The sequence below is a fragment of the Hirundo rustica genome, chromosome 9 (assembly GCF_015227805.2).
Source record: "Hirundo rustica isolate bHirRus1 chromosome 9, bHirRus1.pri.v3, whole genome shotgun sequence".
Taxonomy (NCBI): Eukaryota; Metazoa; Chordata; class Aves; order Passeriformes; family Hirundinidae; genus Hirundo; species Hirundo rustica.
The window spans coordinates 13,939,021-14,182,813 of record NC_053458.1 but is presented as its reverse complement, the minus strand read 5'-3'; the positions used below and the strand labels follow the sequence as shown (position 1 = coordinate 14,182,813).

At 38.8% G+C, this 243,793-nt stretch overlaps 5 protein-coding genes across 12 annotated transcripts; 2 read left to right on the top strand and 3 right to left on the bottom strand.

Moving 5' to 3' along the window:
• Nucleotides 1-19,571: 19,571 nt before the first annotated feature.
• On the bottom strand, nucleotides 19,572-50,696 carry DNASE2B (deoxyribonuclease 2 beta). 3 transcript variants are annotated; one of them, XM_058421744.1, is made up of 8 exons: nucleotides 50,594-50,696; nucleotides 31,731-31,811; nucleotides 29,083-29,234; nucleotides 25,422-25,599; nucleotides 24,087-24,168; nucleotides 22,923-23,084; nucleotides 21,221-21,418; nucleotides 19,572-20,664 (listed from the first exon to the last, which is right to left on the bottom strand). In XM_058421744.1, exons 3-8 carry the CDS (start codon nucleotides 29,193-29,195, stop codon nucleotides 20,309-20,311), a joined length of 1,089 nt encoding a protein of 362 aa, XP_058277727.1. In that variant the 5' UTR covers nucleotides 29,196-29,234; nucleotides 31,731-31,811; nucleotides 50,594-50,696; the 3' UTR covers nucleotides 19,572-20,308. The 3 variants fall into 3 exon arrangements, with proteins under 3 accessions (XP_058277727.1, XP_039928859.1, XP_058277726.1); XM_040072925.2 differs by lacking the exon at nucleotides 50,594-50,696 and having other exon boundaries at nucleotides 31,731-31,870; XM_058421743.1 differs by lacking the exons at nucleotides 31,731-31,811; nucleotides 50,594-50,696 and having other exon boundaries at nucleotides 29,083-29,401.
• LOC120756556 (uricase-like) lies at nucleotides 29,345-37,066 on the top strand. The gene is made up of 8 exons (XM_040073068.1): nucleotides 29,345-29,421; nucleotides 30,467-30,731; nucleotides 31,513-31,629; nucleotides 31,751-31,829; nucleotides 34,957-35,143; nucleotides 35,623-35,746; nucleotides 36,075-36,158; nucleotides 36,929-37,066. Exons 1-8 carry the CDS (start codon nucleotides 29,345-29,347, stop codon nucleotides 37,064-37,066), a joined length of 1,071 nt encoding a protein of 356 aa, XP_039929002.1.
• Nucleotides 44,759-56,364, bottom strand: SAMD13 (sterile alpha motif domain containing 13). Its single transcript, XM_040072926.1, has 4 exons — nucleotides 56,273-56,364; nucleotides 54,801-54,881; nucleotides 50,594-50,705; nucleotides 44,759-45,919 (listed from the first exon to the last, which is right to left on the bottom strand). Exons 2-4 carry the CDS (start codon nucleotides 54,851-54,853, stop codon nucleotides 45,776-45,778), a joined length of 309 nt encoding a protein of 102 aa, XP_039928860.1. The 5' UTR covers nucleotides 54,854-54,881; nucleotides 56,273-56,364; the 3' UTR covers nucleotides 44,759-45,775.
• A 10,139-nt stretch (nucleotides 56,365-66,503) lies between these two features.
• Nucleotides 66,504-134,192, bottom strand: PRKACB (protein kinase cAMP-activated catalytic subunit beta). 3 transcript variants are annotated; one of them, XM_040072479.2, is made up of 10 exons: nucleotides 134,130-134,192; nucleotides 85,583-85,644; nucleotides 84,509-84,637; nucleotides 80,857-80,955; nucleotides 79,767-79,849; nucleotides 79,133-79,259; nucleotides 76,845-76,940; nucleotides 75,250-75,372; nucleotides 73,044-73,208; nucleotides 66,504-69,446 (listed from the first exon to the last, which is right to left on the bottom strand). In XM_040072479.2, the coding sequence occupies exons 1-10, from the start codon at nucleotides 134,173-134,175 to the stop codon at nucleotides 69,321-69,323; spliced, it is 1,056 nt and encodes a 351-aa protein (XP_039928413.1). In that variant the 5' UTR covers nucleotides 134,176-134,192; the 3' UTR covers nucleotides 66,504-69,320. The 3 variants fall into 3 exon arrangements, with proteins under 3 accessions (XP_039928413.1, XP_039928411.1, XP_039928416.1); XM_040072477.2 differs by lacking the exon at nucleotides 134,130-134,192 and adding an exon at nucleotides 102,198-102,491; XM_040072482.1 differs by lacking the exon at nucleotides 134,130-134,192 and adding an exon at nucleotides 98,602-98,972.
• A 20,050-nt stretch (nucleotides 134,193-154,242) lies between these two features.
• Nucleotides 154,243-220,061, top strand: TTLL7 (tubulin tyrosine ligase like 7). 4 transcript variants are annotated; one of them, XM_040072837.2, is made up of 23 exons: nucleotides 154,243-154,330; nucleotides 173,693-173,866; nucleotides 174,017-174,148; nucleotides 175,116-175,237; nucleotides 175,935-176,002; nucleotides 181,061-181,219; nucleotides 182,707-182,923; nucleotides 185,298-185,462; nucleotides 186,203-186,361; nucleotides 191,032-191,126; nucleotides 191,792-191,939; nucleotides 192,023-192,096; nucleotides 195,115-195,250; nucleotides 196,063-196,149; nucleotides 200,446-200,641; nucleotides 201,339-201,619; nucleotides 202,927-202,983; nucleotides 204,514-204,648; nucleotides 206,326-206,406; nucleotides 210,234-210,394; nucleotides 214,448-214,621; nucleotides 214,954-215,072; nucleotides 217,765-217,895. In XM_040072837.2, the coding sequence occupies exons 2-22, from the start codon at nucleotides 173,842-173,844 to the stop codon at nucleotides 215,000-215,002; spliced, it is 2,721 nt and encodes a 906-aa protein (XP_039928771.1). In that variant the 5' UTR covers nucleotides 154,243-154,330; nucleotides 173,693-173,841; the 3' UTR covers nucleotides 215,003-215,072; nucleotides 217,765-217,895. The 4 variants fall into 4 exon arrangements, with proteins under 4 accessions (XP_039928771.1, XP_039928768.1, XP_039928770.1 ...); XM_040072834.1 differs by lacking the exon at nucleotides 214,954-215,072 and having other exon boundaries at nucleotides 217,765-220,061; XM_040072835.2 differs by lacking the exons at nucleotides 154,243-154,330; nucleotides 214,954-215,072 and adding an exon at nucleotides 162,147-162,163 and having other exon boundaries at nucleotides 217,765-220,061.
• The last annotated feature ends 23,732 nt before the right edge of the window (nucleotides 220,062-243,793 follow it).

Below are 243,793 nucleotides of genomic sequence, written 5' to 3'. Positions count from 1 at the left end.
CAGGATACTCTTATTTTACAACTTAAGTAGCATTGTCAAGAGACCACCATTGGAAGAAGCTGCTTGGTTACAAATAAAACAACTGGAAAAAAAAAGCCCAAAACCCAGGAAACACTCCCCCTCCCCCAATACACACCCACAGCCACATACACCCACACAAAACCCCTCAACAAGCAAGTTCTCTACTGAATAGTGATGAATGAAGACATTCATTCCATGTCAGCACTTAGAAATTTTGGAGGTAAACTTTTTGTAAATTAACCCAACTCAGTAGTGAAGCATCATTTTTGAGTTGTATCAATAGAGCACTGTTTTGTTTCTTTCTGTTTTGTCATTTCAAACAATTGAAAAAAAAATTTTTGTTATTAAGTTGAAAGGACAAAGATTCATCTGGGGAAATTAAGTAAGAAAATATAGAAAAATATACCTCTGGATTCAATTTTATCAGAGAACTGTTTTGGGGGTGGGGGGTTTTCTTGTTTGTCCTTTTTGTGGGTTTTTTTTTGTTTGATTGTTTGGTTGGTTTTGGGTTGTTTCTTTTTATGTAATAACCAGAATTTTTCTATTTTCTGTTTTGTTTTTTATTTCATTAATTCAGGTTAAATTTCATTACCTGAAGGTTGAGAGCACATACAATGTCTTCAACATTCCTTACACTGAACAAAATGTCTCAGAAAATGCAGTGCTCCAAACCAAACAAACCAATGTCTATGTTGGAAGAGACCTATGCCCTATAGGCTGCCTTTCCTTTCCTTTCCTTTCCTTTCCTTTCCTTTCCTTTCCTTTCCTTTCCTTTCCTTTCCTTTCCTTTCCTTTCCTTTCCTTTCCTTTCCTTTCCTTTCCTTTCCTTTCCTTTCCTTTCCTTTCCTTTCCTTTCCTTTCCTTTCCTTTCCTTCCCTTCCCTTCCCTTCCCTTCCCTTCCCTTCCCTTCCCTTCCCTTCCCTTCCCTTCCCTTCCCTTCCCTTCCTTCCCTCCCTCCCTCCTCCTCCCTCCCTCCCTCCCTCCCTCCCTCCTCCCTCCCTCCTCCTCCTTCCTTCCTTCCTTCCTTCCTTCCTTCCTTCCTTCCTTCCTTCCTTCCTTCCTTCCTTCCTTCCTTCCTTCCTTCCTTCCTTCCTTCCTTCCTTCCTTCCTTCCTTCCTTCCTTCCTTCCTTCCATTCGTCCTTACCTTCCTTACGTCCTTATTCCTCCTTCCTTCCTTCCTTCCTCCTTCCTTCCTTCCTTCCCTTCCTTCTTCCTTTCCTTCTTCCTTCCTTCCTTCCTTTCTTTCTCTTCCTAGCTCCTTCCTTCCTTGTCCTTCCTCCTTTCCTTCCTTCCTTCCCTTCTTCCTTCCTCGCCTTCCTTCCTTCCTTCTTTCCTTCCTTCCTTCCTTCCTTCCTTCCTTCCCTTCCTCCTTCCTTCCCCTTCCTTCCTTCCTCCTGTCCTTCCTTCCTCCTTCCTTCCCTATCCTTCCGTCCTTCCCTACTCCTTCCCTTCCTTCCTTCCTTCCTTCCGTTCCTTCCTTCCTTTCCTTCCTACCTTCCTTCCTTCCTTCCTTCCGTCTCCTTCCTTCCTTCCTTCCGCCTTGCCTCCTTCCTACCTCCTTCCTTCCTTCCTTCCTTCCTTCCTTCCTTCCTTCCTTCCTTCCTTCCTTCCTTCCTTCCTTCCTTCCTTCCTTCCTTCCTTCCTTCCTTCCTTCCTTCCTTCCTTTTCCACTTGAAAAACAAAACAAAAAGCTGTTTTATATGTTTTAATGGATTGATTTTGACTGCAGTTACCTTGCCTTCTTAACATGGCAAAGCAATTCCCCTCTGAATCAGTGAGCCAGAATTCCTTGTGGTTGTTGTTGAAAAGAGATAACCACCAATTGGTAATTCTGAGCACAGTTTGTAATGTCTCTGGTCTAAGGATTCTTGGTGTGTAAGCAGAATAGACCACAAGGGAGGGGTGACCGATTTTTCTCTAGGACAAAATTCCCCACATTATGCATCTGGAATCTGTACTGTCACGGATCTAAAACTGGTGAAATACAAGGAACACGAGATCACAACAAAACAATAAGATGTGAGGTGGCCTGAGTTTGTTGAGGTCCACATTTCTGGCCCTCAAAACCTTCAGCAGGATCGCTAGGCCCTCTGAACACTCTGGGGGTGGTGAAGAGGGGAACAGGAGCAGGAGCTGGGGCCTGGCAGTGTGGCTGCTGCAGCAGGAGTGCTTGTGCAGCTGCCCAGGGGCCAACTGGCAGCAGCAGAGTCCTGAACTGAGGTGAGTGCACCCCTCTTATTCTTGCACTCCAAGCTGGTTCTCCTGCCCTTCACGGTGCTGTGTAGAAAATGAAGTGGTACCCCAAAGGTCTGGTTTTGTTATGCCTGTAAGCACCTCAGCCCTTGAGACTGCAGAGCAGTGGTACAGATTTGTTCACGTCTGAACCCTTAGCAGGCCCCTCATGCTCTCAGCTTCTCTCTGGTAGGTGTTCCCAGGGGCTGCCTAAAACCATGGAATGTGTAGCAAAGTTAGTGATAGTAGCTTTGCTTAACTGGTAGTTGAAAAATTAAAGAAGGATACAGAAGACAGGACTTTCCAGCCTCTGGAGGTTATCATCTTACCTAGCAATGGAACAGTGAAACCACAAGCCTGCAGGTTTTTCTGAGGTGAGAACTGTCTTCATTCTTCCAGCTGAAGCTATTGCTGTGTGTCAAAGAAGATCCAGAAAATGCCGAATCAAATAGCTAGGCTGGGGCAGTCTCCTTCTGAAAGGAAACAAGATTGGACTACTGGCCAGGTCTCAGTAGTCTCCCTTTAGTTTGCCTTAAAATGTAACAGCAAAGAACAAGTTATAGAGTGGATTGTAACCAGCTTCAGTTTCTCTGTCTGTGCTCTCATCTCTGGGACGAAGAGTCTGGTTCCTTCTACACTCCTGGCCTGCTGGTCTGTTGGGCTTTTTGCACAGTGAAGAATGGACAGTGTGGTCTCAGCAGGGTGGAATAATCAGAATGATGAGAGATGCTCCTGTGGCAGGAGAATCTGTCTTTGAGCCCACCTCTCTCCAGTTGAGGAAAGAATTGGGTAGGGGCCCACCACAATATGCTGTCCTATGAAAGATGGACATCCATACCATCATTTTCTCAGAGAAAGTCTGCAATTGTGTTTTGTAGAGAGCCTAAGCCAATGGTACTTGGTATGTATTATTGTACCAAGCCATCTGGGGCCTCCACTGTAGAATAGTCTCTTGTTTATCTAACTAGGTGTAAGCACAAAATAAATGCTAAACTGCTTAGCTCTTTCCACACTGTTCCCAGACTCAGGCATACCCAGAGCTCTTTCTCCAGGGGTGCATTTCATAGGGGAGTAACATTAAATTACCAGGTGCCTATGCAGGAACTGTGTGGGTAGTTTTTCAGGATCATCTGATGCTTAGCAGGCTTGCATTCCTTAATGGATCTTGTCTACAGTCTTTTAATTTCAGTGTTTTCTGTCACCCAGGGCAATCTCTCTAATGGATAAAATGGGTATCATGCATAATAAATCTGGATATTATTTAATATTTCAGGATGAACACTGTATCTTTGTATAAGCTTTCAATGCCCTGTCCTCATCCCATAACACAACACAAAAAAAAAAAAAGAAAAAAGAAAAAAAGTATGCTTTTCTGGGTTACCCTTTTTTTACAGTACCTGAGCTGTGTACAAACATTAAGATGCTTATTGGAAAGAAAGCATGACATCCATTATACAGATGGGAAAATTAAACTAGTCTGTCAAAACAAAATTTATCAAACACATTTTGAATGCCCAGTGTAAGACACCTAAAGGTTATTTTACAAATATTTAGCACCCTCTTTTCAAACCACAATTATATCCTATTAGATTCACAATTAATGTCTGCACACTCAGGATCATTCTAGGTACCAGATTCCAGGAACATCACCCAGCAAATGAGGAATGCAGACTGAGTGTCTAAAAAAGTTTGGTGTACTGTGGGTAAATAAGGAGACCAAATGAATTTTTTTAGTTTTCATTCTGTAGTGCTCTTGCTTTTTAAAGTTTCTTTACAAACTTCATACTTTTGTGTAAAAAGTCCTAAGTTTAAGAAGGCAAACAGTGGTAAAAAAGAACAAAGACCCCTCTGAAAAACAGCTTTATCTTCCTCAGTATTGACACCTCTGCCCACAAAAACATCTGAACATGCTGAGAATGTCCTTAAAAAGGACATTCAGAGCCCCCATATGTGTCCCTGAGGAACACTTAGTAACCAGCCTCCTTTTTATGTGGAGTTAGCATTGCTGATCAACACCCATTTCACTGCACAGCCCAGCTGATCATCCATTCACCTTGTACATTTTTCCACTCCACATTTCACCCACTTGACTGTAGGGACACTGTGGGAACCCATGCTAAAGGCCTCCCTAAAATCAAGGTAATTAGCAAGCACTGCTCTTCCTCCTCTGTTGAGCCAGTCTCCCCATCAAAGGTAAAGCCACATTACACCATCTGTTCTCAGCCACCTTCATGTCCCTCAAATGCTAGGAAATATGTTCCAGCAGTATTTGCTCCAGACTGATTCTGGGAACAGAGGTGAGGCTGACAGACTTGTAGCTCCCCGGGTCTCCCTTCCTGTTCTTCTTGAAGCTGCAGCAGCTCATAGAGCAACCTTCTTGCTGAAACACTGCAAAGAGCAGTGATGTGTTCAAATGGTCTGTGTCAAACATCTCAGAACGTGTGTGTGTTTATGTGCACGTGGGAAAGAAAAAGAAGCAAAATTCCAGAAGCCCGACTGAGCAAGATTTAAATAATCTAAGGAAGAATTAAGCAATGGATTAAATGAATTAAAAAAGAAGGCATTTTATAAGGAATTCTTGCAAATGTATTATTTTAAAAATATGGAAATTCTATAGTCTGTTGCATAAGAGTGTCCAGTTTTCAACTCATTTGAGTTTAAAAAAATGACTTTATGTATGATGTCAACACAGTAGTAAACATGTGGTTATAACCAGCATTATAATAATTTCTTCCCTCAGGACTTATCAAGATGGCATAGCTGGCCATTATCTTAATCAGGCCAGATCAGCCTGGCAGGTACTGGGTGTTTGATTTACTACAAGAGTGTCAGCACTTCTGGTTAGTAGATTATAACTACTAGATAATGCATTAATTGTATATTAGCCTGGGGGGGGGGGGGGGGGTGTGCAGGGGGAAGTTGCTAGAGTTTCAAATGTCTAGTGTAGAAAACTGAAATACTTCCCCAAACAGAAATTCTATGGACAATAAAGTTGTGCTTTGACACGTTTAGACTTTTTGAGACGTTATCCAATAGTTACCCATGGGAAAGTACTGAAGAAGCATCTGCTGTTTCCAACTTGGTATTTTTGCTGAATTCATTGTGCTGCTTCTGGAGATCCTTACCCTTTGCTAAAGAATTATCCTGCAAAAGGGAAGATAGTCAATGGCAACATTTCATCAACCTTGTGGGTATGTAGAAAAACTTGTGTTTCTTGGGAGGTGTGGTTCTCTTTGTAGAAAGTGATGCTTGTATCTTTCTGCTGGTGCAATTACATATAGCTTGGGCTGCCTTAATAAAACACTCCGTCATGTATGGAAAAAGAAGTTTACCCAAGATTAGAGTATGACTAATTTCTAGGCAGATATTTTTCAGAATATGCTACCTTGTGTTTTCATTTAATTTATGAAATTCCTGTTTTTTCACATGAAGGCATACTTGTGCAGTAGTGGGATAATTTTGCTGAAATAAATAGAATTTGGTAAATTCTAAATAAATAAATTTGCTAAATAAATAGCAAATAATTTTTCCTCTTTTTCCTCATGCCGTTTGCCCACAGATAGAGAAGAATTTTCTCCTTGTTCAAAATTTTTGCAACATAATTTTCAGGTAGTACTACTACTTTGTTACAAAGTAAAAGGTGTCAAGTGAAACTGTTGTTTCCTTCTCCTTGAAAACTGCTCTTAGCTCCATGGTATCAACACACATTTAATCGAGAAGAAGCAAAATACTGCTTAAATATTCCTCTACTTTAATACATTTCAGTGTCTGGCTATATTACACTTGGCTCTTTGTATATACTTTACACATTAAATAAAGAAAAATAGTTAGGATAATTTCTTACTTGGCATTATTACTAAGTGAGAAGTATTTATAAAATAGCTAGTGACAGATACTAGTTATTTTATAAGATAATACTTGCGTAAGAAACAGAAGTTGTAAAGTGATACATGATAAGAAATTAGTCCACAATGCTCCCAGAATTTTTAGTAAGGTGAGCTAACTTGAACAGTATGCATTTTAGTAAAGCTACTTGCAGGCTAATATTGCTAGGAATGAAAAATGTAATTTAGTTACCTGAGGAAGGGCTGCATCATGAAAAGGAGTGCTACAGAAATGCAGTTAGGGGCATACAGAAATGCCAACCTTGTGAATAAATGTGGGGAGCCCTGTAGCAGTAGGGATTTTGTTGGTAGAACAGTAAGTCTTGCACTGAGACAAAAACTGAGAAAGTGGTTAAGCAGAACTATGTGGCTGCTTTGGGATCTAGAAACCCTTTTTATAGAAGAGACTTAAAAAGCTTCATCCTTTTAGCCCATCAATGAACCAGGGAAGAATTAACTCACTTGGGACTACATAAATAAAAAGAATAATCATAGAAATCTTCAGTTTAGCAGACAAATCTTTTAAAAGATGCAATGTTTGAAAACTGAGTCAAGGGACATTTTTTGAATAAAAACCAAAACAAACAGAAAACCCCTTGGGTTAACTAAGCCCTAGGAAAAAAATGGATAGATGCCAAGTGTTCTTTTTCATGCGAAATCTTTACATCAAGGTGGTGGATTTTTTTTTGAAAGGACAGATCCCTCAATCTAATTATCGCCTGTACCATGCAAAAGGTCAGGCTGGAGACTTGTGATGCTTTCTTTCTGCCCTAAAAACCTATGATGATGTGAAACCTCAAAATGAAGTAAAAAAGCCCTTTCAAATGTTTTATAAGAATTTTAGAATATGTTCCATAATATTCATACGGTATGGTGTTAGACACTGCAATGAATGGACTTCTGAAATAATTTAACAGGCTACATTTTAGCACATTAACGTTGGGGGTTTTTTTTCCTGTTTGTATTGGTATATTTTGATGAATTGTCATTATAATTCCAGTATCTCTTTTATTTAAGCTACCAAACCCCTTTCCCCTGATAAAATTTTCTTTCTTTATTGGTTTATCAAATCTTTTAAGACTGATATTTCAATATTGGGTATTCACCCTAGGATAACTTTCTGGAAAGCGTATTCTGTATTTGGCAGTGATCATAAACAACATCAAAAGCAAAATTACTGAAGCTAATAAAAACAAATGCTAGTGCAAGAAGTAGTTCCAAAATGTTAGACAGATTGGTGGGTTAATATGAAGATTTACAAGATTTCTTTCTCTTTTATGTTACGAACTCTCAGTAACTGTATTTTTTTCTTATGTGTTGATAAAATATGAGCATGCTTTTGGACATTTGAAAGTGTTAATCACAAAATAACAAAGATAACAAGCAATGTAAGACATTTGTAACGTATAATCCCAGTGTCAGATAAACTCTTTTTTTCCAGCATGCATACGTAGCTCTTATTACTGAAACTTAAGCTGCCCATAATTACTGGTAACAGAAAACCACTGGCGTTTACCTCCCACACATAAAGCCACACCTTACCCTCCAGGAAATCCAGAGAGCTTCCTAAGAATTATTTCTAGCTGTGGCCTAGATTTCAGCTTCTTTTGTATCATTTTACAGTGGAAACTTGTCAGAGCCAATCCTGACTGGTGCACAGGGTTTGACTGAACAAAGAAATGAAATTCATCATGAAATCTGGTGTTACATCTAACCTTTTATCACAGGATCTCTTCTGCATGGTCTACATGGTTCAACAGGTTGGATGCTTTACCCAGCACAGATTGATGCTGGAGACAACCTCTGTTCTCTGCAGTAGGAGACGGAGGTTAGAATTAAAAGCACATTTCAGTAAAAGTTACATACAAACTGACAAGGAAGAATTAGCTACAATAATATTTCCTTTGTCTATTTCCAAATTGATCATGTTTTCCTCCCATTTGGAAACATACTTTCTTTCCTAAGCTTGCATGGAATTATTTATGAAGGAGAAGGCATGGCATGGTTACCTTTGGCAGGAGAGAGTTAGGCTCAATAGTTCAAGCCCTGCTTTTTTATTTCACTGGGTGACTTTTAGATATATCTGGAAAGAAATGGCAGCATTCAATCTGACCCCAGGATTGTATCCATAAGCTGAGAATGCATCTGGCCATGGCCTCTGTCATTCAGCCTCACAAGGAAATGTGCAGTACTGTAGAGCCACTATGGGATCCAGGAGATCTGTCCTGTCCTCAGTCTCCTTCTTCACAAATACTATGTGGTTATCTCTGATATATCCCTTTGAGCCTTATTCTTCTACAAAACCACTGTGAAAGCATTTCTGCCTTATACAAACGGAGAAGCAGAATATATATTTCAGAAAGAACAAGGACCCAGCAAATCTCATAGGAAGTCCTCTGCTGGGAAGCAAAGTCACTGAAAAGGGATTTTATCAGATCACAATTGCTACTTCTCTGACATGGTGACCAGAATATGGAAAGTAACTCTTGATTGCCCAAGGAAGTAAATATTGAGAAAGAATAAAGAGGTTTATACTTCATCTGCAAGGAAAGGTGGAATGTTGTTTGGGATCTGGGTCCTAAATTTAAAAGTGATGGAAAATTAGAAGGATTTAATAGAATAGAGATGAGACATGATTAAAGGATACTCTCCTTCTAATGTGGGGCTTAAGGAGTTCCACCTATTTAGTTTATCAAAGAGAAAGTTAATGGGGGCCCTTTATGTACCATTCTATGGTGTAAATATTAATTTAAAAATCCATGCCTTGGCTCAGGCAGAGAAAGATCCAAGACCCGCAATCTTAATTTATAGTTACCCATAATTAACCATTGAGAGGGTTACCACGAATTATGGTAAATTTTCTCTTGATATTTATATCAAGATAGATGTGTCCCCCTTAAGATGATACAATCAAGTTTGGACAGGGATGAGTTCAGGAAAATCTGCTCTCCATTATGCCAGAAGTCAGACTAGAAGATCACACAGATCATATCAGGCTTTCTAATCTGTTAATTAGATAGTTTATATAAATTCAGTTTAGTTGGGTCTATGTTTTTAATAAACAGTATTTTTAATGTTTTGCATTTGACTGCAGCCTCACATAATCTCATTTGGTTCTTAGTGTATGTGTGTGGTGGGACTTTGTCATTCCATCAGCACCTCCACCTTCATCCTTAGGTGTTGCATCATTAGCCTGTTACACAACCTGTAGGGCTGATATTGTTGACGTGATGCCAACCTCAAAATCATTTTGAGATGGAGCGATGGCATTGCTGGAGATCCCAACAATACTGCTCTAGATCCTGCACACAAGTTATTTATCAGGATCAAATTCTGTTGTACCTTTTTAAAAGCCTAAAGGAGAATATACTGCTCAGATGATTGTAGTCACTTTACAGGTCTTTGTTGAGGATTTTTAGCATGTCATTCCAGATTTTTTTTTTTTTTTTAAATACAACTAAATGTATAATTTTCCAAGTTTTTTTCTAGGATGAGGCTGGTACTTAAAAAAAAGTTTTGTTCTCACTTGTTCTTTCAGCTGTATTTTGCTCAGCAGTCCTGGGAACAGCCTGCTACCCTGACAAGGATTAACCAAATCCATTGGACATGCTGTTGTTTCTCTGGGCACCCCTTCAGCTTTGCATGGAGAGCAGCATGTCCTTAGCACCTTCTCATCAGAAAGCAGTCCATCCTTTAGGGGACACTACCATTTCCTTTCCTTTGGGCTCAAGATCTTTCATTCCTTCAAGCCTGCTGGCAGAAATTAAAAGGGGTACCTCTGCTGTTTTAGGCAAGATATCAGTGCAATGCCCTCACCTACTGGCTGAGTTTCTAGGTATTATTCTGCCTTTAGGAAGAAGCAGGCACTCCACAACTCTGCAGTTCCAAATGTTTTGAAAAGTGCTGTTCCCCTCCTGTTTGCATTCATAAATTGTTTCCATTATTCTCATTTCAAAAAGCAAGCTGCAGAACATAACCCTCTTCATTCTTCTTGTTATGCCATGTTTTGGTGCCAGTTAAGCTCCTGCTAGCTTCCTGAACCCTCTGGCCTTTAAATACTTCTTGCTTTTCCTAGAACTTTTAACAGCCGCTACCTTAAATGTCAGTGCTACTGGATGTTCCAGTGGAGCCTCAAACCAGGCTTCCACCTGCTGTGATTTGGAAAAGACATTGCATACATCCATTACATATCCTCCACTAGCAGAAGACTTTGCAGAAACCAAACTATGTACTGAGGGTGAAAAGCATTTCACCAGGTTTCGAGAAAACCTTTGTAACCAAGCCTAGGTAAAGGCTTAGCATGAAGCTGGAATAATCTTGTGACTAATAGATCAAACTTAGAAAAATTGTTTAGCAGCAGAAGTGCTGTGGTGTACTGGAAGGGCGCCCACAGAAGGAAGGAAATGAACAGTTTGAGTCTGTTAATATAAAACACTCTTTATCCTTCCACCCATAGGCATACATCTTATCTGTACCACTCCTACATATCCTAGATCAAATGTGAGAGCCATCATACTTCAGGGAGCTAAACACTTTTGAATGCTTTATTTCACAATACCAGAGCTCTGCAGGTATAAATTTCTCTTTGTATATACCGTATTCATACATCCATGTACAAGACTTATTGGAACCCTTTTCAGTATTAAACTACCTGGGACAGAGTGCTATAGGAATCTGAAGTACTCCTTTTGGGAATATCCAAATCAGGAAATTCAAAGCACTAACAGATACAAACCTGTATCAGCAGTGAAGGAAATAGCATGGGTGGTTTCCTTTAAGAACAAAAGCATGTATTCTAATTGAGGATTCTTGCTAACTGTCTATGTGTGAAATACTTTCAAGACTTGTGCCTTTGAATGCATTAGTCCAGTTTCCAAGGCTGTTGAGAATTTGCCAACTGCATAATTTTCAGCTGTAATTATGAAAGATTACTGTCAGAAAGGCTGACTTTCATTTTTGGAGGCAATTCCTGAGAAGATACTGAAAAAACCAGACTCACCCTCAGCGTTTCTGATGAACCTTTTACAGCTTCTTCTGACAAACTAATGCTGGTAAGATAATAGCTTTGCTAGAGAGCTTTTGAAAACTGGTCTCTCAAGCTTAGAAAATCTGAGTGAAGAAAATAATAGTTATCATTCAAACTTGACGCCAGACTCTAATTATTACTTCAAACACAACACAGCAACAGGGATTTTTTTTTTAATCTCCTAGGTATAGTGCAGTAGCCACACCTACACCCCTTTGGAGGAAACATATTTCTCTTCTTCTGGATACTTTGCAAAGTATATATTAATTTGTACGGTGCACTCATCAATTTGTTTAGAGTTTGGCTCTTCTAATTTTTCCTCTATTCATCTTATTGTAATGCTTTATGCAGTGCTACATTTAAATTAAACTTGACTTCAAACACTGTGAGCCCTTGAAACTTCCCTTGCTTAGGAAAGACACCTTGTTTATGGTAAAAGCGGTAAGGGCCACAAAGCTGCTCAGTTTCACTTTGCCTTTACCACGCTGGTCTAACTAAGCCAATCAGACCAGTTGTGCTCAACAGTGTTATGTTTAGGAGCATCACTTGATCCCACAAAGTGCTGGGCTCATATTCCCAGAGAAGATGGGGACCATGAAATTCAAATTAGTTTCTTATCTGAAATAGAGTGTTCCACTTTTCCTGCACTATCTGTCTAGCTGACAGTCATTTCAGTTGGACTGCCAAGCTAAAGCCACAGACTCAAATGGCATTATTATATGATTTTCAAAGCAGCCAAACCACATGCTCCGCTCCTCCTTTCTTAGACAACTGATTATATACGTGCTGGTTGTTAACAAAGAGGAAACTGAAAACCAGAGGAATTTAGCATTAAAGAAATACTACATTACAAAAGTATTGAAATCCCACGTTCTCTGTACCTGCAGGGTCCTGAGCATTGCTCACTCTTTCAAAAAACCCCAGCTGTACGTTTTGACATACAGTATCAGTCTGACTTGTAAAAAGCACAGGTTTGAAATATTCTTATAGTTTTCCAGGAGAGGGTGAGGATTCCTTAAGAAATTTAATGTACGGAAAACGTGCATGAACTTGTATTTTGTAGTCGTATTTGTGGCTTTGTCTTGTTGTCCATGGAACTCCTTCCACCCATCGATTTACAGAAAATCATTGGTGTGTAGAACACAGGCATGCAAACACGTTAAACACGGCTTTTCTGAAAGTGCTTGCTATTGCTTTCCTGATTTGGCTGCAAATGGTCTGGGGGTGCAGACACCATAGGAAACATATGAAATATAATTAGAAATAAATGGTGAAGCCTTAGTTAGGGTACACACTCTCATGGAACATTTTCCTACTCTTCTTTGGAATCTGGTTTATTTGAAAGAGTCTACATTGTCAGACTTACTTTGGTGACCAGTAAATAATGAAGGAGAGCGGGGGACTTTTTCTCACAGAGCTAAAATAGGACTGTAAGGAGCAAATAAACTCATCAAGCGTGTAGCAACCTCTCCAGGTTGTACATTATACACATTTTCATCCAGTGACTAGATAGTGTGTCATATTATGCATTCCCAGGAATTAAAGAAGCACAAGGAGCGCTCCATCCAAAGAAAGACAGGAAAACTAATTCAGCAGTTAGTACCTCTGTTCTTTGAATTTCTATTTGCTGTAAGGTGCTAGTACCAAAACAAGATCTGCAGAGATGCCCAGGAATGTGTTCCCTCATCCCGGTTTTCCCACATTCTCAGCATTTAGCAGGCCATGTGCACCTAAAATATGCTTTTAATCTTCATGGGAGATATTAAATCTTCCTAGAGAAGAAACTATTCTTTATATCCATACCACTCATCTTCCTCAGTTCTAACACAAATCAGGACTGAGGAGGTAGAGCTTTCATTCTGCCAGAAACAGGCTTTGAAAAAATATCTTAAGCCACAGAGATGTAAAAAAATGTACTTTTAAAGGTGGGAATATCCCTTCTTGATTTGGACACTGAAAGTACAGCTATGAGCAAAGAGAGACAGGAGGTTCACCTGTGCCCAGCTCATGTGCCTCAGAGAAGATCTTCTGTCAAGGCATGAGGCCTCTCTGAGGTCTGTCCTAACACCACCCTGCCAGTGCCAGTGCCAGGGACAAGGTCATGGTCAGGCCAAGGTCACGCAACTCCTGCTGGGGACATCTTCATTGTGTCCAGGCTGCCCCACCACCCTCAAACACAGCTCATGGCAGAGACTATGGAAGGTTCAGATTTTACCCTTCAGATAATATGGGTGATTCCCATGTCTTTGAAGTTCTGTTCCCACTGAAGATGAAGGCAAATTCCTGGTGATATTAATGGAGTTAGGATGTGTCCTCGTCTCTGTTTTTTGCTGTTGTTTCCTTTGTTGCAGCAGACCTATTCCTTTATTAAAGTTTTTGCCTGAGGGAAAAAGGAAAAGCCACGTTGCTAAATAAATTATGAAATATTTACATTTGTGAAGCCAACCCCTTATGCCTAGCTCCTCCTCTGATATTAAGATGACACTTTTTATAGAGCTTCAGCTTCTATACTGCCATTATTCCTCTGTGGGATCCGAGACCAGGAGGTGACAAAACAGCCACTATGAGCCAAGTGACAGTAAGTAATACCCAGGAATGATTGCTGATTTTGACTTAGTGCAGGGAGAAACTGCTACATTAGACCAGTGGTGGTTTGCTTAGTGCAAGAGAGCAAAGTAGGATCAGAGATGAAACTGGAAAAAAAAACAAACTGGGGAGGTTTCTAAACAAAGCTTGATCTGTAACCTGACAATAAAAGGCCATATGTTGTACAAAATACCCATAATAATAATGATCCCAGGAGCAAAGTGTTAAAGGCATCAGTTTGCTAATCCCTATGTATGTTCTTTTTACTTTCTTTGTATTTGTGTTTACTTTTTGCCAGCAGTACTCTCAATGCTACAAGAATGACTGCAGCTCACTTTAGTGTCACCAGCTGTAATGAAATGATCTGCAGTTACTCTTGTGAATGTTTTGCATCTCTTGTTTTTATTTTATTTGTACAGCGGCTTTAAGCCTTAATAGTAGCTTCCTTCTTTTAAAAAAATGGTTTAGCATGTTGTTCAAATAAATATGGTTCAAACTGGTTAGCCTAGCTTATGAATTTCTCCCTCCTACTTTTACCTGTTGAATGCATTTGACTTTATCTTACCCCACCTCTTGTAGGTTTGGAAACAGAGAGGTAATAACTTCCTCAGATGTTGGTTTGTGCAGTGTTTTTTTACCACTTGGCTAAGTTGTTTCAGTTTATGCCCTTTGCTTTTATCTTTGTGGTGTAGCCTGTGGAGACTGTACCTATAAAATGGGTAAATGTTAGGTAACTATCACAGTAAATGAAACATCCTGTTCACTGCATTTTTGCACATCTAACTCCACAAGTTTCTCTGTGACTGCACTCAAGGTCTCTGACTCCCCTGATGTTGACCATTATAATGTTCCTTCTGCTCTTCCCTTGCTTCCCCTCTCTTGCTTACCTTCAGTTGTCTTGTTCTCTCTTCTTCCCTTCTCCCACAAACTATTTTTGCTCCCATTTCTCCATTTCTTCCCATCTTTTGGCAGGTTGGTGAGCAGCTGGGAATACAACTGCAGAAATTGTCCCTATCTGCTGTGAAGTGTTTCTTTGCAAAATATTTTGGGCAAAATTTTCAGTTCCTTCACTCTCACCTTGACTTTCCTAAAAAAAAAAAAAAAAATTTGGAGTAGTTAGAAAGCAAGAGATTAAAAGATGATTTTTTTCTTGTACAGTGGCTAGTTTTTTACAAGGTCAGAATGTGAAATGGAAAAGCTTTCAGAGCAGGAAAGGAAATAAATTGTGCTGAAGTGGACAGTGGTGCTTACCATGTTCCTTCTAGTGCAAAAATATATTTTTAAACTGCATTATAGCAAGAGAAATATTGATATTTAGCTGACAGAACACTAGCCCAGAAAAGAACCCTGGAAAATGGCAGACACAAAAGTGCCCTGGAGCTAAACACTCTCACTCTTTAGAAAGTCATAAGTAAGCAACAAAAAGAAAACACTCAGTGACACAGCTTTTGGAATGTAATAGAGAAACCATGCAGTGCTATAATGTGAAAACCTTAATTTGCAGGCATTAATACATGTGAAGACAGATTTTTTTTGATTACTGTATTATGATGCACAACTCTCTGGCTAATTTGCATGCAACATTTCTATGATTAATAAATGAGGCAATGCTGGTAACTACTGTACTACAGTGAACCACTTGCAGCAATTGCCAGCTCTCCAGCATGCAACATTAAATACTATGCTCTGCTCCTGTAAGCTTTGAATATTTGAGCATCAGCGTGCAGTTCCCAGGCTGCACAGTGATCAAAGGAGGGGAAGAATGTTTCTTACTTTTATCCCTCTTACAGAGAACCAAAATAGCCAGCAGATACCTTGTGTAGAAATGTCAAGCAAACACAAACAAACAAACAAACAAAAAGCAAAATGACTTACTAAAATAACTTGAGTAAAAGTGTAACACAGCTCATTATAAAAAGCAAGATATATTTTTCAAGTCCTAATGTTTTGTAGTTAACAGTTTTAGTAAAATGAACACATCAAGAGCAGCATACTCTAAATACTGGGATAAATAATTTAAAGACCATAAAGAAAAGCATACAATGGGTCTGCATTAAAAAAAATTGTATTATGCTGTCTGATTCCAAGATCTAAAAGTGCTACAACTGTTTTCTTTGTTCAAACACAACTTCCTGTATTTCATTCATGCCAAATTTGTGAGGATTACGAGAAAATTCAGAAGATTAGATCTATAATCTAGTATCTCCAGTTTAAATAAAGAAGTGTCAGATACGTGACACATATGGCTAGCAACTCAGGGTATCAGGATATCTAGAATACACCGATATAGCTATCCTAGCTTGGAATTTCAGATCAGCTGAATTTCAGCTCTCTGCCTTCTACTATGAAGAATTATTTCCCTGCTACAAACAGTTTTTCTCACACTTAGCCTAACATAAATTCGTTCATCTCCATTCTCATTTTTTAAGTTCCTGTCTTTTTAAGAAATCTCTTGTGAAATTAAAGAGGTGGATCATATTCTTGCATCATACCCTGAGCACTATTAGGCTTTGGCTTACTGATCTTGCAGATGACGCTACCAGCACCACTCTGAACATTTTACTGCAGGCATGGGCAGCTTACATGTTCTGAAGCAATTACTATATTAAGTACCCAGTGATGTATCCTTCCCAGAAACTGAAAATAAAGGTATAAAAGAAATCCGCACAATAATTTATGGGCGTTAACATATGGGTGTAAGTTTTTCTGTGGATAATTATGTGGCTATGCTTATAACGCCAAGGATGCTTTGATACATTAAAAAAAATTCTCACAATGATGTTACTGAGCATTTCATTAGTCAGAAGTATGCCTGCAGACCCCTGTAACAAGACAAAGCACTGGGCTACATTGGCATGCCTTGAACGAAATTCCCAGCTCTGAGAAATTGCTCCCAGAGCTTCCCTTGACTTGCTGGCAGGCAGCTGGCATGGAGCCCCAGAGTCCTTGAGAAATTCGCCAGTACACTGCTCATCACTCCCATCATGAGAGCTCAGGGTATGTTCAGTTGCTGTGGAGACACCAGAAGCAATTCCACCACAAAGGCTGCCCTGTGAAGTGGGCTCAGGCTGCCGTGCCTCTTTTCCAGTGTTGTAATTGCTCAGCTGGAATTAAACTTCACACAGTCTGAATTTTTAAGCCTTCAAGGGTTTTTTGTATTTTTAGCTTTTCTTCAATGTCTAATCCTTTGACCTCTTGCATTAATTTTGTGTAAAGCTGCACTGTTCTAACACAGCGAATCACTGCCCTACTGACACAATTACCAGCATTAGGGAAGCATCTTCAGGGATACAGGGGTTTACAGAAGAACCAGCCAGGTTTTTTGAGCAGTGTCAGGGAGGCAGAGCCCTGCCCTTGCTCAGGGGTGGCTGTGGGGAGGGCAGGAGACACCTTGGTGTGAGAGGATTGGATTTGGAGAGGCTGTATCTGCATTTCCTGCACACCACGAGCGTGTAAGGTGTGCTGGGACTGAGCCTTGGCATGGGGAAATGATTACAAGGCAATTTATACCAAACAACCATCTCTACTGCTGTGTTTGTTACATACTTGGCTGCAGTACAGTAATGTTTAGTGGATTAATAATGTTTGCTTTTGGCCTCTCCTACTCCCTCGGCAAACAATTTTCATGTATAATAAATGTTCTCATTTAGTCTAACTAGAACTGAGCCCAAGGGTCAGAATAGCCAAACCTGCATGCTGAGAAGAGATTCCAGGTTTCCACACAAGGCAGCAGCTTTCTTCCCTCTCCATGCCAGGGTCCAATGTTGGGGCCCTTCTGCAGGGTCAGTTTTGCTTGAACTGCAGATGGGCCACACCACATGTCTCCTTTTGCAGGAACCAGTCTGCCCAGTCAAAGGGGTTGCAGTGGGCAGCAGAGGCAGCACAGACTCACTGGGACAGGCAGATATTTCTGGAGTGTTTGTCATCTTAAAATAAAACAGCGTATTTTAAATTTCAAAACTTTTTAAAATATATATATATAATGGGCACAAAGTTAATATTTCACATAGGGCATGCTGTGAGGGCATATGAGGTTGAGTAAGTGGCTTATGGTCTTTCATTTAAGGAAAGCCTTTAAGGAAAGCCTTAGAATTACAAACCCTTTAAAAATATATACAGTTTATTTTGTTGATTATTAGTCTCTTTTGGGAAACAGTCTGCCCATGTTTCATAACACGTGTAGCAGAAATACAAGGATATGCAAATACAGAAGTTACACAACAAAAGCAAAACTGAATTGAAGCTGTTTACAGTCAAAAAAAGAGAACCAGATCTGCAGCCTTTTTATTGCTACACCACTGAAATGAGTGTGTGCACAGCCAGGCTGCTGAGATGCTTGTAGTGTAGTATGGTACAGTTGTTCCTCTGCATCTTCCCACTGCGCTTCATGCCTCCTCAGTTACAGCTAAAATGGAGGCAACCAGTCTCAGGTATAATGAAAGAGGAATGCTTAAGTAGTCTTGTAAAACTTTGTGACAGCTATTAATTGACCAAATAATTAAGAACAGCAATCAGCACTTATTTCAAGTGATGCACTGCTGACTTCTGGCCTGAGGAGCAGGAGGCTGGCAACACTGTTTTGATAACCAGTGGGACAGAGACTTTGCTATTGAACCCTGTGACCCAAATGCTGTGCCTGAGTATTTGAAAATACTACCAGAAATACAGGTTGTGCCACAGACCTAGGTGCTCTCTGACACACGTGGTGAGCTCACCAGCACTGTCTACAGCGCAGAATTTCTTGCCAGTCCTGTACACTGAAGTTGTACTTACACAAAGCTGTGGGCAAGATAGAAGAGCTCAGAGAGGCAGGTTAGGTTAGGTTAGTGTCTGCCGTGAAAAGATAGGCAAGAGAAATTAATTTTGTCTTGGCTTATCTCGGCGATGCCCTACCATCCCATGGTTCTGTGTCGCTGGCAATTTTTGCTACCACAAAAGGTGTTGCTTGACTACAGCTAGCAAAACAACAAGTAAATATGTAAAACAATTTGACAGGCACCAGAGAAAGAACATTGTCAAACAAATTATTTATCGAATGTTATTGGGTCATATGCAGAGAAAATAAAAAAAATCTTGCAGGATATCTAAGCAACAAAACTATTTTCACTGAGCCATGAAACTCAAGCTACAAGCTACCTTTGATCCAGACTGGCTAATTACTAAACCTATTCTTGAAAAATTCCCTTCATTATTGTAGGCCTCATACATTATTTCTATCTCTTCAAGAAATATGCAGAAATGTTTTCTGAAATTAATTTGTTTGACATTTTGTACAGTTCATTGTTTGGCTGATTGTTCAGGGTGAAAAGGGAAATAAATCTTTGGCAACCTCTTGTGGTTGTGGGGCATTTCTTTACACCTACATCTGTGAAGGACCAGCGGTACGGACTGTGAACACAGCAAAACAGAAATATCAGTGGGACAGCCAGATCTTCAGACTGGAGTTTATATTAGCAATTCAGAAAAAAAAAAAAGGAGATAGAAACATATAAATATATTTTGGAACATATTAAACACAGATACACTTTGAAATCTGAACACAAGAGTGTATTGGGATTTTGCAAATCAGCTTTGTGTTTATAACAAGACCATGCAAACTTCAGGTCCTAAGTCTGGGACTGGAGATTCTGAAAATTAACAGCCACATTTGTTTCAATGTGAAAATGTAGGCTAAATAACATCTTTCTTCAAATATATTCTCCTCTTTACATTTTTTCCTAATTGTCACCATTTTTCCTTTGCCAGCTACAAAACATTGTAACCAACCACAAATAACTATACAGATGAAAGAGGGAGAATGTAAACAGACCATTGTTACTCCTTATTTTGCTTATTCATAATTTGGACATGTTTATTTGCTTATAAAAATTCTGTACATGAATAAAAGCACTAGAAATATTTCCAAGCTATTGGTTACAGATAATATAAAGATCATTTAAAGTTCATTAATTCTCTAAAAATGATTCATGTAAAAATGAGGCCTTCCTGTCCTCAGATCTACTCATCTCCCTAGATGAGCAGATTTGAGGACTCATCTGGATCATATTTTCTCAGCTTTTATAGGCTCAGCCCAAGCTGAGCAGAAATGCTGGGATTTATCTCAACAGTACCAGAAATCCAGGGCAATTTTGAAGTATTTTGGGGTATTTATCCCTTGCTACCTGCCCAGTCCTGAGAGCCCAGCTCATGAGAGGGGTTTCTGTTGTCCCCTGTCCCGTGTCCAGCCCCACTCCCAAGGTGCCCAGGGATGCCCATGCAGGGTGTTCACAGGGATGTGCTCTGGTGCAGCCCCGTGCAGCAGCGTCCCTCCCGTCCCATCCCGGTGGGGATGCAGAGAGGAGCCAGGGGAGCAGAACAGGGCCCACACACACACCCTGAGGGCCCCACACCACAGGAAAACAGCTGTCCTTCACCTGCACACCCCCTGCTAACAAGGGGATGGCCTGGCACACCTGGAAACTCACGGGGCTGCTTTGCAGAATGAAAATACAATTCAAGGGAGACATTTCCTACACTTCCCACGCAGCAAGGGCTGTGCTGGTTGGGAGGAATGGCTGGTTATAGCTCTCTGGGAGCAGAAGTGCAGCTTTCATAGTGGACTATCAAATGCCTGAAGGCTTGGTAGATCTGTTTGTTCTGGGTACAGATGAACCCACCACTTCTCCAAGCTTGCTCGACAGCACGGTTCAAGTCTCCAACACATGTCCACTGATCTTCATATTTCCTTGAAACAGCCCATTTGGAATGATCATTAATGGAGCGAAAGGTGGAGTTCAATGGCACCCCTATTATGTTTATGTTGTAGACGTGGTAGTCAAGAGAGCAATTTGAATAAAGTTTTTTGCCAGAATGCTGCCAGGATTCAGCCAACAAATCAGTCTTCAGTTCCTGAGCCATCCAGGCCACATAGATATCTGTGGAATAACATAGGATGTGGGCAATCAGTGATTCCTGTCCCTTCATTCAAGAATAGACTGAAAAGCATAATCTAAATCATGCTCGTTTCATTGTAATGCATGAAGTCAGACAGAGGGAATTTTGCCCCCTCCCCTTATTTTGACTTTTTCAGAAGTTCACATCTACTTTTTCTCCTTCTAGAAAACCTGCTACAAATAAACAGCAGGAAAAAAGGGAAATAACAAAACAATTGCAAGTCTTCTTCATAAGAAAAACACCCCAGAGGATACAAACCCCCTATTTCTTCTTTGTTGTTACTGTTGAATAATGGAACATAATTTTCCTGGAAGTCTAATTGTTGAATACCTTAGGATGGACCAGACAGCTTTTTGCTTTGTGGGGCTGAGAGAACATTTGAATGGGACAGCATCTTTGCCCTCTGTTACATTTATTTCTGAAGCTGAATTTCTTTTTTCCCCCTCAGAGAGAATATAAATTTTTAAATAATTTATTAATTCATATTTTAGGAATTAACTGAGACTGTGTTATACAGAGAGCAAAAGGTTCTCTTACCATCTATGAACAAGTGTGACTTAGCAAAGTGGAGAAACGTTTCCCCATGAGCTGACTGGAGCTTGGAGAGGTGGAGCAAGGGGGCTGAGGGCAGCCTGGACTTTGCACAGAGTTTCTGGAGATTTGGGAGATCAGCTTGGAAGATGTCAGGGATGGAACAGCTGTAGATTCCTGGATTATAAATCAGCATCTGTTGGTCTGAGAAAAACCCACAGAAATGAACACATGCAGAATTAAAATGGGTTAAAGAAAAGCAAACCAGAGACCGAAGTTCCATCTTGGACAGAAAACCTAAATCCTTCTTAATGTTCACAGCCTATCTCCTGGATGAGTTAAGTGTCAAAGTATCTTATTTTAGCAACCAAGAATTTGTGTATTGCTTTGTATTCTGACTGGGCCTGCAGCACAAAGACTGGCTGGGACAGTATGTTCAGGCTTTGCACTTACACCTCATTATTTCTAGCAGAACTGTGAACTGGTGGTCTTGGTCCACTGCCACTTCCACCCATGCTCATCTTCAAGCTGCTCTGCAGCCACAGAGCACTCAGACATCACGTGTAAATCCAAACCTGTCTGTATTTACAGGAGTAGTTTCCAGTCAGTTACAGATGCCAAGCCAAATGCAAACAAAGGAGCTGCCAAAGGGTCTAGTTTGATTTCAGGGAGAGCAGAACTTGACTTTCATCATCTGGATTGAATTTGCAGAAGAAATCTCCTTTTCTGAACAATGCACAGCTCAGCTGTAGAAGTCCTTACCATGGAGAGCAAAACCAGAAGGGAACAAATGGGCTCATGAGGTGAGTTCATGGAAGACCAGTCCATCAGAAACATTCCAGTCTTTCTGGCTCAGGAAATCCCTGAACCACATATTAGCAGAAGCTGGGAGGATGAGGCAGGAAAAGCATTAGCATATGCCTCTCATTTTTTGTCCTCTTCTGCTAAATACATGCATAGATGTGTTTCCACAAACAGGAACATGGGTTAGATAGCTCTGAGGCCAGCTTGGCAATTTGAACAGCGTGTGTCTTTCATTAATATGATCTGAGGTTTGTAACTGAGAAAAGAGTGAAAAAACAGTGTGAAAAGAGTTGAAGAACATGTCTTATAATGTCTTTCAATAGTCCCTTCTCAGGATTCCAGTACCAGTGATCACTGCCAGATAGTTCTGAATCTTGCAACTATATTTTGTTGGGTTTTCGGGGTTTTATATATTTAGTATTGACAATTTTTGTGGCAAAGAAATATCTGGGAAAATTCTAGGTGATATTTATTCCATACTTCATATTTCTGATGAGTCAAGGCTTCTACTCCAGCTCAAACAGTGGTTGCCTTACATTTTTAGAACAGCAGATGACTGCTGCTGACTGAGCTATTACTGTGAAAAATGATTTTCCTACTTTGTATTTCCAATGCATTTTGTTTGCATGGACTGAGTTTACTCTTGATATGCACTTGTGACTATTATTATTTTGATAGTTCCCACGGGGAGATGAAAACAGACTGGAAGAGTGAACTTCCCACATTCATGCAGGAAATCATTGGATAAACACAAAGCTAAGAATGCTCTTTTCAGGCCCCACTTGGTTTCCCAATGGGACAAAAAAAAGGTCAAGAACAAGGAATTTTTGAGGTGAAACCTCAAGGAAAGCAATCAGAGAGGTGTGGTGGGACAAAGACTTTCTGAGGGAGAAGCTTTTCATACCTATTTCTATGAACTGATCATATTTGAAGGTTATACAGATGGCTGTCTGTCCAAAGGACTCCCCAGTAGATGGATATCCATAACCATCCTCAGGGATGGGAGGGAACAGGGGCACACTGTGAATCACCCAGAAGCCTTGTGATTTATCCAGGAACAGAAATCCTGTCAAAATAAAAGTTAATGCAAATGAATTAAGGAGGAAAAAACCCTAAGATGATAGAGCTGTGCCCTACTTTGGTTTTGCTGCTGCAGATACCACATTTCAGTGTGTTAAGGTTGACAGTAAGCTGTTCTAGAGTAGGTTAATAGACCATAGGAGGCATTAATATTGTATTAAAATTGCATCAGTTCTTTCCTGCGTAACTCAAACTGCCATCATGCTTTATTTGAAAAAAAATCTTTTCACGCCCCCTTCCTCTGCTCAAATTTTGTGTTCAAGAGTTCTGATGATTTAGTGGTTGTGACTCTCTCTACATCACTCATCTTTCTTCACTTCAAATATTCACTGGATAAGGGGAAACAGATTCTCTCAACACCACGTCTCCTTTCCCAGACCAAACTGTCCCCCATGCGAAAGCAGCAGAGACACAGGCTATACTTCTCCCCTCCAGGGTGGATCATGGCTCCTGAGCCGTGCCCATTGCTGCAGCCTGAAAATACAGTCCTGCAAAATGTGCTCATTTCCGTGTCAGGCCGGGCAAGCTCCATCTGCTTCCACAGTGGAACATTTAAACTCCACTGAAGTTTAGACTTATTTAAAGTCTCGATTTTCTTTAACTACATCCTACAGTGCTTCCATGACCTTGGCAGAAGTTTCTTGTCCCAGAAAGTTTGGAGGGGTTTCTGTTCAGGGCACCTTTCTCTTCACATCTTGTACTGCTTTGCCATCAGGCACAGAATGGTGTTAAAAGGATCTGTATTCATTTCAACTCTTCAACTCAAAGAGCCCATAAGCTCCAAGATCCTTCACACAGCACAGGCAGAGCAAAACCAAAACAGAAGCTGCAGCATAGGAAACTACAAAAACCACACACCATGCAAATCACTCTTCAGTTTTGCTTTAGGCAGGAATTTTAGATATGCAGATAAACAAACAGACAGACAAGTAGATGCTATCCACAACTTCAGAAAGGAGAAAATAGTAGTTTGGGACTCTCCCTGTACCTTTGGTGTGTCCATGTTTCGACCCTTTGGAGTCTGATACAGGGGTCTCGTCGTTGTATATCGCATATGCAGTGGTGTTCGTCTGCAGGGAAACACACATTTAGAAACATGACATTCAATAAAAGGAAGGCATTTAAGCAAACATCTGCTGGGAACAGAAGAAAGAATTCAGGATTTCTCTGTGTAAACACCACCAGCCTAATCCTGCTCCCAGTTCAGCTGACACAGTCTCCACAGACATTACAGTAAAATAAACCCAAAGACTCAGCGTTAGGGCCTCAGCTGACATGAAGTGGAAGTTCTCTCACTCACTGCAGTAGCCCTTTCCCTAGGGCTGAATATGCTTGCTAAGCCAGTTTATATGGGTTTAGTGGGCACTTCCTTGCAGAGAAGTTCCACTCTGATTTTTGGGCCTCTCTCTGATTTAGCAATCAGATCCGGTAAAAATATTTGCTGAGTAAAAATAGACATGACAACTGCTCTTATGAAGGGCAAGCAATTAAAGCCTTTTTGCAAAAATATTTGCATATGGCCACACCTTATTTCCCCTGAATGGAGAACTTCAAAGGAATTGGGACATGCTTCCCCTCCCAAAATACTATGAGCTTGTAAACAGTTTATTGAAGCTACAGTAAGACCTGGCATAGGATAGTTTTCTGGACTGCCAACATTTGCGTGACTTCTGGGAGTCTCTTCTACATACAAATTGATTGCACCCTACCACAAAACCACAGGAGAAAGGCAAAGACACACCCATACTCCCAACAATACCACACAGATGGGAAAAAATAATTATAGGGACATCCCATGATATTTTACAATCACTTCACACAAATGTGAGGTGTCTGAGCATGGGAGCAGAAAAGAAGGCCAACAGGCAGCAAATCACTGCTGGAGCAGTCACAGTAATTTCAGGGGGACAATGAAAACCCAGATTTGATTTGAGTCAGAGTATGAAAAACATGCACGTAGTGGGGCTTAGGACAAGTGTCTGTAACAATTACCATTGACCTTGGTTTGAATTTAGAACTTCAGATGTTCCTCAACATGAGTTGCAGAAAAGAAGACAAAGGGAGAATGTACAAACACTTTTTTTTTGATGGACAATACTCTAACTATATGAAAAGCTTGACTAGAAATTAGAAGTTTGAGGATTATTCCTACTTGTAGCCAAAACTGCAAATAATCTGCCCAGCTGTCAAGGTGCTGCTCCCCTCTATGTGTTTCAGCAGATCTATCGGTCAGGCCTGGCCTTACATGCCTATTTTGGCTGCTTTCATGTCATCTGCATATAAAATCAAGTAAGCACACTAACAAAAATGGAAAGTCACTTGCCTTGGATTTATACGTCTCATACAGCTGCTGCAGTGTTCGTCCCAGAGCACCCTGTGTCATGTTGATGAGGTATTTACCAAGCTGCCACTGCGGAGCCAGGGCATCCATGTACAGGTATTCCAGTCCCAGCAAGGGAATCTGGCCTTTGGCATGTTTTGGCAGCTTATAAAGAGCGAACCTGCAACAGTGAAGAGCCATTGGTTTTTTACCACCACTCCTGTTGCTGTGGCCAGACTGCTGTTGTTACTGCTGAAGAATTTGAGGTAGCCTTGGTTGAGTCCATGAAATCCCTGTTCCTACTGATTCTGATCCCAAACCCTGTCTAACATTCCCCCCAGTCAAACAATTTATATATTATATAAATATGGCTTTATATGTAATAGATAAAATTAGGTATTGAAATTAAAAAATGCATTATATTATGTTTATATGTATCACAGTCACAAAATAAGTATAAAGCAGAGTGATAAAATGTAGTCCCAATCCTACCTTCCATAACAGACTTGCACTCTGATGAACTGTTACAGACTGGAAATTTTCAAACCATTAGCCAGGAATACAAATCTCTTCAAAATTGTAAAGTACTCAATATTGTCAGTAAATTACTCAGTTCATAGTAAGCTTCCTGATAAAGTAAACAAGTTTTCCCAGTGTACAAGTCTATGGGATTAATCACAATGTAATTAACTCAGCCACTTTCTCTGAGGGCTGTAATTGAGTAATTTGCTATTAATGTCAACAGTAAGGACCGAGTGGCATTATTTTCAATCTATGCTATTTAACAAAAATGCAGCCTGTGTGTAACCCCTCAAATATCAGGAGGAATAAACCTTGCCCAGCTGACTTACAGGCTCAAGTCACAAAAGACATCTCCAAACACAGGTAAGAACTGGCAGGAAAACACTTTGCAAGAGAAGAACATTTAATCCATGGGAAATGTACAGGCAGAAGAAAAACACACACCAGTGGTGGTCCTGGTAGTCCGCCTACATTGCTACTGATTGAATGATCTCCCTAAAGTACCTCAGGAGAAATAATTTCTGGTGACAGATCACAGGGAAGAAAGTGATTTATACAACTAGGCTGGGGAGAGTGCTCTGTGCCTATACATGCACCAGGAGTCACAACAATCCCTTTATTTGAAACAAAGATTTGAAATGAAGATTTGGAAAGGAGAGGAATAGCAGCAGTTACAGTAGTAAGGGCTGATCCAGGAATTAGTAGATGAAGCCGTTCCAAACTACTTTAAAACCTACTGAAAGATTTATGCTCTGGAAGTGTTTACAGCCTTGCATCTGACGAATCCACCTTAGCAGGTATGCCTATGAAATGCTAGTCATTGAGCTATTGGGAAACTGCCTGCCAATTCCCAGTGGATAGATGCTTTGGCTCTGCAGAAAGCCAGCGGAGTGTATTACCAATTAGAGTTGTATAACGTCTTTACTGCTATTCATGCACAGTAAATTTCTCAAGAACTTATGCATTTGTGGGAACAGAGTAAAAGTTATTTTCCTGAGAACCAAGAAAAATCAAATCCGCTTAGACCGGATTGGCATTGTCACATTGTTTGCTTGTGACTGAACACAACGTACAAGCAAGAATCACATCTTTACTTCTTCCCTTCCTCCCCACACTCTTAAAAAAAGCCCAAACAAACAACGTGCATGGTGCCTTAAGTCCTTGACTCACATTTCTCAGAAAGCATAGTTTGGGTTGTATTTGCATGGAAGGCTTCCCGCAGAATACAGTGAGTTTAGCTGAATAAAGGAAAGACCCTGCCCTCCTCAGAGAGCCGATCCTATGGCCATTTGCTCTGGTGCCCCTGTGGGAGGTGCAGCGAGGATTGTGGGATGAGATCCCGAGTGAAATGAAAACACGGGAGACTTCTGCCCGCCCAGGTACTGCGTGTGGGAGGAGCCGCCAGTGCAGCTGGGGAGCACAGATGGGATCGGGTCAGATAAAGCAAGTGGATTCCTCTGGTTCGGTGGCAAATGAAGGGTGTGTGAATACTGAGTAATTGTGGAATACTGCAGGATAAAGCACTGCATAGCAGGAACTCACATAAACCTCTTGCTAACTAAAAATAATGCAGTGTTGTTTTTTTGAAAGGGCATTGACATCTTGTTTTAAGAGGAGGCTCTCCTCAGCAGTTTCAGTTTTGCTTCTCCTGTCAACTTCATAGCAACCAAATCCAGAATCCAAAGGCTGACTCTTTCTTCTCAATAAACCAGGGTGACCCCAGCAGACAGGCAACTTTCTCTTCTTTTGATCAGGGCATATTGAAAAGGAAACCCCCCCTGTCCTACCTGCCAAATTTGTGAAAGGGAACATGGATTTGCCTGTGCAGACACCCAAGTTCCCTCCCTGGAACAGGCCCCACGTCACTGGCATTCACACAGAGGCACAGGTCAATTACTCCTAGCCCCAGCCTTCCAAGAATTTCTCTGAAAATGTTAATACCAAAACTGTCTTCATTTAAGAAATGGACAGCTTGCATATATACAGGTCTGTGGTTTTTGTTTGATTGGTTTTTTGTTTGTTTAGGGTTTTGTGTTTGTTTCTTTTCACAAGCCCCCTCATTCTGCAAGGAATAATTCCGGTTTTGGGAGAAATGAAATATCTCATACCTTTAAGTTCCTGGGTAGCTACACCAACTAAGAGTCTGATTCCTGAAAAATTACATTATCCAGAAGGGCCTTGGCAAAGGTGACAAGTCATAGGGATGGATTAGACCCTCAAACATTTGATGCTATGGCCAACAGTGAGCTTTGCCACAAAGCCAGCTTTGTGCTCCTGCCCGTGGCGTGAGGAGCACGCTGCCTTCCCTGCAGTTAGCTCTGTGTGCAAGGAAAGGGACAGGCAGACTTCTTTAGCACGTGTATCCAAACTAATCGTTGTTCACAAGAAAAACATTTTTCTTTTGAAATTGCTTGATACTTATCTTCAGGAAGCTTACGTGCTCTTTTTAAAGAGCCCTCATTTCACTTTTAAAATCTGGGCTGGATAGTACGCAACTGTACTTCCCGCCTTTTCATCTTGAAAGCGCATTAATCCAATTAACCATTTAATTCCCGAAGCCGGGCTCGCCGCTGGCAGCGGGACGTCACCGGCGGTACCGTGACGGCGGCTCCGGGCACGAAGCGCCTCCTGCTCCAGTCACGGCGCACAGGCCACGCTGCTGCCGCCAGCCCCGGGCCGGCTCGGCCTCCGCTGCCCCCGAGTGCCGGCAGCAAGGGACGGGGCCCCTGTGCCGCTGCCCAGCCCCGGGCCGAGGGGGTGCGGGCGCTTTGCTTTCCCCGCTCGGCGCTTCCCGGGCCCGGCCGCGCCCCCGGCGCTGCCGCTGGCGAGCGCAGCCCTGGCACCCAACACAGGCTGCGCTCCCTTTGATCGTGAGACATGAACGCTGTGTAAAACCGTGATTATTCGATTACTCTGCACTTAGTCATGATGCAGCACGGTGGTTGGTTCAGGGAAATGTCAGATTTCAATAACTAATCCCAGGTTTTTCAAACGCAGCATTCAGCCACTGCTCGCAGGCAAACAGTGCCGAAACAACGATTGCCTTTGCATCGCTCCTCGGTGACCCACCCATTCCCGCGGTTTAATCTCAATGTTTTTATTTACTCGCCCAGCATTTCTCTCCTGCAAGGTATTCACTCACCAATCCACCGTCTCCCCGTCTTCATTCCTGCAGGAGATCTCAGCGGCCCGCAGGGGCACGGAGGAGAGAAGTAAGAGCAAAGCGGGCCGGCACCACGCAGATCCCGCAGGCATTTTGGTTTCCCGGCTGCGCAGGGCGAGCCCCGAGCGGCTCTAAAAGGAGAAGTTGTGCTGTGTTAGCTGTCAGCTCCTGCCCACGGATAGGGAGCACGGCCCGGAACCCGCAGCCAGCCCGGGAAACCGGGCCCGCAGCACGGACGGCCATGGCCGGGGAAAGGGCTCCGGGGAGCCGCCGGAAACTGCTCACGATTTCTTTGGGCAACAAAATGACAGTCGACAAGTTACGCTTTTGACAAAGAACAGGACAAAAAAAAAAAAATACTATTTAGAGTATTCATGGTATTCTGCTTTAAAAAAGCTCCAACTTGCAGATACCGAAACCCTTTTTGTTTTCTTTCTAGTGCTCCGTGACTGACGTACAAATTTTTTCACAGCTATCTGAAAAAACCCCTGGTGTTCAGACAAGCAAAACGACCTCATTTGCAGCTTCTCCGCCCAGCCCTTGGCCCGCAGAAGGGGTTCCCGGTCAGTGCCCTCAGTCCCCCCTTGGAACCGAGCCCCTGGGACTGAGCCGGAGAAACGCTCTGGTCTCCGAACCAAAGGAACTGACTTACAACTAGCTAACGCTGTTTACAACTATTTTTAAAGTGCATTAGCATTTCTCTGGGGAACAAACATGTCTGAACTGAGCAATTTCACATCTGATAATCTTTTAGCAACTCACACATAAAAAGCTTCAATTTATATTTTGGTGGGGAAAATGCTCTTTCTCCCTTCTCATTATGCCTACATGAAAAGGGGCTGATTTACATTAAAAGTTGTTGATACAGTTGATTTCAGTTGATTGATTCAGTTGTTGATTTCAGTCTCGTGGAAAGTCTAGTACAACGAGCTCTGCATATTTTACCACAACCGAAATCCTCACAACCTTTGCAGAATTTTGTCACCTTACTAGTACAGCCTCTCCAACACTGTAAGAGATGTGTTAGTGGGGTGTGTTTGACAGGAGCAGGTAAAACTTAGGGCTTGATGCAAACAAAACCAATGATCCCAGAGAAGAGACTCAGTGAAAGTCAGGACATTCACAGATGACAAATGAGAGACTAGTTCACTGTGACTTCTGGTCTATAATCTGTCCCCCAGAAAATTTTAAAATTTTATCACAGCTGCTACTAATATAATAATACTCTCCTAAAGCATTTTTTCTTCCCATCAGGACTCTGCAATTTATAATGAAAATATTCTCATTAATACAGGTAACTACAAAAATAAAGGCATAAGCACTGTTTGTTTCATTGACATTGTTTCATGACAGCATAACTCAGGCTTCCACTGCATTTCTTTACAACTGCCACATGGTTTTCTTTGCAGATCAAGGACCTTGAAGTCCTCAACTGTGAATATGGCAAGAATACAATTAAGTTCCTTCGCCTTCATAGAGAGGGAAAGAAGCATTTTGTTAAAGAAGTGGAAGTGTGTACACATCTCCGGCTGACTTCTCCTCAGGAGTACCTGGAAGGAAACAATTCTCTTGTGATACCTACAGACACCATAAAGAATATTGTCCTCGTGTTGGCCAAAAAAAATGGGGTATTTTTTTTTAACTTATTTTTTAACTAGCCTTGCTGTTTCTCACAACTTCATTTGGAAGTATTTGCTGTATTAATTTCTTATTTTCAATTGGCACATCAGATCAGTACCAGCAATTTTCAGTGATTTGAAAGTTTTCCTCCTCCACTGCCTGTCCTGTGGACTCTTTCTTAGTCTTCCAAAGCCTTTTTTTCCCCTCAAGAGCTAGAACTGGCTTTTTGCAGATTTGTCGTATAAAAGCCATCTCTTTTTTTATTATTACTATTTTATAGCCCATAATCCTGTATAATTCCTATCTAGTATTTTTAAACAGAAGGTCTCAAAGTATGAGACTCCTCTTAATTCTTCTGTGCTCTTACTGCCATCAACTGTGTGTATTGTAATGACAATCTTTAGCACTGAATTTCTCCATAACGAAATCCCATCTTTACCCTGTATTCTTAATTATAATATCATCATATCAGTCAGAATAATCATGATAAATTATTATTTCAGCATTATATCCTCAAAGCATAGGACTCCTGCAGCAGTTTCTCTCAGTCCAAGGACTGCAGCTCACTGTAGCACAGAATGGGAGATTTTTTTTGACACAACTGTAGCTGCTATTTGCAGCATATGCTGCAAGCTGGTCAAATGACTGGGCACAGTAAGCCAAGCGAGAAATAAGAGAAATGTGTACATAAGCACACTGATTCTTCCCAAATACTTAGAACAACCAGAAAAATCTACTTTTGTACATGAGGTAATTGCTTCCTTCTAATAATACTTTTTGCTGCCTTAGATCCCAAGTTTAGAAGAGTTTGCTATAGATATCTGCAATCACTTCATGACAACATTTTGCCAAGTGGCATACGTCAAAACCTACGTTCAAGAAGTACCATGGCAACGTCTGCACGAGGTACCTAAAATACTAATACATTCCACTTGTTTATGCTGTACCCATTCCTCACTCTTATAGCTCCTGTTTTCAAACACAATATTTATGGCACTTTTACTTACATGTCTGCTCTAAACTGCAGGATGGCGTTCCCCACATCCACTCATTCATATGTGTTCCTGATGGGATCCGCTTCTGTGAAGCTGAGCAGTGCCGGAATGGTGAGAAAAGAACTGTCAACGTCCCCTACTTCTCTGTAAATACTTCTGCCAATGAGAGATGAAGAAGGCTTTAGAGATAGCTACGGGTGTTACAGGCCTTAGGGCACAGCCAAACTGCTCCAGAGGTCTAAACCAAAGAATATTTTTATAGTGTCATTTTGACGTTCTTGATCTCTGAGACGTGGCTGAAGAATTAACATAGCTCACATTCGTATGTATATCGCAAACATGGATGGTTACAACAGCACATCCAGCAGAACTGTTACATACATCTTGCCACAGGATTTAACAGCCTTCTGAGAGCAGGCTGCTTACTTTTCTACCTTCTACTATAACCTGCAGTCTCCTATGATCCTTACCCGATACCACACTGCTGCAGGCCAATTGCCTGGTTTGCAGTAATTTTCAAACCTCTGTCAACATGCCCTGATTTTATTTCTAAGAAAGCAATTTCATGGCTGCAAGCCAGACTAGCTTGAACATTGTGAGCACTCAGGTCTATATGTGAACCATTTTTCACATGAAAATACTTTAGAGTGTGCATACTATTTTTGCACACCATGCACAAACAAAGCAGTATTTGGCTTGACCAAGAATTTTGTGATACCTAAAAGATGGGCTTTCAGGCTCAGCTGTCTGTCCATGAATTGGTATTCCAAAGGGAGTGTAAAAATTATCTCTACTTGCTATAGCTCGCAAGTTCAGTTCAGTGAGTTCAGTCTCACTGTGATGGTGTTTTGTTTAACACATCTCCTGGATTACTGGGAACTGAGCTGAGGCCACTATATCATTTCACACAATGGCTTTAGAGGGCTTAGGCACTAGTTCAGTACCTGTGCATACTACATGAGTGCAACTTAGAACTATTTCCCACCCTACCCAGAACCAGCGGCAAGACCACTTTCACCTGTGGACAGGAAACGTGTTTTGAAAGGTGCATCTGGGCACTGTCCCTGTGTTCCTGCTGAAAGAACAGAGAAAGCCTGTACAAGTCTCCAGTGCCACTTGGCTTCATCCTTTTTAATGTTTCTAGTAATGTTAACTACTGCTGTACTTTTGGCAGCCTCAACAGTATTGACTGTATTTTCTGGAAAACATTTAAAAAGACACCTGAATTTAAAAAGTCTATACTTTTTTGAAAAGCTGCTGTCTTAATGTAGATTGTATTATATTTTTCATCACCATGAAAATTAAACATGCAGTTCTGCAGCTTCAGATTCTACACAAACAGAAAGCCTTTATGGCTTACTGAAGAAACCACCTTTCCTTCTTAGACTTCTTTTCATGTAGCCTTTTAGTTGTTTCTTTAGAATTCCCTGCCTAGGTGAACAATAACCAAAGTGAAGATCTTCATATCACTTTTATTTTTCTTCTAAGAGAATGTTCTCTAAATTTAGCATCCTCCTATGCACCTATCAGCCAGACATGGGAGTTCATTTCTCAGTTAATCCTATCTTTTAACAATTTTCTCATAATGAAAACAAAACAAAACAAAACAAAACAAAACAAACCACTAGTTTAATAGAATTAAGTACTGCCATTATAGCAGCTGATAAAAGGCTCAGAGTTTTTTGGAAACTCAAAACATTGTAAGTAAATTAATAGAATTAAAATTTGTCAACTGAAGACAGCATGAGCACAAAAAGCACAGCATGAGCTGTCCACCTTGGAAACTCTCCCTGGTGCTGTGTCCTTTGGAGCGAGTTTCAAGTTGACTGCTGCACAGCCAGCCTTTCAGTCAATCTTTTGTTGCAAGGAGCTCTTTCAAACAAGTCTAAGTATTTGAATATGAGATTACTATCTGTCCAAGTTCACTGATATTAATATAATATAACTAATATCTCTGCACTATATTAATACCTGTGTGTCACAGTCTTATATCCAAGTGATGAATTATTCTAGATCTGTACAAACCCCAGAATAATCAGTCTCTTTTTTAAAGCTTTAGTAAATAACAAGGGGACAGGTAAAATGATAGATACACCTCCTTAGTCTCATTCAAAAACAATAATGAATATAAACAACAAAAGAAGTAAATAAGATACAGTTTCAATAGTATCCAGTCACAGAGCAGTTTAAAAACACCCAAACCTCAAAACAACCATGCAATTTAGAAATGTCTACCATGGCGGGATTATTTTCAATATAAATTCCTTCAAAGACATCATTTAAAGACGAAAGTCGGTCTTCCAAATCCAAGGCAAGATTGCTACGCACTGGACATATGCAAGGATTAATTTTGAACTAGCTAGTGTGAGCACCAAGAGCAGCACAAAAGCAGCAGCTTGGGCTTCAGGCACTGACTACCTGCACAGGCCCTGAATGAGCCTGCATGCTGTGAAGTTCCTCTTTTCTGAATCAGCTTTTTGGCAGCTCTGGTCAGTGAAATTTTCAGTTACCATCTTGGTGTGCTCTAAATGACTGACTGCTTGAAATTGAAATAGCTGCCATTCAAAAGCTGTGTCAGAAGAAAAAGTTCAGGTCACAACTGCTTGTTCTTTAGAAGACAATGATCCACCCCTGCAGCAGTGATCCTCAACAGCTCATTTTATAAATAGTGGCTAAGAGCAAAGCCACTGTCAGTTTGAACCTGTGGGTGGTATCTGTATCAGTACCAGTTCCTGTTCATTAGCTGAACTGCAGGGATTTGCATTGGCTCCAGGCTCTCATTCTCAGAGATGCAAAACTCCCAACAGGATGGGTATCTAAAGCAAATTACAGACCGAGGCTCTGTCTTTATACAGAGAATTTTTACATTTGTCTGTGTTCTTGGAAAAGGCACCACACCTCTCACTGTACATCACAGCACTGGTAGCCTATTTCATTTCCCTTTAGAAAAATGACATCAGCACGAGCCAACCCAACATGTCACATTTCCAAGTAAGTGAGATTAAAAATCTATCCTCAGTTTTCTTTAACTGCAGATCACTTGATGGGATTCTCCGTTTTCTAGATTGAGGCCGTCTTCAGGAGTTTCTGTCTTGTTTCTGATCTTTCTGCCAATATCAGTGTGCAGAAAGTTATTGTCTGCTTTCTGGCTCTGGAGCTGTCAATGCAAGTATGTGCCCAAAGGTTTCTTTTTTTGCGTAAAAAGAAGTTCATATTTTCTTGTAATTTTCAATCACAGGTCCTCTGATTGTCTTTGCTGGAATTAAGGACTTGAAACTTATGAAGACAACACAGTCTGGATTTGAAGGCTTCTATAAGAATGAACATACCACACTTCCTGAAAGGCATGACAGGATTCTATGTGGAGAGCTCTTCTGCAAATGGTCATACGGCGAATGCAAGGATTTTGACTTTAACTGCATATGGTATATGTTCTATCAAGTAATAATAATTTCCCAGTCTGTACTCACAAAGTCCCTCTAAACAATACAGAGGGTCTAAGGGCCGGATCCACAGCTGCTGTGCACCAGCCACTCACAGGTCTCAGTGGCAGCACTAAGATCTTGTCAGGAAGGGTGAGAAGCATGTCTTAGGGGTACTCCTCTCTCTGAGGGTACATCATTGGACAGGATTCAAATGAACAGTTCAGCTCAGTACACTTTAGGAAAATAAAATAATTTGTTAAATAGTTTTAACAAAACCTATTTGTGAATTATATATCTGGTCGGGGTGGGGAAACAGAATTTGGGTGACAGGACAAATTGTTGTTCCACAAAATCCCATGGGCTATATATTTGTCAGAAAGACATGCAAAATATAAACAAAACCACCCCACAGTAGAGCATTATAGATCTAAGCAGAGACAGCTGATACAAGGTTTTGTAAGAACCTGTGTTACCTCTAGGAAGAAAATCCGTGAATGTATCCTTGAAGCCTTTGCCGGACCACCTGACTGTGGGGAATATTCACCCTCTTACCAGAAAACTGTCAACTGTATCCAGATGCTTGTCCTTTCCAGGGTGTCACAGGTATCTTCTTTCCTCCTAATGCTGTCTTACTTCAACAGTAGTGAATGTTAAATGCACCACTGAGAAGACCAACATGAGACTGTTATTTCCTCAGTCAGTTCTAAGACTGGAAATTCCCCAGCTGGGAACACAGTGGGGGAGAACATCACTCAGTTCTTGGCAGCACTTGAATAGAATTGAAAAGTGTGCTACACATGTTCACTAGATTGCATTTCATCAATTGTACTGGGGGGTGGCATTTTTTACACAGAGTGAAAAGCCTGCCAGGCTGTTGACTGAAAAGGTCCTTGTCCCTAATTCATTGTCTCATCCATTTTCATGATTTCAGGTACAGGTCATAGAAGTCGTCTTGAACAACACTTTTTATAATGTTGTAGACATGAAGAATCTAGGCTTGACCAATGACAAAGAAGTAAGTAAATGCTTCAAACACAACTTGACTGCCCTCTTTAGAAATACTCAGCATAGCAGCAATTCTACATGAAATAAAGTGAACAAACTTTCTTCTCCCAGTACCAGTAAAAGCTCCCCATTGACTCTAAAAACCACTTACACTGATTACAAAAGGAGGATAAATAATTGTCTTCTTGTGTTATTGATAAAAGCTAAAGGTCAAGTGCAATACTCTGAACATCAAAAGGATCTGTAACAGGAGACTGTCTCTGAAAAATCATTCCTGTTTTCTCCACTGAACTTGATTCTCAATTATAGTGTCAACCTGCGCATTTTACCCAAGCAGAATGCACTGTGGCATCCCAGATTGGTCCAACATTGGATGAGGTGCAAGCCTGGGATCAGGCAGAGGGCAAGAGGTTGGGAGTGAGATGTATTTGCTCCTCCCTCCACAGCTGCTCTAGCTGCCAGCTAGGTCCAGCTGAAAGCTTGTTACATGAAAGAGAAAAATTGCATTATTCCATTTGACATCAACATCTATAATCTGCTTATGCTCTAGTCTCCCTCCAAAGTCTTGTGATTCAGCTACTGTGCTCTCCTATCCTTTACCCCCTTCAGGTAGACATTATAGATCCACTTTGACTTGTCATAATGTCTGACTTGTCATAACATACTGATGTTTGTAAAAGAGAGAAAGGGTCTGGGCATGATTTTATGAGGTGAATAGCTGCATCTTCTGCTGGTACATCCCTCAAACATAACCTTTGTGTTTGTGCTCATCCCCCTCAGGTTTTGGTTCCAGTGGAAGCTCCTTATGGCTCCTGCGCTTGCACACTTGGCCGGAAGAAGTTTTTTGAAGCACAAGGCCACATGCTGAGAGATGACAGGAAATGTCAGTTTGGACTGGCAGCTGCCCAGGGAAACTAAACCTCTTGGCTATACTCAACCTTCCTGATAAACTTAATAGCATGGCTTTCCTATCAATGTTTACTCCTTATTGGCCTCTTCCATTGCTGACTACTTTTTCCTCTATGAACTCCTGAACATGGGATTTATGAAGGACCCTCAGGAAATCAGAAATCAAATCTGTCCCTGAATTCCAGTGTCATTGCAGACTGAAGTGCCCTAAGCTCTTTGGAAAATCCCAGCTGGAAACATTATAGTAAATTAATTTTTAAACTAGCTATTCTCAGACCTTTTAATAAAACAATTAATTTGATGTCTGTAACATGTTTTTGAGATGTAAAATCAGGAAATCTCTATACTCTCTTAAATAACATTTCTTCAGTAAAATGAATATACAGGCACGAGACCTGCTGTTTAATTGACATAACCTGTCATGACCCCTTGATGCCATACTGATCTACAGAGCTGAGGTTCTGACCCAGTGACTGAACAGGGAATCAGTCAGAATCAGGATTTCTTTGTGCAGGAAATGAGAAACAGAAATAATAAAAAAAGGCATCTTTCATATCTCCTTTGTGGTGTGAATAGTTACAGCTGTTGACTACTTTCTCTGCATGTATTCTGACTGCATGACTGCTACTGCTACTCATCAGACTATCGTTACTGTAGTACTTCACATTAATCACTGAGGTGATTTGAGGGTTTGGGCTATCTCTGTAGGTTTAATTAAATAGTTTTCCTTGGTCTAATAATCTTGTCATGACTTCTGAGCAGGCGGGAGTCAACCTACGTAGCCCTATTACATTTGGGAGGGGTAGGGAGAAAACTAGACAGACAGATAATTATTTTATCTGTCATATTTTACTTTAGTTACCCCAGGTAATAGCTTTGAACATTAAGATAAAACAATACAGTCAATGATTCTCATCTCATAAACTGTGGCTACCACATTTGCAACAGGAATCCTGCTCAGCTTCCAACAGCTTCTAACCCTTGCTCTCATTTTCACCACGTCATTTTCACAGACTCCATGTGACAGAGTACAAATTGAATGGGAAGTGCCCAAAGTAACGGCTAAAAACTGCAGTTAAGTTGCCTTTATGCCTCCTGAGTTTGGCATATATGCAGCATTGCTCTGGGTACAATCATTAAATTCACAGGCACCAAAAACGGGGGAGGTGTCCTGCTCTGTGTGACATTTTTTAGGTGCTTTGCAAGATAGAAACTCGCCTTGATGAGCACGGCATAACAGATGCAAGGGAAGAACGGTCCACCAGCCTGAGCTATCTCCTGAACAACAGGAAAATGACACCATGGAGTGAAGCTGTCCCAGCTAAGATATTCTCTGGTCACTAGCCAATTCTGAAAGCTTTATTTACAACACTTCTAGCTTTTCCTGGGGATGTTCTCGCTTACCTTCTTAGATGGTGTTGTATTGTAGTTGCGGGCTTATGTCTTGCTACTTCTGTCACTTCTAGGTGCTTTTAATTTATTAATGTATCTTTTAAAGGCAAATAAAGAGCAACATCAAAAAACAAACTAGCTTTTTACTATTTACTACTTATATATAAATGTGAATACTGTAAGTAAAAGAACTATTTTAATTCATCCAGTTTCACCTCAAAAAGTGACCAATCTTCCAAATGACACTTCGCTACCAATAGATGAAAAAGAATCTTACTGAACATTTCAGCATTAACCTCTTTCTGAAACAAGGTAGATCCGCACAACCAACTTCCTTTTACCTTCTAAGAAATTTATTGCATTAGGCACAAGGTTTCTTTCGTTACTCTTTGTGCTTCATTTGTGGCCCTGCAAGGTGGTGGTTCCAGCAGTGGTGGGCTAACCTCCATGGCAGAATGAAGACACAAAGCAGCGAGCAGTTGTTTACTGAGCCTCTCCTGTGGTAACAAGCACACGCACGTTCGTTCAGTGTGCTTTGTACAAACCTCCACAGACATGCAGACATTCACTGTGTTTAGAGCATCTCAGTGCAGCTCCACCCAGCACTGCAAACCTGAGTCACTTACGTGGGCAGATCGCTTCTAAAGAAAGTACTCAGGCAATCGGAAGCAGCCCAAATTTCCCATATGGCAACTAGAGGAAGATAACAGTGGCATAAATCATTCTTGAAAATGTGAGTCAGCCAGACTCACTTGGGCCTGGTATCTGACCAAATTCCCATTGGCTTCATTAGATTCAGTCTCCATGATGGACTTGCATTAATTCCCCTGAGACAGATGTTTTTTTCAGTTGCTGTCCTAAGGAGCTATTCAAGTTGCTTACTGCATTTTACTCAGAAGCAGCTGCGATGCTTTGCTGACGACATCACACTTGATGAAAATGAGCAGCAGCTAGCAGATTGTAAAATTGCTGTTTAAAATACAACTTCTTGCTGATAACATGAACCTTGCTGGTCCTGGGCTACATCCCAGAAGTTCACAGGAGCTGAAGAAGCAAGATATTTCAAGTGCACAAACATGTTATCTTTTTAGTCTTTGATTCTTTCCCATCCTGTTTCTGTTCAATTCCGATAACTGCCCAGGAGAGTCCAACACAGCCCACCTCAGCTGCTCATCATGCTCCACACACAACTAAGGTCACACAGATAAAATGTACCAGCTAAACTCATCAGCCAGTACCTAAAACAGAGAGCAGATGTCAATGACAGGGTCAGCACAAGTCATCTGTCTTCCCTGACTGTATTATTCTATATATATTGCTACCTGCTTTCCAATATACATTTAAACCTGCCAGTTTTTATTGGCTATTACAGCTACGTTTTTTCTTCCTTAAAGTTGTCTTCTTCCTTTCTTAATTGAACCTTGCTTTTATCAAGAGTACCTAATCCTGACTCTAAGTTGAGCTGAATTACTTAAAGTGACCAAAACTGTTTCTGGCTAAAAATCTCAAAAAACCCCTTCTGAATTTAAAATACCACTATTTTTTTATGTACAGCAACCAGCCATATCCCTCCTGGAAAGTGCACAGCTGTATCTAGAAAGGAAACATATTAAATGTTTCCAGTTATTGGATCAAAAATGTCAGCTCACATGTCAGCTAAAATATAAAATGTTTTCTGAGAGCTTCACCATTCATAGCAGACTGAGAAAGACACACACAAGTACCCAAGTGCATGCATGCATATACACACATATATGTGTACAAAATACACATAAATGACACTTACTAGATCAGCTGCTGTATGACTAATCTATGGCAATCACATCAGAAAAAACCACGATCTGGGGTTAGTTGTTGCTAAAACAAACAAACAAACAAAAACAACCCAAACAATATTGGAGAGGCTCAAAATTAGATAAATGAGGGAGTAGAGAAACCTTTGATTCAGAGGGAAATACAACAGAAACCAGAGCACCTGAGTACTGTGGAGAGCTTCTGCCACTTCTCAAGTGTGGCATTAGGAATGAATGTCTACATTACATCCGACCGAAAAAGACAAGAATTCAAGTTCTCATGGTCTCATACTCCTGCAACGTTTTCAAGTCCTCTAGACACACATACTTCCAGGTAGGAAAGCCTAGGCAAACTGGTGTGTGTTATTTATGCAGAAGGGAGAAGGGAATTTGAAGAGTGTCCTTGTGAAACAGGGTTGCTACACGCAGGCACACACCCATTTCCACACTTCTCTCCCCACGGTTTGGCCACCAGCTTGTGAACAAACTCAGCCACAAGTTCCTTACTTTGATTTCCTTCCTCCTTCCACTAGGACAAGACAAAAGCAGTGTTACTCTTGAATCCAAAAGACCAGTGCAAATGATGAGCCTTCCCTCCCTTTTCTGATAAAATTCAGCTGCTAAAATCAGAGGCATCCTCAATATAGTAAGGAGCAAAGAGTGTTCTCTATAGAGGGGCAGCTGGATTATAGCAATCAGCCAAAAAAGGGAAGAGAACATCCTGAGATGAATGCAAGTTTGCCAATGCCAAGATACTGCTGCTGCCTTATCAGCAGATCAGCTGGTGATACAGCAGTTGCAACTGCTGACTGCTCCTTCAGCAAGGATGCTCATGAGAGCAGCATATAAATACAGCAGTGGCCTCCAGTCCTCACCAGCAGCTTCAGCAGCAATGAAACTCTCACATGGAGACCAAGAACCACTTACAGTCTTCAAGGTGCCTCCCTTGGGCTCTCCAGGTGCCTGAGGCTGCATTCCCCAGACTGATAGCAACTACCAACCAATGTCATTCTGGGAATTGAACACACATTGAAGACCCAAATGAACATCACCAAATCAATTCCCTAATAATAGGGACTAAGCAAAACTAATGTAGTGACCTTGTTACATTATCAAAAAGCAGACAGACTTTCCCAATAGGAATGAAAGCTACTTATTAAATCAGCCTGCCCATTCTTCCAATGGACACTGCCCCTGCCAGTGGGCTAATGACAGCCACTGTCCTCAGCACTCCCCCTGGGGAAACTGCTGTCCAAACTGAGTAACAGAGGTGATGGAATGGGACATGGGTGAGAGCTCTTGGATGACATCTCCAAGCACCAAGTCCTCTTGTTTGATGAAGAAGCCAATCCATTGCCTGTGTAAGTGGCCCAAGGTAAAGGAGAGAGTAGAGCTGACCCTCCTCTGCAGTGCTCACTCTGCTGCTTATGAGCCAGTGATTGTTACATCCCCCACATGCACATTTACAGTCATTTCATCTCCCACATGATTTTTGGGCCAAAAGCTATTCCTAGAAAAGAAGGAACTGCTGTTCCGACTTGGAAGTAAAAAAACAGAATTAAGACAATGTAAGGTAATATTCTTCTGGTCCTACTCAGACTCAGCCTTTAAATTTTGGAAAATATTGCCACTAAAAAAATGAGAAATAAATTTGCAGCTTCTCCCAGACTTATAGAAAATAAGATCCTATGATTTTAAAATAACTGTCACTGTAACTTAAGTGTGATGGTAGAAAGATTGTTGAAGACAAAAGTTCAATTAAATGCTGATTTTTAGAAAAAGGAAGAGTGAAAGGATTTGGTAGAATTCGAAAAGCAGGAAAAAGAAGGTAGAGTTCATTTAGCAATTAATCCCTGACAGTGACAGCCTAATGAAACATTTTGCCAGGGCCATTTCTAACCAGGAATGATGCATGGGGGCCCACTCCCTTTGTTACAGCTGATGAATCTTGTCTTATAATTATGTGGGCAAAGAATCTTCTACAAACTGATCAAGCGCAGCACGTTAGAAAAAACTGGGAACAATATGCAGGGATGGGAGACAACAGCAAGTAGCCAGCACAATTTTTTTCTGGGTTGAGAAAATGATCCTGGTGGACAGGTACTGCCACAGATCCCACTGCTGACAGTTGCCTTACATGTGCTTTATGTGTGGTACTTGGCTCTGTTTGGATGCAAAGAGAACATGCCATGTTGTGTATCCACAGCTTGAGAGTGACCACAGCTGATGAACCATTCCAATATATTTCACACTCATCATACCAGAACAGGCATATTGAAATGCTCTGAAATAATTTTAAACATGTATGAAAGATCCTGATGGATACACACTTCTGGTATTAGGAGAGAGGAAGGACAGGGCAGACCTTGGCTGCAGCACGACTGTTTTTGTGCTAACAGACAGCAGGGGAGGGGAGTTCAGCCCTGCTTTATTCCTTAAAGCTGCCTCCAGGAGAAGGGCACTCTCTAAATTGTGATTCAGTGTGAAAGCCAAGAGCATCATCAGGCTCAGCCCCTGTATCAGCTGAGCAGGCAGAGGCTGGCAGTTTAACCAGCACCAGGGCACAGGCAGGGCTTTTAAGGAAGAGGGGCTCTCTCAGCTGCAGGCACATATAAGGGCATGATTTAAATTGGATTCCTGCATAGCTCTGTGCCTCAGAGCTGCAGTACTGACATGGGATCCAGTAATGCCTATCAGTTGCTTCCTCATCTCCACAGCAGCTGTGTTTTCTGCAGGAGGAACAGTAGCTAAAAATAATCTGGCTTTGACTTCCTCTTTTAAACCCTTCAGTCTCTTAAAAAGATTTTTTTGTTCTCCCAGAAACAGCAAAAGGAATGTAAGAGACAATACCAGAACGGTCAACTGCACAAAGAGAACAGCAGCATTAAAAAGCTCAGAGAGCATAGGGAAACTACAATAAAAATCAGAGACAGTAAAAAAATTGTCACAGTTTTGGACCAATATTTTCCAAATTCCCTTTTGCACTTGCAATGAGATTTCTGTTAGGCCTTTACTTGTATGATTCAGTGGTGCTGAGCAGAGGGGAAATAAAACCTGGATGTTTCTGAATGCAATTCATTTGCTCATTAAACATTTCAAAAGAAAGAACTTGGTTCAGTAGTCATCAAATGCACTCTTATGTCTGCACAGTGGAGATTTTTACTCCCTCTTGGAATAAGTACGTTTTACTTCAAATTCTGTCTTCCACAGGACCACAAAATGTAAATCCCGTGCCAAACATGCAAATGGAGAAAAAAAGAATATTCAATTAATCCTTCAGTAATACAGCACTACGTATTCTCATCCAAAATGATTCTACAAATACAGTGCTCGTTAGCATGCCCAGACTGCTAACCAGTACCTAATTCTATATTAAACATACCTAAGTCTATATTATGTAGGAGTTACATGTATAATTTCTAAATTGCAGAACAAAATTAGCCACATACAGACTATAGCTCAAAATTCCCCAAGGCAGGGTTGATGATCTCTGTTTGAATCTTGTCTTCCAGCAGAGCCTTATTCCCAGCAGGTATCTCTGGCCATGACCAAACTATAAACAAAATCATAAACAGAATTCAGACTGTGACTTACAGACCTGCTGCTAACAGACCAATACCCGAAGTAAGCTCAGTACAAGGGACAGATAAATTATGAATACAACTCTATTGTCTCAAATTCCAAATAAATACATTGTATTTAATGGTTAGGAAGAATCCAATAAAGCATGTTGCTGTATATATTTATGTAATATAGCATATACCATGAGCTTTACCTATGGCAGAGCTATTACCGTGGCTTTGTCCCTTCTCTCCCTTTAATACCAGTAACCACAAGCTTGAACAGCCACCTCACAATTTTCCAAGTCAAAGTGAAGACATGGACACTACCTAGGCAGAAGATTGCAGGAGTTTCTCCTTCCTGTCCCTGAATCCTGTCCCCACTTGGCAGAAACAGCACCCTTCCCCCTTCCCAGCTGCACCCCCTGACCATTTCCATTTTCACCACCCTCATGCTTATTTCCTACTTCCCTGTTCCTTTGCTCAGCATCACTGATGCAACCCCACATTTCCCCATTTCAGGAGTCATGACAAATAAGCTCTCTGGGCCAGAGATGATGGTGAGCCCAGACAGGGCTTAGCACCATCTGTGAGCCCAATTCTGGGGTGAAAGAAGAAAGGGAAGAAATTGGGCTCTCCAGTTCTGGGGTGAATTGACCCACCCTGTGTACCAGGACCAGCACAGCGGCTCCGCACCGCTGGCAGCTCCACACAGGGGTAAGCGAAACACACGTTACTGGTGAGCTGTGGCCACGGCTTCTCCTTCAGCAGCATGCAACACCAGAGAAGAAAGAGCAAGAAAAATCAAATCCTTAAATATTATGGTAGGTGATGTTGAAAGTAATCACAAGAACATAGAATATTAAGTAGGTTTTGGTACCTTTTTAATAGGAAAATGGAGAAAAGAAGCTCCAGTATACCACAAATGAGAAAGTAAAAGATCTGTAAAGTAAACTGAATCCAAACATAAGCAATGTTTTATTGGGATATAGCAAGCAACCTATCAAATAGGGAACCAGTACAAACAGATTGAACATGACTCTCTTTTAACAGAGATGTATGGTGACAAGACAGCTTCTTTCAGTTCTTAAAACAAGTATTCAAAGTGTTAAGTAAAGCATTAAAAAAAAAATCAATCATTACAACACCAAAGACAGACAATATTAAAAATGTGCAGAATTTTACTTTTTACAAATTTCTGCATAATGTTAGAAAACAATCATAAATTAAAAAAGGAATAAAATGGAGCTTTTTTGTTTGCAAAGCAACACAAACCTTTAAAAACCAATTATATTTTACATAGGACTACTATTAAAAACAGGTGAAAAGCTGAAAATTTAAAGGACAGCAAAAAATACACAACCCAGTTTCACCTGTCAGCAACTCCTTCCGCTATCGAAGGAGTTATGTTAGTTCTATGTACAGCTTTAAACATTGCAGCATACCATGAGTAAACCTTAATAAGGTCAAAATAGGACCCTCTGCAAAAAAGGGTGACTTGGCAAGTGTCAGTCCCATCCTGAAGTTATAAGTAGTAATAATTTTAGTAGGTCTTTAGTGTAAACCAATACCTACTTTAATTGATTCCTCTCTCTAAAGATGCATGTAAACTTTGGGGTTGATTTTGTTTAATTTTTTGGTATCTTAATTAATGAAATCAAGAACATGTCTGGCTCAAAAATGAGAATGACATACCTCCCTTTTGTTCTGGATACAGTGATGTAGCTATCTCAACATGCTCATTGACACTTCCTAAAAGAGAAAATCATTATGTACTATGTAAAAAATACACACCACCTCTCTCAGTTCAGACTCAGTATATAGTATATTGCCAGCTCTATCCAATAGGATATATATTCTAATTTGGTTTAAACTCTTAATAGATATATTCTCTCTTTACAAAGTTCCATCACATGAAACCAAATTGCTTATTATTCCTTTGAGGCGCAGCATGACCCCAATTAGACAATTAGCTATAAAGAGTTGTTCTTTAGATGTTGTGTCTGTAGAGGTTTTACGTGATATTCATAGATTTTCAGCGCAGGCCCCAGTTTTAATGAAAGTCCAGTCAGTACATCATTTCTTGTCATCAACAGTAATGATTTGCCATCAATTTCCTATAAGAAGAATTAAAGAGGTGAAAAAGACAAATATACAAATCTAACAGATGAGAACAGTCATGCAACAAATGGAATACTACTATAGAGGATCAGTGAGAAAAATAGTAGCCTTGATTTTCCTGAAACCATCTCTTCACAGCTGCTAAATTCTGCTTGCTGTCTGCTTTTCAAGTGCTCACCTGTGCTGACTAAGGCATAAATACTATTTAGTCAAGCACAAAATCCAAATAAGCCTAATTTCAAAATTCCCTCCTTGTAAACCTTTTTCTAATTAATAGGTACAAGTGAAGAATGCCTAATTATCAGCCATTAAGGGAAGGACACTCCTAAGAATGCAGCTTATTAAGTGCATTTCAGAATTACTATTGACAGCAACATGCAAGTTTAAACTAGTGAATATCTGCTAATAACTTCAGGTGCCTTCTTTAAAAGGCCAACCTTCCCATGCATCCTGTGGGAGAAAAAAAGGAAAAGACTCTTGCAATCAGAAATTTTGGAATCTAACTGGATCTAACTGGAGCTTGACACTCTGAGTGAATTTCTCTTCCTCTACTTTCAAGGGAAGAAAAGCAGCAACTTGCCAGCTTAGGTCTCTATAACCCCTACACTTTCCTGCTTAAAATACCTCTTGTAAATCACAGATATGGTGGGATTTTTTTTTCTTTTTTCCTCTCAGACCATGACTTTCTGACCTGTTTAGGTTAGAAATCCTGTAGACTTTGAATTTTTTTCCCATCTCAAAACCTTGACATATGCTTGCAAACTCCCTCTAAATAATTTTTGATGTCAAAATGGAAGAGAAAGAATCCACATCTCTCCATTTCCTTCTCTCTCTTCTTTTATCTTGGAAATATCAGAGATCCCATCCTTGATTACAATACAACATGAAAAGAAAACTTCTATTAGAGTTCAGCAGGAATTTGCCAAGACTGATCTCTCTTAAAATTAGATAAAGTTTATAAATACAAAATACATGGACAAACCTCAACATAGTCAAAGATCAGCTGAAAGTGGCATTTTAAAAAAATATCCCAGATGTATACAACTACTGATCCCTCAGGGGAGGACAAAGTAACAGTAATTCTAAAAGAAAAGAAGTTTCCAATAACTTTTTACCCAATTATAGCAGGTGCCTCTTTCCAATTACTGTGGAGAATGTTAATGGTTAAAACCAGTTTCTATCCTCTCTTTTCCATTCGTCACAATTCTTTCTGTGGGAATTTTGACACCAGTGAGCGTTTTGCTCATTGCTATGAACGATCTGAAGTTGCCTTTTCTGCTGCTGTTCAACGATGCTATGGAGGAAGAACAGCCTCCAGCTTGGTAGGATCCAAATGGAGTAAATCCAGTACCTAGAATAGGAGAAACTCCAAGAATAGGAAAAAAGCATCTATTCCTTTCCATTCTTCTTCCACAGGGTTCCCTGTGTTTTCTAGAAATGCTGGTAGCTACTAAGACTTCTACTTAATAGAAAACTGATTCTTTAAACATATCTGTGTAGGAATGAGCGATTATATATTCAGAGTTCCAGTGTTTTATATCTTTGTATGAGTTGAAAGCTTTACCTTTTTCACTTCCTTTAAGTTTTCCACATTAACCTGCTTCTGCAGAATTGTCACACGCTTTTTTTTGCACCAGGTAAGATTTTGTATGCTGTGGTGACTTCTCTGATTTCTTCTCTGCTACTTCTCTATTTTCTGTTTTTTTCAGGATGCAATTTCACTGCTAGCTCTCAGTATGTCTTTTTAATGTTAACTGCAGAGAGACTTCTCTGCACAACTCAAGCTAAGAGTAATTCCCATGTGCCAGGATGACCTCAACAACAGTATCACATTGTCTTCAGGAAATAACCAGGGAACTGGTTAAGCTCAAGTCCTCCCACCACCCCTTCTGCTCTAAGTGACTGAGAAGTGCAACGTTTTACAGTAACACGAGAGCACAGCAGCCAGCACACTCACGTGCCCCTCCATGCCATGGCTCTGCCAGAAAGCAGCAGTGGACACCAGCTGATGTCAAACCCCAGTTTCCCTTCTGGTGAGGCACTGAAAACCAACACTGGGTTACCTGGGCATATCTGGCTATCACGACATAATGGGCAAGAAGCCACATGGGCCGTAACAAAGGTCAGAGCACGAGCACATCTTGAGACCTTGCAAACAGCTTCAGTCTTGGAGTGAGCCACAGTCCCCCATGCTTCCAGGGCTCCTACAGAAAGCTCAGCCACAAATTGGCAGGCATTTTCTGAAGGTGATCACAGCCTCATCCTGCAACTGCTATTCCACCCTCTTCAGGTATCCTGTGTCCCCAACTTCTTGGCTTGTCTGATTTGCTTGCTGATGTTTTTGTTATTGGGCAACATCCTCCAGCTGAACCTGTTTTCATCAGTGAGCTCTTTTGGTTTGCTGACATCAGCGGAACTCCAAGAAGGAATAACAGATAATCATCATACAAACATCACTTCTTACTGGTACTTACAATAGAGTTTTAATAAAACATTCTGCAACCCTTCAAATGTCTTCTCCTTTTCATTAAAGTATTGTAAGAAAAATTCAGGACTTAAAGATTCTTTGACACACTTGTTTTAGGTGAGTCCAGGTGTATTCAGATTGATCAAAAGAAAGTGTGGACTCAGTTATTGCTGTGTAAAAGCTCAGTGTAATAATAGATCTCATGATTACATTCTGGGCTAAGGATATTTTGTAAGGAAACCATTGTGCTACCCGTACTGAAGCAGTTCAGTGGAAAACAATTTCCCAGTGTTGTAGGTGAAACTGAATACTTTCCTTTACTGTTTACAACCTCATTCCTCTTCCAGTACATATTCAGGGCAGTAGATCAAATAAAACTAGGTTTCTGGGGCCCAGGCAACTGCAAATGACAGAAGAAAATAGACATGGCCAGAATTGCAGCTTCAAACCTGGTGCTCTACAGAGAGAGGATGGCTAAGGGTTCAAAATGAACCTGTTCTGCACTGCCATACCTGGGAGATCCTGACAAAAAATACTGTAAGAACACAGTTTAAGTTAGTGGTAGCAAATAGTGTAGAAGAAACAGTACAGCACCACTGATAAGAAGTTAGGGACAGGATGGTTTATGGGGCTGTTCCTGGTGCAGACAGGGAATAGGCTGGCAACCTGGCAAGCAGAAGCAGGCACTTGCTGCTCCTCATGCTGCTAATGGAAAGGAAGGGGAAGGAAGTGGCAATGACTTCTGCTGTGATTATCCATCCCTCAGCTCCTGGCCACATCCTGGTGGCAGCTGTCAGCCTCTTGCTTCAAGGTTTTAGCATAAGGTGAAGTTGGCTGGGGAATCAGGGCCACATTTCTGCACATGGCTGTCCTAGCAGAGTCCTCAGTTACCCTACTGAAACCACCTATCTTCACTGCAGAATACTAATAGAATCTCTACACTCTACCTCTATGCTGCCTTCTATAAGCCTGTTGCAAACCAATTTGCCAAAACTTATAAATTAGCCTCACCTTTCTGCTGCAAAATCAGTAATAATTACTGCAGTATTATTGACAAGCCAGCTGTGAGACAAAGAGGTCAAGACACTTGATGGAAGTCAGAGGTATCTGTCAGTATAAGGAAAAGACTCCCAGAGGCCACAATTACTTTGCCTATGTAGTTTTTTAACCCACATTTCCAGGGCTGTTGTGACATGGATGCTGGTATTAAGGAACAGACAAACTTGAACATTTTCCTTTTTGGCCTGTTCACTCATCTTCAAATTCTGAAAATGAGTAGCTGCTGCAGAAAGAACCTCTCTGCAACCTGCCAGAGAATCACCCAACACCAGGCTTTTCACCCTCAAGAACGAAGAACTAGATTTAGATACTTTGTAATATGCACCAGTTACAATCAAATGCAAAGCTGCCAATGACTCGCACCGGCTCAGTGCCTTGGAAGGTCCACCCATCTATTTGGATAACTAATTACAAGTGTGGGTGACTAATTTCCTGGTAGTCACACACAAGCCCACAGACCTGTCTGGGGAGGTGCTGAACTGCCAGCCCGAGGTAAGTCACTTCTCTATGGAACAGGCGAGCTGTAGGCCAAGTAATCTGCTTCCCAATTGTGCCCCACTAACACACCTTTACCAGCTGCTTGGCAGGTGAGTTACAGTGGGCCAGCTGACTGCTGGGCTCTCTGCTGATCTAATCGACCCAAAGAAGCCTTCCATTAGCATCAGCAGTTACAAGGCCCAGAAACAAAGACCCAACCTGTTTCTCAGACTGAGCCCTACAAACATGCTGCTTCTCTGCCAACTTGTCCTTTCCACAGTTACTTGTACTGCAGCCCCTTTTTCACCCTATGCCTTCAAACTCACATTGTTGCTTAGGAGCCCCAGGTTTTATAAATACTCATGAGTGTAATTACACAATACACTAAGAAAGAAGGGAATTCACATTTTAAACACCATTCACATTTTAAATAACAAGACAGTGAAACTGAGTGGGTTGTGTAAGTTCAAGCCAGAAAATTTGTTTGTAGAACAAAATTATTACTCAGAGCTCACAGAACCATGCATTGTCACCCAATAACAGACTCGAATCCCGCCATTAATGTGGGATTTTCTCTCTAGTTGTACAGTATACAACCAGGCCCACAGCAAAAATGTGAAATGTGAGAAAGTGGTGGCAGTCAAAAGATGTTTGCTAACAGATTTACCTGTTCCTGAAAAGCATTGGCTTGTTCTTCAAATCCAGCTGTTCTGAAATAATTCACAACATCTGTAACAGCCCAGTCAGCAGGATCCAGAGGTCTCCCATTCTCTACTGAACTGAAAAGTGCAAATGCAGACAAGTAATCACTAAAGGTGTGCAGAACATCTGCTGCTTCTTTGTGCATGTCTCATGTACCTCCCCTCCTTCCTTGTTTCTCCAGGAAAAGTGTTCTTTGATACATTTTCCCCACCACAGCACAGAACAGTCACCCCTGTTTTACATTCCAAAGACCTGATGCTGTGGAAAACTGAGATGCTCCTCCTTTCAGAAAAGAAGAAAGTATATGAATCTTCACATCAGCCAAAGGTAACCAGTTAGGATCTTCCTACAAGTGTGCTGTCTTTGCTGCTGGAGAATGAAAACTGCCATAAATGGGGTACCAAATTCCTGCCTTTCAAACCTGCAGCTTGCTTTCAGCTATCAAGTACTTAAAGAATTATATGTGGATTATTCTTTACACAGATGAGACTGGCCTTGTAACATGGGTAGAAATTACTGGTAACCACATTTACCATCTTAAAGCAACAACAAATAAATTACAAAGAGAACTCCCCAACCAAAACAAAAAAGAGACACCAAATGATTGCACTAATTCTCAGTATAGAAAATTTCCCAACACTGTTGTCATACTCATCGTTGGACAAATCTATGAACTTTTTAAATAGCTGTGCATCTGAGAAAACAACTGGTAAACACAATCAGAATTACTTCCCTCTGTAATTAACTGCAGGCAATTGCTTTCCACAGTAGCAAAACCAACAAAACATTCCTATTACTATCCTTATCTGGCATTTCTTTTCCTCCAACTGTCATCACCCTATCACAAAGATAACCTTGGTGTATCTGAAAATTTTTGGTAAAAAAAGACACGTAGTGAGCTTGACTGCCTTTTCTACTGTAATTTATGAGGATGAAGAGCAAGACATCAAATAGCTTCTTCAATATGTTTCTCCAACCAGAAGTCCTGAAGTTCATGCCAAATATCTTCCATCCTTATACCTGCTTAAACATAACGCTAATAAAGTAATATCCAAAATGTACAGATCAAGACAGGCGTCAGGATCCTGTCCATTTTCTGGTCTGAATCTTAGAGGCAGGACTTTGATTTCAACAGCACCAGCTGGAAAAGAAATACAGATTATACTGTCCTGACAATATTTTTGTTGTGGCCTTCAATTTTTTTTCCAACTGTCACCATCTCTGCCTTGCCTGGGCTTGCATGTTTTTCAGCAAAATAACTGGGTGAATCAAGGGCTGACCATTTTTCAAAGCAGCCAAATGGAATCTATACATAGAGTGCCTGCCATCGCTGTTTCTATGACATTCTTATTTCTACAACTGTCTGAGTCCTGGGAAGAAGGACTCATGAAAACAACGATTTTTGCATCTCCCCAGACTCTTGAAATGTGTCTGTCAATATGGCAACAAAATCTAGCCACAGGGATGCGCAACCTGTATTACGCTGGGCCTTCTAAAAGCAGTTTCTTTCATTTATCCCAGATCTCTGAGCAATGAGAAATGGAGTTCTTACTTTTGCTCATCACATAATGACTTACTTCATGATTTGCTTCACTGATTTGACGACATGGAAAGCAATACTCAACAAAATTGAAAATGAGTTGATCTGGCCTTATCAGAGCTGCACTTTTTTCCTGTGTATTTTTTTTTAAATCAAAGAATGCCTTTCAACTAAGATTTTTTTGGTGTTGTGCTCATTCTGAGGTTTAAGAAGTAAAATGTGAAAACTGCCTAACAAAATCTGCGCGTATTTACAAAAGCAGCATTTGAAGAATTATATTTAAATCTTTGCATTTTCCTTAAGACACAGGCTGTCACTTTCAATTACTCGTTCCCTACCAAAAAAATAAATAAACAAAATGCCAACCACTCACTTAAAAAAAAAAGGATACTGAATCTCACCCTTCCTAAACAGCAAATAAAAGATTCACTCTGTAAAAATATCACACAATAATTTGCTTACTTCTCCAAACACTTTAGTTTTAAATTAAATATGGTCCCAAACCCTCCTTTCAATAATTTTTCATCTCAGTCCAGCTTTAGTTATATTAGTTTATTTATAATTTATTAGTTTATTTATTAGTTTATTATTATTTAGTTACATATCATTTATCTCAGCTTTAGTTTTTCTTGTAGCTCTTCTTTCATCACTAGGGAACTACAGTGTGGTCCAGGTCCAGCCCCATCCAGGGCTCAACTGCAATGACTTCAGGGGCTCTACCTCAGTCATTAATTAATCACAGGAAATAATTGCAAATTCCTGCCTCAAGGAATAGCATCATGCTGGACCTCAAGTAGAGCCAATTTCCACAGCTACAGCTGCAGAAGACTGGAAGGCATGTGGCAGACTGCTGGGGGCTGGCTGGATTTTAACCCACCTACCCACACAGATGCTCGTTTGGCTTGCAGACTTTGTCGGTCTCCTCACACTGCTGACACGGCTCTACTCTTTGGTCTAGACAAGGGAATACATAACATCCACGGCTTAGCCATACACTGGCTTACGCCTGACGTCCTGGATGCATCAACATCTTACGAGGACTGGCATTTTGGGCTTCGAAAGGAAATACTAGATGCATTGACATTGAATAAGAATTAGGCTAGTCTGTTTTTCACCTCTGTCCCTGTGCCTTTATTGCCATCATGTGGCAGAAGCAGCAAGGTCTGAAAGGATATAGCTGAGAACAAACAGATTTTATCCGTGCTATTTGTAAGCACTTCGAGAAAGTGTCAAATACTTCTTTTGTAGATATGCCCACCAACATACAGCATACATTCATTTAGAAACCACAGCCCCACAGTTTAAATACAATTTCCATCCACTCTAAAAAGCCACCTTAGCAATCAGCTGAGTCTTTATCACCCAAGCCTTGGTGAAAATGACTAAATGTAAACTGTCCCTGCTTCAGCTGCCTCCCTTCTCCTCCCACCCCGGAGTGCTCATTGTAGAAACCAGACCGTCAAAGGGAAGGTGGTATCTGAGGGACACACGGTAATTATTCATAGTCACTGAATAGGAAAATGCTCTTTATGTTGGTGTGGTGTAGCCAGCATCTCAAGTGAAAGGGGAGGATGCTGATTTGAATGGCTGCCATTGGATCTTTTGATGCTTTTCATAATCAGGTTATTTTATCAGTAGCCACAAGTGAGCATTATTATTTACCTTACTCTAGTGCCTGGTAGCCTACGCATTGTCAAGTTTTCTTGGACAGCTTATGTAAAAGAGATCTGTAAGAGAATAATGAGGTGCAGCTGCACAAAGTGTTGCAGCTTGACAGAACAGACTAAAAGCTTACTCTAGTACCTTTCCTTATGGTCTTCTTTTTTTTTTTTTTTTTTTTTTTCCTTTAATATATATACATATGTGTATATTTCTCTCACCATGGCTTCTGTAACCCTAATGCACCAAGGCCAGATTTTTCCACACAGAACTTCACTTCTCAGATCATAACTCCGTTCAGAATTCCTAGCCCTAATTAAAGAATTTCTGACCTTAAGTAAATGCTTACAAAAAAGTTCCTATGCCTTAGGCCTGTAGTCACACACAAAAAAAGCAGTAGAGCATTACACACCACATCTCTGCCTTATTCCCACCCTAGGTCTGAAATAAAATCCCAGCAACTTCAAGGTCCTCCAATAAGGAGCCTTACGTATCTGTTTCAGAAGGGAACTGACACCTAAGTGATATGCTGCTACTGCTTCTCAGCCCTAGATAGGTGGGGCTTTCAGCAGAGAAGGGCACAGAGAGAGAACTTCCACACAGGACTCTCACACTTCTCATTAGGCACTGGTTCTGCAAAAGCCACTAACAGACAGGTAGCAGAGGCACAATAATGGCTATGGTGCTACCACTTGCTTTAGTGGCTCGTTGAGGTAAAAAGAAAAAATATATTCTTATCTCAAGTTACTAGCTTCTAAATCTCTTCATTGTTATACAGTCCTACCACTTATCACTTTTAATCAGCTCAGAGCCCTGGACTCTTCTATTTCAAAGCTGAAATACAATAGAAGTAATTAAGAACAGGAAAGGTTTGAAATGAGCAAAGATGAAGACGGCCATTATCGCCACCCCCTTAGTTCAAAGGAAAACGATATTAAAATCCATGTGCTGTTTATGTAAAAGGAACACTTACTTTTTGACATCCAGAGAGCCATTTTCCTTGTTTTCCATGTCAACAGTTAGCATGGGGAGGACAGAAGTTTTACTTCAGCAACTGATTGATTGGGAGGAAAAAAAAAGCTGTGTTGAATTATTGGTAGTATGACCAGAGCAGCGTAATGTAACAGAAACAAGCATTCTACAGGGACACAAGCATGTTTCCACTTGAGAGCAACAGTGTGGTCAAAGACTGATTTCCTTGGAATCCTGGTAAAGCTGTTAGTAGCAAACGAACCGGAAAAAAAAGTTGACCTGTGCTTCAAGCACAAGAAATAATTCTTGCCTGAAAATCAGGGAAGGTAATATTACATTTAATCCTTTTCACAAGTGCTAAAATTTTGACCAAACTGTATGTATTCATATACGTGGAGATCGGACTGCAATATATAGCTGGGTATCAAGAAAGCTTAATAGGCCTTTAGTCATCCTGTGATACAGAGGATCCAAACAGATGGAAGATCTTTAGGAAGGTTTGGAAATCCATAGCCTTGTTTTACAAATGCGGACTTGGATACAGATGAGCACGTCACTTATGCCCATCGCGCAAATAAAGCTGGTAAGCAGAATCACTAATTGAGCCCCAAACTCCTGAGTCCTAAATCAGTATGTTATCCATAAGACCTCCCCTCCTGCACTAGAGCAGCTTCTTCTATAGGTATGCTACACTGAACTCCAAAAAGGAAAGGAGCACATGAAGGACACCAGAGAAAATCCAGTTCATTTCCTTCCTTGCACGCTGGAGTACTTGCACCACATAGCTTTTTCCATCACGCCTCGGAACATGCAGAAATGACCCAAGCCTTTCCTTTCTGTTCTCAAGTAAGCCATTTCTATTTCAGAGAGCACCAGAGAACTGACCAAGGACTCAGGATGTTCTTGCTGCAGCATTAATGGATGCCAGTGAAATGTCTCAAAGCTCTGGGAAGTACAGAATAGGGAAATCATGCTCTTCAGCTAAAACTTTTCAAAAATAGAGAATAGCAATTAATATTGATGTTGGGGAAAAAAAAAAAAAAAAGAAAAAAGAAAAAAAAAAAGACCCTTTATTATACACGTAGAAGCACGTAAAGCACCAAGAAAACAGTAACAAACTAATCGAAAAGATGCTTCTTCCTGCACCGCTGACCAAACAACTCCACGCATTCCCTGAAATCACTTCTCGGTTCACCTGAGGTGACTGCAGACGCCACCCGCACCAGCCTACCTGCGGAACGCCCCGCGCCGCGGCCGCGCACGGCCCGCAGCCCCCGGGCACGGGGCGGGCACCTCCCGCGGAGCCCACGGGCCCGGGCGGCGGGGGCTGCCGGGGCTCCGCTTCCCGCGGCTGCGCCGGGGCTGTGACACTCGCTCGGCATCTCACGGGCACCCCCGAGCCCGCTCGCACCGCACCGCACCACATCCTCGGTTCTGACTGGGGGGCGGGGGAAACAAGGCAGAAAAACCTACCTACGAGCAACTAAACCGGCGCATGGCTACCGGCTGCTGCGGAGCGGCGGAGCCCGCGGCCCCCGCCCCCCGGCGGCAGCGGGCGCTCCGCGGCGGCTCCCCGTGACACCGGGAGCGGCCCCGCCCGGCCCCGTGACGCGCCCGCCGCACACGGACCGCCCGCGTCATGGCCGCCGCGTTAAAGGCGCCGCGCCGCGGGACCCCCGCCGCAGCCCGGCCCCGCCCGGCGCGACCGTCGGGATGGGGACGGCAGCGGGGCGGGGCACGGAGCGGCGCTCCGCCGAGCCGCTGAGCCCCGGCAGCGCTTACCTGCGAGGGAACCGCGGGCCGGGGGTCGGTATGGGCGGGCGCGGACCTGCCCGAGAGCGGCACTCGGGGCTCGGTTCGTGACTTGAGGTTCTTGGGGCCTCCTTGTGGACATTTCTACTCCTCCTGCCAAGCGGGGTGTAAGAGGTAAGGGAAAGGAAACGAATCTCTAGTTGTTGAAGGATGGAGTACCAAGCCGAGGAAATTTTATACAAGGTAGGAGTCGCCAGATGTTGGAAAATTGATAAAGTTACAAAAATTCATTCCTAGAACGAGTTCGTCAACACGAATACGAGTAGCAAGACACTTGGCTTTCTGTGGAACTTGTGGAACTGCAGGTTCGGATGTTCGGAAAGAGGAGTGACCAAGGACAGCGCAACCGAGTCATCCCCACCGTGCCACCGCCGGCACTGGGGAAGGAGGAGATGGAGGCACCGAGTCTGCAGATCTTATTCGTCTAAGCTCCAGACTTTATTTCACAAGGAGGCCATACTCATGAGATTTACTGTACAAAAAGAATCAACTCAAAGAGGTTACAAATTACAAAGTGTCCCAACTGGCAACAAAATCTCACCCACAGAGTTTAATACAAAAGTGCTCAAGGTTTTTTGGCAACAACATTTTTTTTTCCTTTTTACACCATTTTTAAATCTCTTCAGTATTTTCCTTGATTGCTGATGTTTTCTAATGGCTATAAGCGTTACCTAGATATACTGTTAGTGTAGGGAAGTCAAGCAAAGACTATCAACACACCCTGCTTTTCCCACACACGGGCTTTGTAGCCAGGGCTGCATCCCAGCCACTACTCAGATGCTGTAACCTTTTGATTATTCTTAACAGGCTGGGTTACTTCAAATTTATAGGATGTTTTACTTGAAAAATTCCCTTCTGAGTCAAGGCACTCAAATTACACTCCTGCTGTTTACTGCAGGCAAGGGGTACTTTAAAGATTACCTAGGGGTTTGCACAGAACCTATTGGTGACTCCAGCCTGATTTCTACAGAGCTCTCACACAAATGCCCGGGCTGGCACGGACACACAGAGCCTGCTTGGCCAGAGTGGGCACATGGGGCTGTCCCAGGCGCTTTGCATCCGTCTCACTCCCAAAGCTTACTGCACCCTGGCTGCATGGAGATCCAGGTCACCTAACTGCCAGCTGGACACAGTTACAAGCACTAAAATTACCAGAAAAATGGACTTTGGGGCAAAGGACTGTGGACACAACTTCCCAAACCACTTCCTTTTGTCTTACTTACATGCTGTTGGATAAATAACCAGAGCTTGCAGGAGCTTTGCAAGTAATGGCACTCAAGTATCGACGGAAGCATTGGGAACAGAGGGCAGTAACAGTCTTCACTGCTTTGGGATTTAAATAAATGCAGATAAACAAAATAAACCGAGAATTAAGTGTACTGTGCCCTAAACAAAACCCTCATTACTTCCCATCCCAAAATGTACTGTAAAACGTGGCATATTTGTGTTGGACAAGTGAGCCAAGCAAGGCAATTCTTCTCTGTCTCTAAAGAAATAAACATTCTAAATGAAGCCATAATGAGTTTTCTGCATCAGCTGGTTTCTAACTTTGGTAATGAACTGACATTTGAGGATACAAATATAAACGAGCTATTTTACTCACACTTTCCCTTTCATCATGTTCTTCAGTTAATCCTTTGAGTATTCAAAGTGAGGCTCACACAGTGCATGCATTCCTTCTAGAGGACCTTGAACAGCAAAGGGAGGAATTTTAAGGAAATGGGTTGTGGAAAAAATCAGTGCAGAATATGATCTGTGGCTTGGATTTTAATTCATTGGGGTAAGGTAATTTAATTATAATGAAATTATGTCTGGAGGGAGATAAAGCAGAAAAATGAATTAGCCTTTAGTTTGACTATTTGCATCCCACTCCTGGCCAAAAAAGAAAAGTTTCCAAGCCATGCAGGGAATCAAGTGAGAACAGGGTAGGTAGATCCAGGTCAAGGGGTCTGTCCTGTGTGTCTCTGAACTTCTGCTATCACATGAGAGGAAACACGCAAAGGTCAGTGCAGGTATCAGACACCAGTGGACCCTGTTTCCTGGGTATTGAAAAATGCCAGTTTCCTTCTGCAAAGCTATCCTTTTGTTTTGTCCCTGGCAATGAAAGAGTAGAAAACAAAATCCACGGTGCATGTGGCAAAGGAGAGTGTAGCACCCTGTTAGCTGTGCGGAGGGTACAGAATTTCAGGTCCCCAGAGCTAAATAAAGCCCTGTGAAACTTCTTTATTCCAGTGCCCTGGGTAAAAAACCATAGTTAAATGCATACATTGGGGACGCTGAGTGAGGAAATAACACAGGCCCTGTGTGGTTTCACGGAGGGAAGCCCCTCTCAATAAGGTGGCATTCTGCAGAGTAGAACGGTTCTAGCCCTGTGTAAAACACGTATTTCTTTGCGAACAACAATGAAATATTTCAGAGCCCTCGGGGCCCGGGGGAAAGCCCTCTGTCTGCAGCAGCAGAGGCCGTGCAGGCCGCAAGCCGCGCGGCGCCGCGGGGGCTGCTGGGAGTTGTAGTCCCGCGGGGGCCGCCCCGGGCGTGCCCTCCCCTCAGGGCCCCGGCTGGGGCAGGGGTGGCTCTGGGAGCTGCTGACACCGCCGGTACCCGAACCGCAGCGTGGAACAAGCGCTACAAGGTGCTTGCTTCTCCGCTGGGTTTTCAGGGAGACATTTCGGGGCTGGTCGTGATCGTTTGTGGGTCCCGCTGCTCACTGTGAGGAAGAAAGTCAATCAGAGAGACTTCATCCAAATGTGGCTGGCGACCAAAAAATCATCAGTTCCTTCTAATGCACAGCACTGGCGGCACGGGAATCCAATGGGTGCGCATGCTATTTCTAAGTAACTTTTGCCACGAGTGTGAAAGTGGCATGGGAGTAAGACACCAGCTTGCCCGGCAAACTGAATTAATGTATAGCTAGGTCCAGTCAATTACTGGACAGCATAAAACAACAACAACAGCATAAAAATCCCTTTTGCATCATTTCCCTCCAAGGCTGAAAAGGGACCGTCCAGGCCATGGGGTCTGATCTCCTGGCATCGCAGCCAAGTCCTCACACAAGCCCATTCAGACCCTGCGCTGGCTTGGGGCCCAGAAGGAAGCTCACCCCACTCTGCCCAGCAGAAAGGCTCTGTCCAGCTCCTCTTTGCTGGGGATCAAGAAATTTTAATCTACAACTTGAAAAATATATAAGCAGTTTATATCTGTTTGTTCCTGTAGTAAAAATCTTTATTTTAATATTGTTTAGTTTAATATTTGACTTCTCTGTTTCTCTGGTATTTATATTCTTATATAGACTCAGCTGTCTGAATGACCACAGCCCTTTTATGGTCTGCATTTTCTGATCTTGTTCCCCCTCCTCCTTTCTGTACATTCACCTTCCAGGAGAGCACATTTGGACTGCAGTAGGGTCTCAGCAGTACCTTCTCCCTTTCCAGTCTGCTCTGAATGGCCCCTTACTCCACACTACAGTTTTATCACACCTATATGGTACTGATGATTTGAGACATCCTTGGACTGATAAGTAACTAAGGATCTTTTCCACAGTTTCTGGCAAATACTATCTACCTAGAAAGAGGGAAAGTCCCTATTACTGGTTCAGTGTCACCTTTCTAGCACTTTACTCTCAGAAAACTGTCTGTCCTCACTTAAGGTCTTTTCCACCCCTGTCCATAATATTTTTAGTTTGCTTGAAAGGAATTTTGCCACTTACCTTTCTCCACAGTATCAACAGTTTAATATGTGCTGTCCTGCTCTCCCTTCCCTACTTCAACACACCAATAGAGGAATGTGAGACAGTTCCTAGCCCATGGAGTCCAGCAATGAAGTGCCTCTCTTCAATTCCTGTCTTGGCCACGAAAGTCTTCCAAAAACCATGCTGTGTCTTCTTCACAATCCCCTTCTGACTTGCCAGGGTGTTGTGCATGGCTGGGTATTGTCATGCTGCTCTGAAGTTCTGCATAAAGCCTAGACAAAAGCCTAAAGATTGCAGTGGTGTTAAGCAAGTGAGGAGGGAAGGGAGGCAGAAAACCTGTGGCCAGAATGCAGCAGAGCAACTTGGTACCAGCCTGGTACCAGCCATTTTCGAGGCAGTCACATTACAGTGTGTGTTAAACACAAAATCAGAGCACAGCAGCCAGTTGGCCTCAATTTACCTTCCATACCTTGCAAGGTGAAGAACAGGGTCTGTAGATGTGCATAGACCTTTTGTGAAAGCTCTGGCTGTCAGGCTGAGGGCTCTGCAGGTGCCCAGCGCTGGATCAGTGACAGCTCCTGGCTGCCAGCCTGAGGGGAGCAGCACTGCTCACACTCACTGACCAGGCAGGGGGGAAAGATATCGCTTTTGTCCTTGTGGGGAGACCCTGAACCCTTTGCTTTAGTATCCGAAAGTACTTTTTATACAATATGCATTACCCAACCTCTTTTTCATAATCATATCTATCTCCAATAAAATGACTAGTGTTGCACCTTCTTCATACCAGCCTAAAAATGAACGTGTGCAGAAGCTGACTACAATGCAAGGCCACTGATACCCTTCTGCTTTTGCTTCCTCTTTTTTCCAAGACTGAATTGCTTAAATAAATCTTCCTGCACGTGAATTATATCCCCTTCACTGAGAATTTCCTGCCCTAGTTATTTTGTTGTGCAACTGCTTATTGTGGTAGTCGCTCATATTTATAAAGCTTCTGTCTTGACTTAAACCTTTGTTATTTTTAAGCTTATACTTCATATTTCATTGTATAAAACACAGCACATTGTGCCCATACTAGCAGCAATACCTGCCACATATTTGCCCAGCTTGTAATAATGTAGCAAGAAGCTTACAAAAAGTATTCATATGAAATACCAACACTATTAAAGAGAATTCAGCCTGATAAAAACATTTTATATAAACATGGCTCAGACATCACAGTGAAGTAGATACTACCTCTCTGGGAAATCTAAAATGTAGCACTTGGTTGTATGAAGTGAGGCAAATGAAAAAGCACAACATGGTGATGCACTCAGAAAAACACAGTTACAGACAGAAATGTGTCAACAAAACACAAGCAGAAATCTCAACTGTATTTCAAACAGTACATTGAAAAAATTACTGCTAGGTTTTTTCCCCACTTCACTGAGAAGCCTTTCTCCCAGGAGTGAAAAACATAACTATCAGAAATATCCAGATTTTTATGATTTGTAAAGCAACCATGTCTCAGTAAATACTGGTATCTTCTCTCCAGGTTTGTTATTTTGGCCAGAAGTGATGCCAGGTGTGAAAGACCAGAGTCTGACATTTCATTCTTTGCTCAGCTTTGGGATGCTGCTCCTCAGCCCTCTGACAGCACCCTGGACCCAGGGAAGGACATTTTCTGCAGTTCTCAGTTACTGGTTCTGTTGGGGGAACTTAAGGATGCTCTCTCTGCTGTTAGGCACGGAACTGTGAGCAGAGCAGAAGAAATGACATCCCTCTGATTTGTGCGTCAATATGCAAGCTCAAAGCATGCACACACTGCTTTGGTGGACAGTGGCTGCCAGAACAGGCTGCAAGAAAGGAACTGCTGCTCCAGGGGGGCAAATGGTCCAGTCACACATTGCATGACCCTCTTTTCCCCTCTGCTCTCTCCTTTGACATAAACCAAACCCAGATGCATCTGAACATGAGCAGACATGACATTCAACAGTTCTGCATTAAAGTTATAACAGTTAACCAATCATTTAAAAACTTACTCAGCTCTTAAATTGGTTGATGAGGCTCTGATCACGGGTGCTCTCAAGAGCACATTTGCAGTAACTTGTTCTCCAACTGCTCTGGTGATCACATAATTCAGAAAAATATGAACAGTTGTTCTTTTGCCTGTAAACATAATTAGTAGAGATATATCTAAAATTGATTATTATCCAACTCAAATTTTTTTATCCACTCTACTATAAATACTATTTACTTAACAAATCAGTTTAGGAACACTTCAATTTTTATTGGTGACAATCTTTGGTTAAAACCAGTGTATTTCTGAACTTTCAATTGCACATTAAATAGAAATGTGATCGTGGGCTATTAGTACAGACACTCCCCTCTGGTTCTAGCTTCAAATGAAAATACAAACTATCAATCAGGGATTTTTTTGTGAAATTTTCATATAGTCCATGCAATAATACATATTATGAAAAAAGGCTTTTGTTCAAATTAGTGTCAAAACCTCCTTTTTTGCTCATGCTGACATGAAAACCAGTAAAAAAATATTGCAACTCTTAATTCTAAAAGGATTTAAAGGCAAAAAATACTAATACACAAAGAACAAATACTCATGGTTGGTATTGTATGTATTATTACCTGACATACTATGTGACTGGTACAATCTAAATTTTTCATTCCTTACTGCTCTCAAATATTTTCCAAGTCTCTTGTTCGTACTGTGCTCTGCAGCCGACATTTCTTACACAGCATTCCACATCATGTGAATGTGACATCTACTGGCAACTAGTAACTAGAGCACTTGTTTATGGAGAGCTCCTGAATCATAGAATACTCTGGGTTGGAAGGGACCTTAAACATCATCTATCGTCATGATTTTAGTTGACAGGATTTTGCAGTAACCTGAAACATTAAAAAAATTTCAAGAAAAGTCAGAGTTGAGTTCTGTTAGTCAATAAGTAGTAGCAGAATTAAGACTGGTTTAATAACTTCAGACATAATACTAGGTACGCCTTAAAGCAGAGGTTTGTGTTGAACAATCCCACCCCCCCCACCCCCCCCCCAAAAAAAAAAAAAAAAAGCATTTGTGCTGATATTTCAAGTTTCCTTTAAAGGCTTTAAAAAAGACCAAATAAGTTTATGAGACTTTAGGGAGTTATTTTCCTCCCAGCATTCCCTGCAATACTTCGCTTGGCAAGAAGCATCCCTTGCAGCAAACTCAGTCCTGCTCTGTAATTCCTTTCCAGAATCCATGAGCTGGGTGCTGTGGCCTTGGGAGGTGGCTCTCTGGAGTGGATGTCCTCCTGGAGCCAAGGCCCTGGGTTATGTCCTAAAGACAGAGCAGATACTTCTGAGGAAGTAGAACCACTCTGGATATGAATTCATATGCTTGCACTAACAAACTGTATCATGGCGTGCGTGTTCCATCACACGTTCCGCCACTGTGATCCTGTTTGTGCTACAATGGGGTGTTTTCACTAAGGCTGCCTGCTCAGTTCCTCTCTTAGCTTTTCCCACTGGTAAGGAAGCCTGCCAGATGCACACTTCCCAATACCTATGGCTAGAGAAAAAGGGAAATAAAGATAATGTATTAACTGAGGACACACAGTGCCTTTTTCAGGGGGCAATTGAAAACAGATACTTTATAAACACTGGGCATTTATAAAATTATTACATGATGGTGGCTTAACCTGAATTAACATGCCTGTGAGATAGGTGAATCATGTTTTACTTATCCAGAGTGTTGCCTATCATTAACAGGGTTCTGACACTCAGATCCCCAGTTCATGCAAACATCAAGTAGAAGGATGATGGCAAAGATGGGAGAAAGTGAAAGGGGATCCCAATCGAGCATTCATTTTGTTGAACTGTTACTTAGATAATTACATACACATTCAAAGTAGCACTGTAGATACAAAGTAAAAAGCAATACTTCTAGTAATCTTGTGATATTGCTAAGTAGACCAAAGCATTAATACACCACTAAATATAAGTGAGGTCTTGGATTTTTTTTTTCAATTGAATCAAATTACCTTGGTGGAGGAAGAATTTCAGTCAACCAAGCCTTTCCACCACTCCAATTTTCTCTTTGTTGCCCTAGTCAGCAGTAATTTTTTCTGGAACTTACTGAACACACCCAGAGCCCACCACACTGCTTGCCAGGCTGCTGAGACCTTGCTCCATTTGTATCAACATAGCTACAGCTGTGTCCTCTCTAATCTTCCACAGCACCTTGGAAGCAAAGGCAAAGGAAGAAGTCTCTGATAACAACCTCCCAGCAAAGGAAAACACCTGTTACGTGGTGGCATACAAATGCAACAGATCACTGACCTCCCTCCTCAAACCCCAACAACCTTTCATCCTGAAAAGCTTTTGTGCGGCAGCCTTGCCACCAGACATTAGAGTGCCACTGTGTGATCCATCAAAACCTAGACCTGTAAACTGAGCAGCAGTAAGAAATGTGCAAGTCACTGGCTCTTCTATTGATGCTTCATTGACCAGCAGCTCATGTCAATGATCACGAGTATGTTTCTTTTAAGCTTCAAAGCAAAGAGTCATGCATACACAATTCTTAGAAATATGTTTTCGCAAAGACATTTGTACTTGACCTTCCAAGGGAGGGAACAGCACAATGAAGCTGTGAGGATTCGAAAGGAATTTTTACTGGCTTTGAAACACTGTTGGGAACTGCTCCCAATGATGTCATAGAAACCTCAAGCTGTTTATATCCCACTGAGGGACTACACTTTTTGTAATAGTCAATTATAAGAATAAAATACATTTTCAATATATGCAAGTTTCCTTCAGGCATCCCTTTTTGTCATATGATACCCCTCCCCAAATCCAAACAATAAAAGAAGGTGAAAATATGACTAGATCTCAGATTTAATTCATACCTTTATTCATCATCAAATTCAGAAGTTAGAAAGGGAAGATCTCTTGAGATCCTGTCTTGCCTCTAGGTACCCCATCTTCTAAAAAAGTCCAACACATCATATAATCCCTATATAAGATGTCAAACATTTACTATCTATAAGGCATTTAAACATCCTTGTGGAGCTCTAACCCTTTTACTGCCCAGCTTGATGTTAGGAGCTCGTATTTTACCTTTCTGTTAAAGAACTTGAATCAGTCAATACCTCAAGCTTTCCATTAAAAACATTTTTAAAATGTATGCAAGACCCACATTTATAAAACTGTGGTGGTCAAACGCTTTTTGTTTGTTTGTTTTGTTTTTGTTGTTGTTGTTTTTAAATATCATCAAACAGATTCAGATCAGCTATATACACCTCAGTTGGAGAATGAAATTTTTTTTACCAGTTTCTTATGGAATGGTTCTTCAGTTCTGATCTGGGATAAGTCCTCCTTATGCAGCAAATCAGAAGAACAGATTTGAATGACACCTTCAAAATCTGTGGCTCAGCATGCTGTGCTTGTTTAGGAGCTGTAGTAAAAGCAGAAGACAGTACTTTCACATTTTTTTTAGCTCAGCTTTAGAAAAAGTACAAAGGTCTTGAAAATGTAATGTAGCAGTAGTACCAGGAAACCAAGAACACAACACCACAGTGGCAGGCGTACAGCAGCAGAAGCACAGAGGCCACAGCTTGGCTCAGACAGTGGCAAGAGGAGGAGCTGCATTACAGAGCAGGCACCAGAGCCTCTCCAAACACCACTTGCAGAAAAAGCCTCAAGACAGACAATGCCAAGACCATGAACACTCTTTACTTCTATCAGTTTTTTCACAGCACAATGAGACACAGCACAAAGTTTGTACAGCGGGATCTGCAGACAGTTTAAAAACAGGCAATTATCTTTAATAAAAAGCATTGAGTCTGAATGAAAATAATATAAGGACAAACAATACTGAAACTAATGATCGCCTTGCTTGCTTTTGATTGTCTAAGAAGTCAAAGACTTCTCATAGTGCCTTTAATGTTCTCCACACCACCTTCTCCAGACACCCTAGTTAGTGTAAAGCTTAACGTGCCCCAACTCATAGGTGTAGTAGGTTTCACAACGTTTTCCTCTTGCTCTCAAACCCTGCTCACGTGTGGGGAGGTGCAGCAACTGTCATCATACAACATTCTGATTCACAAAGAAGCAGCACAAGTGTTGTACATAATTTAATTTGCACTTCTGTATATAAATGTTTACTATTGCACACTATTGCAGCACTTAAAAACATCTAATTATTTGCAAAAATTAGTAAAATACTTTAAAGGATTTAAAAATAAGGGTTTTAATGCAACTGACAAGATAATAAAAAAAGCAATTTACTTAATGAGATACAATCCTTTATGTTGGAAATGAAAGTTACATACAACTAGAGTACAATTAAAATATACCATATAGTTCAACACTTAATTCCTCAAATGTGTAAAATTAACAAGCTTCTACTGTCATAGATATACAATTTTCCATATTGTGAAAAGGATTTTTCAAATTAAATACAGGTAACATAATATTCTGTAGTTATATTTCATGACTGTGTTTAAATGAGAGGGTTGTATAATACTCACATTGTCAAATGTACTCACTAATGCCTTGGAAATTGCACACTTCCCCTCCTTTTCCAAAATAGAATCTCATTTCCATACTGAAGTCTATTATGCCATATTGGAAAAGTGTTTTACTTTCTAACAGGATTTTCATAAAATTAAAAAATAGCATAATATCATGGCATTATGATGACTTTTCCACTTATGCCCGTGTAGAATTTAATCTGGATATCAGACAGACACGTCAGAACCAATTTCCTAGACTTTTGTCTTATTGTACACGCAAGATGAATGATACAGTATTTTACAGAAGAGAAAAATATCTGAACCTTTCTAGAACTATAAATGTAATGATTAAAAATTAAAATCATAACAGAATCAAATTGTGATCTCCAACATTTATTAAAATCTTTTAAAGTTCATAAACGACAACAAAGTTACTGTAGAATTTATCGCATACAGCTAGCATACAGCAGCATGTCCTTGGTCTAAATGAAATACAAAAGATTTTAACATTTTCATACAAAGGATTTCTTTAAATTTATTAATGTGACGATATATCTTTGTTACATAAAATTTGCTACAGCAAAGTATCTTATACTTTTCTTGCATGTATGTAAATATGGGTGGACAAAGACTGCATTCAGTGTCAGCCTCCTAATGACGTTGTGCAAAAATGCTCAACAACCTAAACAGACAACATTGGGTGGTATGTTTCATACTCTTTTGTAAAATGTCTACAAAGGCCTTTCTTTTAGGAGCATTGTACAGATTAAAAGGAAGGAATGCCAGCTGTTTATTTCCACCGGCATTCAAACAAATCCAATGGCTATGTATCAATATAGCTCATTTTTTTAAAAAACAATTCATCCTTGTATGCATGTAAATTTATCATAAAACATGAGTCTAGTTTAAACTTTTAGATGTGCTGTTTTAAGACAGGTCACTGAGACAGCCAGAACCAAGTGTACAAATAAAACTACTATGAATAAGTTTAAAAGCAACCCCGAAAAAAGTGCTGAGCCGCTGATTATTAACATTGAAATAAATGTGTAAAAGTGCCCAAAGCTAGCACATGGTAGCAATACCTTTTAAGTCAGTTGGTGAGAGTATACAAAACATAATTAAACCCAAATACTTGTATCTGTGTGACCATACATTCTCTTTGATTGAAAGAAAGGTTAGAAATGAAGACACAACGCAACTAAAATAAACTCAGCTGTTGCAGTTTTTAAACTTGATCTCTTTTCTTCGTGAATGAAGTGCTGTAATTAAAAAGAAAATGATTGTAGCAGTACTCCATCCTCAGTTTACTAATATAGTATACCAGAATAAAAACTTGGCAATAACCTCTTATTCTTAACAGCTAACAAAAAATAACCGTGTTCATCCAGCGATGCATGTAGAACATTATTTTGCATTTGCTAAACCATTTGTTTTTCGTAGCTAATGGCAGAGCGCATTTTGCTTTTTGTGGCATGGTGGTTTTTATTCTAATGGATGCCTTTTTAAATCAAAAAAGGCTTGAAGCAAGGAATACTTAGGGAGCCGAAACATTGGCTACTTTTAAAAAATTAAGAAAAAAAAAAAGAAGAAAAAGTGAATCAAAATGAATTCTCTACAGTACTGACCAAAACTTCCTTTAAGAGTTTAGGGTTCTTGATCTTAAACAAGCCATTTCACACCTGCCAACTGAAATGCTGGTAAGTTGACTTGGTTTAATATGGTCCAAACTCCAGACCAGATGGAATTACTCCCTCTCATGAGACTGTAAGCTTTCCATGGTACAGTCTGGTAATGGCAACTTGCCTACTGCCTAGGTGGGAAATACAAAGGAAGGAGGCAGTGACAAAAACTGCAGGGATGTAGAAAACCAAGGCACGGGGTCTAGCTACTGTCCCCTACTTAAGCCATCCAATTGAATCTACTGAATTTTGGTCAGCCTCCAGGAAGAAATGTTTTTAAGTTAATTTAGCAGACATTTATATGGCGATAAATACTACCTTCAAAAATGCTAAAAATGTTGGCTAGGTTTAGTCTGAGCTACTAAAAAATTATTATAAATTGTAGCATCAGACACAAGACAGACATGAATTATTGGCTGGCACAGACTAGAAGCAACATTTATCTTTCACTTCAGTCTAAATCACACTAGCCGCAACACCTTCCATTTCACTCACACAAATAATACATTATTCAAAATAAAATGGAGCATTCTTGGGTAAAAAACTACTTCATTTCAAAGGGGGAAAATGAACAATACACAGAAACAAAGAACGACAGAAACCAAAGTTAAGTAGGAAAGTGGTCTATTATTCTGTGTTACTGCACAAACAGTGCTTGCTTAATTGTGCCTAGTTAGAAGGGTTGGTGCAAACTGCACGCATGGAAGATGGCAATAAAGACCTCAGTCAGCTTTGTGGAATGAAGTAACTAGGTAACTGTTTTGACATATGATGGTCTCAGCTCCACCTCATCTGTTAACAGAGTGCAAAGATCCCAATGTGAGCCCTGATGTCATCTTGTCCTCTTACTCCTACTAAAAATCAGCAAATTCTTTTGCACATTTTTCTGTTAGAGAAGCACGAATATCTTCCTCTTCATAGTCATCAAAGTTGCTGGTATCTCCAGGACCTCTGCACTTTGGTATGAATGGAGCTTCTACCTATATTGGTAGGAGACACAAAAAGGCACATGAAATGTTACCGGCCAAATATCAATATATTTAACATTGTAATAATGAGCACAGCAATACCCCCAATTACTTCTAGATCCTGCCAAAAAATCAGGTATTACAGGTTTAAGTTGTGGAACATAAACAAAACTAACCTAAGAAGGTACAGGAATAGATGTGCGAATCTAAATTGAAAAAGACTAATCTCTTGCTGACAGACATCATTAAAGATTAGTTCCACTTCAAAACAAAGATTAGTCCTCTCCTTGCAGAGGTTGATCCTGCTCCTTCCAGCTCATTAGCACAGGACGTGGAGTACATTGATGGGCACCACCACTACCCAAAATTCTTAGGAAAGTTTGGAATGCCTCTCCCTCCCACTTAGTAACAATCTTCTATTTCCAAATAAAAACTAACCTAGTACAAGTGGAAAAGAATTTGTTCATCATCTCTTATGAAGTTCCTCCTAGGACCTAAGTGAGAAGTGAAAGCCTTCTCCAAACTAGGACACAATGAGACACAAGCAATGACTTGAAGGAGTCACTCGAAGACTTTACCATAAGGTAAGCAAAATTACAACAAAATTATGCAGGTGATGCAAATTTAAACCTGGAAACACAAAGTAATCAGACAAGTATCTCTCTCCCAAACATCTCAAGGAGTAAGTGTGCCAGAGGCAGAATGATGGGGAGACAAAGAAAGAGGGCAGGCACAGCTCCAGCTGAGGCAGAGAATCACACCACACTGTGCCCCCAGGTAGATTGCTGATGGTGAGGGTGTGTCACGTGTGTTGATCAGCAAGTTAAAGAGGTACAGCACAGACTAACACAAATTAAACTCCAGACTGTGGGCAATACCATTATACACCACCAAGAAATAACAGTAACTTGTGCATTTGTGCACGCCATTGTCATGTGTATATCCTTTTATTCTTAAAACAAGATACGTGTTTCAGCGATTTAGCCTGAGTGAACAGCCTGTGTACATACCTAGCCCACAAAGTCACACATTACCATTATCTGAATTCTATCTCTGTGTTGTCTTAAGCTGATTTTCAGTTACTCTTACAACAAAACTCAGAGCACAGAAAATATCTCATTTACTACTTGAACTTTAGAACACTTTCAAACGAGACACGTCAGACCTTTTCCTATAATCTTCACTATGGAAATTGCTAAAAAGAGATTGCAGGAGATAACACTGGTTTTTAGTGGAAATACCTGTTTGGCCCTAAGCACAATCATCTTATCAGGCAGCATGTTAATAAATACGGAAACACACAAAGAAAGGAAGACTTGATGGTACATCATGCAATGGATGAGCAACTGGCTCACAGGTGGGGCATAAAAGGCTGCAGTGAATGGGGTGACATAAGATTGGTGACCTGTCACTAGTGGGGTTCTGTAGGGCTCAATCCTTGGCCCCGCGCTCTTGAACATCTCTCTAAATGATTTGGATGCAGGAGTGGAAGGGATACTAAATAAGTTCATAGACCACAGAAAATGGGAGGAGCTGCTGACTCCATGGAGGGCAGGGAGGCCCTGTAGAGAGAGACTGACAAATTCAAGGAGGAGACAATCAGCAAGTGTATGAAGATCAACATTGGAAAGTGCCAGATTCTGCCCCAAGGATGAGGCTACCCTGGATGTACAGACAGACTGGGGACAAGAGGCTGGAGGGCAGCTCTGGAAAGGAACCTGGGGGTCCTGGTTAATGGCAAATTGAGCCAGCAGGGGCAATCATGTCCTGGGGACATCAGGCCCAGCACTGGCAGCCGGGCAGGGGAGGGGAGGGGATTGTCCTGCTCTGCTCTGCGCTGGGGCAGCCTCACCTCGAGTGCCAGGGGCAGGTTTGGGTGCCACAGTAAAAGGAGGACATTAAACTAGTAGAGAGCGTCCAAAGGAGGGAAACAAAGATGGTGAAGGGCCTTGAGGGGAAGCCGTGTGAGGAGCGGCTGAGGGCCCTGGGTCTGTTCAGCCCGGAGGAGACTGAGGGCAGAGCTCACTGCAGTCACAGCTTCCTCCTGAGGGGAAGAGGAGCGGCGGGCACTGATCTCTGCTCAGTGACAGCACCCCAGGGAGTGGCCGAAAGCTGAGTCAGGGGAGGTTTAGGTTGGGTATCAGAAGTTTCTTCACCCAGAGGGTGTTTGGGCACTGGAGCAGCTCCCCAGGGCAGGGGAACAGCACCAGCCTGAGAGGTTCAAGAAGTGTTTGGACAATGCACATGGTGTGACTCCTGGGGTCCTGTGCAGGGCCAGGAGCTCGACTGGCTGATCCTGGTGGGTCCCTTCCAACTCAGCATATTTTGTGATTCTGTATCCGAAATATTAAATATTTGACTGCTTTACTTATGACTGTAGCATTAGAAAAAAAAGAAAAAAAAGAAAAAAGAAGAAAAAAAGATCATTCTCATGACATTAGCTGCCAAGGAACACTAAGTTTATTCAGGGCAATACATGCTGTAGTAACAGCCACTGGGAAAAACTAGTATAAGCATAAGGTTTATTGCTGTATTTCTGTGACTACTTGATAGATATTACAATCCATGCTGTTGTTTCAGACCCTCAGTATTACAGTATTTATTCTTTATAATTAGAAGCTTCAAACTTACTCAGTATCAGTTTTTACAACCCTTTAAATCTAATAGCTATTCTGACTCTACTACTTCTTAACATTTAAAAGTATTTCTTATTTCTGTGAAAGTAATTCGCTATAGCAGTACACTAGCAATGCTAAGAATATTCAGCACAGTATTAAAACACTGTTAATATTATGGGGCCTGGGTGTTCCCAAACAGCGTACTGGCAAATGAATCTCGGTGCATAGAAATCTGCCTTGCAAAGAGGCATTAAGAAAGTGAGAAACAGATAATTAAAATTCCACGATGGGGAGTATTTTCTTAAAAATATCTGCACTTAATGCATGGAATACAGGATGCATTAATTGCACCCTGTCTTCTAGTAATTAATACGTTAGTGAATGATTCAACAACTGTACTGTCAATTTGTGTAGCCAAACAACCAGTTTCTTTTTATAAACTATTGTTAGTAATTAGGTTTGACCCTTAAAATACTGCTGGTACAGCAGCAAGTTCATGCCTCTATAGCCAAGACTGTTAGTATTTCAAATTCAAACCAATTTCTTTAAATATTATCACTTATCTCTAGCTTTTTTTTACAGAGGGAGCAGGTTGCTTTAGGAGAAAAAAGACAGCCTAAGTGCTAAGAGCTGGCTAGAAGGGAAAACAAATTAATTTCTGCTGTGGAGGTATATTTATAGATGCCACTGTAGCAGGGGTTAAATAAAAAGTGAGAGAGGCAGGAGATGCCTCATCCTCAGATAATCTAGAAATAGACTAATGCACAACATTGTGTGTTAAAGGGAACATGAATGTACAGGATAAAATACCCAGAAGAAACAAACATAATTCAACCATACATATCCTTTGGAATCTTAAAAGATTAAACTACTTTCTCCCTTTTTCAATATAAAGTCACAGATCTAGGAAATAAAAAATAAACACAGTAATTAGAAGCTTTACTTCAATCCCTTAAAGACCTGTAATAGTTTTGACCAGGAAGGGTCTTACCTTTCTCTGATAAATGGCAATCCAATCTGTAGTTGCAAACCACTTGTGATTCTTTATGTCATTTACACCATTCTTGAGATTTCCATATCGTTTGGTCAAATCTACCTGGAGTAAATTTCTTAGAAGATCCTTTAGGTCTGAACTGAAGTGTGATGGGAACCTCACCTAAAATTATACACCCACAGTATTAAAAAACATGATATGAATTTGACTCTTTCCCCTGTGAAGGGAAACAACTTCACACAAAGGGAAACAACTTCACACAAAGGGAACACACAGAATGGGGCAATTTTCTATCTTTCTTCTAAAACCAAACCAAGCAGGAATTAATGGAGAGATGATTATTGTTGCACATGTATTTCTGTTTCACAAAGCCTTTATCAGTATCATTACATTGCCCATCTACCATTTCCTGACCTGGAAGTTTCTAGGGGGCAAGGTATTAATTTAATGTAACAGTGATCTAAAACCTAAGTTTAACTTGGTGTACTGACACATCATCTTAAGACATTCTCAGCTATTTTCTAGGCATAAATTTTTATATTATATTATATATATACACACACACAGAGGAAACACAGTATATAGCATATACACAGCATATAAATACATAGATATGCTCTGAAATAACTGTACATTCAGCAATCATATATGAGAAGTCAATCTGGAACTTGATGCTGTACTGCAATCTGTTTCTGATAACTGAATGCACCAACATCAGAAGTCTTACATAACAGCACTATTTGAAGATAGCACACTAGTGACTCGCAATTCATTCAAACCTGGCTAAAGGATATTTGAAGATGATTCGTGGGATGTAATTACAGAGGGTTTTTCTAGCAAATGATCTACTGACACCATTTGAGATGGCAGAGAGAAGGAAGGGGAAAAGAACAGGCAGAAAGCTGTATTTGTCATCCTCAAAGTCTCAGTGTTTGACACTCCCGATACTGAGATGATCAGTTATGATGTAAATAAAGATCACAGAATTACTTAACATAAAAACATTTCAAAATATCAAGAAATCCAATTATCAAGGTCCCTGCTTCAGTTTATCTACCAACATGGTTCTATTGTAGATTATGAGAAATTCTCAGGTTTAATGACTATAATACTTAAACCACTGAGAAGGAAATATTAAATCAAATTTTTAAATAGGGAACTAAGCAAATGAGGTAGAATAAATGGAAGACCCCAGGTGATAAACAACTGCTAGCTGAGGACTGAATTACAGTTTACAGAGTTGATGTCTAGTGCTGTTTTTGCTGTAGTCCATCCATGGACTCAGTAAAAAAGGCAGGTGACCTTTTACAGATGTCAAGCCAATTAGATAAAATGACAAAAATGCCCAACATTTTGTTTTTAGTTTAGAAGAAAAAGATTTCTGTAAAAATATGTCTTTGTAAATTAATTCCCTTATATTCATGGACACAGCTGAATGTTCACAGCATTAAAACCTTTCAAAGAGCAACCACCTTCTATATTAAATAAGAACCAGCCTCAGTGCAGTGCACCACAGGCTTACTGAGGTACTGCCCTTGATTAGAATTACAGAGGCACCTGAGATGCAGCACAGTGTGTGTCCATGTAGGGGCAACAACTCAAAGTGAGCACAAAGAATCAACACTGGCTGGCAGGAGAAACAACAGAATGACTACATTTTGGTGCTATCCAGTACACTAAGAGATATTGTTGAAAAATAAAAGGGAAACATTGGAAAAACTTTTTATATAACAAGGAAGGCCAAACACAACATTAGACATATCTAGCTATAAGACTGTGGAGGTAAAAAGGCATACTAGGAATGATGGAAAGTCTTCAGGGCTTCTCAAAAATTGCAAAAAAAAAATTGGGGAAAAAAAAAAAAAAAAAAAAAAAAAAGCTAGGCAAATTGAGCACACAGCTAAATAGTTGTTAATAGTCATTGGATCACTTTAATCCAAGCATAAAAGGATGTAAAAAATAAAATACCATGTCTGTAAATTTAGTAACTTGCATTTTAAATTTGAAGGCAGGGAACAGATTTTTATAACTTTGATTTTCAAGGAACAATGTCTGTACTTATGAAATGCACATTACAAACTTCTCCTAGGTCCTTTCCAAACTGCTCACTGTCTATGGCCAGTGAATTCTGCATCTCCTCCACCAAAAAATAGGTTCTATAAAAACAACTGCATTTGTGAAAACACCCCGAGCCTTAACTCACCTTGCCAGACACAATCTTCTCGTAAATTTGAATGGGCTGATCTGCAAAGAATGGGGGATATCCAGCTGCCATTTCATAGATTAACACTCCTAATGCCCACCAATCCACTGCCTTGTTGTAACCCTGAATAAAATGGAACATGCCACTGTTAGTACAGTTTCTAACACAGGTTAAGATTTTCGGTATATATCTATATATTTATGGAATACAAAGAAAGAAAATACAGTATTGTTCACTTATGCAGAACTTACAACCTGATTCCAACAGCAATACTCTTAAAACCTAACAGAGCAATGGCAGTGAAACAGTGATGGAAATAAAGCATTTTGCACACATTTCTGTGATGAGTGTCAGTGATTTCTTTACACTCCTGTGAACAAGATTCCCTAAATGACAGAAAAGGGCAGAACTTCTTTATTTGAAATCAAAACAATCTTGTTACAGACTGGTAATTCTTCAAAGCTTAGGGAAATTTCATTAAGACAACATATATAACAACACATCCTAAATTGTACACTGTCACCATTTTGCTTGATTATCTGCATTTTGGAATGTTCTGTTTCATATGCAGCTAACCAGCTACAAGAGCTTAAAAGTCTAGTTAATTAGCTGTTAAGAGTAATTTTTGATCTGATCCTAAAAGCCTGAACCTTAAATCATTAGTAGGTGCTATTAACTGTTATGAAACACAAAGAAATCACCAAACCCATCCATTTCATATATGTTCTCTGGGATTTTTTACAAAGCTCAGGGCTCAGACTCAGTCTTTCAGGAAAATCTATTTTGAGGACGTTGTAGTGAATGCATTGCAATTTCTTCTGCTGTTGTAGCTGCACAGGGGAAAAAGCCCATGCAAACAACAAGCAATTTTTCCCCAAACAGAAGTATTTTTTGTTCACTTTTGATGATCTGCAAAAGGTATTCAATTAAAGCACATGTTAAAGTGTGTATTTAACATTATGCACTAGGACTGCTTTATAGCGTAAGCCGTTCTACATTTTCCATTTGCAACACATGAAGTGCTACAGTTAAACAGCTATAGGATGAATAACACTTTATGTTGGAACACTTGGTGCAAGTAGTAGACAAACAGATCTATGGTCAGCTTAGACTGCACGCACTTCAGGTGTAAAACCAGTGGATTATCTTATTTGATTTTATGTCAACTGCCTTAAACCTGAAACTCTGCAACCGGTTATGCAACGACGACTGATTCATCCTATACGCAGTTCTTGTTACCTCTGGAGTTCTTGTTCTAGTGTGTTAACACTTCAGAATGTAATCACTCAGATCTGTTGTTCTGATAAGGATGTTAGTTAAATAACCTAATTACAGGTTCTTTAAATCTCTTTGCCCCTCACAAGTTATGCAGCAAGCATATGTAGAAATTTGGTACGGTTACATGAAAATTCCTGTTTGGCATACTAAATGAATATTTACAATACAATTACTTCATTTTGTGTCATTTGTAAAGAATTGACTAGTCAAGATCTAATTTTTAGAAGTTTCAGCAATTGCTTATCCCTCAAAGCTTGATAATTGGATGAGAAGTTTTAACTATATCAAATGCATGGCTGAGTAACAAGACAAAGTACCTTGCTGAGAATTATTTCAGGTGCCAGGTATTCTGGAGTCCCACATAACGTCCAAGTTCTGCCTTTTACTCTTTTTGCAAAGCCGAAGTCCGTGACCTGTCATCAGAAGAAATAATTTGACTGTAAGTGCACTGATACAAAGAAATTTAAAATTAAGTACTTTAGAAATATTTTAGAAAGCTATTTTGTACAGGGGAAAAGTTTATTTCTCAAATCATATAGTATCATAGATGTACCTTTATTAGTCAGTCCCCCTGGTACTTCTATGTCAGATAAATAGGTATCATGATAAAATTAATACAGAACACAAAATATGTATTATCACCCTGACACCAGCTTCTATTTATAATTTAAAAATCAGTAGAAACTATGGCTTACTAATCTTCCACAGGTACTGCAATTACATTAATTATTATTTATAAATATTAATTTTCATTATTATAAATTATCAATTGATTATTAATTTTTAGTAATTATTATTTTTCTTCTTATTATTTTTTTCTTATAATTTTAACATCAGACTGTTTGTAATGCTGAAAATTTGCAGAATAAAACCAACGTACTTCTCTTTTCCTTTAGTTAACAAATAAATGAATCACAAAAAGGGTCAATATATCGCTCAGTCTTCTAAATTTAGAATTTTATTGCATAAATGTATAAAGGTCATATGTAAAATTAGCGTGGGAATAAGACAACATAGAAGAGGTCTTCCAGTAACTTCTGATTCTGAGTATCTTGGAAAGCATTACCAGAGTCAAGTTTGTTTATTTGAGGCCTGGGGGGAAAATGTAGCAATAATTGTATTCACAAATGGCAAGTACTTGTATATTATAAATTCTTCATTTCACTTGCCATGTGTTCTACAGTAAGGTTTCAGAACTCCGTATGCAATATCATACAGTGCTTTCTGCTGGACTGTACTGTGGAATACATAGAGAACCCAGGTAATTACATGTGAAATTCTGGGAGCAGGTTCAAGCTATGAAATCTATGCTTGTTTCTTTTGTTTCCTCCTTCTTGGTTTCAATTTCAATCCATTCCTTGAGAAATGGTGAATCAAATGAGAATCACTTATAATTATACAATAACCCATGCTGATGTTGCCGTACATTAACGTCACAACTAAAGAAGCCAAACTCCAAACCATCAAGGCAGCTTTTCTTCATTTTTGGTAGAAACAACAGCATCAGCAGGTGGAAGTGAATGGAGTGGGTGACATGCTGACTGGTCAGCAAAGAACCATTTCTGTGTTTAGGAATGCACACCAATCTATGTAAGAAGAATACACTGCAGACACAGGACAAACAGCAATAGCTTTAAAATGCAAAAAGAAAATGAAGTTGGAACTGCAGCATCAACATGTGAACACAAACCTCCCTCTGCCACCATCACAAAAACACACTGCTGCACAGAGAGAGCTGCCAGTGCTGGAGTAAGCCAGTCACAGTAAATGGAGTAAACCAGCTGTTCATGAATGGTGCTCCCCAGCTATGTTAAAGGAACTCTTCTCCCTACAGTGTTGCCTTACACGCCGTGCAAAATTATTTTACCGTTACAAACAACATAAGATATGAATCCGTTACACTTCTCTCAAACATTTTTGTTATGTATTTTCTTGTTTAGATTCTGCTGTGGCAATGAGGGAAGAAGAACTTCCCTTTCAGTTTAAGGACTACACAGCATTGCACAGTGCTTGTTGCTGCACTCTGCCTTCCCATTTGCCATTTAGCTAAAAACATAAGAGCTAAGAGGAAGATGAGAAGGTGCCATGAGAGGCTGTTGCAAACAAAGCTGTCATTTGAGCACTGCAGTGCTGACCTCAACTCAGCTCCCACTCCAGCTGTTCTGGGAAGGCTAGGACTCTCCAAGGGTGGGATTCATCTGATGGACATTAGGTACTTTCGTGCCAGGGCTAATATTTAAGCTGGTTTTCCTAAATTACTTATGCAGACAGTGCAGAGAAACAGACATTTTAGAGCACTTTTCATCTTGTTCTAGGGCAGACGTATAAAATAGGTCAGATGAACAGAGCCATGTAATCACCTACTTCTCACCACAAACCCCAAGGGAAATCCTGACAACTGGCTCAACTGCACACAGCTCTACTGTGCATACTTAATTTTAGTCAGAGGAAGTACAACCCAAGGGTTTTAACCATTACTAGGCAGTAGGGCATTTGAATGCTCCAATAGAATAGACCATCAGTTCTAAACACATTTTTCTCACATTACCCAAATCTACACTGCAAGATGAATTTTCACTCCCTGAATATATGAAGAATCTCATACCTGGATGTATCCTTGCTGATCAATTAAAAGATTTTCAGGCTTTAGATCTCTGTAGATGAGGTCTAATGAATGGAGGTACTCAAATGTTAGCACTATCTGAGCTGCATAAAACCGTGCATGTGGTTCACTGTGAAGAATTAAAAGAATATTAATATCCCAACACTATGGTAAGGTACAAAAAAACCACCTGCCAGGGATAGACAAATTAAGTATATTTTATCTGGTTCTTTTACTGTATAACAAGAAAAAGCAAAAGCAAGCATTTTCAGAATTGATACACGCATTTCCTAAATTTAAGTCTTGCAGCTAAAATACACGCGCAAATCAAGATGAACGTATCCCACAGTGAAGAGCTTTGACTTCAAATTTTACTTTTAGAAACTACCATGAATTTCAGCGACAATATGCACAGGAATTCCAAGATTCGATCATGCACAGATCACAAATGACTGTACTAACTAAATGAAAAATAATGAAGAGTTCTTCACTGCCTGACAAATTTAAGTCCACTGAACAAGTGGTAAACGCACTTAACCCTTCAGAATTTTTTCTTCAATGCTAACAAATTTTATAAAACCCTCTTCCCAAATCAGTAAATTAAGCTTTAAAGGAACTGTGCCATTAATACTCTTACCTGAACCTTCCGATTCTTCTTAGATGTGAAAACATTTCTCCACCAGGAACATACTCCATTACCATGTATAAATTAGAATTGTCCTACGGAAATCAAGGAGACAACTAAACACATACAAATACAGGCATGCTATAGTCTCTACAACTCCCACATGGAGTACATTTTATTAATGAATGAAAATGAAAAATTGTAGCCATCCAATGACATTGACAAATGTAATGCAACATAGCTAGAAATTCTTGAAAAACTGTGAAAGAAGCATCATATATCTCAAGAAATCTCTTCTAAAGCAAATCTGAATAAAGATAATTAGTGAGGTTCAAACACAGACAGCTGTGTAAGAGACCTGATGGAGGAGACGGTAAGGTGCCTACTGCAAGGCAAGACCTTGAACTCCTCAATGTTTATAACTGACAGTCTGAGGTATTCTTGATTCCACAGCCCCTGCCCCAAACCTCTAAATTGTAAAGCAGAACATGTCTGGTCATTTAAAAATTTAAAAAAAAAAAAAAAAAAAAAAAAAAAAAAAAAAAAAAAAGAAGACACATATCACTCTATAAACTAGAAAGCTTCTCAATTTCTTTACAGACTAACTAGTATGTACTGCCATGAAATTAGAAGCTAAGCTCAAAGTTCCTTTCTTCAGTGGTTAAAACTGTCATTAAGAGCTGCCTCAGGAATAAATCTCAAGCAAAGAGATCTGCAGAACAATTAAGAATTTACCATTCTATATATTGGTACAGAAGACATGCTTTGGTATCTCTTAAAGACAAAATGATGCCTAAAAGCTCCCTCGCTGTACAAAATCCAGTTGCCCTCCAAGAGAAGAGAAAACTCTGAGGAGTTTAACTTAATTTTTATTTTTTTATTTGGAGATATCCTTTCAATCATTACCTGATGAACCGGGGTATATGAAGTGTACACCAGTGCACTCCACTCCTACTCAAGCCCTGGCAACAGTGCCAAATGAAGTATCTTTGAAAACAAAAATACTTGAACTATTGTACAGTAAAAGTTATAAATTTTAATATCTAAAATGTAAACATGCACTTCCCTGAAACCCAACAACTACTTTGGAAGTAATGACTACCTTAAAAGAATACTCCAGTTTAACAAGGAAAGGAAAGTTCACTGCTTGTAATATCCTCTTCTCATTCAGTGTGTGTTCTATCTGCTTCAGTTTGACGACCTAGGAGAGCAAAAACAAGCTTCAGCTTAAGCGTGATATTTTTCAGTTCTTGGTAAACTTTTTAGTGTTTAACAATTAGTTGAAAGCAAGCTTGTAACTCTACAGTAAATGAAAAACCTTATGGATTCCTAGTACAATAACAGAATCAAGAATGGATTAAAAAGTCTAATTAAACATTTTGAAGAGTAAAACTTGTGTAATGTGGTTGGCAGACAACTTCACAAAGTGTTTCTTCCTACTTGCTGAGTGTAAGAGCCAGTAAGGAAAACCTCTCTGCATTTTCTATTAATTGCTTATGTTTATTGTGGCCATACTTCCTCAGCACTTCAATAAAATCCATTTGATCTTTGGACCCTTGGCTAAGAAAGGCAGGAAACTGTGTAGGATACACTTAATTATGAATTTTGTTACCTGTACACAGAAGTAAACAGGCTTATGTTATACAGCTCACACATTAGCGACAAAACTAAGGAGAATACAAATTCAAAATCTTCTTACAATCCATTAAAATGCTAGGCTGCTAACAAGGCAGCAAGCGGCAGGTTACTTACTGTTGTTCTTTCTTAGCAATTAATAACCAGTTTCTTGTGTTAGACCCCCAACATTGCATAATCAATTATATCCATTTTATTTAATCCTTATTGCACAATTTACCTATAACCCATTTTCAGAATGGCATGATTTCCAAGTAAAGTTTTTTCTCCTCAGTCCATAGAAAAAGAGAAGAAAATGTACAAGAGCGATCAAAACAAGTCTGTTTTTAGGTTTGGAAATCAAATCTATCTGCTATAAATAAGAGATAATCAAGATACTGCAACCCTGACTGAAATTGTACGTAACTTTTAGATGCAAAAGGTAGTTAACTTTTTGTGCTTAACTTTTTAGATGCAAAAGGTAGTACCTATAAAAAACTCACCACTGTTTTGAAATAGACATCATACAAAGGAAATAATTATTTTAAAACATTAAACCTCTTTTGAATTCCAGATCTTTAGGGTACAAGTAAAGTTTTGCTCAAATCAACTCATTTGTGGGAAGTATCTCCTTCATCCCTAAAAAGCCATGGCACTGGAACGTTCTTGTCCATCCGAGCGAGAAAGCCGAGGCTCTTGTCTGAGGTGTTCAGCTGCGATGCCAGAGCACCCCCATTCCTGCATCTCCTCCCAGTGAGGTACTGGAGGGGGATGGAGCAATACCCCAGGCTGCAGCTGCTGTTCAGCACTTCAGAGTGTCCAGCTGGGGCTTCAGCCACAGCTTTGCTCACACTTCACTCCCAGGCTCAGGGCACGGCCAGTGTCAGCTTCCCATACACCAAGTGGTGCCTGGGAATGGCAGATTCTCCAACAGCTTGTTTGTGCCCAAGCTCTTGTTCAAGGTTTTTTTTTTTCCAAAAACAATTACATAAATAAACTAGGCAAACAGTGGCATGTTACAGCCTTCCTGACTCGAGGCGGACAAGAGAATAACATCCCTACACAAAAACTACTGGCTGCATCAGCATCTATTACACTTTTTTTCATGTTCTATGAATCAAGCATGAGATTGGATAACAGAGACACACACTCGATGCTTTCCCTTTTTTTCAAGTAAAAGGGAAATGAAAAACTCTAGGCAGCCTGCCCACTGTCCAATTTCAGACATCTGTATGTTTTCTTTTATAAACAAAGAGATAGAAATGTGTTCTCACCAAACCATCTCCTATTTTTTTAAGAATTAATGGCAGCTACTAATATATCTCTAATAGAACACATAAATAAATAATTACGCTAACTTAAGTTGAAAAAACAGGTATTTTATGAAGGAACACATCAAGACCTCTTATTATAGATGGAACCATCTAATTTATGAGCAGAAGACCGATGTCTGCAAACATCTTTATAATCTTGTGACTCATTTACTGCAAGTCCACTGCAGGTGTTAAAAATGTGACCTTTTTGCTTTTTCCTGATAATTTCCCAATTTTGAGAGGTAGTAATGAATTTAACTTTTTTTTTAAAAAAAATCTTTGAGTATTTTTATAGCAGCTTCCTGAAGTAAGATGTTATTTCCTAAACTCCTCCAGTGATGACAGCTCAGCCGTGCACAAAAAAGGGTTCAAAGTAAAAAACAGCTGAAAATCTGAAATTTGGTGGAAGGCTCTTTGTTCAGCACCAGGGTGCTCAGCCTGCAGGATGCCACCAGCCATACTGAGGTAATGCTGAGGTACATTTCCACATGGGTGGAAATGGCTGGGCTGTCTTTATTTGTACTATGCTGGAATGTCATTTTAACTTAATTGGATTTTTTTTAAATACAAGTTAGATACCATTACAACAGGAAAATGTGGTAGAAGAAAAAAATTGAGCTTTTCTAAGAAAAAAAAAAAGTCTGATTTGACACTTAAAGGTAAATTTGTTTTAGTTTCTGTTCGTCAGAACATTATAAAGCAGTCCTTCATTAAACGAGCCTTTATTCAAGGTCCAGGACCCCAATCACATGTAAAGAATACTGGAACTGCAACTCAGGCAAAACAGTTTGACTATGTCACTGCCATAATGCTATTACAAAAAATTACTCAGAAATGTAATAATGCCTAAGGGCAGAAGTCCACACTGAGGCAATGTTGACTTTGAGTTTATTAGTCGCTGATTATTAATTTCTCTTTGCCAGATTAATATTGTCTTAATATGATCTTTGTAATACAGCAGCAAAATTATGTATAGTGTCTTACAAAATAACAACAGCTCTTACACTGAGGACCTTGGAATCTACAAAATGCACTTTTGAAAACTTGTCAAAACCATTTAAAACTACTTGTATTGATAAATTCTGTAAAAATATTTTGGGTTCTGGAATCCTGTACTGTAAAATTTAAAAATAATTTTTTATCAAATGAGATTGCTTACTTAAGCTAAGAATAATAAACGGCTAAAAAAAATCAGGCTGGAGCAGGAATACAGGTTCAGACTACAGCACCGAAGTTTCCAACATAGAAAATGTCCATTACATGACAGCTGTTCTGAGACTCCTGTTCTACCTATAAGGTTACTACAGATGCTACAGGATTATTACATAATTAAACATACAGAAAGTAATATCTCATAGGATCAAGAATGAAAATTATTTGTGCATTCAATTTTAATTTCAATTATGGCGCACTAATGAAAATCTTGAGAACTTCTGATCTAGGTAGTTTTGAACTGTCCTGCAAAAGTTTATTTGTTTATTTGAACTACAGCACTACATTTTGCTTTTGCCAAAGAATATACAGGCCACCTTAAAAATTCTAAGCAAAGACTTTATCCAATAACATTTTATTAATGCCTTGGACTTAGAGGCTACTTAGAGCTTCTTTAACCTGTTGTTAATGTTACTGGCCATTGCACAAAGTCTACACAATCCCAGCGACTGAACCTACTGGTTAAAAGAGAAAATAAAGCATTTAAATTATCACTGGTATCCAAGCGTGATAAGAAAAAGCACAGTATTTGCAACTCAGTCCAGCCACAGCTACCAGACCTTCACCTACATCAAACTCTTCTGTAGCATAAAACCCACTATAAATTATACCAACCTTCTGTTTGTCCAGTATCTTCATAGCATAATACTGTTCTGTGGATTTATGTTTCACCATCATTACTCTCCCAAATGATCCTGTTCCAAGGGTTTTTTGCCGCTCAAAATCATCTAGGCCAGCAGTATTCTATATGCAGGATATAATCACATTATTTACAAACTAATACCAAAGACAATTTTAACTGTGTGAATTCAGTCATGAAAAAAAAGCTGAGTAATATTACATTTAACCAAGATAACTATAGCTAACTATACTGTTATAATTTGATACCTGTCAAATTTTAAAAAGAGATTTTTACATTGCATCCATTGAAACAGAAGCAGACGTAACTGAATTATATCTACATTTCTGTAATTTGTCCATACAGCTGTCCATACACGCTTAGTAAGGAATATCTGGCAGTAAACAGATCATGAATATAACATGCAGATAAATAACCCCTTCATGCTTCATGATCAAGAATATTAGAACATGCAAAAAACCCCAAGCTCTAGAGGCAGGTTTACATGAGATTTGTCTAAAGAGCACATCCTTGAGTACATTTTCTCAGACATTCATTGCCATAGCATCTCAAATATTGCTTTAGAACAAAAATGAACCTTCCCCAAAATTCCAAATTTTACAAGACTTCTAACAAGCTCCTTAACCTGCTCCCAATCCCTATGCAGTAGTCTTAATACTCTTAATTCCACTTACTGTCATGGTGGAAATTATTAACATGGCAAATTACAGATGTGCCAATGCTTCTCGTCATTAAAAAAAGCCAACTAAAACCATGCCAACAGATTCTGAGTCTTGTCATGCTGATTATGAACATCATTCTCATAAGAGAAAATGTTGTTCAGTGGGAGCATTTCATCAGCTCAGATCTGGAGAAGACCTGGAAACCTTTGTTGATAAACTTCAATGAAAAGTGACAAAGCCGGCATTTAAAAAAATGGAAAATACTTTACAAATTGCATTAAAATTATTTCTGTCTTCTGCACTACTCATTATAGACTGGTAACATACTGATAATATTATCCAAAAAATGCAATACAGAAAATTACTAAATGCTTAAATGAGTGATACCTGAGGGGGGCTTTCCCATTTTCTTAAAAAGTCTTCTTTGGCTTTGGCTAGGAACTCTTTCACTGAAAACACACAAAAAAAGTACATGTCAATTAATACAATTCATCATGGGTGCAGTTGTTATTGAGATGCTTTGTTAACAAAATACATAAACTTCATTTTCAACTTCTTTCTTCAATTCATAATATGCTATTTTTACCATGGATGAAAGCAAGCATCACTGTCTCTAGAATTTCTACCGTATCTCCAGGTGATAGCTAGGCTTTCTGGAGTAACTACATCATTCTACACAAATTACTTAAACTCTACCAGCTCTAATAGCTCACAATACTCTATAGGCAAGCAGGCTTTAAGGTGATGTTAGACATTCTTAGTTCAGCTGGGAAAAAACCAAACACCTGATATTTATAAATAGCCATTCCACAAAGATTGACTTATCTCTTTACAGAAATGGTACATTTTCTTTCAGCTACTTGAGTGTCATGTCAATCTCATTGCTTTTTCCCCTCATCACCTTTATTTAAAGGCTGTTTGCAAGCTCAAGGACCAAATGGACAGCATTACTGCAAGCAAAGACAAAGCACAGGGCTACAACAACACTGCACATTAGGCATGCCCACAGTCAGAGAATATACAGTTTTAATACTGATTCTCCATTGAAATTGAAGGAATGTGTAATGGCAAAATTCTGGATGACTGTTTAAAATGTGCACCAACATATTTTGTTCAGATCATCTCTCAGCTGTTCTTTTTTTTTTTGAATATCAATGCTCAGCCAGATCAATGCGGATTACTTCATGCACAGTCATTAATGGGAGGTGTTTCAGACATTGCTGTGGTTCTGAAAGAGTCACAGAATCAAGAAAACATCACACTGGTTGTGTGTTCTCTGAATCATTTCACATAATACAACATTAATAACAGCAGTTTTTCTGTACTGTGACGTTCTGCCACAAGCAATTGCTAAAAACAGCAATATGCCAAGATTATTCTGGTCAATATCTAGAAATCTGTGTTTTAACAACTGTATTTTACATTCTGACAGCCAAAAATCAGGTTTATAATAGGTTGTAAATAAATCACTTGATGAATCAGAACTTCCTTGTACTTTTCCGTGAATACTAATGTTGACAAAGAAAACTTAAAAAATCCTCTTCATATACTGGTACATTTCCAGCAGCAGTAAAAACAACAGCAGCCCTGGAGAAGGCTAGTTGTGAATTCTTTTTTTTCCTCCCTTCTTGGGTGTGCTATGGGACTTGATTATCACAAAACACTCAAAAGAGGCTTATGGCTCTCACTACCACTGGCTCTGATGGAGCACTAAAAAAAAAGGAAATTTTTTAAAAGCTGTCAAAAGTTCTGGCTGACCTCAACATTTTAAAAGTCTTTAAAGCATGATATCCACTCAGCAATTTTATTTTAAGAGAAACAAGCAATATCACAGAGGAGGAACATATTCCTTATTCTAAATGTATGGTTAAGAAGAGCAATAAAAACATAGTTTATGTCAAAGAAGCTGGTAAAATGGCATTGAAACTAACTGAGAGTTAAAAATATTTTGGTGGCTAATCAACAAAAAACATTAACATATTTATCCTATGTATAAAATATTTCCTTTGTTTTTAAATTATACAGGTTATTCATTTAATGACTTTAATTATCCTAATTTGGAGATAGGACAGGACTTCCTGTGGCATGAAATAATTTTCAACACAAAAACCGGAAACTAGCAATGTCCATGTTTGATAATCCTTCTTCCATTAGGAGAACAGAGATGACTTGATCAAGTGTGGAATACTGACATAGTTTTTCAAACATCAATGTGTCAAAGTAGCACAAATATTTTCTCTTAATGAGAAGAAAAAAACCCGGAAAATCATTAAAACTACCAAAAAGCTGAGCCTTCAAATTTTACTGGCTGTAGCTTAAAAGGGAACATTAATGCTACATAGCACAACCAAAACACAAAGTAATTGGTGTTGTTTTTTCATGTTATTACAGCACATATGTCTTAAATATCCCTCATGCCATCTCTGTTCATATAAATAAATATTTGAAGTTTCCATATATTTCACATTGAAGTATGACTATTCAGTATTTATAAAAATATACAATGACATTTACAGTCATTTTTGTCTCTGTTCTACTTATGGAATAAAGAATGCTGTTTATGAACTAAATGCGATCCAGCTGGAAATATTCAAATTGTGGATTCGTGAGAAAAATCTCTCATTTCTAGAATACCACTAAGCCACAAGCTCTTCTGCAACAAAACTCCTACTTTGTTTTGCTTTACTTTGGCCCTCTTTTCTTAGAAAGCAGCGCTGAACATACAGTTTCAAAATAAAGCTACCCAATGGTAATAACTCGTCTGAAAATCAGTCTTTTTAATACAGTTTCATGTTTTGTGCTGTTTTTTAAAAAACGTTTCTTCCTCATGAGAGAGTAGATTAAATTATACCTGGTTTTAACTTTCAGGTCACCTAGACTCCTACACCTCAACACAACTCCACAGGTGCTTTCAAACAGAACTCAGGAAATTTAAGTCCATGCACTTCAGTCATTTCTCAAAACACAACTTAGAATTTGAACTTTTGAAAATTACCTCTCAAGCACAAAACAGCATGCTCTTGCTACAGGAGAACACATTTAATTTCTACTTTCATGTGCAGAATCAAAATTTACGCCAATTGGGTAGCAGTGGCTGTTGGTATTACTGTGATGATGCAAACAACAGGTGTAATAGTTCATGACTTCAGAGGTTTTCCTCAAGTGCACATTTTTAGCCACCTTACATTGCGATGATGTGGCTCTTGTTCGCTTTTCTAGTCTAAACTGTACCTAGCATCTGTGACTTTGGGCACTTATGAAGGAATGAGCATACCAAACGTCTCTATAGGTTCCCCAAGGGTTTGCAGGAACATTCACCCACACAGATGAGATGATGAAGAGAGGAAAGAAAGAGAAGAAGAAAAAAAAAAGTTTTATGCATTTCCACAACAAACACATAGAAAACACAAATACATTCCACCCTTTCCCCTCCCCACTCAAGAACAGACCCTGTAATAAACCAGTCCTTTCCCACACAGACAGAATGACTCATGCTAAATCACACAATGTTTGAGCAAAGAAAGAAAAAAATCACCAAAGGCAGCTAAAATCAGTATGAAAAAAAGATGATGCATCAGAGAAATAAGCACAGCTTAGAAAACTTCAGGAGATCAAGTTGGCATCTTTAATAATTAATCTATTCCAAGACATACACATCCACGGGAACTGTTGCTAACAATAGTGTATCTATCTTCATCACAGCATGCTGGATCACAATAAAACCTGTAATCGGGTGATCTTCCCACTACTTAGCACTTTGTTCCAGAAGACAGCATGTGTGAATTGCATGGCATGTGGTAGATAGCACAGAAGTGGCAAGCAGTTTCCAAAAAAATAAAAAATCTCAATCAGATTTCAGTCCTATTACCCAATAAAAGCAACTTGAGAAGTCTAAACTGCACAGCTGAAGTTACTGTATGCAAAGTGGGATGTACACAGGGATCCGGTATGGACACCATATCAGTATGATTGAATTTTGTAAGACTGACAGAAAAAAGGAACTAAGGGTGTGGATAGGTTCCCATAAACACCAAAGAGCAAGGATCACTTCTCTACGGCTGAAGGAAGTGAAGAGGAGAGTGGGGCAAGGAGGGTATGGACAGACCAGCAACAGACACTACCCAGACTGGGTTTACTGGCACAGCAGAAGTTGGGACTGCGGGAGGCTGAAACCAAAGTAGGAGGAGCTGTTGCTCTAGAAAGGAAGGTACTAAAAAGAGACAGCAAAGCACAGGTAATAGCACCAGCACCATGAGGAGCACAGCAGAAACAACTGAACGTGGCAAGAAGGACACCAGTTGGAACCAGAGAGGATGCACCAGCTGTCCAGGGATTAGGCAAGCACAAACACAACACAAACCCAGCCCTTTGTGACCTGCATGAGCAAGCACCGGTAAGAGAGGAAGGTTCTATGCAATGCAAGCACCCAGAGCAGGAAATCTGGTGAGGTTCAGAAGGCGGGAAGAAATGGAATAATGGCCAAGGACCACAACTGAATGACTTGAAGCAGTCTTACAACTTCCACCTGCTTCGGTTCACCTTGGTCAGAAGCAGTGCTTACAACCACTACAACACAAGACCTCAGCTACTCTCTTGCATATCACAGGTGGCCTGTGGAGAGCTGCACTTGGAACCAAGGCAACATGAGAATAAGCAGGAAAGTCTGCTGGAACAGCGTTCTAAGGAAAGAGGAATCTGAGATCCAGAGGTTCCTAGGTAATGCCAGCACAGGAGGAATTAAAAAAACACCCAAGCAGCAAACCAGCAAAACCCAAACAAATGAAAACATTGTTACATGCAAAACCAAAGCACCCCTGAGCCCACCTCCAAGAAAGAAGAGATGGTTCTCTACTAGTACATTCACACAGTTCCCAATGTGTTTGCTTGTTTTATTGATCAACTTCTGTATGAGAAGTTAACATGCTTATAAAAAAATTGTTAACAAAGGGTATGAGTACTGTAATGAGTACTTTGACCTAAAACACAGTTTAAGGGCAAGTGAATGAAAAGAAAGTTCCTGAAAAAAATCAAGAGGGTGAGGACCTCAGATGCAGGATTGCAATGACAGCAGAGGGAAAGGGGTCACAGATGGAGCAGTCCTGAGAGTTACCATGAGTTACTCTGCCTTTCTCCCACCTCCCACATGCACAGTATTTGTAATTCTCAATCACATCTCCCACAAGAGCCAGCAAGCCAGGATTTTATTTTTTGTAAGGGGGAAAAAAAAGTATTTGGCTAGGATTCACGGCAAGAAAGCAAGAACTAAACTGATTAAGACTAAACACTGGGCACCACTACAAACCCCCATCTGCTGTGCTAAATGCCAATCTCTGTCTGGTATTTAAAATGCCCTTTATGAAAATACAATTCAAATTTTGTTCCAAAACTGTAATATAATCATTTGAAGTCTGGAGTTAAATGGGCTATTTAATTAAATCATTTTATGGAAAAATGAATATGTATGAAGAGATTCTGGTAAATGCATATGTATATTTCATTTTTATAAAAATGCATTTATAGCCTTAAACTTTATCAAGATGTATACAGATACCTCAGTGAATCCTGTGGTTACGGTACCATATTTCAGACGCAAGTGAAAGGCCTCTGATTCCAGTTCTAAGTCCCATCCTTACAACATTAACCTGTCATCTTAATTTTTTAAAATTTCTCTTTTGATTAGCAGAAATAGTATAACAAGGCTCAAAATAAGGTTTCTCCACCCTGGCAAGTGTTTTGAAATGAACACAGCTCAGTGTTATTATACTTTCAGAGGAAGCAGTGTGAGCACCAGTTAGCAATTTAAAAGTTGGAAAACACTTCAAAGCACAAACTGAAGTGGTATAATTGAAATAGGCTGTCAATAAAACCAAAGCACTTTGTTTCTCACAATATGAAAATGGTGAGTGAAAAAAGTCCAGGTGATATCAGCCTGGCTGAGGGTGAATCCACCTTGTCTGAACACAGCAGTGAGAACAGCGACCGGCTCTCTTGTGAAGAGCTGACCAGCAAGGAATCTGTCTTGTTTCTGCTAAGGCTACATAAATTAACTACATCAATTGAGTATCTCCTTCATCAAGGTTTTAACTTTGACAGCGAGGTTTTGACTTCATGCTTCTCTTTAAACACTAATTATGATAAAAACAGGTTATGGAGAGCAAACTAACTTACCAGCTGAAATAAGTAAGAACCTTCCTTCAGTTAAAAAAACCACACCAAACCAAATCCAGCCCCAACACTCCCCAGAAATAAAGAGCCAAAGACATGGAGCAGTTCTGAAAGAGCCCATTTGCTGAAATAAAAAACCCAGAAGTTCTTAGTAGATACATGATCATGTAAGAATTATTAACTAAATATGAGCTTGCTATTAAAATAGAAGCGCTAATTATCTAACTGTACACTGTAAACCTTTCTATGGAATACTGTAAATAAAAGGAAAGAAGTGGAGAAGACAGAGGCATGGGAAAAAAAGGAGAGAAACATGATAAACAGCAATTTAAGATCAATTACAGCTGTTGTGCTTGAAATCTAGAAAAAGGCACTAAAATCTGATCTTCATAAGAGTTAATTTACAACATGCAGCAATTGTAAAATACAAATTGCTCTTCTCCATTACAACTCAATTTTGGAACACAGGCAAAATCTTATTTTAATCCTGCCCATGATTTTCATGTCTTGAGCTAAATCATATTTTGTGAATTTGATAGAAGCAAAGTCAAAACAGTTAAGAGCTCTGTAAAGAACCCAGTTCACCTTTTTACTTGGCTGGCTACACAGCAACAGCCTGCACAAGACATGAGAGATTAAGACACCAGAACAGGAGCCAGGTTTTCAGCTATCAGAGATTAACACTGATCTTCATTGAATTCTGAGCAGCAGATACTCTACTTCTTATAACTGCCACAGTCAGGCTGACTTCCTCCTGTTTTTATTACAGATAATATAATAAATTTAATTTCCAAATCCAATGCTCTGTCTTTTTCCCTTGATCTTTTCTTAAATACCAAAGTACTGCTGCTGAAGGTGGTAAACCCTGCTAATGCCAAAAGATATAATATAACAGGGGCCACTCTGGGAAGACAGAACTAAACTCAAATAACAGAATCACCTAGGACATGACTCCCTGGAATTTTGTTTAACAGCCATCCCCTGCAATGTATAATATAAATCAGTAAAGTTAAACATATAATGCAAAGCAGTAAAGTTTTTCAGGCACAAATGCAATCAAATCCTGTACTAGCACTGCTGAGCAGAGTTGTACATGTATACATGTCCCAGTTGAATATTTTCCACAAAAAAATACGCAGATGAGATAAAACTCTGCTTTCTAAATCTAAAAGAGAACCTAATGTACATCAAAATTTACAAACACATACTTTAATTAAAGTGACTTCTCTCAACAGAAGGTAAATGCCAAAAGCCCCATACAGCCAAACAAAACTTATGATCTAACCTAGGATCTATTATTCAAATCCTAAAGTAATAATAATAAGCAGGACTTCCTCAATGCTGACAATCAGGATATCTTCATCTGAGCATCCATGTATAGGATGTGACAAAGCCCCCTGCAGATTCCTGGTGGCCAAGAGCTGTTCCACCCCACCTTTAGGTATTTTGGTCCTTCAGGCTGGTACCCCTCTTTATTACCTAAGTTTTCCTTTCAAATTAAAGTGTTATTAGCAACCTTTTACTAATTGATTAGAATTGGAGCTTTTGTTTCAATTCTCTAAATGAATCAGTTAGAACAAATACTCAGTTAGTTCTGGAATATGTTAAAGCTAGGCTTTGGCTTAAAGAGAGGAATCTCACTCATATCTTTTCCCTGCCATTGAAGCATTAATTGAAGGAGACGACACATTGTAAATCTGCTTCCTCTCCTGCAAGAATCCATGTGATTTTTGACTTAAAAGTCCAAGAAATACCAGTTTGGTTTGTGAGGCTACAGTTCAGTGTGGGCTGAAAAACGCCCCCACCCGTCCTGTCCTCCCAGTCACTCCTGCATTTCTGTAATGACCTTCCTTGAAAGAGCAAAAGCATTCCTGTGTTTGACTGCCAAGCCAGGTCAGAGAACCAGCCCAGACTAGAAAGTAATGAGCAGAAGGCAGGAAATGACCAGAGAAGCAGCTCCCTCTTCTCTTCTTCTCATGAATGCTTCTCCCAAGGTGAGGGAAGGGAGAAGTGGGGTGGAAATGGGTGAATCTGGGGGAGAGAACTGCTCCTTTTCTGAAAGGGTACCAGCTTGTGCTAGCATGACAAGACCATGAACACACCACACTGGCTACTGAAAAGGCTTCTGAGAAATAATTCTACGTTATTGGTTTTCAATTATTGTATTGAATAATTCCATTATCTTAAAATTCAAAATTAATTAATTGTTTAATACAATTACTTTCAAATGTGGTACGTAACTCCCTGCTTCAAAAATTTGTTCATACAGAAAAAATCTATGTGAAGAATCTTAACACGTCATATACTCAATTGTCATACACTGAGGTACTTTGCAAGCAATCAGGAATTAAGCTGCAGCTGTGCAGGACCATCCTCTACAGTTGTGGCTGAACTTGATCAAGTGAATAATCTAAAATGCTACACAGGACCTGTACTGTAAAAAAACCACATTCCTGTGTGAAACATAACAAATATTAATAGCACAACAAAGAAAACTGAAAACTGTGTGAGAATTGTGAAAATTCAAACATCTTTTGTTCCTGCAGTGCATATATTTCCATGGTTACCAAGTGGGGAGAAAAAAAAAAAAAAGAATACAGTTTAAGAATGAGTTCCAAGAACAACATTTTCTAGGGCACTACTATAAAGTATCTTGTAAATGTATCACATTTTTGAGCAAAGGTTTTTAGCAAATTCTAGCAGTTAATACAAATACACAAATTAATCAGATTTTCCTCTTACAGTCAAAACCACTTACCAGAAGAATGTTTTCAGCACCTGCTGCAGATTCCCTCTAATTAAGCTCTTTGCCCCTCTGCACCATTAAGATTCTGGCCAACTGGTCAGCACCCACTTCCCTCTCCATATCACTGCTCCACACTTCCTCTTTGTACGAGTTCAGTGACTACAAAGGAGAACATACTTTATCCTCCTTCATGCAGCTATCCCTGAGCCAAGGCTTTATGGCTAGACTATTAGCAACAGTAAGCATAAATCTACAGGTAGTTGATCTTACCTGCATATTGACTAATGAATTCCCTGCAAGCAGGGAATAATACCACACACATGCACAAATACCCCTTCCTTTAAAAGTAACCTTTAGAAGTTTTACTAAACCAACTTCTTCCTCATGTTCCAAACTAAACAACTGCAGGGGCTGTTCACTGTATGGATGCATTTAACAAGTTACTTGAGAAAAGTGTCTATTTTGCTGTTTTTTTCTTTTTTTTTTTCAAGTATTTAATACAAGGCATAAAAATAACAATACATGCACCAATCCTGGTGCACTTATGTCTAAGTCCACTTCCCATAAGCTACCTTGTCCTACTACATTATTAACTCCACAAAAATTCTCATACAGATACTTTGGGATCAGCAAGACATCTTCAGAGCTGTCAGGGTAAATCAGCAAAACAGTTCTTCATCTCCTCACAAGGTCTGAGCTTCTGACACATCGCTGCACTGACATATCTTCCGCAGAACATGCTTTCAATATTTACAGGAAAGGGTTGCCTGCAGTAACCAGCCAAGCAGGAGAAGTTCATTTATACCCTTAAATAGCAGAGACTGGCTTCCTGAATAAGGAAGTCTTATGTAAATAAACACATTTCACAATTCAACACATCGGGTGAATAACAAGTTTTTGTTTGTCTCAGGATTAAGGCAAGCAAAAGTTGCTAAGAATGTTTATTCTCCATTCCGATAAATAATGAGATTTTAGAGAGAAACTGGGTAACTTCAGCACTTAGCATAAAGGCATGCATAAAAGTTGCACAGAACTGAGCTGCAAAACCTGGAAGAATAAAGCTAAAGAAATTAAACCATATTAATTCTTAATGGGCTGGGGTATCTGTCAGCAGCTAAAAATGAATAAAGAAGAACACCAAAAACATCGCGCAAGTTACAGAATTGCCTGTAAGAACCTCCATAATTAAAGCTGGGAAACTCCTGTGAACTTTGGCTTACAACAGCAGGACTAACAGAGTAGTAACCAGCAACAAATATATAAACAATTTGAGATGTTAACTAAAAATGAGGGCGAAACCCAAATCTTTCTTGTAAATATATACATATGTAATGCAATGGAGATTAGAGTAAGTCAGAGTTCAAGATTACAACATACCAAACACCCTTTCCTTTGGAGAAACCTTGATTCAGTTCATCTCATTTTTTGCTTCTGCCCTAAATCAAGCACTGTGAGGAAATGTTCACTTTGTGGATGCATTTTAAGAATTATGTCAATGCAGCAGCTTTTGTGTTGTCTTTTTCAAATATTTTGTACAAGAACGAAAGCAAAACAATGAACCCAAGTTAACACCCAAGAAATTGCCCTAGTTTGCTGTCAGAGGCTAATGGGTAACAGTGGGGAATTTTTGAAAAGAAGCAAACATTAGCCCCATGAGAAACACATAGGAAGATGTATGGTTCTTGCACCCAGAAATTCCATGGCATCTTTCCATTTTTTACAATCTTTGGAGCAGCAGGAATAAACAGTTGCTACTTGCTGTCCCTTGCTGTTAGAAATGTTCCCGGTGCACATAACCAATGCATTTATACTACCTCCCTTCGCCCTTGATTCCTTACACATGCCTATGCTCTAGTGTGCATAAAACTGGACAATATTTCAGCGGAGTCCACCAGCGCGGCTCACGCCCTTTCCATGTACTGCTCCATCTGTCTCCATACACATCTGCTGTCCTTTGAGTGCAAATGTCTGTATCAGCAATTACCTCTATTTGCAGCATTGGAAAGTAATAGCCCAATCATGTAATTAGTGATACTTCAGAATATTAAGCCTATTCTTACTGAAACAGAAGATTCAGCGGACTCTACACCTTTCACCCCTGGGAGCCAGGGCTGTTAGTTACTTGACCTTACAGTTTTATCTGGTTAAGCTGTTCAAAACAAAAGTCCAAGTCCAAAGAAATAGAAAAACAGCTTCTCCTTTGAGTCTTTCTAGGGGAAAAAAAAAAAAAAAAAAAAAAAAAAATCATATAACCAGACCTTTTTTGTGGGGGAGAGAAAAAAAAAAAAGAAGAAACAGAAGGGAAAAAAAATTAGCCACTTGTACTTGCAATTGAAGAAAATATACCATTTTTTCATCAAGGTTTCACTTGCATCTTGGCCACCTTTCACAAGGAAAGCATCTGATTTTATCTGCTGACAGGGTGTAATGTAACACTGCTGCAGTGAAGCCAGCCACAAAAATGCATTGAAAAGCATAAGTGGTTTAAATAGGGAAATGTTTACAGCAAAGACTTAATCTTGATGGAGCAGGAGACAGTCACCTTTCCCTTGTCAAAATTAGACTAATAAATAGGTTATTTTGATTGGGAATCAACACCTGTTAAAAGTTGTAGCTATATATTTCTATTTTTTATGGAACTGGGATCCTGCATGTCAAAATGAATAAAAATCTACACATACAAATTGCAGAACGAACCCCCAGGGGAAAGAAAAAATCCCCAACCCTAAAAAGAGCCATTACCCCACAAAACCCCATACCACTGAACAAAAACCCAGCATATTCGTTGAGGTTACAAACAACCTCTTTCTCACCTAGCTTGTGTGAAATTTATTCCTTTATGACTCAATCATAAGAGCATATCAAAACAAAAATCACTCAAAACTCAGAATTCTCAGAGTTGATTTCCACAAATCTCAATTCCTGTGGAAGCTAGGACCTAACTATGAGAGAAACAGAGGAAGATGTGATGGAAAGCCCGGCCTGGGAACAACTGGTGAGAAGTGGAGACTTTGTGACCCCAGGGGAGACCTCTCCACGAGCAGACGAGGCCAGGCGCCGCGTGACACGGAGGAAGCACAGGGAGGCCGTCGCTTCCCTCCGTTCCCTGGAGGCTGAGCAGGGGCCGGCGCTGGCAGCGATGCTGGGACGCCATCGTGTCCCTGCGGGGCAAGCGCAGGCTGGCCGTGGGCCTGCGCCCTCACACCGAGTCCCCACCGGGGAGGTCCACGCCGTGCTCCCAGCATCCCTGCAGGGATGTGGGGAGCACACACCAGGGGCAGGGACACCCCTTGCAGGAACAGCCTGCATTTAGGTTTACTTAAACAGCCATGAATGATGCTGTAGCACAAACCTCCGTCATGTAGGTACCAAGTACGGAAACATTGCCTTAATAACCGTATCGGTTTTGACATTTGTACTTTGTACACCGAGGAAATGACAGCCACGCTTTCCATTCTGGGGAAGATGACCTCAACATATTTGTATGAGATAAGAATAGACAAGCTGATATTAGATAAGGCAGTGGGATAACTCCTCCCAGTCTTTATCTCATGCCATGTATACAAGTGAAATCTTTGTAAAAATGGTCCTTTAAATTTGTAGTATTAAGCAAAACCCCAAAGACACACATGCACACAAACCCCACATACATGATTAACTGCTCTTTCTTTTCAAAAAATATCTGTCTCGAGTAATTTGCCAAAGCTCCAGACTATCTGTTTGAAACAAAAAGGCATCATTCCAAAAACCAGCATATTTGGGCTTTTTGCAAATAATTTTCAAAGGATATCTTTTTCTAAGAAAACAAATTTACAGAGTCTATATATTGAAAAAGACAACTTTCAATAATATTACATGTAAGAATATAGCACTTCATAACTCCATTATATTCAAAGTACCTTATGATAAGTAATCACAGTGGTTTTGGAAAGTAAATACCTGCCTGATAAGTTAACTAGATCTATTACAGTATCTCATTTCAAATGAGACTCCCCTCCCTTACTTACATGAATGACCTCAACTATTCTGCCATCCCACCATTTAGAAGACTGAAAATCATAGCAAAATAAGCTGGTTCAGATGAAAAACAACAAAAGCCTGTTTAGAATTTTTAGGTGATGATTACAATAATTTTAGAAGGCCCCTCTGATTTGTATCAATTCACAGAAAATAATTTGAGTGACACAGAAAATTAAGTGAGCAGACATGTATACGCTCAATTACAAAATTGTCCAAATCAGGTATTTTTAAAAGAAAGCTTTAAAATAAAATTTAAAACACTAAATACCAGTCATGCAAAGCAAACTGTTTAATAAAAACCTGCAGGTCTTTAAGACTAATAATTTTACATAGAAACCCTCAGTGAGTCGATTACAAAAACAAAGAAATCAGCAGTCGATGCAGCTCTGCAGACAAGAAAGGGAAACGTGGTAGATTTTCCCTGATTGTGAAGACCGAACAAAAAATGTGTCAAAAGGGAGTAGAAAAGACTTACCATTCATGCTGAAGTGCTAGTTTTCAGAAACATATTGCTCCAAATATTAATCCAACAGTTGATGAAATATGATAATCTCTACAAAATCAGTGCTTCAACCTCTAAATACACACTAACCAGAAAGAGAGCACACAGAATCCGGAGAGCTGCTCTTCCTTATGAGCTCCTTGTGATGCAAAAAACTACGAAGCACAAGATACCAGTAGAATATCAAAATCAATATTCAGGACACGGGTATTTGGTTTTGCTCATTAACTACTACTGTTCTGACCACTGCTACCTATTCATGTCTAAAGCAACTCAAAATGGCAGGGGAAAAAAGCATGCAAACACCAGGAGGGTTTAAGATGTTCTCAATTATATCAAGCACTGGTTGTTTCCATGGCAACCTTAGACCAGAATTATCTGTTGACTTGTACCCAACTAGTAGTTATTCTAAAGCTTTAAGCAATTCATACAGTATGCTCTGCACAATATTTCATATTTCACATGCATTTTTCTCTCTCTACACACACATATACAAGTAACTATTCAGCTAAATCTCTATAAATCATTCTACTGTATTTGGAAATATACTGGTATTATTTTGAATCAGAGATCAAATGATATTCTTTTGACTGTTCATCACCCATCCACTTTCAATTTAGGGACTATGGAGATGGCAGATGCGCTAGTGGTGACTCTCCTGACCATTTCAATTGTCCAAGCTGTTGATATTCTTATGCGGATTCAGAAAACACTTTTACCGGTTCAAGAATGTAAGACACACTGATCTTACTGTCTCTACATTCAAAACCAAGCAGCCTCATTCTCCTTCCTTTTCGCATTTCAATTTTTCAAAGAGCAACAAGCAACTAAGAAAACCAAGCAAAAATCAAAATGTAGGTTCCATATAGTTGCAAGCGGTCACAGTCAAGACTTCTAAACAAAGAATGAAATGCATCGTTCTGATGGCTCCCATCATGTTCCTTTCACCCTTGGGCAGTGCAGCACAACTGACCTGGTTACCAGTCCAGGCTGCACCATCACATGTGTGCTCAGTCAGCTTTTGAAAACAGCTTTCGAGGCCTGTGGTGCCCTTAGTCACCTCTGCTCTACTGGACTCTGAGGATATTACAAAACACATTAATTTCATGCATCAACCAAGTATCCAAGGCAAGCTGAAGAAACTGTATGCTTTATACACCAAAAGAACAAAGCAAAGATGTCAAGTTTCAAACTCAACCACTGAAAAACCTCTAAGGCCGTAGACTACACGACAATTTACTCAAACCACAACATTGACAACAGTGACTGACAACCCAAAGTCCACCCCAACAAGCAGCAGCTCCTTCCCCTTCAGCAAACCCAGAGCTTCAGCAGAAACCCCTTGTAAAAGTAAAGAAACAGACCTGCTATTGTATTACATATTACAGCAGAAGTCATAAATACATCCATTTGCTTTTCAAATGGATTCTACCTGAAGCCTAAAACAGCAAAAATTCTGAGAAGTCACTTTCCAATTTTCTTTCAGGAATTAGTGTTTTTGCCTTGAACTTCAAGAGTAATTCATGCTGTCTGCTAAGTAGCTTCACCTAAAACTCACACTAAGGTTTCTAAGTTGTAGTGATATTGGCAGAATAGGTGAGAATATTCAAATATCCTTCCAATACAAACACCAGCATGTTTCTAAAGCACTGCTTATTCATTAAACTTTCTGTGAAATTAATCTACGAGCTGAATTCATCAACTCTAGGCAATTCTATGACATTGCGCTCTTAGACATAAACCCAACCCCCCCCTCCAAACAAAATAACCCCCAAACAAACAAACCAACCAAAATGAAATTAACAAAACAACCCCCAAACACCTTGTTTCTCTTTCATGTTTTACACACTATTTTCACAGGTGATGCATTTTTCTGAAGATCTAACTAGGAGTCAGGAGTAGACAGAAACACTTCCTCCACTGTACTCCTTTTCTTCTCTATCACTCTGGCTACAGCGGTAGCAAAATGAGAACCTTCAAATGTGGACTCAATTCATGGGTACACACAGTAATTTATATTAATTTTTTTAAAAAATAATCTAGAGACTGAAAGTAGAGTTTCAGGATAAAGATTGAGAACTTCATCCTAAAACCAAAGCTACATAATCACCCACCATTTGTATACCAGTTCTGTAACTTCAGCTGAGAAAACTGCATGCAACTGCTCTGCTTAATTATGACTTAAAATAGCATTCACAGAACAGCCATTTTCACCATGTTTATCAAGAGACACGACAGTCCATTTCCTCATCAAACATGTCACACTAGGAAGCTTGCCTTACAAAGAGGGGGGAAAAATAGAGACTTGTATACAAACAGGTCACAATTTGTGAGTGTCAGTAGGTCATTACCATTTTTTTCTTCATGTTATATAAACAAAAAATGCTTAGGTGCTTTTTTCAAATAGCTGTTTACATAAAGAGCTTCTACATAAACACAAGTATGTGCCTATTTTTACAAAGCTGAAAATATTTTGGAGAAGTGAAAGCTCAGAATTTGTGCACTTTCATCGTTTATCTTCCCAACAAACCGAGTCAATTCTTTCCTGTCTCATTTGGGAGACCTAGATTTAATCTATTTTAGATCACTGCATTAACACCTTTTTGTTTCCATGTTTACTGCTTATCCTCTGAGAATAGATTCACACCCTACTCATATAATATTTTAAATTTCAAGTAAGAAGTATGAATACTGATTTTCTTCATGGTAACACTGTGATGCTAAGCATTTCCAACATGGCCTATCTTCAACTGAAATAATTGTGCTATCTCAAATCCATCAATGAATCTGAAATTTGGAACAGAATTATCATAAATTACCATATTGTAACATTTTAAAATGAGTATTTAACCAGAGACAGAATTGCTATGCAAAATACTACACAGCTTTAAAATTAAAAAGAAAATCAAATGTCAATTTATGTAGATTGTGATTTTTTTGAAATATCTTTTATTACTCAAAACCCAACCATAAAAACTTTTAATCCATACAAATAATACTGTAAACTGTTCACTAATTAACAAATTAAAGCTAATTAGCATTCCCACACTAAGTTAATATGTAACAGTTAAAACCAAACACAATTTTAAATTGTTTACCACTATTATAGATAATTTTTGATGTGTTTATCCCTTAAAATAAAACTATGAATGATGAAAATCCCTTTAATTAGAATTTTAATCTGGGCAGCAACGTCTGCCTATTTCAAAGTTTAAACATTTTAGTCTTTAGTTAAGCTCTTCTATTTCTGCTGAACTCACTGATTTAATTTGAAAATGAAATAAGTAATTTAGAAGTAAGAACCAGGCTGGGGGCTTGACAAAACAAGTCAACTGTTCTTTGAAAGTGAAGAAGGAATGCAGGATAAATTCTCCTGCCAGCCACCGGTCCATGAACCAGCCCCATCTCCCCCTGCCTGATGCAATACGCTCTTCTTCCCGTTAATACCTTTAGGTAATGAATCATAAAATCGCCCCAGGACGTATCGCACGTCAGTGTTCACACTTCATTCACGAGGCAAACCGAAGAGCAAATACCTATAAAAGAAACAAACCCCACCCCACACTTACTTGATTCGTCCCACTGGACAGTGAACTCAGAGCACTGTTGGCTCTCATTTTCCAGAGCCGCTCTCTGCTCATGCGCACCATTCTTGGAGTGCCTATGGAAGAGGCGATTAGCGAACCCTTCCAGTTTCTGCAGCGCTGTGGCTGTCCCCGTGCCCTGGTTACAAGGGACCTCCTTGTGTCCTGCCATCTACTCACACCAGCGACTCACAAAAGCAAAAGAGAAAACATCTAAAGGGAGCTGGACAACCCAGCGCCACTAAGAGCTGTGCATGTGTCGAGCTTCCTGCCTGCAGTGTTTGCTAACCACGACTGTCTTCTACTTCCTGTTAAGGAAAGCTCTATGATGTACTGGTTTATACAGTGAAAAGTCTCTTTTCATGTAAATTGAATCGTGTTTTTTTTTTAAAAAAAAAACAAGTAATGATTTCTCTAGCATGTGTTCTCATAGTTTTTTAATGCATTACACTTCATATTTAAGTAAAAATTTTATGTTAGAGTACTACAAACAACCTGTTTAAAAGTAAAGATCAGAAAGTAGATAGGTATTTTTTTTAATTTACCACAACCACATGTGAAAAAAACCAAAAGTAACTGTTCTGCAGTTCCTCCCCTGTTATTAAGATGGAGTACTACATCATCACAGCAAACATAACCAGTTGGAATCTAATCATTACCAATCTCACGCTTTCAACTAATCAACTTCCTAAGCAAGGAAGTTACTTGCAAACATTACTGAATAAACTTATTTTATTACTGGAGGAAAAAAACCAGTCCACATTATTTTCCTCCACTGTGGATAAAATCAGTGAAGAAGTTGAATTCTATTTAAACACAACCATTGTACCTTTTCAAACTGGGTTCTACTTACTCCACAAATGGACCAAACATATTTAACTTTTTGCTGATAAGATTTTATTCTTTCACAAGAAATCTTAGCATTTTCAACTGTGGAGTAAGTCTAGAAAGTGTAACTTTTAATGGCACAAAATATAAGGAAAATAAACGGAAAGCTGTATTTAACATTACAATTATTTGCAAATTATGTAATTTTGCGTGCTTACAATAGGTAACACTAAATATTCGTTTTTGTGGAAATGGAAACACACATTTCTGCACATCTACAATGCGGCATCTTAAAACTTTAGGCTATTCTTAAGAAACAGTGAAGTATCTTTTTCACAATCTGTCTCCTGTCTTACAGTCAACACGTGTTAAAGACATACCTCTCATTTTTCACCACCATACTTCTCACTGCATAGTTTTCAAATGTCAGCAGATACCCACCCTTGGACATTATATAACCATTTCATAACAGCCCCTGTACCTCAGGAAAAAACCCTCATGCTGACACACTGCCCATGACAATGATAAAATAATAAAAATGCCAACAGACAGATTTTACAGATTAGGCTACATTCTTCCTCATGGGCGCTGCTGCATTTGTGATTGGCCTCAGCCAGCACAACCCATTACATTTCTAGACTCTACACAAAGCCCAGGAATGCCCCGTGCTTGCAGGCTCCAGATACTCTGGAAATGTAACTTCTTTCTCCAGCCCCTGTTCAAAATTTGGAACCAACTCTCTAAATGCCTACATTCTGCATATCCATCTGTTAATTTGGGTGAGCATCAGCTGTCTCAGTGGTGACCAGGCTGATCTTCCATCAGGGTCTGGTGCTGTAACCTTCCCTGGATGCCATCTCATGCCTTCCAGCCTTTCACCTGCTCTGTTCCAAGACCAATTATGACATCCACAACATCCCATTGGTTCAAGGCTCTGCTGCCAGAAACGAGAGGTAGTGAAGATCAGGAGGATGTGTTTGCCTTACCAGGGGTCACAAATAGGCAGAGGGGATATTTGACATGCCATATATAACCAAACACTTTAAGACAGCGTAAGGCCATGCATCTTCTACACAACAATATAAAAAAATATTTAAGACAACATCAAGATGCTTATTCTGTGGATGGTGATCTTTCTGGAGCTGAAGTGTCTCTCTGGAACTGTACAGATGTGCTCCCTCTGTAGCAAATCTTGGGCATTGAGGGAATCTTTCCAAGAGACTCAAATTCCCTCTAACCTTGGCTGTTTTCTCTAGTAAACAAAGCTACCTTATCTTTTCTTTCTGCTCTCCTATGGTTCTGAGCCTTCACACTACTGTTTTCTTATCTTTCACACACGTCTTCAACTAAACTATTTTGTTTCCCTGACCTGAAAGACAATAATTTACAAAATTCACATTACATAAGTTACAGTCTGCAAGCTATGTCAAGTCCATTGAGAGATGTGGAAACTGCCACAGAGCAACTCTGCCCACCAAAATTCATAGCTCTTAACGTACCCAAATGTCCCACCTGGACACTTGATGCAGGGGCCAAAAGTAAGAAATATAAATACTCATACTCTAACATCACAAAGTAAGTGGTTTAAGTGAAAACATGTTACCAAAGAGGAATTCTTAGAAGAGAAAGCCTGAATTTGCCAGGATTTTATTAATTACTGCTAGTGTACAGTTACAGAAGTTCTGCACGCATAAAACTTGAAAAGAAAGTCACATTTTCTCACAGATAGTAATACACTTTCCTAATCTAGGAAAGTCTTGGCATTGACTGGCATTGCCCAATGACAATACAAAAAACTACCATATAAACCCACATCTCACATGGCTTTCAATGTCTTCAAATTAAGTCTATGAACTTTTAAAGGCACAACTTCCTGTTTCCTTTTACTTAATCTTTCTTCTTCTTGACACACTGATCTTCCAATTAATTATTACAACAAGTAAATTATATGCTATATAGGAAGAACAAAATGCAAGAAAGAATCTGAAATTTCTGTTCTGTAAGAGATAACAAAGTTCCAATTTCTTGCAGCCAAAGTCAACACTGAAACGTTAATTTCCTTTAGACAGAAATTTTATTTTTGCTATTTTCTGACCACCAAATCTTGGCAAAATTTTAAAACACATAAAATTCAGAGAGGTAAGACATTCAACTCTGAATTTGAACATTGCGTGTGCAAATTCTGATATTTTGATAAGCAGTATTTCATTAAAGACTCTCCACAATTTTATAAAAAGCCAACATCATGATGACAGCCAAGGACAAAGGCTAACACAGCAGTCCTCTAAGGTGATAAAGGCAACAAAGCCATTTATACTTTTCCTGATGGCCAACCTACAACCTTGGGCAGACTTTCCAGGGGCTGATGCCCTGTGGTAAGTTACAACACACAGCACTATAACACAGCCACATGCTTTCCAACTCCTTGCTGAAAAAGAATCTACCAGGTAGCTACATGGACAATTTATTTTTAATAATCTCTGCTAAAACAATATTTCTCAATTTCTCAACCAGTCAAGCCTTAAAAATGAAGGATTAAGAAAGAGAACACTGCTCTCCTCAAAGGACCCAGATGGTTGAGTAACAGCATGTTACCATGTGTTGTAACTTTACTTGGAAATAGTTTTAAATATTTTTAAAGGATAATGTGTGCATTTTTCTATATTCAGGCAAAGCAGGACTGTACAAATAACATCATTCTCTAGTGTTTAATGAAGGTTAATCCTGAGAATCTTGCAATCAAGAACAAGATTAAGACAATGAAATCTATTCCTTCACTGGACCTAGAAAAATGGGTTTATGATATAAAACAAATTTCAGATCACCTACAGCTAAATGAAATTTAAGTTTTAATTCCAAACCTTGAAAAAGTATTCTTCTGGTTTCACATTCTAGTTCTCTGAATTAAAATACTATTTTCTATCTTATTTGAAATATCAAACATATTGTTTTAAATTGAAATATTTATTTTTTTCACAGGAGGCCTCTATCTGTATTAAAGAGACAACACTGAAACATTCTCTGCATATTTATTTTTTTGTAATCAATGAAAAAAACCCTTAAACCTTATAAATGACTAATAAAGAACTTTTTTTTTTTCCCTAGAGGTTAAGGAAAGTTTATTTATTTGCTTTAAAAATTGATGACTTGATGAAACACATTTCCTCCTTTATGCATCAGTTATTTCAAGAATGAAAGATGAAAATCCAACTTCAGCATTTATTATTTATTACAAAAGGAATGAGCAATTACCTGATAGTGTCAGTGAGGGATCCTCCATTTTTAAGAGCTTGGGGATCTTGACAAATTTTGCTGGTGTCTTATTGACCAATAAAGTATTTTTAAGTCGAAAGGCACAGCTAAAACATTTCATATAAAGAAAACAATTTAAGTGTCTAATTTTGAATTAGTAAATACAAAAGTTTATAAGCATTTAATGACTTTTTTTTACACTATATATATTAAAAAAACCCTAGTGTCTGTACTATAAGCCTTAGGCAATATGTGTGGTATTTTTCTAGTTGTTATATAAACCTTGAGAGAAAAGGATGTAAAACAAAGTATCCAGATAACCCTTTTGTAATTTAAACCCCCCCTACATTTTCATCTGAAATTATGTAATTGAACACAATCCATTTTGAGTCTTGCCAGGCATGCATATTTCGAAGGAATTATGGGTAGAAAGAGAGACAGAAAAAGGCTCTTGAAAAAGCAGATGTGTTTTGATTTTCACTGTACATCCAACACTGTTCCACTGGGCTGCATTTCTTCTCAAACACACGGAAGGAGGAGCAGTATTTGCTCACAGCTTACAGCTTCAATGGCTCTCCATTTTGGAACAAAGATTTTTCAAAACGTACGTAAAGAAAATAAACACAATCAGTAGCTTCATTGTTTAATAAAACAAAAGAAAGCAAACCCATAGGGTTTTAGTGTGCCTCTATGCCTAGGTTTTTCCTAACAAGGTTAACCCTTCCTAGAGAGTCCCTCCGAGAGCTGCACTGAGGCTGGGACTGCAGCACTGCTATAAATAGCACTGCCAGGAGGAAGTTGTTGCTATGGAAACACTGGTCATATTTCTATTTTGACTCTGTAGGTCTCTACTGGCATCTACTGTACACCAGTTTAACTGCAGCACATATTTAATGCCTTCAGCTCTCATCAGGAAGCATTAATTCAGGCTCATATGGTCAAATAGCATTGTTTACTTGTTAACCGTGATGATATGAAATGAATAAAAAAATAAGTGAGAACTCGGAGGAAAAAAAGAAAGAAAAAAGTCAAATTAAGCATCTGATTTTTCATATGTAAGCTGTAAGTTCTTACTCTTCCCATCAGTTTTCTTGTCAAGATTTGACAAATTCATCATCTAAGATGCTGAGATTTTCTGTGGACACACACCATGGCAGCAAAACAAGTTTCTTCATTTCTACCAACACATTATCTGGTCTTTTTGAAATCAAATACCTTGTAGTCACAGTCCCAAATCTAGCACTGACAAGAAGGGGACAGAGAACTCTCTCAGTACAAAAGGCAAATCTTCAACAAAACTATCCAATTTGCCAAAGACAACTGGATTTCTCTCCTAAGACATCACCCTGCCCCATGCTTGTCTCACAGCTTTCTTCAAGGTGCTGTGCACACTGATGGTTGCCAGTACAACAAATCTGACTGCAAGACTGATGCTGGCAGAATGTGAATAGAAATTACACAATTGCTCCACAATAAAACAAAGGTTAGCCAGGAATCATCTTTGAAACAGCTGCTTTCACATAAGTACAAGAGATCTGAAAGTACTGGTGAAATCTGCTTGGTGTCCATGCCCTTCCAAATCACACACTGCTCAAATAACCCTCTGCAGTTATTTGCTTGCACAAAATACGATAGTTTGACAGCCATTCAGAAGTTTTGTACAAACACTCTTACTTTGCAGCAAAAGAGAAACTACCTGTGTAAGTGGTTTTGGTTATAATTACACAAAATAGTAGCCTGCCAGGAGTACGCTGTTTTTGTTTATGAACCAATGAGGTTTAGAAAAAAACACGTTAAGTGCATGGACTTATTTTAAAATAAAATCCAAAGTTAAATCGTGAAGCAATTTAGCATGAACTCAATTGCCTCTCTGAAAAACCTAACAGCAAATAAAGTCTTTGGTCCACTTAATTTACATCAAACTAATTACTACTGTTGATTAATATTGAGCATTAATGGGTTATTGATCCAAAATGAGTAAGATGAACATCTTGAATTAGAACAACCATGCAGACATTTTGCTCAGTACCTGACTAGGCTCAAGGAGAAGCTCCCTGCTTCCATCCTGGTCATTCTCCATCAGAACAAGGATGCTGATTATCTGGCTCTCACAGGAACTGTAAAAGCTCCTGCAGGTGCAAAGCTGCAGTGGAGAGGATCTTGGCTACAGGAAGCTTTGGGTAGAGGAGCTCTACTTTTTTCCAAAATCTACAGGTTTGGTCTATCCTACCTTGGTTTTGCTACTTAGCTAAAGGAACTCATAAGGAACTGCCCCATATGAGGCGTGCTTAGGTTCAAAAACCCCTTCCTAGGACACATTATGTCTCCTGAATCAGAGTGCTGCACACAACAAATTATTATTAACCCTGAGAGATCTGGAGTCATATCTACAGATAGTTTTTGACACAGGATAATGGGAGGAGTAAAAGAAAGGACAACAGTAAAATGTTTACCTAAACTGAAGTCTATAGGCAAAAATTATTCACTATATTAGCAGCTACATTTCACTATCAGATCTGTACTGTACAGTAAAAGACCAGAATGTTAAATACTAGAGTAACCAGAGACATTTTAGTAACACTTTCAGGAAGCCAATCTGCATTTTATATCACCAGCACACTTCCTAGGGGAAAAATAACTCAAACCAAATGACTCCACCTTGTGCTAAGTATTTTAGATTCATACCTTAGTTTTCCTCCAAAACTGGAGTGTTCCTTGATTACATCACATTTAGGTTCAATTAGAAAAATATCCAAACAAGAAAGAAAGCAAACCCAAAGGTAGTCTATTGGAAGGGATAGTGCTTTTTCATAGACTGAAGGAGTACAGAGTGCAAATTAGAATACAGTAGTGGCTTTCATAAGATACAGCCTGAAGTACAAAACATTTGGCCACGTGCTGTGGGGATGCGCTCACCGCTTCACAGCCCCTGTATTCCAGCGCTTCACCAGCCTCCAGGCTGCCCTGGAGGGCCCTGGACCCCCCACTCCTGCCGGCCACAAAACTGAGAAGAGAAGCACGCAGTGTCCCCCACTAGACAGATGGGAACACGGGCATTAAACCCTGCAAAGCAGAGAGGATGCTACAGCCACAGGACAGGAGGCTGCAGAACGTGTGAGAGAGCATTTCAGAGTTTGCACAACACACCTTGTGCTAACTAAGTGGAATCTCAGCTACAGGAACTTGCACAACTGCAGAGGAATCAGAATACTGAAGTTAATTACACCATGTTTACAAAATATATGTTAGACTGCACTTAAATGGAGTAACAAATGCCATCTGCTGGTTTAAGACCAAACAAAGCATGAAGTACAAAAACTGTAATACTGAACAGAAAATTTTAGAACTACTCAGTCATTCGTCTGTAATGTGTTGTATAAACACAACTGAATATCTCAGATTTTTTAGAGGGGAAATAATTCACACACCAACCTTCTAATTACTGGCTATTTTTCTCAGTGAGGCAGCAACAAAGTTCACAGATTGTACTTTTTTCCCTATTTGTGCTGGAATACTTGATTTAATTTAAAATTTCTAATTTATATCGAGTTTATTTCACATAAGGTGAATTTATTTATTATTTGTCTGAATATATTCTTAAATAGTATTTACATTTGGATATAACAGAAATAATTTATCAAGTTTAAAAAATTCTTAAAATTAAACATTTGCCTCTGGCTATTTTGGCTATGAAATGAGTTTACCAATAAACAACAGGCACTTTGCTTCACAGTCCACACAACCTTGTGGCATTCCCAAGTTTTACTTTACAACAAATGACAGAACAACTACAGCCTGGTCAGATAGAATGGTCAAAAGGTAACTTTCACTCTTCCATTTACAAAGAACGAGATAAATACATCACTACAAGTATATTTAATTAGTTTTTATGTTTGTTTAAAAGCACAGGAAAGCAGAAAGCACTTTTCAGGAAAGAAACACTACCAGATTAAATGCAGTGTTTCTTTTCTTCTTTTTTCGTGGATAAAATACACTGATCTTTGCAATTCTCTAAACAAAGTCAAACAATTCACATGGCATGCCAGCTCCACATGCAGTATGAATGCCAGCACATATATAATTCCTTCATACTGTATCCTCAAACTTTCAATTGTATTTTCCCGTTCAAAGCAGCATGATCAAAGATTTTTTTTTAAAGATCAAAAGAAACTAGTGATTCCTTCACCGGAACTTACAGAGAATAAGTTACAAGCTGTGCTGAACATAACATTTTTTCTTATTTTTAGAGCAAAATGAGCCCTTGAAAACATATAACCTTTTTATTCTGAGTTTAACAATTCTGCATTTTGTTTAAAAAGCAAAATCTTTCTAAGAAACATGTTTTTGTTATGCTGGCTACTTGTAATAGAGCTCATTCCGTTAGCTTTCACAAAGAATAAATTTTCCACAATAATAGTATTTAAATCAAATAAAGAAATAATTTTAAATTAAGTGTGATATAAACTTTTAAGTGACAGGTAAACCACAGCAAATTGTCTTGAAGCTACTTTTTAATTAGATACAAGAACATCCATTAGTTGTAATTGTATTTACCTTTAATTTTCTCTAAAGAGAAATAAGAGCAAAGAGTAATTAAAAATGCGTTCTGAAAATCCCTGTATTTCATACTGTGAATTGCCACTAAAAGCATCTTCTCAAGGCAGTGACAATCAACCCCATACCCTCGTGAACCAGGATACTGCGAGTGCTCAGTACCACGGTGTGCTCCAGCGCACACTCCGCTGCAGCCTGCACACAGGGAGAGCAGATCACTTGCCTAATGGCCTTCACCCTCTAGGGCCTTCCTGCTAAGAACTGGGAATGTTATCCCTCAGCTGGCAGTGGGCACATCATAGGATAGGCCATCCTAACCGTGATTACTCTAAATAAATGTTTTGAATATTTCTATTTTGAATGGGTGAAGTCTATCACATGATAGCATCGCATAGGCCCTTTTTATTTCTGGGAAATAAAAATCTCTAATTTAGCAGAGCTGGAAGACATGTCTTGAGTTTTTATCTTAATTTTGAAAAAAAAAAAAAAGCTTAAAAGTTTTTAAGTAGCCAGAGGCTTCATTTCTTCCTCCTGGAAGAACAAACATGTTTCACTGTGAGCCAGTCTCAGATGCTCAGAGCTCTTCCTAACGAGCTCAATACAGAATTGTTATTTCTGGGAGTCACATGGCATGTGGGAAGGTTCTGGTTTTCTTCCAATTCCTCTCAAGTTAAAATCTACCCAAGAAAACTGCCAACTGCCAAAATGAGGTAACAGTTGCACTACATTGGGCATTTTTTCTAAACTTATTTCCACTATAAGATCCACCTTCTTCCACTCCAGGGAGGGTGGGTGGAAGGAAACACATGGCATCCCATTTAAGTGAAGTATCAAAATAATGAACTTCGAAATTTCAGTAACTGAGCCCTCTCCTCACCTTTCTAATACAATAAAAAAATGCCCAATACTTCAGCTACAAGAAATAAAAGCTTAAATGAATACTTATCTGAAGTGAAAATAAGTGCTTACGTAATATTATTAGGTAACATACGGTATTTGCATTCCATTGTCTCTGTAAAGTTGACAGTTTCAGAAAAAAATATCAGCTTAATTTGTCAGCCAAATAAGGCAAAGCACTATTGCAATTTTTGAAACACTGCTGATACATGATTTTTCTGTAAAGTTGCGCAGGGCTAACAATGCATTTATGCATTGCTGGAAAACTTGCAGCCTCATTGCCATTCATGTTGGAACACCAAGTTTATCTTCCTTCCTTGCTCTAAGGAAAAGCAGCTACATATATATACTCACTCTAAGAAACAGGAAAGAAAGGCTGATATTCTGGGTACAAATTTTGTTCTACTCAGAGCAACCAGCTCAAGGAATATAGATAAGAAAAGCATACTTTCAGAAGAACTGCAAACAAAACCGTAACTAACAACCCCGATAACAAAATGCTTGCAATCACCTAGAAGAGATACGAAAATAGCAGGGCAGCAAACTCAGCATGAACCTTTAACTCTTCTCCTTTTCAACAACGACAAATTCTTTTCAATACAATTAAAAAATGCAATTCATGTCTCTAGGTAAATATTCTACCTCCGAACATCACATATAAATATTACACAGTATTTTGAAAAACTTTCCCTCCTCCTTCCTCTCATTTGGAGAGTTTTTATTGAAATTATTTCTTTCACTCCCTTGAAGGAGTGAACACACATCTAGAGATACAATTATCAGACACACGACTGGACACAGCCGCCTGCAAGACAAGAGGCCACTTGTGTCCTGCGCAGTGTGCTATGGAGGCTGAGCTCAGATGTTCTCTCTGCCTTTCTTCACAGAATTCTTTTGCACCTCTGGTTTCGCAAATACCTCTTTGACATAATGTTGTTCCACATATTAGACATTCAAGTATTTTTTCAGTTCAGCCTGACTGCTCGATATGCCAAAATTTCTAATCATACATGCCATCTGTTCTAATTAATTTATGTAGTCTAAAAATAATTGGTAGCCTGAAATTCAACAGAAAATTCAGCCATACACATGGAAACCATTTCAAATAAAATTGACTGGTCTTTGTTTAAATTAAAAAGAAGACTTATTTTGATGTTTCGTGCTTAACTTAACATCCTCAAGTTCAAGCATTGTTGTTAATTTTTTTTAGCATCAGACAAGAAGATGGATTAACATCACACTTTTGACAGTAAACAACATAAATTGGCTGACAGATTAAAAATTAAGATAATTATTAGTACACATTAAAAAGACACATCTAATAAAGTCTGATTTTTGTCCTAAATCAAATAAACCCCAAATTCAGGCCTCCTAAGAAAACATATTAAGTGAAATAGATATTTTCAAGATATGTTTACCCCAGCAACTTTAATTGTTGCTAAAACAGGTTGAAATATTAAAGATAAAGGAAATTAGTGAGCCATTCAAACACAGCTTAAAATTAAAATATTCTTTTCTCTCCCACTAAGTGTCCACTTCAGGAATAACTATGATACAAGCATGGCGAACAGTATTAGAATACACCAGAATGTCACCAACACTTGGTCAAAAACTAGAATTTCACAACAGAACTGGGGGGAAGAAAGGAAAAAAAAAAAAAAAAAAAAAAAAAAAAAAAAAAAAAAAAAAAAAAAAAAAAGCAGAGGAAGGGCTAACAGGCAAAGAATTGAGAACTGATGCAAGACTGCATTAGGGAGCTGGAACAAGGCAGAAGTAAAACTGAAACAAGGAGGTAAGGAAGGACAGAGTGAGGGCTCTGATCCGAAACCACTACGGTGAGTGAAGGCAAAACCCGAGCTTGAGGGTAAGTTAAAGGCATCACCAGTAGTCTCAAACATTTAGAAGAGTTTTACTCTCTCATGTTATTAGAAAAGTTGTAGAATGCAAGCCTCCAAGAGTGTAGCATAGGCAATTTTTTTCTAGATAAAAAGGTCTGGCCTGTCACTGTACATGGAGAAAAAAATAGCCTAACCCCTTCCTGCCCCAATTTTTCAGCCATTTAAATTTAAAGGACAATACTCCATGTTTCTATACAACTTCACCCTTGATTCTGTTTTAGACATGAACTTTAGAAGGTCAAAAGCCAAAAGCTGATTTAACACAATCTTATTATCTCAAATCTTTTTGGTTCTCAAACTGAAATGAAAGCTTAATTTAGTTACTGACTGCCAATTGGACATAGAGGATAGATGAAACACCCACTTCTTTAATATTCTTCAGTATTTTAGCAACTTATGATTTGGCTATAACTGACTCAGGAAATGAATACCAAAATACAGATACACTCTGGGCATGCTAAGAAAATGAACTCCTCAAACACTAATGTTTGCTAGATCATGTTTTGCTAGCCTTCATTTTTATCGGATGTTGCTACAGATACTGATTAAGACATTTAAGTGTAAAACTTAGTGGCTGCAGCATCATTAGTCTGTTGATGTCTTCATATGAAATTAAAGAAAAAAAATAAAATCTGACCTCGGGGTGCTATCTCTTCAGCCAGAGCCAAGACTGCAACATGAAAAGCAACTTCAGAAAAGCACTTCTGCTCCTCGGCTCACAGGCTAAGCAACCAAAACATCCGAAGTTTATTGTGGATTGCATTTTTCAGTGTTTGTCTCCTAGGGGTACTCCACTGGACCCCAAATTATGATGCAGTTCAGACTGTAAAAATAATATTAATTTATGATGTGTTGTTAAATACTGGTATCTATGGTGCTCCTTGTCATTGGTATTTTTGTCTTTGTAACTGTCAGACTGAATTACTACAAACAGCAATTACACACATTTATGCTCAAAAGCCCAACTACGATCAGTGTACAACACCACTGCGTGCTTTGAAAAGCCATGAAACCAACAGTTTAATAACATTTGACCTGGTCTCCTAAGACTCATCTGTAGCATTCTACATCTACCTTCAACCTAGAAATGACTAAATTCTTTATTGCCTTGATTACTCTCTCTTTATCCATTTTCATGACTGTGATGATTTGATGAGGTGAGATTGATAGAAAAGTTCTAACATTTAACTTGGACCACATGCAGTTGAGATAAAGAGATCCCACTTGGCCATTACAAAATAAATATTAATCTATACATAACTTTTGAGCCATGACTCCATCACTGCAGAGTAAGAAAGGTAAAGTTTGCTTTTCAATAGTTGACACAATTTTAATAAGAGATTAATAGATTTTGAAAAGCCTGCCACTTACAGGGAAACAAACATTTTTTCTCTGGTGTTGAATGTAAGTTCACAGAGAAAATATTTTCAAAACAAAATACCACTAATATGATTCCGAGCTCATGACTTCCAGCATAAATTTCATTTTCCTTTGCAGTATCTGAACTTTTTCAGGACTGAAATGAAGAAGATGAAGTTTCTCAAGCTTGCTCATTTTGAAGAATTTACACTATTCACCTGACTTTATTTTAGGGTTTTTTAATTAACAAACATAAAAGTTTGAAACACAACCAGAAGGATGAACGGATACTCCAGGACCCCATTAGGAGGCACTTTATCCAGGAACACATGGGAAACCTGCTCTGCAATAGAAGCCAGAAGTTTGCAAAGTACTTTCCCAGAGTCCATTTAGGTTTAAAAATAGAAATGTAGTATTATGATACAGCAGTCACATGTGGTACATTTGATCTATTTTGAGCTAAAATTAATAAGCACTTTGAGAACGTGAAGTAAATTGATATACTAATTGCCATAAAATAAGGTATAGTTTTCTCTCAGTAACAGACTGCCAATTTAAATGTATGACTGGCAAAAAAATGCAGATACACGTTCTTTTAAGTTACTAGAAGTGTTACTACAACCCTAGGGTAATTATAAGAAGTCACTTCACTGTATTGTTGTATGCCTAGGTCTTCGAAAGAGTTAATTGTTAAATAAATATTTTCAGTTATTTGCCAGTTTACAGATGAAAGGTGCTTAATAGCCAGCTCATTTTAAAAGCTGATTATTTTCCCAAAAGCTACACTTTCCCTAACAGAAATTCAGAAATGGTTAAAAGCGATAGGACTGCTAAGCCTGATTGCATTGCCTCTGCCTTGTTTTTCTGGAACATCGCGAATGAGAAGTAAGGATTTAGACAATCATATGACTCCCAAGTTTAACAGCCCAGATTTTCAGTGCATCAAGCCTAAGTAGGAAGGTCAACAAATGCTGCAGTTTGACCTCGGATAAAGGCTGAATAGATCTAGCACCAATTTTCATACCGTGATACCAGAGCATGACACCTTTCTGTTATTCATACAAAACACTGCTGGGTGGGCTTCTAATGAGATTTTTAGGAGTACTGAGCTTAGAAAAAAAGAACTCCCTAAGAGTTCCAGAGAGCAAAGGCTTATCACAGTACCTATTCCCTTCTTATGATTCCAAATTGTCTTTCTTAAACTTGATATAATATTTATACAAATTGATCTCTTCTCAGAATTTTTCACCAGTTCCTCTAACTTGAACATAAAAATATGCAAGCTACAAACTATGTCACTGAAAAAGCTACCGTATTACCTCTTAGCTTTATTGTACATTCTAAAAATAGCCAGGAATTCAAGTGACACTGGATAAAGTCAACTAAACCGCTATCGACCTATTGTCATAATAATTATGAATATCTATGAATAAAGACAATAACTGAATAGTAAAATTTACTGCCTTTTCATAGGAAGACATTTACAAATCAAACTGTATAAGCAAGTACTTGTCTACATAACTTAATTAAAAGAGAAAACTATGTTTTAAAGACTACTTGCATTTCACATTTTGGCATTCAAAAGCATTAAAAAAGTCAGAATTAGTATTCTTTTAAAAACCTCTGCATGGCCCTTGTTCACACATTCTTCGTAACAACAGATACAGACATATATTCATTTCTCCATAGACTGGTACTTCCTGCAGAACAATATATAGAATTATCCTGGCACTCATTTAGGATCAGGCAGTGAAGGAAATGTATTGGTTGAGCTCCTTTGGAAATATCTACAGAACTCTGGAAACGGGATGAAGTAGCCTTTAGCAGCATCAGGGCAAGTTGCTGCCAAAGGCTACTAAGTACTATCCTTGAAGAGTAGACACTGTTGTTGTTCTGTAACAAGTTATTTAAACCATATGATTTCCAGCTGTAGGTACTGCTGGTTTTTTATCTCCACAATGATGAAATGGTATTTGGGTGCCTAGTCCACAAAGAAGAAATAAAAACTATTAGAACAGGAAGAAAACAAGCAAGGGAGGAAAACGAGGCTTATTTTATTCTCTACCCACTGCACTGCTTAACTTTCAGTAACAAATCAAGTAACTTTCATATAGAACTTCAACAGAAGATAGTTTAAAGCAATGTGTGCATACACTATTGTAAAAACTCTAGTTGGAACAAAACTATAATGGAGACATAAAACTAATCTGTCTGAAACAGATCTATGTAGAAAGACAGCTTGGGAGAAAGGTGTAATGGAAAAAAAACCAGAGAGGGTCTGTGCATATATGTTAATTACATCTGAAAGAAGTTCAATAGGACTCATAAGAAGTATACATAGAAATGAGGGAAATAAGTTCAATTCCTTAATAAAACCTTTCCTCTCCCCATCATGAGAACTGATTTTAATTTGTCTGAGCAAGGAATCCTTCAACTGTTATAAGAGCTATATTACCATAAAAATTAATTTTAAGATGACTCTTTATGATGGACAATAGAGGCCTGACAGAATTGGAATAGCTTCACTTGAGTTTTTTTAAAGCTTATAAACTTACACAAGAATTACAAACTTTCTTAGCAGCAAGAGAGCATCAGTTTTGCAAAATAAAGCGGCACGTTTTATGTCTGGTGGTGTGCAATCACAAACCCTGAGAAGCTGTTTCTGTAGAGAAAGCATATATTTTCATTTTTAATTGCCCAGGAAAGGAAAATTATGTATCACCTGAAAAGTCACATCTTGGCCTGTTGACAGAAACACTAAACCATAAAATGAAGGCAAAGAACTAGGTGATACAGCAAAAGAACCTTTGGACAGTACATATTACAGCTTTGCCAGTCAAGAAAAAAACAACCAAACCCATGCTCCTCACACAAATGCACATTGCTACCTACTTGACCTGAGCAGGTTACCTGTTTCCATCATCCACTCATCACTTGAGCAGAAATAAGTGAAATGCTGCTCTTTGCAGATTATCCTGATTCAACCCTGGCTATTTATAAAGAATGTATAAAATTCTACCTATACAAAGAAAGGAATGTGAGAAGTCCATAACAAGGCTTCTTTAGCCACGCTCAGTCAAAAAAAGTCTTGCTGTGCTTTTCATGGGCCATCTTCCACCATTTGCTCAAACGCTCCCTGGGGCATTCTTGATGCGTCTTTGACTCCCCTCTGAAACAACACATGCTCATCTTCCCTGAATGATACACAGGTACACAGGTTCTCCTTCCTGAAATATTCCACTGCTGAGCTGCCTGGGTTTTTATTTTGAAAATATCAGTTTGGTTGGTTTGAGTTTTGGTGGACTTTTTGGTTTATTTATCAAGAATAGGAAAGTTGCATTTCCAGCCTTCATTTTCACTAGAAATCTACTCAGCCCATAATATCACAAATGAGATAATAAGAACGGATAGCATGAGAAGTGCTTGAATAATTCTACTCTTACTAAGCAAAGTAAGATCCCAAAAATGACACTTAAATAATGCAACCCTTACTTTTAAGCAAAGTAAAATTTAACTAATATTGAGTAGTTAAAATATTAAAATGTTTAATTTTTAATCCATAGTCATCTGTGTTTACTATTTAAAACAACACTATTAACTACCCTGTTATAAGAGATAAAAATACATTCTTGAAATACAAGGTGTTAAAAATACCCCATGCCACCTTGTTTCAACAAGATGTACATGTCATTTCTCTTTTTAAAATATTACCTGAACACATGCAGGATTTGAGGGGTAAAGTTCACTAACAATGACAATCTCGCTAGCACACAATACTTTCTAAATCCGACTTTAGAAGACAAAAGACAAAACAGAAGACAGGTGCATGGTGTATAAACACTCATTGGCAAGAAAGTATTTTCTTTTAGTAAGAATCCTAACAGTGTTTGTCATTAAAATCACTCAACGGGAAGAATGTGAAGAAAATATTCTACAGCAAAGAAGATACACCTTTTATGTTCTTACAGGTACTACAATAGAAACACTGAATTAAGACAAGCTGTCTTGATCCTCATAAATTAATCTGTTCCCAAGATAGATGCTCTTTGCTAATAAATCAACAAGTAATACTGCAACATGTAGCTTGAATTAATGAAAATGCTATCTTGCATTGTCTAACAGAGGACCAGAACATAAGATTTCACTTTAAAAAGATTTTCAGTTTCTTAAAGTGAAAGTCTTAAAAATGCTCTTGTGAGGTTAAAACATTCATTGATGTAAGAAAAAACATTAATTGCACCATGCTAGTACATGCCAATAGAACAACAAAAGAAAAGCAGATGCCTTACCTATAAATGGCTTCATTTAAAAAAAAAATCAACTTTGAACATAAATGTCCAAATTTTTCTACCCTTAACCAGACACCCAAATTCAAAATATTACTACCACACCATCACCATAGACTGCAAATGATTTATGGCCTATTTATGGGGCCCTTACATGCATATCATTATCTTCAGATCAAAATTAATCCTATTTGAAACAGCAGTATGACCCACACATTCTGAGATTTAAAGGGAAAAATAAAAAATATTTCTAAGAGGAAAAAAAATTCAGATACAGTTTATTTCCTTTTATATAAATGAATCAAATGCATTTGCTTTAAAAAGCTCCCCATAATATATTTATATATATATGATACTTGCTTTCCTGTAGTATGTCACATACAATGTCCACAAAATATTCATATATACTACAGAATTTTAAATTACTATCATGTGAATGCTTTAAGATGCAACTGTCAATATATTAACTCCCATTTCTTCCCATTTTCCTAACTTCAATTCCAATCTATCTCTCACCAACATCATCATTGCCAAAATACCATAAAATGTTTACAAACAATGATCTTGCCTAGAGCAGAATTATATTTATTGTGTTAAAACTGTTACCCTTCTCCTCCCTTTTTCCAAGCTGAAAAATCATTAAGTGGTGATGGTAGGAAAATTTTTCTTGCCCTTGTTCAGAGCTTTTCTTCCTTCAGTTAAATGAATTCCATCTATAATTAAGTATGCATATTTTTGTATAAAGCATCTATAAATGTTAGGTTACCATTAGGAATACGTTTTTGCCTTCAAAAATTGTAAAAATTTCAAGGACCAGATTTATATCTGCTTGTAGGTCATCTTTCAAAACTATTCCCATTTTGTCATCCCTTCTTAAATACTATCACCAGTGAAGAAGTACTTGAACGGAAAGATTAGCTGAAAGTACTTTTTAAACCACAATGATGTCTGAGTCTAAGTGCAATATTTCAGTACTTCACATTGCAGTCCTCTAAGTTCAATTCTAAATTATCCAATGCTGTGACAATTACTCTGTGTTTGGACCACGAAACCACCCCAATAAGTACATCTATAAAAATGAAATACTGGTTTTGTTGTGGTCACATATTGTCTCATAGGATACTGCAAAGTTGATGCTGCTACAGCAGGAAAGTAATTCTGATTCAAATAACCCTCCTCCAACTACACAAAGAAATGAGAACCTCTGAAACAATAACAGATGTCAGCAGCATCTGCAGTTTAATCTTTCATGAGAGAATACACTCTGCCATGTGATGAAACACCAGAAAAAAATGTAATGCTACCTTTCATTGACTAATTCTTGATGCAATCAAAAATAGAGAGATCTAGGGTTTCATCATATCCTTGGAGTACAATAAAGGTCTATTGGGCTCATATCAGCAGGGAAAGAAGTGTCCCAAAGAGGAGTAACATCAACAGACATGTCAACAATTCCTTTTTTTCTTTTTTAAACACACAACACTAATATACCTCTGTATTTTGGAAGAGGAAAAATACTCTTCATACTATAATGCTATAGGTGATACCTGTACCATTAGCAAATACTTAATAGGGGCTAATAATACTATTTCTTAATTTTCTCACATCTTCTTTCTTCAGTATTTACTACTACTTTGACTCAGAAGATTGCCAATATTGGGGCCTATACCCATACACTGAATATATTTCATTTTTTGCAACTGAAGCATACATTTTCCCCAAATGTATTTCCCCCACTAAATGTCTCCCTTTCTTACTAACTGTGCATTCAACAAGAAATCAAAAGCGTTCTTCATATAACTCTTGCCCTCCTGAGACCATCCAACCGTGTTCACAACATTTGAGAGGAATCAAAATTCTCACTCTGGCTTTATTTCTTAAAAATGTACCTATCTCCTGTTTCCTTCCCAGCTTGCCGTGATGTTCCATAAACCCCTCTCTAGTGCTGCAGAAGTATCTAACAATCTCAAGCTCAACAGACTTGCTCTGCGACTCAGCTTCTCTGTAACATGTCAGAGAATCATAGAAGGCCAGGCTGGAAGGGACCTCAAGGCTCATCTGGTCCAACCTTTCTTGACAAAAGCATGCCCTAGACAAGACGGCCCAGCACCCTGTCCAGCTGAACCTTAAGTGTCCTGCTGTTGGGGAGACCCACTTCCCTGGGGAGACTATTCCAGTCGCTGACAATTCTTTGGGTGAAAAATTTGTGTCCAAGACCAAAGAAATTGCATGTGAAAGGATTGCACTTCTGTGCTTTCCATACTGAACATCTACTGCTCTGTTTTCTCAGCCACTGTGTCTTGGGCAAGTCCTCTTAACAACAAGACTGGCAACAGAACAAGTAAGTTTGTATGTGTTAGTGGAAATGAATGAGTCAATTTAGTTGGTGGAGAAAATTATAGTGTTGTGAATAGAACCGTGGAAAACCAGCCAACTACTATTTTCTGTTTGGAATTATTTTCACACAAAGAAAGGCAGAACTACCACAAGTTATTTTTGAAAGAAGGGACAGTAAGGCTATGAACTTTATTTTTACTTCAAATGAAAAATACATCCTGCAGAAAATCAGTATCTTCACCACTAAGTGCAAGAATTCAGTTCAACCACAAAAAAGATAAAGGCAAGAGATGCCTTAATTTTTCTTGCCAAAGATCGTACTAAATTTCCAATGTTACACCTCTAGCTTTACCGTACCATACAGGCAACTTTGGTATCAGATTCTTTCACATCTCTTACTGTGCTGCTGCACAGCTCTGTACATCTCTTCTTCCTCCTGCTACTCCCTACTCACATGCTGTATCTAAAAGGAGTGCGTACGTTTTAGTCATCTTCCAGTTTTATTTGTCCTAACAAATACTTGAGTACATTCTGGAGCAATTAAAGTATGAGGAGGAAGGCTGGTGATCTTTTTGATAACTTTGTCAAAATAAATTGTGCTGACGACCATGAGGGTAATCACATTTAACAAAACTAAAATGGTACAAACACTATTTTAGTCTCAGTTGTAAGCAAAAAATGGGACAACTCTTGCAGACAGTATTTGAGAATAGCAGGGTGATGCATAGCATTGCAAAATCAGTCAGCAGCATCTCTGGGTCAAGGGAAAGCTCCAAAGAGTCCTCCAAATTAAAACCATCTCATGTTAACATAACCAAAAGGTGGTATCAACACTGCGCAACAGTAGCATTTTCTTCCCTTCAGTGAAACGTGTGTGTTTTCTTCAGTAGCAAAAGCCATTGGCAACATCATTTCCCCCTTGATTTGGATCTCTCCTCTGTATCAGCCCAACACAAGGTGGGGCAGCGTTTTAAGAGAGGTCCATGAAATAAAGGGTTAAAGCAGTGCCAGGTAGGAGCAAGGGTCTTAACCATTGTGTTTAAGTAGAGCACAGAGCAGTCCTTGAACAGCTGTATCAGCACAGGAGGAGCAGTAAATTGTAGCTATGAGCAGAGCAGCAGGGGTCATAAGGGCAGGCAGTTTTCAACTTTACTGCCAAAGAAAATTGGTCATGTAAGTACTCCATAAGCAGCAAATTGAAGAATGGTTCATAATTATAAACTCAAACCTCAAACTGGAGACAGTACAAATATGTTTTGGGTTTTTTCAAATATATCATACCAGCAAAAATTAGGTTCTGCTCTGAAGACTCTTGCCCAGCAGAGAATTGCTTCTAAAGAGGTCCTGAAAAAACCACTCTAAAGTAACAATGACAAGTAATGGGGGCTATAACTAGTTTGAAAATTCAACCAAATCATCATACAACACTGTCTTATAGTCGAAAATAACAAGTTATTTGGCCAAATTATGTTCTATATTTCTGCTATCAATTACTTGATCAAATCATTTTCTTTAATAAACAGCATAATTTCAAGCATTGGCTTAAAAACAGAAAACACAAAACAAAACCCCAAATCCCCATCTCTTCTGAAGTGAACAACTAATACAATTTTAGCTCCTGAAGGCACCAAGTGTCTAGAGAAAACTTCCATTAAAAAAACCCAACCAACCAAAACCAAAAAACCGTCCAAACAAAAAAAACCCGAACCCAAACCAAAAAACCAACAACACCCCAACCCCCTGCAAGAACTGCGTGAAACAAAACAATGTGCCAAGTATACCTGGCACCTCTGGCAAACAAAACCACAGAATGTACCTCTGGGCATCTGGCATGAAGGCAGTCAGGGGTGTTTTCTCTGCCTCTAGCAAGAGCTGAACTCAACTACAAGATGGAGGCAAGAGTAACCCCAGCAGAAGATTGTTGTCCCATGAGACATACGTCTTCCCCGTGAAGTATTTCTGTAGGCTTCATGGCATCCTGTGCATCTTCACACCTCAACTTGGAAAATTCCATTATGCCCTCATACTTAATTTTCTCGCCATTTGCCCTGCCTAGACAGCAGGGGACAGGATCTCCTACCATCAGAAGAGGCACGATGCCAGGTGGATGAGCTTGTACTTTGGTTTAAATCCAGAGCCCAGCCAAGAAAATACATTAAAGATATGAGCACATCCATAACACTCTGCCTGGGGTCTTGAAAGCTATTTCCCTCTGGGATAAGGCAGAACACATGCATGCCATGGCCCAAGTGGGATTAATGGCAACCTCTACATCAGCTTCTCCAAAACTTCTATATTAACATGCTCTTGGTTCACCTTTACATTTATACATTTCCTCTCTAAGGCTCCACATGATGCAGGATCTCTTCATCAGAGACTCTACTGCTGTGAACAAGCTGCAGCCAGGTCAAGAAGCTATTCAGGATGTCCTGACACCTGTGGTATTTTGACCTCCTCAAGCAGAGCACCTCTGGCCAGCACTCATCATCTCCCTTTTCTGGGATGGGAGTACAAGGACAAGACCCAGACCATACTCTGCTTAGAGCTCCCTTTGGCTCCCTGTTTTTACATTTCTTGATTTGTTCTTTTACCAACTGTTGCCTGTTTTTTTCCATCCTCATTTTCTGTAGTTTCTCATTCTCAAGGAGAGCTCTAATGTCGTATTAGGAATAAATTAGTATCTTCTCCTGCAGAAAAAGCCAATAGAAGCAATGCAGCTGCTTAAAAAAGACAAGAAGCAAGCAAGCATAGGACATTCCTCACACCCCATGCCACACAGTTTTATAGATCATGCCCTCTAGCTATTCTAGATAAAGGATGTCACTTTCATAGCAATTACATAGTAATTCTTCACATGGACATCATTCCATCCTTGCCAAACTTTTCCTGAGTGTTCATCTGAGATGCAAGCTGTTTGATGCTTATCACCAACACATGGTAGTAAGTATTGCTTAAAAATGGAAATTGTAAATTGAAATTGAAAAACCTCAAACTCTGAACACATTCAAAGTTCAAGAAAGTCCTACCTTGGAGTTCAATTCAAAAAACCTAAGTTAATATGCAAATGAAATAAATTCTGCATTTGAATATTAAATGAACAGTTGGATGATGAGGTAGGTAGTATCAAAAGAGCCATCTTTTTAGAAGAAAACATGTCATAACAATAGACCAAATTTAGATAGAAACCAAACTTTCTTAGGTCTTAGTGTGTGAAAAGCAGCCTAATATTTTTTTAGTGTCAGTTTTGCATCTGATCATTCACCCTCAAGAAATTTAAAGGAAAAAAAATTTTGCTAATTTGCAAAAGAACTGGGAAACACCCTAAGAACCACCACAAAGCACGACACACCCTCAATCTTCCAGGCAATTCCATATCCCATGAAGTTGCTGTACACTTAAACAAATCTCAAAACTTGCTTGTTTTGCAATTTGATATTCATTCAAGTCATCCTATTAAGCTAAAAGATCTAGCACCTAATTTCTCTCTGACATTCTGTTCATGTAAACACACACCACTACAATGTAGATTCTTCAGCCAATGGAGAGAATCCAGCTTGAACATGGGATGCACTGGTGCACTCTACTGCTTTAGAATGCCTAACCCACGGCACCCAGAGCAGAACTCCAGTGTTGGGAGTTGCAGGGTGTGCTTCCCACTGCACAAGTTTTCACAAGGAACAAACATACAACTGAGGAAATGAATTATTCTAAACTGGCCAATCTAAAATAGTCCTCAACCACTTAATGAAAACATCTCCTTTCATCAGGCCTGACAGAGGAAAATACCATGATATTTAAATTGGGCGCTGCATGATTTTAGCTATGCGATGCTCTTCCTCTATATCAATGCATACCCTGTTTTTCAATGAGAAACCCTGATTAAAACCTCCATCCTGCACATTGATCTATGGATCAGTTAATAGAATGCTTGAATATAGGTAATTTGCATTAAAAACTTTATCTTAATGATAGACTTCGGTGCAGTTAAATCACAATTTCATCCTCTGCAAAGTAAGGCTAGATTATCATATGCTTAACAATCAGAATTTACATACACAATAAAACTGTTACCACTGCTTGCAACAAGACCAAGAATTTCAAACTGCCTAATGTTACAGTAATCAAAACTAACCTTAATTACTATAACAATGCAACTGCTGAAGTAGCAGAGTACATATACCCTCAATTATGTCATTTTGTGAGAGGGAAAAGCAAACTGATTCGGGGCACAGGCAAAGTAAGAGTCTTTTCTATTTTTCAAGTTTCCATCTTCTTGCCAAAAAAGTTCTTTCCTTTGTTTTAATTTCTTGAGCCACATGGCAGCTGTGGATGTCTGTGGGTTTACAGACAAGTGCTAGCAGCAAGTGCAGTATGTTAATGAGTATGTACTTCCTGGAAGCAGCTTAACCAGAATAAAATAAAAGAAACAAAAAGTTCCTGATGCCCTCGTTTAAATATGACAGTATTTTAGCAAAAGGATACAAGTTAACAAGGGGCAGAGGAATAACAAACTAACAATTACATTTACAAATCACTGAACAGTTTACATATTCACTCACCTAGTAACATTTTAACAGACACACAGGTAAGACACCTTGCTACTTTACTGTTAGGCTATCACAGAAATACTGTATCTCTCTAAAGGAAAAGGGGAGTGCAAGTAGAGCAGCACCTCTGCCCTTCCTAAGGGAGGAGTCGGCTCAAAATGCTCATCGGGCTTTCTCTGATAAAGATCAGCTATGTCATAGAAAAGATTTTTGCTTTCTCAGAATCTGGACATCCAATTACTTTTACATGCAGAGCGTATTTATATGCCTCCCTGATTTACTGAAAAATATTTCTAAAACCCTCAAAATTATTGCTCAAAACTACAGACAAATGACATCCCAATGTGGAGAAACCGGTTGTTTATTCTGAAGTCACCAAAACTGCGGCTTTAAAAACCCCCACAAAACAAACACCAAGGTGCTCCCACACCTTTACTGCATAGCATAATGCAAAAAAGTTAGCCTAACCCTTACTACATGTATAACAAGGAATATGTATGAGAACTAATTCTACCAGAAGCTAGCAAACACCTTTTCCTTCTGAGCAGGGAAAAGCAGAAAGTAATTTATTGAAAGAAATAAAAACTTTGTTATATTTCTTATTCTAAATAGTAAATTGGGAAAAAAAAAAAAAAAAAAAAAAAAAAAAAACACCCACACAAAACCAAACCAAGAAAACCATAAAAAACCCCCAAAAGTCCAAACCAACAAAACAAACAAATAAATACAAAATGAAAATTTAAACAGAAAAAAAAGGAATCCTTTTCTAAAATACTATTGTCTCAAAGATCCATATGGCAAGTGTAGAGAGAGAAACAAGCAATGTTTTGCTCTATTTTTCTCTACCTTCATATAACTCTAGATGTCCAACTGCTAGGTGCTAACATCTCTCACCAAAAACTTGACATCTTGAAGCAATTTCTTTTATAAACAAATGCAGATGAATAAGTGGTGGTTTGGACCAATAATTTTTTCAAGAAGTTAGCAGGGTGAGGTCTTGAAGAGCTCAATGCTAAAAATATAGACTCCTTTTTCTTGCCACCTGACCATTTCATTGCCAATGGTGCTTTCAGTGCTTTCTTTGAGTCTGCCTTTTGCCATCTGACACCTCACTGAATTGATCTGATGTGCAAAAATAATCATGGATAATCCAAAGAGATAAAACCCACATTGTTTTCTGCCTGACCTTAACTATGAATTGAAGAAATACTTGAATTGTGACCTGTGAAAGGTTTAGGAATAAAACCTGATTTTTCAACACTGCAAGTTACCAGATGGGTTCAGCTGTTTTGTGAAACCTCACTCTTAGCAGATGTGATTCTGCTGAGATGTGGAAGAAACAGCAAGGGAGATGCCAAAGAGAGGCTCAAACAAGCCCTGATCCCCACACTACAGGCAGAGCAGTAGCTCCCTCTTGCTTCTTGCTTAGCCCACCCTCTAGACTGCTATATTAACACATATATAATTGATATAAATCAATTCTCCTGCTACACAAACTAAGAGTCTCACTTTCATTTCCTGTCAGTATTCACCTTAGTTTCCACAACAGAACACGTGGGTTTCAGGGAATAAATTACGTTGGTTTTATACAAACAAAATGGGGTTCTAGCTCATGACTAGCTCTCCTGAATGCCAGGATAATACAAAGAAATAAAATGTATGTAATCCTTTTAATCCTTTCCAAACTATTGAAGGGGACAGAATTTAAAAAAAAAAAAAAAAAAAAATTGATTTTATCTTCTAGTTTTGCAGACCTAAGACAACACATTCCTCACTTCACTTACCTCCTCAGCTCTCCACTGCTACTTTGTTCTCTTTCCCATTTCCCAGGAAGCATTTCTACCTCACAGCGGAGAAACTGCTTATGGTAGGAAAATACTTGCAGTACAGCCTGAAACCACAGCTCTGCTTTTGGCAACAGCAGTAGGTCAGGCAGCTCCATTTAGTGCCTGCTATCCACTCTCTTCTCTGTGCCATATCCCACCTGCACTGGTACAACTGCTCGTGTGGCTGCAGTGAACCCAATCAGGAAGCCAAATCCAGGTTAACTAAAGTCCCTTCTGCTTTCCATTTTCTGTAGGGTTATTTTTAACCTAGATCAATCTCAGATTCAGTTCACCTTGTTGTCTCATAAATAGTTACTCCAGCACACTTGAGGGCACAGAGGCAGGAAAACAAGTGGCAGAGGATAGAAAAGCAGAACTGCAAATGAAAGAAATGCTCATGAAATAGCACCTTGCACCTGAAATAAAGGCAAAGCTTGAGAGCAGCACTGCAGGGTAGGCTTTTATCAAGTTCTAGCCCTAAAGTTCACAAATGCATATGGAAAATCCCCACTGACTCAAGGTTCCTAATGCTGAAAACTTTACAAGCTTAAATGCTAGAAGCACTGATTAAATAAAACAAAACAAACCAGTCTACTCAGGTCTGATCTGGAACTCACCTGTTGTGTAGCAGAAACAATATTCTTTATTTATCCAACCACTGTAGTTTATGGAGAAAAAAAAAAAAAAAAAAAAAAAAAAAAAAAAAAAAAAAAAAAAAAAAAAAGCGCATCTGGACAAATAAGTCCTTTATGATGCCTAGAAAGGATGCAGGCAAACCAGAAAATCTGACAACTGTACAAAAGCCTTTCCAAAGAAGCTCTGTCCAAAGGAGGGATGTGGCAGCTCCAGAAGAACTTCCACTATCTGGAGAAGACTCCCTGCCAACCTGGTGTGAAATGGAGCAGAGCCCTCCCTCCACTCCACACCATAACCTGCACTGCTGTATCCTTACATTCTGCTCCCTGTGCCAATGAGAGGCTTCATTTCTGCAGCACAGCACAGCCTTAATTAGGCTAAGGAACAAAATGACTTGAAAGACTATGAGAAATCCCAGCATTATTCAAAATACTACTTCTGATTATGTCACTTCTACAAATGCGGATGGGTAGATGAACAAACACTAAACAAACCCAGCAAGGAGGGAATGCCAAAAAATTTAAAATACTCTGTCTTTAAAGTAGTCTGAACCACAACAGCTAAATAAAAACCCATTTATCACTTGGAGGCCCTTCTGACCTTTTGTTATGCTACCATGTGGCTGTTTTTAATGAGTGATAACCTCTCTCTTTGCTAGTCCAAGCTGTGAATAAGAATTTTGTTTTTAATTAAAGCAGAATTTTCAGATGGTGCCTCTCATCACACGGTGCATACTGGTAGTCTTACATTGGTGATTACAGCAGAGGGATTTTCAGATATTTCTTCAGCAAGTAATTACAACTATTTCCTATTTTCTTATTGCTGAAACCTACCTGAGTAATAAATGATACAACCCCAACATTGTGGGAAAGAAGCTTTACATACATTGTCTGGAGATGTTATTCATGCAGACCACTCCAGCACTACTCCAATACATGTTGTTAATTGCTCTTTATACAATACATATTTTAGCTGATGTTCTGATCCAAGAACAAGGCTCCAAAAGCTACCCATTTCAAAATTGGAAAGCTAAACATAATGAGCAAATGAAAAAAGTCACTCTCTGTTGAATAAAGCTACACTCTGATTAAAAACACTCAAGCAAGAGTCTCTGGAAAAGTAACAGGGAATCAGCTACCTTGGGATAGCAATGGATACAGAGCTTTTCACCTCTACTTCACCAATTTCAATCTAATCAAGGTCAGCAGTGACAGAGCCTTGCCTCATCTAGTCTTAACAAGAAATACACTTGTGGTCTTTTTTGGTCTTCAGTAAGAATATACAACAGAATGACCAAGCAGGGAATACATGTGAAAAATATGGGAAAAACCCCTCAGTTGTTAAGAAATGTACCCAGAGGTTAAAATCTACTGGAAAAAGAAAAAGTAGAAGGCTGCATCTTCCTGTCAAGCACACTTCAAAGGAGCACTACTTAAAGAATAATTATAAGAGTTAAAAAGCAAAGAATTGACTATAATGGGAACTCTGTCATACTGAAGATACTGTAGGGAACACTTTGAGGAGAAGGAGGAGTGAATGAACATAAAACTCACATGCAGAATACACATCACACATGTTGTACTTGGCTATCTAAAGACCACAGAAGTCAAAGTTAGTAAAATCATGCTGGATTAATAGAACTGGAGATCTGGCTCCTAGGTAAGAAGATACATGTACAGAATAAGGCTTTGAAAATCATGCATAGTTTCATTTTTAAATACATTTTAAGAGCAATTTGCTACCACATACTGCACAGAAAAAAGCAGCAGACCATCTGAATCCCAGCAAATAAAATTCAGAAGCCAAGCCCACATCATCAAGAACTATTGGAAGAAGAGAAAGTTTACAAATCTTCCAGTCCCTGAAGAGTGTATTCTAATCACCTGGTCTCTCATGCAGTTTGGTTGGCTACAAAAAGCCAGATATCATACTTAAGTACTCTTGTATCTGTGGGGGGAAAAGGGGAATGGATAACGAGGGAAACAAAATACCCCAACAAAAACCACAAACAAAACACCAAGTGGTATTACTATTCATTTATAGCCAAATCTCTTGCTGTCATGTATGACATTCCTTTGCATATCTAATAGGGCAAATAATTCACAGCCATACATTGTAATTACTTTTAAAATCTGTATTATTGTGCTGTCTGAAGTAAAACACACACAAAACTTTCTACAAACTATATAGTATTGCCCGGCTGACATTCAGTCTAGTTTAGAAAGTTGTTCTAGTAAAGTTAAAATATTCCCATTTCATGTAAAATCAATGATTTTGAAAGTAACAGACTCACTTGCTGAATTAAAAAGTTATGTGACCTTTTTTAAACCTCAGATGTGTTGTAGTTATGTTTCATGCTACTTCCACAAATTATTCCAAGATAATGAATAATAATAAAGCTAACATTTTCCTACATTAATTGCAACAAACTAAGGAAGACTCCATTTTGCCTTTTAAAAAAAATGTAATTTACTACATGTTGATATTTTTAACTTCTAGGTTGCAAAAGTTCTCAACTATTGTAAGTTGAACAGCTGAAAAAAAACCCCAATAAATAATGAAGAGAATAATTAAATAAACATTAAGATGAGGAATCAGAGTAACTTTTATGGCGACTGATAATTGTCACTCTCCATATTTCGAACAAAAAATACTTATATTACTATTCTAAAAGGCCCTCAGTATTCATAGGTTGCTGTGCCCTGTAGAAAACCATGAAAGCCTTTAAAACAAAGTTTAAAATGGAGCCAGAACCCTGAAGCTTCTCATTACCAAACAACAGCTTTTAGTTTGGGCCCTCCAAGTCAAAATCCAGTGCATATTAGGAGAACCTGGAACAGAAGGCCATAGAAATAAACCCCTAACAGACTAGTGAAGCTTTCTTTTTCATATTCTGTATACACAATGTATCTTGCCCTCCCTGCTACAGAAGCCAGATTCCCTCTGTTGGTGACCAAACTTGAGAAACAACCACCACTCACATTTCATTCACCTGTAACCTCAGCCCAGTAATACTCCAAAACATTTTCTCTCATCTACTACTGGTGTTCAAATATACATGGTTTTTCCCCCACTTCATTGCCTAAGTGAAGTAACGAGTACTAAAGACATTTGACTATAAACGGAAAGCTACAATAAATGAGAAGAATATAAGTGCCTTAGTTGGGTGAACAGCATTTACTGTGCTGACCACAGACAGTGCAAGAGGTCTCAAATTACACCTCATGAACTAGTAAGGACAGTTATCAGGGGAAGCTGCGTTACCCTTCATTGTTCTTCCAGGGACCTTAGCATGCCCTTGATCCACACAATTCCATAAGCTCCATGCATGGATCAAGGGCATAACATCACCTTTAGAATTCAAAGGTGGATATTCTTCTTTTACCCTTTCAAACAACTTTAATTTTCAGTGCCCAGTAGTCTGGAATACATGCTACTGAGGACACTTAACATGCCAAACTAGAAAACTGGTTCAACAAAGTAAATAAATAATTCAGAAATATTAAATCTCCATCATATTTTATATTTCTTTGGTTTTTAGTTGCCATGTTATCATAGGAATAAATTACAATCGACATTCACTGACAGTAAACCAAAAGTTGTTTCTAATAATTAATTAGTTGCATAGTATTCATATATTATGAATCTTCCGAGGTAAGTGAATCCTGGTCTTTCCCATCACTATACCAATGATGATCAAGTCTTTCTCCTAGTTACAGGAGTTGTATCATTGTAGAGCTTTTTGCTGCTAAATATACTGAGTAATTAAACATCTGAGCTCAAAGGCTCTAGCAGCATTTCATTTTTAAACACTAACACAGGGAGGGAGAGAGGTTCTGAAGGAAACTCTTTCTGCAACCTAAAAAATTGCTGTATTTCGTAATATGAGAATTCATTAAAATGGAAGTAAACACTGCATGTTGTAGTGTTATTTAATTGCACAAACTAATAGCAGTACAGTTACCATGAATAAAAATCCAGTGTTTTGTCATCTGAAGTACTTCAAACAATCGCCATACTTATCTTTAGAGTTAGGCTAAAATACTTCCCATCAAAATTAATGCACTCAGCTAAAAAAAAAAAAACCCAAAAAATCCCAAAAAACCAACAACAAAAAAACCCCACTAAAAACTCAAATACTCAGATTTGGATTGTGAAGTCTAAAACGCCAATATAAGGCACAAGAACTGAAAGATGAAATCAGCAATCAGAACTGGGTAGGTCAGGCAGAGCCCCTGCTCCCACAGCTGGAAGCACCCACTGGAGATCCCTGGGAAGCCAGAGGAATGCTGTGTGGGCAGGACACGGCCTATGCAAATGGAGTTACCCAGTTCTACTCCAGACCTCAATAGTAAATACACAAACAGAAAAAAAACCCAAAACACAAACAAACAAAAAAATAAACCCCCAAACAAAAACAAAAAAAAACCAAACAAAAAACCCCAAACAAACCCATAAACCCCCCCAACTTCGACCTTTTAAAGTTCTTTTCCATTTTAACGCCCCAGGATTTTCCAGTAACAAAGGGTATTGTTGTCACAACACTGAGCTTGCACAACGGCCTGCTCACTACATCTTGTCTTTACCCTTATCCATCACAAACATACCCAAAGTTTTTCACTAGAAACGAAGTAAGTCAACATGCAAAAAAATAAAGTCTAGGGTTTTCTTCCTAACAACTAAATGGGCTTTATATTGTTTAAAGTTATGCTGAATTACTCAGAGGGAAAACAAAACCTAACAAAACAACAAAAACAAAGCAAACAAACGAACAGAAACACCAGCAGAAAGCTCCCTGCCATGACGAGTTCAGATCAATGCTTTTGTCTTCCATTTTACCCAGGGCTCAGGAGAGCAACGCTGTGCCGAGGGCTCTCCCGGCGCGCTCGCGAGCGATGTAAACACGCCGCGGGGCTGGGGCTGCGCCGCGGGGCGCGGGCACGGCCGCGGGGTCACCGGGGCCGCACGATCCGGGCGAGCACAGGAGTTTCTGACCTACATTCTCCGCAGCGGGATAAAAACCCTCCCGCCGCAGACGGAGCGCGACGAGCGGGCGGCCTCCCCCGCCGGCAGGGTGTGTTCGGGGGTGGGGAAAGCGAACGGGCCGGGGAGAGGATGGAGGCTGGCGGAGGCGCCGACACCTGCCCGCCGACACCGCGGCCCCGCCGCCGGCTCCTCCTCCACCGGGGACGGACACCTGCTGCGGGACAGCCGCACGCGCGGCCCGGCGGCGGCCTCGGCCCGGCGGCCGCGGGCGGGTTCGTCCCGCCGGGTTCCCGAGAGGCCGCCGAGCCCCGCGGCGGGGCCGGGGTCGGGCGAACTCCCCGCGGCGCCGCGCAGGCCGCGGCAGGGCCTGTAGGGGCGGGGGGCTCGGCCCGAGGCCGCGGGGCCTGCGGCGGCGGCGCCGCGGGGCGGGCGCGCCAGGCCCGGCCCCGGGCCCTCCTCCGGGAGCGGAGCCGGGCGGAGGCGGCGGCGGCGGCGCGTCCCCCTCACTCACCGCTCTCGATCTCGTTGCCCTTCTTGGCGGTGGCTGCGTTCCCCATGGCCGGGCCGAGGCGGGGGGGGGGCGGGAGGGATGCCGGGCGGGGGCCGGGCCGGGCTCGGCTGGCGGGGCGGCGCGGCCCGCGGGCGCGGCGGCGGCAGCGGCGGCGGAGCTGCCCTGGCCCCGCTCTGGGTCTCTGTGTCTCCGGCCGCCGCGGAGGAGGAGGCGAGCGCTCTGCCCCCTCCCCCGCCCCGCACTCGGCGGAAATGACGGCCGGGGCGGCGCCTCCTCCCGCTGCGCCGCCCGCGGGGGCGCAGCCGACCACGGCCGGGCCGCTGCCGTCGCCTCGGGCGGGGGCTGGCCCGGGGCAGGGGTCGCGGGAGCCTCGGGCGGCGCCTCCCTCCCGGCAGCGGCTCTGGGGGCCGGGGGCGGCGGGCGCCCGCGGCTGGGGCCCGCGGGGTCTCGGCAGCCTCCGCATCCCCGGCACGGCGGGCGGCGGCCCCGGAGCGCCCCCGCGGCCGCAGGGCAGGCCCGGCCCGCCCGCGGGGGTAGCGGCCGCAGCGGGGGCGAGGCCGCTGTGCCCAAGGTGACCCCGGGAGGCCGCGCGGGCCGCGGCCCTGCGGCTGTGCCCGCCCCGCGCCCCTGAGCATCCCCGAGGACACTCGCCCGGGCCTGCACCCCGGCGGCCGACGGGAGGAAACTCGCACTTGCCGCCTGTTCAGTGACTGTTTTTACACGGCTCACCAGACTATAGAAAAAAAAAAAAACCGTAGAAAGTAAGCGGGCTGCCAGGAAAGAGGTTTTTTTTTTCCTCCCCCCCTTTTGCTGCCACCCATCATAAATAGCTACAGCTACACATTTTCAAGCGGTATTGTGACTTTCAAGTTGATGCTAGCTCTCTTTATATATTTATCATGTGAAACGCTTTGAGTGTTTTAGCTCTAGAAGGAAATGCTTATCAAAAAAGGCTCTATTTTATGTGCTTCAAAGTGGAGAGAGTGGAGAGCAGAAGTGCTAATCTTATGGATCACAAACTACATATATTCTGCCAGGACAATGTGTGTGATACCCAGCCTTTTCTGGCTGCATTCTTTCTCCAAGGCTGCAGGAATTGTTCTGGCTGCCATCCTTCACAGGGGTTATCAGAATCCTCTCCTAGCACCGTGGGCTGCTTGCTGGTGAAGCACGTGCTATCGCAGCCTAACACTGAATTACCTTACTATAAGACAAGGTTTTATACACAAGCACTAATGCATACTGAAGATACTTCTAGGAAATTTCCAGTTTCCTGAGCCTGTGCAGTGGGGTACATTGTATGGGATCACTGAGCAGATCTAGCCAGTGTGTGCTCTACCTTTACAGTTGTACAAACTACCTGGATTATATGGCTGCAAAGTTTTGGGAACACTTACCTGAATTATCTTGATGTTTTGTAGGTTGAAGTTTGATCAATGAACTTTTCAGTTTAAGGGACTGTCTCCTGATTTTCTTCATCTTTTCCCTTGCATTATCCTGATCTGTGTGATACTGCTTACTTCAGGGGAGTACCTGTGTTTCTGTGATTAAAGAAGCTGTCTCTGAGGAAGCCAAGTCTCTATTGCTTTGAAGATCAGAAACAAGACTCAAACATTGTGAGGAAATAACCTGCAAACCATTGGGGGCAGTGAAACAGCTACTATTGAAGAGGGCTGTCTCATTTTGCCAAAGCTGGAATCTGTGCATCCTTTATGCACTTAAAAAGAGGTTCAGCGATTTATCAGTAATTCACTCTGCCAAGGAATGGCATGTAGATTGCAATGGCCAGATCTGCACGAGGAGAACCTAAATATGGGAAAAGGAGAGGGTACTTTTGCCATCTGTTGTCTCAATCATTCATACAATGACAAGAAATAGAACTCTGAAGTGCTGCAGTATTTAAATAAATATCTGAAGATGATATCTCAGGTAAAGATCTTATCCCAGTTTTAAATGTTTTCCCCACTCCAGCCATCATAATTTTCATTTTGGCTAGATTGAGTCTGAGTCAGCTGATTTTCATCCAGGTGCTGACAGGCATTTTGATATCCTTGAGAAGACAGCAGTGGCATCCCTAACAAATGAGATATGCTGCAGCATCTTTAGCATATTCCTGGCGTTACAGCTCATCCCTTCACTAGAAAATTATGCTGTAAAGCCTGCATAGGGGGGAATCTACCCAGGTCCAACAGACACGACTGCCCTTTGGGTCTTGGTGGACAAGGATCAGCTGGTCATTGCATGTACTCCAGCAAAACCCTACATTTACACATCCAGCACCGTATATGTGTGCATGCGTGTGCACACCAATGCAATGAAACAGGCTCTCAAATAACCACATGCTCTTAATGCACATGCAGCACTTAGGGATTTGCATAAATGTTTTTACCCAAGGACTTTCTTTGTCAGAAACCTAACAAATATAATTCAGCAGTGCTGTGAAACATTAAATGAACCATATCTATAGTCCCATTAAATGTGTAGGCAAAGATAAGAGAAATAAGGAGTTAGGGCTGGATGTTTGTAATTTCATTCACACTGCTCATGCATCTTATGCTATATTAACAAGATAATGGTCATTGATTAATTGCAAAACATACCAATGATTATAGATATATGTATGCAATCACTTAGCATTCAGACTGTCAACTCTTATTGCAGCCCTAATCTTTAGTCTCCTTAATTTTCTTATATAAAATCCTTTTTTGCTGAAATGCCTAATATCCGTGCTTATAGACAAGTATTTTGTCTTCTTTCTTTCAACACAATTGATTAAAAACGAAAGTCATGCAAATATGAAAAATGTTCTGTTTGTGTGTTTTAAAATATTTCACTAAAGGCCTGATCTGAAAATTCAAGTTTCATCTGTTTTGCTGATCTATATGAGATTTTAAAAAATATACTCTAAGAAAGTCAACTCAGCAGTTTTAGAACTGTATGGATTTGATGATGTTGTTTCTATGACACTCAGCAGGTTTTCATCCATTTTTTTACATATTTGTTGGGAACTATCAATTAGAAATATCTTAGCAAGACCAGTCCTTCACTCTGATTAATGCTAAAGCTCTGTATCAGACATATAGTTCCTTCATGAAACTCACACATTTTACCCTACACAGACTTGGAACTAAAAATGAGAGGGTCATTTCAGGACAAAAAAGATAAATTTCTTCTAGATTAAAGACTCAGGTGTTTTCAGTAGAAATCACCCGTTCATATGGTAATTACTTCCGGAGCCACATATCCTTTCACTCCATAATCATTCTGATTTCTAGATGAGATGGTGGCATTTCTGTAGCAACTACAGCAGTTGTTTTCAATACACATTTGAAACAAGTCACTAAATTTAAATCATTACGTGTCTTCATTTTCTTCTCTCGTATTTGAGGTGTGCCTGCGTTGCAAGGAGTTGGCATATACAGATTGATGGTTTAGCCCATCCATACTTATCATCCTTACCCTGAGGGTGTGGGCTCTGCTTGGGTTAGGAATATGTACCTGCCTTAGTTGGGATTCTCTTTCTGTGGCCAGCCTGCCTTACCATTGCAGCAATGCCTGTAAACTGCAGGCTTTGAATACCAAATTAGACTGCTCTTCCCAAAATCCCACGTTCCTGCATCTTTGAATACTCCTGGCAGCCTCCTTCTCTCTCCTAAACAGAATGATATATTTGGCATTTAACTCCTTGTTTTCCTTTTGAGTTGTTCCAGCCTACTGGCACATTTCCTGCTCTCAGCTAACCCCTGTTCTGCCACTGTGGGATTCTTTTCTAGCAGGTTGATAATGTGCCAAGAAGCATATGTATTTCTTTGTGAATATGGAAGATATTTTCCAAATTTTACAGCTTCTGACCTAGAAACAGGAATATTCATCACTGCAGCATAATTTCAGACCTGCCAAGAATATATCAATTATGTCATGTAGATGTGTTAAGGGAAAGGATGAAAGCAGAAGTACAGCAATTTCCCCTGCTCCCTGTACTAGCTATACAGACAGCAATAAACTACATTCTTCTGCAGGGAAGGCTTAATCCACTGATGCCAAATTCATTCCAGTTGAGGACCCACCCACTCAGAGAGAAGTGAAAGGACTTACATCATGTTTCTACAATATCTGAGACTGCTGGCTCCTGAATCCACTACGAAACTAAAGCAACTTGGCAAAGAATTTTCTCTGCCACATCTGAAAAATGTTCTTTGATGCCCTTCAGTTGTGAATGCAAAAGGAATCTGGAGCCTCCGGAAAGTGTTTGACAGACCGTGGATGTTATAATTTTGAGGGACATTTTAGTTTGGGGGGAGTCTTAACTGAGGTCCACTTGGGCTCCCTTCAGTGTGAGTAGGTAGACTTAAAGCCAAAAGCTCCAAAGGAAGTTTACACCAGCAGCCAGTACTTCACCACTGCCACCCTTTCTTTCTTGGCATTTGATGTTTCCTAAATATTTCCCAAGATATCCACTGGTCAAAAAGCCCCCATGTAAATATAGAAGCAGAGTTTATGTATTCTCTTATTGATTTTTAACTGCAGTTCACCACAAGCCTCTCAAGAGCCATAAAGTTGCAAGGTGGGGTTTTTCCTGATGTTTGAGACCTAATTTAACAAAACAGGTTCTATGCTTTTGTTGTCAGTATTGCCCCCTACAAGAAAGCGTTTAATCAAATATTCTATGGATAGTAACTACATATTAATTCACAGGAGGTGACAGGTGCTGTGTTGAGGTCAATGTCTTGCAGAACAGACAGGTTTTTTGCAGAGATAAGCTACAGACTGCCTTAATGGGCAAGTCCAGCTGCTCCGTTCTTGGCCTTTATCTCCTATGATCATTTGGCAGAGTGGGTGTAGTCTTTTGCTATCATCCAAGCAGCACTTTTTTCAGTTACTTATAATTGTTCGGTAGATTATTCCATATTTGTAGAAGATACTCCTGTAAACTTGTGCTTCAGAAGAAATTGCTAATTACTGTTATGGAAAATTCATATTGACTTGTCTCTGTAACCGGCCTTGTGATTGTTTTGTGAGTGATCTGGCTGCCATCAGCTCATTTGAAAAAAATTCTTACAATGTATTTTATATTATCTTTATTTGCTGCACTTCTGAAAAGTTGATTTTGTACATATTGGGTAGAGGAAAGCAAACAAACAAACAAAAAAATCACATTTTTTCTTGTATTTTTAGTAGTTTGGCAACATATTCACATTGCTGCGCGTGAACTATAGAGGCAGTGAAACATAAGTCAGAGTTGGTGGTATACTTGTCTGACATTTGATTTTAGTTTACTCACACACATTTGGATAGAAATACTACTTTTGTAGTCAAAGTTATTAAAAAATGCATAGCTGTTTAAAAAACGATATAGTAAGCCACTTTCAGGGTAGTTAGTTACTTGCATATTTACCATAATTGAGAGGTTATCAATATTATACTGATTGTTCTTACTGTATATTAAGACTGAATCGCCTTCTACAGAATTAAGATTAAAAACAAAAAACAAAAATGGTGGTTTTAATTTATCTTTTTAGGTCTTTTCTACAGAGATCTCCAAGTTAATTACAACTTTTAATTTAAAGTAGACTAAGCTATATTAAATGCCTCAGTATCTATTTTTCTTCAGAATTAAAAATGACCTTAATTCAGTTTAACATAATTTTGGATGTGAAATATGCTAGGTTATCTGAAGGTCATTTTAATTCTAGCTGGGAAAGTTCAAAGAGTTCAGCAAGCTTTCCTACATACTCTGCACCCAATAAGTAAGGAATGATGAGGAATTAGTAGACTCACATCTAAATCTAGGCTTCACTGTATTCTGCTCAAATGTACATCCTGTAAATTGTGTCCCTCTGTCACATATCACTGTATTGGTTAAAGAAGTCTAGCTAAAAAGGTTCTTAATGCATAATCACCTCTTCTATTGTAATATCTTTAGTAGTGCCATCTAAAAATAGGAAGAGACTAAGATGGTTTTCCTGGCTTATTTTTTATTTCTAGAAGCGCATTTTTAAAATAGAAAAAAAAATCTCTTTCATAAACCTGTATTTTTACCCCTTTATCTTTCTACAACCTGCTGTTTTTATCTCAGACTTACAGCACAGTTTCTAGAAATACTGGGTGCTGTGCATATACCCCTAACTGAAGGTAGTATGTCCCATTTGCTCCTATGTTTATTATTTCTTCTGCACACATCATCTTTTGCTGCAAGTGTTTTCATTCTAAAGAAAACAGTTATCCAAGGCAGCAACATGCAGTTTCTTCATGGTTCAGACCACTGGCAGCTGAAGACAAATAAATACAAGCTTTTTCTTAATGTTCAGCATCTTTCTTCTGCTTTATTAGTGTTGTTATTCCTTGCTCAGGAATTCCAGCTCTGTGTTTTTCTGCCTCTGATATCTTTGTCTTATGGTATTTTCTGCTCTTGGTAATATCTAAGGTTGTAAAGTACTGTCCAGTCCAACACTTATTCAAGTACTAGTTTCTTGGCAGATTCTAAATTGCCTCACCTGGACTATGCTTCTCCCAGGAGTCTATTTCTGTATTATTTGCTCCACTTTCTGTTGAAATCCAGTGACTTTTTATGGTTGGAAGAGTTTTAATTTTTTTTTTTTTTCAATCTACAAATCTTCAATAGTTCTTATCCTATGGCAGGGTAATGCCACACTTTATCGTACACCACTAACAGATAAAATTGTCACTTTTAAGCATTCAGGACCAAAGCATATGACTTTAATACGTTTCATTTTTATTTAGAATGCAATATTCCTCATTTTTTTGTAACAGCTTCATGAATAGACTTCTTTTCTTGGATTGCTGAGAAGTGTTAAATATGCCAAATGCATCAGCACTTGCTATTTTCAGAAGGAAAACCTCCTTCTGATAGACTTGCTTTAAAATAACACTTACTGCTTCCAGATGTACACTGAAGTGTTCTTGCCTTCTTTCCCAGTAGTTTCTCATATTTCCAGAGTTTGAACCTTTAATTTCTTCTCAGTGTCTTTTTTTATTATTATTATTTTATTTTTTTATTATTGCTGATGCCATGAATGAGTGGTCATTCCAGGCTTAGAGTGTTTCACTAGATGTTCTTCAGTCAGGTGCCTGCAGTGCTTTTTCCTCACACTTACAAGCCAGAAAGCTAAATTTCTAAAAGAATATTTAGACCAGTAACCTTTCCTTAGGAGAAATAATAAGCAAAACCAATTATAGTATCATATTCATAAGTGTCAATCCATTAAAAAAAAAAAAAAAATTGTGCAAGAAAAAAAGAGTATAAGCCACTTTGCATATGAAAAAAAAAAACCAAACCCAAACCCAGCCAAAAAACATCTTGTAAAGTTTATTTACTATTTTTGGATTTCTTTTGGCTTGTCTTTGACTCACAAAGCTAAAAGGAGAAATATCTGCAGTGCATGCCAAGAAGAACTGATTAATTCTCATTAGCACAAAGAAGAAGTGGTTATTTCAAGTGGTTGTAATGCAAATGTCAATATAAGTTTTTTTCCTCTCAACTCCAGAGTCTGAGAAGCCATTGTCAGACTGTGCTTTGATATTAGTAGATGTTCTGCATATTTGATAGATGTATGGCTGATTCACCAAGAAAGAGAAGCTGAGTGTTTTCAAGCACTGTTTTAATCTCATGAAATAGAGACCTTTGACTTCTATTTGCATTTAGTCCAAGCCAGATTTTCTCTAAACTCAGTTTCACATCTGAAATATAGAGGTAATTTTCTAATAATAGCTGAAGTAAATGTAATGCTTCCAGTGAAACTTTTATTTTTTTAAATCTATTTTAAAAGATGGTAACCATGTGAAATGCAGTTTTTGCAAATGAATGTGAAAGAAAGAGCCTTTAAATTGGTATTAAGTATTATGATTTTAACCATCATATTTACAAGAAAGAACTCCATTCTTTTTGTGCAAAGAGCAGATGCATCCCCAAGTAATATATTAGCCAATAAATGTCTACTTATAAAAGTTATCCCCAAGCATTTCTAGTTTTCAATGCTGTAATTACTTTCAAATAATTTCAGGTAAAATGAATCAGTCAAGGTCTCTGACAGAGGATATATAGCAATCTGACTGTCTTGAGGATAACATCTGCATTTATTTCTTATGCTCAGGTGCAACATTTTAACTCAGATGGCATTATATGTGTAGATCACTTGAAGTAGCTAGATATCAAAGCCTGTCCTTTGATATTTCTCCTCAGAAATCTTCCCTTCCATCTGCTTTATCATAGTAAAAGTTATCCTGTGATTTAATCAGATATTTTTTGTTCCTCCTAGTTTTACTTTTTTAATACTGTTAAAGAATATTATAATTCCATTCCTCCCCCAAAAATGTTCTTTTCTATTACCCAAAGGACTTATATGTTTTTAGTTTCACACTTTACTTTTCCCTCTTTTCAGTCCTTTCTGGCCTCTGTTTTCTTTGCTACCCTATTCCATTTACTTGCTCTTTCCCTTCACTCTACTGCAGATTTACTACCAGAATTGTTATTTTGTAAGAGTTCACAAAAGCAGTGGAATTCAGCAGCACAGTTTGGTGGTGTTTGGCATCCCTTGCCTCCTCCAAATATTTGATACATTAGATCTTAATTTTCACTAGTGTTGAACAAAAATGAAGGGAAGTCTAAATCAGTCAGGGCCTTTCCTCATCATTACTGAGAAGACAAACCAGATTTCTATCCCCTGAGCACACACAAACAGGGGCAAAAGCCATAAAAGCCATTGCTGATGAGAAACTATTTTTTTCTGAAGTATCAAATGAAATCTTGATTTCTCCATACTCAATGAAGTTTTGCCATCAGTGACATCAGGATGTTACCTGCAACACTGGACCTGCACCTGTTTTCTAGTTTTGTGCCTGTTACTCTTCATAAGCTACCTCAAAGAAAATACTTCTCTTACATCTTTGAATTTCTGCAATAACATTGCATTAATTTATTGAAAAGACAAGAGTATAGTTGGCCATATCCATTCCTCAAAGTTAGCGTAGGGTAGTATATTGATTAGGCACAAAAGACATGTTAGAAATGGTTCTTGGATAAATAACTGATTCCTATAATTTCTTAGAAATGCTAAATCCAAGTTGCAATTGCTCTCCTTTGTTGCCCTGAGTTTTAGCCTTCTGATGTTTACATTCCTGTAGTGGAGTCTTCTCACGCTTGTAACATGAACAAAGTGGTTGTTTTCACATTCCCCTCTGATGAGGGACAGTTGATGGACTTCTAGCCTGGCCAGTGGAGTGGAGAGGTGACAACCTTATTGTCCAATCCTTGGTCATTGTCCAGAACCTATATAAGCGAGGTCATCTAAATAAAGTTCCCTTCTTTTTGTTCTGGACTACTTGAGTGTATCATTTCTCTTCGTGTCATCTAGCGACACCTTCAGTTTAAAGTTTATTTTCCCTCTGGATGACAAGGGAGGAATATTTTTTTCCAATTCATTGTCTGTTTGGAGGGGGAGCTAAATGGTTTGTATATTGATCCTTTAATATGCAAATATTAATAACACAATCAATACCAATACTTACTGTTTTATAGAGTGCTTTTTCATCCACAAATTTGAGGGTTACACAGTTAGAAGTAAAACGCTTTTGAAAGTTTCAGTGGTGTTAGAGAGCAGGATTTCCATGGCAGCTGGGATTTCAGCAAAGGAGGGAAGAGAAAGGCTGGGCTGCTGGACAGAAGAGAATGTTTGAAAATGGTAGGGAGAAGAAAATGAAGCCAGGAGAATTGTAGCACATATGTGTGCAGGAGAGAGGAGAAGAGATAAAATATTTATGGAAGAATTGTAGAATTTGCCTCATGCAACAGGAAAATATGCAATATAGTCTTTTAAGAAAGATAATAAGAGATGGTAACCTATCTCATTTGGAGAGAAAACGTGTTGCTCTAACAAGGAGAAACTGTGATTTTGTTACAATCTTGGCAATACACACACTGTCCAGGTTCATCCCTGCCTGTGTGTGCTCCATGTGTGCTGCTGTCTTTTCCCTGATGACTCTAAGTGGAATAATTTGCAGACTTCTGGTCCAGACACAGTCTTTTAATATATATTTGTACAGCTGCATCACAATAGGGACCTAATTTTGAATAGGGTCTCTGTTTTCTACTGTAACTGAAATAATTAATCATAGTCACTCAATAATGCCGTCACTGTCACTTCTTGGACATAAAAATCCAATGAGATCATAAGGAAATGTAAATTATGTTACTATTATCTATTATAGTTAAAAAAAAAATACAATCCATAGTCTGAATCAAAACTCACCATGCCTATGTAAAGTATAATTCTAGTAATCTTTTGTTTCTTTGCTGTAACAAGCAGCTGCAGGAAAGGATTTGCTAAAATCTGGAGGATTCTCCTACCCCAGACTGTGTTTCTCCACAGGCAGGGCTCCTTCCCTTGCGGGGAGTTTGGAGTCCACAGCACAGACAGGGCAGCCCCCTTTAAATCTCTGTTTTATCTGGTTGCCTAGACAACCCCTGTAAACATCAGTGGAACAACGTGTGGTCTTCAAAAAGCTGGGGACCTTGAGGGAAAAAAAGAGGTCATTTGGGGACAGACAGATCCAGTGTAGCCTTACCTATATGAGGAGACATAGATTTTTTCACAGGCTTGTTTTGCATGTTTCTTTTTGAATGTTTCATGCTCTTGTAGCTTGTTTTAATTTGTGATATATGGAAAAAATAAACATGTTTTCTGGCAGCAGTTTTTTTCTTGTTTTCTATATTGTTTTCTGTTGTGATATAAATATATACTGATTAAATATTTATCTGTAATGAAAGAAGAATATGAAAAGGATATTTTGACTACACAAAAGTGACAACTCCGCTTACTTTTTTTGATATGATTTTTTTTGATAATATGATTTTTTTTTTCATTTTGAGGTGATAGCTTTAGAAAGGTGAAAAGCCTATTAGAAAGCAACTAAAACTACTAGTGAAATTCAAATAATAGTGAAAAAGTTACCATCTGCATTATGTGTGGCCATTAAACGTGATAAATACAGGGGTTAAATATTTGTTAGCTGATAAATATTTCAAAGCTTTTTCTAACTGATATGAAACAGCAGGTTCTATCTTACACAGATTTCTGAAGAATTAATTTAAAAAAAAATCCCAAAAAAACCCCTAAACAAGAAAACAATCTGGCAGTTGTGTCCCTGATAATTCAGAACTTTTTTTTTTTTTAATTTTCCCAGCTAATGTTTTAAAATGTTTCCTCTCCTGGCAATGTTTCAATACAACAAGTTACTTCAGAAAATTATTATTATTACTACTGTATGTTATTGTTAAAAGTACTAATATAAAGTCATTACATTACTTATTTTCCAGATTTAAAATATTATATTATTCCTATATATCCCTCCTGCTGTCTATGAAGTAATTGCTATCCATGAGAGATATATAGACAGGTGAACTTGGTCATAGATTAAAAACTAATTAACTTTGAACTCCATTTTATATCTCTAATGTTTAAGATGAAAATCTCCATTTAGTTTGTGTTAGCATTATAGGTCTATAACTTGTACTCAATATAAAAACACTCCTCTTAAAATTCAGCTATAAAAAGCTTATATAATTTCATATGTAAAATCTTTGAGTTTGCAATTAAATGATGAAAAAAATCTGAAGTAGTAGCTTTATTAGGCTAACTGGATCTCAAAAATTAACTTTTGATTGAATCCTGTGAAAATCATCCTTGCCTTCATTTTTCTGAGAGAGGAAAAGGAATATAAAGCAATTCTTGTTTACGTAATCCAAATTCACACCATCTTAAGTGCTACATAGTCTTTAAAATGATAGCGAGGCAATCAGAAAATATAACTGAGTCAAAATAGGGTAAAATGCAGAATAATTGAATGACAATTTTAATCCTCTGTTACTGTGGCTGGATCTTTGAATGGTAAGATCTTACCAAATCTTTATGGAGCAGCTGAGTCCATTGCACTTTCTATAAAATGTGACATGTTCTTTCTCTTCTATTCACTGTATTGCAGCAGACTTTTAGTCTGATATAGGGAGTAGGATTGGATTTGGATTGTAGCAAACCTATAATCTGCCACTGTCTGCTCTGGATAGTTGGTGGCAAAATTCTTATTTTTAACAGAAGCACCATGCTTTAAAGACATGAAAGTTAATATCAGGCTATCTGTTCTACATTTGCATCCTCCTCATTATCTTAAAGAGGGATAAAACAGGTTTGGAGACATGAGTTATTTTGTGCATGGAAATTTGCATTTTCTCAGTGAGATCAGTTCATAGTGTGCTTCCACAAGTCCTCACTCTGCACATTTCAGTTTATTTTATAATCTTCGTTAATAGTTCCTGTTTGTGGATAGAGACAATAGAGACAAATTTTCAGTCTCTAAATGTCACAGAACAAGAGCAAATAGATATCATTCAGTCTGTAGAAAATGTTACCTATGTTAGGGTATTCTTAGTTGTCCTGCAAGTTAACCCCTATTTTGTTTACCTTTTCTAGAACCAGAAATTCCTGTTGTAAACAGCAAGCAATATTTGATTGAAAGGGCAAACAAAACTCTATTGCTGAACAGGGAAGTTCCTTCTGCACTCTGAATTAAATTTCATATGCCTATCCAGATAAATATTGGTTAAGTTAATATGAGATATACTGTACAAAAGTTCCTTGTGAAAGATAACACAAAAACAGAAGTCCTACAATCTCTGCTACAGAGTTTCAAATTAAATAAAATAAATTAATTAAATTCCAGGTTCCTCTAAATCCTATTTGCGTCAGGGCACTGAGGGCACTAATATGTGTTAAAGGCGCTGAGAAGCCTTAGCGGAGACCTCCCCACAGCCCTGGGCTCAGGAGCTAAGGTCAGCCCTGAGGTCACAGTTCCTGCTGTAGTTACACTGGAGGAGTACTGACCACCTCTACAGCCACCGCATGGCCGTGGCTCAGGCAGCTCCTCAGCTTGGATTCACTCCTGGTTCTGTTATGGATCTGCCTGGTAACTGCTGGACCGTATCCTTGGCTACTGACTGATTTCCTGGCCTGATCTGGGACATGCCTTGTCACTGTTATAGTGCCTTAGGGTATGATTCTTGGTTGGGTTTGTCCACTTTGGGTCTGCCTTGTTTAGGGCTGCTCTCTTGGGTTATGGGAGCTCTCTTAGCCCATGTTCTCTTAGCAAGGAGTCCTGCTCTTGCTGCCTCCTGATATGTTGCATCTTTATAATATAAAAGGTTCATTTAATTTGCAGAAGACTAAGACGGCTGCACATACCCAGATTCAATGAGTACTTTCTGTCAGTGTCTTCTTATGTTCTGTATTTCTTTTGTGCAGAGATGACCTATGACAGTAGTTTCTGATCCTGCAATACTTAGTGCCATGTGGCACAAACTCAGTTTTGGTAGAATTTATCACATGTTGCAAAAGAGGCTACTGTCATTCTAGACTTAACTATTCCAATAACTGCACATGGCTAGATAGTCTTTATCCCCACCACAGTAGTTTCTATTTTTTCTCTGCAGAAGCATCTTGCCATTTTTATTAATCTGTGACATCCTGGCTTGAGTGGACAAGAAGCAATGTGTGCTCCCTCCGCTGCTCACGCTGCCTGGCTAAAGGGCGCTCCAGGAAACAGAATTGCATTGTCGAGGCACCCGAGCATCTGACATCACAAATAGCTACTTAAGCCCTGATGGATCAGAATTCAGTACATGTAGTTAGATGTCTTTGCATTTTGCAGCCCAGCGTATCCTGGAGTATTGGTATTAAGAAGATTTTTCTGCTGTTTAATGAGATTTCTTTGTCTCACTGCCCTAGAGAAGTCAGTATGGATTCTAATGTCATCCTACTATGTTGCAGTGTCTCAAACAACTACCTAGTAATGAAATGTTTATGATTGTGAAAATATTTCATCCCTTCTTCAGTGTTTCACATGATTCAGAAACCTCTGTCATCTCCTTGTAAAGAAGGCTAAGTATTCTACTTTGAAAAATCTAAAAGAATTCTATAGTCCAGCTGTTGTCATTAAAAAGTGTTGGACACCATTGCAAAATTAACTTACAGTTGTATAAAAGAAATAAGCTTTCCCCAGCAGGCTAAAATTGTTATCCACACATTTGGAAACTGCCTTGAAGTACAATGGTAACCCAGACAAGGAGGTTCTCATCTAACCTAGGAGTATTTTTGATAAATTTGTGCATAGAAATATTAAGGAACTGAAATATTTCAGTGTTTTAATAGTGCATGCTAATGTAATGCAAACTTCGTATTAGTAGTCTGCATACAGTTTTATTCTATTTAAGCAAAAATCAACTCCTCAATAGTCCTTTTCATATGAAAAGTAGTGTGTTTCTGTGATATGAAGTTTTCTGTAGTTTAGCTACTGTAAAGAACTTGTGTCTAGAACAAATAGTTTGGAAATGAATTTACTTGGTATCTCACCTATAGAAATGCTCTGCAGAACACAGATTCTGAAGGTACTGTATGAAAATCCTACTTCATATTAAGAAATATTGAAAAGCATACATTAATATATATAAAATATGCTAAGACTTATCACACTCTGACATCTAATCTATTGAGCATGTCAATGGGACCTAGGTGGACTTGGGCACTTCCTTCAGCCAGGGCCTCCAGAGATCATATTTCAAGCGGTTTAAAAAGTGTGAAGTAAATTAGGTAAATGTTGATAATAGATTTTTCTCAACCTTGTGTGTATTTCAGATCACTGTCTCCTGCGTGGCTTTTGACAATGTACTCATCTGATAGGCACAAATTCATTGCCTGATGTAACATTGAACCAGTGGCCTTGGAATACATTTGAATTTGTATCCATTGCTTTAATAGAAATGCATCATTTTTACCTGATAGGAACATTGGGAGAATAACTTTTTTATATGGCATTGCCAAGTGAATACACATCCTTTGTTTAGGATGTGTATTACCCCATCCAAATTACCCCAAACAAATTCTAGCATCTTATGTAAAATGATTTCTTTTCCTCCCAGGCAAAATTTAAATTAAAAAGCATGAGACCATCATAATAAAAATAAATGCAAACTTTTCTGTCAATTGAATCAACACCTTCAAAAGACGTAGAGCTTCTTTAAGCTGTAAAGTTTAGACACCAATTATCTATCTCAAATATGGTTATGGTGATAGTAGTATAACACCCAATAATTGTCACATTGCAATATGTCAAAGTAATGAGCCAAACACTTCAGACATTTCAACAAACCTGTATGGATGAATTTCCATTTACACCTGGTAAGATGGATTGAACAGATACTGAGAACTTTTACACCATGAAAGGACACGCATGGGGAAAAAAGCACAATTTTGCTGGGGTGGAAGTCCCATGCCCACTTTTCTCGTTTTTTACCATATTGCTTAAAATAATTATTTTATTACTATGTCCAACTGCAAAGGAGGAGCAGCTCACTCCCCTCTTCTAGTTGGGCCTGCATGCCAGCAATAGCATAAGTATTTAGTAACATTGTATGAACATGCCCCAGCTTGTGAATATTTACAAAAACTGGTTTTATTTCCTGGATGACCATAGTATCAGTTGACCAACAGATGCAAGTTTGCACCTTCCTTCAACTTATGCCTCATTTGATCTTAAAGCCTTCATACAGTAGAATATTTTTTTTCTTCATGGGTGCTCAACAAAAGGAAATATTTTTCCAAACTGCTGAAAATCTAGGACTTCCTTTCTTAAACAGAGGAAGACAGCAGATGGAAACTTGAAGATATTTGAAGAAGAACCTCCAAGCTTTGATTACTAAACAGATAAAGATGCTCTGAAATTATATTTTGTGTGGTTTAAAATATAAATGTTCCTACCTTAAAGCTGTTCAAAATTATGCCTGAACCAAAGGAACCTCATTAAGCTTGAGGATAATTGCCTGTAGTCTGTGGATAGCCTTGGTGTTATGGTATCTGCTTACATCAGAACTGAGTTTCACCCAGAGCATGTTTGGAGTGATGAGGACAATAAAAAGTTATTGTATATGAAATGCTACGTTATGTCAATATCATATTGCTACAGCTTGTAAATTCACATTGATCTGTATAATAAAAGATGTTTACAGCACTAATGAACTCAATCAAGTGCATGTTTGCTAACACATAAAAAAGTAACAGGCCATCTTGCTGGGCATTTGATTTCCAGGAGATAATCCCAGACAGTACTATGAAGATTAGAGAGAGAGAGGAGAAAAGAAGCTGTGACAGGCTGGCAATATCTGCCTGAAACACCATCCCCTGTTAGCAGGTGTTGGTGCTGCTGGGAAGCTGATGCATGGATTTTGCTAACATGCTGAGCAGATGGCTTATAAAAGAAATGGGTGTTGCTTTTTTAAGCAAAAATTATGTATGAGCTGAGAAGTATTGTAGCAAGAATCCTAAGGGAATATAAAATATAGGGATGGCAGTTGAGCTGAACCTTGTTTCTTCATTGGTAATGTTTTCTAGGCTGACACTAGGAAATGGATGGTTTATGATAGCACAGATTATGTTTGGACATAGCTTTATAGCAAGTGGGAAAATGCACCTGTTTAGAGAAGTGTAATTATCTACTTAGTAAATATATTCTGAGTGTTATGCAAACAGAAGAAAACACACTATTTTATAGCTATTAGCTAAGAGGAATAGTTATAGCTAAGAGGTATAGCTATAACTGTATAGCATAAATCTATATGCTGATTCTGTTTCAAAGCTTTTGAACTTCATGATTGTCCCATTTAATGTTTTGAAGCTCTTTTTGGCATTTGCCAGTACTAACAGTTGCACAAGGATAGAGCCTGTTTCAGCAGCAGTGGTAAAATGAAACTTCAAGTTTTATGGACCACATCAGACTGTGCTTCCTGCAGCTCTGTAAGCTGGTGGTTGGGTGAGCAGGAGAAATAGGTCTGCATTTCCAAGTGTATTTTGTGACTTTGTTCAAATACCAGTGTTCTTTAAAGAATTGAATTATCCTCTTTGTAATTTGAGGACATTTTATTTACTGAGTTGGAGATGGATTACATATTCAGCATCACAGTGATCATAGTTATACAGGGAATATGTTCATAGTAACAGGAAGGGCGAAATAGGAACTGTGTTCAAATAACTCATCAATATTTCTCTTGAAGATAGAACTGATCTGATTGCCCTCAACATTCTTTAACTGTAAAATTTAAAATTCGTAATGGACTCCAGAACTTTTATATGGAAAAACAGGAAAAACCTAAGAAAATTCTTAGAAATATGTAGATTTTTGAGAAAGCACTTTCTTCCTGATCTCTGATTTTCTGTCTTTCCTGTTTGTTCATTTGTGAAATTCATAAGATTATCTCCATGCCATATAAAAAGTATTTTTGATACTATTTCTATTTGCAATTATTATCTAGGCACATCTGTTCTCAAGTGCATCAGTATTCAATATTTAAACTAGCTCAATATCAAAAATATAATTCTATTTAATGCTCCTAATTAAGCATCTGTGTATTTAATATCCTGCTTTGGTTTCTTACTACATTTTGTTAGCTCTAATGTTTCAACATGGATGTAGCCAGTACCATTTACTTTCAGAGTGATTCGGAATGCAGATCGCATTAAAAAAAGTAAATCTGATCTGCTTCTGGGAAACAACTACTAAAAGCACGTTCAGGAAGAGATTAATGCCTCCTGCCCCCCAGGAATGGAGAGGAGAAAAAGTATTTCTGCCAGGATGCTCTGGCCTTAGCTGCAAGGATGTGTCATGGGTTGTGCTTTCCCAGCTCAGAACAGCATCCACTGGCACCAGCCCTCTGAAAAGAGGAAGCATCAGCTGCATCTAGTAGGGGAGGCTTTCCCTAAAATCCTCCCAGGAGCTGATCAGACCACAGCTCTATTCCCAAACTTTAGGTTTGCCTGTGAATTATAAAGCAGCAGCTGGGTGCAACCTCCCATCACAAACTCCTGCTTGTGGTTTGCTGCTCTTCCCAGTATATAGTCTTTGCTCAGCAGAGGTGTGCACATCGCTTGGGGTGGAGAGGCTTGGTTTGGGCTATGGAATGTGGACACACCTCTAAAACAAAGCAGGCAGGGTCTGCTACAGGCCCAACCCGAGCTTTGACCCAGAGACAACAAGCAATACATGTCAGCCTCGTAAATGGTTTCATCTGCAGTCAGCGGCAGCATTCCAAATGACTAACGGAAAGAGAATCAAACCTTTCCTCAGGAGCATCCTGGAACACAGCTCTGGCACAGCTGTCAGAGAAATGACTGTTCACATGGGGACGAGCTTAGATCCCAGTGCTTTAGCATGCGTTTTCTATCACTAAAATTTAGACCTGTTACTGCAAACACTTACCTACACAAACAAGGATGGGAGCTTCTATCAGATTACAGGTTTGTGGCCAGAAATTAGATCTCTTGTGGTGTTTTTTTTTTGGTTTTTTTTTGTTTTTTTTTTGACAAGCTCAACAAAGGTTTTAGTGGCAAATAAATCATAATTTCTGCATATCATTAAAACCACAATGTAATCTGTCATCCAACCCAATGAAAAATACCATGTCTGTAAAAAGTAAATTCTTCAACTTTACAAGCTACAAATTGATACCACACATGAGAAAACAATCTGATATCTCTCTAGGATTTCCTAAAGGATTTTTCATGTGGTTTTCTGTCCTTAAAAATAATTTGAGCATTTGCAAGAAGGCCACAATCTGTTCCTATTAAAGTATCAGCTTACCTCAAGAGACGTTAAAACAGAGAAAAGTAACTTAATGCCGATCAAGTTGCAATTAAATTTTCATTTAACATTGTCAACTTTGTTTCAGTTCTTTCTCATCAAGAAATAGAAAACTTGAAACTAGACCTACTGAATATATTTATTTCTAACTGCCTTAAAAGGGTAGTTGTAGACATTCACATGGAAGGCATTATTTTAGACAAGGGATTGTACAAAAAATAATTGATGGAATTGATTTTAAAGGTATGTAGTAGTGAGGAACGTGTGATATAAGAATGCAATAGTATGAATAATTAAGATAATTAATTAATAAACCTGAAGAAATCAATAAAATATTACAGCTAGTTCCATGGCAAACATAATGCAGCCAAAATCAAATGCCATGGTGACTTCCACTGCTTGCGAACTGGGCTCCTAACCTTGATAAACACGGTGGATACTACATAATCTACTGAGATAACTGACTAAATTTCAGTTGGGGTTTTATTATTTATTCTTTAGGTATTCTTTTTTTGTGAACCTTTTAAATCTTCTGTTAAGTCCTTAAAATTTTTTATTTGCTAGGTGTTTCTCTGTTTTTTCAATCTTTATTGCATTTATCTGATTAGGTCACGTGCCTTTATGTGAGGATGCAAAGTCTCTCAGGAAAAGCCCGAAATGTCTGTTTCAGAGCGGCAAGCAGCGGTTGTGCACACGGGAGGAAAACATTTGGCTACGGGTTCAAACGGGAAGAAGAAAAAAAAACTGGAGCCGCGGGCAGGGAGCACGGATCTGCGGATCGGGCAGGTGCCAGGCCGCGCGCAGAGAACCGCCGGCAGCTCCGGGCCCGCGGGCGCCTCCACCCGCCCCGGCCCCGCGGGCCCTCGGGCAGCGCCCCGCGCCTCACGGCGGGGCGCGCTCGGGGCGCCCGCGAGGCTCCTCGGCCGGGGAGCGCTCCGCAGCGTTACTAAGGCGCTTCCTGGCAGCCGGAGCCAGCCCCGTGTCCCGCGGCTCGGAGGGGCCGAAGGGAGACGGCCGCAGCCGGCCCTTAGGGCGGCGTGGGGCGGCCCACCCCGCTCCTCCCGGCGGCCGCGGGCCGCTCCGGCCGCTGCCCGCGCGGCCGCCGGATCCGCTCGCGTCCTCGGGCGGCGAGACAGCGCGGGCCGCTCCACCGCGAGCGGGTGGGGGGGTACCGGCGGACCGGCGGCGCTGCCCCCGCCAGCGGCACCGCCAGCTCCGCTCCGCGGACGCCGCCCGCCTCCCCTCGGGCGCAATCCTCGCTCGTACCTGTGTGGGAGGGCCCGAGCTCCCCGCCCCGCCCGGCCGCCGGGCCGCCGGCGGTGCCCCCTCGCAGGGAATGGTTTGTCCCGGCTCCCCGCCGTAACCTCCCGCTCCTCCTCCCTCCCGTGCCCGGCGCGGATGCTGCCGCCCGGGATCGCCCCGCCCGGGATCGCGCCGCCCGTGAGGCGCAGCACGCGCCGCCCGCGAGCAGCGGAGCGCTCCAGGACCGCCCGCCCGCGCCCCGGCAGGTGAGGTCAGGGTGAGGGGCCGGCGGGGCGCGACGCCTCCTCCTCCTGCGGCGGCGGGGGACAGGCTGCCACCCCCGGGGAGAGGCGGCGGAGCGGCGGCCCGCCGTGATTCAGCATCGCCGGCGGGGAAGGGTAGCCGCGTCCGGCCGGGGGGGCTGCGGGGATGCTGGGCGACAGGGGGATGCCGGAGCGGGATCTGTCCCCGGCTCGTGGGCGATGCCGCGGGGCGGGAGCGCGGGGAAGTGCCGGCTGCCCCGCCGCTTCTCCCCGGTGCCCCGGGGCACACGGAGCAGCGCTGTCCGGCCGGGGCCGCGGGCAGGTGCGGCGGGAGCGCGGGCAGCCGCCCCTCGGGAAGTTTCCTCAATGCAGCGGGCAGCCCTCGCGCAGGGAGCGAGGATGACTGCGCGTGTCGCAGTGTGAGGAATAGGGAGCCAGGAGGCGTTTCAGGATTAAAGGTATTAATTTTATCTTCTCGCCGCCCTCCCCCCAGTTTTCGCATGCGAAGCCCATCGTCTTGTGCGGGTCGTATCGCATGTACGGCCTGGTCTCTTCAGAGCTTGTTAAGGTTAAAATGGGATCGTCTTTTGGCAGTGGTACCCAGTGGAGGCTGAAATGTAGAACAAGTTAAATCTCTGGAGATGCAAGTCAAATATCTTCCTGTGCTTTCTGTGCTTAGCTGGAAGCCCATAATCTGTGGGACCTTTTTGAATTTCTGCTGCTGAAACCACACAGAATTGCGAGCAAAAGGGAAAAGCAATTGATGCTGGAATTTGAACATACTGCTGAACTCTGTGAAACTGACTTAAGCTCCCAATATTGATTTCTTTTGTGCCTTTCTTGTGTATTTAAGCGAGTTTGAGTACTAAAATGAGGTTTTATTCCTTCTTAAACCTCCTCCATCTAAACCAACCAAACACACACATCCCAACCACCCTTAGTTCAGTATACTTTTCTCTCTAAATCCTTCATTAATTAACCAGTGTTAGTACCTATCTAGATAACATTCAGAGAAATCCTGCTGGTTCTTTCCACATATGAATGATTAGAAGTACTTTTCTCTGTGGGTATTGGTTGTTCCCCAAATACTGCAGATAATCTCAAAATATACAGTGACTTGGCATCTGTAGAAGCTTTTATCCCTATTTTAAGTGCTGTGATGGGGGTTTTTGCATATTATGCAAGAAAGCCTAGAAAAATAGTTATCAATTTTTTTTTTTTTTCCCCTTAGAAAAATGCCCCTATTCTAGATTTCTAATGGTTTGGATACATTCCACATATTTCTAAAGGGATGTGCCCAGCACTTTGGGAGTGTTAAAAGAGGCCAGGAGATCAAGCCTGTCAGCAGTTATTAGGTAATTATTCCAGTAATCTAACAGACATTTTAGTAATCTGAGGCTCAGGTTTGCCATCAAAATAAAATTTGTTCCCGTGTTCTTCCAAAGCAGATAGTGATAAACTGGCAGCATAGATTTAGTTGTGGACAAGTTTGAAGAACTTCGAGCTTAATTGATCAAGAAGCAGTTAAGACACAAAGCCATCTTGCATTTTTTGTATAGTTTGGATTTTTCTCTAAGATGTTTCTAATGCTGTATGTTGGTTATGAAAGCCATAAATAGAATTTTGAAGGTGAAATGTGGCAGATTGATGCTGACTGCTGAATGTGCTTGCTCTGATTTGTCGGCATCAAAAATGACTGAAGTATGATTTGATTTTGAATCTCCATCCTTGGATATTTATTATAAATTTAAAAAGTCTCTATAGGATACATATGGCAAATTTCTTGAACATCCCTATTTTCTAATGTTCTGTGCTTTCCCCCTTTTTTTTCCTTGCCTATATTTTAATGTTGTGTTAAGGAATATTTTTGCATTTACTGGATACTTGCAGATGTCTCTTACTAATTGAGAACACATTAATCTAAGTATGTAAATCCTTAGGAAACAAGAAATTGAAATGAAATGTTAATGTCTGAAATAGAGAAACGGATAACATCTTCCAAGCTACCCTGCATCTACTTTTGCGAAGCCCCTGTCTTAGAAAATGCACGTGGCAGCGTGTTGCAAGATAATTTTTTGATATGAGTTACTAATGTTTTTTAAATTTTGTGTTACAATTTTATCACTGTAAAGATACCCTATAGAAACCAACAATGCTAATTTCTCACTTCTATATGTTTCCCCAAATCTTCAGAAAATTTTGAGTGTTATTAACTGCGTGGAAGTGTTGTGGCTTTTGGGTCAGTCCTAAGTTGTGAAGACACTGAATTTTTTTTATAGGCCTTGTATCAGTCCCTGATGAAAAAGATGAATGCTTGCCAGTCTGTTTCTTTTTGATATTTCCATCATCCATGGATGACACAGTGACTCTACAATGATCTGAGTGGGAAAGGAATAGTTTGGATTTCCCTAAAGGAGGGAGTTCATTTTATTTGGAAAGGTGCATACAAACTGTCAAAGCTAAGAAATTTCACTGCAGATAGCACAGCACTCATATTGAAGCATATTATCTGGATTTTGGTTTTCCCTTGTGAATATTTCAGAATGCTTAGCCCTCGATTAATTTTTATTTTCTACATACCTAGAAGTTAATTGAGGCCATTTGAATCCTACTGGTGGAAGTCTAATGGCCCTTATTAAGCACAAGGAGCTCTTTAGAGCTCCATTAATGCTTACCTAAACTCCTGCCAGTTATACTTTGCAACTACTCCTTTTGCAGACATTATGAGCTTCCTGGAAAGTTTACCAGAACCAGTGAACCTTTTAAACATTAATATTTAAAATACTAATGTATTTTTAAATTTAGAATGGAATTTGTTGATGTCTACTACATTGATGGGCAAAAGAATCATTTGCAGTTGAATGGATATGTGAGAAAAAAGGTGACATTTTGAAGGAGTCAGCCTTTGAACCTGGTGGGCATTAGAGCAAATGGTCCTGCTCCAGGGTTGCAACCCTTTTGAGCCAGAATCTTTCACTCTGGGAGATTCCATGGTGCCCCAGTCTACAGAATTCTCTTGTTCATGGTGGTGAAGGCAAGAACCTACAAGTTCTGTAGGGTTTAAAGTAATAGCTTTTTGCCAGGAGCATTTCCCAGTTTTCCTCCTTGCCGTCTCTCTGAAGCGTTCGTACAGCTGTACAATATAGCTTCACAATTCTACCACATTAATTTACACTCATTTACCAACATTTTTGCTCTGCCTTGAATTCCATATACCAGGAAACAAGCTCTAATGTATTAGAATAAATTTTTTGCTTTGTGTTTTGAAAGGTTAAGTAAAACAGATATAATGGTTCTTGCTTTCAATATCAGCTTTAATCAGAATACAGGATCTCCAAAATGAAGACCACTGTATACAATTGTACTATTTGTTTTCCCAGTGTTAAGCATTAAAGTTCAGATTATTGAAAATGTTAAAATATAGGTCCACATTGTTTCCAAGGCAAACAATAAAATTTTTATTTTAATTTTAAAAAATTTTAAAAAATATAATCACATATGGGTTTTGTGAGCATTCCTTTCTGGGGACAGAAGAACAGTACAGCTTTCCAGAGAGCCCAAATTAACAATGATAATAAAAGAAAGACAAAAGAAGATGCTCTGATTTAGGGATCACTTTTCACTTTCTGGAATGGAGTGTGTCATGCCACTTCCCCCTTATGCTTGTGTTTGGTTTTGGAAGGATTCCAAATTGAAGCTTAATGTGCACCACTGTCCAAATGCACCTTAGATGGCTACATTAGTGTTAATTGATAGAAAAACTGCCTGCCTAAAAGGATGGAAGTGCTTTATACTGCTGTTTAGGAGCTCTTTGTGGCCAGCAGTAGTAACAGAGTACTAATAGTCACTCTTCAGAAGAAAGAAGTGAAGACTAAATCCACTTTTCATATATAATAAATGCTGCAGAAAGAGTTGACTAGGGTGTGGGTTTCACAGTTAGACACAGCGATGTGTTGACATGTTTATTTTCATCCTTGCTTAGTAGCAAAATGCTAAATATATTCTTCTTTGGTTACATTAAAGTATGTTTCCTTTCAACTTTGTCCTTGAGTTGGCATGTGTTTGTTTTATTTTTAGCACTGAAAATCAACACAGTTATATCCCTATAGGGTGCAGTGGAAGCACTGGAGTATAGCATGAGAAAATGAAATCAGATGCTTAATACTGAATTGTTGCAGGTGAAGAGGCAAAGATCTTGATACTGATTATGACCACAAAAAAACAAGTGGACTGACAGGACAGAATATCGTGAGATTTGATGGGGAAATCACTCTTATCTGCTTGTTCTGAGTGAACTTTCCTTGAAAAGTATAGAATAGAGCTGTGTGATAGAAGATTGTGCTTTCTATGCTTTTGTGGGTGGTTGCCAAGTCTTTAGTGTTCATTGAACGTGAAATTTCTGTGAATTTGTAATAGTGTTTTATCCTTCCAAGCTTATCTTGGTGGTGTGGAAGGTGGGAGAAACATGCGAAAACACTTCATATGAATTATTGGTGAAAGAAGTGTCAAAGATATGCAATTTACTCATTCAGGAAAACCTACCCTTTGAATTACATTTTGTTTCATGGGGGTTTTAGAGGGATATAATATTATCCTAACTTTTTATGTCAACTTGAAGTCTTTGAAAGACTATAAATTACTAGTGAGCATTAACAATTAGGCACTAATTTGAATAAAAAGTTGGGGATTTTTTTTTTTTTTTTTTTTTCCCCTAAAAATGAGCAAGAATGATTCGAGAACATGAATTTGGTACATTTTGTGCCACTTAAAAGATGGGAGCATTTACTGAAAAGAATGTTTCTGGGAATGGAAAGGAGCTATCCAATGAATAAAATAAAGCATGGAGATACAGGAATCAGTGCTGTTTTAAGCCAAATCTGTTTCAAATTTCTAGAGTTGGGAGTCTTGTAGGATATTGTGCTGCTTTGGGCTGGGAAAATGTTAATTTTCTTCACAGTACATAGTTTGGGGCTACATTTTGCATTTGTGCTGAAAACCGTCTTGATAAGAGATGTTTTTGATATTGCTGATCAGGGCTTACATAGAGCCAAGGCCTTTTGTATTTCTTGTACTGCCATGCTGGCAAGGAAACTGGGGATGTGCGGGAAATTGAGAGGGACACAGCTGGGATAGCACATCCCAACCCACCAAAGGGGTATCCCATAACATATGACATCATGCTTGGCAAATAAAGAGGGGGGGAGAAGGAGGAAGGGAAGGATGTCTGGAGTGATGTCTTCCCAAAGAACTGGTACTCACGATGGGGATGGTTGAACTACCTGCCCATGGGAAGTGGATCATGAATTCCTTGTTTACTTTTCCTGTGCATGCAGCTCTTCCTTTCCCTATAAAACTGTCTTTTATAGTTTTATAGAGCAGCATCCACAAGTGCAGAAATAGAAGACATTGTAGAGGAACCAATACAGAGTTAGATTTGAAAGTCTGGACACCAGCTGAGGAATTATGCAGTTAATGACCTCAAGCAGTCAATTAAAAAAGCCTATATATATTACTTTGTTCTGTTGCCTCTAGGTGTGAAGAGAAAATGAAAGGACATTGTGGCCTTTTTGCCAAAAGCAACACTCAGGAATACTAACACATACAGGAAGCAAGTCTTTGATATTTTATGAGAAAATAAAATAAAATTTATTAGAAATGAAAATAAAAATGAAGATATAGTCTTGTGAACGTGTGTTTGAGAAGGTCTGACACAGAGAGTCAACACACCATTTAGTTTCATTGATAAATAAAAAGTCTCAGTCATAGGATATATGTATACATAATACGGTTCCAGTTTGAGGGTAATAGATTAATGGTACAGTTGAAGTTGAATTTCTGCAACATCTGGAGATAAGACACCTGGAACTAAGACAGTGTGAAGAGCCATGGGGAAAAGTCATCTCTGGGAAGAGGCCCAGATTTCACTCCCTCTTCTATTCTTCCACATGAAATTGTGTGTCAGTTAGTTATACTAAGTTTCCTCCTATAATTTTTTAAGTCCTTGAAGTAATTTCTTCAATTTTGGAAGCTGTACCTGGCCAGTCATGACTGAAGTAGAGGCCTTAATCCTTCTCATGAACGGGCAAGCAAGAGAAACATTCTCTGTTGTTCAGAGAGAGCTTCTGCTCCCATCATTTGCAAACTAAGAGGGTAGGAAGTAAGGGGAAATGTCTTTACATACATTGTACCCTTTGCATATTCTGCTCCCCTGCTGCATTCTACCTACATTTGATTTTCAAAGACTGGCATTTGGGCTGTAGGACTAGCCACCAGTTTATGTGAATATATCTCTTCCCATCTCACTAGAATCTATTCATAATACTGCATCTGATGCCTTGGGAGGCTTTAGAACAGAGGCTAGAGAGTGTTAAAGGAATAAAGTAGGTTTTTATAAAAAGGCCTTCAAAGGACACACCTTGGGCAGTACAAGAGTCTGGCTGAGGCTACACCCAAGATGGATGGTGTGTCACAACTTTTATAAGTTTTGGGCTATTTACATATTGGGTTTAATTGTCCATTTACAGCTTCAGGTCATGAAGTCCCATCCTCCCAGTTTGCTCTCCTCAGTCTGCTTTTTGTACTTTTTGGGCCTGAAGCTGCAATGGTGCCCTTGGTTCTTGGTCTGGAAAAGGATTGTTTTGTCTAACTACATTGTGAGAAGAACTTGCTAACACTTTATATGAAATTCAGAATTATATACTAATACAGTACAGAATCTGGATAATATGAAAGCTAAAACTTCAAGCAACACATCCTTGTAGGATAGGTATGGCAGTAGTGGTGCAGTCGGTCTTGTCTGGCACATCTGGTGGGCCTGACTCCTATATAACTAATGCACAAGAATGTTTTCTTTCATGTTGTGTTTTTTAATTTTTTTTTTTTTATTATTTTTTTTTTTCTTTTTTCTGTGGGGGAAGAGAAATCCATTTGAACAAAGGAACTTTCCAAACCTTTTATTGTCAGATATCCTTTGTGGTCCACAGTCCATTAAAATGTACTGAGCTGTCAAATCAGAGCAATCTTTTCTTTCTTTGAAAGAATAATATGACAAAGAAAAGCCATCTTTTGAAGTCATGTCAGAAAACAATTTCTTATTTGTATAAAGTGACATTGTAAAAGAAAACAACGTCATTTGAGGAATACAAATGGTTTCTGAATACTAGAGAAACAGCTATTCCAGTAAAGGATGTACCTTTTCCTCTTTCCATCATTACACTTAATATTTCATTTGGTTTAAAAATTGATCTATAAGCTTATAATGCTGGCTTCACTGAAACTAGATAGGTTTGATTTCAAAGCTCAGATCTCATTGGTCCAAGTCTGAAAGAGAATGAGAATCTTTTTTCTTATTGCAAATGATTAACTTTTTTAGCCTTCTTTTATACTAGTGTCTTGTGTTATTGTGGTTTTGACCTCTTAATTCTATGCTTGGAGAAACCATTGTCCTGGTTACAGTAGCTCATATCCCTGTTATATCTCTTTCCAGTCACTGAGTCATTTTCTGTTTATAGATTTTACTTCTTGTTAACTTACTGTTATGACTAAATCCTACTGACTTTCTTCCCACGATTCTTGTCACTAAGTAAAGTGGGAAATAATGCAATCTTTTCTTATAGCATATATTGTGCCTTTGTCTTGCCACCCAAAACACAGGGAGAAATACCTAGAAAGGGTTAAGAAAGAGGTCTAAAGAGTACTTGAGATAGGCTAAATGGGAAGGAGCTGCTGCTGCAGCGATGTTACTGCCTGAAACTGTATCAGCTGTCAATTATTGATAGAAAAACCTGTTTCCGGAGGGCTGACTCTTGGGATAGTTTCAGCAATGCAACACTAACCGTAAGTGATTTCATTTTGCTACTTCTACTGCAGAATTATTTTAAATCTGTTTCTATATCAGTGGGAGGTCCTGGTATGACCGTGTATTCTGCAGTATGTAATCTTATCAGCTAAATCCACGATAAATAAATGTTTTGCGCTATCAGTAATTGTGTGCAGAAGAATTTGGTATATCACCCTGCCACGTGCTGCTGCAAAGGTTTTGTTTGTTTGTCTGTGATTTTTTGTTTGTCTATGTTCTTTTCACTAAGACTCTCTACTGCAGACTATGTTAATTGAAATCCATTGCCTTCAGTTTGAATACTCATGCATTCTGTCCACCACATATATTTTGCAATGAGTTATTTTTCCAGGATTCTTGTTACTTTATTTTTTTAATGCTTTTTCTCATCCATCCTTGAGCCTGCAGTTTATCTTTCCTTATAATAGAGAACTAGATTCAGTAGCATCTACTGAATGCAGTAAATTGTGAACCATTAGTTGGACAAAACATACTTGTGGAGAGCAGCATGAAGCATTTTCTGTGGCAGTGTATCTGTATATCAACTGCACAGTAATCCCTGTTTCTAAACATGTAAATCCTGAATGAGCTGTGGAATATGAAGTCCTGCCTCTAGAAGCAATTCTGAAAGTGATACTTGAACCTTGTAATCTTTGTCAAGAAAGAGAGAAATTTGGAGGCAACTCAGTACGTTTGAGCTGTAATTTCTACAGTGAAATGAAAATTTGATTTAAATGCACTCTAGTTTTGACATGGATGAGACCAGACTCTTAATTATAATTCTGAATTGTGTCATGAGCAGATCTGTCCTGGAACTGACACATCAAAAGTCAATAGAAACATCTATATTTACCTCACTAGGTTACAGAGAAAATCCTTTATGGCTGATCTCATTTATACTATAGTCTTGAGAAAAAAATATGTAATTTTTGTAAGCAGCTTCAGAATGACTGAACTTGGAAATTTCCTGAAGAAAGCTTTTTCTTCCTGAGCAATCAAAGGAGCTAAAAAAATTAGGAAGAAGTTTCATGTTTGTGAAGTAATATTCAGAGTCCTGCATCAATAGCCAGCTATGAATGCCAGTTTATTCTTCTTTGTTTTTCTATTTGGTGTGTCAGTTGTGATCTCCATTCTCATTTGTATTGACACTTTGCATGAAACGTTTTCTGAAAGATTTATTGTTTTAGTTATTAGGTGTGTTGTAACTTTTCCATACCTTTGGATTTAAAAATGCCTTTCACTCAGTTTGGTGCTTTTCCTTTTTTCCTTACCTGTAAGGCAAAAATGCTACTCTCTGGCTTCTATACTGTGAAGGGTATGATATGTCTGAGAGAGTCAGAAGCACAAAAGAATGAATTCCATAATTTTCTACCTAGGATAATATGATTAAAAAAACCCAGAAAACCCCCTATGTGGCTCAGTTCCCAGTCACGTTTTGTTTTGTCTGGCAGTGATGTATGTTGCTATAACATAATAAGAAATTAATTTGTTTGCTTCTTTTGAATATTTGGAAAGCAGCTTTGCAGCCAGCATACATTTGACTTGTAAGTTTATGCATTTCTTTTTTGTTATGAATGCACCTTTAAGAAATATAAGATTAAAGCAATGGAAAATAAAATTGAGCCTTGCTAAATGAATGGAATATCCCACTGCTCCAGCCTCTGTTTGAGGACTTTTATTTCAGAATACTTTTCAAGTGTAGCTCTTAGCTCTTAATCTTAACCAACTTAAATATATATATATATATATATATATAAGTAATACACACATGCCAGAACCACTTACTTAGAAGTGTAGCTTTTTGGGACTTGACCAAGATGGATGAGGACAGGACTAACTGTGATATTGTTCCAAACTAGGAACACTGGTCTGCTGTTATTAAAGCAATGGAGGCATTAGTCATGTTTAGGGCAGTTATCTCCTCAAATTTTGGAATTATTTTAAACTACATTAAAAAGCCCTGGTGCTATTGTCAGTATGGGCTCTGCAGCTCAGAGATGGCATGTGAGTACTCAATAAATAAACTACTGAATACTGCAGGGTTACCTCAGTAATGCTGTACTTATCATTTAGAAAGTACATTATCCGGATCATATGAGTTCAGGCAAATCCCAGAAAATTAATTTTTTAGGCTATTCTTCATGTTTTAAGTAAAAATTAAAGGTAGTGTATATGAAGTCTGGTGCCCTTAGCTTTTCTTTCTGATTTGGGTATTCATGGTATTTAATTTAGGATCAATATTTAAGATGTTCTTTTTCTAGGCTTTGTGACTGCATGCTCTATTTCTCTCCAGGTGAGCAGTATTTGCACAAAATATTCCTATAGTAGGATAAGGGAGTCTCATCTCACCACGGATGAGGATAGTGACTATTTAGATCCCCCACAATGGATAAAATAGTGTGACACATGGGGTTTGGAACCAATCCAGCCTTTTAAGGGAATTTCTATAAATCAGGTCAATTAATTTAAAGAAGCTTCTGAGGGCTCACATCTTTTTGAAACTGCTTGGCGTTCTCCTGTTTTCATGTGCAAAAATACTTTCAAATCAGTGGTGCCCCACTGAGCCCCAAGTACTAAGCTGTGGGGTGGAAAGCATGTTTTTGTGAAATGTTTTGTAGCTGCTGGGGTTTCTGGTTCATTTATCAGCTATTTGCAAACTCTTACTAGCACAGAGTGTTGGCTGCAGTAGACTCAGTGATACTGTAGGCCAACTGTGAATATTTCTGACTGTCACTTGTTCTTTAGAGCAGAGGTATGTGACAGTCATTAAAATGTTAGAGGTCTACCAACACTTATACAAGAACACAAGTATTGCCACTGGAGCTCAGCAAATGGTTTCATGGTTGGTAATGTCAGGATAACGTGATAAAGAATTTGATCATGTAAAAGCACCTTTCTTGTACTTTCATGGTTAAAAAGCCTTTGAATAAGTGTTTCTTGTGATTGAAAGAAACTTCTTTTTGGTGATTTATTCAAGACCCGATTATTGTCTTAACTTTTGCACACTGGGTGCTGAAACTACAGGCTTATGTCTGCCAGTTTAAATTTCAGACTGCTGTGGGAGTGTCCCCCTTGTTGTTAAACTAGACAACAATGTTATGTGGCAGCATGTGGGTTAGGATGATGTAATCTTCCATCAGAGTTGTCGTGGGCCGTGTGTGAGGATTGCAGCCCATGTCTAGTGATGCTGAAATGAATCTGTGAATCTCAGACTTGTAAAATATGAGATGAAATGAGGCAGACCAACACAGGGCTGAGGTGTGGCTCTTGTAATACACAGAACTCTGTAGAAATTAATTTAACCACACTTGTGTTCTTGCGTTCCTGAGCTTGTGGTTGTTTTCACAGTAAGCCAATGCTGCCAGCTTGAAGCAAGGGGGGGAGAACTTGATGTGTAAGGGGGAACGGTCTAAAGATATCTTTTTCTTTCTTTTTCTTCTTTTTTTTTTTTTTTAAATTTTATTTTTTAATTTTTTTTATTATTTTTTTTTTCCCTTCCCCAAGATCCTTAGCAAATCTCTCCCCAAAGTCTATTTATAATATAATGAATCACTGCAAACATATCAGCTTCATTAAAGGATTAGTGCTTTTTATGCTAAGACAGCTCTGCTGATATATGTAAAATGTTAAATTGTCCTATCTTGTAGATCCCTAAGGCCTTTAGCTCTTACTAGAGAAATAAATCTTTTGAGAAGTGAATAATAGAAAAAGAAAGGAGGAGTATAATTCCAGCAGTGATTAGTGTGTCGTGTACACAATTTAAAGCAGCCAGTGATAGCTGTTGGTGTGTGTTGACATGCCATAAGGAAGAGAATGGACGGCACACTGTGAAATCAAAAGCAAAGCACAGATGCTCCCACAGGTACCACAACTCCAATTCCTCTTTTAACTCTCTCTTGTTTACCTTTCCCCCTACCAACCCCACAGTGTTAATGTCACACCTCAATATTGCTATAACACAGAATCATTATGAAACATTATAGTTTCTGTTTCGTTTATTCGAGGCCATGGCTGTCTCGCCGCAGCGTGTTGGCCGCTAGCATGTGTCAGTCCATCAGTGAGTGTGACTTCCTGCACTCAGTTCTCAAGACAAAGCAAACAAATGTCCTTGTTCTGTTTGGTTCAAGGGACTGCTTCATTTGAGGTGATGGGGGTCCAGCCCTCCTGTGGCCATGGGTGTCCGGCCACTCAGCTGCTGCTCGCAGAGCTCGTGTGGCTGAGGCTCTGATGGTGTGTGTGTTTCTAGGCTGCAAATGCCTACAGCATACCAATGCTGTTTGAAATGAAGGTGGAATGGTTGTATATAATATGATATATTTATATAAAAACATTTCATACACACACACACACATATATATAATAGTAAAAAATGGCTGTATATAATGGTTCTGTAATAAATAGAGATTGGCTTCCATTCAGCAGTTTTCCGTGGAACTTACTGTGATCAGGGGATAGGAATACTTTATGTTCCAGAGTTAGTGAAATGTCCTGCTGTCAGATTTATGGTGTTATTGACACTTAGTGAAGAGGTGAACAGTAGTACAAGATCTATGCATTTTTTCTGGTTGTTGCTGGCAGAGAGTAGAACATGAAAGCTGATATTTTTTAGCAGCAAGTGACAGAGGTATGTCTTTTCTGAAATTTAGATTTTACTGTATAAAAGCATTGTTACACTTGCTTGTTTGAGCTATTTTGTCAATATTTTTCCTTGCAATTATGAATGTTAAATAACGTTTATTTAAAGTTCACAGCATTTTATTTCCGAATTATTGATATGTAAGTCATGCAAATTATTTTCTCTTGCCTTGTCAATTAATATATTTTCTGTTTTACTGAACAAGTAAAAGATTCAAACCTTCACCTTTTATTGTGCTTTTCTAATTTGGTCTCACTTTCTTTGATGGTCTTTGTTCAATATTCAAACCATAACTATGAAACTCTATAGCACTCAATTTGCTAACAGTTTGAAATATGTTATCACATTAGAAAGGGCTTTTGAAGGGTGAAAATGAGCTAACAGATAGTCACATTGTGTGCTCTGCTCTGAAAGTCACTTTGGAGGTCATTTTTTAAACAGAAAATCAATCTTCAGATTTGAAAGATTTGACATTGATTTAAAATTTGGCCAGCGATTTGAAGTTTCATTTTGGAAAATGGATGAATGAAAAAAGAATCAATATTACTTCAAGACAACACTGAAAGTAAAAAAATTGCTTCCATGCTTGGTTATGATCTCTGTATTTCGTAAGTAGGAAGTGATTAATGCCTGTGAAACTGTGGTGTGAAGCTTCTACCATTTCCTGTTTTCTGCACGAGGGCCTCTATACTGATCATTTCATAGATGTTTTGTGATATTAAACAATGAAGGATTTCAGTCCAAAGCTTTGAAGTGCAAAGTCAGGAGAAGACCAAAGTAAAATCTCCTGTGAACTAACACTGCAAAGCTCCCGTGGCTCTGTGCCACTGTGTGCTGCTGAGCCTTGGAGCTGGCACTGCAGGGTCATCTCCTGGCACGGCTCCAGGCATCTAAGATAATGCACTAGAGCTTGGCTTCGTCGTTTGGTTTGGTGGCTTAGGGAAATGTTAGAAGCCTTAGAAATGCTGGCATTCAGATAAACCAGTTCAGAGGGTTGTTTTACAGAACTGCATGATTCGAAAAAAGTTGTGTAAATCATGCTGTTTGTATTCCTTTGTAGCTTGTATCTGTCCATTTAGCAAATCAAACAGCTTTATAGAGAGCACAAGGAATTTTTTTTTTTTTTCTACTATAAATAGCAGAAAATTACAGCAAAGTCAAATTCAGCCATGACTTATGATGTCAAATATATGTAGTCATAAGGCTGGACAAGATGTCCATTAACAAAATTACTAAAACATTACTTACAAATCCACATTTTTTTCTTTTTCTGTGTGTGTGCACACAACAGAGGAGAGAGAGATGCGGGCATGTTCTGGACAAGTCACCCACCTTTTAAGAAAATAAAAAAGCAGATATTTTGAGCTGCAAGATCTAACTTCCTTTCAAGACAGACATTTACCCTTAGCAGCCCAGTAATACAAAAAGATAAAAACAACAGATTATGATTCTTTTATGACTGTCACGAACATACCAGGAGCCAAATTCTGCTTTGTACCAAGACAAATCTCCGTCATGCCCATTTAGTGCCCCTGTGTATTTATCCACAAAGAACAGGAGATGTTTTATACACAGATACAATGTCAGACAGCACAGCAGTAACCACCCAGACATTTTGAAGTTTGAACCTTTTGGATGACACTATCTGAGAAGGTGGCCTGAAAGTCCTCAGGCCCACTGGCACACCAAAATTAGACACAGAGTTGGGAAAGCAAAGCATTCGTCCTCCTTAAAACTGCTGTGAAGGAAAAGCAGTGCTGGGCACAGTGACTCACTGGCTATTGCATGTTATCTGTGTCTCAGGCTAAGAATACCACCAGAGTACAAGACTTGTTTAGTTCCTGGGAATAATACTGAAGTACATCTGTTAGCCAATTAAGGACCTCTATGAACATACAAAAATGTCTGTCAGTTGTTTTGTTACGGTACTGACTAAAAACTTCTAATAAATTTGGAAGAATGTTAAGAGACTAACATTGCCCTGTGAGAAACTCCAGCCCTTTACTAACACAGCATTATTTACAAGCTGTGATATGCTAATAAAAAGCAAGCAGCTCATAGAACTTTCATTCATCCTACAATCACAGAAAAATTGTCTGCCCAAAGTTACTGTAACACACTGTATTCTGAAGGTGGATCATAAAATTCCAAACTGCACCGCACTGCTGAATTACTGCTTTTCTTTAGATAGACACTGTTCTATTCTTCTCAAAAGAATACTCTTTAGGGTCTAAATAGCATGTACCAACGCTCAATGGCTGTGACCAGTCAACTTTTAAGCACATGTACATGAGTTGATAGTAAATTTTATGGCCACCTTTAGAGTATTTTAAGGACAATTAGTAGTTCAGCCATATGGCAAACAAAGTAATGGGACTGTACTCTGTACTCAAACTTACTTTAGGATTTTAACTTTTCAAAAGCATCATTCCATGCTTAAACTGTATTCTGACCTAAGTCTGTGTGTAATAATTCAAAATTGTTTTACAGCTGCTTGACTTCTCTTCAGTAGCCAATGTTCAACCAACCATTTCACTGAAAACCAGAACACCAGCAGTTCTAAACCATTTGTTTTCCAAAATATTTTACATAGGATGCAGTCCTTACCTTTGCTCCTTTCCAAAGGGCAAATAAGGTCCAGTGAAATGGTACAGCTGAGGCTTTTCTTCCCACCACGTCAAGTAACAGATGAGAGACACTGCATCTCATCTGGAGGGATACATCACCCAGAGCAGTGAATTGCTGCTGTGAATTGTAGGCTAAGCCACGGGAGCAGTAGGCTTGCCCCTGGTTAGACTTCCCTGCTTTGTGCATCCCCAGTGCAGCAGCATGAGATGTTCCAATTCTACAGCAAGAAAACCTAACACCACCCTGCTGAGGAAGCTGCAATCTTCCTAGGTAAACTGCAACTGTTCCTCTAACTGCCCTTTAGATGAACATCTCTCTAACCCGAGGAATGGATCACTTGGCAGAGACAGGAATACACCTCTCAGAGCAATACATGGAGGGCTGCTGCTGAGGGGAGGGAGCTGGAAGGAGGAGAGCGCGCTCGGGCAGCACTGACAGGCAGTGCACAGGCCCTGGCAGCCACAAGCTCCTACATGTCTTTTTAAATTCTATACAGCAGAAATCATCGCAAGGTTACTTCATCCTCTCAGACCCAGGTTCTCCTCAGGCACCTTCTTCTAGCTCACATCTTCTGATTTGTTATTATTGCCAAGCCCTACTCTCAGGTCAGAGCACAGCTGAAGGAAAAGACTTGCAGCACAGACTGCTCTGCAGGCAGTCTTTACAAATTACAGGCCAGAGCTGATTGCAGGACTCACCCAGATCATGCACAGTAACAGCAGCAGCATTGTCAGCTTATGATTACATCAATTTTTGAGTCAGTTCTTGCACCTGTGACAAGTTTTTGCTTATAAAATAAGCATAACCTATAATCCTTGTTGAGCTGCAATAATGCAGAGGCATATCTCACGAGTAATCTATCTACCTGAGAGACTTGTTTCTAAGAGACTGCTTTTAATAACACAGAAGAAAGCATTCTATTTTCAAACTGGGACTTTTGGAGCAAGTCAGCTGAATTCTGAATTCACACTCAGGCAGAAAAAGATTGCAGTTCCTGCTACAAGTACCACTTCCCTCCTGAAAATCCTGATACACATAAATTGATGAAGGTTTGTTGCTCAACCATACAGGTTCAAGGGTAGCTGAACAAAAACAGTTGACATATAAATGGAGAAAGACTTGTGAAGAAAAAACTAATGCATCTTCATCAGGTTGGCACATTCTTATATAAACAAGCACGCTGACTAAAAGTGCTCTAAGGGGAAAAAAAAAAAGATGAGCTGTTATCTTTACAGCTGCCTGGCAAGGGTGTGAGGGTGACAGTAGGAGACATATATTACACCATTGCACACAATCCTGCCCTAGAAAGGCAGACAAGAAAAAAAAAATCTTTTTTTCTTCCAGGGACAGGAGAGGCAGGATTCTCTTGCTGGAGAGGTAAATGGTGTACACAGACAGAGAACACAGCAGATGCTCAAGTCCATTTAAAGGAACAGTCTGAGCAAGACATGAGAGTTTCTTGGTAAAGAGCAGGAGACTGTACAAAGAAGTGGTTTCATAGTTAATAGAATGATTCTTTGACAAGCTGTAACATATTCTAGAAACTCAAAAATTAATAGTATTCTATGCTGTTACATAAATTAAGTGTATCATAAAAAGTTAGAAAATTGCCTGAAAAATATTCTTCTGGTCTAGATTGTAGGTAGGTATTTTTTTAACAAATCCCTCTCTAATTTCCTTGTTTTTTTTCTCCAGACTACTCACAAGTGACCTCTGCCTTTCATGAACATTCACTTTATGTCTTGATGCAGTCTGGAAAGTTTTTAATCTCTAAATAGTAACTGTATGTCATTAGAACCCCACCCCCTTCCCCCCCCCCCCCCCCCCCCCCCCCCCCCCCCAAATAATAAGCAACCCAGAAAAAGGTTTAATTAATCAGATCAAAAATGAGCAGGGAGAGTCAAATTCAAACTGAAAACAAGGTAGTTCAATTGGAGAATCTCTTCCAAACAACTCAAGTCAATGAGATTCTTCAACCTAGTTTGGATCATACCAGTAACTAAGAAACCACGACTGTGCGCCCTAAGAAAAAAAGACTAGATTGCATATGCACATTTAAAATTATTTAATCTGATATATTTAATCACTCAGGATGGTAGAATCACCTGCTACAAAACACTCCATGTTCCAGATATCACTCAGGGTACTGTTTGTAATGAGAACTTCCTTCCTTCTAAGCAGTTGTGACGCTGCTGGTGCCCAGATCGAAAAGCTTCATGGGTTATACATGTGCTTAACTTCACATATATGAACAGAAAACAAGACTTCAGATCTTAAGGCATGGTACATATGACAAGACCTCTCAAAGACAGCTAACATCCTGCATACCTAGGTGAAAAACGAATTGTCAGGGTAATTTCCTGAATTCTTTGACTACAGATAAGTACTCACTCATCCACAGTGGAATATTTTAGAAGAGATTTTCAGACTAGCATACTGCTTTCCTCTGAGCCCATTAGTGCAATATACTCAGTGCTGTCACAAGTGTCTGGAAATGCAGAGGAGCTGGAAGGAAACCCACAAAGCTCCTGACATAAGGAGCTTTCCCAATGAAATGGGGACACACTGGAGTTACAGTTACAGATCTGGGCAGGTGACCACAGCCATGGAAGGACAACATCACCGTTCTGCAATCCCCACTCTTTACTGAGCTGCAAAATTAAATTAACAAAAATTTCACGGAAACAGGAAAAAGAAAGATGTGAACATAGTGTCCAGAACATTGACCTAGCAAACATCTGAGTTCTGTGTTTTTTTCAATCTAGCATTTAAGCAAATTACCCTTAGATCTTAGAGTGTGGAAGTCTGGACGCACCTTAGTGAGAGGTGTGCAACTTATTACAGTCATGCAAACCTATAATCAACTGTTGATCTGGAATTAAGATAGAAAATGCAGATTCAAAATGAGATTAAGAAATCAACAGAAGTTATAATACAGAAAAAATGCCTTTTTCAGTACCATGATCAGCAAGATAATAACAATTTTCAGTAATGAAACTGCAGAACTAAAAGCTTCCTACCCTTTCATAATCTTTTTAATATATGGCCTAATAAAATGTATGTTGAAGTGCTCCTGCTACAAACAAGCACAGCAGTTTTATTGTTTATGTTCAAAGAGCAATTTGGCGGCAAGTTCTCACTCTTACAGAGAAATTCTATATGCAAAAAGTAATCTTCATTTTGAGGCTTGATATGTCAAAATAAGTCTTGCAGTCTCCAAAAGCAGCAATGTAAACTGATCTAAAGCTAGTGTGAGGAACTTTAGCTACACGTATAACTGCAGAAAAGAAAAGAAAGCTTTTAAAGATCAGTAACGTATTGTAACATATTAAATGTTATTATATTATATAATTATATCAGTAACATATTATGTTTTGAAAACTTGTAGATTTGTTTGAGGCAGCCTGCCAAAGACAGCATTTATTTCCTTGCAGACTTTGGTATAACGGTGCTGCATGCCTGGAGTCATGTAGCAGTGTGTTTGGAAGTGATGTATTCCCAAGGTTTTTTTCCTAATATTTTAACCCACTGTTCTTATGTGCTTGAACTGGACCTAAAAAACTTATTAATATGTGTGATTTTTCATGTAGTGCTGTATTCATGAGGGAAAAAAGAAAGAGGAATTTTGTGTGACTGTAGATGTAAAAAATAGCACTTTATGTAAATAAATGCTCACTTTAAAAACTGAAAATTTATGTTTCCCAACCTGAAATGTCTTCAAATTATGTCTGTTGTGTCATGAAATGATCATGAAACTGCAGCCACATGCTTATTGGACAATTGCTTTAAAAAGCATTGGAAAGTGAAAAAGAGGAAACAGGTTATTAGTGTGATTTCAGTTATTTCTCATTTGGTATTAAGAACCTATCATACAGTATGTCTGATTTTAGTTTTTTACATAACATGGTTCAAAATGACTCTAAATTAATTGAGATAGAAAGTGGCAGTATTGATTGAATTCAGTGTTACCTATTTTCATGTCCAAAATGTCCCATACCTAAATGAAAATCAGAAAAAGAGGTAATATAATTTCATTTTGAAAACTAATGCTGCTAAATTATTTTTTCTAGAAAGAAAGTAATTGAGCTGCAATGAACAAAGTTTTATATTTCAATAGCTCGGTCAGTCTTCTAAAATAAGCAATTCTTTATAGCAACTGAAAGTGTTTTCATATTTAGTTTCCTGCTATTTACTTTTTTTCCCCAGATTTTGTCTATGACAAAATCTCTCTCTCTCTCTCTCTTTTTTTTTTTTTTAAAAACAGGTATCTATCCATTCCAGAACTAATATTTTCTACAACCAGAGACTGAAATGGCATGACTGGAGTTTTAAGTAATCTGGCTTTGGCAGCTTCACCGTTTACTGAGAACTTGGAACAGAATTTGAACTATTTCTGCACTATCCTAGGTTATAATGCCATCCTTTCCTAATGAGGGAGGTATGTTAGTCTTGGATTTTTAATATACCCTATGAATTATTCAATATGCTTGTATCTATAAATTGTGATGGAGCACCATTTGTATTTTTAGTGAATTTGTATATGTTATTTGAGATGCAAAAATGTTGATAGTTACATTATTTTTCAAAGATAACCAAGGAACTGCTCCTCTGACTTTGAGTTCGGAATTGCCCTATCAGAGCACAATTAAAAGAAAAGTCAGAAAGAAGAAGAAGAATGGAGTCATCACTGCCAATATTGCTGGCACAAAATATGAAATCGGTAGGAAGCTGCATATTTTGTTTTCATCATAATAGCCTTTGATGTGAGAGAGTTACTGATTAATGGAGTGAATTAATGGACTTTGCATCAAGCTGACAGTGAGACATTTCAGAAGGAGTTTCTTTTATGAGAAACCTGGTTTTCTTGTAACATTTAATTCATAGCTTTGGATACTGGGCATCTATTAATCCTCATTTGTTACTCATAGTAATCCCCATTTGTTACTCATATTAATTCCCACTTGTTACCTTGAAATGTAAAAACTTAAGTAATCAGGAAATCAGGAAGGCTGTGGAAGAACCTTCTAAATACATGTTATTGTATGTGTTTGGAAGTTTACTTAAAGCCTTGAAAGACGAGCAGTGTAAATTCAATGTTAAATACTTTAATTATTATACATAGGCTTCTCAATTAAATCTGTTAATGTTTTGTATTTTCATGTTTGGTACTAAAATCTTTTTTTCCTAGAATCAGAGTTATGTATGGCACATAATCAGTCCTTTTTTTTTTTTTCTTTTTAATTAAAATAATGCATACATTTGCTTTGGCTACACTGTACATTGTCTAAGGAAGCATTTTGACCTATCTGCATATGATTGTCCCTTATAATCATCATTGTTTTAAAATTAACTTATAGCATAACCGAGATTAAATCTAATCCTCTGCTGTACAAGAGGATTTTTGCTGGATGACTGGGGAATACCTTGAAGCTCTTTGTGGTTCACATCAGTGGTTGTGCTGATTCCTGCCTCACCATAAGGTGCTGTAACATTGCAATGGCAGGTTTGCAATAGACTGATGGAAATATTGCAAGGTAAATAGCTTGCAATTTACCATGCTAACATTGTGCTCAGACAAAGGGTTCCATATTGGAAGTGTTTAAAATCTTAACTGATTTTTTTAAATGTTGAAAATTCATCTATTTTAGAGATTCAAAATAGTCCCTAAGTGTGTAATTTCTCCGTAGTGCGTGTAGTAATACAAGAAATGGGATTTGTCAAAACGCGTGATGAGGATGAAACAGCAAATCTTATCTGGAGTGATTGTGCTGTGCAGCAGGAGAAGATTGCTGAACTGCGGAACTATCAGGTACAGTGGTAAGATTTTTGACATGTTTCAATAAACTGCTTCACTCTGAAATGTTCAGTAATTGTCAGTAACTGCTCAGTTCCAATTGTGTGGAGGGGAAAAAAAACCCCACACAAACCACAACCGATCAGGCTGCATTAAGGCTGTACCACTGCATAGCTTAAAATCCTGTTCTATTTTCCAGAGTTATTTGTTCTTGCCATTTGGAATCTGGTGTGTAAATATTTGGGGCTGTTCTTTAATGCTTTTTTTCTGCCAGTTGAGTGCTGTGAATGATCAGTTTAAAGAAGATACAAAACATAGGTGTCTCATAAGCTTCGAAGCAATAACTTAACTACCAGAGCTCTCTCCACAGTCCTGTGAATAAATATTTTGGTTTTTACCATTACCTTGTGTTTGCATTCTTTGTTTCTTGATAGCTTTGTGAATAAAAGTATGATAGTCTCGTGTATGAAATTAAATCAATGAGCACTTACATTGATGGAAGAGGATACAACCTGCATCATCTTTAGCATTGCTAAGAATGTATAGTATAGTGTAAGATACTATCTTAAATAATTTAGATGTAACACTACTTGTGCTTGCCTGAGCATGCAGTTGAATATTTTACATGATTGTAATTAGATATGCCAGAAAACCTAAAAAGCTTCAATTAAATTATTAAATTTCCTTTTTTTTTTTTGTCCTGCTTTTTCAGAGAATCAACCATTTTCCAGGAATGGGAGAGATATGCAGAAAGGATTTTCTGGCAAGAAACATGACTAAGTAATATTTCTTTTCATATTAAGAAGTTTTCCAGCTGTAGTATTTAATGCAATAATATACAGAACCATTGCTTTTGAGACTCGTTTTTTTTTTTTTTTTTTACTAAGAAACTAGGAGAGGACCAAGAATAATTTCCAAAACTCTTTAATAACTTTAGCTTTGGTCCTGGATCTGAAGTGTTGGAGTGGGCTACTTTATTTGTCCAATTGACTTCAGTGGAATATTATGTGGGTTCACTTCTCTGTCTAAACATTGCAGAATATAGATGAGTCTTGAATCACTGTACAATAAGCCTAATACATAATACATCCATGTATGTATCCTATAATAGTAGAACAGAAAAAAAAACCTGTATGTGGCTGGATAGTGCATCTGGACTATCCTGTGCAATGGGCTGGACCAGAGGCCCCACTGAGGCCCCTTCCAACCTGACCAGTTCTGTGACAGTACTTGTTTAAAATAATTAATGCTATATTTTTGTGTATATCAAATAAAAAAAAAATGAAGTGTCTTACTGTTCATATAAGAAATTAGTGAGGCTCATTTGTCTAATTACAAATTCTCCTCACTCTAGTGGAATAACTGGGCTCTGAGGAATTATCCTAGTTGATAATCTGTGAGTAAGGTTTGTAAGAAAACAATACTTAATAATGATCTGATAGCCTGGTAGTAAGGAAAGGTTTGAGGGTAAATATATGTCAATATTTTATTCTAATCTAAATTAGTTTGCAGAGCAATTATTAAAAGAGTTAATCTTTTGGCCCTCAACCTGACTCACACAAGTTAAATGCTAACAGAACAGAATTTGTTTTCATATGAAGGTAATTAATGTGATAGCCTCTCTCTCTCTCTCTCTCTCACACTCTCTCTCTCTCTTAATTTCTTTCTCTTTCATTTTCTGTTTTGTAACTAGAGCACATAACATGTAGAATGCATGCAACCATTCTGATGAAATATTATGTTCCTTGCTGTGGTGTCTCCATGTGCTGCATGTGGAGCAGAGCTCCCCTGTGTCAGTGGTGCTGCAGAATTACTTTTCACTGCCCCTCTCAGACTGAAAGTAAAAACCCAGAGATAGCACATGGAGGCTCTTTGGAAAGCTCTTGGGAACAGTCGGTTGGCTTGGTACACTGTGGTACCGCTGTGTACTGCTGCAGTTCTGTGATCTTTTTTAAAAAGCATGGAAAATGGACAAAAAGCTCTTGTTATCATGCACACATTCTTTCAAATACAGTCTGATGATACCTCTCTCAACCTACTTAATTCTGAGTTTGAAACACATCTTAAAGTCACTCAGGGCTGAGATTGCACGTATAGATAAGAGGGGAATAAATTCTCTTACAATGTGACGCTGGGTCAAACATCTATGCCGTGACTTCACTTAATATCAGTAGATACAGCAGGGCTTAATCAGTTGGGTTTTTTTCTCAATACTGGCCCTCACAACTCAATACTTAGTATTCATACTTTATAAAAATCAAAATTATATGCCTTGAGATTCCTGGTGAAATCATAAGTCAGTTGGGATACGTGGCTGAGCAGGCTCTTGCCTGTAGAATGCAGGATTTTGTTTCCTACAGCTCTTGTTCTGTCTTAAAATCTGAATGTTCAGAAACATGAATTCTTTTGCCTTGCTTACTGCTGCATGCCATCTTTTCTATTCCCATTACTGACTCTACTGATTACTGTCATTGAGAGATAATGAAACTATATTGAGCATTGGTAGAAAGTGGAGGTTTTTGTTTTTGTTTTTTTTTTCCTTCCATGTTTGCTATTGTACTGATTTCACCCTTACATTATATGCAAGTTCTTGGGAATAAAATGAAAGAACAAATCTACCTTACTTTGAGAGGAAGATACTATTCAGGAGGTAATGCATTTCAGGATTCTTTTTGCAGGCAATATCCAGTCACTCTGGATCACAGGACAGTGTTTTCACATGCAGAAAGGTGGAAGGGAGCAGTGTAATGCATAATGTGTAATGTGAAAGAAGACAACTCAGCAGAGAAAGTGTAGGAGCACAGAATAATGGAACAGATGGAAAGAGGAATGTAATTGAGAAAAAAAAAAAGGCAGGCATAATAACCATTTTCAATGATAATCAGAACACAGAAAAGAAAAAAGTAACAATAGAAGTGCCAATGTAGGGCCAACTAGATCTTAAGAGGCTGTTGTGAAGGGTCTCTTAGATGAGAGCTCCTCTTGTGAAGGATGTGTGGTTACAAACTGAATTCAGTAAATGGGAGAGAAGGTGCACAGGATGAGTGGGAAGGGGCACAGATTCATCTGTGAGATACTGTTTTTTCCAGCACCTTTGTTATTATATTTGAAAAGTTCATGAACTCATCATGTGCCAAGAATCATTCTCATCCATACATACCCACTAACTTTTCATACATGAAACGTCAGAGGATTTTGAAGTTTAGGCAGTGGAATCTGTGCTATTAGATTGAAGGTTGTGCCTGTAGTAAGCTATGTTTTGTTCAACACCATTGATTCTTTTGCACAGAAAGCACTCTGAGATCAAGAGCACACAGTCTGACCACATTTGTGAGCTAAAATAGTACTCAGAAGAACAATAATTTGCTGTTTATTTCTCAGACCTCCTGATAAGGACAGCAAAGGCTAAAGGATAGAGCAGCGCAGTGAAGAAGTGGTTACTCATAGTAGTGGATGGCCCATGTGCTGAAAAATAGGGCTATTGTAATGGAACAGGCCTTGATTCCACAGACTGCTTAATGATGTTCCTAAGCCCTTTCTGAATAAGGCCTTGCAGGAAAGAACAGAGCTGAATTCTTATTTTGAAAGTTTTAGTGAGCCCCAGAACCTATAAACAATGCTGAAATATTCCACTTCATAATATTAAGTGTTTGTAATCCACCCAGTTATGCATTAAAAAGTCATAAAGAACTGATATACTTTCAGTCACAAAATAATATCAATATATCAGGAATATCTTGAAGTTATATTAAATGAGTAGGGAGTGTGTGTATTGAAAGCCCTGAGTAAGTTAAATGGCAGGTCTCTATCATGTAACAGGATGCATATGATAAATAATCTGGAGAGGGATTTAAACTAACACAGAAATTGCTTTTTGCCTAAAAATAGGATAATTTTTGCCTAGATAAGGTATTCAGTTGGCAAAGTGATAACATTTGTAAAGACAAAGCAGATGGCGAGTAGTTTAACAAGATGAATGAATCAATAATTATAATATCTACTTCTTTTTTCAGAAAGTTTTCCTGAATATTTAGTGGCTTTCTTTGAGCTAGATTTGTAAGAATAATAGTTACAATGAAGCTGCAGAAGCACTGAACCTCATGCAGTACTGCTGTAGCTATTGTGGTTTCTGCAGAGTGTTTGTTGGGTAGTTGGCTACACAGTGTGGTGACAGCATATCCATTATACCAGTAGGGCTTGGCTACAGTCCTAGCCCTACACATGTGGCTGACAGCTCTGTTTTTTCCATTTGTATTTTAGCCACTTAAAGAAAAAGTATGTGCCCAGGAGTGTTATGTAAGCTCATGGTAGAAATGAAAAATAAAAATGATACTGCCTTTTTTACACATTAGTTTTGTTGATGATCTTAGTTTTCAATACAAAAGGAGAAATATATCTAAAGCTGTATTTAATTAAAAAGTATTAAACTTCACCATAGTGGCATTTAACAAAACAAAACAAAGTTGGGGAACCTCCTGTATCAGTTAGTTTCCCTTTAAACTCCTGATTTCTTTCTGTTGGCCTGTGGATATTTGTATTTTAGACATGTCCACTTAATGCTACAGAGTAGCTGTGAGTTACCTGAATTAATTTTGTATGAGATTCTGTATGAAGGAAGTTCCAGGTACTCTGAGTACCTGAAACAAGCTAGCTGCACCAGGATGTAACTCAGCAAAGACTAAATTTCTCCTGTTGGGAACTATGGTATCAGTGTGCACAGTACCACCAAGTCCCCGTTGCTCCTATACCTTGGCTGCTAACCAGCATTAAAGCAACCCGTGAGTACCTCGGCCACACTGACACTGGGGTGTGGGTGCATCTTCCTGTCTGCCACCTACACAGCTCTGGGTGATGGAAACTTCTACTGCCTGAATTCTTCACCATTCTTCCTCTTCCATTTTTCTTCACAGACAACAGAGGTATAGAACGAGATACACTCACTACCTCAGCTGCCACAGCTATAAAAGCAGGGAGACCAGGACCTTGCTGCATCCTTTCTGCAGATGCAGAATTTGATTCCCTATTTTTATTTTAGTTCTTCTGTTCCACCCCTTCACCCCTACTCCCTCCCTGCTTGGTCTTGCTTTGAATGTCTTTGCTTTCTTTTGATTAAATTAGGTGCTCTTGGAATCTTAATCCCGATATGCAGGGACCAAACACTAATCAAAGCTTGTGTGATTTGTCTAGTATAGGAAATGAATGAGTTGCTTGGCCTGTGTAAAAGCCTGTTTACTACAATTCCTTATTTTTAACATTCTTAAATTCTTTCAAAAGGAGCAAAAAACTCTTCCTTAATTGCTTCCACTTAAATTTTAAATTCACTTGTTATTGCACCCAAGAAGAAATTCCCAATATCCGAACTCGAACTCCTCTTTTTTGTGTCTGTTGATCCTCACACCTCCCCAGACACCTACCAATATGAAAATTAAAATACTTCCCAAATACCACCCCAACCCCCCCCAAAAAAAAAAAAAAAAAAAAAAAAAAAAATCATCTATGGTTTGTTGTAAGTTCAGTATTTCTAAGAATAGGAATTAAGTCATCTGAGTAACTGGCCAAAAACTGTAACAGGAGTGAGATGGATGCCAGCAAATGTGATTGATACCAGTAACATAATAAACACATAAGCAAAAATGCTCAAGATAGTCTGCTTTTGAATATAACATACATATTCATAGAGCTCTAACTATTCTTACAGAAATGCAAAAGTTTGCTTTCATATTACAGAATTGTGCTAAAAAAGTTCCCTTGTCAAATTGTCATAAGTGCTTTTTAATCCTGAGGACTGAAACATCAAGGTAGTTAAAAGATTTTAACTCAATTACCCTTTTTTTGCAGAATGATCAAGAGTCAGCCTCAGGAGTACAGTTTCATTCCTCGAACATGGATCTTTCCTGCAGAATACACACAGTTTCAGAACTATGTAAAAGAACTGAAGAAAAAACGTAGACAGAAAACTTTCATAGTCAAACCAGCTAATGGTGCAATGGGACATGGGTGAGTTGTGAGTTAACTTCAGTCTTCTTACCTGTTAAGGTGAAACCCAGTGCTACTTACAACATTAACAGAAGCTGTGTATTAGTAAGGAGATTGTATTTTGAGTTGTGTGAAAGTCAGTATATTGGGTGAAGGCTTCACAAGCCTTAAGCAAACTCAAATAATTATTAAGAATACAGTTATTTTATTGTGATTTTTTCTGCTGTGCTTAGATTTATAGGGTGAGATTGTATTGGGCATAAATGGCAGGGTTTTGGTGGCTGGAGGCTGCAGGGATGTCATGTGGGAGATCAGGATCTTTCACAGCTTTAAAACCAGCCCAAACACCCCATTGTGTTCCCAAAATGCAGCCAGTCAGAGAAGCAGAAACATGCTTGAGAGCAGCAGCCACAAGGTTTAGGAGAGACAGAGGAATGCTGTTGGGGATGTGGCTGCATGTACGCACTTGGAAGCAGGGCATACCCCTGAAGAGATGGAAACCTGCAGTTGAGCTGAAGTTTTGTTTGTGACAGAGCTGCACAGTAAAAATCCAGAGAGATAAATATTGCATTTTTAGTTATCTTTTTAAAGGTATTTTTGTTATAGCTTTTATAGCTTTTAATATAAATTTGACTCATACAGTGTAGTAAAGTTCTTAGTTTTTCAGCATATGTCAGAATTACTATAGAAATAAGGCCCCCAAACTTTTCCATTTCCTCATTTTTCAGTCCTCTTGAGAAGGGCAAAGATAAGCTAAAGGGAAAGGTACCAGCATAGTTCTGAGAAATTTCTGTGAAGTACTTCACTCTATTAGGGGTATTCAGCACCAGACCTCTGAAATGTATAATAAATAATAGAGAATAAGATTAAGGTAACATTAAGGTTCTGGGAATTTTAGGTTAATAATGCTGTACTGAAAATATCAGCTTTTACAGTTATTTAAAAGTCTGTGTAGTTAGAGACTGGAAGTTCATAGGTCATATATAAACCTTCTTTCATTCTGGTGTGAGGGAACTGGAAATAAAGAAATACTGAGCTTAATCTATGCCATCCTCAGTCATACAGATCAGTGTCCTGCTTTGCAAACTTCATCACCTGAGGTTAGCACTGAAAGTTCTTTGCAAGCTGTACCTCAGGCAGAAGTTGTGACAAAGACTAGAAGTCTATTTTTAGAACTGCATGGGGAATAATCACAGAAGCTGGAGACTGGTCGTTCTGCCAAACAATTTCTAAGTGGAGAGCAAACCCATTATTACAAATTGTTGAATCAAAGCAAGCAGAAAGTTACTTTGAAATGGCTCGTTGCCTTTTTTCATCTAGTGAAGAACAATAAGGGATGGGAAACCAAAAGCTTTGTTAGGGAATGAAACTTTTTCTCTGCCCTAAAAATCAGATATCTAAGTCTCTTTCTCTAGGTAAACTTTAGCCTCACTACTTGGCTGAGTGACCACAATAATCTATTTCAAAGAGTAATGTCCAAGTTTTAAAATGACTCTTGTTTTTACCAGGATCTCTCTAATAAGAAATGGAGAAAAGTTACAAGCTCAGGATCACTTAATTGTTCAGGAATATCTCGACAAACCATTTCTTATGGAAGGCTACAAGTTTGATTTACGTGTGTATATTCTTGTAACCTCCTGTGATCCGTTAAAAGTATTTTTATATCATGACGGACTGGTGAGGATGGGCACAGAAAAGTATCATCCCCCCAGTGACTCAAATTTGGTAAGTTAGAGTTTGTTCCAATTTATTGCTTATGGTGTAGACTTTAACCTGTGTAGTGTTTGCAGGTGGTAAAATTACATAAACTGGGACTTGAGTTCATCTGGATAAACTTCTGCATTGTCATTGAAGAGAAAAAAATTTATGTGAAAGATACTTAACACATGCTTTTCTATCAAAATCACAAGTATAGCCACCTTACTGCTTATATATAAAATTTTTGTATGACTTTGCATGTATGTGTGCTGAAGAGTTTAAATATATTCTAGAGGAAAGCTAAAGATATTAACCCAAAAATTAAAGAAAATCAAATCACTTCGAGAACAGGCACATTGCCTTTATGTTCATCTGAGCCTGAGGCTGGGGTGGCAGGTGGTGATAAGGTTTATCTCCTGCTCGATCATTGCTTAGTATCCATGAAGTCTGGAGCCTTTGCTGAGGGTCCTGCCAGGTTTCAGCCATTGTGTTGGGAACTTAGGCAGAGAGAACCAGCACTGCAAGGGACCAGGGCTCACTGCAGCCCCTGAACACGAGGGAATCTCCTGCTGCTGCTGTTTGGCAGTGACTGCTTCAGCAGGGACAGGAGTATGTACTTGGCAGCTTTAGGGTGATTCAGTAGCTCTGCCTATAAACATAGAGAAAACTGAGAAATAGTAAGGGTCATGCTAAAGATTTTGCACAATTTCCTCCTCTTGTTCCACTGTATAGCATGATGCCCTGTTGGGGGATGTAAACCCTTCTCTTTTTGCTCAGACCAAAATGCAGATGTTTAAGAAAGACATAGATTTGCAGCAGTGGAAGGTATTAGTAGATTGATGTTTGTTACACCTCGCTCTGCTCCATTGCTTTTAGAGCAGCTTATGTGTAATTATGCAACAGAAAACACCATAGAGCCTTTTTGCCTATGTGAAACTTAAAATTGTTACTATTTCTTGGTGTGCCTTTGAAAAACGCAGGTACAATTTGAAGCCCAGTACAAATGCTCTATTTGGAAGTGTTCCAGTACTATATCTGGAATAGTTTGCTTTTAATATTTGTGTATTGCTGCTAATCTCGGCATTAGCAGCACTGAAATATGCTCTGAGCAGATAAACAGAGCACGCAGTTGTTTCTATGTTCTCAGAACTGCTCATGCTGGAGGTTGTCTATTGTGTGAAATAACCTGCTTGCCACTAATTACATTGTTCTTTAGATGACATTTTTCCACAGTGACATATTTCTAAATAACTCTGACTATTAGTTCAGATGCACAATTTTTTTTTTTTCATGGAAAGGTGACTCAAAACCAATAGATTTCAGAATGATTCTTAAAGGAGCAATGAAGCCATGGGAGAAATTCATTGCTTCTAGTGCTATTACAATATACTGTTAACTAGCTTGAAATTAAATTGATTGGTTTTGGTAATTTCATTAAGTTTTTTAAAGATAAGGAAGTGTAGTGAGATAAATGACAGCAGAAGGCTTGTGTTATCTATTAAGATGAATTGGAACGGAAGGCTTATGGTCACCTTAAAATATCATCTACTCTCATGTATGTAATCAAACATGACAGAGAACTGTCACTGTGATGAGGACAGGCATCACCATAGCATAAGTGAAAAGCTGAATTAATCTCTGGGAGATAATGTAAATGTACAGATCATGATTATAAATTGGCCTAGGAAAGGGAATGCTTTCTTTAAATTCAACTGATAACGTGAGTCTACTGCTGGTGACATTTTGCTCCATAAAGGAACTGTAGCACTCAGTCATTTATGTAAAGTATGTTTTGAAATTTACCTCCCTCTGATGTATGGCTACCAGCCAGTTAAAAATGAGCAATTTTGGCAGATATCAGCATGGCAGATGAGTTTATATGTAAAAGATATTTTAAAATATCACTATCATGAGAATACTTCTCATAAAGAAGTTACACTGAAAACTGAAATGTGGGATTGTCTATGAAGCAGATGCCAGAGTGTTTTTTAGCACTTTTAAAGTAGCACTTCAAAATACCGTCACTATTGTTTGCTTCTTGTGGAATGGAATCATTCTCTAAGTCATGATAATTGCTCTTTACTTTTTTAGGTAGTTGTTTACACACATACCTGTAAAAATGGCACATATACTGTATTATTTAACCAGATGTAGAGTGGTAGATCAGTTCACTGCAACTGGCTTAAGTAGAAGCCCAGGTTTTGTTGTAAAAATGCTACAGAGCATTCAGTCATGAAATCTCCCATAATCAGAAACACTGAATCTGCACGTAGTGTACTTGCAAATATGAGCTGTTTATGTCATTATTGATTTAATGTAAATTTTTCTTTACATGATTTTGAATTGACTGCTTTAGAATTGTTTTTAAAGTTTTTAAATTGTCTTTTCTTCCTTTTTTTAGAGTCAATTGTATATGCATCTGACTAACTACTCTGTCAATAAACATAATGAACACTTTGAACGGGATGAAACAGAAGACAAAGGAAGCAAACGCTCTATAAAATGGTTTACTGAGTTTCTAGAAACAAATAATCTTGATGTCTCCAAATTCTGGAGTGATATTTCAGTAAGACAGACTAAAGCACTTTTCTTTATGTTATGTATTTTTAGAAAATGAATTGCTTCTGCCATCTGCTTTACTGCAATTCAGAATGATTTTTGAAACTTTATTAATCCAAATTCTCAGTAATGGATGTTACAAAGGACATACTATAAACTCTTACTATGGTTTTTAAAAGACTAAATTCATAGTTGATTACATATGTTAGCATTTTTCTGAGGATCAAGAGTCCTTTCAAACTGTTATTCATATAAGTAATATGGTACAAAGGAATCATGCCATTTAAATTTTTGGAGACTTTATTTTAGTGTATAAAGTGAATTTTGTGTGTAAACATTTACAAAATTGTAGTCAGTGTTGCATATATCTATGTATGTATCTATGTAATTAATCAAGCACCATTGAAGTGGTTGTGTTACATGTGTCTTCAGATGAGGAATAGGCTTAAGATTGTTAGAGCTATTTTATTATTTAACTTAGTGCGAATCTCAAAGTTTGCATGTACCGTGGAAAGTATAACAATATAGTCCAGAACTGAATAAATTTACACATATGGTACTACATAGGAATAGTTTGTTTATTATAGACTAAGGCAGATGCCTTATAGACTACTTCTTTGGAATGTTAAATCTTTTTTTTCTAGTAGAAATGTATATGAAATTTGAAATGGAAGCATGAAACGCTGTAGTTCAGTGTATGCTGGTGTTTTCTCTCCTGATGAATTTTTCTGCAATGAATCTCTGCAGGAGCTGGTGGTGAAGACTCTGATAGTTGCAGAGCCGCACGTTCTTCACGCTTACCGCATGTGCCGGCCAGGCCAGGCACCAGGGAGTGACAGCGTCTGCTTTGAAGTCCTGGGATTTGATATTCTGCTGGACAGAAAACTAAAACCATGGCTCCTCGAGGTAAACCTCTTTACACTGATGTAAAGTAAGTTTTTAGGGGAGTTGACTAAGTCCCAGCAGAATCCGTATCTGTGCAAGAAAACTTGCAAAGAAAATATTTGCGCAGTTGTTGAGTATATAAAATGGTTTTCTGCAGCATCCATACAGAATTGCAGTGATCACCTTGCAGTGATTCTTGATACTGAAAGAAGGTAATTCTTTTCCTGGACCGATGTTGCATTTCAGATGCTTTTGAAAGTTTTAATGGCAAATGTAATGTTAATGTAGTTATTGTAGCTGGAGGACCTTGATTATGGCAAATGGGTACTATGTAGATTTCCTTCATGAGTGTGGCTATGTAATATGGCTCTGGTAACTTTTGTGACTGTATGCTCTTAATCTTCTCATTTTTGGGGATATGTAAACTGAGAAAACAAATTTGATATACAGGAAATTCTGCAAACAATTGATATGATAGGACTGGAAGAAACATTTCTTCTCTGATATGTTAGTAGTACAGTTAAATTATGTGGTGCTTGCACACATTTTCAACCAGGACTGTTTAAGGTTTGTCTGTTGTGTCTCTTATATTGCCCTATTAATAACATATAGATGAAGTTCACTTGTCTTTTTTCAGGTTATTTCATTCCATTAACTGGCTGGGAGGCTGTGCAACTTGGGGAATAAAGCAAAATATATTCAAAATCTCTCTATTGACAGCAAGCCATGAATATGATTTGGCTCCTGATGAACAAAATGTACACAATTAATTTACTGAATTATAACCTCATTTGCAGGCCATTAATACTGTCAGCAGTCGCTTTGTCATGCTTATTTCTCTCAGGGATTCATTATAATTTTAATTAGAAAAATAAAATTCCTCCACTGTTGCCATACAGACATAGCATATTTGGTGGCTTTGATGTTTTTGCCAAAAGCAGAGCATGACATGAACTTAGTCTGTACTACATCAACATCTTCTGTTTCTGTCCAGTGAAGCTTGCTGTCCCTTTGATTTAGCAGTGCACTTGCAGATGATCATCTACAGGTTGCCTGTAGTTTGCATATAACTGTGTAGTTATTTAAGTGCAGACTGAAGGCTCTGTGTTACATTTCATTCAGCCCCGTAGCAAATGCTGACAGACAATTCCGTGAGAGGTGATGCGTCAGCCGGCACAGGGAGGCCATCAGAAGGACACCTCTCTGTCTGCTCTGATGTTTCCATGAAGTATGGAGATTTTGGGGTGTTTGAGTCACCACTCTGATTCTCAGAGGAGAATCATACAATCCCAGACTCTTTGTTTCTGAGGGAGTAAAGTAGTAAATGCTCCGCTGGTATTTTGAGTTGCTGGGGAATACTTCAGGTCTTGGAATTGTGTACCTGATAATTATTTTTTTAATGCAAAAGTCTAAGTATTTCCTTTTCTGCTTTTGGTAATACAGGTATCCTTCATCATTTACCAAAACTAACCAAAATTTCAAACTTCAGAACATTAATTTTGTACACTCCTTTACTGTTTTTTACCTTGCTTGTTCAGGCTTTTTTGCAGCACTTCCAACAGAGTATGTAGATGGATACACACTGTATGTATGCTGTATGTAGTGTGGTACAGGTCAAATCTGCAGTGTATATACATAGACTATACACAATATATATGTGTGTGTATATAGATGCACAGATATAGATATTTATTTTTTTCTAAAACACTTCTGGCTTCTTCCACCGATTTCTACTCTTATCTCTTTCCACCATTTCCCTCTTGCCAAAACCCCCTTAAGGGAGTGAATCATTCTTTCTAACCGTGGTAACATCCTAATCACAAGGCCCTGAATGTTCCCAGTGTTATGGGAAAATTGCCAAAATAGGATTAGGATGATTAGTTTCATGTTTCCATCCCTCATGTAGCTTTTCTGTTATAAAGATAGCTTAACAAACTATTAAAAGAGATAAATTGTGCAACATATTATAATGACTCTGCTTTCCTGGCTTGACTTTTGTTTATGTTGCATTGATGCATTGTAGCTTCCCTGCTCCTTGATGCTACTGAACTTCCGGAACCTTCTAGGGTAGTGAGGGCTGTGGGAAGTGCTTGATTGCCATCTTGTGGCACCAAATGTTTCTGGCAAGGATCTGTGCAGATTCCATCCTTCCTCAGTAGCAATAGTGTCCTAGATATCCCTTCAATTCCCAGGAAATCCAGTTTTACTTTTTGACCAAAATTTCCAAGTTAGTTTATTTTATGTTAAAAAAACCCAAAAAACCACCATACAGTTGAAGTTCTTGGATGGCCTCCAGCCTTGTTCACCCTCATTATCAGTTAGGATCACAAAGTTGTGATCACTGGGGAAAAAGATAACATGCATTTTAATGACTTCCTCAAGTGTAGGGTACCTGACTTCCCTTGTCATTTATGTGGGCAAGGCAAAAGAAACCTTACATACACATTCAGAAATTTATTATTTAGTGTCACAGAGCTAGCAAAATCTGTTCAATCAATCCAGGTGAAATGAATATGAACATCTTAAACCAAGGAATTATTGCTAATTCCTATTAATGAAGAAGATAATTTCACATATACAAACTTTCTGTCATCTACTTGTTTCTTTTGTGTTATGCTTGTCCCATCTGTACCCCTGGAGGTCCAAAGGCCGCCTTGGTGTAGGAGAAGTCTACTTCTCTGAAAAAAGATGGATATGTGGTTATACTAAGTTTTCAGTGTCTTATGTTCCTTGCTAGGAAGAAAACACTGTTGATGGTGACATTTTCTTTGTCTTTGCTCTTAATTTCACTTAGGTTTATTTTTCTTAGTTTGCTGCCGCTATCCACTGATCGTTTTTTGGCCAGCAATTCCACATTGTCTCCAAGTTTTACCGCAAGTCTTTTACATCTCCTGGAATCATGCCATGTGCTTTCTTCGTTACCCTTAGACCCAATATTATCTAGTTTACAAGGTTGCATTCCTGTAGTGAACACAGTTTGGCCACTGGCATCAGTGTCTGGATTTTCAAGGCCTTTGCACTCATCATTTGCTTGTACTTTTGGGGTCCCTTAGACAATCCTGCTTTTGACAACAATCTTCAAGAGATGCCTTGCTGATAAAATTACTGATGTTGTATTAACACAACCTAGTTGTGCATGTCCTGGTTCTCGGGTCACTGAGCTCTAAATAACCATCTCCCAGCAGACAGGTGCACAGACAATGGTTTGGTAACCAGTTCTTATGAGAACCTATTGTGGCATATCACTAGCACGTTATCAAGATTACAGTGTCACAGTCTTGCTGATTAGTCAGCAGCCGTATTTATAATCTTGTGATGTGATAGGAGATGAACAGGTCAATCAAAGAGGTTGGTCGGGTACATATTTGGATGAAAGTCTTCCAAAAAAAGAATATGTATAAATCTTTTCACTATTTCGGATGAATTTTTAAGATTTTTCTTTGATCATTAGATCTCACTGCTCACTTTGCCAGTCTGCCTGCAAAAGCAGTGAAGGAGCTGATTCCCAAAGCCTAAAGGTAGCTGTCAGTTATGAGCATAAGTGATGGGGCAGCTGGAGCTCTGCAACAGGACACTGGGTGGCACAGCAGCCACAATAGCTCTGTCCCACAGCTGTAGAGGCTCTAAGATCCTCTAATAAATTTAAAGTGCTAAAACAAAATAAACTGCTCTTGCCTTCTGCTTTGGACATGCAAACTGTATCCCACTTCTGATTTGTGTGAGGCACAAGGTATTAGTTTTGACTTCTGAAGCTCTTTTTTATCTGTCCCTTCTGTAACCAGCACTGCTCATTCACTAGCAAGATGAGATTCCTGCTGGTCATTAGAACCCATTACTCAAGTATAAATTTTTATGCCAATCTGGAAGGAGTCCCCAGAATAAATCATTATTCTTCCTCAAATACTCCTGAAAACTGAGGTTCTGCAGGGAGTCCAAAAGTTGTCAGGGTTATAGGATGGCTGATTGAGGCTCCTGGCTGTTAAGTGTATGATTTAGTCTCACTATGAGATTCCCAGTTGCATTTTCCTTGTTTCTCTATATTTATGGTACCATTTTTAGTCTCTTATCTTGTACTTAGCTTAAAAGCTTTTGGTAGCTGAGACTGTTAATTATCTTATGTTTTCACACTATGTACTGATTTAATAACTCAGATCTCTATGTGTTGCTGTCAAGTGTATCTGAAAAGTTATTTAAGTATGCTAAAGAAGACCTTGGATTAGAACCTCTTTCTTTCCTTGTATAGATGTTACTTTTTAGAGTAGTATTTAAAGTTTCTTTCAGACTGGGAACTAGGAAAGGGTTTAACTCTTTCTGTGCTGGACCACCATAGCATGGCACATTTATGTTATGTTATGTTATGTTGTGTTTAACTGCACTTTGTGCGTTAAATTTTCTGGTGGCAGCAACCAAGAGTAGATTAGACTGGATTCACAGTGGCAGGACTTGAATGGTGTTCACTGTAAATGTCTGGATAACCTGGTGACTGAAAGGGTACATTTCCCAGCTCTCAGTAGCTGTGACATCCAGTACTCTATTTAAAAAATATACAAATGGAGAAGTACTTCTCAACGTGTATCCTCTTAATCTCTGCTGTATTTGAAAGAGCCATTTCTATAAAGTCTGTTACAATAGGTGTGTTCCCAGTGAACCTCAACATTCCTGAGTCTTCTGTGTCTCATTTTTTTTTTCAGATTAATCGTGCCCCAAGCTTTGGAACGGATCAAAAGATAGACTATGATGTAAAAAAAGGTGTTCTGCTAAATGCATTAAAGCTTCTCAACATACGGTACCTTGTCCTCTTTTCTTCAGTCCGGCTCTATTTCTGTTGCTTTGATTTTTATTTTTTTTTAATTTGAATTGCACTCCGAGAAAATGAAAAACCTTTTTTCCACCTTCATAATTTCAAAATGTAAATGTTTCCCTTGCTGTAAGTTTTGCAATAGAAATTAATCTGAATTTAATTTTTCTTCATGCATAGGTGCTTGCAAAAAATGAATGGTAGTAGTAATTTTTGTACTTCTTTTTAAAATTTTTTCAACCCCATCTTGAAGTTGGCATATGTATGCAGTCATGGGGTATGTGGCTGGAAAGGAAATTGGTTTGAGTGGTAGTGTCATGTTCAGTCAAAAGCCAAAAAGCCATACCCCTCTAGAGGAAAACTTTGTAGCTGAGATAATTTGAAAAGAATCTACACCTCAGGAAAATACATACAACCACGTTAGTATGTTATATTATAGCACAGAGTCAATTCAGTATCCCTTAAAGGGTGAAGAAATTATAGCCATGAAAGTTAATGTTAAAAAAACCCCAACCCTTAATGAATGTTTCAATTATACTTTTATATGATAAGCACACAACTGACTGGAAAATACAGATTATATACTTGATATGAAAGTGCATCTCATTTTGGCTGCATTTAATTGGCATTTCTTAATATCATCTGTGTTTCAGGACAAGTGATAAAAGGAGAAATTTAGCCCAACAGAAGGCTGAGGCTCAAAAAAGACTGTATGGCCAAGGGCCAGTGAAAAAACTGTTGCCAGGTTCCTCAGACTGGGAGAAGCAGCGCCACACACTGGAAAGGAGGAAACAAGAACTGGTAGGAAGGGAAAAAGAGTGCTGTTTCTGGCTCATGGTTTATACTCTCTTTTGTTTTAATTGTCTTACTTTCTTGATTTGTAGAAGGAAAGACTTGCACAAGTACGTAAACAGATTTCCAAAGAGGAACATGAAAATAAACACATGGGGAACTACAGGTGAATGTTTTTGACTGTATTAGTAGGAAGTATTCAGTATATTCTTTAGGAACAGTGGAAACAAGTATTTGTGATGGATGATAATTTTCTGCCAAGAATGTGTAGGCATTTATAGAAAATATATACGTGTATATTTGGTATCTTTTTTCAGATGTTTCTTTTCCTGATTCCATTTTTTTCATGCACTTAGGAATATGACATCACAAGCGATGTTTGTGCAAGATTTGTTTGAAAGATATGACTGTCCACATTCAGTGTACCAAGAATCATGATTGTTGTTATGGACGTATTCTCTAATCACATATGATCATTCTTAGTGGCAGGGGATGCAATATGATTATTCCCCTGTAAAAATGTAGTATTTGAATTGTATCTCTGAGGCTTGCCAAAATTTCAGAAACTTTATGGGTGCTTGCCATTTTGAATAGTGTAACATTTGAAATACTTTATTTGTATTTTTGCACTTTGATTCTGGATCTTGGTAGGCTGAAATGTAAGTACCTTCAGATTCCTTGGTAAAATATGTTCAAAAGAGAACATTTTATTCTTTTTTAATGAACTTTACATTGTCAGTTATGACAGGCATTGACTAGAAAACAAACATTTTGTTTTGTGATGTTTTTATTATTATTTTTTTATATTTGCTTCATTGAGAAGTGAAAGCATGGCCTAGGAATAGTGGGTGAAAGGGAGGAGAGTATGGTTAGCAAGAGATGATGGGAATATTTTCCCAGTTTATAACATTCATCCAAGGTGTGAGAGGTCTGAGTTGACATATTTCATCGTGAACTAGTCAGAATGCCTTTATTGCTGTTCTTTATTGCTGCCATTTTTTTTTTTTTGAGCAGATGTTCTGTGATTCCCAGTAAAATTCTCATTTAAACAGATAGATGTTTCTGTGAAATTCGCATTTTTGATGACTTAACATTTTGCTTACAAAGAGTCTTTCTTTGTAACTTTTAATTACATATTTTCTTGATGTGTGGAGCTCAACTAGTAAGAAAAAAAACCCCCTCTAGATGTACAAGGAAGTGATGAAGTGGTTATTTTCATGCTGCTAAAAGAAAGAGAAACACTATGATGCTTTAACCGATTTTTCTTTTTGCTAACTAAAACGTCTAGCTTATTAACTAATCACATTTTAAGTTGCTTATTCAGTTCTTGACTGAAAATTGGACACATGTTCTCTTTATTTAGCTTTTGGGTTAATGTAAATCAGTAAAAACACAGGTTTTTTTCTCCTCAGGAAAAAGTAAAGTGTCACTTCATGAGGAATGTGCACTTGTAAAAAGGCAGAACAGCTTTGTGTTTTCTTATTACCATGTCTTTGAGAAAAGGCTGAAGGATCAGCAGAACATGAGAAGGAAAGTAATTTTGGCTAGAGAAGAAGAGGAATTTTATCAGAGCATTATGCAGTATTTTCTCCATGTGCTGTTCCTCTGTAGAGCAGGACTAGCTTGTGTCAGACGTCAACATAGAATCATGGAGGTTTTGGATGCTGGTATTGCTCAATGGATTAATATTGCACTCTGAATAAAAATCCAGAGAAACCTCAGTCAAACTCAGGAGGTTTGGATTTAATCTGTGGATATCAGCTCAGCAATTGGCTTAGTACATGTCTGTCTGCAAGCCCAGCAGGCTCCAGTAGGAGTCTAGGGGCAGCTGAAGTAGGAGCTACACTTCTGAGCTCTTGTGAAATCATGAGGAATTGGAAAGGATGTACATGGCTCTGAAATAGCTGCAGTCTATTTCTAAGTACATGAAGAATATTACCCTTTCTTTTAAGCATTCTTCTATGGCGCTTTTTCTGAAGTAGAATCAACACCATTAAAAGGTATTGACTGAATCTAAATTAGAATGTAAATCTCCTTTAGGTGTTTAATGCAAGCTGGAAACATCTTCATTTTTTTCTAGAACTGCCCTGAGACTAACGGTATCAAATCATCCTTTTTTTCATTGTGACAAAATCCTCATGACAGATACCTTCTCAAGGAGAAAATGTCTGAAAAGGAAGAACAAGAAAAAAAAGAAAATTGTAAAAAGTTCAGAAAAGACTCACAAATACATAAAAGTCACATGATGTCATGCACTGTATAAATGGTGTCCATGACTTGCACAGGGCAGGCAAAATTAACTTATGGATTACTCCTTACAAAACATTAAAAATCCATCTTAGCCGTATTTCTGGCTGTGTTTCAGATATTCATGACAGATGGGTTGAAGTAGTTTTCTTCAAAGCCCATTGCTGCTTGATGAACATGAATAAATCACCAAGTCCTGCTTCTGATATTGTCATAATCTCCTTACCTATGATTTTAGAGAACAATGGCATAGCTGCTCTAATGGAAAATAAGTCACCATATATAGCCATGTACCATTTTATTTATTTATTTATTTATTTATTTATTTATTTATTTATATATATATATATATTTTTTTTTTTTTTTTTTTTTTTTTTTTTTTTTTTTTTTTTTTTTTTTTTTTTTTTTTTTTTTCCTTTCTTTCTTATAGCACCTATTTCTTCCTGTTAATTTTTTGGAGGATTTAGCATTCAAGTGCAGTGCATACTCAATCTTTAATTCATATCCTGCCCACGAGATCAAAGCTATTCAGATTTTCACTGTTTTGTGTCCTTTGATTGCTAATACAAATTATCTTGTGGCTCTGAATTTGACATACAATATTTTGTTACTATTTCATTAATCATTCACACCTGTATGCACCACTCACACCCACTGAAATTTTGAGCACTGCAAAACTGGATTTTGGTGTACCTCTGGAATGACCTACATGGTATTTCTTTTGAGTGACTAATTGCTGGTTTAAACATGAATGTGTTCACTGAATTAAAAGTAGATTTAGAGAGCAAAGTTCACAGTTTATGTGTTATGATTTGATATAATTATTATAGAAGGGATGTGTACATGTTAAAAAAGAGATTGTGTATTAGTGACGTTACTTTTGTGTGGTGAATATCTCAGCTTCTATCTTAAACTCTTATTTTTTTTCCTTTTTCAGGCGAATTTACCCTCCTGATGATAAGTCATTACTTGAAAAGTATGAGAGCTTGCTAGCCACTGCTTTCCAGACGTTTCTTGCTGGAAGAGCAGCTTCACTTCAGCGGGAAATGAATAACCCCTTAAAAAGAATGAAGGTACTGAAGTACAGCGGGTACTGGCTTTAGGAGTTCCTATCTTTGAATTCATGACCTCATGGATTAGTTTCACTATAATCATGTATGATGGCTAATAAATAGCATTTGATAATGTTCCATGATCTTATTATTATTCTTTGTGCAGCTTGTGGGCCAGATCCTTGAATCTGGATGAACTGCAGTGGACCCAGGGTGGAGACAGGCTAGATGGCTTTAAGCTACTTTGCCATATCCCTGATCCTCAGCCTTACCCCTGGCCAAACCAAAGGTTGGCAGAAACTGCTTTTGAGCTGGTAATTGCCTCCTTCTTCCTCCAGTAATGTTCCCAGCCTATTCATCCACTTGTATGGACTGGAACAAGAGATATCCTAAAACCAGCTCCACTAGTTTAAGGATGTAAGGCATCCAAAGTTGTACCTGATTTGCCTACTAATTTAGTCAGAGACAGTAGGAAAACAGCTGTATTTATAACCAGCTAACATGATGTAACTTGAAATCTGAGAAATAATTTTGCGTCTTTGTAGCGGGCATCATCCAGCAGTTTTACAGAAATCTTTGTTCAATCTTTCTTCAGACTTTTATTTTTAATAACTGTTAAGACTTGATTTTAACCCTCAATTTCATGTTGCTTGCAAGGAGAGATGCATGCATGAGAAGAAATATTTCTATTTCCTCCTGTGGAGGAATTCATAGTCCTATTTCAGGAATTAGTAATCAGAGTAATTTCAAATTTATACCACTTTCTACTTGAATTTTTTAACAACAGGTTATGTTCTGCTTTGAATTAATAATAATGAAATGCCCATTTCTAGGAGGAGGACATTTTGGATCTCCTGGAGCAGTGTGAAATAGATGATGAAAAGCTAATGGGAAAATGCACCAGGCAGCGAGGACCTAAGGTATTTGACTTTAGATACCATTTTTTTATTTCACTCCATAGACAGGTTTTCTGAGTATTTTAAGTGGAGAATTTAGTTGGCTGATCCTGCTGGAAGTTTTCTTCCTCAGACTGCCATTAACCTTTCTTATTTTTTTTTTTTTTTTTAAGCATAATAGAGGCACCACTACCATTTGTCTAACTAAATTCCATTAAATTTTTAAGGAGATACCTCTTTCCCTCCCTAAACCATTTGGACGAATTGCTATGCATAGCAACAACTGCTGTATGAGAGATTGATTTCAGTGTGTGAAGGGATTATTATATCAATAGTGGATTTCAAAAGAATGCTTTCATCTCTAATTGATTAGTGCCAAAATTAGAATTTTTGAGATCATGGGATAAAAGGCATTATGGAAAGTCAAAGAATTAATTATAATTTTGATATATCTGTAGCTTGCTCCCTTGTTAGGAAGGTTGTACAGTGTATCTTGGAATCCATTTTGTATCCAAAATCTGCTTTTAATGTGAATTTATATTATTTTTAGATAAATGCTTTCTGCTTGTGTGCATAGTTCATGTGAGACTTTGCCTTAAATAAACTGCATATCTCTAAGCCAGAAAAGATAAATAGTGTTGGCTTGGCTAGAATAAGTATGTTTTTTATGTCCTGTAAACATTTTAGGTCAAGTCTGCTTAGAAGAGCCTACGCCTCTGTTCTGAGCTTTGATGGATTTGTTTATGGATGCATGTAAATTTCTTTACAGTGTTTTATGTTTCTGATGAGATGGTGTACAAATCTATGGAAAGCTGTACAAAATGAAAGCTGACAATTGTTCTGAGCTTGAAGAGGTACTTTAAATATGTGCAAGAATCCAAAGAGCTACATCTTATTACAGGCATGCATTCTGGAAAGAGGATCTACATGCCCAATCTGGTATTAAGATAGATTTGCAGGGACCTCATTAAAATATGAGGATTTTGTGAGCTTGTGCTCTAACAGCAGTGGCTTCATTTAAACAAGAGAAAAAAACCCAGTCCACCCTAGCAGTACACTCAGTGCATGCTATTACAGAGATTCTTTTCCTTGAAATTTTGTTTTCAGTTCTTTAACATGGGGTCAATTATTCAAGTTTAACATCATGTCAGTCACATTTTTCCCTTTTCCCAGAAACCTGTCTTTTCCTAGCAACCCTTAGAGAGCATCTGTCTCGTTGCCTGTACGCACACTGACTTTTTCTACCTCTACACTCCTTGCTCACAAGGCATTCCCAGGCTGGAGGCTGTAACATTTAATTAAACATTAATAGGGTACTAAGCCCAAATTGAGAAAACTCTCTCAATTAGTTTTAAGATGAATTTTGATTAATTTATGAGTAAGACTATATGCCGTGGTCTTCTTTTTTAGCAGGCAAATGGATTGTGTGGCTTACAGCTACCTTACTGGTACAATATTGTTTGCACTTAGAAAAAAATGCTTATGACCAAAATTTCCTTTTTTCCCCCCTAAAATTGTTGAAATCAAAACAGAAAACAATGAAACTAGTTTATCCAGGGAGACTGTTTCTTTTCTTTGCACTGTGCACCCTTCATGATAGGCAGGATTCTTATTCCTGCATTGTTTTTACGGTCCTGATATATTTCACAATCATTTAAACCTTGCCTCCAGTGAAGCCATGTAACCAGAGATTTTCCTGATTTCATAATGTCCTGTGTGCCCCCTTTGAAATACAGATGCCCATGCAGATGGTCCTGGTATCTTTTTCCAAAATAGCATCACCTTTTCCCTGTAAGGGTTAAGTTGCATGTGGCCAATTATACACATTTAACTGGCCACCTCTTCAGAAAGAGGCTGCTATGAGATATGGAACATCTAAACATATATCTATACAGAAATTTGGTGAAAGAGGGAGGCAGTAGAAAGTACTATTGCCTGCCAATCTGCCAGTAAGATAATAATAATCCAGCTGTAACCTCATCTTGTAACCATAAAATCCTACAAATAAAGAACTATTTGCCTATGTAGGATCTATTAGAAATAAAACCCAACAAAACAAGCACGGGACGGGTACTTTTCATGTCATGTAACCCAGTATTAAAGGTTCTTTGAGAAGGTCAGGAAGTCTGTCCCCCCATTAAATTCAGTGCCTCCCCTGCTGGCAGAAGGTACTCTTAGTCAGATGCCTTGTCTAGGGTTGCACTCTTCCTTGAAAAAAACCCAACAGTCAGAACTCAGAAAACTAACAAAACAACTGGAACAGTTAGGAAAGAGAGGTGTCTTCCTCCTCATGCTCCTCCATAGATAGAAACATGCATAAACATCTACATTTCCACATACATCTCTATACATAGGAGAGGTTGAGGGCTGTATATGTATAAATAAATACAAGCTTTGTGTGTAACAATCATTCCGTATTTGTTAGGAATTTCAGCCTTATTTTTATTTGAATGTGATTCAGCATAGGAAAAAAAAATAAATCAAGAATTTCACCGAATGAAGGCATTTTTTTCCCTGCACTTAAAATATCACTGAGTTTTGCATCGCTGGAGAAGTGCATTCTGGAAATATCCAGATTATTTATAGCCTCTAGAGGGCTCCTGACACCTACACACTGTCAGGGTTACCCATGCGTGCTGGACAGTGGACTAAGGAACCAAAATAACAGATACTGTAGAGAAAATGAGAAATCAATTTTAATTTTAATTCTTTTGGCATAAGATCAAATGAGTTTAATCACAGAGAAATTGGGTTAGCATAGGGGTAAAATCAAGGTGATTAGATGTTCTAGGCAATCAGATATGTCTTTAAAAGATCAGTTTATACCCAGATTCAGCTATCATTTGTCGTTATTGTTTTTTGTAATTTCTTTGAACTTTCTTTTTTTTTTTCTTCTTTGTTAATTGATATTGTTTACTGTAGAATGTGTGAGTAACATGTATATGGTCAGTGGAATAAGATCTATTTTAAAAGGCCCTGTGAGCTGTGATTGAAAATGTTTGTTATAACTTGTGTAACTCCTCAGGAATGTCTGATCAATATGTCTCCATCATACACAGCATTTCATGATAAGAAGACCTATTTTTAATAAAGTGGTATGTGTCAAGGCACGTTACTTTAATCCCTTTGGCAGACAGATACATATCAACCTTTTCTTTGTGTAACAGCAATTGTCAGGGCTCTCCTCAATGCAATATTCTTCTCTAACTTCTCCTTATCTGGTCTAACAGCTTGGGATGGCACAAACACACTATTAGTTAGTGGCAGAAATCCATTCCCTTCCTTGTCTGGAATAGAAGTTTAGGTAGGATCTATTTAGTTATAAAGTGTATCTTGAAGCAACAGGAGGTTTTGGGGCTTTTTCCTGTTACCCTCATAATAAATCTAGGTGCATTACATTATGCTAAGATGTTAGGAAAATTTAAATTCTTCCTGAGACTTCTTTTTTATTTTGACTCAAATTATATCCAGAAATTATGATTTTAATTTTTTTTTTTTTTAATCTGGGCTTTAATTGCAACCCATTAGGTAGATGAGGCCATCAGCACAGCTTCTTATAGCTGAGAGTGTGTAAGAAAAAAAGCGTGTAGGAGAAAAAGGTGACCACATAACCCTACTAAGGAGAGCAGATGTAATGAAAGTTACTGCATTTTTTGTGTCTGACTGATGGTAGATGGAAGATGTAATATTTTCAGTTGTATTTTGTATTCTTGGATCAGTTTCTCTGTCTCCACCTTTATGGTTTTTGTCTTGCAGTATCCTTGGTAATAGCACTGGATTAATTAGCTAATGACATTGAATCCCATGTACATATAAGGCACCAAGACCCCCCAGCACAGCTTGCTATGTATTGTTTGTTTTCTGCTCTCTGCAGGATGTGGATTAATCACTTTCTTTGTAGAAGTAAAACAGCCAAAGTTCCCTGATGTACATGTTGATCATTGTTAAGCTGTAGCTTCAGTTACTGCAAATACCAGTGAGGAACCTGAACTGATTGTAAATGGTATTCTGTATCAATTGATTTGTGATTTCAAACCATAATTCAATATGTTTGGTAGTGGGATTCATACTTAAAGTGATTCCCCCTGCCCCCTTACTCTATTATGCCACTCTTCATGTGAAAAAAATTAGAATTACAGTGGAATGAATTTAATGAAATATTTAAGCAATTATTCTAAAATTTAGGACAAACTTCCAATCTAATTTGGGAGGGTTTATACCTATGCAAATACTGCCTGAACCTGCCTGAATCAGGGATCTAGTGTGATAGCCAGCTGTTTCTTTGGGATTCAACTTCTTGGGTGTTTTTTTCTTTTTTAGCCCTTGTGTTCAATGCCAGAAAGTGCACATTCTGTAAGGAAACCTAAGAACTACAGCAGTGACAGTAGCTGTGATAGTGGCAGCAGTGTGTCAGAATCGGGAGAAGAAACTGAAAAGGAAGATCACAATGAAAAAAAAGAGAAAAAAGTTTCATATGATCTTGAAGAAAATAAATACAAATCTTTGGAACGATCAGGTAAGTTAAATGGTCACTTTTCCAAGGAAGTATGGCATTGATGATGAATTCTCTTAAATTCTTCAGTCTTTTAGAATGTGTCAACTTTGTATCTCAGGGTTAAGACCTGGTTTGCTTGCTTCAGTTCCTTTAAAATGTTTTATATTTTAATAAATATACCATATTATTTTTTGCTTTAGTGGTGTATTATCTCAAAAAATTTTATAAAGTAGTTGCATATGTATCATGCTGCTTCTAAAATTTTATTTTTCATAGCAGCATTTATTTAGCTGAAAACTGAATTAAGAAATGGTGTAACTATGCTGTAGCAAATACTGAAGATACTGGATCTGCAAATGTGGGATCCATTGAGCAGATTTTCTCTCCTGTTTCCATATCCTTTTAGTCAGAAAACCACACACAGAAGTCACGCACATTTTGACCTAAAGAGCACATGCCCTCTCTCATAAATCTCATGTGTGTTATACTGGATTGGAGTCTGCCTGATTAAAGCTGAATATGAGGAAGAAATAAATGTTCCTATAAGTATGTAAATTATGTATTATTGGGATCTGACACAACTTCTACATATATAATTGTTTGTCAACACACATTGTAGTACATCTGTGCATACATTGATCATATGCGTTTAGTTACAAAGACTGAAAAATGGGTGAAAATAATCGGTGATAACATCATTCATTTGATCTGTCTGCAGGTAGAATGAACTGCAAACCTTCAAATAAAAACGTAAAGTCTCCATCGTATTCATCCCCCACATCATCTGCAGGTCCAATAAGGCGTTCTGTCAGCTGCCCTCGTTCCATATCAGTACTCACTATGCAGTCCCAGGGAGCTGAGCAGCGTCCCTTTTCAGCCAAAGCATCTCTCCAAATGCAGCGAGCATCCTCAGTGAACAGGTCTCACTCTTTAAGTCGTAGCCCTTCTTCAGCCAGATTCTCTCAGACAGCCACCTTGGGAACTATGAACTCTTCAGGGGTGAGTTAACGCAGCAGTTGTGTTCAAATTGTGTTCCAATTTTCTCAAAAACTCAATAAATACATCAGTAATTTTTGCAACATCAGAAAACTCGAGTTTATTGTAGTCAAGATTATTTTGATAGACACTTGAGCATGTAAGATCTCTAGACCTGTATGTGCTATGGGATGAGTGCCAGCTGTGATGTCTTGGTGTTTGTGGTGCAGCAATGCAGATGTTACATTTTGTAGAAATGGAGATCTTAAGAGAATGGGAAACCTTCACTTTGTGAATGGGAAACCTTCACTCCTAAATAGGCTTTTGAAGATAGAAAGGATCATTTCCTCTCTTAAAAAGTTTCTGTGATTTGTTTGGGGGCTGCTGGTTCTGATGTAAGGCTGTACCTACCTTCCAAATCTTTACAGTAACAAGAATACATCCAGATTCAAACCCAGTGTATAATCCAAGGGTAACTACATTGTGCCAGAATAAAGCATTAGTAAGTTTTTGTATGGCTGTCCATTGTAGAAGAATATTAATTTTCGACCTACTGGACCTCTTTTGCATATGCTATACCACTGCAGTAGAGCTCTACTTTCGAAGTGAATAACTGAAAAATTTTATAGTGCTTGTGTTCTTTAGGATTCGCCACTAGAGTAACTGACTCAGAAGCCATTCTGCTTTTTAAAGAAGTGTCTTTCATTTGAACCCTCTCCTTGAGACAGACAAGCAACTGGCCCAAATAATTAATAGATCAGATTCAACTCTTTTAATTATTTGAATTTGTGTGATTAGTTGTACTTTCACAATGTACTTCTGGATCACGTACATTTTTTCATTTTATTAGCAGATTGTCATCCCTTTTGGCATTCCTTCACAGCCCAGGCATTTCTTCTTTTGTGTTGGCATGATGGAATCCATGTTCACTTATCACCAGACAATGTTTGCAGGGATCAATCCCCAGCCTGATTGAGGACTGCATTGCCTGCTGGTGCCAGAGCATTTCCATTCGTGCTTTGATGCCTGACCTATATATTTCATCACCCAAATAATTTGTGCGGAGATGGGGCAAAACATATTGGCACTTTTAACCCGTATTTGCTGCCTCTCTGTATTGTGGTGAGCTTTGATTGTGAGAAATCCTTTTGTAATGCTAATTAACTTGCTTCATAGTATTTACTATCTCTAATCATCATTTTTATCCAGTAGAACGCTCATTGTCTGTTTTGCCTCTGAGGCTTTGTCTAAATGATGAAAAAGGATCCTTTTAAAATTGTGTGCTGACATCTTGTGAAATACTCCTTAACATGGTTTTCCATCTTTAAAAGTCAGCTAATAGAATTGGAAAGACATTAAGATTGTGTCTTCACAACAACATGTTAAAGGTATTTTTTATCGCATTAGCTATCTCAAGTTTAAAAAGTGGCCTTTTATCATCACGATGTACTCTCGGAGTTTAATGAGACAGTGCTAATATGGATTTTTCTATTCACATTAACTTTATATCAGATACAAATTACTGAAAGATTAAAAGCAGTCTCTTACCATCTGATGTTAAAAATGGGCTACTCACTTAAATTAACATTAGTAAGAAAGCATACTCTCTTTTTCATTGAGAAATCTCCACTACAGAAATGATCTTGATGTGCAGAACAATTACTTTGGGTGACAGAGCTTAGGTCATGCTTCCTAAAAATGATGTGAATAAAATTACTTACAGAACGGATAAGAACTACTTATAATTTAGCACTGTATTCTGAATGGAACTTTCTTCATAATTATTTTTGCAACTAAGAATAATATAATATATATTACTGGTAGAATAACATTAAAATTGATAAACTGTGACTTACTAAGAAGAAATCATTTGTGCATGATAAAGTGTTAGTTTATCTATCCTCTGGGCAAGAAAAGAGCAGTACACTGCGATTTTTGGAGTCTGCTGACATCCAAATGTTCTAAATGTAAGGAAACAAAATCTAAAATAAATAATTTACAGTTGGGAATTACAGACATATTCTTATAAGAGTTATAAACAAAAATGAATTTGAAAATATTTGCTATCTTATTATTTCAGCCACATTAACATGTATCAAGTACCAAAGTATTTTTTTGTGCTTGAAAATATTTATCACTCACTTAAATAAAACTATCCTTAAGTTTTGTAGTTGTTACAGGATACAAAGATTAGAAGCGCCTAAAAATTTTGAATTTCCCTCTTGAAAAATGTTAAAATTAAACTGCCTTGATCTTGCAAATGTGAAAATGCAAAAGCATGTGAAAGTAAAGAAAGAAAGATCAGAAACACTTCTAACTGTGTGTTGTGTTTTAAAGAAGAGCCCCAAATCCTCCAGAGATGGTCCTCTGCAGACACTGCAGGGGCTCAGATCAGTGTTGGTGTAAAAAGCACCGGTACTTTAAACAGAACTCTGGACAACTGAAGGCACTGTCAGACCCCTTACTGACTCAAGCAGGAGAAAAGTGTCCTTTTTAATGCCTCCTGAAATCTTGGCCCTGTGATATATTGCCAATTTATGTTAAATTGTTGAAGTGAGGAACTGAAAGGATGCTTTTGATGACTAATAATATTTTCTTTATGTTGAATTTAAATTCAAAGTCTGTTATCTCAAATTCAAATTTATCCTTTAAATTTTGGTCACCATAAATATGGAACACGTTTGTTCTGTTTCAAACAAACTTAGATTTAAACTGTTTTTCTTGGATTTCTTGACAACTCTAAGTAATAGTGATGCATTAATGTATGTGATCTATATTAGTTCTGTATTAGATAATACATCTGTGTACTTTAATAATATATTTTGTCACTCTAGATTTTTTTTGTCAAGAAAACATCTTTGTAATGTGATTTAATGGAATGCTTGAAATTTTATCATCTCCTTCATGCTGGCTTTTAGAGTGAGTCTTTGCTGCAACAGAAAACAAAAGAGCAAGAAGTTGCTTTGACAAAAGAGACTCTTCTCCTTATCAATGACTTGAGAGTCAAGTTCCCAGGAAAAACAAATGAAGAATCCGAATTAATTATAGAAGATGTAAGTATCTATAAAAAAGAAAGAACAGGCTAGACACTGTTTAGGCTACTGAAATGAAGGAAAGTAAAAAGCTCAATCTATGATTCATTAGCTCCTGTGGCCCTAAAACTTCCAGTACTCAGGATAACTCAAAAGAATTTGAAAGCTTGGAGCTTTGCATGCTTTCTGACCTTAAAAGAGCAGCACTGAAAACATTCCTATGTCCTTATAAAATATATGAGAAATAATCAGGAGGGTTAGGAAAATTCAGTTTTTCATTGTAGAGAAAGTTCAAACTTTTAAGTAAGCCAAGAAGAATGTTACAGTTCATATTTCATCTGATATTGTTAAAACAGATCCTGACCTGTTTAACTTGCTCTCAAGCTGGCATACTGGAGAACTCAGAACGGTATGCTGCAGGCAGAATAGAGGTTTGAGGGTCATAAAGAACACCACTCATGTGCTTTTTGGCTCTTGTAATCTACCAAATTAGCCTTTCTCACGTCTAATGTTGTCCTGAGCCTTGTAGTTTGGTATCAAAGACATGTGAAACAATGTCAAACTAATGGTCAATTAAACCCCATTACTTAGTATTAATATATATAAGCAGAAATTCTATGCTGTCTAAACACCTTGTAAATATTTAATGGAAAGGAGCTAACAGGATGGAAAAGAAAAAAAATAAAGATAGATGTTCTCTTCTCAGTTTAGAAGAAAAATGAAAGGATTCAAATTGACACCTGTGCTCTGATGCAGTGAGCACAGTCTCTGATGTGTTAAATTCATCTGATTTATTATCTGTCCAGAAATGTCCTGAGCTCTGTGAGCTTCCAGAATGTTGATTATGTTTCTAGTAATCTCTGCAGCTACATTGGAGTGGAAAGGAATTCTATAATGATGGTTGATTTGGTGATGGGGGAAGATAGGATTCACACCCAGCAGATTGGACTCCTCAGAAGCAGAACTGAAATGCTTCTTTGAATGTTGTCCCTGATGCCCTGAGTGTGTGCAGTTCTGTACCAGGGGTTGTGAGGGCTCCATCTGGCCATGCTTCCTCACTCAGCACCAGCCTGGGGAGCCCCGCACCTTCCTGTGGCAGAACTCTTTTAAAATTCACCTGGCCGTAGCCAGGTCTTGATGGGAAATAGTTCATGGAGGAAAACAACTGCTGGTAAGACAGGACTTGTTGAAGGTTTGGAGAAGAGTAGAATGATAAAAAAAGGAGAATAAAAATGCATGTTTGCAGCTTGAGCTATTTTGTCAGCACTTAGATTTTTGTGGAAGGAGAGTGTTGCAGTTCAAATATGATTATTTATAGAAAAGATGATTTCCAGGTATGTCTAATGTCTGATATGCAGGAAAACCCCTCACTATTTAAACAGATCAGCAGTTATGCATTATTGAACTTACTACTCTCAAAAAATCTAAGCTGAGTCAGTCAAGACAACTTTCTAACTGCTTTGTAGTGTACGATTGTCAGAGTCAGGTAGAAAAGACGGTAGTATTAAAGTGAAGCATCACACGGATCTTTGCAAATGTTGCCCCACATAAATTTGCAAATATTTTGCTATTTCTTTTAGAGAAAACTTCTCACAGCGGGCTTTAAGATGCCCATATTTTTAAGGGTTAGGAGTGCTCATGAATGAAAGACCAGCTTTCAGTTGTTTTAATGTGTATTTTTATCTTGTGTGACCACAGATTATGGATAATTGGAAGTATCATAAAACAAAAGTGTCATCCTTTTGGTTGGTAAAACTGGATTCAGCAAAGCAACGAAAAGTAAGTGACATATTTCATTTTCAGAAGGTCGTCTAAAGTAGATGCATAGCAGTGTTTCTACTCATGTTTAGCAGTAGCTGGAAGTGACTCGAGATGCCAAAATACTGGCTGTTGGTACTAACATAGATATGCATTAATTCTACCATAGGACATTAAGTTGCTCCATATTTGAAGAAGCATGATTGTTCTGGATTATAATTTAAAAATCAATTTCTCAAAAAATTAGTCTACTGAAGAAAAAAGCGAACAAAAGATTAGTTCTTAAATACCTAAGTTCTAGCTAACATTCTTGGAAGGGTATTCACTCAGCAGATTTGATTGATAAGGGCTACACCAGTCAGCAGTTTCAGACCAGGCATATTAAAACTCCATTAGAGGCAGTGATACTGCACTTGGCTGTTCGAGTATTTGACCCACAGTATTAGAATAGATCATGTTGAATAAAAAATGGACCTACCAAGCAAAGAATTTTCTCCTTTAAGCATTATTTCAGAAAGCCTCCAACAGAGGGTGGCTCTGCCCTTTATTTGACTGGCAGTCATGTTAAACCAAGGGCACATGTACAAAGTCAGGATGACAGAGATTGATGTGCCAGGTTGTTACTTGCAAAAAAAATGCACAATCAGAAATGTGGACTTTTTGCTTTTCTTGTGCGGACATCTTTTACAACTTTAGGAGACTTATAATTCCTGAAGCACCAGTGAGCCCTTCATCTTTGCTTGCACTGGAAATGATTTGCCTTTTTTTAAAACTGCTTTTAACCTCAATCCCTTCAAGCAATCAGATAGTTATTCTTAGAAGGGTAGTTTATAAAAACGGATTAACTTTGACAATGACATTGCAGCTGAGGACTGCCAAATGTCTTTTGTTGATTTGAAAGAAGTATGTTTTATATTCCAATGAGGTGGGTGAAGGAGAAATGAGCAAGGAGGAGAATATTTATGCAAGTAAGAAATCTGTCTCAAAGGTACCTTTCTCAGCTTTGTGAAATACAAAACAGAATCTCAGTCCTCTTCACTCTTACTTACTGGGAAATTCTAACACACAAGAAGAAAATACCTGGGCAATGTACTAGATTTCATAACGTTCATCCCTGACAGCTGTATTTGCTTAACAATTATTCAACATGATATAGAAAAATTAAACTTAGACTTATATTCTTAGTGTGTAATATTCTGGCATTACAGCGCGGATACGGGAGGCATTCAGAAGTAAGTTGAGAGAAAACCAATTAAATCAATTCATGTTAAAAAGAAATTTAACCTCTAAGACTTTCAATACAAAGAGACTTTTGTACGGGAGGAGTTATGACTGCTTCATGTTGCATCATTTTACATAATTTCTTTAAAAGTGTTTTGATGATTACCAGAGGGTTTTGAATATGCCCTTTCATAACATCTTGTTCTGTTATACCTCGATAATTTGTTTTGTTAAAGTAAATGAAGTAAATTAAACAGAAAGATGAAGGCAAGCTAGGGAAATTAACTTAGAAAAATGAAGATGTAGGTTTCGTGAAGTTCCAGCCCTTGTGCAATGCCTTGTCTCTTTTCTTAAATGGATGATTTTTTTTGCCATGTTTGCAAATTAAGGACAGTTAATCGGCACATTTCCTGCTCTGGCATATTGGCAATATCAGCACAGTAAAAGCAGCAAGAAAGATTTTTTTCTTTCCAGAGTACCTGGCAGCCTGTGGCTTGCTCCAAGATGTTCAGTTCTTGGTTTTCTTCAACTCCAGGTACTACAGTAAAAGAAAAATCTCTGCACTGGCATTGTTGTTTTTAGCTTATGTCTTTTGGACTTCTGAGAGAGTTGATACAGGGTGGAATTCTTTTTCACACAGGGAGATACTATTAGTCAGTGAGCATTGCAAAGACATGCAGGGCTGATCCTTAGGTGCTTTAGGGACTAAGTTGTTTCAGATGTGTTTGACCACAGATAGCGGCCGTGTGTGTGGGAACGCCTTGGACAGGGGAGACACAAGGAAAAGGGCTTGAGAAGCATGAAGGTTAATGCTGCTAAGGAAGTGTCTGGCAGTCTGGGCCTCTTCTACAGGCATGGGACAGTCCAAAACCTGGGTTTAGCTCCTGCTGTCACTAATGAAGATCAGCACCCTTAGATTTGAATATCCTATTCTTTCTATCTCACTCTTTTGGAGGAGCAGGCCATGGGTGTGGGTTTTACTGCATTTCTGCATTCAGAAAGATTCCCAACAGAGAGAACAGTATTGTATTTGGGGTTATTATGTGCATGGAATTACTGCAAGACCTGTGCATGCAGACTAATCATAGGTCTTCAAAAAGAGTTTAAATAACATTTTTCCATAGTATGGAAAAACCCCGTATTTCATCAAGACTCTCATTATTAGGTATCTATAGATTTTCTGCCCATTAGGCATACTACACAGCTTCCTTGTGCTAGCACAAGCATTTTGTTTATTTAAGATTTGTTTCCTTCATTGTCAGACAATTTATAAACAACAGCTTGTTGTGTAGGACCTAAAAATTGCGATTCCACACCACTCTTCCATACTTTACTATTCTATTAAATCTCTTTCACCTTTTGAGAGCCATGATTCACCATGTGAATCAGTTTGTCTTACATATCCGGAAGTTTCCAGGGAAAGCATTGTACCTTCTGATTTATAAAATCTTATACCTCCATCTGTTTACCATCCACTTAAGCCTGATTGTTCTTTAGGAAGATTCTGATATGCAAAAGAGCAGTGAGAGTGTTTCCTTTAAAGAAAATTTCATGGATTTTACTGACTTTTTTGTTGATAGTTTACGTGCACTGTAGGCTTTTTTTGTAGAACAGATTTTACTCTGCTCAGAGTGTCAATATGGGGCCTAAATACAACTTTGGTCACAAAACTATTCCCAGACTTACTGACAGTACCTAAATAGATACTTTATTTAGTAAAGGAGAAGAGGGAGAGAGAGAAGGGAGAAGGGAGAAGGGAGAAGGGAGAAGGGAGAAGGGAGAAGGAGAGGAAGAGGGAGAGGAGACCCTCTGGAGTCTGATTCTCTCCAGGGATTATGAAAGGAACATAGAGGACTGAGTCAAGAGAATGTCCAGATATTTAAAAGCAGGCACGATGAATCCCACCTTCCTTCCATGCCCCAGTTCAGTGGGCTGTGCAAAGGTGTGTCCAGCACTCTGGTAAGTTGGATGTGCAGCTGTCTAGTACTATACTGAATGCAGTCTTTATGCTCTTGCATTTAAATGTAGTCTGTATGTAATAAATCCGTGGCATGTCTATAAATGTTTCTATTTTCAATATCTTGCTGATTATTTTCTTACCTACTGATTTTGTTACACTGTCTCCTGCCAGGTACACTAATATGGTTTGACCCAGAGTAACACTGAGCTTAAACAGACATTAAATCAAAGGCAGTTTGTAGTTTTTCAGGACATTTTAGTTCTTTATAAAATAGATGCTATTTTACAAGGGAGTGGGAAAAGAAAATATACAATACTTGGGTTAATTAAGTTGCTTCTAGTCTTTATTGTGTCCATTTTGTTTCTTTTTACCCTTTCTGTCATTTAAATGAGCTAGTATTGGAACAGACTGACAGAACAGAAATTAACTTTTTGGTAATAAAAATAAAATACTTTGATTTGGCTTTACCAGATGTTACTAACCAAAAGAACATACAATAAAAGTTAGCTCATGAATGCACAGAAATGAACCCCAGACCTCTGAAGGAATGTATAGGTATGCAGTCACATGTATAGGGATGGCTGTCTGTATGGCGCAGGGCATCAGCCATCAGCTGGGTTCTGGTTTTGCAAAATGTCTTTGATTTACTTGGAATGCTCTTTCCTAGGTTTTGGATATAGTTAGGACAAGTGTCCGTGCAGTTCTACAGCATGTCTGGAAAGCTCCAGACATTGAAAATTTACATCTCTACCGTCTTTTTAACCGTGTATTTAATCGCTTACTTTGGAGCCATGGTCAAGGCCTATGGAACTGTTTTTGTAATTCAGGGTAAGCTGATTTTTCTGTTCTTCTTCATAACTTCACAATTACAATCAATGCTGGTATACTTTGTTGCTCATTTTAATTCACAAGAATGATGTAATACATTGAACTTCTTTTAAAAGCACTGTAAGATACATAGTAGAATTAAACCTAGCAATCAAGGCCAACCTTTTCAGAAATTGAATCAAACATTTAGTAATGTATTTACTTATATAATAATCTAAGGAAAAAAATTAATATTCAAAGTATTTTGGCCTTAAGTCAACTCTTTTACTGCATTGTGCATGATTTTTAAGCCAGACCACTGTGTCAAATGTGGACTTGCTATCAAATCATTGTATCTGTTTGCACTGCAGACACAGGAGAGTTCAGTCACAAGTGCAGCTGACATCTCACACCAGATGCAATGTCACTTCCATGATTTACTAATAAACAGTTCAAATTTCTGTGCTTGATTATGTTCACTGTTTCCCACACTGGTAGAAAGTTAAGTATATGCAGAATATGAAATGTACATGTAAGCAGGTATTTTTGGTTTGGGTAGCAAATGCAGGTTTTCAACAGGGGAGAAAAGATTTGGACCTATAAGTAAGTTCAATAACCTACACTTCAGAATCGACATCCCTGAAATCAAAGGCATTGGTAGAAATATAGATTTGGGCAATTGTATCATGAGTATTAAACAATTCCTCCCACTCACCAATTTATTAATAAAATAAGAATAAAAAAAAATTAAATATGAAATATATTGCATACAAAAAAGGACATTTTGTCTGTTAGTATATAAAATGTCTAAAGAATGGGAGAGGGCTTTGCTAGCTTGCATAAGGTGTTCTAACAGATGTGCTGAAAATTAACTACAACAATTAGTAATCTGCTGGATATTGTATGTACAAAGAAATCAAGTCAATATGTTGTTCACATATAGTCATTTATCATATGTGGAGAACTCACACATTACCCTTGTTAGTTGTTTCCCAAGAAAATGGATAACAAGAAGAAGAGGGATCTAAGAGGTCCAAAAGATCAACAGGTCTTCAACCATCATCTTCTTTACATTTTTTTTTTTTTCTTCATGCTAGCAGAGGTGTGTGAAGTCTTGAGTACAAGCTCAATTCTTTTGTGGTCATAAAATATTATAAGTGGAGCCCTTCTTTGACAAAGATCCAGTTCCTTGTCAGAGGAAAAGATTCTAAAAATACTGTAAAAGTAATATATAAATATCCAGTATGTGTAATACACCGTGTATAATACTCTTGTTCCTGATAATACAGACTTCATGGAAGAAAACAGAAAGGCTGTTTGCACCTCGCCAGTATGTTATTCATTCAGTTACAAGCATATGTCTCACCCTGTAATGCACAACTGAGAACTCCCTACAGCACCTCTGTAGCAGAGAGGCCAGCTTCCCATCACTCTTCCCCAAGAGTTCATTGTGCCATTTTAAAGAACGGACTGGAATAAACAGGGCATGTGTAGAATTTGGAGAAACATGTTGGGAAAAGGGTATTAATGTGCTGATTCAGAAAGAACATTACTATATGAATATACATTAAAGAGTGTAGTATGTTCACTGTTTATAAGATAGATGTCTTGGGAGAAGAGTGGAGCTCATGGCCTTAAGGTTTCCTCTCGCTGGTTAGATCTCTGCTAGGTATGTGCAATTTTAATGAAAAGAAAGAACAAAGAAAATCTCTGTGAAAAAAGGTGATGTAGAGGGTTTCATAAAGGTTCATTTGTTTTACTGTATAATAAACAATTAAAACTAAGAGAAGAAAACTAGAAGAACCAGTTGACTTCAGATGGTTATAAAAAATAACACATAATTGGCCACATTGCACAATCCAGTACAATTTTTGTATCTGGTGAGGAGTCCATGATTTCTTACTAATGTATGGAAGATAAAGTTACAGCATAACCAATTACTTAGGAAACAGAATTCTGATCCCTGTTGATTGCAGTATAATGGAGAATAAACTGAATCTGTCTAACACATGGAGGAGGTTGCACAGGCACATACATATGAAAGGTCATTAAAATTCATGTTTGTGTTTACAGATCTCATCTTTTGTTGTTAGGGTAACTATATAGCTCCAGTTCATAGTCAGTCATGGCTGCAGCAGGCTGTATATTAATTGTCACTGAAGAGATGCCTCTTAACTGGGAAAAAGTTAGCACAAAGTCCAGAACTTAAGCAATTTATCAGGAAGGTTTCTTCTACAGATTTCTGAGTTTTATGGAGTGAATTATAATATAATTATGTGTAGCAATGTGAATCTCTGGAATGAATGTAATACTTAGACTGTCATCTTGATACTTTCTTCCAACATGACTTCATGAGGAAAGACTGAAGACAATAGATTAATTTCTATATAAAAATACATGTGGACAATTCCCAGACAGAAAACAACTGAGAAAAACATATTAAAGAAAAGTAGTAGTATGGCTCAATGATCTTAAGAGGTCACTTCCAACCTAAATGATTCTATGATTATTCAGTTTGTGAAATTAAACAGTTTTGATGTATACAAACAATACTTCTTAAACAATTGTATGAATTATAATTAAGGGCAATTTTTTGCATCACTGAAATTTATGTCTGCAATGAAAATTCTGTAGGACTGAATATTTTCAGCTGGAACATACCATCTAGACAGAGGAGCCAGGCTGACAAATCAGTTAGTTATACATACAGCTCATCTTTAAGTCATTAATGGTCTTAATTCCATCCTAATCATAGAATCATTGACTCATACAATGTTAAGGGGTTGGAGTGGACCTTAAAGATCATCTAGTCCCAGCCCTGCAGCCATGGACAGGGACACCTCCCACTAGACCAGGTTGCTCAAGGCCTTATCCAACGTGGCTTTGAACACTGTCAGGGTTGGGGCATCCACAGCCCCCTGTGCAACCTGTGCCAGTGTCTCACCACCCCCACAGTGAAATGCAGCCCAGTTTAAAAAAATCTTACTAGGCAGGAATGAGCTTGCTGTTTCTATGATGGTATTTTAAGGATGAACTTTTTTCACTGGCATTGTGAAATCTGCTGCTCCTCTCTGTAGGCAAGGCTAAATCAGCCTGGATGCTATGTTGAAGCCAGATGCAGCAAATTTTCCTCACCCTGTGAAGTGCTTCTTTCATATGCAAAAAAAAATGCTCAAGCTTACAAACCACCTGTGCTATTGGATAATAATTTTGTCCAAAAAAGTCTTCACAAGCACCATGTTGCCTTTAAAACAGATTGAATGATCTATAATTTGATCAGAATTTTGCACAAACAAGAATGTTGGGGTGTATGCAAAGAACTATTTATTGTAGTCTTCTGTGCTGAAACACACCTGGTTTATATTGGTGTTGTAGACCTTGGCGGCTTTTTTTTCCTCAAAGAAAAATGGCTTTTTAAGAAAACGAAAGGAAATTTTCTATAGATGTATTTTGCAAATTGCACTTAATTGTAGATAACCAACCCCATGTGATCAGAGGAAATAATAAGCAGTATTTGAATGACTAAACTGAGAGACTCTCTTCATATGATTTTTTGGATAAGGAAGCAGAGCACATACTAATCTCCTGTAAATTAATTGTGTATTTGTTTCTTAGTATCATGTACTTAAAATGAAAGTATTATTATGCTGTGTGGATATTTAGAAATAATTTATTACCTTTATTGATTCCTTTAATATCATAATTTCATTCAGGTGGTAGCCTTTTAAAAAGAATAAGTGTTTTGTGTCATTTCTGTTGTAAGACAAATATACAATTTTGTGACAGTAACTCTTTATGTGTTAAACCTAAGTAATGGCTCTGTAAACACTTCAGGGAACAAACCAAATGAAAAATGGCAGTGGACATTTCCCATATAAAGATTAACTTCTTACTTTGTGTTTTGGACTCAGCATCTGCCAGTATTTGTGTTAAATAGTATAAACCTTTTCTGTACACATTCGAGGCTGTGCTTTTTCTCTTGCTCCTCTGTTGTTAAATATGATATAAAGCAGTAAAGCTCTTAGATTTCAATTTGTGACAGAGACCATGAATTTGTTTCTTCTTCTGTAATAGGAGCTCTTGGGAAACCATATTCAGTAAAGGCTCAGAGGCAGTGCCTCCTGAGCAACTCCAATGTTGCCAACGAATAGTACAGCTTTGTAAACACTGCCTGCTGGTAGTTTACAAACATTCATCAGATTCAAGAGGATCCCCAACTGGGATGAGCCACCACTGGGATGATACAAGGTATAAATTTGAATATTTTCCTCCTAAATTTTATGTATAAAGGATAGTACTGGAACAGGTTTTAGTCCATGTTGCTACCACTAAACTTTGTTTAAGTCTGGTTCCCTCTGTATTTAGGAAAATACCCGAACAAATTCCCCAACATTTCCCTTGATCCTGACTTTCATTCTTATCTCACTATCCCAGTCATGAAGTGCTACCAGAAGGAAACTTTATATACACATCTTGTGTGAAAGTACACTTATTAAACTCTTGATTGCCTACTGCATCATTAGCTGCAGCAAAGGCTTTCCAAAAAGTGAACTGAAAATCTCCTTTCTTCCCCTTCTCAGATCCCTCAAAGTCACTGTTTCCAGATTTGCATTCCTAGAGGTATCCTAACATGTCAGATACTTCTGGCTTCACATTCGCAGTGGGAAGCTATAGGGGCACAGCTCCAGCCAAGGGTCAGGTAAGTGCCATCTGATTTACTGTATTGCACAGTTTTGCAAAGCTGATTTCCAAAACCTATAGATCAAAAGTTTTATTATTCCATCTTATGGAGCGTAAGTATATTTTAAACCTTGCAAAACAGCATCATATAGTAAAAGAATTATTTGGCACTTACCTGATTCTCCATTGGCTGGTTTAGTTTCCCAACTGGATACAATAGGGGTTATAATATTGTCAGTATAGGGATTACTGATAATGCTCCAACTGTGGCAGTCAACAATTCGCAATTAAACTGTCACAGATAGAGAATTAAATGCCCGTCTTAAATTACTTAGGATCCAAATTCTATCCCATTAATTATTGTGTATATAAAATTAAAAATGCTTTGTTTATATAAAATATGTTACATATATTATTACATAGAAGGGCTTTGGGAGTTAAGTATTATGTGAAAACCAAATTTTTGATATATTATCTGTTAAATTTATTTTATGACTTAATTTCTTATTTGATATATCTCAGATTAGTTATTTGATACACTGGACCCATGCGTTATTGACACGTGCATCTTAAGACACTCTTAATATAATTTAAATCCAACCAGAAATTAAATTTGTTTGATCACAGCAAAAGTAGAAGTCTGTTAGCCACAAACCAATCATATTCAATATTAACATCTTCGGACTTATCTCAGGGGTATGGTAAAGTCATTTGGATTAGCTAAGACTAGAAAATCTCAGGGTTTTTTTTGCCTTTGCTGTTAATACTGCAGAAGATTTTGCATCATGACCAACCACAAACTATTCAAACTGATCAGATTACTCTAATGTACTCAGCTAAGAGGCTTGCTTCATTCATTTGGAATGAAATGAAAGGGATGGTCCAAGAGAACTTTCTCATCTCCAGTTTCTCTATTTCTTTGGATGTTGAATGGAATTTGTTCTTAATTTTCATAGGCTAGAAGAATCTAAGCCCTCTATATCCTAAATATCAGTAATGGAGTGTCAGGACAACTCTGATTGATTAAAGGTTACAGTTTTTATATTAGTCTCCATAAATGTTTCATCTAGACCTGAGTACATCAATATGACAGTTAAGCATGATATTTAGAATTTGTGAAATGAAAGACACATATGGAAATAAATTCTCTTGTCCGTGAGAGCCCACAATTGTAAGGGTAATGAGCTACTTTTCTAGAAATGGGAGAACCACAATACCAATTCACTTTTCACTTAGATTTTTGTTTTTAATGAATCTCCACTATTAGTAATAGTTTTCCTGACTCTCCATAAAATTGTGTGGTGCAAGAAAATATTGGAATATAATGTAATAGTATATGAGAAGTCAACTAAAGCTTTCACAGTTTACAAATAGATAACTCTTTAGCTAGGAAAATTTATTTGTACAGGAAGAGATAAAAAGATAATGAAAACTGCCACAGAATTCTTTAATAACTTCTCAAATTTCTTTCCAATTCTATCTCTTAACTGTAAATCAACTAAGTAAATAAAACAATAGGACTGCTCAAAAATGATACCAAAGTCTCTTGAAAAAATTAGCTAAAATCAAACTGTGTAAAAAGTCGTAAATTAACCTGTGTTTAAAAAAAGAAAAAAAATATCTACCACTAGGTTCTTACAGCTTGCTAAATGACCTTATCTATTACATGGCATATTCTCAGGGAAGCATTGGAGTTTTTTACTGTATCATCAAGCAAAGGTAGGACTTGGTGTGGTGACACAGTGAACTGTCAAGCTCACCATCAACCCATTCTAGATCAGCCTTTATTTTTCCCCAAATTCCTAAAAAATATATTGGTGATAAAGTTTCTCTCAAGCTTAAACAAAGCACATATGTACACTTTCTTATATAGATTGTCTCCTCTAGACACAGTGCTGCTGTTTCTATCCATGAGATCAGTCTGACCAGTCTTTTAACATGTCTGTCATTAATCAATATGATTCACTAGAAATTTCTAAGCACAACAATTTTTAAGCAATAATTTATACAATGTGTTGTGTTAACCCATCCTAAGGTCGACATAATTCATTGTGAAATTCTGATTTAGTATGGAGGTTATTTTTGCACACTTAACTTCTACAATTAACTTTTATACGTAATTACAGCATGAAAATATTTAAGCATTAATATTAAGCATATGATAAATTCCTGTTTGTATTATTAGATGAAATACAAGCTATACAGTTGCCTGAATTTAAAAGGTAAATAGTCACTGATGTGAATTACTAGGTTATAGGATCATTTCTTTCTTTTCTAGAGTAGTGATGATAACACGTCTATACTTAGAGCATTAGAGCTGGAAACCAAAGCTGAAAATCGTAGTCTCTAATCAGATTTTTTTTTTTTTTTTTATGATCCAACTTTTTATAAGATGGTTAATGTCATTTGCAGTTTTTGCCCAGTTTAAATTAAACAGGATTCTGTTGTTTACACAGGATTCCATTATTAATTTATTTCATGGCTTGAAACATAGAGGACTGGAAAGATGTTTGAACCTCATACAACAGAGTTTAGATTCCTTTTCTGAGTTAGTTTGCACCTATTGCCCTCTGTGTTTCATAAATAGCATTTACTGTACTGAATTTCCTGCACACACCAATTATAAAGTCTGGCACATTAACAACTAATTATTTTGCTCTTGAATGTTGCTTTGTCTGTAAACTTTGCTGTATTTTTCATATCCTCTCTAGGTATTTATTGCCAAGACCTTCCCTGTTCATCCTGAAATCATCCTCATCCAAACTTAGCTGCAGTTCATCTGGAATGCCTCGCCCTAACATTTTGTTCACACACAGATACAGTCACTTGTGAAGTAAAAGGAAAATTGCTGATTGTAAATAATAGCACTCAATTTCTTTTTTTTTTAACTTGTGATGGAGCTAAACATAAGCACTGTTATATATTTCCTAGCATCATATAATAAAATTTAGCTGAAAACCTACTGTAAAAGCATAGCTTTTCTGGGAACATAATAAACCTTGTTAAGTTGTTTACACACACATGTGAATGTGTAGATCTTGCTAGGTTTATAAGTAATTCCTTCCTACTAGAAATGTTATTTTTGCTGCAGAATATATAAAATGGAATTGTTCTTGAAGATTCTATTACAGTATTACATTCTTTTGTAAGTACAATATTTGACTTGAAAATTATTTATTGTAAATTATATTATTTATTGTCTCAAATGTAATTTATCCTTTAACAAAGCAGATAATAATAAAAAAAATCTAGTAGAACAGTAATACTGTAACAGTTATAAAACATAATCTGATCAGTTCTTGGACATGTTTAAAATAAAACCTAAAACTCTGTAAGCCAAACCTAAAGCAGACATATTTTTATTTCTCCTCTGAAATGACAAGATCTATTTAATACTGCTATTTTTCTTGAAGGACATTATATAGTATCTTTTAGCCAAAGTGAGGGCATCTAGTACACAAACAGTAAAATATCAGTTTAGGCATTCACTTCCTAATTGGATTCTCTTAATAAAATGGAAGCCAATGTTTGTTTCCAGGTTTTCATTCACATTACCTATATCCTGTGCCTTTAAGTTTCCTTTGGGAGCAAGCAGTCATCCTCAGCTCCACACGCATGCATAGTGCTTAGGTTTTCTCTTATACTGCATAAGTGGTAAAGCAGACATTTTTAGGAAAAACTGCAGCTGTAATGTATTATTTCAAACTTAAACTAATTGGTTTGTTGTAGTTTTTAGCATGCAATCCAGTACCTACTGTACAATGTATCTTTGCAATGGACAGTATTTTCTAGATGGCTGACACCTTTAAATGTTGGAAATCTAATTCATTAGAAAGCTCTCATTCAGGTCTAGATTCCTGAGGCTCGCTGAGCAGCACAAAACCAAAATCAGCCAGAGCAGGAACCTAGTATTAACAGGATGTAGCCTGAAAACATCATTTGGGTTTTTATACATACATCCATTCATCCCACTCAGCATTGTGCCATGTGAGCCTTATTTATTAGAGAAATAATTATTAAACTAATCAGTTAATCTAGATTTAAAAATAATTAAATTTTTTAACTTAGTTAAGAACAGAATAGTTATTATTTACCAAAGACTCGTGTATTTATGAATCATTTAACCCTGAAACATGTTTGTAAATTATCAATGTATTTCAGGTATACTTTAAAAATAATTTGGGGGCTAATTATCCTCAGGAGCAAGTATGTTAGTGTTTTTTGATATCCAGCAATTGAGGACAAATTTAAGAGACTTAAGAGATTTGAGACTGAAGTTGTATGGAAATGACTTTTTAAGAAATTTTAGTCATAGGATATATAAAAACTGGGAAATTGGTTGAGATTTTTTGATGCTTGTGCTGTAGTGCCTCAGCTCTAGAATTGCAGAATATATAACAAGAATATTGGTAAACAAATAAAAAACCCTCTCAAGATTACTAAATCAAAGCAGTCTTTTGGTCTGGTAAAGTCTTTTTAAGTTTTGTGGGAATACTAGTTTAGTAATATAGTATGTTCACATTAATTGTATGATCTCTCTTGGTCCATACAGTGACTATTAAAGCATACTCTGATTATCTGTAACACCTAATAAAAGCTGTAAATTTTCTTGGAGGAGGCTTCCATTGTATTCTACTTTTGGCCATAAGGATAAGATCAGCTTCCATCTTAGCTTGCCAGACTCAAACAGAGCTTTAGGGTAGAAGGTTCACATGTCTTTTTTCTGCCCCCCTACCTTCACTATGATTTCTATTTTTCAATACCAGTGCTGGGCCGGGTCAGTCTGTACAGAATACTCTGCCAGAGGAAAGAGGGCTATTAACCATACCTATGGACAAATCTAGGAAAAAAAAAAAAAAAAATTAGCATGTACAAAAGTGGACCAGCTGGCGGTTTACATCTGACTTAATATATTTGTATTTCTGATAACCTTTCCTAAAGTGGTCATGTGTTCCTAATAACGTGTGCTTCAATACCTTCAATAAACATCATGCTACACTTCGCTGCAGCTCCTCAGAACCGGCGTGTGTGCTCTGCGGGTGAATTGCGGGCTGCGCGTGTAGCCCAGCTCCAGGTAGTGCCATAGGTGCGAGCACTTACCCATTTCTGCAGAACAGCGGCGATTTGCTTTGTGATCAAACCAGTGGGACTAATAAGTCTTAATTAGTGGCCCTGAGCACCTGCAGCCTTTTGACCCGCAGGTCTGCCCGCCCCTCATGCGGGCTTTGCTGAGGGAGCAGCAAGCTCAGCGAGCGTGGAGGTGAGGGCAGCGCCCGCGATGTCCCTGGTAGCGCAGCGAGATCGCGGCTCTGTTTTTAAGCGCCGTGGGAGCTGTGATGCGAAGCAAAGGAACGCTAGGAGGTGTTCCCCGCGGTGATCTTTACCCAGTTAAGACACGACCGAAACGAGGTAATGGGTTCTGTAGCGTTGTATCACAGCGCCTGGGACGCGCCCGCTGCGTGCCCAGCTCTGGGCGCCCGAGGCGGCAGCTCCGGCCCGCCCGGCGCTGGAGAGGAGCGGGGGAGCGCTGAGCTCCTCGTTAAATATCGCCCCCTTAAAAAAAAAAAAAAAAAAAAATATATATATTTATCCTCTGCGACAGGGTTTTTATAGTTAATTAGCTGAGAGCGGCCGGCACTGCCCTTTCCGGGCCGGGAGCGGAGCCGGCGCCGGGCAGGGGAGGGCGGCCGGGGGCGGCCCCGGGCGGCGGCAGCGCTCACCGGGCTGCGGGGCTGCCCCAGCGCGGAGATGGGCTCGGAAATGCCAATTATTAAAAATTACAAGCATTTCACGTGTTATTTGAGGTCCAGAGCAAGGAAAGCACCTTTGGGAAACAATTGTTTAAATGATGTTGGAGGAAATGTTACTTGAAGTACATCATAAAGACATCTATTTGTAGACTTTGGCCTTGGGTTATTGTCATGCCTAAAAAGAATGTCTTATACTCATTATAGAAAAATTAGTTTCTAAGTGCTGATTCTCTGTACAGGAAAGTAAATAAATTACTCAGTGTCTAAAACTACATCTGAAAGGTTTCTTATCTTGTCTAGGAGTTCTAGAACAAATTCACTTTATATATAAAACCTAAGCTTATGGTTTATGACTTTCTCTGCACATTCAAGTGAAAATATTAAAAATATGCTCTGAGGGATCTGGACAGGCTGGTTTGATTGGCAGAGACCAGGAGTATGAGGTTCAACAAAGAGAAGTGCTGAGTCCTGCCCTTGGGTCAGAGCAAACCCCTGCAGTGCCCTGGGTTTGGGGCAGAGTGGCTGGAAAGGGACTTGGGGCTGCTGGTCAACAGCTGCTGGGTACAAACCAGCACAGGCCAAGAAGGCCAGAGGCATCCTGGCTTATATGAGAAGCAGTATGGCCAGCAGGATTAGCACAGTGATTGTGCCCCAGTACTTGGCACTGGTGAGGCACCTCGAGTGCTGTGTCCAGTTCTGGGCCCCTGTGGTCAGGAAGGACGTGGAGGTGCTGCACAGTGTCCAGTGAAGCTGGGGGAGGGTCTGGAGAGTAAGTCCTATGAGGAGCAGCTGAAGGAACAGGGGTTGTTTAGCCTGGAGAAGACAGGGCTCAGGGATCGCCTTATCTCTCTTTGCCAGCTCCCTAAAAGGAGGTCGTAGCCAGGTAAGGTCAGGCTGACCTCCCAGGGAACTGGTGACAGGAGAAGAGGACATGGTCTCAAGCTGTGCCAGGGGTGGTTCAGGTTGGATGTTTGTGAGAATTTCTTCAGAGAAATGGTTAAACATAGCAGTGGAATGCCCATGGAGGTGGTGGAGTCACCATCCCAGGAGGTGTTTAAGAAAAGGCTCAACATGGCACTTGGTGCCATGCTCTGGTTGACGTAGTGGTGTTTGGTCATAGGTTGGACTTGATCTTGGAGGTCTTTTCCAACCTAATTGATTCTGTGGTTCTGTGAAAAGACTGAATTGCATTGACAGTTATAGCATTTAATTTAGGCGTTAGCAAATATGAGTATTTGCAAGTTAGCTTTGCATGTGTTGTTAAAGCAGTTAACTTGAAGCTGTTTCAATGGGAATCCATTTTCAGGAGGAAATAATATGCTGTTGAATGGTATTCTTACTGGAAAATCTTTCACTTCAGCATTTGCTAAAAACATCCGTAATTTTTTCTGTATGTGGTAAAATTCCCATGTGTTAGTTGTTATTCTGCATCTGTGTTCTTTGTTCTCTGCCAGCCACCTCTGTGCAGTTCCCTACATGATTGAAATCTCTTGTTAACATAGAAGAGTCTTTGTTAGTGTGTAAATACCTGTAGCACTTCAGAACTCTTAAGGAAATGGGGGTAATTTTACCATTTACGTAGATGGAACAGAAGACTCTGCTTGTGGGGAATCAAGGCAGATGCATTCTTGATGTTTTTAACATATCCTCATTTCTTCTTTAAAACAAAAGGCAATATTTTTGCAGAAAGGAAAACTGTTAATACTGAACTATTGCCCTCCTTTCAACACAGGTGCTGTGGCTTATGCTACTAAACAATGCAGTTAAGGCTACTGTGTATGGCTCCGAGTACCCACTGCATGGGTCAGCCAGCTTTTAGCACCACAGAGCAAAGAGCAGCCTGTGCCTGGCTGAAATGGTGTCTGGCATGGGTGCCCAGGGTCACCTCAGCGTGCCTTGCTGGCTCAGGTGGCTGCACAGCAGCCAGTCTCCTCTGAGCTGGCTCCTGCCAGGATTTATCCGCAGCGTTATGAAGCGTAGGGAAGTGACCCGTACCCGCCCTTCCTGCTGTGCCCTCACAACACCACTGCTCCCAGCTCCTGTCATGCAGCTCTGCTGGGCAGCAGCACACAGAGTGCGTGGGAGCGATGTTTGTCAGCACGGGCAGCCCGCTCGCTGCACAGCACTGCCTTTCAAGGCTGACGGTGGCAGCCATGAGGTAGACTGGAGCCCAAAAAGGATATACGAAGTAAGGGGATATGGTGAGGGAAAAAAACCCCATTATCCTGGAGAAGGTTTCACATTAAAAGTCTTCCTTGCGCCCACATTTGTGGAAATTATTTGCTGTTATGGCAAACAATTCTGCCATGGCAAAACAGATGGTTTCACTTTATGCTATATATAATTTTTAACTAAGTGGTGCAGTGTCATCTGACTATTCTATATCATTATACCCAGTCAGTTGTTCCTTACAAAATTCCTGACAATCTACTGTCTCTCTTGGAAGCTTATTTTCTTATTTTCTAACCTTATTTTCTAAACAGACACTTTCAATTTCAAGATTTTTTTTTTAAAAAATAATTCAATATTTGTATTTCACGCTTCTACGTAGTGCACAGATTTCTTGATCTTACCCAGATATCAGATATCACTCTGGTTGTCCTTGCACAAGAGAGATGGGATTGATTCACTTTACAAAGAGAAATACAGCTCTGAGTGACATGCAAGTGGACTCAGCAAAGGTGCATCTGGCACAAGAATAGACAAATATGAGAACTCAATATGCATTTCCAGAAGAATGCACCTGCGCCCTGAGCAGCCCTTGTGTGCAAGCACCTCTCTGCTGAGTGCTGAATGGTCTTGCTCAAAACTGAAATCATTTTCTTGCAGCTCTGACCTTGCTTGCTGGTCCAGGGACTTGTGGGTCACATGTAGCTACAGCTTTCATTAGTTCTAATGTTTGTTTGGTAAAATAGCTGATTTACAAGGTCCCTTACAAAGGCATTAAATTTGTCAAACAAGTAAACATAGACAATGAGAAGTAGTACACATTGTCCTGTGCAGAAATCTGGACTCTTTCTGGTAACTAATGAACTGGGGGCACTGTGCAGTCTAGACACATCCTTTTTGAAACTGACTATGTTGGCAAACTCAGAGATATCTAAGTGTTGGAAGGGTTGGACTTCCATCCCACCTATCCTTTCCCATTCAGCCCTATTGGGTGATTGCAGGTGTTTGCTGAGTCAGGCCTCTTCCCTCCCCATGCAGGGCTTGAACTCTTTATGGGTGTGATGTGCTTTTTCACAATTGTGTGGGATTCAAGCCACATGGTTTCTTTTATTCTGATTCAGAGACTGAACAAAGTAGCTGCATCAAAATGGCACAGTAGTAGACAAGTGTGCTGTGGGGCAGTTTAACTTCAGTCACTCCATTGGTTGCTTTGGTGTTTAGTACACTATGCAGCTAGAAGCAACTGAGAAATCTTACTGGCATGGTGAAAAATATGTTCCTCTGACACTTAAAATAACTTCTACAAGTGTTGGTAAAATGGACCTGACAGCATCTTTCCAAACTTTAATTCAGTTAATCTGTGGGATGGTTTGCCAGATCAATCACAATAACTGCCTAAAGCTTTGTGGTTTGGTTATACTCACTAAACTTGACTGTGTGTCACACCAGACAGAGTTGGTGCTTTCCTCTGTCTGCAGTGAATTCAGCATGTATGTTCCTCTCCTGTCACCACGGCCTCTGCTTTTGTTCTGAAACACAGGAACCCCTAACTTCCTTCAGCTGTGGCATGCCTTTTGACCAGCTGAGGAGCCAAATGCTTTGCTCCACAAGTGTGCCATTGAGCATGACAGTACTGGTCACAAGTGGTGAATAATGGGAACATAGATAGCAAGGGAATGTTCTTGAAAAGCAGGGTAAGGGCAGTAGTTCTTTACTTGCCGTCTTACAATCTGTTGGTGCCTTCTCACATGTGTTGTAGCTGTCAGAGGAGGGTGGCTGCTCTGGTAGAAGAAATTGTTGCTAACACAGACTGTTCTTCCTAAGCTGTGACATTTTGCAGTTTTTCTTCCCTTCCTTCCCTCCACCCCCAGCTCACTCAGATGGAGGAAATGGTAAATTTTGTATATCTTGTGTATCTTATAACTTCCAAATGCTAACAAATCTGGGTTTGAGGAAAAAGCTTTAATAGAAATATAAATCATCATCTGATGTGAAACAGTGCTCAAACTATCAAAGTATATGTTCTTGTCTGTGTTTGAATACTACTCTTTTATAGAAAATCCACTTCAGTTGCCTAAACGGTATCCAATTAGTATACTCTGCAACACCTCTGCCTGTTGTATATCTCCTTTCAAGTGCACCAATTCAGGTGTTATTAATGATAATAGAAAACCTACTTAGGATTAGAATGCTGAAGTAATTGGATGTCTACTCTTACTTGAGAAACACCTATGTTGTGAAGAAGCTTGGCTCTCAGTCAAGCTTTTGCAGTGATTAGATCTATTTCACAGTAAGTTTTTTTTTTTCTCCTGTGCAGGAACAACACGGTAAGGATAGCTTTACTGGTTGTTGTAGTAAATTCAAGTAAATAAAGTTGGTATACACATTTCTGTGAATTGGCAGCCATATAACTTGTTTTACAATTCTAGGAGGACAATTGTATATTTTTTTGTATCAATGATAACAATATCCAGTAACTCTAATATGTATATTGTCATGTCAGCATTTTTGTTATTTAGGAATTTGTACCTCACTTGAGTTGCAGCTTAGCTTGCAGAGCCTCAGCAGGAAGTATAGCACTTTAATTATTTAACCAACAATAAATTGTACTTTCCTGTGTAGTGCTATTGCATTTTATTCTTCTTAAATAAAATGTTGTGTCTTTCAGAAACAACTTTCCTTACATTATGCGCTTACTAGCGAGCTTCTTCTGTCTAGTAATTGTAGTCCAGCAATGTTCCCTTCTTGCGTCTGTACACCTATAAACCTGTCTAGGTTTGCTATTCTGTGGGGAGAAAGGATTTCACATTTTGTTCATGTTGGTCTTAAACTACTGAGTGTTGAGATTATTCCTAGTTCAGGAACTTTATGTGGAAATGTGACAGCCATGGAGCCCTGTGACAAAGCACGGAGGTGCTGCAGACTCTGCTCTCACACTGCCAGTGCCTCCCGTCCTCAGCAATGTCACCTGTGCCACTGCAACCAGAGTTCCCAATAGCAAGGGTGCTGAGAGCAGAGTCTGTGTCGGGCAGAGAAGTCCTCTTCCTCCCATTCCTCTAACATTGGGTACTCTTTGCATTTTAGTTTTGTAAATCTGCATGAGAAAGCTTGTAAAAAACAATTCTCCTTTCTGAGCTGGGTGGGCTCTCTCAGTCTGCAGGTTTTGCTTGTTCAGAACACTGGGGAAATAATCCAGTTCCTACTGTAAGTCCCTCAGCACAAAGGACTAGGGTTTTTGTTGTGCAATGGCAGCAAAGGAATTACTTTAGCACTGCTAGTGATGATTTTTCTTACCTATTATTATTATTATTATTTTCTTCAAAATTGTTAGGAGACATTTTTTCCCAACTTGACATTTTCTTGTTGCCAAGGCCAAGCAAGAGAGCAGTCGAGTAAAAATTACCCTGGCCTTTTTTGTACTGGTAGTTACTGTTTCTGGGAAAATTTCCTTCTGGAAGATTTAATTCCTGTTAACACTCTTTAATCTAGTAATGTAAATGACCCTACATAGCTGAGAAGCAATTCTTAAGACAACAGTAGTTTTCTACAAATCAATATCAAGTAAGTGGTTTGGTGTTTGTTTTGGTTTTTTAAAACTATAACCTTGTGTGGTTTTATGAGGTGGAATATAAGGGCCAGCAGCATTTGTGCAATCAGATGTTGTCAAATCTGATTCAAATGTCAAATCAAATGTTGTCTACAAAAATGCAAATCAAAGGCACGTCCCTGAAGTTTTCTCTTTTTTAAAAGCAGTTTGCTTTTCCTATATTTTTTGTACTGTGTGCTATCACATGAAAATTGCATTTTTAGTATCTTATAATGCACCATAAAATGTTATTCAGGAGTCTGAAATGTCACTAATGTGTGACTTGCATGATCTAAGTATGTCACGTATAATCTGGGGATTAACTTGCAAATCTAGTTCATGTTATCATAGTGATATGGGAAACTTGCAGTTGTTTGGAAGAGAAAAAGGTAGATTAACAGAGGTATAGAAAAGCCAAGTATTTTCTAATTATGGCTCTAGTTAAGGAAAAAACCCTTCTTGAGCTCCCCCCAAAGGAGTTCTCTAGTTTAAACCAGGAATTGCAATTAAGAACATCAACTAAAAGAATTATATAATGCTGCTCCATTTTGCTATTAAAAGCTTAAACTTTAGCTCCATTAAAATTGAAAGAGAGGAGAAAAATCTAAAAAGGATTTAATTAACTAGTAAACTTGAGTGTTTATCAACTGTAAAAATAATTTGATTTCTGTAGCAATAGGATACAAATCAACCTGGAGATTTTTAAAGATCAAAGTTATAATAATTGCAGAAACACTGATTGGCTATTTATTTATTTCTATTTTTAATTGACTTTTTAAAACTCAGCATTTCAGGATATTTTCCCTCAACTTATTATGGATTATTGGGATTTGGTGTTTAACTTTGCATTTATTTTGTAAACCGTAAATTAAAAGGCAAAATAATCTGTGTGACCTTTAATAAAGCCTCACTGGTAGAAAGTTGCTCTCAGACACATCAGCTGTTTCAAGGGACTGTAACCAGCAAATTTCTGCCTTCTATTCATGTTTGGGCTCAACTGTAACTGAAATCATGCCAATTAAGGTGTTATTCAGATCAGCAACTGAATTGACTGGTCTGAACTGTGAAGGGTCATGGATGTAACAGGTGGCATCCCAGCAGCTGCAGAGAACTCCAGCCTGAAAGAGTGCACAGAGCCTCGCTTCTCCCTTCCCCCTGGTCTCCAGCTTCTCTTCTGCTCTCTACAGCTGGCTTCCAGGATGGCAGAAAAGGAAGACATGCAGGGTAGTGAGCTGTATGGGGTGGGGATCAAGAGACAGTTAATGGAGTTGTATAGAAAATTGCCTTGCAGTTTATTGGGACTGGTTTCCAGAGAAATACAGCAGTGGGTGGTATCCAGTGGAGCAAGGGATTTGACAAACTCCAGATGAGTAGACACTACTTAGACTCTGCCTGTGTTAACAAGCATTAGATCTAAACTTGTGTCAAGTGTTTGAAAATGAGTCCTTACACATCATAGTGCGGTTTTAAAATGGCATTCTTTGTGTTGGAATTTATCTCACAAGTGACAAATCACTCACTATCTGAGGGGAGCAGAAAAATACTTGTTCTGCATTAGATTGTGGGAATTCACGCACTTTTCCTTTTGAACAGCACTGCCTCTGCCTAGCTTCAAGTGATGACCCCCATCGAGGCACTGGCAAGCAGTGTTCAAGTGAGAAACAAAGAACTATGGCTGTATAACAAATTGCAAGGGCACCCTGGGAAAATGTGTGACCAGGGAGTGTAGATATCAAACACTTATCCACAAGGTTCCTCCTTGGCTCAGCCCAGGTATCTCCCCCTTGGTTTTGCCATGAAGTACTCTGAAGTAGCAGCAATCTGATGCTAAGGTTGAGTAGGATGGAGGGGGCTGAGAAGTGCTGTAGCAGATGATTTCTCAGGGTTCTCCCATAGTTCTTCACACCTATTGTTTTGGGAGTGTTTAACCTGGAGAAAAAGAGGCTCAGGAGCGAACTTACTGCTCTCTCTAGTTACCTGAAAGAACAGGTAATTGGAGAGAGCAGTAGGTCAGTCTCTTCTCCCAGTTGACAAGAAGAGGCAGCCTCAAATTTCACCGAGGGACGTTTAGAATGGATATTAGGAAAGATTTCTTCACTGAAAGGTCCAGCATTATGATAGGCTGGCCAGGGAAGTGGTAGAATCATCATCCCTGGAAGTGTTCAAAAACATGTAGATGTAGCCCTTAAAAAAATATGGCTTAGCGGTGGATTTGGCAGTGCTTGCGCTTGATCGTAGAGGTCTTTTCCAGCCTTGATGAATCTATGATTTTACAATAATTCTGTTCCTCTTGATACCAGTTTCCATTATTACAGGTTATCTGATATCCTGTCCCCTGAATTACACTCTTGTTTTGGTTCTGTTGTATGTTGCAAAGATACGGGTTTGGGCCATTATTTAAAACACCTACTACAGTTTCTGCTCCAGAGGTGTGTGGCTGTTCATGAATTATTCAGTTCGTGTTCTTACCATTCATGACTTTGCTGGAATAATTTGACTGAAGTATGGCTCTGTTAATCTCTCTCTTCACGATATGTAATAATTAGTTTAAAGTTTCACTCATCATGATATCTGCATTAGGTATAACTTCTAGTTACTCCTGGGGCAGCAGCTGTAGTGGGATTTCTAATCAAATGGCATGGTCACAACAGTTCTCCTGCTAATACTCTGTTCGGTGTATGGATGCAGCAAGTTAAGAACACAGGCTTCCTCACATGAGTAGCTTTTTTGAAATATGTTAAAAGATATGATTTTTCTAAATATCACTTAGTCCTTGCATAGTTACTCTTTTTATACTTATGCAAAATCTAGGTGTTCCTTTATTCGTTGTTCGCAGAAGAAGAAAGACAAAGCTTTCAAACTGTGGTGGCTAAAATTATACATCACTGCAGTTAATACATCTCAGTAAAAGAAAGAGGATTTAAAGATGCTGAGCATTTCATTTTGTGCCACTGAAATCCAGGAGAAGCAATAAATTTTCTCTCATGTTAATGAGGAATGATTTTTACTTATTTTTATGCATGTAGGTTTGAAAGCTTCATTTTAGGTGCTTAAATTAAGACGACTGTCCTTTGTTGATTAGACTTTTTCACAAAAATAAATGGAGCAAAGTATTTGCCCTCCTTTAGTACCTTAAGTCCATGTGTACCCTGAGGATTAATCTCTTTAATTTAGATTATTTGTCCTGAATGAGAAATAGCCTGAAGGTTACTGGGCTCTGTATAACTACCACAGAGAACTGGTTATAAACATTATTACTGCAGTTCTGTGCAGCCCAGGTGGAAAGGATGAGGATTACTATCAAACATTTTTATAGCGCAACATATGTACAAGCAAACAGGCGAACACAGAGGAGACAAAATAGGACAACACATGAGGAAAACAAGGATTTAAAGATATCACTGGTGAGAAATGTTGGCTAAGGAAGAGTTTAAACTGGAGGATGGGGAGGGTAGGAAGGCCCACTGAGGGTGAGATACAGGGGAGTAAAGAAAGTGGGAAGAATTATGATGCTGTGCTAGGTCTCCACTCTATGAACTGTGATGAGGGTCTCTCAGCAAGCATGAAATGAACAAATCCATTTGCTTTAATTCTCATATCCTCTTTATTCTGCCACTACGCACAAACAACTGTATTTACACTGAATTTTTCAGTGAATGCTTTACTGTTTTCTGGCCTTTGCTTCTCCTTCCTTAACCTCCAGTGCAGTAAAAATACAGCTGCCATTGCCATGTCAAAAAACTGAAACAATTTATCATAATACTTTTTCCAAAACTATTCTTCCTTTTCAACATAAGTATTTTTGATTAATATTTTTGTGCATGTAGATAAGGTATTGTAAAACATTTAAGCCACTTTGGTAAAGTAGCCTGTGGCATATAAACCTGGTGAAGAGGCAGGGACAAGAGCAGCTAACTTTTTACATCATTAGCCTTTTCTTAGATAGATTAACAATGAAAAAAGAATCAGCGTTTTAATAGGATTAAAATCAGAAGCTAAAGGTTATTTGTAAGATTAGTTTTGGAAACAGAGTTGAATAAATATACTTTTAAGGCTGGAATTGTTGCAGAGATATTTGTGTCAGTACTGCACATTCACCAAAAGAGAGCAACATAGGCACGCTGTACGTGCTTCAGACAAGGGGCCATTTTACACTGTAAGCAGGAACATATTGTCCTCTGTTTTAGTCTATCTTTCACCTGCCTCTGAATGTGATGAATGTGGAGCAATTATTATTTAGGTTTATAGTTATTGATGATGTATGCTTTGTGGGTCATATTTTTGTCTTTCAGATGTTTATGTACAATATGTTTCCTCATTCATTATGATTGAATTTAGGATACATGCTTAGATGTTTACTGAAACGTTGTTTTTCTTTCCTGCTACAATTTTTTTCAACAGCAGAATTTGTATTAATGAATTTTCTTTGGCTAAAGTAATTAAAATGTACTTAATGTTTTTAGTTTTATTAAATGCTTTGGCATGAGATCAGCTACATGTTTGACTGACTTGGAAAAAAGAGCACTTGTAGGGCTAGAACTGAGCATTTTTTTGCATTAGTATTTGTCACCATCCTGAGTGTGTAGACTGTTTTCTTTAATATTCAGATTCATTTTGTTGAATAATCCTTCTAGCCCCAAAGCTAATAAATGCACTCAGAAATACTTATTTAGGAAGTTTGGAAGTTCCTTTAAGTCCCTTTCCTACTATTATGTCCATCTTGAGTTAGCAGCTGTGATTTTTTATTTTTTTTTTTTTAAAGGAAAACTAAACATAAATGATCCTCAAAATAAAAGAGCAAGGGCTTTGTACTGCACAAGACTTTATGGAAGCACTTACCTGGAGCATCCAAAACCTACCTGTGTCATTTCTTGTAACTTGGATTTGGGGGTTGTTTATTAGCAAGATGACTGTTTACATTGTCTATATATTTGTGTACCCTGTGGTCCCTGGCTGGCATCGAGGTGCTTGTGGCACACTCTTGTGACCTTGTTCAGAACAGTGCTAGATCCAGTGATCTTCATGGGCTGAAACAAGAGGAGACCTTACTGCAGTGGGAAAGGGAGACATGAGCAGCAAAGTCTGCCCTGTACCAGGCTGAGAAGGGGAGTGCTCTCCTCCCTCTTTTTTGTATGCAGGAGAGAAAGAATCATTTGTCTTCTTTTTCCATGTTAGTTCAGAAGTTGAATAAAAAGTGATCCAGCTAGTTTCAGCTATATTCCTGCTAAGCCACTAAAAACTGAAATCTGTAAACTTTCTGGTCATTTCCAATGTCCCAGTAATAGACATTTCTTCAGCACAGTAACACCGGCTGCACACAGTAGACCCATGTTTGGGAGGGTGTTCTGTAACGTGGGATCCTCAGGCAGTGATGGGGCCAGAGTTCCAAAGTGCAGCTTGTGCCAGTGGCCACCCACGACTCAACGGCACGGATGGCCTCAGGCACGCCCTGACCCCTGCAAAGACTCAAACAGACCTTGTAGTCCAAATCTTTACTAGGATTCACTTAAGAGGGCCTAGCAAAAAGTCAGCTGAATAATATCTTCAGGCTTGTGGCAGGATGGAGAGAGAGTACAAGAGAAGAGGAAGAGAAAATCCTGATAAATTGCTGTAACAAACCATCATCCCATTGTGGTTATTAGGAATGTGGATGATGCATCATAAGAGAAATGAAATATGAGATGTATGTAAAATAGGAGTGTGTTTGAATTTAAATGTGGCCAGAAGCAATGCAAATTATGGTGTTTTTAGCAGAAACCTTGCATAAAAGGTTTGCTGGAGCCAGGAAGTGCTATGTGTGGGTGTCACTGGAAAGGTAATTGTAGTCTACTGTACCCTGTACCCCTATATACTTTTGTTTAAAAATAAATAAACGGTTCATTTCAGACCTCAGTACTCTGTGGAAGTTCCCTTTGAAGAACAAAAGGGAAGCCCTGATAGATGCTTGGTGTGGGAGTGAGAGTATATTGGGCTCTGGAGGGCTGAGCAAAGATGCAGCAAGATGTGGCTGTGCCGGAGGCTTTGAGCCTGTGTTTGTTTGTTGTGGTGTGTCTGTTGGAATAAGTAGCTCTTCATCTGAGACCTCTGTGCACAGAGAGTGACCCTGTGTGTGCCAGGCAGACTCTGCCCCTGAAGAGCCATGCTCACATCTCTTTGCCAGCTGCTTATAACATTGGATTGAACCTGTTTTTCAATCTCACTAGAAGAGATGTCTGCATAAGCTGCCCAAAGTCTAAATATAAGGACTGCATGTAAATAAGAAAAAATGTGTGTATCTCCAGAGATCTACATGCATGTACACTTTAATTTTGCTCAAAATAATTAAATCCAGATTTCTGGAAGACTAGATTGTTCAATAAAGACTGTTTTTCTGCCTATGAGCCAAGGCATCATCCCTTTTCCAAATATTTTCATACTAAATAATCTTTTGAAAGAGGCGTAGACTAGCAATTCTGAAGCTGCTGAAGCTTTCAAGCCTTAGGACTCTGGATATTTCACATCTCAGACTGAAACAGAGCATTTTTTGAAACTCATGTTGCAAAGGTATGGGGTCTTGCAACAAAATTTTGGCTAGTTTTCTACAGAGTGGGGGTACAGTGATTCTGTCCAAATGAGAGGTGTTGGCATAGTTTAAAAAGCTGAATTTAGGAATGCTGCTGTGTGACCTTATGGACTACTTGGTTTTATAGTCTGAACTCGCTTTCCTAATTTTGACTTACAATATTGAGGAAAGAGTATTCCCTCTTTCCAAATAATGAGATTCATCATGGGTTCTAAAGTCAGGCTAGGGAACCCAGCCAAGGGAAGACCGTTTGCACAAGAGACATCTCAACGAGAGACCCTCATGAGTTTCTGAATCTACATTTTGGCACGTAGCTTCCTAGAAACTATTTTCTTGTGAAAAATGTTGTTAATAATCTGACTGGTTTTTTTAACTCACTACAGTAGCTGTCTATGTATGTACCTAATCAGCCATGAATGGTATTTTAAGAATTTAACCGTGTTAAATTATCAATGTGAATTAAACTGACTTCAGTATGAATGCCAGTGGTACACACAGAGACAAAATGTAACTCAGTGTTTCCAGACTAAGTTTGTGCAATTTCTGTGAATAAAAGGAGTTTATCCATTACTAACAAGTTATATATTCATCAATATAATCTGTCATGTTGTGGCTGAACCATTCTTACCTAGAATGAAGTGTGTGTTTTTATGGCTTTTGTTGCTCTGCTCTTTGGTCCTTGCAAACCTTTTGCTCAGGATGCTCTGGTTTACAGAAATGCCAAGAATGAAACTATGAAACTGCCAGTCACAGACTATAAACTCAGGGAAATTTTGGTGAAATGAGTTTGTGTGGCCAAGAACACCCCTCCTTTAATTCCCACTCACAGAAGGTATAGGAAAAAACCAGAAGAAACATCCCTCTGTCAGTGGGATGATGTTTTTGAAGTGTTAAACAAATGAGTGTGTCAGTGCTGAGAGCTTCCTGTGCTCAGGAAGTGCCCAAATACACTCTGTGCACTTGCACAGGAGTTTCTTGCTTTGGCCTGCACTCTTTGAGAGTAATGGGTTAGTGCTTGAGACTGGAACCCTGTAGCTCCAAATTGTGATAATGTAAGTATAAAAAAACCCCAGGACTGATCCTTGAGCAGGGCTTACTTTTCATGGTCATACTGTGCTCCAGTGAAGGTCAAGCTTAGGAGAAACTTTCTATATATATATGTATGCCTATTTTTTAAAAAAACCCCTATCTGTTCCCCTGATCATAATCTGTACTGGTGTCCAGGTTTTCGATTATTTTTAGTTTGCTTCTTTCTAACTTCTGTCTATTGACAACTATTTTCTGTTCATCTGTCTACGCAAAACAGAATCTAAAATGCTTTGTGCAGTTGGTAATGGAATTCCTGGCAAAGGTAGATTTCAGGTGCTGGGAGAGAGAAAATTTATCGGAATGGGAGAAACATCCAATTCAGCTCTTGCTGTGTTTGCCTCTGTGACTTGTTTGTGTAGCACAGTACTGTAGCTCTTACCACCTAAACAGCCCTGCATCGTCTGGTCCCCTGCTGTAAGGGCGAGATGTCTGAAAGAACTCAGCAGGGGCATGGGAATTGCAGAACTTGAAGAAGATCAAAATGGACCTATACAGAACTTAAAATAATTGTTTAAATCTGTAGTATCCAACTGGTGGTGGATGATGGCTTCAGACTTCTGCTTCTCATAATAATTTTAATGAAGCTGCAGCTTTCCAGATATGTGTGATGAGAATTTGGAGATCGGTTGTTGCTCTGCAGTGCCCTCAGCAGCAGGATGTGGACACTGCTGCCACACCACTGACAAGATGTAATTGTGTTACCCAAATAAAGCATGCGAGTGGTAGGGTGGTATTGGGTATTTTTCATAAAATTATTTTGAAATAATTTTGTTTTAGACAGAAAAGCTTTCTAAGTTTAACAGTAATTTAAAGTGCTTTTAAGCATGTAACTGGAATGTAACATGAATTATCATTTCACATTTTGTTGCAATTCTTTGCATGCTGTCAGTGATTCCTGGCTCTGTAAATTATTGCTAAGTTAGGCCAACCTACAAATCCTGATATCTTTGCATAATCTCTGTTGTGAACAGTAAAAGCATGTGCATTTTGCTAATCCATATTCAGATAGAAGCCTGCAGTCAGAGTGCTAAATATAATTTGGTTTTAGGCCAGGAAAAATAAGTCATTTTTTTTCCCTACAAAAAACCACTATGAAGCAAATGAAATATTGCCTTTTTTTGTTTTGTTTTGGTTTGGTTTTTTTGGGGTTTGTTTTGTTTTGTTTTTAATTTTTAGAAAAGTATTCCACAGCAGACATTCTCCCCATGGAAAACAGCAGGAGAGTTTTCTTACATAATAATCTGACAGATGTGTCATGGTATCTAATCTCTTAAACCTCCCAAGCCCTCTGATAGTGGATGTTTTAAAAGGCCAGATTGAAAAGCATGCTGCTCTTTTATTGAGTCTGCCTTCAGTGCCCATTCCACACTTGATCGCTCCATTTTGCTAAAGCACAGTACGTGATACTTGAAGTCAAGAGGAAAAAAAAATATATCTTAGAAAGCAGAATTAAAAATACCATTAAAACAATTAATGCCAAATTAAAATATCATTTAAAACCTACATTTACACCTGGATTTTTTTTTTTTTGTGCTTTCTCTGAGATTCTGTCAAGAAGTAAATCAATAATAATTACACACCCAGAATGACCAGCAGACTTGCAACTGAACCATCAGGATTTTCACATTCCTGAGCTATGCAGCCGTGTAATCACATTACTGTAACTCTTGTACCTCGTGTCTCAGGCCTTGCTGTGCCTTCCAGCATCGTGTCTGAGTGCACCGTTCCACCTGGGGGACTCTGGCTTCTTCTTGCCTGGGTAATCACCTGGCATTATTTTTAAAATAACAAAGCCATTAGTAAAGTCTTTGCCTCTTAGCTCATTTTAGCCTTTTCTTTTTCAGAGCAGTTATAGCTTTAATAATCCAAATGTCAGAGGGAACATGAATTCAGAGGATCAGGGTTTCAGTTAATCATGTTAAATAAGTTCCCCTGATAGTTAGGTACAGCTGCATATGACCTTATTTTGGCTACCAGGAATTTTAGAGAACTGCGGTTTGGGTAATCAACATCAGAATACCTGTGCCTAAGGTGCCATTTGCCATAAATTTGTGTTCTACATAATTAAAAAAAATAATAACGTGTACAGTTACATGGGTGTTGGATTTGAACTTGTACTGAAACTTAAAGGAAGCAAATGTTTAGAAAAAAAAGCTGACTTGTTTGGGATTTTGACATCTGCAAAAATGCAATGTGGTCTTAAGTGTATAGGCAAGAAATGATGATTTAGAATATGTAAGAACACCTAGAATTTATTTCAAAAATATTTTTCATACTTATTTTGATAAAACCACAGCTTTCTGGTTTTTATAATCCTCGTTACTTTTGCTAAGACAATTATTTTGGGCTTTTATCTTTGAAAGGTGAACGGACTTGAGTTATTTTACCTGATGAGGTTATCAAAGGTTTGTGAAATGACACTCTGGGATTGAGAAACTAATAATCTTGTTTGATGATACAAGCCTCTCTGTCTTTTTCATGAATTCAGCAGCTAACCTTGACTTTACACATGGCCAGTCTCTACATTTTTTTGCAGTTTAAAAAAGAAACTTTCAATAGATTAATCCTATAATGCAGTGATTTCTTTTTAGAATGAGGATTTCTGAGTGATTTTTTTTTGTTTTGTTCATGCTAAGGTTCTTTATACACCAGCTGTATACACATAGAATGCAAGATAAAAACAGAAGAGGACAGACAAAAAATTATGATACTTCAACCTTTAGCAAGTTAAAGTGGTTCTGCCAGTCTAGCAAATGTGAAATTCAAGGTTAAAAAAAGAGGTCTTTACTATTTAAGTGGCACATGTTGCATTATGGACAGGAGCATTTTTTTCATGTAGGTGACAGTGCTGTCTAAGGATGGCCTCCAGGCATTATGGAGTCAGTCTTCCTCTGCTTTTCTTGCAGAGAATTGACCACCGTCAAATTATCCCTTCCCTATGACTTTTTGTTTGTTTTTAATATTGAGGAAATCTCGATGATTCAAATGAACACTTTAACATTTGGGATTTATCTGCAGCGTGCTACAGCATGTGTATTTCTCCCACTCTGAGGAGATTGGATAGTGGATTTCAGAGCCGTGTCTCAATGGAGACAGGCACTCTTTGGGAAATCAGTGATACAGGATAAATGTGTAGGCAAATCTGACAGCAATTTGCTTGATTTGACTGTTCAGGTCTGTAAAGAATGGGGAATATGAAAGGAGAGAAATGGTGGGTTTTTTTCCTTTCTGGCCAACTGAAGGTTGGTTGGTTTGATGTTAATTCTACTGTTGAATAATGAGGGTTTTGGGAACAAGGATTTACGTTTTCATGGAACCATTTCATTCCAGAATTGGTCGTTTATTCTGTAATACCTGTCCTTTCAGTATTGTCCTAATCCCTCTGAAACAAACTAGGTGTTATTCGGGAACAGAGAGGCAGCCTGGAGTGCTCTTATAAAACCCCTGCTGTCTGTTCTTAGGCAGCTGTTTTGATCAGTTTGACCTAGCTGATGTGTATCCAAGGCTAATACTTTCTCTGTTCCAGGGAAAACTACCAGTTAACCAGTTAAGGGAACACTGTAGACTTCAGTCCTGCAGTAGATAACAAGGTGAGGGGTCTGCTCAACTCTGTTGCCTTGCTAGAGTAACAGATGTGCCTTCTGCTCATATATGGCATATGATAAAATAATGAGCTGTGTTTAAAGTACTTTGATTTTTAGAGGCTCAGACTTTATTTGTGACTTTTGAATGATAATTTGGGCTCAGAATCTCACATGTACTAAGCAGCTATGTAAGCTGTTAGGCATTTGATCTTTAAGTGACAATGACTTAAATGTTTTGATCTTTCTTTAAGTGGCAGTGTTTTAAAATCATCCTGCCCTTGCTACCTTAACCTGTTATTGATACCTCATTGCCAACCGTTTGTTTGAAACCAGAGTTCTGCAAAAAGATCAGCGAAGTTGAGTTGCAGAGGCATTTTTGAGCAGGCAGCAGCTGAATGCTGCTCATGCACATAGCGGATGGAACCAAAAGCAGAGAAACTACGGTGTGCTGAGATGTGACCAGAACACTTGCATAGTGGGATTTTTTTTTTTTTAAATTGTAATTTTTAATTTATTTTTTCATATGCCTTGCAGTAAAAAATCAAAATTTGGGTTTCTGGTGTCTTAGGATAGTACCTGAGATACTGTAGATGATATCTTTTTTCTCATTATAAATTTTACTTATAGCAAGCAAAGGAGTTTCAACAAGAAAGAAACACCTTCTACTTAGCAATATTTTGATGGAGTGGGGTTTTCATTCATGCTTCACCTTGATGGTTTGAATGCTCATTCAAGCTTGTGAGGTATAGATTTGTTGGTGTTTTTTTCCCCCCTCTAATTAAGCAGTGGTGGGCTATTGCAGGTGGAGAATAAAGCTTAGCTCTCTATTTCCAGCTGGTGGTTCTCAGCTGTCTGTGGACTGGGTTTGGCAGCTGAGCTTGCAGACCTGGCTCTTTCCCCGTGTCCCATCCCTGGCTGCTGGGAGCCTCCCACGGGTGCTGGTGCTGCACTGAGGGCTCTGTGCCTGGAGCTGCACAGCCCGGGATTAGCGGTGCAAATTGTTCTTGTGGATCAAGCCCTTCACTTCTGTGCACCTCTCCTCCCCGCCTGCAAATCAGAGGGCAGCACCAGCCTGTGGCACGGCGGGGGAAGAGCCCGAAGGTGTTTGGGAACTGCCTTGTGCTGCTGGGGTCCAGGCAGGCATTGCAGCCAGGGGTGAAAGGGCTTTGCAAGGGCGGCTGCAGAGGGGCACTAAGGTGTCAGATTTACACATAACGTAGTTCTGGTTTAATCCACTGTTTCTCTTTTGATCTTTATTCAAAACCAGCTGGTTTTACTTGATGAAAGTCCAACTTTTGTGACTGGCCTGAGTTTCACGAAACATGACTGTGCACGGTGTCAGACTGTTTCTGTCTAAAATAAATTGTTGCTTGAGAAATATAATATTAAATGAATAATTGTATTTTTTTTCCTCTGTGTAGCCACCACACAACAGTTTCTAATATTCTCTCCTCTTAATTTTGGTATATATTTTGATGTAGTTTATGAACCACATGAGACCCTACTTCTATGACTGAGTTTAAATTTTGCAAAAAAAAAAAAAGAAAAAAAAATCATGACGTTATAAATAAGAAAAATTAGGGTTCTGGTTCCTGATTTTTTGACTCTGCTAGTGGTATTTACACCAAATGTGTTCTGCTTGCAAATAGGAGAGAGTTAATGTATATGAGTACTGTTTGTTTTTGTTGTGAAGTGTTTGCTACATGGTTGAAGCTCTACTTTTAAAAAACCCCAAACAATAAACCTGTTCTCTGATTCTAGAATCACATTACAGCACCTCCAGATTGTCATATCCTATGCCTTAGTGAAGGAGCCTTCAAGAAGGAAACATAAACCAGAGAATTTACACTAGATGACTTGAAGATAATTTCAGATTATATATTACTCTGTTCCTTTAAAAATGGAGCAAGAAACTCGCTAGACCAGCGAAAATTAGACAAATTACAGGCAAGAGGTACATAGGGTTCTTCTCTGCCTCAAGTTTGTATTTCACTGGATATTTAACCATTTCTATTTTAAAGAACTTTCAAAGATTTACTGCATTTATTTATTAGCGGAAAGGTTCCGCTCCCTGAGAAACTGTTGAAATTTGCCATGGTCCATCTGTCAGCAATTAATTCACTGTTATCTTTCTACATCCAAAATCTGGATGCCCAGAAATCAGTAAGTCAGCTGTATGGCCACGGCATGTAGGAAAGAATACATAAAATTTCTTACACTGAAACTCTTCACTTTTTTACTAATGAACTAATTGTTCTTATGGCCAAAGTGGTACACTTGAGACCAGATATTAGAGCAGCTATCTAGAAGATAAAGAGATACAGTCCTACTCTAATTACAGTTTATTTAAAAGAGGTATGTTACTCTAACTGGATGAAAAAAAGTGTGGTATTCTGAATCTAGAGCTACAGATTTCTCCAGGTACCTAGAGTTAGGTGGAGAGTTAGGAAGAGTGTGCAGCAGGAAAGACCTGGCTTCGAGGAAGGGGAGTTGTGACAGCCAGGTATTCCCTTCTGAACTGGTAATTCCCCACAATTTCTGTGAGATGCTCTTCATGTGCCATCACAGCAATATCAGAATTTGGCCTGATCTGCTTGCTTCTATGAAGAGCACATGGGCTTGTGCAGGTGTAATGGGTTGGAAATTAGTGAAATTAGACAATAATTCTGCTGGCACTTCAGAAAGAGGAGGAAAATTCACAGTCCTTTGCAGCTGGCTGAGGCGATTACCTACAAAGGGCTAGCAGGAAAATATTCTGTCTGAATAGACACTTTTGCAAATGAAACTGGCAGTTGAAACTGGCAGTTAAAACTGGTATTATCTCAAGACCCTGTCTAGTGAATTATTAATCAGAAAAATTAGAGCTCCTAGGTTCAGTTTTGCCATGTGACTCTGTCACCCAATTGCCATGTACTTCGCCTGCTGTTCACTGGGAAGGCACATGGTGTGACAGCTATCAGTGGTATCCACTGTTAAAAAAAAACAGATAAACTGAAAAGTCCAGGACATCTTGTGTTGATTGTGGGACTTGTATTATGATACTTCCTGGGGGTGCTGCTTGAAGCGGTGTTGTGGTTTGAGAACAGCAATATCAGAAGATAGGTAGCAGGGAAACATCCATACCATGGATGAGTTAGAGGTTTCTGACTTTGTGGAGAGGGGGCTTGTTGCTGCTGTTCTGCTGGAGACTGAACTTGTTCACAGAGACCAGAAGCAGTGGGTACCACTATGATAACAGCTGCTGCAGAATCAGAGACCAATTGGGGTACACTGAATCCTGAAGTGCAGCCCTCCTGCTCAGAACAGGGTCAGCTGGAACAGGTTGCTCAAAGCTGTGTCCAGCTGGACTTTGAACATCCTCAAGGATGGAAACACTGCAGTCTGTCTGGGCAATGTGTTCCAGTGTTCAATTGCCCTTACAGGATAAAAATACATTGCTCATGTGCTTAAATGAAATTTCTTGTATTTTTTATGGACAAGTCCTGTACATTCTGGGTAAATAAACCCCGTGGCTGTAACACTGAGAGTCTTTAACTCTTCCTCCCTCTGCCACCGTCCCAGCCATTGGTCTACTGCAGTGATTGCAATTAGGACAACCTAGGAAAATTTCAAGACAGTATTTTGTTGTGAAAAAGGTGTCCCTAAGAAGAACTGGACTTCTTTCTAATACTGAAAACCAATATTGACAAGTGTGTACTATTTAAGACTTAGTACTGCTGCGGTTCTTTGCTGGCAGCCTCTTATGTGGTGAAGGTCAGAAAGAACACGGCTTTGTAACCAGGCAGGACCGAAGTTTGACTGTTATTAATTTAATTATGTAAGGATAAAATGGCTGTAGTTGCCATTAGGAGATGTTTAATGTGATAGATATAAATCACTTCAGCACTGTAATGTCATTGAAATGAATGGAGCGGCTATAGCTTGTAACATTTCCTGTCCCATCAATTGCAGTCAGAGTTGTTTTCAAATTTCAGATTACATTAAAGTTGCTTCCAGTGTTTGGATGCTTAAATGCCAGTAGCTTTGGAAGGTGGCTATGGAGGTGTCCATGTATGTTTTCCACTGTGGTCCAGCTGGCATATTTGTGCAGCTGCTGCTTTACAGTTTATTCCAAGAGGTGTTTTTTTGTTTGTTTTGTTTTGTTTTTTTCCCCCTTTTTCCTTCTGAAGCTGTGTTCTGACAGTGCTCCTCTCCCAGTTCACATGGAGAAAATTTATTGCAAGATCAGCATCCGAATTGGGACCAGTGGTCTGTGCTTATTAACAAAAATGCTTAGGGGGGCTGATAGGTTAATTGAAGTTAGTTGTGTGTGACCAGGTTGGTTTGTCTTTAATCTCCTATGTTTAAATTTCATATGCATGAAGACAATTAATCCTCTTAACTGCTGTAGACTTTGAATGTGTAGTAAATAAGTGGCCTTTTTAATTGATGCTGCAGTGTTTGCCTGTTTAAACCAAAATAAAAGTAAAGAGCTACACTGGGCCTTGAGGGAATCTTCCTCAATGCAGTGAGAGTTTCTATTATGTAAAAGGCTTAAGAATCTTCCCAGCTCATTATTTTTATAGTACTGTCTGTTTTGCTCTTTTAAGACAATGCTTTTTTTTTTAGCATCAACAATTTTGAGATCAGAGAGCACTTTCTATGTCAAGACAAATTGAGCAAGATATTTCAGCATCTGGTAATCAAAGATGCACTTCTTATGCATGCAAGTTAACACTGCTTTCTCTCTCTCTCTCTCTCTCTCTTTTTTTTTTTTTTTAACTGAAACCCCAAAAAGTTCTTCCCAAGTTAAGGGCTTGTTATTTCTGTAGTGTGTACTTATTTCTTCACAGTGAGTCATGAAGTGCTTTACAGAGTGTATATCTAGGGATTAATTGCTGGCCAACCGACCAAATTACTGATATTCTGTACCTATAAATCTGTATAATAGTTCTAATGAGATGTGAAGTATATGTTCATTATTCTTAACTGAGTTTCGAGTTTTGTTCAGGTGGGATGTTAACACTTATTCCACTGAATGCCATGTTAGTGACACTTAATGAGCACATCCTTTTAATACCAGATTTCAGATCATAGCTGTGTTTCTTAAATCATTGTTCAGATGTTGTTTTACTGTGGCCTGTGTGCTGATAGATTAGGTGTAATAAGATGGAAGGAAGGATCTGACTTTTAGAGATAATTTTTCACACATGAGGTATGGTAGAGAAAGGAATTGTTGTCTCATTTGCAATGAAATCTAAATTCAGATGAGTTTCACAATAAATATTTTGCCAGGCTGCAAATGTCCTTAGTGCCAGGCAGCAGCTGAGCACAGATGAGAATCGTTAGTGCCTCAGAGAGGCTTTTTCCATAGGTGCCACACTCACTGCCTCAGCCTGATACTGCATAGCTGTGCTCTGAAGCTCTCAGATCTGATCACACCTAATTATGCATGCAATTGTGTTCACATGTAATTTGTTATTAAATTCACTCATACTTAATGATTTTGGGGAACCAATAATCTGTGTTAAGTGCAGTCTGTATTTTTGAATAGCTTTTCTTTGAGGTTCTTAATTTTTTAACACAACTTTTAAGGTCAGTGGTCCGACTGTGTAAATTATTAAATACTTCTGAATTTTTTATAAATTTTCCTAGCGATGCAGACTGGATTTTTCTGCCTCTTCATAATTCCTGGTTCTGTGCAGTATGGAGGGGTGATACTGTACATTCTTTGATTTCTTTCAGAACATGGTTTGTTAAGGTGAAATCCAAGCACTCATTTTACAAATTGCAGTAGTAGCATTGAAAATATTTTGCTCCCTCCAAATAGAATTGACCTGTGTCTAGTCTTTATGAGCCTGAACAGCAAGTATCATGTTCATCCCATTGTTTGGACTTCCTCTCTAGTGGACCCCAGGTACCTCTGTGGATCAGTTCTCAAGGCAAAGCCTGGTGCCACCTCAGAACAGAACTGTTGCAGCAGAATTTGACAGTCTGCACTAATACTGACTCTAAACCTGA

What these genes read in the sequence shown, in the direction of transcription:
- PRKACB (XM_040072477.2), bottom strand. Translation starts at nt 102,384, where the DNA reads ATGGCAGGACACAAGGAGGTCCCTTGTAACCAGGGCACGGGGACAGCC. An exon ending in AACTGGAGTATTCTTTTAAG is followed by an intron (nt 79,850 to 80,856) that starts GTAGTCATTACT and finishes TGATTTCCGTAG; the next exon opens with GACAATTCTAATTTATACAT. An exon ending in AGAAGAATCGGAAGGTTCAG is followed by an intron (nt 79,260 to 79,766) that starts GTAAGAGTATTA and finishes AATTCTTCACAG; the next exon opens with TGAACCACATGCACGGTTTT.
- TTLL7 (XM_040072834.1), top strand. Translation starts at nt 173,842, where the DNA reads ATGCCATCCTTTCCTAATGAGGGAG. An exon ending in TTAAAGCTTCTCAACATACG is followed by an intron (nt 191,127 to 191,791) that starts GTACCTTGTCCT and finishes TCTGTGTTTCAG; the next exon opens with GACAAGTGATAAAAGGAGAA. An exon ending in ACCCCTTAAAAAGAATGAAG is followed by an intron (nt 195,251 to 196,062) that starts GTACTGAAGTAC and finishes GCCCATTTCTAG; the next exon opens with GAGGAGGACATTTTGGATCT.
- SAMD13 (XM_040072926.1), bottom strand. Translation starts at nt 54,853, where the DNA reads ATGCTAACTGTTGACATGGAAAACAAGGAAAATGGCTCTCTGGATGTC. An exon ending in GGCTCTCTGGATGTCAAAAA is followed by an intron (nt 50,706 to 54,800) that starts GTAAGTGTTCCT and finishes TGCACTTTTCAG; the next exon opens with TTCAGTAGAGAATGGGAGAC. An exon ending in CCAATGCTTTTCAGGAACAG is followed by an intron (nt 45,920 to 50,593) that starts GTAAATCTGTTA and finishes TTCTTCTTATAG; the next exon opens with GAAATTGATGGCAAATCATT.
- LOC120756556 (XM_040073068.1), top strand. Translation starts at nt 29,345, where the DNA reads ATGGCCGGGGAAAGGGCTCCGGGGAGCCGCCGGAAACTGCTCACGATT. An exon ending in CATGGCAACGTCTGCACGAG is followed by an intron (nt 31,630 to 31,750) that starts GTACCTAAAATA and finishes TCTAAACTGCAG; the next exon opens with GATGGCGTTCCCCACATCCA. An exon ending in GCTTGACCAATGACAAAGAA is followed by an intron (nt 36,159 to 36,928) that starts GTAAGTAAATGC and finishes CATCCCCCTCAG; the next exon opens with GTTTTGGTTCCAGTGGAAGC.
- DNASE2B (XM_058421744.1), bottom strand. Translation starts at nt 29,195, where the DNA reads ATGCCTGCGGGATCTGCGTGGTGCCGGCCCGCTTTGCTCTTACTTCTC. An exon ending in TGATCAGTTCATAGAAATAG is followed by an intron (nt 21,419 to 22,922) that starts GTATGAAAAGCT and finishes GGTTTTTCTCAG; the next exon opens with ACCAACAGATGCTGATTTAT. An exon ending in GTCACACTTGTTCATAGATG is followed by an intron (nt 20,665 to 21,220) that starts GTAAGAGAACCT and finishes GTTATTCCACAG; the next exon opens with ATATCTATGTGGCCTGGATG.